Here is a 222392-nt window from a genome sequence, read left to right as displayed (position 1 = left end):
GGTCACTGAGCACTAATTTCTTGTAAGTAATGAGTCACTTATTAAAAAGCTTAGGGGAGAGTTTTTAATGAAGTGAAAACAGAAAATGGTACTTTAAAATTCAGAAAACATACAAAGTTTATAATTATTAAATTGTGTTGGGGAATAATTATGGATGGTGCACAGGATGTTAGGGGTGGTTTCTGTCGTGTGTGGTGATTTTGTCTAAATGTTTCACTCTGAGAACATCCTCCCACCTTTGCTTGTGAAATTCAGAAAGCTCGGCTGCTTTCAAACTCAGTCATGATTTTTTTCACCTGCTTCAGATAAAAGTCCTCACTGGTGGAATTTCCCACACAGTCTTTCCCCGGCAATTTGCCGCCCCCATCTCAGCCTGTCTGTGTTGCTAGCGTTTCATTAACAATGATCAAAATAAAATTTGCGAGAGAAAGTTGGAAGGCAACTAAACAATAGTTGATAAATTATTAATAAAATGATGGTTTTATTAGGAACACTTTTGCGGTGGTTAGCAATGATTTGTTACCTTACAGCAAGAAGGTTGTGGTTCTGATTCAGAACTGGGGCCTTACTCTGTGTGGTAGCATACTTGTGTGTTCTTCTTGTGTCTGAGTGGGTATGTGGGTTTTCCAACTGCCTTCCATAGTCCATTTGGAAATTGTCAAGAGGAGTGAATATGAGTGTGAACTGTTCTTTGTCCCTCTCCCTGCGATGAACGATTGAATCACTCAATCAATCAACTTTGTAAAGTATTAAATCACAAAATTAAGCCAAACGTAAGCACCTCCTTGCCCTGTTTTTAATTCACGTCTAAAACAAACCTTCTCTGCTCAGCCTCCCCAGACATGCCTGTGGGAGTTTTTATGTTGTGTTGCTGTATGTTATTACAGCACTTTAGTCAACTGTGTAGTTTTTAAATGTACTTTATATCAACAGAATCTGGACTAAAGATCATGCTAAAAGATGAGACAACCTTTAAAAAAAAAACTGATGATGGAAAAAAGGGGAGAAGATGAAAAGTCGACGATGGGAACTTTGTTATGGTTTATGTTTACTATCACTTTTCTAAGTTGTCCCGTTTTGCAATGACACATTGTCGGAGAAGGAATTGTAATTACTCATCATTCTTCATGAGACACCCAAAATTTTCCCTTGAAATGCAAATTAAAAACCAGACCCCTTGCCTTAACAAAAAGGGGAAAAAAATGTTTTTAAACAGGCCATGTAATAAATTACTTTCTAGTGGGATTTCACATGATGGTAATGGACCTTATCATTGTATCGTTCCTATTTTACAAAAGTAATTTTTCCAGGATGACCATATACTACTACTACTACTACTAATAATAATAATATTAATAATAATAACAATGATGATGATGATGATGATGATGATGAATCTATCACATCTCATATATCATGTATATCTAATATCTATACATCTATATATTTATATGGATAGAGAGCGAGAGAGAGAGAGAGAGAGAGAGAGAGAGTGAAAGAGAGAGAGAAAGAGAGAGGGGGAGATATTCCACTACCACACCAGGTTTCATGTGGAACTATACTCATCACTATGAATCAGTGACCTCAAGGTATTGGGATGGGATGGGACTAAGAGAAAAAAGGGGTAGGAAACTGAAAGAAGAAACTGATGTAGGATTATATATATAGGGCTCAGAAGCCTCACTGAGGCATGAACGCATCTTTGTGTATCAATAGAAAGGAAAACTCCTCCAAGGTAAGCCCTCTTTTCACACAAAGATTAAAAGTTTGGTCAACTTTATATTGGAAAACACTGCGAAGCGGTTCACTTATAGAAAACCGTGTGTCATATTTCATCTTATTTTAATCAGCGCTGATTTAACAGTATTATTTATTTTCTGTGTGAGTGAATCATGAAAGTGAAGTATTTTGTTGATATGTTTCATTTCACCCATAAAGAAAAGTTTCCACACAGGCATGTGTGGATGATGATCAGCCCAAGATACAGTTCTGCAGTTTGCTGCGTCAAGTTTGGTATTGCGTTAAATGTGATTCTACCAGGCTCGCATTACCGTTTCCTTCAAGGGATATTTGACATGAATGATGAGACAGTGTGGCAACTGGGGGAAAAAGAGAAGAAAAAAAGGCCGCAACGTAGAGGCGGTTTGAGCTTCTGGTTTCTGTCGGTTGAAACAGAAGATTGACAAAGCCTGTAAAAATGTGGCATGGTCATGACATACCACAGTCATTGATGATGTAATATATTGACGGCAGATGAGTCACAAACTCTCCTGAAAATGCCCATAACTGAAACCACGTGGCGCAGTCGCCTTTGACACATGTGTATCAAAACAACCCCCCCAAAGAAAAACCCTATGTGTCACTTTGAGGATGTGGGTTGGTTAATTTAAAAAAAAAAAAAAAAACATCTTGTCACTATTTCTAGCTTTAGTTTCACAACGAAAAAAAGTAATTGTCCCTCAAGTTTCCAAGAAAGATTTTACATGACAAAACGCTACACTTTGCACTGGGCATCACACTTGAGGTCGTGAAGAGCAGAGGGCACAGGACCTACTCAGGCTGTGGCGCTGTCTCCCTTTCAGATGGCTGTTTGGTGGCAGGCTCTCATCCTACACTGCTGTTTGCTGTTGTGCGCGGTGTCGCCCGCTCCCATCTCGCAGAGGAACAAGTACACCGTCAGTTTCAGTCTCACCAGGTCGACCAGAACCCAAGTGCAGCAGCTGAACAGGAAATATGTGAGTGCCCTGTGTGCGAGACCTCCGGCTCACCTCGCTCAGCTTCAGGTCAACGGCGAGGGCCTTTATATAGTCTGTGTTTTATCTCGACAGAAAGAGCAGCAGTTCGGGGACGTACATTTTGAGGACCGAAGTAAGGAGCTGAAGGAGCTGCCTCTGCTCTCCACGGACGTGGAGAGCTGGCTCAACCTGACGGTCAGTGCCTGATTAATAGCTAGAAAACAGTATATTATCAGTATGTTATATTATGATTATATATTATATTATCTTTTTTGTACGGCCTTCCATAAACCCCACCACTTTAGCCTTCTACTAAAAAAGATGCACTGTTGATTTAGATTTTTTTTCCAGAGTAATGGAACAACATTTCTTCCCTCTCTTTGAAATTCAAGAGACAACACGTTCTTGTTAGAAAATACCTGCATACCTTCTTTCGTATATCCTTTAAGAGTTCTTCTGAAGAGAGTTTGATTGCTTGCTTTGGTCACTTTGAATTCAGGAACAGGAGCGACTGAACGCCGCTATGACCGACATGCAAATTTTCTGGAACATGTTGGAACGGAAGAGGCAACAGCTGGAGTTGGAGGGCGAGCATAGCACAGGGCCGGTGAGACACGTGAGCCTACCAGAGAGCATCGCACTCATTCAGCTGGAGCTGCGGGACCTGATGAGCCAAGTCAGCAGCCAGGTAGCCTCCACTTTCACTGCCACAATTCTGACACGTTTCGCTTCAAGGAAGTGATACCCAGGAGGGCTGACGGAGCAGTTTCTGTTTTTTCCCGCAGCTGAGCCGCGTTCGGAGCTCCTGGACAGAGCCGCCTCCCCCGACAGCAGCGGTGCCGCAGCGTCCCCAGGCCAGCTCTGAAAAGGACTGGGACAGCCGTGTGGAGGGTTACATTATTCTGAGGGATCTAGACCTCTACCTCGTCAAGCTAGCGAGAGACTTCCTGGTGCTGGCATTGCAGACCGATGCAAATCAGCACTGAGAAAGAAGGGAAGTCTTAAAAAGACGTCTGTAAGAAGACAAAACAGCCAATAAGACAGTAAAGACAGAATAGATAAATAAGAATGTGGAAATACAACAGCGCCTCATCTTCAGCTTTTATTTATTAGACCTCATTTCAGACAATGTTTGACTGCATGTTAATGTGCTTTTTCTGGGTATTTCCCAGAGTTTCTGTCTTCGCTCTGACTGTAAACCAGCCAGGGGCTAAAGTCAGAAGCAGACAGAGCACTTCCCAACATCCTGTTTTCCTCCCTCAAACCCAAAATCTACCGGACTTTCCCAACATATTATCATTATTATATATATATATATATATATATATATATTTATTTTTTTTTATTTATTTTAAAGTGGTTTGTGTTATTTTGTCTTAAAATCTCAAACTGCTTTTACAAGATATTTTATGATATTATCTATTTAAGTATGTTTGTGTGTGATTTGTATGAATAAAGAGATGAAGCATTTCAAACCTTGATGACTTCATGTTGCTTTTCTTAGAAAATAAAAAAGACGGTAATTAGCGTTAAATTCTTGCAGTTCCAAAGAAACTTTTGTTATGACAGTGATAACATGAGTCAATATGGGATTGTGCTTTTATTGTGAGTATGCCGTGTTGGTGTGTGTGTGTGTGTGTGTGTGTGTGTATGTGTGTGTGTGCATTTGCGCGCGTGTGCTTGTGGTATCATCCTGCTGCCGGCAAATTAAGAAAAGTAACTTCCGAGTCGCAGTCCTCCAGCTCAGCTCATAGGGATCGCTGAGTGCCCAGTTGCTGTCTCTTCATGTGCTGTTGATCTGAGGAGCAGTCTGCACAGTAAAAACAGATGAACGCAGTCAGTTGGCTGCAGTGTACACACACACACACACACACACACACACACACACACACACACACACACACATATATCAAGCACACGTGATGACTCACCACCAGCAGATGTCCTCGTTTGCCCTTGGCCACCTTCACCTCCGAGCCCCTGATGAAATCGATGATTCCCTCCTTGCCCCGCGCCACAGCAAACCTAATGCTACACGGTGAACAGGAAGTCAGGACAAAGACGGGATAAGAATCTGAGAGCTGTTGGTATTGCGCATCACAGCGGAGCTCTCTGCAGTGAGGCGAGGGGGCGCGCTGGTTCACCTGCCCGGGCTGATGTTGACGTAGTTGACTTTCTTGGCCATCAAGGATAGTTTGGTTACCAGTTCAATGGCGTGGCTGCATTGCAGCACAGCGTCACCCTGAAGGGAGGCACGGCTACGTTTAGACGAGAAACAAAAGCAAGGACAATCTGACAAGCAGCTGCGCTCTCAACACGCACCTTCTGCTTGTTGTCTTCACTGGGCATGTGCAGAACAACCATCCCGTCACTGAGCGAGCTCAAAGAAATGCCTGTTTAAGAAATAAAGAATTTGATCACTGCGACATGACCATTTTGACAAAGGATGACATAAGCTATTTTAAGTTAGCTTATCATTTGCCCTCAATAAAAAGAAAGCAAAATTGTGACAAAGAAATAACAGCGCATTGAAGATAACAGTGGGTAAGAAACAAACAAAAACGTTACATCCAGTGCATCACGTAGGTATTAACTGATGAAATCATCATTTTTTTTTGCAGTTTCAGCTATAATCAGCCTTCATAGAGTGCACGATTGCAAAGGAGGAACTTCCTCTCTCGTGCAAAAATAGCAACAATTGACACCACAGGATAAAGGTGTGACAAGCTTCATTCATTGAGTTTATAATGGAAACACTAACGGCAATTGAAAACGCCACTAGGCCGCAAGTTTGACTTCTCGCTGCATATTTGATGGCCAGTGGAGGACAAAACTGCATACTAAAAGAGAAGTTTATAGGAAATCAATGGGAATACAGATGGTGCCATTGATCCCTGTCTGCTGCTAGTTTCAATTGACAACAATTTAATTAACACTGCTGTGATCGATGGCACTAGACTAACCACCTCATGGAAGAGAGCGTCCATTTAGTTTGCAGTGCCCACTAGCTGATGGAATAACATTGCATGGTGCCACTCATCAGTTTATCTTTGGGCCTAGATTGATGTCTTTTGTGGCAGATTGGCTGAAAAAAACACATCCTTTCAGGACGTTTGAAGCTCATTAACGTGTCCCACTTTGCACTTTGCACATCCTGGAAACCTGCACAGAGACGGCGCAGGACTGAAGAAATGAATCCACTTTTACCTCTTAGCGCGGCGTAATCAAACCTCTGCTTGATTTTGGTCCTGTCCACCAGCACGGCAAAGGTGTTGGTGAGCAGCAGCTGGCGAGGCCGAGGTTTGAACCCCCTCCGGTCGTACTTGATAACAGGAACGCCGTACTGAAAACCACCAAGCGCATCATGAAGAATTTTTCCACACGTCCACACAAAAGTTTCCAGAAATCCTACCTGAACTTTGTCATTTCCGAGGGTCTGGGCCACCTTAAGATTGATCTGCTCACGCTCTATCAGAAGCAACAGAGAAACCTTGGTTGATTCTGTGTTTCCAGGCACAATTTCATCATTCAGCACAGAGGTAACAGATGCATGTATCAGCACATACCCAGCCTGGAGTCCAGGAACAGCCTCCCAACACTCTGTGGGTAGCTGTCTTTCTGATCCTTGAAGATCTCACTGGCTGTGACCTTCAGCTGCATCTAGAGAAACAGAAGAACAGATTACACAGGAAACCGGCCGATGAAAAGATCTGCTTCATCGTTTCTTCTTCTTCGGACCACATACCTGCTTCTTCCACTCAGGCTGGACTCTCTTGCAGTACGTCGCCACCATGTTTCTCATTTGCAGCCTCCGCAGGTGCTCCGATGCCTGCAGGTCACGGTGGGATTGAGTGTGGCTTTGCAAAGATGAGTTTCTACCCACGTTTGTTTAACATCCGTCTTTACCTCGATGCACAAAGGCGGAGGTATCGGCCAGCTTTTGTCCAAAACACTTTTGGGAAGGTTTTTCCGAAGGCTTTTGAGGAAGGAGCAACGCACATGATCCAAGAAGTAGGCATTCTCAGGGCAGTACTCCTCATGTCGGTAGATGAAGCCTTTAATCAAACTAAAGAAGCAGGATGGATGGAAAGACATGGAGGATACCGTGCTTGCAAAATGTAATTGCAAAAATACACACATGCACGCACAAACAAACACGGGAAGGGTGACAAAAAGACTGAGAAGCACCTGCGAATCAAGTCAGCCGCTTGTCGACGCCTCCTCGCCTTCCTTCGCCCCTTCATCCCTCGCCATGCAGACTGGATCACTATGACTATTAATACAAACACATCAGACAGCAAGATTGGAAAGCTTTACCATGTAAACACAGAAAATATCAGCATGTAACTCAAAACACACAAGTAAAAATTGAGGATCACTGGAGGATTCAGCTTAGTTCAGTTTAGTCGGGAACTTAACTGGCACCAAAATCAAGTTTATTGGGAAATGTTATTACGGGTTAAGTGAAATACAATCACAATATTCTGGAAAAAAATGCAATAATTACTGACAAAAATTGGAATTGTTTGAGAGTTATTGCAGTAGGATGTGTAATGACCTGCATGTCGGATGCGTTGGTACTTGGATCTCTCCCTGTAACCCCTCCAGGAGGTCTGCAGGGCCAAAGCTAGAAAACAACCAGTGTTGCAGGTAACATGTTAGAAAGCAATGCACCAAGGTTCTTGCTTTGTTTGACAATTTTAAAAAATAAGAGCCAAGCTTTTCTATGGTGTAATTTAGAAGGACTCAAAAAGGCCATCTTCTTTCATCACTTACCTATATCAGGCTTTTTGGCTTCTAGGGCATCCTCAGTGTTGAAGAGAGTTTTAGGGAAGCAAATGAAGATCTTGGACCTATAGGGAGAAGACTTGATGACACGCACGTTGCCAAGCCCTCTCCTCTCTCCCCTCTAACAGCCACTCACCTTCCCAGTTTGTACTCCTCCGGCTTGTAGCCCAGGTGGTTGACCAGAGTCGAGACACCGTCCGCGAGGCTGCCGCGCCAGTTTGGCCAAGTGTCCGGACAGAGGGGCTTATACCTGAGATTGGATGAGCATTTTTTTTCTTTACTAACACGAGACACGACACAGACAGTTGAACACTTTTATTCAGACAGTAAAACTGCCGGAGACAGGGGGCGCCACCTCTGCAGGAAGGCTTCAAAGCGTCGTCTGTAGGCGAAGCCGGCTCTCCGGACCCTCAGGTTTTCCATGAGGCCCAGGTACTTCACCTGGTGTCTGACCAGAACTTCATCAAATGTGCCTGCAGGGGGAGAGTCTGTTTGTTTGTTTTTTCATTTCTCTTAGAAATTCTTCATTTTCGAAGACGTACCTGGCTGCTTGGCCTCATTGGGTTTGATGCAGCGAACGTACGACGGCTCTTTAGACATGAGGATCTCCATGAGTTTCATCAGACTGTTTTTAAATTGAGTGGCCGCCTGGGGATCAGGTATGACACGTTTAGAAACCAGACAAGCAATTTTATTTTTTGTTTTTTTGTTTGTTTTTTTCATTAGAGAGAAGAATGGAAAGTAGGGAATGGGTAGCGGTGAGGGTGAGGCCTCACCATCTCTGGGCGTTTCTGGTCGACCACTTCCTCTCTACAGAAGCACTGCCTCACGATCTGATTGTCAGACTGGCACATGACCTGAGCAGAGACCAAACCACAGCACACAACCACAAGTTTTATTTCAAACTCACATTTCAGCAAGCTGTGGCCAGACTCTGGTTGTGCGTAGCTCACCTCAATGAGGTTTCTGTTGAGCAGATCGTTGTTCTTGTCAAGAAAACCTGTGGGAGAGAAACAAAAACAAACGGAGCTCTGCTTGTCATCTCAACAACGTTTATTTCCAAGCTTTATGAATCACTTTTCGTAAGACAAATATGATGCACAACAGCCTAAGCAAATTTTGTGAATGCACACCATTGTACAACTTCAAGATACATTATCCTTGCTCTATTTTTGTTGCTTTGACATTTAGGTTTTGTTTTGTGTCCTGAGGGGAGAGAGGTTTGGCACCTGTGATCTACTGATAAATTACATCTTACCATTGACATTATAATTGACCTCTCCAGCATAATGCAGCAGCCTGAACTCCTCCCTGCTCATCACCCTGCGGGTTTTTCCATTTGCGAGCTTATGGCTGAAAGACATAGAACAGCGCATTGTAAGCTTTTCCTGCTGAGGAAGAAGCCACAAGTGAAAATAAAAGCAGACACAAGAGAAATATATTACGTGACAAAATGCGGGTGGTTGCCCAACGTGTCTTCCAATTTTTCCAAAAAGGAAACGTCGCAGGTCTCGCCGGGTCTCAGGCACTCTTCATTCTGCAATTATTGGTGCAATTTGTTTTTATTTTTTTGTCTTTGTCTGTGACAGCACTGTTGCCCTGCGCTGATAAAAACGCATCTTGCATACCAGAATGGAGATGATGCCTTTATGCTTCTCCTCTATCAGGTCACAGATGATTTTGTTGTCAAAGTACTTCACCGTCTCCCACTGAGAAACCACATTTGGCAGAGAAAATTTGTTAGGAGCGAAATGATAAATATTAATGAATGCCGCCTATGACTTATAATTTATTTGTTGACGCTAGCAAAGGACTCACAGCGATCCCCTCTGTCTCGTACTCCTCCTGCTCAGACTTCAGGGTGAGCTCGATGAACAGCTGCTGGAGCTTCTCGTTGCAGTAGTTGATGCAGAACTGCTCAAAACTATGCACAAAATATCAATAATGCAATAAGTTCAACAAACACTTTACAATAAATTTACCTGCAGATACGCACACTGGATATTGAACGATTTCCATGTCATGTGATTATATGACATAATTACAAAGTGCTGCATGCATCTTTTCATTTTATAAATGTAATAAAGTAATACAAATATTAACCTCAATGGGAGTGGGACGAAAGCAATTGTGATTCAAAAAGATTTATAGTCAAAATTCATAAATCATAAACCATACTAAATATATTTAAAACATAACATAACAGAATAGAAGAAACCTTTGCAACCGTTTAACATTTCAATACTTTTCAGTGTTAGTTTTACCAAGCAGCCTTGCAACCTGCAAGCAGTTGTCACTGATACCTGTTGTGATGCAGGACTTCAAAGCCATAGATATCAAGAAGCCCGATAACCATAGAGCTCTTTGTGCTGCGGTGGAGTTCATCCTGCGTTACAGAGACAAACAGGGTATTACCAAATTCACCTTGTGATTTCAGTTTTTTTTTTGTCACATTTGATCTGAGGCTTCACCTTGGGGGCCAGGGACTGGTTGATCTTCTCCACCAACCACGTGAACGTCCGACTGTACATGGCCTTGGCCAGGGTGTCACGGGATGACACCGCCTGCTCGAAACTGAGCGCACTGACCATCTGTGAACGCAGAGAGAACAGAACAAAAGTCACAATCTGCAAAGGGGAACATTTATTTTTATTTTTTTAAAGTGCATGAGCAAGGAGGAAGAGTCACCTCCTCCCCCTTGGCAGTGAGCTTCTTGTGTGTGAGTGCCTCCCCGAGGGCACAGCCATCAACAGCCAGCAGCTGCAAAACAACAACACATCTGTTCTCAGCCGAGCCTCCTCGCAAGATTGGGCGCATATTTGAACATCAGGCAATACTAGCGGGACTGTTCTGACCTTTGCTAGATTGTTTATCTGAGGCTCTGTGGTGATATAAGTTTCTCCTTCCTCGCCTTCGCCAAACTGAGCGTTTCCCAGATGGAGGACGCCGGCGATGATATTCAGTAAACTCTGAGGTCGGACACAGGGGAAACAGTGAGCACTTTCTGGAGAAAACATCTGCTGTTTTGGCTTTTAGGGGAACATACAGAGAATAATAATAATATTATTGTTATTAATATATTAGCTAAAATTTCATCAAAGAATCACAGGGAAGCTGGAGCGCAGCAAGAAGGGGCTGTTTTGGACAATAATTAAAATTGCCCAGTCGACAAAATTTGCTTCACTGGAATCAGCGTTTATTCATGCACAGTTACTACGAGCATGTTTATCATAATGTTATGTATCATTTCACAACATTTCACAGAAGATGATCTTGGAAAGGAGGGACTGGGCAGATTTAACAATATTTCTTTCATAACATAGCTTCCAAGTTCACAGTAGATGTAGAAATAAATGCAAAAACAACAATGTGTGTGGCAACGTTCAGTCAGTCACACAGTAGATTGCAACTGACCTGTACTTCCTCCTCTGTGAAGCCAATAACAGACAGAGCCGTCATCACTGCTTTCCAATTATTCTTGTCACTGACAGAGCTGAGTCTGGGACAGTTCCCCTGATAAATAAACAAACGTTGTTCTTAAGCAGATTGTATCATAGCACTGACAACAATTCCTTCATCAGCACTACAGCACCTTGACCAGATACTGGTATTTCTGAGGGTTTCTCTCCAGGTCCAGAGAGAGGAGCAGGTCGTTGTCTGCTCCATCCAGAAGCTGATAGAAGATGTGGAAGTTCCTCTCCCCCTGGTTTTGGTGCACCACCCGTGATTTCTCCAACAGGTAGTTCAGGATGTGACCGCCCACTGGAGCGCCCTGGGAGAGGTTACAGGAAAAGCGGTACTTTTATTTTTTCTTAGTTTTATTTTTTTTTCATTTTATATTATATTTATACTTTATATTTAGATTATATGTTATATTTAGATGTTCTTTTTTAGAAATGCAACTACATGAAATGCTGTTATCAGGGTGTTTTAAACAAATAATTTCTTCACAGTGCATGAAGGCAAGGAGGGAGTATTTACCCTGAAATCAAACTGAATGTCCATGTACTTTCCAAATCGGCTGGAGTTGTCATTCCGGAATGTTTTGGCATTGCCAAAAGCCTTGAATAGAAAGAAGACAATGAGAATAAGAAAACAACCTGATTTAAAAAGTAAAAAAAACACTAAAAAACATTCTACCAACCTCCAGGACAGGGTTGGACTGCAGCAGGCAGTCCCTGAGTGAAGCCATGCGGTCGTTAGTCGGGCATGTAACGGCGTAATAGAGAAGGATCTTCTTTGAGGCCTCCGTTTTACCCGCTCCACTCTCGCCAGATATCAGAATGCACTGGTCCTTCCTCTCTGTCCGCATGGCTCGGTAAGTGTTGTCTGACAGGGCGTAGCTAAGGAGGAGCACAGGTGCAGCTTCAGCATCAGACAGTGCACTGCTGACAGAGTAACTGCCAAAATACAAATGCTGAAAGGGACACAAAGTTTGGATAACTGCATGCGCTGAACTGAAAATAAAATAGTTCAGTCCATGAAAGTTACTTAAATCACATAAAGAATATGAGAAAACACAGACATTATATTAGTGAAAAAGTCTGATGAATCACATTACATAATAATAAGAAATAATTTGATGTTTGATGTAGACCACTGACAGCAAAAGACTGGTGGGAATAAATATCTGAGGGTATGTGAGGCAACTCACATGTGTGGTGATATCTCATAGAAGCTGACCCCTCGGTAGCGCTCCATCTGCTGTTTGGAGTAAATCCCCAGCTCTTTGTAAGGGTTCACTGACACCAGCACAGAGCCAATGTATGTCTGAGCCAAAACATGAAAACAACACATTCAAACTTCCTCACACCAACTGTGCTTGTTTTGCAAAAATAATATGGAGAGAACTGGCTTCGTTACATAGATGAGGTTTTCCCTGAAGCGCCGGCGGAGGTTCTCTATAAATGCTGCCTCGCTGTTGTGGTTCTCCAGCAAGACAAAGTCCTGCACGCCGACCCTGTCCCGGGCTGTCAGTGCGCTCTCCATCACCAGCCGCACTCTCCCCTCAATATCCACTTCCTGCGGGAGAAAAGGAGAAAAAGTGAAAAAAAAAAAGAAAAAAAAGTATGATCACTGCAAAGAAAAAAAGATGCTGGCCTTGCACGTAAATCTCCAACTAAATGCAATTACCAGTAAAAGCCAGCAGAGGGAGCACACAGCCTTTCTTCCAACTGAGGCCCTCTTTTTCAACTCATAATACCTTTGGCTGGATGCTATTTTACGCTGCATAAAATGTTGTGCTGCAAACCCCAACTTGAGAGGAGAAACCATATAAAAGTCAGGAGTCATCTTTAAAATTTAAATGCAGCCTCAATCACCAGCCATGAAGCCAAAACAGCGCTCAGTCAGCGCCGCTAACATTCCCACAGGGACTCGCCAAGACTGAAAACAAGGAAGGCATTCAAGGAATTCAAACGATAAACAGACAGGATGAGGTCTAAATGCTATTTAATGTTAAGAGTGTTACGGCGAGAGTGTGTTCAGTGAACACAGCTCGGCAGCACCAGACAGGATTTAGCCACATCCACTGTGTGTGTCTGTGTGTGTGTGTGTGTGTGTGTGTGTGTGTGTGTGTGTGTGTGTGTGTGTGTGTGTGTGTGTGTGTATACATGTCAACCCTGTCGTGACGACAAGCATCGCAACGAGGGGACAAAATACTCATCAGTCAGAAGATAAAGCCTACAGTGAGATATTAGACACAGGCATTGTTGAGTGTGCACGTCACACACAAACACACACACACAAACACACGGGCGGGCGCGCACACACAGAGACAAAACATCAGCAGTTCATACTTACAGATAAACAACCGAGAATGCAATTCAGATTGGAGTGGATAATCCACCCCAGTTAAAGCAGCCCCACCATCTGATAGAGTTAGAGGGAAGACTCTGCTGCGGTTTCTTTCATATTGCAAAAAACAAAAGTGGAAGCAAAGTGGAACAAAGAAGACTGACTTCCAAAAGGACTTCTGTTTTCCTTGACGGCAAGAAACTCCCAAGGGTCTCATTTGGTCGGTGGTCGGCCAGCAAAAGGCCGTTATCTCCGAGCCATGAAAGCAGGAAAATCATTAGAAAAAAAGAAAACACACACACACACAAAAACAAACAAAAGGACAACGGTGGAATGGAGCCAAGCTGTGTGAGCAACGGAAATTGTCTTGGCGCTTCCACTGCAGGAACTCCTCTCTGCTTCACCTTAGAGCATTGTTCTAAGCTCCCCTGCAGGTGGACTTCCTACATACAGTACATGCAGCCCAGTCACATTTTCCAAAGGATGCAAGTGAGGAATGTGAGGGTCAGGTTCAGGACAGGCACACTCTGAATGTTTCAAGGTTGGACTTCAGCAGCTGTATGTCTCTCCGTCCAACAACGAGGCAGTTGGTTTTAGCACTAAAAGGTCCCATATTATCGTTACTCTCAATACTTTTGTTACTTTAACTGTGTTTTCTAGCATGTGTCCCTGCCAGGCAGAAAGAAAAGTCTGTCTTGTGCTTCTTCTGCTTTGCCTCCTATTATGAAAGTGTGTGCTACACACACACGCAACAGAAATCAGTCCTTTGTGATGTCATAAAGGGCAAGGCCAGGTGACACATATCTCTCCTCAGTTAGTGGAAATGGCCTCAGCCAGGGGTTGCTCCACCCTCTGAGCGCAACCACTTCAGGAGAGTCAAGATCTGAAAATTCAACAAAACTATGAACTTCCTGCGAGCCCGTAATTATCCAGTTTAGTTTTGAGGATGGTGCCGTGATAGTGGAGGCGGGGCCACTTTTTTGCATCTTTGCACTTGTGTGTTCAGTGAACACATGGCCGATGTCAACAACCAGCCGTGTGTGGCTCTGAGCTGCAACAGACTGCCGTCGACCTGACATTTGGCCCTCCGCACCCTCCTTCCTTCAGCCAGCGAGAATCCAAACATCTGCACTGGTCTCCGGGCTTCTGACTCCCTGCGCAGCAAATTACAAAGCCAACAACACAGCAACACAGCACGCATTGTTTTCGACCTAGTCATGGGTTGGAACTCTATTTAATTCTGTCCCAGCACTTTTATCACCACAACTGCAATGGGTTGGGGTTAGGTGGGCGGGGTGTTCATCTAATGTTGACTTTCAAAACACAGGGAAGCCGTGGTGCAGGAAGAAGCTGGTTGTGTGTTGACAGTGGATGAATATATAAAGAGCTACAGGTCAGGGACGGAGATTTCACCAGGACACAATGTGATCCTTTGTCAGCGAGCTGCCCTGAGGCTTCCAGCGGTTGATTTAATGCTTCATGGAGGATTTGACGTGAGGGAAGGAGGGAAAAAAAAGTTGCAGGTTTTCAAGTGCAGCAGCGGTGACAGCCAGCAGCCCAGCGGTGGGACTTGGCTCCGGGCCGCATGACTAAGCTCTGCTGGGCCCACTCCGCTGGAATTGTCTTCCTTATAAGGAGTGCCCCACCACTCTGTCCCAGGGCTAACTGCTCCGGTACCACAGCTGCCACTCTGCCGTGGAGGTGGCAGTAATGAATAAAGTGGAAAAACAGCAAAGTTCCGCCCACGCCCCCCTGCGGGACTGGGCGAGCGAAAGCTCAGACTAAAAGCCGAACTCACACCCGGGTGAAAAAAACCCAGAAGAAACTGTGAAGCTTTTCAGTTCTGGTTGTAACCTCGAGGGGTGAAAGCTGTCAGAAACGTCATTGGTAAAAACTCATGTGCGCGACACACACACACACACACACACACTGAGCTTGCATTTAGCGCTGAACAAAGAGCATCCCGGCCGCCAGGTTCTTACCCTGCCTTGGTACCTCATCCTGGACCGCCGCCGCCCCTCCTTCCGTGTTGAACTGAGCCTTTAACTGGATCTTGTCATCCGTTTCGCCTGCAGGGCGACAGGATAAGCTCACTCGCTCCCCACCTTCACCTCACTCACTTCCCCCACACCCCCTTCCTCCACTTTTGCACAGCCTTCGTCTGCCTCTCCTTCGTCTTTCGTCGCCCTTCCTGGCTCCCCTGGCGAGAGCAAAGCATTCGCGCTCGGGTCCCAAAAATACCAGCAGCCTCGCTTGTTTATACCTTCAATTCATCTTCCCCCTAGCACAGGTCAACTGAGCGTCTGCCTCTCTGAGAGTCCCTTTCCTCCCCCCAGCCCTCCCTCCAGAAGGCAGGAACTCCTCTCACACGTCACACGAGTGGGAGAGAAAAAAGAAAAAAGTCAAAGGAAATAAGGCTTCTGGATAACTCAAGGAAAAAACGGACAGAGCAAGCCGGAGCGGAGAGAGAGGGTTTGGAAAATGTTGCTAAGAGCCCCCACACTGGGAACATGTAATCATTGTGTGCGCTGTATAAAAAAAAAGGAGGAGAGAGGGAAAAAATATCACATGACGAGATCTCAGTGCATTCTTTCTTTCATTCCCTCCCTGTTAGGTTTGCTCCCTCCCTTTTTCTCTCCCACAAGCTGGGACAGATTCACATGGGATGGGAGTTATGGAGGTGTTCTACCAGCGAGGCCCCCCCCCCTCCCAGTCTCTCTGCGGCTCTCCCTGACTGTTAACGGCTCGCCCTGCGCTGTCACTACACAGGAAACTTCAGTACGCAACCACTAAACTGGCATTTTCGGACCCCCCGCCTCTCTTATGCTCTCCTGTTTGACACATTTCTTTTGGGAGAGCTCAGCTCCCCTCTGAAAGAGAACAGCACCTCCTCTGGTCTCCTTCCTCAGAGTCTCTCCTCTCACCCTGTTTCACCTTTCTGGCTCTGTCCACGCCCGCGCCCGCTTTGCCAGCATCATCAAACATCCAAAGCCGAGGAATCTGAGAAATGTTGCCCAGCTGGCAAATGCTTCATCCTTTATGTAAGGATCAGCTTATCTCTGCATGTATTTATCGGAATGAGGGGGTAACATGTGCGTTACTTCATACATCAGCCTTATTCATCAAACTGTTGCCATATTTTAAAGAGCTCCTATCACTCAAAACCTCATTTTCCGCCTTCACTCGGCTTCTTTACTTTATATGGCAAACAGTTTACTCTGAGTTTTCCTTTGGCCTCCTTCGCTCAGCAAACACACTGCATTCCAAAAGAATGCACTTCATTTACAAGGAAGGGTAAAAACACAAATCTGTATCATAATGAGCACAAAGACTTGTGCAACCTTGTACAATAAGCTGACAGTTGATCAAAGAGGCCGGTGACAGCAGAATGGTCAGTATTGTCGGGTTCCACTATCAAAATCAAACAGTGATCCAGGAAGTATCCGAACAACAAACTACGCAGCCAGCTCCTTTGGGTATTTTGGCTTTCAAACTTTCTCATGAGAAACAATGCATACCAAATAAATGGAATGATTTCTACAGCATGAACTGCATTACTTACATAAATGTTTTTATTGACTTCATATGTGCTTTTGCATTATACATGATTTTTGGATAATTTCATACAATGTTTTTGAATTACTTTTTCCCACTTAGTAGTTCAAACAAGCCTTCCTTTTAAAATTGTAATCTGTAATCTGTCTCTAATTATTTTCAATTGTCAGCTACTGCCTTGGGATTTCCCCTTCCAGTGTGCAAGAATAAATGAGTGATTAGTCAGAGCAGAGAATAGAACCAAAAGAAAACCTTCGATAAGATTAGGGAAGCCTCAGAGGACCTTGGGGGGGCCTGGCAACTTGTTGGCCTGACACACAAAGACAGACACGCAGTTTGTGGCAGGGCTGTGGCTGCAATAAAAGCCAAGTACCGTCTTAAAATATTGATGGAGCATCTGATTAGTTCCTCACCTATGAAGCTGAACATTTGTGTGTCATATGTACGCGAAGCTCATGCAATGTTTGACCAGGCATCTCTATGACCAGCAGGAAAATCACTCACTGACGTAAACAAGACTCTTGACTGCCTCAGACGTGTCACAGGGGCTCTGCCTCTCAGAGGGAAACTTTCTTAGCAGCTCCTTCCTTTAATAACACAGCTGCTACTGTCACATGGGCAAAACAGCACGGCAGGCAAAGGCATAAATGACCAGTAGTGGCCACGATTACTTCATATGGCAAAAATGTGTTTGTCCGTGTAATAGACTCCTGAGTCATCAGAGGGAACAGACTGTTCGAAGGTTATAATAACACATCTCTGACATAACCTGGCCAATTAAACATTTCCCAAAATCCCCCGTCCTGTATTTTCATCTGGCAAAGAGCCCATAGAAGAGCAGGAGAGTGGCGTAAGATGAGAGACGAGAGACGTCACCACTCTTGTACTGGTTAATTAAACTCTTAACAAAACTTCTTACAAGTGAAGCACAAACATCTTCAGTGCTACCATTTGTTCTGCTTTTAATGTGAAAATCTCATGGATTATTGAAGCATCAACACTTGTTTCATCAACATCAGGTTTGGTGGCTCTTCTCTGGTGTTCAAGGCTGTGCCGCAACTGCTGCTCGCAGCTTTGCCACAACTAAAAGGACTCTTATTGGTTCATCACTGCAACGAGTGACTAAAAGCACATGTCATGGGGTCGGGGGTGGGGAGTTGGGGGGGGGGGGGGTTGACAAGTAACACTTTTTTTGCCTTTTCTTTGAAGGGCATCCATGACATGCCACGTTCAACCACACGCATGTGAAAAACATTAGCGAGGTCTACATATGGTATCTCACCTCTGCACACATGAGATGTCTGGCACATGCTCACTGCTAGTGGAATCAAAAATCCACCAATCAGGCCAACCAGGGAGCAACGTCACTGTGGAGAACATCCCAAACCTCTGAGCCTACACCATGTGTCCCCCTGCATTATTTTGTAGCAGAGAATTTTTTTTTTCTCCAAAGGGTTCCTATCTTTGTCTAGCAGTTCCTGTAAGAGGGATTTCCTTTTTGGCTGCTTCCTGGTGTTTAGAGTCTTTCCTCGCAACCTACTGTATGGTTAGTTCTGACGTGAGGAACATGTTTTAGTCTTCAGTAGGTGCACAAGGTGATTACACAGTTTGCTCGTAAAGGCAGTTTAAAAGATAGGATGAGTTTTTGGAGCTGGACTTGGATTTTCACCCTCAGCCTGACTTCAGTTAGCCATAATTGCATTAGAAGTTCTGAAAAATATTTCTGAACATCCTTTTTTTTTTTTTTAAAAGATTAAACAGATCCCAGGGATCCCAACACAGCCTCACCATCATAAACTTTGAGATGTGTTTGAGTCTGTTTTTCCTCATCATGAGTTTAAATAGCCAACGTTTTCCAATCCATTATCACAGTGAATCACAGAGGAATGATGACTTACTTGGGAGGGTTCTAAAATGGGTTGTTCTATTTTTCTTCCTTTCCTTCTCTTTCTCTTTTCACACACACACACACACACACACACACACACACACACACACACACACACACACACACACACAGTAAAAATGGTAAATGAAGAAATTAAGTGAACAAATGAATAAAATATTTGTGTAACCTAAGTTCAGATATGTTCACTGAACCCCTGGCGGAGATGCCGTATTAAGCTAATTGTCTGTATGGCTGAGCACCTTCAGCACCCATCTGTTGTCCCTTTCACCTCCACCACCCGTGCCTCCTCACCTCCAGATCAATGCTGCACCACAAGCAGCAGCGACAAAATGAGAAGTGCACAATCGAGACAAAGAGACTACTGTGTACGCTGGAGTTTCATGAAACAAAAAACAAAACAAAACAAAATGCTTTATACTGAAGGTTTAGCGAAGCCTAGGTTACTTGGAGAATTTGTTTCAGCAGAAAGGAGAGACACAGGACTATGAAGGGGAATGAAACTATATGTAAGTTTGACGGTGCATAACACTAAATTATAGGAAGGCTTAGGGCTCTGCCTTGTGGTTGTAGTATTAACTACACTCAACTCATGCCTATACTCATGCCTTTTATATAACGAGAATCCAGGCTGCAGTTAACAAACAGGAAAAGATAAAAGGTGATTTATAATTTTTTTGAAACCGTCTCCAATTATTCTGATGCTTCTATTTGTTTTGTTGTTGTTTTTTATTTGAATATCATGGCATGTTTACATCAGCATCATCCAGCACTATAATTTGACAAACACCCATTAACATATAACATATAAATACTGTTGTGCATGCAAATGTAAATCACACGCAGCCTAATGTAAAGGTGACATTAAAACACTCACCTTGCCCTGATCACAGTCCTGACTGCACTGATTGTCCAGGTCCAAGTGCTGCTTGGAACTAGAGCAGTGACAGTGAGCGGCTCACACCTTCTCCCATGTCCTCCTCCTCCAGCAGGACAGCGCTGGTGGCTCATATGACCTGAGGATGAAGCTCAGTATGGACACACAACGTCAGCAGATGGGCTGACTGACTTTTCCCCCAAGCCCAGACTTTTACTCATTAAAGCTAAAAAACATCCGAAAACCAGCTGGTTTAAATAGTACAAGCGGCCAACCCTCGGAGAAAAAAAATCCTTCGAAAATAAGAGCTTCTTATTTTTATGAGGTTTCATGTCGTTATTAATCCGCTAGGGGGCGACACGGTTGAAGTTGATGCAGCGCGCACGGTAATCTGATATGATGCTGATGGCAGACGGCGGGCTGCTGATGTTTGTGAGGGCTGAATGGAGGCGAGCTGTCTACTGTGAACTTTCACTGGCAGTGCAAGACGGCTGCTGCTCACATTACACAGCTGTCTACGTGTCTCCAAACAAAAAAGTCCTAATCTGGCAAGACAGCTGGATCGCTCACATATCAAGTTGGAATTCTTTCAGGATGTGAATTGATCGCATGATTTGGCCTACTAGGTTATGGCAAATGTTTTTCTTTGCTTTGAAGCTTTGGGGAAACAAACAAACAAACAAACCTCTTCAGATCCTTCTACACGAAGACACATTTATTAACCCAATTAAATTAAAGAAATAAACAAGTATTTACAGTGACAACTAGATCAATTCACATAATATGTAAGATTGATTAATAGTTAATAATTTATGACTGAATTGAACTTGGCAGAAATACACAACCTGACTCGGAAATTGATAATTATCAATTAAGAAAAAGTTATTAAAAAACAAAATGTGTGTCATTGCATTTTATTTTTAAATATAGCTTGTGGGGACACTTAAAAGTGGAACACACACACACACACACACACACACACACACACACACACACACACACACACACACACACACACACACACACAGGCAATTTAGCTGGGAGCTCAGCAAATGCAGATTGTTAAACAGCAACTTGTAATTACAGCCATTTCCAAACTCAGGATTTTGGCTGAATGCGCACCGTCATTGCCTTGTTGTAGTTTCTGCTTGCTACCAACAGTTGGGCTTAGATGGTTTAAGATATTCTTTTAAAATGCTTTACTCAATCAAAAGATAAGGTAGTACAACAACCGCAAACATAGAATGTTCCGTAATGTTCATACAGGCATGTATTGTATTGTACGGCTGCAATACTGAATGTGACCAGTAGGCACAAACTTCATTCATCTTCTATACCCTGTTATTCCTATGAAAACAAAAAAAGGCTGAGCAGCATCATTACATATTGACAAGATAATGCTAACAACTAATTTTGCTAGGAAAGTCTAACGTAAAAATGCAGTGCAACAGGGACAAATGTAAGAAATATAAACAAAATGCGAAAAATATAATAATCTACAATAAAATAAATATAATAAATAAATAATAATACAGATTATGTTTTAGTTGTTTGTTGCGCCGATTGAGTTGGCAAAACATTTGTCACTGAGCTGTTGAATGTCAAACATGTAAACCTTCAAGAAAACACAGAAATTTCCTCTGAGAAAATGTGTTAGTAAATTTGGATATCGTAAATGTATAAAGTCAATTCGAATGACTGCGCTGTCTGGTTTTTGACTCACTGACACAGCCAGCGGATACTGAGCCATTTGTGGGCGCTATCGCAGTGTGTTGGACACCGAGGAAAAAACTAACTACACGTGCAAACACACACCAAAACCGGCATCCTGTCTCAAAACTGGAAAAAGCAACGGCGGCAGAGTAAAGGGAGTAACGGATTACTGTGGGCTGAGTAACGCGGGCCCGCATTAGCAGCGACCTGCTGCAGTTGTGTGAGGGCGCCGCTGGGTGAGTCCCTCTCTCCGCCGCGTCTGTCTGCACGGCTCCCTTTTCCCAAAGAAAAGAAGAGGAGAACTAGCTCCGGGGAGGAGGAGGAGGGCCGCCGCCGCCGCCATTATCGGGAAGCTGCCACAAACAGCACGCAATCTGCTCACGGATCGGAGGCGGAATAAAGGCGACGAAAACGCGGCGGCGATTTGCTACGAAAGTCGTTGCGTTGTCTCGCCTGTGCGTGCGTGCGTGCTGCCTGTGTTAGTGTGTGCGTGCGTGCGTGCGTATGTGCGGACCCCGGCCCAGCATTATGTGGGCACAACAATGGACAGAATAATTATTGGAAAAAGCAACGTGGTGAAGCGAGAGGGAGACGGCTAAGCAGATTTGAACGCGGCCCGAGTCTCCCCGGGACAGAATTCCTTCCGATTCTCGCACGGACGCCCTCGGATTGGTTCTCTCGGTTCGGGGATATTTATTTCCACCATCTCTCCCATGTTTCATTGCAAAACGCACACGGCAGCAGCGGCGGTGCCGACCGGGAATCCAGGCATGGGCAGCGGATATTTAAATCGAGCCGCCCCGTCGCACACGCCGTAGTTTTTTGTTCTTAATCGAATCGGTACTGGCCGGAGAGAAATACGTTCGGTTGCAGTTCTGCGGCTTTTCTTCTTTCTTTTTTTTTTTTTGATGCTTCTACACATGAGGCGGCGACGGCTGCGGCAAGCGCTGGCCTGACAGATGCAAGAGGAGAAAGGGGGAGAAATGCGATGGTATGTACCCCACCACACACACACACACACACACACACACACCAACACACACATGCGCTCATTATGGGCTGTTTCCCGGTGAAAGTGCAGAGTGCTACACCCCAGACTGCTGCTTTTCTCACTAATTCCCTACAAAGATCGTATGTCGGTGTGGAGAAAGGAGGTAATCACAAGATTCAGGCTCTGCAATTTCATTATGTAGACAGCAGCAGCAGGCCTGGCGTGGTCAGCCCCTCGCGCTCTCTCTCTCTCTCTCTCTCTCTCTCTCTCTCTCTCTCTCAGTGTGTGTGTGTGTGTGTGCGCACCCTAAAGCCCATGTTAACTGTTAATCCTTTGCAAAACATATAAGGTTACAAAATCTTCCCCTCCAAAGCTCCTCCTGTTATGTAAAAGAATTTGCTTGAAAGGTGGGTTTTCAGGATGAGGGAGGCAGGGTGGGGGAAGTGTGTTTTGATGCTACAGGGCATTAAGGGCAACGTGCTGGCTTTTCCATGCACAGACCTTCTATGCTGTTTTTTCCTTTTATGAGTCAGGTCTAGCTCAGCTGAGTGGTGTCGGAAGCTGCCCCACGGTCCCTTTTGACCCCTGCCGGAGGTGTTCTGTTTGCCATGTGTGGCCGCTTTACGGGACAAGAAGTCGCAGAATTCCCACTCCTCCCACAATCCCTCCCTTTCCTCACGGCCATAATGTTTGGCTGCAGTCTGAATCATATCGCGCATCACTTGTCTTTTTTTTTTGTATGGGTGTCAGGTGCATCGGGCAGGATTACATCAGTCATCAAAAGACGCATTCATGTCAAAAGACATGTAGGAAAGGTCTTCTTGCAATAGCTGATGTCTTTCGTTGAGATGATACCATTGCTTTTAAAATCAGCTGATGTCAAAAAAGTCTAGTGCCTACAACACGGTCGTTATCGCGCTTTTCTCCATGGTCAATGGAAGCACCACTCCCAGCCTTCACAGGGCGAAAACAATAATTTTGACACGGCTGCATATAATCAATCGTCAGACGGGTTGGCCAGAGTGGAAATGATTTGCTTAATCAATTAGAAGATCAATTAAAGATTAACTGGCAACTGTATTCTGTATGAGCCAAAATGCCACTTCACAAGTCAATACTTGCTGGTTTCCCCAGGTTGTCTTTGTCCATTATTGGCAATTCATTGTCGTTGTGTGTGGGACTGTTGGTCAGCAGAAAGAAGCAGCCCATGTCACCTTGGGCTTTGGAAAGAAGTTGAGAGAGTAATTATTGGAATGATTGAGTAATGCAAAATGCACGCACACTGTTGCAATGGACTACACCATAATCCGTTCCTCATTTCAAATCTCATTTTCATCTGTGTTAGCTTTAATGTTTGTGTAGTTTTCATCTGGAGCAAGCACACTGCTCCAGTCACCGGACATTGTGAGGTGTTTGAATGACACTTTATTGATTTATGTTTTCTAATGGATAGAATAACCTTTTTGAATTACTTTATTAGTTTTAAACAAATTGTTACTAATTTATTTTGAGAAATTGTTGGATGAAGGTGAAAGCCAATATTATACTCATTTTCAGGTTTTGATTTGTAGTAACTCACTGTGTAGCCTTGCACAATCAGTGATCAAAAACTCTCGATCTCCAGAAAAAGCAGATTTAGACCTCTGTTTAGCTACCACCAAACATTTTTGACCTCAGCCTCCTACCACATGTTTAAAAAGGGTGGAGTGAACTGGTTGTGTTTTCACTATCCTGAGAGAAGTATCTGAGAAAGTGCTAATTTCAAAAAACTAATTTTATAGCCCACATTTTCTACAAATCAAGCAAACAACAGAGGTAAAAGATGGACTTTTTTTTTTTTTTTTTTTTTGCCTTTTTCTTTCTTTTTTTCTTACATTTTTACATCTTATATTTTTTTCCAGGCTAAATTCAAAGCTTTGAAGTAAAGCTTGATGACCAGAGGGATGAAAAAAAGTGGCTGCTACAAGGAGCTGTCAGGAGGCGAAACGAACACCTGAGCATAAAGATGTTGCTTGTGCCCTTTGTGACATCATACAGGGATTTTATCTAGAATAAAGTATTTCAACATATTCCCTATCCTCATTTCTGTGGTATTCACTGACAGGCTATACAGTGATAGATGATTAATATACAATTTATATAGCATCAACATTCATTAGCTTCAAATAAGCATTTACTAGATGCACCTCAGTCAACAGTTGCATCACTAAGTTAATAGATTTGCACATCTGGACATGGCAGTTTTAGCCCATATTTCGTAGCTAAACTGTCTTAGCTCTGAAAGAGTGCATGGAAATTGGGCGTGAACCGTAGTTGCATCATAAAGAGTCTGCCATGTAAAGTATGAGAACTTTTAACTGCCCCAGAGTTGATCTCAATGGTGTCTGGGTACCTTCCACCTACCTCCACTTGTCCATTTTGTGAGGATGACGGGCTCAATGCAGATTACACCATGCGCTATGTACTTTCAATTTCTTAATGATGAATTTAACTGAACTACAGGGGATGTTCAGAGACTTGGAAATTTTATTTTATTTTTTGCATTCATTACCTCACTCGTACTTTATAGAGTTGCTTGGAGCTTTCTTTAGTCCTCATGGTGGAATTTCATTTAGGAGTCCTGATTAAGGGACTGGACCTTCTAGACACGGCCGTCTTTATGCTAGAATCACTTGAGACACGTTCACTGCCCTCAGGTAATCTCCATTTCACTCAGTATGAGGCTATTAGAAGATTCACTTTAAAGGGGATGAATATTCACAAAGTACAGTCGTTTGGTTTTATGTCATGGATTTTTATTAATGGACACTACTTTGTAGAAATGTAATTTACCTTTGATACTAAGACTTTAACACGTAATAGTGATGAAAGGGGTAAAATCAAAGGAGATGTATCTATTACAGGAACTGCACTTTTACTTTATTACCTCATTTAACATTTTTACTTGAGAATACTTTCAGACGAAGCTAATTTCCTTTTTAAATTTTTTGTATTCATCGATAATGTGAACTACACTGAAAATTTGGGTCCATCACATTTCTATATCAAGTGGTATTCATATGTTTTAATTTTGTTTAATGCCCAGTTTGTCTGATTTCTTTATTTGTTTGTGTTTCTGACAGGATCCTCTTCATATGAAGAATGAATGAAAGAACCTTTGCTGATATCACTGTGCTGCTATTCTTTATAACTGGAGACTGGCAGAAGGATCAAAAGAAAGAAGAAAAAAATCTGATCTTTGAGGATTAGCAACCTTATGGACATACGTACAAGTAAAATCCTTTAAACAGTGCCTGTTTATGGCAGGATGATCGTCAGCAGGCTATGATGGCGAAGAAGCAAGATGCTCGATCGCCCATTTACAACCTCATTGTGGTGGGATTGTCTGGAACAGAGAAGGAGAAGGGACAATGTGGGGTTGGCAAGTCATGCTTGTGTAATCGGTATGTGCGGCCTAGTGCCGACGACTTCTACCTGGACCACACGTCAGTGTTGAGCACCAGTGACTTTGGGGGTCGAGTGGTTAATAATGACCACTTTCTGTTTTGGGGGGAGGTGTCGCGTGTTCTGGAAGAGGGGCCAGAGTGCAGGATGCATGTAGTGGAGCAAACTGAATTTATTGATGACCAGACATTTCAGCCACACCGTAGCACGGCTATGCAGCCCTACATCAAACGGGCTGCTGCAACTAAGCTGGCATCAGCAGAGAAGCTCATGTACTTCTGCACAGACCAACTGGGCCTCGAGCAAGATTTTGAGCAAAAACAAATGCCAGAGGGCAAGCTGCAGGTTGACGGCTTCCTGCTTTGTGTTGACGTCAGCCGGGGCATGAACCGCAATTTTGATGACCAGCTTAAGTTCGTCACCAATTTGTACAGCCAGCTTAGCAAAACTAAGAAGCCAATTGTGCTGGTCCTCACTAAATGTGATGAAGGAGTTGAACGTTACATCAAGGATGCACACACCTTTGCAATTACAAAAAAGAGCCTGCCAGTTGTTGAGACGTCTGCACGCTCAAATATAAATGTGGACCTTGCCTTTGTCACATTAGTTCAACTCATCGATAAAAGCAGAGGCAAGCCCAAGATCATCCCCTATTTTGAAGCTCTAAAGCTGCAAAGCCAGCAAATAGCATCAGCCAAGGATCGCTATGAGTGGCTGATCAACCGAATAGTCAAGAATCATAATGAAACCTGGCTAAACACGAGCCGTCGCATGAACACCTCCCCAGAGTACAAAGAATATGTGTTTCTGGAGGGAACAGCTAAGTGTAAGAAGCTTTTCCAACAACATGTCTACCGTCTGAAGCAAGAGCACATAGAGAGGCGTCGCAAAATATATTTGAGCACTCTGCCCTTAGCGCTTAGTTCTTTGGTGCCTGACCTGGACGAGATAGATCAACTGAGCTGGTCAGGGGTACAGAAGGTTCTTGAGTCCAAGCAGCACTTTGCCCATTGGTTTGTTGTTCTGGAAGACTCCCCGTGGGAGGATACATCTCACATTGACAACATGGAAGATGAACGAATCCCTTCAGACCTGCTGGAGACTGGTGAAGCGGAGGACATCTTCAATGCCCACCTGGAACACCTGCGCAACGAGTGCAGACGAGCAGAGATGAGGCTTGAGTTCAAACAGAAGTTGGCTTCCTCTCCCTTTGTTACCCCTGGGAAGCCTTGGGAGGAGGCCCGCAGCTTCATCATGAATGAGGAGTTCTATCAGTGGCTCGAGGAGCCGGAGTACTTAGAACTGTACAACCGGCATCAGAAGGAGATCATCGACCGCGCTAAAGAAGACTTCCAGGAGCTCCTACTGGAGTACTCAGAGCTTTTCTATGAGCTTGAGGTAGATGCCAAGCCAAGCAAGGAGAAGATGGGCGCGATTCAGGAGGTTTTGGGGGAAGAACAGAGGTTCAAGGCACTGCAAAAACTTCCAGCAGAAAGAGATGCTCTGGTTTTGAAGCATATCCACTTTGTCTACCACCCCACCAAGGAGACCTGCCCAAACAGTCCCCACTGTGTAGATTCTAAGATTGAACAAACTTTAGTCACACGTTTTCCCATGTCCTATCCCTTTTTAGATGTTAAGGCTCACTTTGGGGATACCAAGGCCGACAGAATTAACCTTGTCATATTGGGGAAAGACGGTCTAGCTAGAGAATTTGCCAATGAGATTAGAGCGCTCTGCACAAACGACGACTGGTACGTGCTGGATGGCAAGATGTATGAACTGACGCTGCGGCCGATCGAAGGGAACGTACGCCTTCCAGTCAATTCCTTCCACACCCCTACTTTCACCCCCCATGGATGTCTGTGTCTGTACAACTCTAAGGATTCTCTCTCCTATGTGGTCGAAAGCCTAGAGCGGCTTAGGGAGTCAACTCTGGGTCGAAGGGACAGCCAACTGGCACAGCTGCAAACATCACTGCTGTTAGTCACTAAAAGAGGTGTGGGATCGTATGTAGACATAGGTGGGGAAACTGCCTTAAACCTAATTACACAGGGTCAGCAGGTTGCAAGGAGACTACAATGTAGCTTTTTAGATCCAGCCTCCCCTGGTGTGGGCTATGGTCATAATGTTAATGAGACCCAAATCAACCAGGTGCTGAGGAGCCTTCTGGATATTCGGAGGAGCTCATCCTTCAGTAGCAGTTCCCCGCCCCTTCTCCCTGAGCCTCCGGGTCTCCGAGACTCTCCTCATCAGCCGGCCCCAGAGGCGGACCTTCGCATTGTCATGTGCTTAATGTGCGGAGACTCTTACGACATCGAACAGCTCCTGTCGCCTTTCTTAATGCATCAGCACTGCCGGCCAATGTCTAACAGTGGCACCTCTGTGCTGCTGGAGCAGACAGTCGCCGGACACAAGCTGGCCATAGAGCTCTCTCTGCTGTCGTACCACGCCTCTTTCACTTTGAGGAAGAGCAGGTTGGTACATGGATACATAGCTGTCTACTCGGTCTCCCGGAAAGCCTCCCTGGAGACCCTGTGTGCCTTCTTGTGTGAGGTTCAGGACATTATCCCAGTACAGTTGCTGGCAGTGGGAGACAGCCAGGCAGAGCTCACTGACAGTGACTATGCCTGTGAGCAGCTGATCCAGGGGGAGGAGCTAGCCCATGAGATCGAGGGGCGCTTCAATAGCCTGGTCTGTGGGTCTGGGGGTGTGGTGGGAGGCCTGCACCGGATAGAAATGTTCCATTCTTTTCTGATGGAGGTAGTGGAGAAGCGCAACATTGTGGAGGCCACGCACATGTATGACAATGTTGCCGAGGCGTGCACCAACGAAAATGTCTACTCTCCACGCTGCAGCTCTCCCAGCCCTGTCACTATGTTCCTGGATTCGGAGGATGATGTTGAGCCATCGCCTCCGTACTATGATGGCACGATCACCTCTCATGGCGGTGGCTACAATCTTCCTGACTTGGATTCCAGCGACATCACTGTCATATCTGATATCAGGGACTTTGAGAATAAGCTCAACAACAAATTACCCCCTCAAGTCAGAGTCAAACCGGGCGTCACGTTTGATTTCCGCAAGGTGAGCCGCAACCCATACATCGACACTCTAGGCCACCGTCGCTCCCTGCCCTCCGCTGTTACCTGGGTGCCCGGTGGCGACGTTGGCTACGATCCCTCAGACTACGCTGAACCCATCGATGCAGTTTCAAAGCCCCGCCCTAGCAACGACGAGATCATCTACTCTGTGCCACACGACAGCACTCAAGGCAAAATCATCACCATCCGCAACTCTAACAGGATGCACTCTAATGGAAACGGCTCAGACAGCGAAGCAGACAGCAGCTCCTTGGAGCGGAGGAGGAAGTTTTCAGCGGTGGGAGTGAAGCCTCGTCTCTACCGTGACCGCTCCAAAAGGCTTGGCAAGTTCAGCAGTTTTCGCACTAGCTTCATAGGCAGCGATGATGAGATGGGAGCTCTTCCAAAATCGAAGGAGGACGACTATGGGACATTGAAAGGAGAAAGTCTTGTCAACGAGGAGAGCGAGGATCCGAAAAAGAGGAATATTCTGAAGAGCCTGCGGCGAACAGCTAAGGTGTGTATAGCAATAAATGTAATTTTTTAATTAAATACAGTAACTAATATCACAAAGTAATATTTTATCTTAATTAATATTTTAATACTCTAGTATTATTAATGGTATTATTATTATTTGAAGTATGAAGCATCTAGACTGCTGTTGAGTCACGTTATAGTTTGTATAATATTTTGTGATTGTGAACGTCTGATTTTTCTTTCGACAAATGTGACACATTTTAACAGATGCATGCCATTTCATAACTCACCCAGTCTGAAAAATTCAAAGGTCTTTGTGTTACTTTCAGAAAACAAGGCCAAAGGCCCGTCCATCTATTCCAAAGCCCCCAGAGAGCAGCTACTTTGGGGTCCCGCTTGCCAGTGTGGTGTCTCCAGACAGACCTATCCCACTCTTTATCGAGAAGTGTGTTCGTTTCATTGAGACAACGGGTAAGAGGATTAGATTCTACACATGCAATTTTTACTTTTAATTTTGGATTTTAATTTGCTTAATGACCTAGTGTTTAACGTTTAAAGATTTTGTTGACATAACATTGAATAAAAATGCAGATACTGATATATCTGTTCTGATAATTGGATGTTTCAAGATCCTACCAACTGCCTCTCAGTTGGTCTTTAAAAGCCTTAATTCTTCATTATAATAACGACCGTTAATGATTATAATATGCTCATGAATAAACTTCTTGCAAAAAAGTGCCACCTGTTTATTATCACAATGCGATTTTAAAATTGATTAATGGTATATTGAGTGAGGCACTGCTCCAGAAGCATTTGTTTGGCCACGACTGTTTCCAGCAGAGCTAATGAAGTATTTTTTATTTGCCTGTTTCTTGTCCCTCTTTCTCCTCAGGGCTCAACACGGAGGGATTGTACCGCGTCAGTGGCAACAAGTCTGAGATGGAGAGCATGCAGAGGCAGTTTGAACAGGGTGGGTTGCTCATCAGGCCTGTTTGAACCAGCTGTTTGACATGTAATTATGTGGCTGCCTAAGCAAAACATAAACAGAAGGCTGGCAAAGGAAAGTGACATGCAGCTCATTGTTCCGTCCTGACAACAGCTGATGGGTTTGTTTTCTCCGGTTACATATCAACTCTCCTGTTTTCTTTTCCTCCCTCCACATTGCAGACCACGGATTAGACCTTATTGAGAAAGACTTCTCCATTAACACTGTGGCTGGAGCCCTCAAGAGCTTCTTCTCTGAGCTGCCTGAGCCCCTGGTGCCTTGTGCTCTGCAGGTGGACCTACTGGATGCTTTCAGTAAGCAAACACCGCTGGGCCGGGAGGGTCTTTTCTGGGACATAAAAAAAAAGAAGCTTATTTCTTTAGTGGGGAAGGTAGGGTAGGGAGTGTTTTTGCAGAAGATAAGAATGCTCCTTTTGGTTGTGCAGAGAGACATTTCGTGTTCAAGTGCTGGTGAGGCCTCAGTTTTGATTCCAACTTCTCTTTGTTTGTGCAGAAATCATGGACCGAGAACAGAGGCTGTACACCATGAAGGATGTCCTGAGGAAGTTCCCCAGAGAAAATTATGATGTCTTCAAATATGTATTGAGCCACTTACACAAGTGAGTTCCAGTGTAAAGTTTTATTTCCTCCTTTGTCTTTTGATGAACTGTTTCACAATTCAGCTGGTCCAATAAGTTCCTTGTTTCTTTGGTTACAGTTTAAATTTGCATTTTACTGTATGTGTATGGACAAAAATTTGTGATTTGTTGATTGCAAAATCATTTTGGTAATTATCTTGATACATATGGACATCTTATTGTGGATTAGAGCTTATAAAGTTTGATAACAAGCACTTATATATTTACATTAAAAGCAAACCTGTTTATAAGGAAGTGGCCATTTTGCACCGCCACATTTCTACAGTATTGTGATTTTAAAAAAAGAACATAGATTTTGCAGCTCGCGCAATTTTGAATAATAGCGCCTGATTTTCCTGGAAGTGTTCATATTTGCGTAGACGGCAGGCGTTACCCCGTTAACCGTTTCCGCCCCCTCGTCATTGTGTTTGTGCCAAAACCAAAATGTGCAGCGCTGTTATTGTACCTCATCCCCGAGGTAACGGATGAAGACGCCGGGCGAGCGGACAGGCGAGATTGTAGGTGCAGAAATATCGATTTGGCAGGCGCATAAACCATATTTGCCAGAAATATAACCACCACAGAAAAGAAAGTTGCTTTGATAAAACACTTGTCATCTGTGGTCTGTTGATTGGTAACTAGTTGGATTCCCTCCCTCCCCCGCAGGGTGGGCCAGCTGAGCAGGGTGAACTTGATGACCAGCGAGAACCTGTCCATCTGTTTTTGGCCCACCCTCATGAGGCCCGACTTCACCACCATGGATGCACTGACCGCCACACGCACCTACCAGACAATCATCGAGAGCTTCATCCACCAGTGTGCATTCTTCTTCTACAACCAGCCCCTCATCGACTCCCCCACCGGCCTGGGGGGCCTCCCCGCCTCGCCCACCACCACCCTGGGCAGCGGCTCGGCCTACTCGTGCTACCGCTCGTCCCCGCCGCACACCACCGCGCACTTCAGCCCCCTGCAGCAGTCCCCGCCCACCACGCCCCAGTCACCACTTCAGTCCCTGCTCCCGCCGCTCCACCAGCACAGCCACTCCCACCACTCGCCGGCCGAACAAGAGACACTGTGAGGGAGACGGCCAAACCGCGTGTGCCCCACGATGATGCTGGACCTTGCTACCAACGCACGCACGCACGCACACACACACACACACACACACACACACACACACACACACACATAGGTGCACACAAACACGCATACACTAACACACGTGCACTTGCACACTGCATTCTTTTGATCATGGACAAGCTAAAGGAGAGCGGAGACGGGAAGTGTGTGAGGCCCCTCCCCCTGCCTGTCATCACTTCATGTCACTCTGACTCTGCTCTCTCAACCCCCTGGATGGTCGGGGGGGACGGGACGGAGGAACAGCAGTTGCCGTCACGTCAAGTCTCTTTCCTGTCAACGTTGTTGCCACACACACACACACACACACACACACTCACACACTGCTGAGAAACAGAAACCTCTTTGCCAAGCTGGAAGAATTGATTTGTGGCCGCCGCGCTTTTATCGAAAGACTGTTTGTTTGTTTCTTTAAGTTTAGCTCAGCTGTTTGTTTTCTGTCTCATGAAAGTACTGCCACTGGATTTTTTTTTTTCTTTCTTTTTTCGACTGCTCCTCTGTAGGTCCTTCAGACAGCGTTTGGCTCCCTTTAGCAGGGGTCCTTCTGCCTGATGTTGTGGTTTTCTCATCGGCTCTACGCAAGCAGTCAACATGGGGTGGGAGGGTGGGGAGAATGACGGTGTACTCACATCCAGGGATGCACTTTAAATGATCACTATTGTTTAGGTTTTTTTTCTTCCCTCGAAAGGGTTCTCTTTGCCATTGCTGTTGTTGTCGACATACTGTTTTTGTTGGAGTATTTTTAAGTTCACAGCTCAAACAGCCATACCCATTGCCTCTTCAGAGCTCTGGCAGATCAAACTTTGTTTACATCAGACTTGCTTTTTGTATCCACAGACTTATCTGAAGCACTTTTTTTTAATAGCATAGAGTTACATTAGAAGACATGCCACATTGATTCATTGTGTTTGTTTAGTGTTTGCGTGTGGCATCAGGCTTGTTAAACAAGATTTTTTTTGTAAAGAATAATAGTTTTTTTTTTTTTTTCAAAGCTGATCCAAACGTCAACCATTTCAGGTTGATGGGAAATCTGAATCTGCTCATGTCCCTCATTCATCCAGCCATGTGAAAACCTGTTTTGTTTTTGAGAGTTTTGTCTTCTTCTTTCTAGCTGTTGGGTTGATCAGATTGGATGTTTTTGGAGAAGTTTTGACAATTGCGATCATTATATCAGAGAGCACATTGCCTGCCATCAGTCAAGTGAAGGAAAAACAAAGTCACCTTTTTTTGTTGAATGTGTATGTTAGTCAGTGCGCAGCGCAACCCTACATTGCAATCTGGTGGCCGTAGAAACCAGACGCTTGAAATATGATAGGCTGCTGGATGTGTTATCGTGGCTGTCTATCGAAACAAGCTTTCTGTACTCGTCTAACCTTGAGGACCTTTGACTCTAAAGGTTTAGTATTCTCAACGCACTGTTACTGATAGTCCCGCTATACAAAACAACGAACAGTAGAAGATAAATGTTTGTCAACAGGACACATTTTGGAAGCAACGCTGGCCATTTACCTGCTTAAGTGAGTTTGTTTTTGTGCTAGCACATTGTCTTTCCCTTCTTCATGGAAAACAAGCAGCACACTTTCAGTGGTAGCACTGTTAATGAAGACCTGGTGAGTTTTAACCGTTAAACATGTATGAGGAAGCACTGAATAACAAAGAAAAGAAGAAGAAAAAAATACCCCTTGATTTGTATGTTCTGTACGATTGGGGCTCCATTATGGTTCTCGGTTGCAGTAATGACCAGACTACTTCAACGGTCTGTCCTTAATGTAATTTGGAACGTCACTTACTGGTACGTTAGGAAATGTGATAATGTTGGAAGTTTATGGGACTTAACTGAGGGCTCAAACTGTTCAGAGCTGCAGGTTGTTACATTAAGTTGGGCACCAACCAAGAAAATGTCCCACGTTAAACACGACTGGGAGAATATAATCCTACTGCATCACTTAACTTCTGACATGACCTGGTCAGAGTTGCAGTTTAGTGAGCAAAACGTGAGTGCATACTACTCTATAATGGTTGTTTATTTGTATGTTGGGGAACACCACCCTGTAGTCAATGGTAGAAAACATTTCTAGTGTGTATTTCAATGATGGAAAGTCCATTTTTACAATTTTTGTGAATGGTTCAAGGCCACTTAAGTTTAGTGCATGATTTAAAAAAAGGAGGAAAAAAACTCACACAGGAAGAAGGATGGAAGCCTCTTCCTGTTTTAAAAACATGAAATTAGAAAGAGAACAAAGAAAATGCTGAAGTGAAATAGCTGAAACGTGAACGTTTATGTACTGTGCACCAAGAGCAAACCATGGAATTTGTCTGACTGAGAAAAATGTTTGAATATGAAGGCCTTATGTGAACTGTATAATAGCTAATAAATTAAATCTTGTAAAATTGCTCTCTGCTTCCGCATGGTGCATTCAGGTTTTGTATCTTCTTCCAACAGGGACAAAATAAGAAACCCCCAGGAGCACCTGGACACTGAAGCTCATGGGCGCGCGCGCGCGCACACACACACACACACACACACACACACACACACACACACACACACACACACACACACACACACACACACACACACACACACACACACACACACAACTCCAACCAAAGAAGGCAGTAACTAAGTCATCAATCGTTCTGACATCCAGCAAGATTGAGTGGCTGCCCCGCCAGACAGATGTACTCTGCAGACACGCAAAGATGCTACTCACACCCGGGTCATTAAAGTCCACCTTATTATTTGAACTCCCTGTCAAAGCTGACATGTCAAATAACACACCGATCGCCCAGAGGATGAATAACTAATCCTACTGAGCAGGGTGCAACTATGCCTGACTAGATCCATAAATCACAGCCGCCTCCCCCCAAAAAACAAGCAAGGTGATTGAAGACTGACTCAAATCGTCCTCAAAGTAGTGCATGGCTCAACATGACAACACCTGAGTGAAATATATCAGCAGACTGTGATAAAAGATGACGCAAAAGTACAAGAAACTGCCCTTCGGGCAAATAAACTTATGAGTAACACACACACACACACACACACACACACACACACACACACACACACACACACTTATCAAAACATATAGCTTATATTACAGGGTCACATAAGCCCATTTGACAGACCACCACACGCTCTTACCTTCACATGTTCTCCCCCAAGTCGGAAGCATTCTTGGCATTAGGTCAGCAGCCTCCTTCTCTTCATCTCTGGCTTTTGGAAAACTCCACAGACATTTACATTTTTTTTTTTTTGTCTTCCTTCTCTTGTTGTCTCTACATCTTGGCGCATAATGTTAGTTTGATTACCCTTGCCCATTTTCCACCATGTATGTAACACCATGCACATCGGCAGTCACGAATCAACACGCTATATTCCAGCCTGCTGCTCACCAGCCAACCAGTAACAGGAGTGTAATTGACTAACTAAACGGCTAATCTGGAGATGGAGTTCATCAACATCTTCTTTTTTATTTCCTGATGTGAATCAAGCGCAAACTCGAATCGTCAAGGGCCCCTAGCTCGGGTCCGGGTTGGCTATATGGTGGATTTGATCTCTAATAAAGCCTACGTTCATTTCAGAACTCAAATACGTGCCAAGTATGATTCAGCGATATTCTGAGGAACATGTAAAGTCACAAACTATTAGCAAAGCTAAAAGAGTGTTGCTGTCGAAAGTAGGAGCTCAGGTATTTAGGTACCGATGCAGGTGACTCTGAAATACATCAATTATTCATAGCATATCAGACCTGGCTCACTGAACTCTGTCGGTGCTAAACTATTGTCACAGTATCTGTTTAACTGCCTACACAGTGGAGTAAGGACCACGGTGGGGTGTTTGACATTATTGGGTTAGCACGCCATCTTCTGGCCATATGACTGTAAGCAAAGGCAATATAATACAAATCCAAACGTGCATTTCCATTCGCGCATAAAAGCCCTAAAAAAACAACAAAAAAACTAATTTAAGCTCCACCCTGTTTTGTCTTAAAATGTAAGGCACCGTGAATTTCTTTAGGCTCCCTGAGTGCAGGAAAAAATAAATATACAGTGAGAAAAAACAAAACAAAAAACGAGTGTCATCTTCAATAAGATATCAATAACAGTAGCCTACATCTTTTATGTTCCCTTTAACTTTTGCCATTCGTTATTTCTGTATTGTTCCTTCTTTTGAATACAATTGCTTGCTTGTGGAACCACTCAGCTGCAACTAGTTGCCACTCTAGATTTAACAAATTATTTTACAAATTAAAGAATAATTTATTTACTTAGATTAAGAACGACATGATGACTCGGTGTTCCTCTCAACACCCAAAACAGCCAGCTCTGTCTTATTGCTGCAAATAATAAGTATTTCCGGCACCAGGACCAAGAAGCATGAAATAATACATTTCCTGTCTATTACCACTTCCTCCTACTTGAAATGGTCACATGAATTTTGTTAGTTTAGTTTAATTTTAGCTAAGTTTAAAAAAAAATAAGGGTGAGAAGTGCATATTGTAATGCCGTTCAACACAAAGTCAAAATTGACAAAATGAAAGACTAAAGAAGATCTTTATCATTTTAAGTGCTGGTGATGGTTTTGAAGACTTTGTCATTCTGCTGTGGCCTCCTTTTCTCTTAATGACCACAGATACACATTTGACTCTTTGACCCATTAATTTGACTCATTGGTGGACACATCAGAGTAAAGCATGCACGCACACAGTAGGTCCATGATCAGTTTTTACACGTTTAACACGCTCGAAATAAAACACAAACCCGTTGTGAATGACAGAAGCCGTGACGTATGAAAGATAGCTTTATTGCACAAGGTGTTAGAATGATCTTTTTAGTTTTGCTTTCTTTTCATAGAAAATGTACTTTTGAACACAAGCAATTGCTATAACAAGCAACTCAAACAAATGTTTTGGATACCCTCAACATTTTTTTTTGTTTGTTTTTGATTTTCATACATGTTTTCCCTTCAATTTTTCCCTTTTAGCAAGCATGCAATGATTTTTCTTGAGGATGAACAAAAATACAAAATAATGATATTAAAAAAAAAGGAATAGGACAAATGACAACATCAAAAGACCTTTAAAAAAAGAATAAAAATCCAAGAAATTTGTATCAAAAACAAAGGGAAAAGAAAATGTTGTTTTGCCCATCTCAAAAGTATATATTTTTTTAAATTTCTGATACTAATTGAATTTCGAAATTGGGGCATTCAACCCTGATGTGTCCCTTGATTTATTCTGACGAAAATAGCTCTTCGTACAAAACAGTGTTTATGTACAAAACTCAATCTATAAACAACACTGACAAAGGTAGCGATGATGGGTCTAGTGTGTTTAGGGTGATGAATTCTTACTTTAGTACGCCTGAATGGAGGAAAAGAGCAGGAGTCCTCAATTTTCAGGTGCAGAGACCGACTCCAGTCACATATATGTACACAGCAGTAGTTGGTGTGACGGAGAGAGCTACGAGTCCCTGATTTCGGCTGAGCAGGTCAAGCCACAGGCCTCATACCTTAGTACTGTTTAGCCCCCGAAACTGAAATTTTGACAAGCCCCTCCCCAAAATAACGATGGATATTATAAATCAATATCAACAGACCGATAGATACCCGTCCCCTTTACATACAAACAAAGAACAAACAAACAAAGCAAATGGGTAAATAAATATAAACCACAAAACACTATCATGGAGATGCTTCATGAAGACATTCCAATAGGTTCTTGTGTGAATGTACATTAGAGAAAATAGAGGGTTATGGAGATAAAGAAACTGGGACATATACAGTACTTCAAACAGGGCAACGACAAATATATCCATTTTCAAAAACTGAACTCCCTGACATTTAAAATCGCTCAACATCATATTATTTTTACTTCATTCACATCATTAATGGATTTCCTTCATCTAATTGTACATTTCCTCAAAAGGTCAAAGGTCGGCTAGGTGTCATTGAGGCTGGCTGGGAGGTCGATTAGATCTGGTGTCACAATCAACTATTTTTCACCCCCTGCCAACTGTTCTAAAATATTTAATCTACTTGTAGATCCTCCCTGACAGATACTTGGCTTATATATGGTTATTGTATGTATGAACCATTCAGGTTTACAGCGATCATTGTGTGATCCCAGCCAGCCTGCCATCACAGGACGTCAAACCAAACAACACATCTTTACGTTATTTGGAATGAGCCATTCTCTTACAATGCAGGAGCGCACTCCTCTCTTTAGTCTGTCTACATACAGAAAACATACAGAACATCCCATATATATACTATAATTTTTCTTTATTCCAACTTTTTTTAATTTCTCTTGTAGATTTCATGATTGAGCGATTGTCTCGTTCTTAAATTTGACAATAACATTAAATTGCTGTATGTACTACTACACTATTGTAGTATAAACAATTTATATTTAGTCATAATTTCACTTAAATGTCAATAATATACCTACATAGAAATATATATGTATATTCTTTATAATACCAAATATTCTCTATTTGTGATGTGAGAAATTATAGCTTGCTCATTTGTGTTGTCATGATTCGATTATAGGCTTCGCCACTGTCACTGACATTTATGTTGTGGAAGTTGATATTTAAAGTGAACCTGAATTATTATTTCTTCTGGGATTGGCAGAGAGTCAGCCAATAGCTATTCGGGACTTTAAGAGACACATAAAGGGTCAAAGATACAGCAGAATAGGGGAACTTAACTGTAAGTCTGGAATATTGACAATAATACTCAAACTATGGAGGACAGTATGTGTGTGTGTGTGTGTGCATGAAAGACATTATGGCCACACAGCTTCATACTGGCTATCGCAGTCTTCATCATCATAAACACAGAGTGCTCAGCTCCTCGGTTAAAAGTCAATATTTCCAAATGACCACAAAAATCACTTCCTGCTCTCCCCGCAAGCACTGAGCAGAGCTGAGCACCAGCCGGCTGGAACTGTTAGTTGGAGTTAGTAAATCTTTTACAGAGTCCCAGGTGAACATAAAAAAGGGGGTTAGCTGGGTCTCTGTCTCTGCCGAGGAAAAGTTAGACAGAACGCTTGGGCAGCTCACCATTAGTTAGGTTTAAAGAGAAATGACTGCTTGCCCTTTCTGCTCCAGACTGACGAGCACCAGAGCGGGGCTTGGCTGAGGAGTGGGACGGCGATGCGAGTCCATGCGACAGAGCTCACTACACAAGCGTGTATGACTTGGAGTAGGCGCCCACGCTCTGTTTCTGCAGTCTCCCCAGTGCGGAGGAGCTGCTCTCCAGCAGCGAGTCTCTGGAGCCGCCCACCTTGTTACTGTTGGTGGGGTTGCTGCTCGTGCTGGAGGTGGAAGCCGTGGCTGCAGCGTTAGAGCTGGGCATGGTGAGAGTCCTCTGGGGCAGGGTGGCCGTGCCCGAGCTCGCACCCAGGCTGCTCAGCCCCGAGTGGCCCAGCGTCAGGGCCTGCTGCTTGGCAGAGTCTAGTGTCTTGTGGCGGCCCTGGGTGTGGTACGCCCGCTGCGTCAGGCTGCGGATCGAGGCCTCCCGTGGCGGAACCACTGGGCACGGGTCGTGCAATTCGCCTTGCTTGCGAAAGAACGGATCCGTCTTCATGTAGAGGGGCAGGTTGCAGAATTCACCTGAGGAGGTAGAGGCAGAGCATTGGGATGAAAATGATTTTAAGATCCCATTGGTTTTAAACTACTTTTAAAAGAGAAACTCATTTGTACAACTGTGTTTTTAACACTTTTTGAAAAGTCGAGCCAAAAAGTGAATAAATGAAAGGCTAGAAAAATTTAATTGAAGGTAATTCTGCACAATATTTACTTTTACTTTAAAATCTTTTGTACGCTTTCAAAAATTACAGTGAAGACAAACCATTTGTTGTAGGCCTGCTTCTCATTCAAACTCAATGAGAAGCAGGTAAACTAATTTTCTTTTTGAGACAAATGATTTTTTAACTAAATCAATGAATTCATTTTTGGACTTTTTATTAAAATGTGATGATCGCATTAAAATATTTTTCGGTGTGTCTTCACATTGTAACCAAATTCCTCACATACAAAATGCAGTTGGCCAATCAGAATTGCCTCTGTGTAAATCCATACTTACTTTTGTTTGCTCGGTGGGGGATGGGGACGGCCACGTTTTTCCCGCGGTCGTAGTCCTGTGGTTTGGGAGGCGACGCGGTGAAGCGGCAGATGCCCGGCTCGGACGGCGTGCTGAGGGAGGTCATGCTGTCGGCGGGGTCGTTGGTGCCCGTGGTCATTTGGTCGGACGAGCTGTCGGAGATGAAGCACTCGGTGATGGTGAACTTGGCGTGCTGCAGGTGCTCCTCCAGCTTGGCATGCTCGTAGGCCCTGGCCAGCTCCTCGTAGGTGGAGGAGGCGCTCTCGGTCGACACCATGCTGTTGCGGCCCTTGTCTGGAGGAAGAAGACAAAACTTGAAAACCGATCTATTTTGCTAAATTTATTTTGTAGGTTCTTATTTTTCTTTTTTTTTTATATATTTATTGACCCCTAAAATAATTTTTCCTGCTCTGTAGCACGAGATTGCAGAAATGTAACGTGCAATATAAATATTTTTTTAAATTCTTATTCTGATTTGAATGAAAACTAGCGTGCGGATCAAATGTGAAACCTGCATCGGGCCGCGGTTGACTCACCCGTGTCCTGCGAGAGGCTGGCGCTGTAGCTGTCGCTCTCGGTGGCTGTGATGCCGTGTGAACCCATCGTCCTCCAGTCTGAGGTCAGGGTTCGCGCAGAGGCCGTCGACTGGCTCTGACTGGGCCGGCTCAGGGTCCACTGGCTGGAGTATCTGTTCCTGGAGCTGTGGGCAGATTTGATGCTCTTCCTGGACACGGGGTCTGTCGGGGGTGGCAGCACAGAGGCGTCGTCGTCAGTGAAGCAAGCGGCAACGCAACCGACCGCATAAACATCCTCGTCTGGAAGCGGAAGAACTCACTTGTTCCTGGACGAATGTCCGACATGTCGATTAAAGGCCCCGAGTTCTGGATGAGGGCCTGGTGGTGCAGAGACACGCCTGTGCAGAAGTTCTGCGGATTGACAGATTGGTTGAACTCTGTGTCCGTCACTGGCACTGCAGCCTTGTCTTCCCCTGTTGGAGGCCCAAAAAAAAAATACAAAGTGAATACCAAGACCGGATGCTAGATGTTGCTAAATGAGGTGTGAATGCAGCCACATGCCTATCTGCTTAATGCCCTCCTTGTCCTCTATGAGCAGCTGAACACGTGGAATGTCGATGTGGAGCCTCGGCCCTTGAGGGGGGCCCTTCACTGGAGTGTCGATGCTGCGATTGTTCTTGCTGCACATGCACGGACAGAGACGCAAACAGTCAGACTGATGCCTCTTAGAAGTGTTTCCTAAACTACGAGGCCGCATAGATTACAAAAAACTGGCTTTTACCTAATAAGCATCTCAGCGAGGCTCTTGGCATCTGTAGGAAGACAACATCTTGATTAGATCAAAGTTGGCTGTGAAGATAATCTTTGCAACTTGTCCCTTCAGTAACACCATTCATCCATTACACTTATTAACACGGATCACTGTCTGAAAAAACAAACAAACTCTCTTGTCATTCTTCACCTCGCAGTCGTTTCAGCCTCTTCTCCTTGCGCTTTTTGCGGATAATGAAGAGCAGGGCGACGCCCAGAGTGACCAGGATGACGGGGGAGCCGATGGAGAAGAGCTTTTTCACGTCGTCGCCTTCCCCACGCGCCGACTTGATAGGCGGGATTGTACCTGTGCAGAGTGGAAGAGGACAGTAAGACACGGAGGGTCCACAGGAAGAGGGCGCGACGGACAGAAAAGCGGCAGGTACTCACTGCCGTCGTAGTCGGTGGTGGCAAACTGGGAGCTTTGGTTGCCGCAGCCAGCGCTGTTGCAGGCCTTCATCTTGAGCTCATACCAGGTGGCCTCGCGCAGCTCGCTGAGGAAGAGCTGAGTGGTGGAGTTGGCCTTGAGGCTCTGCCAAGCCCACGTGCCTTTGGGCCGGAAGTCCAGCATGAGGTCAGTGATGGGGCAGCCGCCGCTGGTCCAGCCCTGCAGGTTGAGTCCTGCGTGGGTGGAGTTGATGTGGGTGAGCAGCGGCTGGTCCTTGTTAAACACCGGTTCTGTGGAAAAGAGGAGCAGCAAGACTGAGACACAACTAAAACTGGGAAATCTGGCACAACTATATTTTTTTGAATTTTTGTATTCATGTTTTAAAATAAGGAATAAGCGGGTAAAGAAGATGAATGAATGTTTTAAAATATAAATGAAATATTGCCACACCGCTGAATTACTTGTCGCATAACTAGTGAAAATAAATGGATGAGGGATGTTTGATAATAATAACAAAAGGTGTTTTGCATGGATCAAGATCCACTGATTTAGGAACAAAAAAGGTATAATTCTCCAAAAAAATCTGAATGTGTTAGAAACACTAATTATGATAGATTTATAGCGCATGTGAAATAAAAAACTCTCTGACACTTCGGTTCCTGTGATCCCTCAAACCCAATAAGACTTTACCCCCCCCGCCGCTGCTCACCCCTTCCATGTGTCTTGGCCTCAATGATCTCACTGATGCGCCCTGAACCCACGCTGTTCTTGGCGGCCAACTTGACCTTGTACCAGGTTCCACAGCGCAGATTGTCCAGCCTGAAGGATCGTTCACTGGAGCTTATGAACACGTCCCTCCATTCCTCTGTGTTGTCCACTGAATACTGCAGCACGAATCCTGCAGAGTCACATAGCACAGATTTATGTCAGTTACAATTATCACAATTCGTTTATTTCTGCAGATAATCTAAAAAGTTTAATTCTTGTCGCTACTTTAAATGACCGCCAGGGGGCAGTAGAAAGCTACTGATGGCTATACATTGGCAACCACGCAACCGGAGTCGCTGTTGACAACGTTTCCAGCATAAATGATCTGCCGCTAACAGAAGGTAGTAGTGATTGTTTTCTGATAGAAGCACATTTGGAGGTTGTTGAACTTGTTACAGATCAATTTTGAGGCATTTACCTCTGATAGAGCTTCCGCCGTTGTCCCCAGGAATCCAAGCCAGGGTGATGGAGGAGGTGGAGGTGGTGGAGACAGTCAGACGAGGCTGATCAGGAGGAACTAAAAGTGCACACAGAGAATGGCTGAGTCGAGCAAACGGGCAGAAGCAAACTGCAAATTCACTGGTGAATTCCATCCAAACTAGCGCTCAGCTGCCGCTCACCTTGCACCACCAGGTTGACGATGATGGTGTCGAAGCCCAGGGTGTTCGTTGCAGTGCAGGTGTAGTACCCAGAATCCTCTGCTTTGACCGAACGGATCACAAGCGTGCCATTGGACAGGACCTGCCGCTGGTTGTCTGCTGTCACTGGAATGGCAGTGTCCTCACTGGAGAAAGAAATACAAATTGTTTTATTTCATTCCAGAAAGAAAAAAAAACACGTCAGGTTGTGTGTGGGTGGGTCACACACACACAAACACACACACACACACACACACACACACAAACACACACACACACACACACACACACACTCACCTGTCTTTGGTCCATTTAATTGTGGGTGCCGGTTCTCCCACTGAGCTGCAGGGCAAACGGACCTCCTTCATCCATGGTGTGGTTACTGTGCCACCAAAGGACAGGATCTTGGCCGGGACTGCACACACAAAGCCATAAGACAATTAAAGCAACACACGGATACAATTTGTGAAAATGAAATCCCATTCTCTGGGCAGTTTGCTAAACGGGCTGCCTGAGGCCTCTGCTTATTGTAAAGGAAAGAAAAAAAAAAAGCAGTAGAGTGCTGTTTAACCTCTGCCCCTCCCTCACTCCTCTCACTTTTCACTCTATCTTTTCGCCATAGATCCTCCCCTCTATTGATCCCCTGCCTGCTACCTCTCCACCCAAGGGTCATTTTACTGGATAGGCCCTGTTCATCAGCACATAATTAACAACAGTGTTTTCTTGCAACACAGTCGCTGCTCGGTCAATACTATGGCTGTCAATCAATAAGAGAGAGAGAGAGGGAGAGAGAGAGAGTGAGAGAGAGAGGGAGAGAGAGAGAGATAGTGAGAGAGAGAGAGAGAGAGAGAGAGAGAGAGCAGACAGAGCAGGCCGGGCCGAGTGATGAAAGCGGTCTGTGCGGCAGAGATCATGTTGCCATTTTATAGTCCTCTTTAGTGCGGCCTCCCCCGTAACCTTTAGAGAGATCCCTTCAGCCTTCCCTCCACCACGGGCTGGCCTGCAGGACCCACCTTTCCCAGCAGGCTCCACTATGACCTTTGAGCTCATGTTGCCTCGGCCGGCGGTCGTCACAGCTGCAGCCCAGATGTGGTACTGTTTGCCACGGCTGAGGTGCGTGATGCGATAGAAGAGCATCTCCGGGTTGGCCTCGTACTCGCTGGGTGCCTGGAACAGTGAGCACGCAATGTCAAGTGAGCGAGCAACTGTGAAACAAACAAACAACACGGTGACGCAAAAAGCTATATACTATGTATATTATACCAAGGTTTGTGTGTTTTAAATGATTTATTTTGAATTTGAATTTAATTTTCAAAATTCTAATTTTAATTTTTGACTTTTACTTGCTCTAAAAGAGTAAAACCTAATTTTTCCGGGCCTCTGCCAGAAACTACAAACTGAGGCCGCGAAATTAAGTGAAGCATTTTTTTAAGGCCACATTTTTCTCCTTTATATATATATCAATAACAATAAAAGTATTTTATGATATGAATTCAAAACAGCATCTGTTTTGACTGTACACTCCATTTCCATGTCAAAAACATTGTGGCTGCCATCAGCAATTTACAGGAAGAGAGTAAAACCTGCAGAATTCAAGCTTTTGTTGTTCATCGTTGTAAAAACTGAAAAACAATCAGTCTTGATAAATTGTTGGTGACTGCGCTATCGTTATTTGTTCACTATGTAGTCTAGTCTCATAAAATATATAGTTAGGCAAACATATTGGACATTCAATGGAATTTAAAATGAAGACATTTTCAATTCTGTTAATAACTAGGCCATTATCAACATTTAATTATTTTGATTTCACTTTTATGAACCACAAAAAATACCTTTAGTCTCCAAAAACATGAATACATAGATGGTTTAAAATAAAATTTGTATTTAATGGCATGAACAATTTGCAGACACAGTTATGATTGAGGGCATTCCGGCTGATGGAACGGCTGATTTATTTTTGAAATTGCGTCACATGATTTCATGATTGTAGCGTGATCAGGGACTCCGACCTCGGCGAACACCGACACGCACGGAACTAGGTTAAGAAAAATCACATTCCAGGCCTCGGTGCTGCATTGAATGATGTGTTCCTGTCTGTGTTTTTACTTCAAAGGCATCTTTAAAGAGAAAGTGGTACACGCGCTGCAGACACACACAAATGCGCACGCAAAAACAACTCCATTTTTGTTTTCCGTTCATTCGATCTGCTCATCTTCAGCTTCTTCCCCATTTCCTTTGCCCCTCTTTTCCTCTATCTCTCACTCTGTCTATTCAGTAAAGAGGAGAGGATGGAGAGAAGGAGGCAGGAAGGGAGGGTGGGGCAATGTGTGTTTCTTTGTGTGTGTGTGTGTGTGTGTGTAGGGGTGTGCATTTGAAAATTCCTCCAGCATAGCGGCAGTGTTGTGGTGATCCAGGGAGTGATACAGGGAGATAATGAAAAGACGGACAAAAGCACTCTCATCTTGATGTGACTGATACCCACCTCTGCTCCTCCCTTCTACCACCCCCAACTCCTCCACCCTCATCGCTCTCTCTCTCCCTCTTTTTCTCCCATTCCCCCTCTCTCTTTCTCGCTCTCTCCCCATTTTCCTCCAATGGTGGTTGTCCTTTTCTCTCTCCCAGTCTCCCCTCTCTCCCCCCACCCTTCCTCTCCCCGCCCGCCCGCCCGCCCGTGTGCTCATTTACATGGCACTCATGCACGGAGAGGGAGGGGTATTTGTGAATAATAAGAAAGTGAGATTTCAGCTTGATATCAGATTTCACCGCACATTCCTGTCCCTGCGTGTGCGCGCGCACGTGCCAAAGCGCAAAAAAAACCCCTACAAAAAACGAGATGGCTCGCGCGCATGTATAAATAGAAAACGTTAAAATGTTATGTCTGCGTGCGCGTGTGCCTCTTATGCGGCAGAGTGCATGTGTGAGCTTGTTCTCCTCCTCATTTGCATATCTACGTCTCATCACGTTGCCAAGACAACCTCATCTGTTCATCTGGGAGGGCAGGAAATAAAGCGGCGGTGCAAATGCAGTGAAAGAGAGACAAGCGCGAGAACACATACACATGCGGGTTCAATTGAGATTGGCCCCTAACAAGTCATTTATCTCAATTTGGATATTTTAATGGAGTTGACAAATTAATTTCCCTTATTACCAAAGAAAAAAATACAAAAAAAAAAAAAAAAATCCCAGCCATGATGAAAGGACCTACCGGCTGTCCAGACCCTGGACTTGAGCAGTAGATGGTGTACTTGCGGATGACACCATTGGGTTTGTGGGGAGGCAGCCATGACACGACCACACTGTTGGGGGAGGAGGGGACTGCCTTGATGCCTGCTGGGGGACCAGGAACTGTAGGGAAGACACAGGAACACCGAGGAGGCGGCCATGATTATACAATAAGGGGCGTGTCTTGGTGTGCGTGTGTGCGCATTCCAAATGTTGGGTGTTGGATGGCTATTAAAGTGAGCGGGCTTGTTTGCAGATTGCCAGTCTTATCCGGCGCTAAGCCGCTCTGAGAGGACTTGGAAGAATTCCCCTTTGGGGTGGACGACAGTGACATATGTTCAGTCAGACGTCGGTCAGCAATTCTCGCTTGGCGACGCCCAGCGTTCTCTTAACTGTCGGAGCCGCAAACAGATTAGACACCCGCGTCTGATCCGCCGCTCGCCACTTCAGCTCTGACGCCGGCCGCCACTTCATGCCCTCGCTGACATCGAGAGGCGAGAGGCGGCTTTAGAAGGGCCGGGCTTTTGTGCGGAAAGACACACATCAGGATTGTGTGCGAGGGGCGAACACTCCTGCTTTTGTCACATCGCTCACTTTTGTGCCGAGGCTATTCAGCGACCACCATAAATATAAGTGGAGCTCGACACTGGGCCTCATGGAGGGGCTGTATGGGAGTGTACAACTCTGTTGTCTTTCTAGCCCACAATGCCACTTTGTGTTTACAGCAGGGCCCCCCCACGGCCGAGTGCTTCGTGCTGCCAGCCAGGGGACGGCAGGGGATGAAAGAGTGTCAGGGATGATAGGTGCAGTTCCTCGGGGGAGTGATGGTGGAGGCGTTGGGGAGGGGCGTCATTATCATAACTGGACCTCCGTGTCAAAGTAGGAGTGGTAATTTGTGGGTGAGTGGATGGGAGGGGTGCTGGGGGCAGAGGGTCCCATCTGGTGCCCAAAATCTACCCGGGACGGGAGACAGGCAGAGGCAATCTGCTGCACCGTCAGCACAGCCCCCGGGATGACGGCGAGGAGGGAGGTGCGACGGGACCAATGTCCTTATTTACATGATGGAGCTTCGTCGCGTTGTTGGTGCGGCGCCTCAAATTGAAATTCCTTTTAATGCCTATACATGGGGCCGCCGTGATATTTTTATCTCTCCATCTCTAACCCTCAGGCCCCTCCCACTCTCCACCCTCTATAAAGAGACATGGATCTGCCTGTAATCTCGCCTCCATTGGTGTAAGCACAAAATTAATTCTCTCTAATCCGAGAGGAGTTAATCCCTTTGCCTATGGCAAGAGTGCAGTGGAGAGGATGCAGGCTGATGGCTGACTCCTAGGCGCTATATGCTCCCAGAGAGCACCCCGCCCTCCTCCTACCCCTACCCCCCCCTTAGCCGTGAGCCGTGGACCCAAAGCCTCTTAATTCTCATTAGCACTGCTAATGGAGCTCTCCAGCATAAATAAGCTTTTGTCATGAGTTTGAGATAAAGCCCGGCACCCTCTTTACATGCCCCCCAGACTGGCTTGATGCTTCCTGTTATCATTTCATGCTTTACGTTGTGTCTAAAACTCACGGTCTTCCCGGGTTTGAATGTAGAGAACATTGCTGCGGACTCCGTCTCCGGCTTGCGTGTAGGCCAGCACCTGGACACTGTAGTTGGTGAACTTCTCCAGCCTTCGCAGCTCCACTTGTTCACGTGTGGTGGTAATATTCTGCATCTCGCCCCATTCTGAGGGGTAGATGGAGAACTCTTTAGACGTCAAGTCGAGACTGAGGTGAGGAACTGGCAGAAACTGGCTAACATCTTGCTTCATTGATTATATTTTGAAGAGAATATGGTAACTGCAGGACGCAGGGAATTGAAATTCTTCAGATTCTGTGTGTTCTGCAATATATTTTACTTTAGAAGCCTACAGATGATTACATAAATAAAGCAAATTATGCCAATTTTTTGGGCATTTTGTTTTCACACTAAATACTTTTATTTAAAAAAAATATCTGAAACAGAGTAAGGCGTAAACACATTAAACTACACTACACAATTTCGTCAACAATCAACAACTCTAATCAATTACCAAGAAACAACAACAAAACACAGACAAACACAAAAGAGGCAAAGGAACAGGAAGTGCATTATGAAACAGGTCAGGATACAACACTGACATTGTGCGACTCACAACACTGACAGAGGAACAGGCGGGTAGGTGGGTGGTGGGGTGTGTTGGGCAGGTTGGTTGTTGGAGAGGTTTAGAATGAGATAGGTGATAATTACTCTGCATTGGCCACTGGGCCTGGCCCCCACAGCACCCACCTCCATCGGGGAAGAGGGACCAGAACACAACCCGGTAGCCTTTCAGCACACCGTGCAGTGTCAGCCGTGGAGGCTCTGCCCAAGTGATCACAGCCTCGTCGGACGTCACAGAGATGGCCCGCACGTTCTGCGGAGGCTCACTGGGCACTGCAGGGACACAGGAGGAAGTGTTAGTCCTGCATCCACTCCAAACAACATCATTTTTGAGACAAACAGCGTTTTGGTCCTTCAAAAAAACAACACCTGATTATTATTGCGACTAAAACAACCTGACTGGTTAAGCTTGTCATCATTCTCAATAGCTGTTGGTTCAGCAAATGTATGTGTGTAAGTGTCAACACCTTCAGCGGTGACAATGCAGGTAAATCCGATGGGTTGAGCCAAGAAGTGAAGGATAAAATCTTTGGAGGACAATGAATATCACGACTGTTGCAGCTGATCAGGGTGTCTTTAACCGACAGCAGGAATCAAAATGGGAATGGCAAGCATCAGACTAACAGAGGAAACGCAAAGCGGCAAAATAGTGGACTAATGAAGGGGAAGAGAAGGAAACCAATAGGAGGCGGAGGAGGACAAAGGAGGTGGAGTGGGGAGACATCCGGAGAGTAATGGGGTTCCTTGTTCCACTCTTGCTCGCTACCAGTCTAATGAGGGTGCTAATTAAAATGGGCTGAAGAATGGGGGATGTGCTACTAGTTCTGCTTTCCCACTCTTTTGATTACATGTCTATATATGGTTGTCATCAGCACTGATTGAATGACTGCCATTCTGTCGCTACAGTCAACCCTGTTCTCTTTCATGTGGAAAATGGGCTTCATAGAACAGACTCTGACTGCCTTCTCATGTTTTGCCACACTCCACTTGCTCAGCGGAAATCCTAAATCCTTTTCTTTCATCCGGCAGCCTTGTTTCTAATTTCTCTCCAGGCGCCTCTTACCATCTTCCAGTGTTGTAGCGTTGATCTCAGTACTGGACGGGCCCGTTCCTGCTCTGTTGAAGGCTTGGACCACAACCCCGTACTGGGCAAACTTCTTGAGGTTGTCCAGGGTGTAAACTTCACTGTCTCCTGTCGCTTTCATCTCCACAATGCTGTACTGGCCATTGCTGCCCGGGCCGTTTTCTCTGTAGCCAATCTGGTAGCCTCGGATAACCCCATTCTGCAGCTCCTTCTTGGGAGCCTGGAAGAAATCCATGCCAAATATTAACTCTGGTGTCTGCTTCCAAATCTGTTAGTAAGTTAGAGTATGGTTGATTTTAAGATTTGGCAGTTTCATTATAAAACAAATAACAAAGAAGTTTGATTTTTCTTTTTTCTTTTTTTAATCTTGAAATGACTTACTGAGAAGTCTGTAGTAAGTGATCCCTTACTAACATTGCTAACATGATATTCAGAGAATAAAGGCAAATATAACCATACATTTCCTTAATTACTGTATTAAATTAACATGTATTCATAGTGATATGTATCACAGATGGCTATGACTATATGGCAGATACAAGACTTCCCATATTCAGCCTTCAGCATTTTTGCACGACAACTAGTAACCACAATATTCAATTTACCCTCCAAGTCACACGTATGCTCTGTGATGTCATTGGCTGGAGGATGACATCCATAGGGGGTCCGTCAGGTGCTATAGATGTGAAGTTTCAAAGAAAAATGTTAGTGTTTGGCATTGAGAGATCTATTCTGGACAAAAACACACTCAAGTGTACTTAAGGGGATAATAAGAACTTACGTGCTTCCTCAGTACTGATTGTCAGCTCTTTGCTGGGAAGGCTGCGGCCAATCTTGTTGTATGAGTACATGCGGATACTGTAAACACAAGCTGGATGCAGTTCGACAATGTTTGCTTGGTTGTTGGTTGGAGAGATGTTCCTGGTTGTGTACATGTGATCCCAGGTGTCTGTCGAATACAAAAAGATTTTGTTTAAGGCCACAATCTTAACAAAAAAAAGGAAAGCAACCGCCACGTTTCGAGGATGCACACCTGACTTGTTCTTGTACTCAATATCGTAACTGGTGATGATGCTGTTTCCATCGAACCTCTGGATCCAGCGCAGGTTCATGCTTCTGTCTTTCACCTCTCTCACTTCCAGTTCAGGGGGATCTGGAGGTTCTGCGCGATGGATGCAGAGGACACGAGATTAACACATCAGAAAATTATCTTCTGATGTTGCTGCGTCACTCATCACACATCAATCAGGATCCCTTTGAAATACCAATACGGGGAATACGATATATGTGAAATATACCCTGCACAGTGAGCTGAATGAGTCCTCGACCCTCTCCGTAGGAGTTGATGGCATGGCAGGAGAAGAAGACAGAGTCGCCTCGCTCAGCAGGGTTTAGCTGTGAGCATCAAGAATAGAGACAAAGGTTACAAGTTGCCACAGAAGATACCAAAAATGCAAAATGTCAAAGATATTGGTGCCTATCCCAGATATTTATATTATACGTATCCCAAAGGAGTTATTTCACCTTTTCACAAATGAACTGTAATGCTTAGAATTATAGAGCAACACAAAATATGTGTCCAGACAATAAAAAAAATTATATTCTGTTTTTCTCCCTAAAGATTCTTAATAAAAATCAAATAACATTGCCTCCATATTTTCTTAATTTTTTTTTCTTTAGATTTTAATCAAGCTTCAGTTTGCACCTTTAACACTGATTATTATATGCATATATCAAGAAAAACTGCGCTATATGATCATATGTTAAAACAAAATCAGATATTTCTCTTAAGACTTGCTGTTCAAAAAGCAAAACAAAAAATAAGAAAAAACAAACTTGGTGCATTGCTCGCAGTTGTATATCTGACCTTAAGGGTAGAGATGACTTCATCCCCCTTCTTGTTAATGGTGATGGAGTAGCGGGGATTCCTCTCGGCATCGATGACGGTGTCCCCCCTCTCCCAGCGGATGATGATGGGTTGCTCGCCGCGCGCCGTACAGTTCAGCTCTTTGGTCTGGCCTTTCCTCGCCATGGTGGTGTTCGGGTGGCTGGTGATCATGGCAGGAACTGAGCAGGAACACAGACAGGAACGTCAGTGTGACCAACAGTGTTATGCGGTATAATGAGACAAGGCAGCGGGGATGTGCTATTGGAAGAATGGGATATATTACATATGTACAGACATCTCCATTTCTACACATCATTCTCCATTTTCATTTCACGCTTCAGGCCCCGCCGGCCCTCCGACTGCACCTCCTCCCAGTCCGCTTGTCCACATTTCTTTGGGAGCTGCTTCCCTCAGACATGGCTTATTGATTGAGCGGGGCTCCTGCGGTTTTGTTTTCATCACTAATTCAGCAGATTCCCCCCTGCCACCCTCCCCCCACCCCACACGTAACATTCAGGAGCACACAGACCAGCGGCCGGAACAAATCAATCAATAGTGAAGACGCAGCCAGTTAAGGATGAGCGGGATGGAGGCCAGGTTTTAGCCGGGTTCAGTGCAGGCCACACTTGCCTGGGGCCAAAAGCATTTCAGCGGGGCTCAGCGCCCTCTGAAAAGCTGGTGCTTTGGTAAACAGACTGTGTACAACACAGGGAGGTGAATTCATAAAAGGAAGCGGGCTCTGAGTGCTGTGCAGACTGCATGAGTGACACTTACTCTTGACAGTGAGGATCATGCTTTTACTGATGTCTGAGCCCACACCGTTGGAGGCCTGGCACAGGTAATAGCCTCGGTCATCCTCAAGCACGTGGCGGATGAGAAGAGAGCCATTTGACATGATCTGGATACGGCCAGTGAGAGGGACTGGGTGGTACTGCTGGGGGTTTCCCACACCTGCGGAACATGAAGAGCAATGCACGTTAAAGGCAGAAATTCTAGCCTTCAAAGTCTCTTTGACGCGGCGCTGCGGATGCTCTCGTGATGTTTTGTACCTTTGGCGTGTTTCCACATGACTTTCGGAGGAGGGTAACCCTCCACGGAGCAGTTGAGAACTCCAGCTTTGCCATAGATACAGTCCTGGTTGTTGGGCTGCACCACAAACCGTGGTGGCACTGGTGGGGGGAAGGAAAATGCTCTTAGCTGCGACAACAGGACCCAAGGATGGGTTTATAACATTTCCTTCACCTGCGCAACCAGGTCTGATGTGAATTAAGCCACATCATGCCATTTTATTTTTGACAGCAGCCCCTCACCAGTAACAATCAGCTGCCTCTCCCAGCTGACAGTGGCGGCGGCGTTGCTGGCGATGCATGTGTAGTTTCCATTGTGCTTCAGCGTCACCTTGGAGATTTGCAGGGAGCTCATGAACTCTTTGGTTTCTATCCCGACACCAGAGGCGGAGCCCGGCACGATGAGCTGGCCGTCCTTGTGCCAGGTGATGCGAATGGGCATGTCCCCGGATGACACCACGCAGGCGATGTACATGAGCTTCCCCACTGAGGTAGAGGGGATATCGAAGGGCTGGATGAGGGGCGGCACTGCGTGTTTGGAGGGGGAGTGAGAGAGAGAGAGAGAGGGAGAGAGAGAGAGAGAGAGAGAGAGGAGAGGGTTAGTGGGATAAAGGCGGCCATAGTTGTGGAAGAGCGGCCATCTGGAGCAATGCTGAGTGAGAGAGAGAGAGAGAGAGAGCGAGCGAGAGAGCGAGAGAGCGAGAGAGAGAGAGAGAAGGTCATTGGCCAGTGGGCCCCTCCCATGCTCCACTCCGCCCCTCCAACCCCTCCCCATCCTCTGCTGCCCATAATAGCTGCTCTGGTTAGAGTCCAATTGGCAGGAGGAAGTCATTCTGTTGCCATAGTAATGGAGGTTGGGGTGGGGGTACTACAGCTGAGACATCTGGGGGATTTAATCTAGGCTTCATTATTATTCATCTAATTAAATCAGAGACACACTCACATGAAGGCAAATGAACACACCTCTGCAGCTGCCCCGCTGCCGTCCTCGGCTCGCTCGAGACTAAACAAAACGCAGCCGTGCGCGCGCTAAAAGGTAAAGACGGCTTTCCTAAGACGCCGCCCGCTTGACGTGAGGCGTTGCTGCATGCAACCTGCAAAACACTGCGGCGGTGGTGTTTTCCAGTGGATTATTGTTCCCTCACAGGGCAAAGCTGATGCAGACGGCTGCATCGCCTTTGAGTGAACACTTCCGGTTAATGAAGCAGCAGCAAACAGGAGGAACATTGACAAAGTGACCGTTTGTACCAAAATCCACCCTGAAGTGTTAAAAAGGAGATTTGCATTCATAAGACTTGTGCACTTTGCACCCCAGTCGCTGCCGCACGCCTCCTGGAAACCCTTTTAATCCTGTCTTTTCTTTTTGTCCTTCTCCTCGGACTTACCTTTAACAGTGACGTGAACCGTCTGGTTGATTGACACCTGGGGCTGGATCAGAACACTGCACAAGTAGGTGCCCTCGTCCGCGCCCTTCTGCACGTCCGTCAGTCTCAGGGTGCCGTTCTCGAACACCACTTGACGGTGATTATCGGGCAGCTGCATGCCGTCCTTCAGCCACTTGATGGAGTAATAAGGGTAGCCAATCACACGGCACGTTATGTAGGTGTTCCTGCCTGCCACAGCAGTGATGTCCCGCATGGGTCTGATTCGGGGTGGACCTGGAGACACGGGGGGGGGGAGGGAGGGTGGTGGTGGTGGGTGGGAGGAGACAGGAGGCGAGAGAGACAGAGGGAGGATAGGCGGATGAGGTGAGCGAGGTCGGGATGGAGTTAGGTGGAGTTGGTTAGAAAGAAGCCGAAAAAGGGAGAGAGGGTGGATAGAGGGGGGTCGAGGGACAGAGTGATTGGGGCGAGTTGACAGGCGGACAGGGAGGTTAGTTGTGCTCCCATTGCCAAAACCTGGATGAGGATATTGTTGATTTTGATCTAAATATTCTGTGTATCTAAGTGATTCTCTCTACTCTTCTTAATTCGAACACAGAAAGACAGACAGACAGATAGACAGACAGACAGATAAGTAGATAAATAGAGAGACAGACAGACAGATAGATAAACAAACAGAAAGACAGACAGACACAGACAAAGCGAGATAAAAAGATAGCTAGATAGGTTGATAGATAAGTAGATGGAAGACAAACAGACACAGACAGACAGGCAGGCAGGTAGATAGACAGACAGACAGACAGACAGACAGACAGACAGACAGACAGACAGAAAGTGAGATATAGATAGATAGATAGATGGAAAGATAGATAGATAGGTAGAGTAGATGGATGACAGACAGACAGAAACACAGACAGAATGCGACAAATAGACAGATAGATGGATGACAGACGACCAGTCAGACAGACAGACAGGAAGGCAGATAGACAGACAAACACACAGACAGAAAGCAATAGAAAGATAGATAGATAGATAAGTAAATGGATGACAGACAGACAGACAGACAGACAGACGGATGGATGGAAGGGTGGAGGTGTGGAGGTGTGGTGTGCCTCTCTAGCGCCTATGTGTTTGCAGAGTCAGGTGTGGAGGGAGTTTATATTGAAAAGCAGACAGGCACCTCTTACGTTTATGCGCGCTTGGTACTCGGCGCTACCGGCCGAGTTGCGTGCGACGCAACGATACACTCCGCCGTCCCGGATCAGCGGGCTGCTGACGTTGACGTGCGACACGGTCAGGCCGTCGGACAGCGTGTACTGGCTCGTCTTGTAGGTGGAGTCGCGCACCACGGGCTCATCGTCCAGCGTCCAGGTGATGGAGGGGGGCGGGGCTCCTTTGGCCGCGCACATGAGGGAGAAAGGCTCGCCGGGGTTCACCACCCGTTCGCTGAAGGAAGACACGATACGAGGAGTACCATCTGAAGGGGGACACAGGAGAAGGAGCATTAAAAAGAGATTAATCCCAGACCGAGAGGTCCGATGAATCACCCGAACGCGAGGCCAACGCAGTCTTCCCTCGACGTACCCTCTAGTAGAATAATAGAAAAGTCCTGAGCAGTGTGGCCCTTTCGGGAGGCGAAGCACTGGTAGGCCCCGGAGTGGAACTTTTGCGCTGCGGTGATCTGCAGGGTGTCGTTGTGTTGTCCCTGGATGGAGATGTGCTGGTCGGGCAGGATGAGCTCGGTGTTCCTGAACCAGGTGATGGTGTACTCTGGCGAGCCCTCCACGGTGCAGGTGAAGAACAGGGTGCTGCTGATGCCCGTTTTCAGATTCTTCGGAGACAGAGTTACCCGCAGCGGGTCTGAAAAAGCAAGGGCGCACGCACAGACACACACACACACACACACAGACACACACGCTGTTGATCGTGGGCACGTGCTTTGTTTTTCTTTTGTTGTTTATCGTTTGCTTTTTTCATTTTTTTCCCTTTGTCCGAGCCGCAGTGGATCTCCATTGGGTGGATTATGGATGTTGGATTATATGGATTAGAAAATGTCACGAGAGCTTCGACTCAGCTGGCACACAAGTCAGTCGCAAAATGGAGTGAGATTTCAGTTCTGAGTGAACAGACAGATTAACACCCGTTAGGTCAGAAAATATTTGTCTCAAAAATGAAACTTCTCTTCTTCTTTTTCTTAATTGCAAATGCAGACCCCATGTTTTTATTTACGTGTTTTCATGTATTAATCAAATTCTGGTTTTGGATTTTTTTCAAACCAAGATTTTGAATCATCAGTATTTTTCTTTCTTTGTCGGGGATGCACTAGACTGTAGATTGCTGTAGAACGCTAACCTACAGGACTATTCACAGCGACAGGGAGGGAGAGAGAGAGAGAGGGAGAGAGAGAGGCGGGGGGGGGGGGGGGGGGGGCACAATCAGGAGCAGTGACTCAATCAGTTGGACGCACTCATTAAAAAAGCAGCTGGAGATATCTCTTCACATCTCTGTCCACTTGTGTGTGTCAGCGTCCCTGTCTGCTTGTGTGTGTGTGTGTGTGTGTGTGTGTGTGCGCGTGCAAAAATGTCAGTGAGCAATAAGGCAGCTGGTGGTGTGTGCTGGGGGGCATCTCTGTGCCTCCCCCCTCCTCCACCCCTGTCAGAGTGGCACAGTGCGCTGCCATGATGTGCCCACTGGCGAAGCCCACCGCCTCTCTGCTCTCCCGGCCCTCGCGCCCATCTCGCACTCTTTGTTTCTTTGTGTGTTACACAATGTGCACTTATCTCCGCCTCTCTCGTTATCTCGTTAGCGCGGACGCTAACGTGGCTCCTTCCTGCGCTGTCTGGGTGCCTGACTGTCCCCTCGCTGACCCCCCGGGTCCCTATCCCGTACACCCCCTACCCCCACCCCGCCTGTCTCTCTCCGCCCTCCGTCCCTCTCTGACGGTGAGTCTCGCTGGCAGACGCAGTTGAGAGACTCAGCCCGGGAGAATCGCGGCGCCGCCTCCCCTCTCGGAGACCTGACGTGACGCGTCTGTTACGGACACGATGCGAGCTCATCCGTCTGCCGGGGAGACGCGCTGAGGAGACAGCGTGGGAGTCCCTCAGGTTACAACAAGTGTTGGGAAGATCACTCTGCAAATGTATTTGGTTACAATTACAAGTCACCTGATTGACAACAGGGTAATTGTAACACTAACAGTAATAGTGGTGTAACTATATCAATTACTTTACATCTACACTTTAATTACTTGTCTAAATTGTCAATAAATGGTCTCAACTGTTTAGACGTGCCAGCGTTAAGCTTCCAGCAGTACTCAAAACAGATGTCAGATATCAGATGCAACTTAGAAATAAGGGACAGACTACAATCCAGAGGGAGACAACAGGCGAGTGGTAGGGCACTGCAATTCCAGAGTGGACAGGAGAATCATTCAGAAGCATCAGAATAGTATCAAACTTTGGTCTGTGGAGGGAAACAGAGGACGGCGCTCCTGCGAAGCAAGCGCACGAGAAAACCACGGCAAGCAACAAAAATAAACTTATCTCACACAAAGCCCAGCCATTTTTGTACAAATTGATCAGATCTAATTAAAATTCTAATCGTGAATAATTCAACAAGTAACTGTCATTTAATTACGCTCTTTTTCCAGAAATATAACTGTTTACAATTATTTTTCTTTTGTAATCAAATGACATAACAACGTTACATGTAATTCATTATTCCAAAGACTGGTTATGTGTGTGTGTGTGTGTGTGTGTGTGAGTGTGTGTGTGTGTATGTGTGTGTGCGCGTGCATGTGTGTGTGCGTGCATGCGTGCAGCTTGCACACCTATCACGTGAAGCTGCCCCGACACCTCCTTGGAGCCGAAGCTGTTGGTGACCTCGCAGGCGTAGCTGCCGCTGTCCTCCTGCCTCAGGTCGCTGATGGTGAGGCCCGTCAGACGCCGAGTCCAGCGGGCGTCCGAGGGCAGCGGGCGGCCGTCCTTCAGCCAGCGCACGGTGGGACTGGGGTAGCCCCCCGCTGCGCAGGGGAGCTCCACACTCTGGCCCGCGTGGATCTCGCCGGCTTGGAAACTGTCCAGGATGGTGGGGGAGGACTCGTTGGGGTCTGGGGGCAAGTGGTGGGAGGCGGAGACAGAGGCTCATTTCATTGGTCAGGACCAGGGTGTCAAACTCAAATACACAGTGGGGACAAAATTTAAAACTTGGACAAAGTCACGAGGCAACATTGATAGTCATTAAAAAAAAAAAAAAAAAATCCTTATTTTATATTAATGATATAACAGTGAACGCACTCAATGCACCCAAACAAGTTTTGCTTCAACCTGAATATGGAACAAGTAAAGCTTAATACTATACAATGAATAACTTAATATTGAACACATGCAAAATCAAATAAAAAAAAAAATCATCAAAAAATGAATAAAAAGTAAATAAAAATCATAGGCCTCTTTTTTATTTGCAGCCTTCTGATTTAAATTTCAATAGTAACATTTTTCCACAGGCTAATAATAAATTAAAAAATAAAATAACAACTATGAACCAAGTAAGTAATAATAATATCCTTCAATGAACGTCCTGTCCTGATTAACGCTCCAAAATACCAGCAGAGCATTGTGGGATTTAGTATAATAGCGGCAGGCCAGCTCTTGTTGTGATTTTGCATTGCCACGCGGAACAACTCGAATTACACAGCGGGCCAAATTTGGCCAACGGGCCAGAGTTTGAAACCTTTGGTCAGGACAGAGACAAAGAAAGGAAAGAAAGCCACCAGTTTTCTCACCCATCACTGAGAGCCGGGCTCCGTTGCTTTGGCGCGTCTCGCCGCTGTATTTGTGTTTGGTGATGCAGCGGTACGTGGAGAGGGCGTCCTCCTTCTGGACGTCCGAGATGTAAAGGGCCCCGAAGGAGGTCAGCGAGAACCTGTTACCTGGGGACGACACGTTGCAGGCCTGCGTTAGTGGCAGCCAGTCAGCAGTGCAGTGGCTCCTGGAGGAGTGGATTTTCTCTTCATACATGCCGTTTTTTTAAAAACAACCCACTCATCCATCCATCCATTTGCAATACCCTCTTCTTCCTGCACTCAGGGTCACGGGGTTCTGCTGGAGCCTCTCTCAGCTGTCATAGGGTGAAGGCAGGGTGACACCCTGGCCGAGTCGCCAGTTCATCGCAGGGACACATTGAGACAAACAGCCATTCACACTCATGCACCTACTGACAATTTAGAGTTTCCAATTGACCTCACATACGTGTTTTTGGAGTGTGGGAGGAAGCCGGAGAACCCGGAGAGAACCCACGCAGACACAGCAGAACATGCAAACTCCACACAGAAAGGTCCCAGGCCCGGAATCGAACCCACGACCTTCTTGCTGTAAGGCAGCAGCGCTAACCCCTGCGCCACCGTGTCGCCCGCAAACCCATTCAGAAAAGGATAAACGCCCTGATGTGCTTCAGAGGGGATTGAGAAGTGGGTATACGCAACGCTGACTGAAAGGTAAGTGGGTCTACGCCGAGTGGCCGCGTACACCCTGTACTGCACCACTGCGACGGTGGAACCTGCGCGGATGAGATATGCGCAAAGATGGCGGCCTGGCGGCGCCGGGTTGCACTAAAGAACAGAACAGCTGCCCGAACAGTTGGCGCTACCTGCCGACAACGTTGCTTCCCCGAACCTGGCACCGTTTCAAGGCCCGAGGACACGCAGCGGTCACCAACTCGCACACCACAGAACCTCCGGCCAAAGTCCCTTCGCGTGCAACGCAGGACTCTCGCTAGCAAGGCCGTCCGAAATGGTTCTTTCTCGAAGGTGCGGTGAGTAAAATAGAACTAAAAAAGGATTCAACCACGTGTGTTTTTAAATGGTGTGCTCTGCTCACACATTGTGTTTAGTGCATTTTAAAATGGACGATGAACTGAGAGAACTTCAGGGAAAAAAAGTGAAACAAACATTGCAAAATGGTTGGCACAGAACAAAAGGTTTACTACCTCCACCCCCCAAATAAGCATGTAAACCTCCAGCTGCTGGGTGGGTTAGACACACGCACACGCACACATACACATACACACGACGCAAATACTGCATTTGTTGAGTTCCTGCAGAGGTTGAGCAGGGACACTATAGGTGGCCTTCAAGAAGTGTGCCTGTGTTTGCGTGGAACACACAGTGTGACCCCGGAGGAGGCTCAGGCTGCAATTTCACCGCAGCCTTTGTTTGCCCCCAAGAACGAACCCTTACAGGATAATGAGCACTTTAAAGACCGCTACTCCCACAACACCAACGAGTCGCCTGTCAAAACACTCTGCTCGAGGCAGGGACGGAGAGAGAGAGGGAGCGAGTGAGGGAGAGAGTCAGCTGGATCTGTCAAAGCCACACTCTCTGTCTCAGGCAGCGGACGGAATTCATCCTGCTGCCTCTGAGACGACACAGGCGGCACGGCGTTGCGCATTATTTTTTATTTCCTACGGTCTGCCTGTAGTTTGCATAGAAATCTCTCTATCGGTATTCTTTTTCGCTTCCACTCTCTTTGTCTCTCGGTGTGAACCTTCTTATCACTTCTCTCGCCTTTTTGCTCTCTTTTATTCCCAGTCTCTAAGCAAAGTGGCAGACGGAGTAAAATATTAATTACTAAATCACTGCGCTCTCTCAGCTTTTTATTCATGCTGACTGGAATGAGTAACAGGAAATGGAGCCGATGTGCGTCGCGTACGGGCGCCTCACACACACATACACACAGACACAGACACACACCTCACATGTGCAGTTGTAGAAAAACCCGCATTCATGCAGTCCTTGGTGCAGGACTTGTGCCACTTGTGTTCGATTGTTCCACAGTCACACAAGCTTGTGGTAATTTCATTGACAATTTGTGCAAGCATATATTTTGTTCAAATCTATTGTTTTGATATACATATATATATACATATATATATATATATTAAAATATATATATATATATATATATATATATATATATATATGTATATATATACATACATGTATACATGTATACATATATGTGTGTATATATGTGTGTATATACATATATATACACATACATACATACACATATACCTATATACAGTTAAGATATGTTTATGTTGTACAAAACAGTAGGCATCAATATAACAGACATCCTTATAAAAGGTATAAATAGAGAATGGATGGTTAAACTTGGTCTTTGGGTAAAACTTCTGAGTAAACACGTTTGGTTTGTGAAATGGCATGAACTGGCTAAAAGTGCCATTAGGTAAAAAATAGAAGCACTCCGCCGGCCTTAAAAACCCTCCAACCATTCAGAGGTTTAAGCATTTTTCATCAACTAAATGGTTCTTTCAGCTAGAATGAAGCTTTTTGAAAGACGCACTATAGCCCAGAGGATGTCGGCATCATTGGACGTTTTGTTGTGGTTCGTTCTGAATGAGACCCATTCATGGAGGAATATTGTGGAAAAAAATGTAATATATTCCTGATGCAGATGGGTCCCGAGGAGACCTCATCTCATCCGTACCTACTTAAGTCCTTCAGCCTGTAATGTACTGCGATCGTGACAGACGAGCAAAAATGTCCTAATTTCACTGTATGTCCTTAATAAACTCCCTCCCCGACCCCCCCCCCCCCCCACCATTTGCTGCGTTGCTTTCACTGTTTGTCTTTTTTTATTCCACAACATGCCTTCGAGGCCGCCGCTGCTAAAGTGACAAATTCCAAAGAGGAGAAAATGAAAGGGATGTAACAGAACTATAACTGTGTGGAGAGAATAGGGGGAAAAAGAAGCATGACAGACTCCATAAATAGGATATATATTGTTGCCTATATAAGGTCCAAAGGTGTGTGTTCTATGTGTGTGTGTGCGCGTATGCAAGTGTGCGCAAGTTCATAGCAGCCTCATTTTCTCACATGCAAATGAAGGCGTCGGCGCAAAGATAACGAGGCCCATATTTCCACCTCCTCAGTGGGGCCATTATTTATTGATGTTCTGCATCTTCCCCCCCTCCCCCTCCTTCAGTCCTCCCACCTCTCCCTCCCCCTCCCTTCCCTCACTCCCGCGCTCCCTCCCCTTCTCACGCTTCCTTCATCCTCTCCCTGTTGCTAGGGTCTTCTCGCCGCCGTCCTCTTGCCATTTCCGTGTACTTTCAGCAATTATTAAAACGCTGCGTATTTACAGTCATCAAGGACGAAATCGCGGAACCTTCCGTGTTACACGACAGCGACATGTATCAAGAAAACAGCGAACCGGGTGAACGTGTCGGTGAAATTAAAGAGGGTAAAACTGCCTCGGCGGGAAGTTTCTAAATATAGCTGTTTCAGATGCAAGTGGGTTTTGTATCCAATCACAAATGTCCTCCAAAATACTCCACATGACATACTTTTCTGTGCATTTTTTTCTTTACATTTTCTGTGTGTGTTTATTTGAGCTCTGTTGGTTTAAATGCAGTGTAATCTCAATCTGCTCTTTAGGTGAACATAGAGAACGGTGTATGTTAGGGGTCAAGAAGAAGCTTCCAATTTTTTTTTTGTTTTTTTTTTACATACAGTCGGGAAACTAAGTCAGACTTGAGCAAACCAATTTAGCTCTTGGAAATGAATGTGACCTACATGCTTGAGAGGGACAAGTTTCCACACTATATGGACTAGTCTATTTTAGGAGACCATTTTCCTCTTAGCGGGAATTATCCATTGAGATTAACCTGGATAAATGCAGCTTTTCTTACAAGCAAACCACGCTGAACAAAAATGAAAAAAAAAAAAAGAAATAATCCTGGCTGGATGTGATTGTGCAACACTCCAAGCTCTAAGTAAGTCCAACACTGACGCTCCTGCGGGAGTTCCCGTATAGACTCGATATCTAATCAGTTTGGAAAAGGCTAATGAGCTATCGAACTGACATCCCTGCTTTCCTCCTGGCAGATCACTGCAGTGCGATCCCAGGGGTCTCCGTCTTACTCAACACTCATGATGGTCAAAGGCAGCGGGTCCTTTGCCTTGAAGGCCTCTTCCGGTTAAACGAAGGTTCACACAGTTCCCGCTGCTCATTATGATGACTGTACAGCGGCAATAGACGAGAAGAGTGCCGAGGCAGCGGCGGGTCACGGGTTTCACTCCTCCACAAACCGACGACGGTGCAAATCCACGCAAACTCTGCCTGCAGCCCAGCGTGTTTATGTTTGTCTTTGTAGATCTGTAGCATGAAGTTGCACTGTTAGAGAGGAATCACACACACACACACACACACACACACACACAGTGTCAACTTCAGCGCAGACACGTTTACATCAAATTGAATTGATTCTATAGATTGTGAGTAGAAGATTACGTTTTTTTTCTTTATTTTAAACATTCACTCCAAAGCTTGATCCGGAACATGTGAAATGAGCTCACTGCTAACCGTTTCAATCAAAAGCAGATCAGCCACCATCAAATGCAAAACACAAGTAAAGATGACTTGCAGTTGTGCTGCAGTACTTGTTTTGCCTGTTTTGCAGAGAGAGTTGAAGGCAAATAGTTATTTGTTGCTGCTAGCAATTAGCATTTACGCTAAGAGTCTCTAACAATAGCTAAGCTGTTTCTGGGTTTTTATTAACAGTCACTACATGTAGAAAAAAATGCGTACTTGAGATGACTGTTGCAATATCTATCAATCTGTGTTGTTGTGATCATTGAGTCATTCCCTACTGCATTTCTATTGGTTGGTTAGCAGTCACAGTGTGAAACCGCAGACCCAAGTCATGGTGGAGTTTCTGACACAGTGAGACAGCCTGTCACATCGCAGGTAGTCTTTGGCCTTAAGAGTGTGATGACGGGCATCGCACTGCCACGTGAGACCACTTTTGTTGAGCCACAACCACTAGATATCACCACGATGGCGGCGCGATGGTCGTCTTTTGTCGACTTTTTACATTGGGCAGGAAAACGCAACACCATGCATACCGAGTGTGTAGCGTGGCGCTCAGCGCCAAGTTGCAGAGAAGAATTTGAAAGAAGGTGAGAATAGACGTTGGGGGAGGAGGAGGAGCCGATCAAAGACCTGCGACTGTCACAGAAAGAAGAAAAAGAAAGAGAAGAAGAAAGGCAGAGCACGGCGCATTCTGGCGACATTTTCCTTCCGGAGCGCACGATCTGTGCTCACAAACGCAGACGTGTGAGGGGCGCACGCGTAAACAACAACATCAACAACAACAACAACAACAACAACACCTACGAGGCTTAAAATAGGACACAAAAATATATTTCCCTGTTGGGATGGGAACATAATAATAAAATTAGCGCGGCGGAATCAGTGAATGGCAGTCGTCCAGTGTTGCAGCAGAGGAATGTGTTAGAGCCAAATTTAAGGAGGAAAAAAAAACAGACTTGACTCGGAGAGGAATAATTATAGAATGGAAGAAAAGACAGCAGAGGGTGAGGAGCCGATGAAGTCCCCGCCTGTGTTCGTTCGACGCTCCTTTCAAACCTTTATGCTAAAAAAAAGGGGTGGCGTTGCATTTGTATTCAAAGGGAGTCGCCACTCCATCCCTCCCTTTGCTCTCTCGCCTCTCTCCGCTCTGTACATTAACAGCCCAAGTAGAAGCAGGTGTCGGCCAATTAAATATATACACTTTCCTGGCTTTTATTCCGCTGCGCACTTACTTAGCGTCTATGAATGGCGCCCTCTTAACTCCTTTCACTTCACATTCAAAGCAGGTTTTATTGGCACAACTGAGGCGCAACGGGCGAACTGCGCCGGCCTCGGCCCGGCCCTGCTGCATCTCCACGCTCACCACATTCTCCTCCGTGGAAAAAAAAGGCCCTTTTTGTTAGTTAGCACCAACAAACTGTTGAGACGGAGCGTGAGTCACGTCGCCAGTCAGGGCTATCGTTTCATGAGCAATATCTGAATCTCAAGGTTCGAGACTCCCCGCCTCCTCTTCCTACTCCTCTGCCTCGTCCTCCTTCTCGCCTCCTTTCCCTACCCCACCTCCTCCTTCTCCTCTTCCTCCTCCTCCCCCTCCTCCACCTTCTTCTCCTATTCCTCCTCTTCTCTGTCGCTTGTTCACTTCTCTGGATCGGGGTGAGTCGCGAGACGCTGCGGCTCCGTCATGTTTTCATTAAAAAGCCACGCTTCGCTGTCTAATCCAAACTGCTCTCCTCTCTCGCCTCTCACATTCTGACTGCTTACCTCATCTTTCAATCACGCCTCCCAGTGGCCTCGCCGCTGATTTGTGTTGCACGTGCTTGCGCTGCGTTGCATGCGCGAGCCATGGCGGGCGGATGTTTGGAAGTTGTGTGCGTGTGTGTGTGTGTGTGGAGGGGGGGTTAGAGGTGATAAACAGGCGAGGATATGCAGAGGGGAAGGGACAGGGGGGCGGGTGAGACGGAGCAGACAGACTGAGCAGAGTCCAGTTTCCACTGCAATGGGACCACGTCTCTTCTGCTTCACTTGACTGCTCTGTCCCAATTTGCTCTGTGTGACTTTCAACAGTAAACACTGGGGGAAGGGGACACCATGGCTGGAGTGCGATGGGGTGGGGCGGTGCTCGGGTCTTACTGGACAGAAGGGAGCGGACGTAAAAACCAATCGTATGCAAAAGACGCTCGTGTAGATATAACTCAATGTAATGCGGCGGCGTGGGGAACGCCGCGTTCTTCCCCCCCATAAAGCCACCACGAGCAGATAGGCCCTACAACGGCGCATAAAGCTAAATGGACCGTCTCGGATGGAGGGAGCGGCGAGGAGATTAAGCATCAGTGGAAGCATCAGAGGAGCGGAGGGATGGATGGGGACGAGGGTGGGAGGATAGGAGTGAAACGGGGAGAGATGTAGAAATAGAACTCCATTATTCATGACGTGTGTTTCATGTGCTTGGTGACATCTGGGACAGCAGTGATAATGAGAGTCCCGTGAGAGAGAAACCACACACACACACACACACACACACACACACACACACACACACACACACACACACACACACACACACACCCTGATGCACCACACAGAGGAGATCCACCGTGGTCCAAACACCGACTATCAGCTGTTATTGAACTGTGAATATTGTCTGCAGAGAGGCGAAGCAGCGGCGAAGCAGCATTGTTCTCGGTTAGAAGCACTCGGTTCGAGTCAACATCCAGCAGCCAAACATTCACCTCCCGCTTCACCTTGTTTTGATTTAGAGGCCGGGTTGGATATATGGAGTGCGTCCGCCACCATATTTATGTGTGTGTGCGCAGACGCATGCTTGTGTATGTGTGTGTGTGTGACGTGGTGTACTTCAGCTTAGCCCATGGCCTGAGGCACTGAGCTGCATTAGCGGCACTGAGTGGGCTGCCTGGTCCCTCCCTATTAGAGTGCTGGTGGCAGAGGAGTGTCACTGACCAGCATGGAGAGAGGGCGGAGTAGGGGGGAGGGGAGGGGCTTAAATGCTCTCTCACTCACTCACACACACGCACAAACACACAAACAAACTTACTGTACAGACAGACCGGAGAGACTGAAAAAAGACACAAGACTGAACCTGCCATCGACTCACTCTCAGGTATCATAAGCATCGCAGCCTCCAAACATTTGAACCTCAAACATCACCAAAACATCACCATCTCCTTCTTCCTCATCCGTGCTTGCAACCAGAAGTTTCTTGAATAATCCCAATACGAAGAAAGAATGTGACGTAAATGAGAAAAAAAAGCATTTGTGCCTAAAAAAATACCAGTTTAAAATGACTTAATATTTATACAGCATAGTCAGGAATGAGCTGAACTTTACACCTTTATATAGTAACATGATTAATTCAAGAGATCTAGTTTTATGTGCTTTAGAGAGGTAAAGAGTTAAAAATTTAAATCAAGAAGTCATCAACAAAATGTACTTTTCCAAGTTAAAAAAACTTTTCAATGTATTTTGTTTGGTTGAAAAATAGGAAAATATACATTATGGCAGGTGTCATCACAGGATATCCATCTCCAAAACATGTGCACCACTTTTAAAATGGCAAGGTGTGATGAATTTCAAGCAACATTTCAATACTTGAAGATCCTGTGACCGGACGGCCACATTTTTAAAGGTTATCGATCCACAAGGAAGGAGGTGTCCATTTGCTTTCCTCCAGCCTTGCTGCTGATACAACATGCTGAACTGTTGACTGTGGACATTGCTGCGTGTGGGAGAGACAGGAAGAACAAACAACTCGCCCGTCGTAATCGTGCTGAATTATTGACTCGCTTGCACATGACATGTTCATCCACAAACCGCAGCTGAGAAACATCACAACAGACTTCTCTGCCCTGTCAAACCCCGGCGCAGCGTCTCTGACCCGCTCACCTCCCTTCACCTCCCCCGCCCACCGTGCTCAATCACGGCGTGAAATGTTGATCTGGCCTTTATGTCAGTTTGGACAGCTTATAGTGTGGACGGATCAATAGGTCTGATTGAGAGGTCGTGTAGGAACATGGCACTTGGATGACCACCGGGGATCCCATTTGATCCCAGATCATGTCTCCACAGGGTCCCACAGTGCACACATGCATTCACGTGGAGCCCATAATGAAGGAAATCTCTTAACCATCCCGACAGCCATAGGTTCCAGGGGTTGCACGGCCTCTGCACCAACTTGATTGCATCTTGTTTCACCTGATACTTTTTTTTCAGTTTCTTTAAAGTCATCACTTTAGTCAAGAATGTGTAATGTATAACAGATTTCAGTCAAGAGAGTTGATCAATTTATAAGGAGGTTTGTGGAACATTGCAGTGAAAGCAGGCATGAAAGCAGGATTAACAAGAAAATCACTCCTTTTCAAACTGAGGGAAAGACAAATATGAAAAAAAGGGGGAGGGAAAAACTCGAAACAACCAAACTTCTTGCTTCTGCTGCCCAGTAAATAAGCATTTGCTTAAACACAATTTCTTAGTAAAGCCCGTTCTAATCTCCTCGTACTAATCCCTCCTTCACTAGCCGAAACAAAGGAGTGGAAGAAAGCAGTAGGAAAAGGGGTAAAACCTCTTTACCCAAATCCTATTTCTTAACCCAATCCGGGCCTCATAAACCTTCCAGCTCTTCCAGGCTAAGCCTTGACACAAGCCCTCCTGCTTTCACTCTCCTCCACCACTCTGGACGTGGTTAGGCGTGCAGATTAGCAGCTATCCCTTACAGAGCCAGGAAGGAGAACTTCCTCGCTTACCCCCCCGCCTGATAAAATATATAAAGAAAGAAAGAAACCAAAAATCTCAGTTGTGAGAGTGCAAGATTGCAGGACACATGCCACTACATGGCCTTGATGACTGTAAAATCATCATAGAGCACAGAGGATTATTTTTTAGTGGAGTGGCAGTGAGAGCAACGCAAACAGAATCTGATCGATTTAAATTAGGTTCGCAATCAGGTAAGGATTGGAATTGTTTGAAAGCGGTCCCAGTCTGAAAAGACGAGCTTGTTGCATGACAACTACAATGCACATTAGCCTCGTCACCCAAATATTTCAGATGAAATTTGCCGCCACCCTTGGCTTCAACGCCGACCTGGCATTCCCACACTACTGCAGTAGTAGCAGCTGGTGTCAAATTTAAATATAAGTTTAAAAAAGGGGATCTGGAAGGGAATCTGAATTGATCTGATTCTGGGATCAGAGTAACTTTAATTGGCCGGTGCCTCTCAGAGTCAAAGGCTCACCTGTGACCAACTGCAGGGTGTCAGGTCCTTGTTTCCCTTTGAGTGACAAACAGGTTTGGCTTGGTTTGTGTGCTACAGCCGAAATAATTTTTGTCCAACTAATGAAAAACTGGGCTCTGCAATAATAGAATGACAACGGCTCCTGTAAGAAAAACACGAGGGAAACACGAGGGAGAATCAACGGATGCAACTCTGATCTTTGGGTGTCTCAGCGGCTCTTTAAATAAACTACCACAATTTATTTTTTAACCCACATGATTTGACGTGTGTTATGCCGACCTCACTTCCTCAACCCTTCCTCTTCTCTCTCTCTCTGTGTCAGCCGCTGGATTCTCACACAGTGGGCGCTGGAGGGGTGAGATAGTGGCCAGATTTCTGTCAGAGTGATGTGCTCGCAGGGGTTTTTCCCATCTCTCCCTTTTACACTGATTGACACTGATATACTGTAAGCATGCTCGTCCTGGGCACGCACGCACGTTCGCACGCGCATGTCCGGAGTGCGATGGATGGAGGCGCGAGCAGGAGCAAAGGGCACGAGGGGGGCGACGGCGGCGGAGCGAGCGCATTTCTGCGTTACGCGCACGTGAGCGGGCGTGTGTAGCAGTGTGTAAATAGTCAATAATAGGCGACACTTGTCAGCCCTCTGCTCCGCGCACACAAAGCCCCGTGGTTGAGCCATTGTTGAACTCCGCCTCTCAGAGCCGCGGCCGCCCCCACCCCCCCTCCACCCACCCCACCTCCGCCAAAAGGGCCTCTCAAGCAGAGATAATTATGCCTATTGTGCCCCGTGCACATACAGACATCATGCGCTCACGCACGCACTCGCGCGCCGCCACACGCACGCACGCACGCACACACACACACACACACACACACACACACACACACACTTGCATGTGCTAATTTACACACCCACCCACGTGCCTGTTCAACCTAACTGAGTAAAAGATGGCTGCCAGCGTCCCATCTGCTCCTGCCCCGCTGCGAGTGGCGCTCATCACACCGGGCTGAGAGCAAGCGGGGCAGAAACATCCAGAGAACATGAAGAACTGTACAATCTTGGAAGTCAGTCTGATCAAGGGCAGTGTCTTGGGCTGGGGGTGGCAAAACCAATAAGCAATCGTTGCTGTGATCTACCTGCTGACCAGATCAATTGCATCATGTGTGGTCCAAACAACCTGGTGCTTTTCTGCTTTTTCTTTTTCTTTCCCTCTTTTGTACTTTACACTCAATTTCTTATGATGAATGATGTGTCTCTAACCCACTTTTGTTTGGAGAAACAATACAAATCTTGAAGAAAAAGAACATATGATGCATAAAGAACCGACATGGAGCTGCAGCTGGGGAAAGGTGATTTGCTTATATGAACAGAAAAAAATCTAGTCACTGCATGATGCTGACATTTGGTCGTGCATCTATAAAGAGACGCACGCTACAAATGATTTGACCCTAGTGGATTCAATAAAGTTGTCTGAATCAGAATCTGAAAAGATTTGCTTCGTCTGCACGATCCCAGTCATGATCCAGTCTAAATCCCACCGGACTCCTGTTCACCATGTGGGACAGAGTCAGAGAATGGTGAGGAGAGGGAGGGAGGGAGTTGAGGGGGGAGGAATGGAGACTCCGGGGGGACGAGGTGGGGTGACAGAGGGCAACAGTCGATGGTGTTGTGTTCAATGAGCCCTGGGGACGCCACGTGCTCGCTGTCCTCCTCTGTCACGGCACGTCCTGCTGCACCCGGCTGGGCGGCCGACCGGCGGGGCAGCAGCAGAGCGAGAGGACGGCAGAGCCGAGCCGAGGCGAGCGCAGCCCTAATGTATCCCCAGTTAATGTTTAATGAGAGCTGCATATTCAGGCAGGTTCACGCAGGAATGAAAAAAACAACCTGAAAATGGCTTTATTGTGTTGCTTTGAAGGGGGGCCGGCGGTGGCTGTGGTTGTGTGCGCGCGTGCAGGCTTGTAAGTCTCCTTGCACGGAAGTGTCAGAAGAGTGTTTACAAGAGTGTGCCGTGTCCCGGACAAGTGTATCTATTAATGTATTCCTGCCCCGAGTGCACGAGCACAGATTTGCAAACACACGTTGTGTGTCCTGACACGGCGTCGCTCTCCATGTGGTGCCTCCGCCTTTGTCACCTTCTCCCCCTTCCAGCACCTGTGTGCAGACCTTACGCATTAACTTCTTAATTAGTGGGAGGGAGGGGCTGCATGAATAAATAAGGAACGTATACAAGGGCAGTGTGAAAATCACTTTTTTGAGCGGCCAATGGATGCTCGTCTTTGCTCTTGAAATAAATGTTGTTTTTATCCCTTGAGTTGTTTGTGAACTATTTTTTTATCAGTCATATTTATTTTTACGTTTTAAAGATACATTTTTGCTGACTGACAAATAATCAAAGGATGGAAATAGCTGCAGGATGTGTTCAGAACAGAGGGCCGTAGAGTCTCCGAGAGAAGAGATGAGGCCTAAAAATGATCTGATGCAGTCGTTCAGACACTGCAACTTGCTGATCCAACACATTGATGAAGCCAGCAGGAGTTTTCCAGGTGTTCCCTTTTAACCCCTGCGTGTGTGCGCACGCGTGTGTGTGCGCGTGCGTATGTGTGTGTGTGTGTGTGTGTGTGTGTATCTGGGTTGAGCCGCCTGATGTCCAGCAGAGACCCCAGGGGCAGATTGATCTGTAATGTAGCCTGTAAGTGACCTCGCCACCAGGCCACAGCCATTAGGATCCAAGCCTGCACCGCTGCCTGATGAGTCGCCATTTACACAGCGGAGGGCAAGTTAACCGCAGCTCATTTTCAACGGCATGATGTGGCGAGCGGCTCATAGTGACGCATAACTTACAGTCAAATCAAAACACGAGTCCGCAGCTTCATTTGAAGAAAAGGAAGATAAAAACTGCCATTTTCAGCAACCGCATTGGCATGAAAACCTCCATCTTTTCTCTGTTATCGTAAATGTTCACTTCTATGTTTCTTTTTCTTTTCTTTTTTTTTACTCAACGCAATGCGTTTAAATTAGTGCACAAATACATAAACGGGACCAAACTGTGTGGCAGGTGGATGAGATGGAGCGTGGCTGGGCATCTTCTGTGTGCCACCATGTGGCTGCAGCCATCTGCTGGTGCAGCCTCTATTCATCGGCGCCACTCATTAGCTTTCTGCTGGTTAGACTGACGGCCTCGAACTGCTGGCTGGGCCCTCGCCGTGTCCCCACTGTTGTTTTCATTCTCGTCCACAAGCCCACCATGCCTCTGTCGCCGCTCCAGCTCCCCTCCTTCAGATCACTGCTCAGACTCATGGGGGGCTCCATTGTCTCACGGGGGTCACAAAACACAACACACGCACAAAGCTTTAAAAAAAAAAAAAGAGGATGGCATGGGACGGGGAAGTGAGGGGGAAATAGGTCAGTCTGCCTGTACCCCTCCCCACTCCCTACTCCCCCACTGTCCTAGCTGGACAGAAAAAGTGGGACAGGCATGTGTGTGGGACAGGCGCACGCACACACACACACACACACACACACACACACACACACACACACACACACACACACACACAGCTCCAGATGGGAAACGTGTGTTTAACAAAATGGAACCTGTTTCGGGTTCAGAGGGCGAGGCGGCGTTGTGTTATGTCATCAACTCAACCTTGAGAGCGCGCTATGTGATTGTGTTACCGATCTGAGTCCGCGGGTGACGATCTCCAAAGCGGCTAGGATTTGATTGCAAAGTGGACAATTTAGATTCACGTCTTTTCTGAGCGGCGGAAAGTAGAAGTCACTTTTGTATTAAGACGGCGGGCAAGAGAGGAGAAGTGGAGCGGTGAAGGGGTATGACTGGCTCAGACAGCCAGCTGAAATCAACATGTACACGATATCTGTGAATGGAGGCTAATCATGCTCTGTTTTAGCATAAAGGAAAAAAAAAAGGGGGGGGGGGTTGCGGTCAACAGCATTTGCAACTCATGTCACCAAGAAATTATTGGTCTTCAAAAGAAAATTTCAGGACTGCGCAGCAGATTTTATCGCTACACAAACCACCTAACAGTGTTTCGTTTTCATATTAATGTCCGAAAAGAGACGTGTTCGACCAATTACAGTATGGATTAATTCATTCAAAGTGAACTCAACCCTAACCCAGCTATGTTTAAGGTGAGCTTAAGAAACACTGACAGGGGAGACAAGAGAGCACCCACTCACTTGGCACGCTGAGAGCCTATAGTCACAAAATCAATTTTAATTTTCACTTCTTCATTAGGCCAGTGTAGACAGTCCTCTGCAGAGAGCCAGAGAGAGGTTTTCCACTGATGGCGCTTTAAATCAAAGACACAGCTCAAGAAGAATGCAAGGTTCACCCAAAATTGATATTTTACAAACTTCGAACTATGTGAGCCCTGGTGACTTTTTCTGATCTGCGAAACTGTCTGGAGTTAAAAAATAATACATTTGAAAGACTTCCATGCAACGGACACTTGAGGCACCTTTATATTCTTTTTTGCAAAAGATAGACAGCTAAACATGGATTTTCAGCTTTTTCCTGGTAATAGAAGGGTGCAAGTCTTTCCCAACAGACAGGGCTGTTTAAATGTATTAAAATATGCCACTCAAGCCTTTATTCAAAAAGTAGTGAGTACTAATCAAGCAGGATATCAATTTTGGGTGAACAATCCCTTCACAAAATCTGACAAACCCTATTGATGCAAAACACAGTCCCTGTCAAAGATGTGTGTTTAATGTCAAAGTTATGCTGCAGATATGTGACTGTGTTGATTGGCTGTGAGGGTGATGAGGTCACCGTGTTGACAAACAAGGGGGTTGCTGGGTTGCTGTTGAAAATAGCGCTCCTCGTGTGCCTCTGTTGTAGGGGAAACGAACGGCGAGTTCAGTGAGCAGCTCATCATGTTCAACATCTGATCCTTACACTCACTGCCCATCAACTGACCTATATACCCCTAATTACACACAGCAGCCTCATGACCGTATACACAGCAGCACCCCATATGGAAAATAATAACATAAACACACAGGAGAAGAAATACATTCCAACTATATCACAAGCGATTCTGATGAGTCCCAAAGAACGAGTGTGTACACAATTTTTTTTAACAATGTGCAATTACCATATGTTTAAAATGGATTGATAGGAAGCTTGGTGCAGTGAATTCAAAATGAAAGCATGATAAATAAGAATAAATGTGATGCAGATATCTGCCACTATGGTCACAACAATACAAATGCTCCTTCATGTAAAATGGATTAAAATGTCTGAAAATAAAACCATCATGTTTGTGTGTGTGTGTGTGTGTGTGTGTGTGTCTGTGACGGTGTCTCTGTGTTTTGCATACATATAATATAAAACGCCATCTGCCAGGACCCCAGGCCGTTCTTGCCCTACTACCCTCCTTGCTACTCCCCCCTTTTCACTTCTTCTCCATCTCCCATCCCTCCCTCCTTCATTGTTATTGCAGAAAGGTAACCCTGCATTCATCTCAGACATTACATTGCACCGGACACATATAATCATGAAATAAAATTCTGAAAGTGTCTGCGCGCCAGACAAAAAGACAGACGACACTGCCTTCTCATTCTCGCTCTCTCCTGCGCACACTCGCAGACACAAATGAGGTTAATGAAGATGAATAGGGGGCACGGTCCTATTGACATCGTGTGTCTGTAATTGTGGCCCTGTTCTTCAAGGACATAGCGCTGAAGACGGGTTGGGACGACAGAAATAGATCTAATGCTGGAAAAAGTATAAAATGGTTATGCGATGAGGGGAAGGAGTCTGTCTGCTGCAGTGTCAATCTCGTTTATTGACATGAAGGGGAAAGAAATCCATGCGTGATGAGGTGTATCAGAAGCGAGGAGAGAGAGCGGTGAGAAACGGCAGGGGGAGGCCGAGGGGAGGAGACGCAGGCCAGGAGGAAGGAGGTAGAGCAGATCAATGATGCAGAACAGTGAGCAGACAGAAGAAACAAGTTAAGAGTCCGGTCAAACATGGAGCACAGCGGTGCATCAAATGTCCTCATGGGTAAACACACACACACACACACACACACAAAATAGTCCGAGTTTCAATGTTATAAAGTGAATGGAGCTGCTCCTGAAGACCCAGTGATTTGGTCTCTGTCCTACCTGGGACGATGGAGACGGTGTCCCTCTCCCAGGACACCACGCTGACGTACTCCTGCACGGCGGAGGGGATGAGGCACTTAAACACAGCTACGTTGCCCCGCATCGAGCGCTGGTCCGCCACCCGCACCGTGTAGGGCTCCCTGAAAACTAAATAAAAAAAAGGAACACACACACACACAAGCAAGTTATTGAGACAACTGCTAGCTGAAGCTTGGGAAGGCTAAATTATTTCCTTTCCAGCGGAGAGCTGGGGAGTGGTGACCCATGATAGTCTAAATGTCACAGGAGGGGCCGTGCACAAATGCAAGTCTTTTCGTTTGAAACCGCAAAAAATACCTTGAATGTAAGCAATAAATTATTTGTGGGTTTATTTTTCCTGCAGTGAAATGAATTTTATTCACATTACAAGCAGTGTTAGACCTGTGCTGAGACAAAAACAATAATCTATTCCTGTGTGTATGATCAAAAACAACACATTAACACTCCAGAGCAAAACACCCTTTCATCAATTACCACAGCACTCCACATTCATTCATTGAAAATTACGGGCCTACTCGTCTGCATTGTTTGAACTCTTCTAATCCCGCCTCTGCTTTCACCATAAATGGTGTGCGCCGCCATTAGGCGCAATAATCATGGAAATTATTTTTTCAGCTCAGGCATGACATCATCAGGCGCCGTTCTTTTTTGTTTTTGCGCAGAACTTCAGAGGGGAGCTCCATTTTAAGTAAACGGCAGCTAGCCAGCGCTTCAGTTGCAGGGTTTGGTGTTTTATACTGATTGAGTGGGGAGAGGCAAAATAAACCTTGCAAAGCTGCAGCGAGGTTGCTAAGAAACTAGTGCAGGATCTCTTTCCCGCTGATGGCATAACAAGATGCATATATTCCTATTTTCGACAAAGGGGAAAGAATACAAGTGCGTATGAGTTGACATCCTCTGGGAGGTGCTGCACCAGTAATAAAGAGGGTCCGGCAGTGTTTGACTTCTATTTTGATCAATGGAGCCCGTTTACCTCAACAGCAAGGTGAGAGCAGCAGCGCGGCCGCAGGGCCGACTGAGCCAACAGTGACCTGCACGTAAAAGCAGCCGGGGCCCCGACAGAGGCCGCTGGCTGCGGGATGTTTGGTTCATGTTAATCCCTCGTCTCCCGGGGCCGAGCTTTAGGGTCATGTGGGAATGAAGGCAGCAGCCGGCTGGCATGCAGCTCAGGGTCCTGGCTCAAATCCTCAACTTGGCGCTAGTATTAGTATTAGAGCGAATATGAGTATTAGTTCAGGTCGGTGTTGGGAGGCAGAATATGAAAACAGATGTTGATGGCAGGAGGGAGGGGGGGAGGGAGCGGCTGGCCGCAATGAATGACGGGAAGGAGGGGGGACAATAGACGGAGGGTAACAACCGCCCAGCTGCAGCATTGTCCCAGCTGCGATCGGTCGGACGCATCTGCCCACTGGAGCCTTCTTCACGCATCCGTGCAGGCCGGCGAGCCGAACGAAGCCGGAGCCCATGCGGCTGCGGCTCCCATTTTAGTTGAGCTGGGGTCTTGCTTATTAAAGCGGCCTCCAATCAATGGAAAGCACCAGTTAGGTTTGTTAATGAGAGACAATTAAAGAAGTGTGCTGTGGCTATATTTAGCCCGGCACAGGAGGACACTTTGATGAACGAGAGAGAGAAGGGAGAGGAAGGAGGACAGGAAAGAAAATATGATGGCAACAGACGCGGCTTTTGGTCATAAGCTCCAAAAATAGACCACCTATAATATTGGCCAGTTTATTAATTGCATTTTTATCCAAGCTGGTGCCTGGAAGTATTTTCCCCCCAGCGATTACCCAAACATAGCAGAGAATGCAACGTATGAAAATACATTTAAAACACAAAAAGGCCACTGTAAGGTCCATGGCTATATGCAATTGTCATGATCTGATTTGGTGTGCTGACAAACTTTTGCAGAGCCGAAAAAGTTAAGATTTTTTTTGGGTGGGGTGGGGGGGTTCCAATTGGCTGCTAATTTCAAGATCGCCTTCATTGCACTGTGCCAGCTCTGCTATACTGGCCGATCCTGCTCCTAATTTGAAAAAGTCCTCACGTCATATTTTTCGTCCCTCATTTATTCAGGGTTATATCATCACCAAACCCTCACCGGACTTGCTGCTTAACTTTTAGTGCTGCCGAGGTCATGTTTTGGATTCCAACCTACCAGATGGCACCACTCTGGGACGGAGATGAAGCGGTAAAATTCAGTACAAAGAGCAGCGCTCCATCACCCGCTCAGTCATATAGGTGTGAGCAAAGGCCATGGCCTGGTGTAGTTGGTGATGCAGATGTTCTCTCTAGAGGCAGTGTTCTAGGTCAATCTGTGTTCAGGTCGAGACGGGCTATTTTAAGGCAGGTGATCTGTGTGCGGGCTGGGCTCGGAGCTGCCAATCATGTCTGCTCCACTTTACGCTCTCACAAATGTCTCCCTTTGCTCCCTTTTGCATCATGCTGTGTCTCACGTCGGCTGTTTACTTCTTGCCCCCAACGGCTCCCTTTTCACGCGTTTGAGCGGCTTTGGCCGCACTCACCAGCTTTGATGCGAATGTTGGGGCTGCGGATCTTGCCGGCCTGGTTTTCGGCGGTGCAGAAGTAGTCGTTGTCGTGGATGTAGCTGTTGTAGGCCGAGGGCGAGAAGGGATACAGTTGCAGGGTGCCATTGGCGTGCACGTGCCTGATGTGCGGCACGTCGTAGATGTCATCGCCGGTGGCCAGGTACCAGCGTAATATGGCACCGGGGGTGCCCCCTGCTGGACAGGGCAGGGACACCCCCACGGAGCTGGAGTAGGTGACCCTCTGCAGGGAGGCATTCACAAAGTACAGCCTGGTGGAGCCCACATCCTCACTGTGTACTGCAGAAGGGAAACAAACAGACAGCGTGACATCACTTAACAGGCCGAGGCAAGGGTCAGAGGTCAAGAGGGGCCGGCGACGATGCGTTCTGCACGCATAAAAGCATTTATGTAAGCCAACGGGATTCCGCCACCATTGATTCAGAGCAAAATCAGCCTCGCATTAATGGACAAAGGAGGTGGGAACGTCCTTCAAATGTGTGGCACAATAATCATAACAAATGTATGTCAAACGTCCAGCTGCAAACATCAGTCATGTGATGCAGAAAGCCAGGGATTTGGGCTAAAGCCGGTGACGGTTTTGGTGGATCCGCCGGCGGGGGGAGGAGCCTCTTACCTCCGTACAGTGAGTGCACACACACCGCGCGCGCACACACACACACACACACACACACACACACACACACACACACACACACACACACACACACACACACACACACACTGAGGCTGAAACACAGGGAGGGAACATTCTGATGGGTTATGTGATTGGAATTTCTATGCCAGACGCAGAGATTTAAGTCTATTTAATCTCCTTACATATTTAACACAGAGAAACACACACAAATGCATGCGTGCACGCACACACACACACACACACACACACACACACACACACACACACACACACACACACACACACACACACACACACACACACACACACTAGCACGCATGAAGGAAAGTTCTTCATTGGTCCTCAGATTATACTGTCACAGCTCGGGCAGAAGAGGGGGAGTGGCGGGAGAAAGTGAAAGAGGCGTCTTCAATTTGGGGTCATCACAAGACAGACAATGCGTATAAATGGCGCTCAATTATATAAACTACAAGGCCCATGGGCCATGTTCACTCATTAGGATTCAGCATAGCAACAACATCTATTAATGTAGTGGTTGCTTTTCGTTATATGACAATAAATAATCCAATTGATATTCAACAACAGGGACACATTTTTTTGGACTGATTAAAATTGCTCAATTTGTTGTGTTTTTGTGTTAATTCCTTATTGATGTGAGCTGCTTTGCCCATATTGAAACTTAATTTGATGTTTTTAAGTTAAATTACTATACAAAATGCATGCAAATGATTTCAGAATCCACATTCTGTGTTAATGTTCTCAAACATTTTTTTCCAACGATTGCAGTCTTGCCATCACATCACAGAGACATTTTGCCATTTTGCACGACAGGTTTTTTTTTTCAACAAGTTTTCGTCCCCTTCTTTTTTCTTTTACTTCACTTTATCAGACACAAGCTGTAAGTTGTACCCTTTATGAGGATACAGAATCAAAATAATCCTAACAATTAAAGCCGGGTACAATCAGTTGTCTCCAGCAACAGATCGAAGACAGTTATCTCCTTGATCCGGGGGTGGGGGGTTGGTTGGGTAATAATTCCATCTTCCTTTGAAAGAAGTGTCACCATCCCTAGTAGACCAGAGATTGATAAAGCTCCGCAGAATGTTACAGATGGTATATGAAAATGTGTCTGGCAGTCCAGTGGTGGGCTGCAAAAACCAGGTCAAACTCCCTCCCCTCTGCAGATTACTGATAATGGCCCCTGAGCATAAAGCCCATATTAAAGATTGCAATATCTATAATCTCCCAATGGGGGGACAGGACTAAAGTGGAGGAGTGAGGGGGTCACCCTGAGAGCTCAGGGGAGGGGGAGGCTGGGCAGTGGGAGAACCTCTCACACACTAGATTATATGGCCCGCGGGCCCGGGCACTTGGGGGCTGGGGAGGGCTGGCACTGATGGAGCTGCAAGTGGAATAGAAAGGGGATCAGAGCAAACTCCGACCACTCAGTCTGTCAAAACCAGGCAGACCACACACGCGGGCACGCACGCACGCACACACGGGCACACGCGTGCACTCAGAGTCCACGAGCGGCTCTCAACACCCTCACTGGGGGAAGACGGGGTGTTGCCATGGTGGAGCTGGCTCTGCAAAGCTGTGAATGACCAAGACACAATGCAGCTTCACTGTATTAGGAAAGCATGCCATATGCATGTGTTGAATGTTGTAATGGCAATATGCCTCGACATAATTACAAAACTACTTCCTCATTTCATACTTTGAACTTATTTTTGTATTTTGGTTTGATGCTAATGTAGAAAACAGACCCTGGCAGAAAGAACCCGGCAACCCCCTTCAGCATAGCTAATATGCACACGTTGAACCTCAACCTCAGTTACAAAACAGTTTGAGTTTGTTTGAGCAGAGAACATTTTAATGAACCCTAAAACAGTTTCTTACCACCCTGTCCTTCAACCATCTCATCAGATCTTATTCTGTACACACAAACATTTATTCTGTGATGCAAGACTAAATCTAACACGTTACATTTCAAGCAGTCCGCTGCAATATGTGTGTTGGGCACTGGCATAACGAGGATGATGAATTTCATAGCATTGTTTAAAAAAAAAAAAATAAAAGGCCAAAATTCTTGTTTAGTGATTTTACTGTTTAGTTAATTGTGGCCAAATTGTGAATTTATTCGAGAAGACAATATTTTTTAGAATAGAGAGCGTATTTGTCAGAGGCCGACAACAACACTACACCATATCAGTCAATCAGCCATGACGCACTCTTGAATGATATGCACAGATGTCTTATACGGCAAGAAGATGAAATGTCACACGCAGCAGGAGGAATGTAAACATTGGAGACTGAATGCTAAATATAGATTTGCTTTTGCTGAAAGTACAAGGCGGCACTTAGGCACTTACTGTCACTGAAAAGATTACAGTTGTTTGTCCAGTTGACTCGCAGATCTGTCCATCTTGCCTATAATATACACTTTATATATCGTGAACCATTATGGAACAAATGCACAGTGGAGAACCACTTCCTGATGGTGCGTTTCTTATTTATGCCATCCACACTGGATGATCCTTCTCGGTGAAAGGGTGTTTTAATGCTCCAACAAAGGTCATTACAGAATAAATCAACAAATGATTTAACAGCAGTGTCACTTAAAACATTACGCATGTTTAAAATTTGCTGAAAAAGCCTCACAGATCCCAGTTAAAGTAGCAATTACTGCAGAAGGTAGGATTTTCCTTTCTTCAATTAAACTGCATCCCAAATTAGAATGAAAGAAGGAAGACTGAAAACTGAATATGCATTTCTAGTATACATCTCAAATTCACAATAATTGCCAACTTTGGCAGCCTCAGACAAAAAATATATTGCTTCCAAGAAATTAAAAAATAATACGTTTAAACAGAAAATTTTACTTTATGACAGCTCTGTTACGAAAACAAATTGACTGATCAGCTAACAACACCAAATTCCTTTTTTCATGATCTACTAATTATAGACGAACTGTGTCCAAGGCACTCGGTTGCCCTTCTCATCAGAATGACAGGCCTTCTGTGCCCTCAGGGCGGTATTAACCACAGTTGCGGCGAGACTCCTGCATTGTTGTTGCTGCCGCAGTTCACCTGCACCCAGGAGTCTTCATCAACCTTGCCATGCAGGCGCAGAGAAAACCCACCCTCGGTGGAAAGTGTTGGGTCTCTGGCGCCGCTCCTTGAGCTAAAGCTTATGCTGTCAAAGTCGCAGCCACTATTTTATACATCCTGCCAGAGAGCCACTCATGAATATGTATGGCGGGGAGGCAGAAGTCATAACCTATGCAAGGTTTCATCATGCATAATGCAGCCGATCTACGCCTCAACAGGATGTGAGAGCACACAGGAGTACACACACACACACACACACACACACACACACACACACACACACACACACACACACACACACACACACACACACACACGTTTTCACCAATCACACAGTTGTATTGCGACGAGGAAGTAAACAAACCCCCAAACCTCAGGTGCTCTGGATCCCACAACCCAGAGGTCCTGGTGCCCAACCACAAGCACCTTCTTCATCCTTATTCTCACATTTGTGTCACACCTGATCTTTACCAGAGAGCTGCGGCCACAATTCACAAGACTTTGTCTTTTTTTGGATTTAGTGCTACCTGTTAAAGGTCAACGGTGGGATTTAACTTGAATGAGACGAGAAGTCTGTCATCTCTGCTTTTGAAAGCCATTCGTCGTTAACCCGACAGTCACTGCTGTGTTTTCTCACCGTCGCCACTGTCGTGCAATTCATCAGACATTTTAAGGGGCAGGAAGTTGCGACTTGGGCCTTGGGTTTGATGAGAAGACTTGAAACCGAGACGTAGATTATCGGAGGAGAAAGTGTGTATGGCAGGAGTGTTGTGGGGGAGTAGTTGGGGTGTGAATGGATGATTGGTTTGGATGTGGGTAGTGTGTGGGGGGGTAAGGATAGGTGTAATCTTATGGTTAATCCTCAGGGGTCGGCTGTAAGTAGGTGGGAGGAGGAGGAAGGGAGGAATGGGCAGAGGGGTATCACTGCTCCCCACCTACTGTTTTTCTGCACACCCTGTCCCCGACAATCTGCTTCCACCACCACACCCACAGCCGACACTGACACCCCCACCACCGCTACACCCCCGGACTGTGCTGTGTCAGTAAAAAAAAAAAGGAAAAAAAAGTGTGCTACTTCAGCAGTCCCCTGGGACCTGCTCCCCCCACATCAAAGCAGCCAGTTTCTCTCTTAATGTGAATATCAAATCTGTGGATCACAAGTCCCAGCACAGTCTGCATAAACTGCCCCTCCCCCAACCTTTAATTCTGCCTAGTGATGAGGGAGAGAGAGGGAGGGGAGTTAGTGCGAGAGGAAGCGATGGAGGGAGGGAGGGAAGGAGGGAGAGATGGTGAGAGGAGAGATGGAGATGGAAAGCAAGAGAACCAACAAAACAACTACTTGCTTCATGGATTTGACATTTGCCGAACGCACCCTGCTTCCGAAAAAAAAAAAAGAAAAATGCGTGGCTTCAGCTTCCAATAAAATTTGGAAGGGGTCCGGCTTAATTTAGCATCAGAGCGATGATACAGAGAGTTCTTTTTTTGGTGGCGGGGGGAAAAAACAAACCCTGAACCATTTGCCAATGATAGTTTGCGTCGGTTTGCTGATCTTTTAAATGATTGGTTCTTATCCATAATCTGACTGGAATTTAAAATAGAACTCGGAACGGATGGGAGCGAGGAGCTGCCAGTGACAGAGCGGGGGCTTCCTATTGGTTCGCTGAGAAGTGCAATGAGCTGCGTTTCCCTGATGACAGTGTTTCCCCAATGTACTTTGCCCACCATTTGGCGACATGATTTATGAAAAACTGCGCCCATGCGCTCTAATGTAATGCAAAACTGCAATCTTTGCTGTTGAATTACAATGAAGGTAATGACAGAGTTTTTAAATCACCACATTTAATATAGGTAGACATGATTCCTTATATTAAAATTCTACCCCTAAAATAATGGAATAATGGCAGCTCTTCAAGATTCCCCTTTTGCCCTTAAACAGGGACATTTTGTAAATTCAAATAATTCCATGCGTACAATGGTCTGAAAAAAATGATGCATGTGCCCTGCCTGTGTAATGATTGGCACCCCTGTGGACACAGCTCTGTCACTGAGTGCTCGTCCATATTGCAGCTTTAATTGTGCAGCCTTGCAAGGGGAATTGCACTGGGGAGGGACTGAGGGTGTTAGGGGGTATTTTTGCATATTTCTATTTGCAGTGAGTGAGCAGTGGAGTGTCAGGTGTGCCAGGGATTGCCTTAATTTCATTTTCATTTACCTTATTTGAATAAAATCTATATTTTATTAACAATTTAAATGGCATTAATCAACAAAGTCTGTCTTTTAAAAAAAATCAATTAATTATCTACATCTTTGGCAAGATAAATCTGGAAAATGAATTTAAAAGACGATGAATTTAAAATCAGAGCAGATGCTGCATTAATTTGGTAATGGGAAAAAATGGGCATTGTGGTATAATTGGTTAGAATTTTTATCCTTCGAGTACCCCCACTAAATAACTGTTAATTACCCCACACCCTAATTACACCTTAAAGAGTCTGATATAATTCAGTAGCGTTTTTGTTTTCACCATTAATTAGACAGAAATTAAATTCTTTCAATTTTAAACATATCAGTTCCGTTCCACTATTTATCTACAAATTCGAAAATGTCCAAGTTGCCATGGTAAAGAAAACTTGAGAGGGGTGTCCCCGTCCCTCCTCCGTGCATCATGGCACTACCATGCGCGCGGGCGCCCGCGCAAACACACACGCGCGCGCGCACACGCGCGCTCGTCCGAGGGGTCCAGGTGCGCTATTAGTGAAAAACATGACCGGGCAAGTCCCCAATCTGCGCCCACCAGCGCCCCGGAGTTTTTCATCTGGATGAGAAAAATTGCGCATATTTACAAGATTCCGCAGACTCCAGAAAGGCTTCGCAATTACACATTTTAAGGGAAATAATAATAATGGGGGGGGGGGGGGGGGGGGGGGGAACAAAACAGTTTTAAATATGTAACGAATGCAGTGAAGTTAAGAGAGCCAAACAGGAAACACTCTGGCCAGCGAACCCCACTAGTCAATTCACAATTTGAAAAAGAAAATATTCATGATAACAGTCAAATCCAGTTCAGGGTGCAGAATCAGACATTAGATCTACCGGCCTATTTCGATGAGCTCGGTGGTGAGCCATGTTGATTCTCCCAGCGAATCCAAATCACAGAATAAGATTTTTTTTTTTAAATGCACAATTTTAGGACGTGTGATAAGGGCACAAAATATGTAAACATGCACACAAACAGGAAGGCTACACAAATGCCAGGAAAAAAAACTGTCACGAGGAGATAGTGTTGAACTTGTGTTATTTTCGACGCAGATTTGTTCAGGATTATTATAATACAGTGATAGCAGAAGATCAACTTTGCAATAGGGTCAGGGATTTGCTGCGTTTACTGAACACGGAAAAAAATAAATCAGTTGAAACAAACAGACCGCCTTTTATATGAATTCGTTTTTTTTTAACAAAAGGCGAAAATAAAGGAGACAAATTAACGAAATAAAGAAGACAAATTTGAATGCACTAATTATGGCCTTTATGTGGCTGTGGAGCCATTAAACTAATAAGGCTGATGCAGGGGCGAGAGGAGGCCTTTCGCATAATTTGCAACCCATTTTAAATCAGCAATCATTTGCCATCACGCTGGAACTGAATTTCAAAGCAAAAAAAAAAAAAAGAAAGAAAGAAAGGAAAAGAAAAATCTAATTGCAAAAAAAAAGTAATAAGAGCTTCTCTGTGATGTTATGGCTTGTGACAAACAGTCCCCCAAAACACCTGCAATTAGCAAATGCTACGAGGCACGAAGACACGAAAAAATACAAAATTCACAATAATCAAGCCAAAACTTAAAAGGAGACCCGCAATTCGCCTAAATGTGTTTTTTATTCGTAAACAAAGTGGTGTAACAGCAGGCCTAGAGGTGTTTTCGTTTCAATCTCGTCCCTCTGTATTTGCACCTCATTCTCCCTATTCAGCCATTTTACATATTCATAACTGGAGTTGGTAATGCGAAAACAATCCGTGCTATCAGTGCCATATCAGGCCGCTGCATCGAACCAACCGAATATTCGCCCAAATTACTTTTCAACACTACTTTTACAAACTGTCTACCTGTCCAGCTGCATCTACCCTGGGGCATTTCGATCGAAACGATCATTTTTAATCAATTCTTCATCACAAGATCGCCAATGATACATCAAAGCGCACGAGCCCGACACGACACCCACAGCGGAAAAAACGGCAAATCTCACACTTATTTTTGACTTTTCTTCCAACTTATAAACAACAAGGTCCCATCAACCAACGGGCATGCTGCCAGTAAAAACCTTTTTTGAAGGATTTTTGTTTTTATCTTACCTTCTTGGAGAGAGTACAGCAGGAGTAAAGTTACAAGCCACATGCCATAAATAGCAGGTATATTTTTCAGGAATATTTGGCAATCCTGGCAAGTGTGAGGCGCGGCGTTTTGGCCGGGCGGGTCTCCGAGCTGGACTGGCGACTGTGCTCCCCGGAGGTCTCTCCAGCCCTGCTGCTGCTGCTGCTGCCCCGCTAAGCGTGGAGGGGAAATGAGAGGCGCCTCAGCCCCGCCCTTGTCCCCTCCTCTCCTCCCAAGACTACTGTGCATACAAATCCATCTTCCCCTGAATCAAACACGGCACAACGGCTCGTCGCTGGCAAACCCGACGGGTGGGTCGCGAACCGAACTTCGGGGATTTTGGGGTCCAGTTGTGGAGCCGGATGGCCAGTTTGGATGCGCGCAGACTGGCTCCGTTGGCACCTTGCTGTGCGCACCCACCTGTGCGCCCCTGACGCCACGTTTCTTTGCGCAATGTGGACCCTACGAGAGCCGACAGGGTCGCAGAGGAGGGACTTTAAGAGACGGATGAAAACCTCTGAAATTTGGAGATAATTACAGATGCAGGGCTGTACACCGCGGAATGACGACGCTCTTCTTTGTCTTTCCGCGCCATGAAACGTGCGCAGGCATTTGCGCACCGATGCACTGCGGATAGAGGAGGGGAGATGCTGAGAGAGCGGGGTTGTGGGGTTTGACGCCTCCCAACCCGCAGGTACAAATACACAGGTAAATCAAACCAATAACATAAAGGTCCAGAGAAGCTCGACGGGGTAAAGTGCGCAACTTTCTACACCGTCACCCCTTCATCACCACCATCCTCCTCCTCCTGTTTTCCTGCGACCGAAGCGGGCAGCTTCGCTGGATGAGCATAAATTATTACGGCGAGTTGGAGGACACTCCCATTTCATAGAATATTTAAAGTCACTGTGGATACCGGTGTGAATATGCAAAACAGTGTACCCACATGGCCTCCAGCAACTAATGGCCCCAAATAGTCTGGTATTTAAACAGCATTCAAATTATGAACGCAGCGTGTCTGCCAGACAACGGAAACATGAACATGAAAACACATCACAGACCACTTAATAGGAGTATTTATCAGTTTGACCGGGATTTCTTTTTAGATCACAAACACAATTGTCCCAATAAATGGAACAAGGTTGTTTGAGTTTTTCGTATCCCTCTACCCGGTTTATGTGTATCATAACTTTGGTCATAAATGTAAGAAAATTTATTTAAATGCCTTATAAAGAGCCCCAGATTGCCTCACACGTTTCCCCTCCAGAGGCCTCGAGCTTCAGAACTGACGACTGAGTCAACGAACAAACAAAAACGTTGGCCCATCGTGTGCGTTGCGCTCAGGCGTCTCTTTCTGAAAAGTTGTCCGTCTCCTACTCACTCACTCAAAGGAGACGAAGAAAACGCCAGCAGCAGCGTCCTCCTCCGGCCACGGACACTACAGCGCACAGGGCTCACGCGCAAGCTAACCGCCTCCGCGTGAAGACCTCTGCTGACACCTGCTGGTTACATGTGAACCCGCAAGTGAGCCAATGCGCAGGATAGATCCATTTCGAAGGCTAGTAGTATCTTTAAGCATCTACGACAACTGAGCAGGTGGAACAACATTATCGAGTCCGACAGGACTTCTTTCACCTGTCAGAAAACCATTGTAAACACAGGTGTTGCCAATCAACCAATTAAGGCTCCGTCCTATTTCCTCGCCGAAGGCCACTGTGTGGAACATAGCCTTAATTAGTTTTATTAATAGCACCCGTGTTCACGCGCCCTTCCACGATCAAACGGAAGAAAATGGCTCTGTGAGACTTTACACCTTTTATACGTCATATTAATACGAGACAAGCGGGGTTTCATGATGCTGCATTAAGCGCAGCGAGTTACACAAGCTGAGACACTTTGAACACTCACCTCTGGCCTGCGAGTTCCAAAGACAGCAAATATTGCTCAAGCATTACACTAAAGACCGAAATTTGTAAGGACTTACTGTAATTTGCTGTACAAACGATCACAAAAAACAATCAAAATGTTTTGGGCGTCTTGTCTGCCAATCAAGTCACTTTGGGGTATATTTGTTTTGTTTTACTTAGCATGCTAACTGGGCGGTGCATTAAATACAGTGATGCGATTATCTTCTTCTTAAAATACTATTTACATTTATTGCTGAAAAGCTGATAGTTTATTTTTTACACTTCCGTCATCATTATTAGAAAAAGAATGTGTTCACCCAACATAAAAATTAATCACATAAAGTAAACCAAACTAAAGAAAGTGAATTAAGTAAAATTCCGAATGCAGGTTTAGGCAGTAGTACGCCAAGAACTACAACAAAAATAAGTTTACAACTTAACATTCACGTATGCTTACAAAAAGTATGGTTTATAATTAAAGGCACAACAGAAAGGGTTGTTATTCCAAAGTTTATTAGTTTTCCACTTTTCTATTGTCAAGAGGAACTAGTATGCGAATATTATTCAAGTTAAAAATGGAGACACTGTATGAGAGCAAGCCAGAACATTAGAGCTATATGCTTGTGTGCAGAGAGCAGCAGTGGTGTAAGAGGCTGAATGCTGTGGAGGATGGGACTGAGCACAGGGGCTCCAGTTTCTGCTCCTCCTGTGATGTTTTTCTCTCAACCCATATCTGTCATCACAGTTCCATGAGCCAGGACATTTCCTCTGTTTGTGTTCTTGTTGTATTGCTCACACACCTGTCACAGTAACTCAAAGGTGCAGTGTGACTTAAAGTTGTAATTTGCATAGACTTGCTTCTTGTAATAAGGCCATCAACAACACAATTAAACATCCTCAAAGAACAGTGGACAATTAATTCAGTGAGACCGTGACGCAAACACCAAACCTTTCATTTCAGACAAGGCTTTTTTTCCCCGGAGAGGTCAGCTAGCTAGAAACCCTTTCTTTTACAGAGCAGAATTCGTTTTGACTGACCATCTTTAAAATTAGAAAGAGAGCCCAAACTTAGAGCCTGTTTTCCTTATTAAACAATGTCTGTTATCTTGTAAGACAAACAAAACACAGAGCACACAAATGCATTTTAAACGTTACATTTAACATTTTTTGTTTGGAACATATCTGTCCAACACAGAAGGCCTTGCTTTTCCTTTCCGGGTTGAAAACATAGCTAAGCAAAAGGGGAAGGTGCTTAGAATTTAAAATGCACTTTGAAACACCTTCATTGTTGTCACCGCATTGAACCACCGAAGAGTCCAGTGATGCCACTGTCTCCAGACTGGTTTAGTATGTCTTCATTTCTAATGATTACTATTCAAGATTCCACTTCCTTCTCCTCTTCATCCTCCTCTTGTTTCAAGTACTTCCCTTGCCAACAGTATATTTCCCCAGAGTTTTAATTACCTTAAGACTGTTTTGTGCTGCAAACAATTCGACAAACTGACAACGATTCACGTTAGAAACACACACAAAAGTAAACAATCCTGTTGGTGCCACATACACCTATATTATAATATTGCTCTTAGTCTATAAAGCAAAGGCCGGGGTCAAAATAATCTTGAGGCGGATTTATCAATAATGAGTTTCAGAGAAGATTTTCAGACATTCAGAGTATTCTGCAGAGTACAACTCCAGAGGTATGTTTACATCAGACCTCAAACGTCTTCAGAGGTATTTCTTCTTTGTAAAGTTAATTCAGACATTCAGATTCTGAGTTTTAATTCTTACATTCCTCTCCAAACACAACACACAGAAGTCAATACAGTTTGGCTGAGCTACACTTAGGGCATCTTATGTCATAGTGAACAGAGATTTCCCTTAAGGCCCCTCCTCCAACACTGTTGTCCGCCAGGTCTATCAGTCAGAGTCAAAGTTGGACTTTGGTGAAAGCAGGCTTTTTTTCAATCCACAGGAAGTTACCAAGCAAGGATTTGTTCCTGATCTGAGCATATAACCTTCAAAGTGCACATCAGGAAATAGTCATTTTGCCTTAGCCTGGGGTTAGAAGGATGAAATTAGCATGGAATCAAGTGAGATTTTATTCAGCCTCAGAGCTGACACTAACAGTGTTAATATATTGCAACATGGTTCCCTAAAGAGCACCTGCATTTTTTTTCAAGCAATATGTCCAAACTCTGGCTAATGTTGCACATGCTTGAAATGCAGGTTATTTGTCTTAAAGCAGCACGTCAGAGAGTCATTTGTTTTCTACAAGGTGGCTTGTTTAGGCGATTGTCTGCTTAGAGGCTTGTTTATTTTTTTTATTATTGTTTTGCAGTATGTAGTGGCCCTCACTGGAGAGGGGCATAGAAGCACTAACAGGCACCTATGTTTGATATCTAGCAAAGACAAGGTAATAGAGGGCTCAGTGTTCCATTATGTTCTCTCAATACCACCTTTGTTTTACTGTCGATGCTTGAATAACCACATCTTATTTTGGTTCAACACACAAAATTAAAACAAAAACATTAATAAATTCAGTTTTGTTTTAAGGTTGGTCGAGGCCAGCTGATGCACTTCCACACCATATTGAGCACATCAACAAATAAAATTGAGCTACTGATCTGAGTTCAGCAGAAAAAAAAAATAAAGGTGTTGACTGCTGCAGAGTTAAAGACATTGTATGTCCACCACACCCTTAAACAGTGCATGACTGTGTAGATTTTGATGCAAAACTGTTGTGCACGTGTCCAAATTAATGACATCTCATGGTGATTTTAAATGTGCACATAATTTGTTTTTATCCAATGATTCCAAATGTCCTCTAACATTGACACCTATCTAACTAATTTGATTTTACCCTCTGCAAAATATATGCACGACAGTACAACAGCAGTTTCCTGTGTCAACAAAGCATTAGAAAAAATAAAATGTAATACTTCCTCTGGTCTTCCATGTTGTAAAATGCAAAAGTAACTTAACATAAACATGTTAAAGTAGTGCTCTCACAGATAGACCCTCAGCTTGCCATAACACATGAAGTGAGGAAAAGGGAGTAAGGAAAAAAAACGATCAGTGATTAAATGAGGACACCGCTAAACAATACATTACTGCGTCTGGTCGTTGGAATAACTTATTTACCATACATATTCTGAAATTATGTGCACATTTTAAAATCATGATTATCATTTTTTTCAATGTTTTGTTAGTGCACAGTCGCTCTACCAAATGAACAGAGTGCAGCAATACATGGATTTATCCCCCTTTGAAGGCCACAGCCAGGAAGAGATTTAAAATCCCAACTTCAACTTAATAAATGTGCAAAATTGTGTTGGCATAGAGCTATTTGTAAAGAAGGTAAATGACTATCCATTACGCTTGAACATACGTGCATCTCCTTTTTTTCACTTCTTTTTTGGCGTCGCTTTTGAGTCAGCTTTGGATCCTGAGAGGCCATTTTCTGTGTTGTCTATCCCTGATGAGGTTACAAGGCACTCCTTACTGTAAAAGTGGAACAAAGACGGTGTTAAGTTTAGCAATAAGAAAAATGTTTTCCTGATATGAGTTTCCTGAAATGTGCAGGTCAGCATTATTCATGTACTCCTGGAAAACAGTGTATAAAAGGGAAATCACTGGGGTGGCTGGAAGTACGTACTTTTTCTCCTCCAGCTTGGACATAACAAAAAGAGTGAAGTTCTTGAGCAGCATGAAGCCCATTATCAATGCAATGGCTCCGCCCACAGCTGAGGCTATGATGATGGTCAGCGTATTGTCCACCACCCTCACTGCAATTCCAAAAGATCACCATCACAAGTCAAAGTCACTCTGTGTGTTTCTGTTGAACCCAGTGGGAGCGAAAGTGCCACAAAAATATAGTTAGTCATTGAACAATCCTGCATTGTCTTAAATTGGCTTTGTAACATCATTATGTTTTACGGAGCTTGAATTAGGCCCATTTAAAGCTCTGTTGCATTTGTCACCATATTACTACTGTCCAAACTTTCATTTCACCAAAGACTCTAGTTATATGTTCATGCAAAAAAAAAAGAATAAAGCTGAATCTCTGAGACAACTCACACTCGTCCACTACAATGAGGTTGAAAGATGCACTGTGGTTCCTGTTCTTTTCTTTGGGATTGCGTCCAAAACAAATGTACTCGCCGCCGTCCTCAAAAGTGATATTCCACAGCAGGATGGAGACATTATTTCGGACATTTTTCCCCACAAACTGCACCCGTTCTCGATATATGGAGACATCTGGCACCGCGTCCTCTGACTGTATCACAGACTCACACACCTGAAAGCAGCAGGAAACAGTCAAGAATCGGAAAAAGGTCGGCGCTTAAGCGGAAATGAGACAGCTCTTACCATCTGGTGGCTGCCGTTGTTATTGAACTGCCACCTGAAGTAAAGGTCTCTAATGCCAATGCAGCTGGCGTAGGTGCAGGGCAACATCACCGTGCTGCCATTCACTGCCTCCAGATAGTTGATCTTCCCTACAGACATCTCAAGGGCCTGAGTGGACCACAAACCTGAACAGGGAGAGATGGTGACAAGAGAATGAGAGCAAAGCTGTAGATTTAAGCTTTTAAGTTTTTGGTTTGTTGTAATTTAAAGCATGTTGTGTCAGGCCAGGACTTGAGGCAGGACTCAGACTCAGAGGATTGAGGACAAGAGTACATTTATTACAGTCGCAACTGAAAATCAGAGCAGAGTGATCAAACAATAAGGCTATGAAACTCCTATGATTTCCAAGCTATCGGGGAGAGATAATTGAGAACAGAAAGCCGCTCCTGAGGAGGCCAAAGGTCTAAAGTCCATATAATTAAAACTAACAGTAGTCTAAGAAGTTTACAAAATCAAAATCACTCGCAAGTAGGAAAAAAAGGACCAAAGCATATAAAACCAAAAGCAAGTCTAGTCTAACAAGTTACAAAATCAAAATCACTCACAAGGAGGAAAAGGCAAAAGGCTAAACTCCAAATAATAATGTACTCTACAGAAGAGGAAGGAACTCAGAACATAAATCAACGGGCAATATCTATTTGCTGATAATAAAACTTATCGTTAACGAAAAATCACTCGACCTCGAGGACCAACTGGCTTACAGTGTACTCTTTGGGCTGTGGCTGTGAGCGGGCGCAGGCCTAGACTACAAACAAAGACACTCTGGCACAAGACAAGGGAAACACAGACTTTTTAAACACACAGGGTAACAAGGCACAAGTGGAAACAATGGGTAATTGGGTCAGACGCACAGGTGGCACATGAGGAGGGTGTGATCTGAAACGAGAGGAAGCTGAGTTAGGCTGTCAAAATAAAACAGGAAATGATGAGACAAAACCCCAAGACAAGACAAAACCTCACCGCGGTGTGACATGTTGACATGTAAGGGGGGTATTAAAACATTAAAACTCTCATATTATACCCATGTTTAGTCTTCTATGTATATATATATATGTGTATATATATATATATATATACATATATATATACATATATATATATATATATATATATATATATATATATATATATATATGTATATATTTTTTTTTGCTATTATCATTCTGTTCTGTTAGATAGATAGATAGATAGATAGATAGATAGATAGATAGATAGATAAAAACTTGATTAATCTCCCAAGGGAATTCCCTCAGGGAAATTTGGGTTTCAGTAGGAGCAGCACCCAAATTTCCCTATTTAGCTTTTATTGTTCCATCCACATGCTGTAACAAAGTAGCTGCAGAACAAACAACCTGCTGACTGGAAGCTATTTCCAGTAACCTGCGAGATGTATCAGACAGTGATATATCGGGGCTGGCTTCCAGAACAACAATGTTTTGCCACACATTTTCAAGCAAGTGGAACAAACAAGAATTATTGCACATTTTAATTGACAAAAAGAGTATTAGCTGTTCTACACTTTTTTGTTAACATTGATGTTTACATGGTTAACAAACTACCCACGGTCCATGTCATGATGGGACACATTCTCAGTTTTGATGCAATGCATGTTCCTGGTGTGTGTTGTTGCCCAGAGTCCGAAATAAAAGTTTTCTGCCTGAGTGTGCCTTGTGGAACCACTTCGACGCTCATTCCACAAACAACTGTGAACATGTGTGCATGAACAGTAATGGTTTATCTGTCACACACACACACCATAACATGTATGTATACAACATATTGTTACTTTATTGACAAAAAAATGCAGCATGTTTGATTAAACCTTTATGCAGTATTCAAAAAGGAATGGTTCCACCTTTTAACACGCAGAGAAACAAACATGCTTCCCTTCCCTCAAGAAGGCTAGGTTTTACATCTCTTTATTGCCACTTGACAATTCAAATCTTAAGTAACGTGACACCTGGGGGACCTTGCTTTGACATTCCTGTAAAAAAAGAGTGAGAGAGAGAGAGAGAGAGAGAGAGAGAGAGAGCGGATGAAACCCTCTGTGTCCCTGGAGAAGGTGTAACTGTACACCAGGGGACACCACCACCCAGCAGCAGGAAGTTGCACTACTTCCTCCAATCAAAGAGGCTATACTGTGTCTCTTTTCCTTTTGGTGTGTGTGTGTGTGTGTGTGTGTGTGTGTGTGTGTACGCATCTATTTAGGCCAAGGTGGGTATTTCACCTTCACATTGGGCTGCTCAGTTTTGGAATGAGGAAGAGCAAATATTGACCGTGGATGGATAGTACGAGCAGGTCAAGGACAGATTTTCTCACCCTCACCCAGCTCTAAAACTTCCCTAGAGCTCCATGCCTCCATCTAGTGACTGAGATACAAACTACATCGTGCAGAGCCGCAGGACATTCATTGACGTTGAACATGAGCACGCTGACAGCGGAATAAAGCAAATGGTTGCAACTCTACGTGTTTTCTCCACCCTTCTGATCACTGCTGTCCAGAACGACAGTGTTGCACGACAACGACAAGGCCACCAACATAGTCAAGGTCATCGTCTCGTGAGCGCTGCTGCAGCGAACATTCCACAGGCCAAGTGATACAAGATTCCCAACAGCAAAGAAGAGCAAACTGTCCTGCTCGAAGGAAAATTTTGATTTAATTTGCATCACGGCCTTGTGATATCAGGCCCAGCCTACTTTTCCAATGCAGCAGGCTGGGCCTGAAAAACTGCACCCAAAGCAGTAAGGAGAAAGCCTGGTGCAAAGTGTTGAACAACCACTTGTCATGTTGAAAAACACCAGTTAAAATTATTTTTATTCAAGATTCACTTTAGATATGCTGAGCCTGCAACACAGGATAGCCCACTGTTCCTCTGTTTCACCTCTAACAGCAGTCAAACTTCTCCTCTGAATCAGTACCAACCTGCAGTATCAGACCTACCACTGTTTCCTTTGCGCTTTCCCTATTGAGGTTTCCAGTTCACCTCTGTTTGAAAGCAAACATTTTGCAGAATCAGTTCTAGCCAACATGCACAACTTTAACCAAGTGCGTCTTCAACACAGTTTCAACTCTATTGCCAGAATATGCGTGTGTTTTGCATGAACAAGCAGCCTGGCTGGATTGTATGTGTGCTTTTTTAAAGCCATTGTCTATATAATAGATGTAGATATATAAAATTGTTGTTTCCTGCTTTCACACTCATCATATAAAGCTTCGATATAGACATATGTGACATTTTGATCCAAGCTATTACAAGTTGTACAGTGAGTGGCTGTTGTCAGTGCCAGCATAAAATCTGGGTAGTTACAAGAAGACATTAACAAGAAACAGCCAGAACAGCCATGTCATCTTTGTGTGTTGCATGTATGTTGCCTGTGGGTCAGAAATGTCTGTGCTCTGTTACTTATGTTTGATTAGCAACTAGTCTTGACAACAACAACAGAAATATACTTGCAGCCAGTAAACAAATACTGATCACATGACACAAAACTGCTGAGTTAACCTAAACACCACTGCACTAAACACTTTATTCCAAAGAACTGACTTTTACAGAAAAAAGGCAACATATGTAAGCATCTCCTTTTGCTAACAGGAAAATCTGCACCTGAAAATATCATCATAATTTTTAGATGCAAACAGCAGTGGCACACTTTGCCGTGCGTGCCGTCCGCCAAAATCAGTGCAAATGCAGCAAACACCAGCCTGAAGGTCAGCGTCACACTCACACAGCAAAACGCCGGGAGCTCAACAATGCCACTGAGTCCCACTGGTGCAAGTCCCATCGGGTTTGAGTTGCGAGGGAATGGAGAAGTTAAAGAAAAAAAGGGGGAGCAGATGTGGAGGAGTTGTGCATTCCGGCAGTGAGTTAATGAAGGTGGAGCAGTTTAAAAGCAGATGACCATAGGTGGGTGACATTACCGAGCAGGAGGGAGAGTGTGATGCCAACGGCTGAGTGTGGAGGGCCCAGCTTGAGGGGTTCCACCCCAAACCACTGGACCTCCATGGCGGCTGGATGTCCTCCAAAAGAGAATGTGCTGCAGGATGCAGCCCAGGCTCAGGACGGCCGCTAGAATATCCTGCAGCTCAACAGGGTTCCACTGGATCAAACGTGGAAGCGGCTCTCTGCAGGTCCTGATCCTGAGCGGCGTCCTACTTGCTTTTTTTCTTTTTCCTTTCTTGCACCTGCAGCAGTCAGCTGGCTGGCAGCCTGGCAGCTTTGCTGTGGAAGAGACTGTAGGTTAGACAGAGGGCAGGCAGAGAGGAGAGGAAAAGGAGGCGGAGGAGGAGGAGGGAGGAGGGAGGAGGGAGGAGGGAAAGCAGGAGGGAAAAAAGTTAATTAACAGTCATTTAAAAGTAGAGATGCTGGGAAAGGACAAGCGCAGGCATTAGAGTCAAAGTCACATCACTCCCAGATTGTCTTGTTCTGAGCTCGTCACGCCTCCAACGCCGTGATTTGAGGCCAGGCACGCGGCTCTGGTTCGCTCGTGCGCTGCTTACCTGCTTTCTCCCCGCGGTCGGAGCTTGCCCAGAGGCCGGCAAAGCCTGACGGCGCAGCTGAGTCAGGCAGGACGGGGCGGCGGGCGCTCGCACTGCGCACAGTCAGGGTTCACTCAAGGAGAATCCGCCAGCCGGCACTTTCACTGCAGAGGCGGCCACGGTGCAGCTCCGGGCAGGCGGGCGGGACGAGAGACAGCCGGCTGATGGGGAGACAAAGAGGGATGCGGAGAGAGAGAGAGAGAGAGAGGAGAGAGAGAGAGAGAGAGAGAGAGAGAGAGAGAGAGCGAGCGAGAGAGAGAGTCAGGCGGACGGACGGATGGACGGGATGAGGGGGGAGAAAAAAAAGCTGCCGCTCTCATCCCTCCCCCAGCACAGCCCCAATGCGCCTCTCCCTCCGGCTGTCTCCCAACTTTTCCGCCCCTCCACGTCCCTCCGTTGGCTGCATGCCACCTCCCCTCCACTCCCCTCCCCTCACCTGCCCTCCCTCACCCCCCCCCCTCCCCACATCTCTCTGATTCTCTCCTCCTCCCTCTCCCTCTCCCCCTCTCTCCCCATCTCTCGACTAGGGCTGTGCATGCAGACTCAGGCACTTTTTTCCTCCCTCCAGTGTTTGTGAAGATCAGACAAAAAGTTCTGCAGTGCAGGTTAAGACAAAGGGTGTGTGTTATGCGGGACAACCCCCCTTCCCACATCCTACTCTCCATCCCGGGCCGGGCCATACTGACACCCCAGTCCCATGTCTGGACGTTCATAGGTAAACATGTCCAGTCAATCACCTTTTAGGGGTCCAAACTAAACCTGACTAAATCGCAGGAGTGGAAGAATGAGCCATTAGTCATCTTTTTTATTTTTTACTTTAACAATGCTTGTGCAGCTTTGCATTGCTTTTTCCCCCTCTATCTTTCATTTCCTGTCACTCTTTGCCCATCCTTCTGCTGGCACTTTGATTTCCTTTCCTCTTCCTCTAAAAGACTGCAGAACTCATACCCCCAGTGCTTAAAAATTGGAAACACTCACAGCCACCGCTCCATGTGATGACGTGTGTGAATGCCTGTCCCCTGCATGGGTGGGAGGTTAGACTCTCAGCTATTTCACAAGGGGTACACCACAACAGCGTGCTGCGTGCACGTGAGTTAAGCTACAGGGATCTGTCTGTGCGGGTCTCTCTGTGTATATCAGTCATTTCCCACAAACCCTTTCTTACAAACATCAAACACATAAGTCAATGGCAGCAGGACCAAGTCATCAGGCTGCGGAGGAGGCCGGAGGAAAGCGCTTTGCTCAGCTCTTACATTCGATTAGTCCATTTTGGATGGATCTGATGCTGCATTCATACTCTTGAGGCTAGAAGCCTGTCAAACTCCATCCACGTTTGTGCACAGTCATGGGCTCAGCCTCTGTGAGGCAGCGCTGGCTTGTCTTGAGTTAATCAAATAAAGGTTCTAACAGGGGAGTAATCAGTTCTACAAGGGAGGTCAGAGAGGTGGGACTAGGAGAATAGATGTGGGACAAAGAAAAGGAAATGTCACACAAGTTGGACACACAGTGGATAAGAGGTCAGTGTGGAATCTCTGGGACTTTGATGCCGCCTGCTTAGAGAGAATATCCTGCTTTAACTCAAAATTAACAGCAGGAGGTAAAGCACGGAAGGAGGTATCTGAGCTTCCACTACTTAAAGCTAAAATCAATTATTCATTGAGCAGGTGATAGTATTGGATGATGCAGTGCTTTTAAAACGAGTTTGCATTATGTTTAGTCATTATGGGTGCTGACTCAGAGGTGTTGTGTTGCACAGATTTACCCAGCACCACTGGATTTGGGATGGTCAAGAAGCACTCTGACCTTGACAGCTATTGTTTTGAAAAGTGGATTACAAGATGTTAAATATGATAAATACAACTTTGTAAATTCTTCCTTTTGATAGGACTCTTACACACAAGCTTCCAAATCACCCTGCCTCTCAGGAGACCTAAACGCTAACTGCAGGGTTTTCACTTTTTTTTTCTTCTTTCCGGCATATTACAGACTGACAGTGTTGAGGCAGACAAAGTGCAGTGCAGGACAAAGTAGGGGGTCTGATTGGTGTAGAGCTCTAAGTGAAAGATAATGTGGCTGTACTGCAGACTCACTGCTCACCTCTCCAGGCCGCTTCACTGAAGTATCACTGCAGAGGCAATGGGAACTCTTCCAGAACTGCAATAAGAAAAAAAACAACTGCATTTTGCTGCAGACAGACGGGATGGTGCTGCAGACCTGTGCAGGACCACATGTCTACAGGCTAACAGCCGTCAGGCAATGCATTTACCAGGCAGATACTCATTATTATGTATCCGGTATCATTAGTCAGCATCTCGGTATGTTTAAAATGCATGCGCTGCAGGTAATGGTGCCGACTGCAGCATTTGCCCAGGATGAAGGAAGCGATCGTATGTTCACAGAATGCAATTACTAACTCCAAGCATATGGTCTTCAACTAACCTATCACAAAATAGCGGATCATGATCTATAAGGATTGTAAGGCACAAATTGCTTTCAGCTAAACAATATTTTAACAGGTTCAGTTTCATTTCTCAATCAAGGCTGTAACTTGTTCCTGTTGCTGAGAAAGCTCAAAAAGTATCCCATTTACACCCCTTTGCTATTTTTACTTGGCTACTATTCATCCACACCATCATTCCAAGTGAGAACCTGTTCAACAAGAAACATTTTCTTCCATGAGAAGAAGCTCGAACTTGGACTATTTTTCACGCTTCAAGTGGACGGAACAACCCTGGCTGCAAAAATCAACAAACAAGCGAGAGGGAAAATGTGATCAATAGATGCCAGCAGGGGGTGTTGCGTGAAACCAAGTGTGCGGAGGAAAAGGAAACCCAACAAAGAAGGTGCAGGGCCGCAATCCATTTTCATGTATGACACATTAGGAGTGGCTGAGTGTTGGTATTTCACGCCGTCGCCCAGCTGAGTTCCCTCTGCAACAGATCCAGCGCAACTCAAAAGGCAGCCAGATTTAAAAATAAGACAGGAAGACTTTAGACTACTTGAAAACAACATTTTATTCCAACTTCATTAGTTAGTAAATACAAAATATTTTGATTAAAAGTGTGATGTACTGCATATATTACACTATGTACACTTAAAAAAAAAAAATCACTTGCTGGTCTTGCCAATTTTGTAAACACATGCATGTCGACTCTCGGATCAAATGAATGACATCCTGGAATAGAAAATGAGTGACAGCACCTTTTCACGACTCAACATTTAATCTGCCTAAAGTTTCACTCAGTGTGTAGAGTAATTATTTTCTTATAAATTCTGCTTCAGTTCTTCTTACTTGATGAATTTAGAAAGCAACAAACCTAATTAAAAAAAATCAATAGTCCATTTATTTAGCAGGAAAACGAAACAAACATTGATCCGAGGTGGCACACTTCCTGCCGCAGCGGTGTGGAATCCCGGCAAAATGACATGCAGAACAGATCCAGTTACGACAGATAAGACTCTCAAATAACAACCAAGTAGAAAAAATAGGTGCAGCAATACTGCAGTTAAAAAAACAACAGAAAAAAAAAACTGGTGTCAAGTCCAACAAACGTAGGATCCAATAATCTGAGTCGGTAGTAGCTTGAACTAAATACTTGAGAGGAAAACAAGAGACTGGATATAAAAAGGTCTTGGGAAAAGAAAGAATCTTGCAGTTGGCAGACATGCATTAAGGTTAATCTATGCACACACACAAAAAAAATCTGTTTCTTTTATGTCACTGTCATTAGTGTTCTTAATGAAACCATGGCACAAAGGAGTGCAATAATATTTTGTTTGTTTTCACGTGTGTATATTGAATGCATTCACATTCAATCATCATCACCTTCACATTCAATCATCATCACCTCCACCATCATCGTCATCATCGTCATCATCGTCGTCGTCGTCGTCGTCATCATCGTCCTCCTCTTCACTTCCTTCCTCATCATCGTCGCCACTGCTGGGTTCAGACTCTTCGTCGTCCGAACTGTCCACTTCTTTCTTCTTGGTCATGACTGTCAGGTGAACGGCCTCTTCAGGTGAGCTGAGCCCAGCCACGCGGTATGAATGTGATCAAACAGAAAAAAAATAAGCAATGGGAGGTGCTTAGCTTCAGATAGTGCAACAAATGAAGAAGAGGCCCCATTAGTTTTACCAATACCAATAACCCTTCCAGTAGAATAACAGTGGCAAAGTCTTGAAAAGAATACATTACAAAGAATCCTCCATCTTGACCGAACATGTCCAGAGTGACACTGATCTCACAAACATGTCTCCACAAATTCATGCTTCATTGTTTTTCCTGTCTTTTTGATTGGCAAGATTCTGTACCTGTATTCACAGATGATGGTTATACAACTTATAAAGCAGTCGTTCCTTAGTACAGCTATTTGAAAAATAGCTGTACTAAGGTTTCAATACCAGAAATATACTTAAAAACCATAGACTGACAAGTTTGACCCCTTGCCACAGGCGACCGAGAGGACAGGAACTAATTCCCGGCTGCAGTTCCAACTGTGCAAAGCGTAATCAACTCATTTATACCAAATTATTTTGTAAAAGCATGATTTTGAAAAAGAGGAACTAAATGTTCTGTTCTGCATCCATAGTTAAGTTATATGATAAAAGCAAGTAAACAAAAAAAAACCTTTTTGATGCAGTTGGAACTGCTGCCGTGAATTGAAGGTTGAAAATTAAGAACATCCCAGAAATCCCTTCATACACTCAACTTAATTGTAATCACAATTACTGAACTGATCCACAAAATAAAAAAAACAAAATAAAAACATAGTAAAAAGGTTTACAGATAATGGTGGTTCATAACATCTCTAATACTGAATATCAATGAAATCAAAATTCCTTTTTCAGGAGCAAACATGGAAGAAAAGATGCCCAACGAGTCCCACGTTACGGGGTCTTTTTCCAGCAGAGGGGGACCCAAGCAGCCCGCCAGACTCCACACCAGTGCCCAGAGGAAGCCGAGCGGAGCAGCTCCGGCTCTCTATCCCTCACCACACGGTCGGGTCCTTCCACTCGTGGTCCCGCGGACGCAGCTCGATGTCGTGCTCTGAACGTGTCTTCTTCCTGCAGAACCTCACACCCACAACTATGCAGAGGAGGACCAGGATCACCCCGCAGGACACTCCCACCGCCAGCGCCAGGATTGCAATCTCAGACAAGGTGACTGAGGAAAAAACCACCAGAAGCAACTCAGTGCTTTCAGCTGGTGCGAGCGGCAAATGTAACATTTTCTCAGAAGAAAAACACCACAGTGTTTAACTGAACTAATTCTGCCAACCCGGATAAGAAGTATAACGTGATGTCAGCCTGAAAGTGTCTGTTCTGAATATTTTAACACACTGTCCTTTTAAAACTGTGTGCACTGAAAACACTGTATACAATGTAAATCTACAATGGCGATAACGATTTCGCATTTTCTTCTCTTCCGCTTTGCCGAAATGCTACTACTTTTTGCAGCTCGACTTGCAGTTGCGTCCTGTATTTCTTGCTTGTCTTCTTTCGGGCTTTTAAGTAAAGTTGTTTCCTGTTTAAATCCCAACTACAAGCAAGCAAACTGGAGTTAGTCCCATCATCAGTAGAAAAGGTTTTTGTTTGGGGCACCTACATAAATGAGTTAGAGGTCAAAATTAAATTTCGCATGGTCCAGCTGCCATTCACTATTTACATTGGGGAAAATGCAAAAACTGCAAACATAAAAAAAAAAAGGACAGCTCAGAGACAACTGTAGCTCGAGGCACCTCAGACTGAACTCTACTTGTCTGAGTGGCCTGCAGAAACACTTGAGTTCCATCACATTTATTTATAAAGTTACCCGTGGAATGTATGCATTTTTTACCCTTCGTAAACTACCAGCGGGGCAGAATCGGCGATCTGACCTTTGTTAACGACTCTGAGGACGATCTCTCCGTTGCTGCCGTGCACATCTGGACGGTTACGCACTTGGCAGATGTAGGTGCCATTGAAGGTCGGGGGCACTTGATTTAGGGTGATGGAGACATCTTTCCTGGAAATGTCTCCTGACCACTCCACGAGATCTTTAAAACGCCCTTGATCAGGGGGGTATGGCACCTCATGGTAGTAAAAGAGCTGACACACACACACACACACACACACACACACACACACACACACACACACACACACACACACACACACACACACACACACACACACACACACACACACACACACACACACAATTGAGCGTTATAAACAATGTGCAGTAGCAAAGTCATTGAGGAAATCAGATCTGCAGATTCTGAGGAGTGTTTTGCCTTATAATTCAAAACCGAAAGTAAACATTAGACATTAACATGAACCCACAGATTTATTACTATTCCACGCCACTGTAGGCCAGGAGATCAGTGCAACATGCTGTGTATATCGGGTCCTTTAAATCAAGTCAGTCTTTCACAGAAAATAGAAACATGACATCCGTGGCTGTTTATCATATTAGGCCATGTAAACAGAAAGACTGCATCACACATTAAGCAGAGTGTGTTGAGGGTACTAAACCAAGGTGCTACTGCCTGTCATGTGTTACATATTGACCACTAATGGTTCACGCCTAACAATTCATTAATGTATTTCCTCAGTGAAAAGATCAACATGGAAAACCTGGAAAAGCAATAAGCATATGCAAATGATTCGCGAAGGGATGCTTGTTATTCTGCCACTCACCGACTCCTCTGTTCCTGAATTTAAGGCCCGAAAGTTCCACGCCACCGTGACCGACTGCGCCGACACAGGATGACTGGTGGTGAAGGTGCACTTTAGCCTCACACTCGTTCCATTGACCACATCCAGCTCTTTCGGGGTGTAAATAGTTATTCCACTGACAAGTCGCACCCCTAGAAAACAAGGACAAATAGTCAACAATAACTTCCTATAATCGTGCCAGCACAAATTATACAGTTGCTTGACAACAACTCACAATGATTAAATTCAGGTCATTTGTCTTGACTAAAAAACACCAACCAGTATGAGCCTTATCAGAAAAGGCACTTAAGATTGATCTGGTATCTGAACAAGATCAGGTTTGATGCACTTCAAGTATCTGATTTATAATCAAACCTGAGGTTCTGTACTCAAAAAAAAAAAAAAAAAAAGACTTTTTACTTTGGGATCAGACTCCTTGAAGGGAGTAAAATCTGACTCGCCAGGCTGCGAGAGGGAATGAACTGATCTGCAGACGCGGATTAAAACATTCCTGCTACTAAGATAGAGAGAAGAAGCAGCCAAGGGCTCATAATCCCGGACAGTCAGGTTTGTGTGAGGATAATAATATTTACAAGGACGGCACTCTTTAATAGGACGCCGTCAGCATCTCTGTTTGAAAATAGCTTTGATGTCATAAAGCAGCTACGCAAGTGGTATGAATATCTACAAAACATGTTCGCTCACTTTAGTTAGGCTGGCTAAACAGCTTTATAAAGATGTATTTAGGTTGGTTTATTATGTTTTCTGATCCTCCCATGGTACTGTGTTTGCCTGTAAATAATTTTGAGATTTCAAAGTATCGTCTCGTGCAGCGCTACCACGTGTCAAGGAACCTGAACTGACTGTAAAAAACTTATAAAGTACAAGCTTTTCAACAGCCCACACATAACCAGAACAGGGTCATTAAAAAGTAAAACTAAATGAAAAAGGTGAGCACAGCTAATTAAATAAAATTCATATAACGTGTGATAATGTGGTTAACCAAAATATTTGTCTGTTGTCTGATTATTTTGCATATGTTTTGGCAATGTTTTTAACGTTTAAAAAAAAAAAAAGTGAGCATACAGAAAGTGCTCTGTTTTAATTCTTCCATTAAATATTCCATTCCATATATTCTTTTTTTTGGGGGGGGCGGAATTTTCTATATAGATGATTCCGAGAGACCATGCGCTATGACTAATAACTAGTTAGTGTTAGCATTTAGGTCAGATTCAACCCTTTAAATGTTGTCATTGAGCTTAAATGCCTCACCATTATCACCTCAGTCTGATTTGTGGGATATTTTCAAATTCCCTACATTCTACCAAAAACGTATGTCTCATATTTGTGGAAATACAAGGTAGTTGTGCACTGGTGCTGGAGTTGCTTTTAATCTCGTTGTAAATGTGTATACTGACAATCAAAGGCATTCTATTCTATGACAACAAAGGCTCAGAGCATAGACTGTGCTTGTTAGCTAAAAGCTTGACCTATAAATGCTGACTGAGACAGACATTAAATGGAGACACCAAAATCCAGCAATACATCAAAAACAACACTGCTAATGATGTGCATGACAATTTGATTGTGATGATCTGATCTAATGAGATACTTTCGCTCTTTTGGGCTATTTCCATTAGTCACACAAAGCTTGAACATAACAGGTCTAAGACAAATATGTACACAACATCTACGTGTCTATGGAGTTTGTACAGTCGATATGCAGTCGTTCGCACCAGTAGTTCACAGTCTCTCACGGACAATAAATACCAGACGTGTGTAGGTTTTTATGTACAAATGCTACAGCCGATATCTGCTGGGCTGTCAAAAGTGACAATCCAGGACATAGAGGGCTTTATGATGAGCTGAACAAGGGGTCAACTGAACAGAAATCGGGGCAACGTCAATCTGGGCTATAGTCTATGGTTTTGACTTTCAAAGTAACAGTCTTTCGGGAGGAAAAAAACGGGCAGACACATTCAAAACAATACAACGTGGATCTTCGCTTTAGGCAGACATGTTGACTTGCTATAGCAGGAAGCTGGCAGGTGTGTCGGGGTCGCTGCATTCCGACATGGCGAGCACCAACTCCCGCGTCGGCGTGACTCACTATCAAATGGCAGCCAATAATACGTTTCTTCCTGCCGTGACATGCCGAGAATGCCTGCTGTGAAAGCCGTCACCTCGGTGCAGGAAGTTGTCGAGACTCACCTGGAAGCCCGAGTCCCCCGAGGAGAAGCAGCAGAGGCCATACTAGATTCATGGCATGAACAAGTGACAGTTGCCGCGCAGCTACGCCGAGTTAAAACCGCTGCCCGACTGCCTTCATGAACACTCGCACCTATAAATTTCTATTTTTTTTAATTTTTTTTTTAAAAGACGATTAATTGTCTACGACTTGCTGCTGTAGTGTGCTGGGCGGAGAGACGTTTTTCTGTGTGAAGCAACAGGCGCGGACACACCTGGTGGGCGGTGTTAAAGTCCACGGGATCACGCCTCGTCTAACTTGTTGCCCTACCTCTCAACTCAACACGCCCAAAACACCGGCCGTGTTCAGACCAAACAACCGATTTTGTCATGACGTTTGCAGGCTGGTGGCACCTTGTGGCCGAAAATTGGCAACACAATTATGCAGGTGAGCGTGCTGCGCATAGATCCCTGGGCTTGCGCTGGTGAAATGCGTCAGTCTGTTCGGTTAAAGGCACTAGTGTGTGAACATGTTATCAGAATCAGAATCAGCTTTATTGGCCGAGTTTGTGCATTCCAAACAGGGAATTTGACTGCGGTTTAATCTTAGTTCTCTCTACTTTTACACACTACGTCTAAAAAACTAACAAAACGAAACGTGAAGATAGTCAACAAAAGCATATATATATATGTGTATATATATATGTGTATATATATATATATATATATATATATATATATATATATATATATATATATATATATATATATATATATATATATATATATATATATATATATATATATATTATCAAGCCACACTACACATTGTGTGATAGCTTTTCTGTAAAGCATCTTAAATTTGCCCAATATATTTCGGTTCATCAGTAATAACGACCTCAGAAATGCCTGTTTAACTTAGAGGTTTCAATACATAGTGTACCAGGGTTCTGAAGAATGATGACACAGACACCGGTTGACTATAAACAAAATCCAAATTTGCTTTATATTTCCCCTTTCAAATCGCGCTTTGATGCAACGTGATCGTGATGACGCCGGACGATCAGCTGACACCCACCAGAGACGGTTCTGGATCCATACCTGTCTGCATCATGGACGTAACGTAATGTACCCGGAAGTTTAATCAAATGCAGTGTGAAAAAGTGTAATCAATTTTTCTTTTCTTTTTTTGCCTGTCTTTAAGTCACGTGTTGTAAATATCGCACGTTCCCTTAACGGCGAGTAACAACTCCAGAGCAATTGCAAATGCACAAGATGCAACTCCGATTCGAACCAACGCTCCACCCACAGTGCATTGCGAGACCAGGAACGTAGTGTTAAATGAGCCCACGCCTTTGACTCGCAGGTAAAGATTCCTTTCAAGAACGCCGTTAACAACTTTGATAGATTAGAATAAGGTGGAAATCTTCCATCTACACGATATTTGTTTATGAATACCTTCGTATAGAGATTGCAAGATGCACCACAGCGGGATATGACTCATGCAGAAAGGAGCTATTGTCCTGCAGGCAAAAATCCTGGCTTAAATAAACCCAAATACGCACCGAGGTTACTGCGGCACGGACTGCCAGTGTTGTGGCGGATGTCGCTCTCCTCCTGACAGCCTCTCTGTACTTTTGCCTTCTTGACACACCTTTTGTTGTCTCGCCTAGCTAGAGTCAGCTAACGGTGGCGATCGAGCATCACCCAACCTCCACTACTGTTAGGTGACTGCAGCGACGGCAAGAGCGAAGCCCTCACAATCCTTGTGGTGACACCCGACAGCCCGAGAGGTAGTTAGATGTGCAATGTCTGAATAATGCCGTTGTTACACATTCCATGAACCGCGGGCGTGTCAAATGTTACGGATCGAGGATGCAGCCATAGCGGTTTTGCAGTCGTTTAGCTAGCACGCTAGCTACCTAGCAAGCAAGCAGACATCATATAAACACAGCAGCCTAACGGATTTAATGCAATCTGCTTCGAGGTCCATAAGCGCCCTCACTGAAAGCGAGAGTAGCCTCCATCCGTATTAGGCTGTAGTGTGTCCGCTCCCGGTGCGATAAGCTGCGGCAAACTGTTCTGATGTCTGCTAGCCACCCGGTGCTGATGCTCTCCCCACTTTCACACTGCAGCGTCAACAGAGAAACTTGATAATTATTCTGGGATTTTTACAGTCGCGCTCACATTTGGCTTGTTATGCGCTGATTGTTGTGTGTGTGTGTGTGTGTGTGTGTGTGTGTGTGTGTGTGTGTGTGTGTGTGTGTGTGTGTGTAGAAGTGATTGCGTGTCCTGCAGGATGAGTGGAGATGAAGTGAACCCAGCTACAGTGGCCCAACTGGTGGAGGATGTGCAAGGAGATGGACGGTGGATGTCACAGGTTGGTGGTGTATTTTTTTTTTTAATTCAATACGTAAGAAAACCGCAATCCATGAGTCTTAGCCATCAATTTCTCATATATTCAGTATTGTTTCCAACCCATTCTCTGCTCCTTAATCCCCTCTTCCTTAATCCACTCCACCCCCTCACACTGTTACAGCCAGTTTCACTTTTAATACTGAATTGTTTCTCTTTGATCATGTTGTTCTCTTATAGAAGCAGCTGTTTTACCAAACGTATTTGAAATAGGTATGACAACAATTTGGTCAATGTTGTTCTAGTCACTAATTGCTGTCATATTTGTGCATATAAAGAGTTTTTTGTATGTCACAAACTGAAAGTGGTGGCTGTACACCTCCTGGACTGGCTGAGTGAGGTTAATCCTCCAGAGCTAATAGGACTGAGACAGGGCTCTCAGACAGGCCACCAGACGGCTCTCGATGAGCTTGTGGGATTTCGCCTCATTAATCAGGTTAACAAACAAAATATCACGGCTGAGATTTAGAGCTCTAAGTACCCAGGCTGACCAAAATGCATGATGGGAGCACCGTTGCCTTTTTGTTTTTTTGATACGTTTCAACTCTTAAGTTCCGTTTTCACACACACTTCTTTCTTTTTTGCAGCATACAAGGTTTGTGCAGGAGTGTAAGGATGCTGAACCAGATGTGCTTTTCATCGGAGATTCAATGGTGCAACTCATGCAGCAGTTTGATGTGAGTCGACACAAATTCTTGTGTTTAAAAGTTAATCAATTGATTATTCTAATGATTAATCGCCACCTTTTCCACTGAGTGTAGTTTTTGTGTTGTCACGCAGTTGCTAATTGTCCTTTAATTGTTTTTAACCTTTAAAAGCAATCATGTGGCAGACAGAGTTAGACACAAATTTAACTTACTGCATCTTTAAATGAAAAGTAAGAATCGAGAGACAATTGTGCAAATGGCGTAAATTCTTGATGATATTTGTTCTTCTAATGTTCAATTCTAAGATAAATGCTCCTGTTTGTCTACAGATATGGAGGGAGCTATTCTCTCCTCTGCATGCACTCAACTTTGGCATCGCTGGAGACACCACCTGTAACGTGCTGTGGAGGCTGCAGAATGGAGAGCTGGAGAACATCCGACCCAAGGTGAGGCAAATCGGCAGAGCCGGAGAACCAGCCTGTTGGGTTTTGTTCCATTAAAATCATAGTTTCATAATCATTCTGTGATATGTTGACTTGTGGGAAGGACGGCACTGCAAGCCGCTGACACAGCAAACCTGTTCCAATGGCAGGGTTGCCATTCTTCCCTGTTACAAGTCAGTGAATCCTTGACCGTAGGCTTATAACCTTCATCGTTAGAAGAACTTCATAGTTTAAAAACGAAACCAATGCATTTATTTCTTATTGAACCAATCTATAGAACCGGTGTCTGTTTTTAAGCTCTGTGATGCACGACTGAGTAAACTTTCACTGTGCTGATCCGCCGTGTCCGTTGTGAAGCAGGCAGCCGAATGCTTCCCACTGTCTCAGGGAGTGTCTGCTGCTCAGAGTGCACGTCACGTCGCGGCAGACTTGGACAAGATGTTGCAGCGTCGTGCAGCTTAGCCAGCGCGTGCCGTGTGGTCGTTGGACGTAAACAAAAATTGCGTGTTGCCCGGCCCAGGTGGTCGTGTTGTGGGTAGGAACCAACAATTACCAACACACGGCAGAGCAGGTCGCTGGAGGAATCCTGGCCATCGCTGAGATGCTCCACTCCCGCCTGCCCAAAGCCAAGATCATTGTCCTGGTAAGTCATTTTGCAAACGTCTTTCTTGTGGAACAGTGTTGGATCGTTTGTTTTAGCTGGTTCTTTTCTGTTTGTATCCATCTTTAGGACATATTTAGCATCAATCTATTGCTGTATTTAGAAGTTGTGCTGTGAGTCTGACAAAAACATTTTTTATTGTGTTTATCATTTAATTGCTGACTTCACTGTGTTTTCACACATGGCTTGCTTTTGAAGTTTGCTTTGCAATTCAACATTCCAAGTTTATTCCCGCATTATCTATGAAAATAATACTCATACTACCTATAAAAACTCATCCCTATATACAATTTATAGTATGTTTAATGTGTTGTTGTTTTTTACTTTATTGCTCATCAGTCTACGATTGGTCCCCAGGAATCAAAGCCTCATTATTTAGTCAAAATCCCACGTGTTATACTGTAGAGTCTTAGTTCTGCATTAATCTGGCTTTTGGTGCTTTTCCTCACTTGCGCCTGATGGTCAAACTGCCACATAATTGAGGTGCTTCACCGTCGACTCAACATCTGATTGGCCATCTATGGAATGGACCTTGAAATTTAGTAGTGCAGAGAGTTTGTATGTAATCATATATATTCTCACTAAAAATGAGGGAATGTTAAAATGTTTTGTTTTTTAATCCGTCGTTAAAAAAATGACGCAGTTGGTCAAGAGGCTATATTGCTACGTCCCGAAACGTTGATCACAGAATGCAGAACATCAGTTTTTAAATACTTGGTTTCCTGCTCTGCAGAGTTTGCTGCCCCGAGGTGAGCGTCCCAACCCGCTGAGGGAGAAGAACGCCACCGTCAACGGGCTGGTGCGCTCCTGGCTGCCGCGACTGGGCCAGCAGGCCCAGTTCCTGGACGTGGGCAGGGACCTGGTCCACTCGGACGGAACCATCATCCCGCAGGACATGTTCGACTTCCTCCACCTGACGTCGACCGGCTACGGCAGCATCGCCAAGCCCCTCAGCGACCTGCTGCTCCAGATCCTGGAGGAGACGCCGGAGGAGCGGCGGGCGTCGCTGGTGTGAGGGGCGGAGACTGGGTGGTGCGCCCCGCCCTCTAACCGGCGGGGAGGGGTTAGCAGGGGAGGGGGCTCTCTCATGGGGGGTATGTGAGGAGGTGAGGAAGCACCCCATGTGAGCAGGTCCATCAGGGGTTTTGGGGTTGTTGAGTGGAGGGTTGAGAGGCCGTCACGCTCACAGACACTCGGCTAGCAGTTGTTCCTGCTCTTGCAAGAAGGATCGCCAGGGTCAAACACATTGTGGAATTGTGGATGCGGCGTCACCATGTGGATGAAAAGTGCACCACTCTTACAAAGCATCGCATTTAACCCCCCCACCACCACCCCGACAAAACCCTCCCCTTTACTATCTATTATTTTTATTTCCACGTCCGAAAACAGACGAGTCTGGCGCACAAAATGTTCCCACAGCGGCCAGCGAGTGCAGCCCAGCTGCTTTTAGAACGAGGCAATGTGCACATAGAAGCAGTTGTCAACATTCTGTGATGGCAAAATGCGAGGGAAACAAAGTCAGACGAATGAAAATCTCTCCTTTTTGAAAAAAGTGGGGAACCACAGCAACACGGAAGCCACAATGAGAGCAGTTCCTCTGGACGAGCCGCTCCGTGGAGCACGCTGCAACTTTCACATTCTCACAGGTTTCCCTCCTGGCAGTTTTGGTCTTTGGTCTCCGCTTGGCCTCCTTGCCACCCACCTCGCCACCCACCTCGCCTGTCTGCCAGAAACGGATGGGTGTCCAGGTCCAGAGAGACCCCCTTCCATGGCCGCACATTGCACTTCGTAGCAGACGCACACAGTGAATCTCTCTTTTCCTGTTGTAGTGCGTGTTTAAAAGATGAGCCGTGCCCCCCCCACCGGGCTCCTCCTGTTTTAAAGCCTTGCTGTGGCTCATTGTCGCATTTTAATAACCGGGGGAAGAAGTCGGTTCCTGTCTCGCTGCGTTTGCTCCGCATCTCAGAAGTTCTTCCTTATGTCTGTGAGAATTCTCCTTAACATTTACATCTCATATTAATTTGTCTCTCCTTTCCTCCCTCTCTGACCATGTAAATCTACCACAGTGAATCCTTTAAGCTCCAGTATTCCTGTCCACCCTTCCTCCTTCCCTCCCTCTCTCTCTCCCCCCTCCACTTCGCAACTCTTCCTCTCATGTACATATATGGGCTTCTCTACCTTCCCACCTACAAACTTGACGTCTCCCACATAGCTATCAAATATTTTTTAGTGATGACAAGTAGCCACACGGTTAAACTACTGGACACTGCTACTCTGAATGAGCACCCTTGCTAGTGAGCAGCCGTAGGTCAATGTAAAGCAAAAACATTTGTCTGTGAGCTTCTGCTGAAAAACGTCTTTTTTTTTGTCACGCGTCAAAATTCTGGGACACAACTGCTGTTTTATGCTCTGCACGTGTGTGTGTGCTGTGTTGAATATAAATATTGTAATATGTATGAGTGTGTGCGTGTGTGCGCGCCTTAAGTGTTAATGGGGACAGCTGTGTGAGCAGGCCTGTCACAATAATTACATCACCTATGAAAGATTGGCCTGCACCTGTGTGGGTTTGTTGTTGTTGCTTACCTCACTATGGCCAACTTGTTTACATGCAGGTATGTTTGTGTGCTGATGTCGCCACTATATAAGCTCAGATGCTGCCAGTGTAAACAGCAGGATGTCACCTTCTGTTGCAAGACTCGGGTGCCGCACCCATTTATGTTTTGTTTTTTTCAAAGCATCCAATGTTTTGTTTGTTTTTGTCTTTTAAAGAACCCAATTCTAATAAAACATTCCTTTTTGTTTTCTTTTGTCATAAGTGGCGAGTGAAAAAAAAAACCCTGATGTGTTTACTTTATGTAAATATCTGCTGTTGCTTTTTTTTTTTATTATTCAATTGGTGACATTAAAATTGCCAGTCTAACTGGACTTTACACATTATACTTCTACAGTGGTTACTGTGTAATGGGAAAGAGCATTGGATTAGCAAAACCAAGCTGTCTTTTCCGCTGTGCATTGCAGTATCCTTCTGTTGCTACTATACTGGTAGCATGACATTGTCTTAAACTACCACTCACTCAATCCAATTCTAGGAGCAGTGATTATTGTGACGAGCCTGCGATGAATGTCCATCAGTGACTGTGGTTGTACATAGCGTGAAGGTTGACGAGGAAAAGGTGGATGTTAGAGTTGTGGGAGTCTGTTTTTGGTGCGACACAGCCTTTGCACTGTTTCAGCCGCTGTTACAATGTTAAGCATTCCAATAAAAAAAAGAGAAAAAAAGAACCAAGGATGCTGTCCCTTTATTTTTGTCTCAATAAAGGGTGGTTCTGAAATCTATGAGGGTGATAAGCAGTTGTCCCGCCAGCAGAGGGAGCCATTTTATCAGAGCTAAATTGACTTGGACATTAACGAGGCCCACTGGCTGCAGGAGGCCTCCTCCATCCTGTCAGCTGGGAACTTTTATTGGCTAATTAATTTGCTTTCACTGAATTAACATCTCTAATTTAATAATTTACTACTGGCGCTGCGAGTCTGTGTAGACTAATGTTAGGAAGTCCTCATTTATTTAGGCGCACTGAATAATGGAATTGATAGAAGGCACTTGTATGAAATACTTATTTGATAAACCATTTGGCCTCTTCTGTTGTTGCTCCCCTAAACTCAGTCTCTCTGTTAATGAAATAGTTGGTTGATTTGGAGGTCTATGCTTCATATTTTGTAGTGTAGAGTCAAAGGTGAAATATTTCATTTTCAGATCTTGATTCCAGCATGACCAGTATTGGCTTCCTGCAACAACAAAAAAAGAAAATAAAAAAAATAATGACAATGATGCTTTGTTGTTTTTCTTGACAAAACACAAGCAACCACAAACCTGTTTCAGAAGACAGAACAAACACCTCGCTTGGAGTGGTGTCTGGGAAAGGTATCACTCTCATTTATGGCATTACAAAGGATTGAATTTCATTTTCATCTTTTATTTCAGTACTCACTTTAGGCAAAGTGGATCAAGCAAAGCTGGATACACCTCAATAAAAACCCACACCTGCTTCCTCTCTTAGATATCCTGTCAGGCTTAGTTTTAACACAGGGCACAGAAGGCAAGAGTAAAAAAAGACAAAAAGTGTTTAGAAAGGAAGCATGTGTGAATGTGCTTCCTCACGATCGAACATGACGAGACTTGTTTCCTTATGTGCAGCCAACTTAAAGATGCGGTCCGGTAAATACAACAAACACTTTAGAATTGGCAGCTTAGCAAATGATGCTGTTTGAATAATAGAAATGTGGGGACTCTGCGGGTGCCTTCATTAAAGACTAAAATGTGTTTGCACATCAGCATTGACACGGTTATTAGGCTTTTGATGATGAGAAAATGCACACCAACACTGGTTTCTTCAAAGAGAAAACCAGTGTTGCTTCCTTTGTTCAACTCAAAGCATTCTGTAATAGGAAATGTGGGGGTAAAAAAACTCGCTAAGGGGATTGAGCTTTTTTCATCCCCACGCAAAATGACTCAGACTGGGGTGCGATGACTCTCTGATGTCACGGCTTGATAAATGTGCTTCCGTGGGTGCAGCTTCATGTTTGCAGCAGTGCCGTGTAATGCAATCCCCTGTTGAGGCTGGTTGAAAGCAGACGGTTACTGTAAGCCGGGACTATAGTTTCTAACACCATTATCACTTTATTATCAAACTATTCATTTTGAGGAATTGAAACAGAAGTTGTTCTTTCTGGAAGAGCAAAAGAGGAATGACATCCCATGGCAGTTTGGCCTCTTTGCTGAATGCTTAGCAACAAACCAAATATTTACGCTGCTCACAAAAAGTTAGTGCTATTTGACTTTTAGGTAAAACGTCATGCTGGTGTGTGATGAGTTGTTGGGAAGGAAGAAAGTTTTTAACTTTCTTTGAAAAATGCAGTGAATATTTCTTCATTTCCTCCCCCCCGAGCTGCCACCTTATCGTGGTGGGGGACTTTGAGTGCCCGAATGATCCCAGGAGCTATGTTGCCCGGGGCTTTATGCCCCTGGTAGGGTCTCCCAAGGCAAACAGGTCCTGGGTGACAGACTAAGAGCAGCTCACAAACCCCTATGAATCAAACCAAAAAGAGGGCCGTGACGTCGCCCGGTATGGCGCAACCGGGGCCCCACCCTGGAGCCAGGCCCGGGGTTGGGGCTCGTATGCGAGTGCCTGGCGGCCGGGCCTTCGCCCGCGGGGCCCGGCCGGGCCCAGCCCAAAGGTGCGACGCGGGTCCCACCTCCTGTGGGCTCACCACCGACAGAGGAAACCGTAGGGGTCGGGTGCAGTGTGGTTTGGGCAGCGGTCGAGGCGGAGGGCCTTGACAGCCCGGGCCTCGGAAACAGCCTCTGGCTGTAGGGACATGGAATGTCACCTCGCTGGGGGGGAAGGAGCTCGAGCTGGTGCAGGAGGTCGAGAGGTACCGGCTAGATATAGTCGGGCTCACCTCCACGCACAGCATGGGCTCTGGAACCCAGCTCCTCGAGAGGGGCTGGACTCTCCATTTTTCTGGCTTTGCCCGCGGTGAGTGGCGGCGGGATGGGGTGGGCGTGCTTATTGCCCCACAGCTTAGCCGTCACGTGTTGGAGTTCACCCCGGTGAACGAGAGGGTCGCGTCCCTGCGCCTTCGGGTTGGGGACAGGTCTCTCACTGTCATTTCGGCCTATGGCCCGAATGGCAGTGTTGAGTACCCGGCCTTCTTGGAGTCCTTGGGAGGGGTGCTGGATGGTGCTTCGACTGGGGACTCTGTTGTTCTGCTGGGGGACTTCAACGCACATGTGGGCAGCGACAGTGTCACCTGGAGATGCGTGATTGGGAGGAACGGCCTCCCCGATCTGAACCCGAACGGTGTTCTGTTGCTGGACTTCTGTGCTAGTCGCAGTTTGTCCGTGACGAACACCATGTTCGAACACAGGGGTGTCCACCGGTGCACTTGGCATCAGGATGCCCTGGGGCGGAGGTCGATGATCGACTTTGTTGTCGTGTCGTCTGACCTCTGTCCCTGTGTCTTGGACACTTGGGTGAAGAGAGGGGCTGAGCTGTCAACTGATCACTACCTGGTGGTGAGCAGGATCCGCTGGCGGGGGAGGAGACCGGAAAGACCCGGCAGGCCCAAACGTATTGTGAGGGTCTGCTGGGAACGTCTGGTTGAGCCCTCTGTCAGTACGGTCTTCAACTCCCACCTCCGGGAGAGCTTCTCCCAGATCCCGGGGGAGGTCGGAGACATTGAGTCCAAATGGACCATGTTCTCCACCTCTATTGTACAGGTCTCCGGTGCCTGTCGTGGCGGTAACCCCCGAACCCGGTGGTGGACACCGGAAGTAAGGGATGCCGTCAAGCTGAAGAAGGAGTCCTATCGAGCCATGTTGGCTCGTGGGACCCCGGAAGCAGCTGACAGGTACCGGCAGGCCAAGCGTGCTGCAGCTCGGGCGGTAGCGGAGGCAAAAACTCGGGCTTGGGAGGAGTTCGGGGAGGCAATGGAGGAGGACTTTCGGTCGGCCTTGAAGAAGTTCTGGCAAACCGTTCGGCGCCTCAGGAGGGGGAAGCAGTTTGTTTATGGTGCAGGCGGGGAGCTGTTGACTTCGACTGGGGCTGTTGTCCGGCGGTGGAAGGAATACTTCGAGGATCCCCTCAATCCTGCCGTCACGTCTTCCGCGGAGGAAGCAGAGGCGGGGGACCCGGGGGAGGACTTGTCCATTACCCGAGCCGAAGTCACAGAGGCAGTCAGGAAACTCCTTGGTGGCAAGGCTCCGGGGGTGGATGAGATCCGCCCCGAGTACCTCAAGTCTCTGGATGTGCAGGGACTGTTGTGGCTGACACGTCTCTGTAACATATCGCGTGGTGGTCGGGGACAGTGCCTGTGGACTGGCAGACCGGGGTGGTGGTTCCTCTTTTTAAAAAGGGGGACCGGAGGGCGTGCTCTAATTACAGAGGGATCACACTCCTCAGCCTCCCCGGTAAAGTCTATTCCAGGGTGCTGGAGAGGAGGATACGGCCGATAGTCGAACCTCGGATCCAGGAGGAACAGTGCGGGTTCCGTCCGGGTCGTGGAACACTGGATCAGCTCCATACTCTCCGCCGGGTGCTCGAGGGTTCATGGGAGTTCGCCCAACTGGTCTACATGTGCTTTGTGGATCTGGAGAAGGCGTTCGACCGTGTCCCTCGACGCATCCTGTGGGGGGTGCTCCAGGAGTATGGGGTCCGGGGCCCTCTGTTAAGGGCCGTGCGGTCCCTGTATGATCGGAGCAGGAGTCTGGTTTGCATTGCCGGCAGTAAGTCAAACTTGTTCCCAGTGCGTGTTGGACTCCGGCAGGGCTGCCCTTTGTCACCGGTTCTGTTCATTGTTGTTGTTCACTGTTCATTTCTAGGCGCAGCCAGGGGCCGGAGGGAGTCTGGTTTGGGAACCACATGATTGCGTCTCTGCTGTTTGCAGATGATGTGGTCATGTTGGCTTCATCGAGCCAGGACCTCCAATGTGCGCTGGGGCGGTTTGCAGCCGAGTGTGAAGCGGCTGGGATGAGAATCAGCACCTCCAAGCCCGAGGCCATGGTTCTCGACCGGAAAAAGGTGGTTTGTCCTCTCCGGGTTGGTGGGGGAATCCTGCCTCAGGTGGAGGAGTTCAAGTATCTCGGGGTCTTGTTCACGAGTGAGGGGAGGATGGAGCGTGAGATCGACAGGAGGATCGGTGCAGCGGCTGCAGTGATGCGGTCGCTGTACCGGTCCGTCGTGGTGAAGAAGGAGCTAAGCCGAAAGGCGAAGCTCTCGATTTACCGGTCGATCTACGTTCCCACCCTCACCTATGGTCACGAGCTTTGGGTAGTGACCAAAAGAACAAGATCGCGAATACAAGCGGCCGAAATGAGTTTCCTCCGCAGGGTGGCTGGGCGTACCCTGAGGGATAGGGTGAGAAGCTCGGCCACCCGGGAGGAGCTCGGAGTAGAGCCGCTGCTCCTCCGCATCGAGAGGGGCCAGCTGAGGTGGCTCGGGCATCTGTTCCGGATGCCTCCTGGGCGCCTCCCTGGGCAGGTGTTCCGGGCATGTCCCACCGGGAGGAGGCCTCGGGGAAGACCCAGGACACGCTGGAGGGACTACGTCTCCCGGCTGGCCTGGGAACGCCTTGGGGTCCCACCGGATGAGCTGGAGGAGGTGACTGGGGCCAGGGAGGTCTGGGCATCTCTGCTAAGGCTGCTGCCCCCGCGACCCGACCCCGGATGAAGCGGTAGAAGAAGAAGAAGATTTCTTCATTTCAAACAATGTATTGAAACAAAAACTAACAACAGTGCTTGACAAAACCACAACAAAAAAGGGCAACGTCTCAATAACGTGGACTCATGACGTCCAAATGTGAACAAAATGATGAAGAATAAACATCTGTTATCATCACTCATGTTTGTGTTTGCTAACACCGGTCAAAAGGGGCCTATGCGTTGTGTGTGATGGGTTTCAACCTGATGCAGTAACAGGCATCAGCCAGATGAGGGCTCTCAGGTGTGCAGTCTAACGCAGTAGAGTCCCTTCGTGTACAGTTGATGACATTTTACTTTAAATAATAACTGAAATTTCCATAATTTGACCCTGAGTTCAGCAAGAAGCTGCTATTGAAAATGGATGGCTGGCTGGATGGATCGAATTTCAAACAGTAGCATAATGACACAGGGGGGAATGTAAAAAAATAAAAATCCAATTCTAATATAAAAATCCTGCAAATTTTTTTCAATTCCACACCTTTGTATTGATGACAGCTCACAGCATCTCTGGCACTTCTCATTACTTTCACAGAGGAAGTGAAAACTGCTGCTAGTTCCATCACTGGCGCAGCAGCAACCTGCAAGACTGCCACAAACCATGAAAATGAGGTGACAAGTTGCAGCAGGCAGGTTTTGAATTAAAAGAAAAGGGAGGAATGGATTATTGAAGACTGAGGCATCCTGTTTCCTCCTCTCCAGGTCTGCCAGGAGGTGCAGGCTGCTCCCTCTTTTCCTTCCAGGGCTTCCTCCACACCCGCTTTGTTTCAGAGTTCTCTCTCTATCGCTATCTCTCCGTTCACAGCTTATTTCTTGCCCGGCCTCTTGTCATTCAGTGCGGCCATATATGGAGCAGCACGCGGCACGCACGCAGCGAATCACCTTCCTCTGTCGTTCCCGGCCGGCCGTGACCGCACACACGCACGCCGATGAGTCATTCACACATAAATTCTGGGTTTACGTCGACTTCTTGTGGCAGTGGTGGTGGCAGGGCGTGTAGTTGTGGATTGTGGGGTGTGGAGAAGGGAGGGTGTGTGTGTAGGGATAGGGCGGGGGTGGGGTGGTGGGGGTGGGGGGGGTGGGGGGGTGGAGGGGGGAGTTGGTTAGGCCTTCGTGTCTAACTCCGCATTCTTGCGGCGTCCAGCTCAGTGGCTCCCTTCATCCCATAAACACGGTTGCTCATCACCAATTGTACACAAGCACACCCAGACAGAGGGGAAGTCCGAAACGACACCTCCAACTGCGGTTGTGCTCACATGGCGGGAGAAAAAAAAGACATCCAATTTGGTGCATGATGAACTGCCTGGGGAGGGGTTTCACCTGGGGGCCACTGTGACATCACATCTGCAACGTACTCGTAGAGCAACCCGGCAAGCCTTCCTGCGGGGTTGCTTCCTGTGACCCTGGTCATCGGAATTCATTTGCTCCCATTGATTTCTGGCCCCGAAACCTCTCGATAATTTTCTTGAACCTGCAGATAATCAAGCCGGCTGGGTCAGACTGTCCTTTACCCTCCTACAGCTTCTCACCCAGGCCAATCGTTTCTCGACTGCAACCTTCCGTGGCGTCATTTATTGACCTCGGGCTGACATTATCTCCCTGCTTACTAAACAAAATCGCACAAAACTGCTTTGGCTGATGCCTGGACCTTTTTTCTTTGAGAGGTCAGATGAGGGAACCTGCTTAATTAGTGCCCTTTTCTTTCCCCTCTTGGTCAAACACCAATCATTCTGTCTTTACGCAGCAGTTTTTTCTCCGCAGCATGTGCACTGTGTTCATGCGACTGCCCATGCTTTAGGAATCATTCTAATTAAACAAAGAGATCAAGATGATCGTTGCCAGGGTGTGAAAGTGATTTCTTTGGAAATTTTGACATTCAAAATCTCAAGAAATGTCTCTGATCGGAGGCTGATTGGCTTTTTTTTTTCATTGAGGTGCAGTTTAGTAATTGAGTTTTGAAACCCACCAACAATTGTTTTGCTTCTCTTCCTTTTGCAGTACAGGAGTCTGTACTACTGCTGATAATTCCCAGACAATGGGTGTACAGATTAGATTGTTAAGACTATTGACCAAACAGCCACTAGGAGCCTTTGACTGAGTACTTTTCTTCTGCTGACCGGCCTTAAAAATCCACAACCAATTACCCAGATTTCTTGGTTTTCGGTTAAAGTAGTGACGTTGTTTGGGTTATGAGAGATAAGAATTGGCCATAAAAACTCTGTGTCCGTGTGGAGGTCCGTCCTTACAGTAGTAAAGCTGATGAGTAAAAGGTCACACTTTGGTGGAACCGTCTTTCGAAGGACAAAACCAGTCATTGATCTTCATCATCCATCATGTATCTCTTTTTGTCCAGTTACCCCCTTATTCATCTTCTGAAGTGCACAGTGGTATTTGCATGATGATAGACACAACTGGAAGCTAACAGATATGTTTTTGTTGTGAGTTACCATCAGCTACTGGAGCTCCTGGCCAAGACAGTCGTGAAGGTGCTACGTCACTATTCCATATTTCATACATGCATGCAGTCTGAGGGCACAGACTGGCGTTCCTCCAGCCTCCAGGCCATTTCTTTAATCTCAAGTGGGTGGAGGGGTCTTTTATGCCCCTGTATGGCAGAATGCTACATTCCAGAGCAGTGAGAGCAAAAGCGTTTCTTTTTACGAAATCATGGAATGGAATTAAAAAAGAAAAGCGTGAGAAGGGGCTGATGCCACTTCCCTGTTAAAAAGTCCATCCATCCATCCATCCATCCATCCAGCCAGCCAGCCAGCCATCCAGCCAATGGCACACTTTTAGCACCTTCACCTGGGACGTTTTCCTCTTTCATCCAAATATTATGTAACGTGCAACAGGGATTGCAGTCACTGTCCCTGAGACACTGAGTCAGTTTAAATATGGAGGACATTAGAAAGAAGAAATGATCCCTTCAAAGGAAGTGAATTTGTAAATTATTCAAGCACAGCGCTGGGTAAGCAAAACACTTTCATAATGCTTTTAAAGAGAAAATAATAATTATGAGCACAAAGAAAGTTAAAAGCAAAACCTTGTCCATCTGACTTGTCTATCATTTATTTACAGCATCCACATTTAACCTTTGTGTTTTCTCATTAACCAAATACAGGATGAAGTGAGCATGATTTTTGTTTACATTCCTTCCACTATCAGCCCCTTTTTATTGGGATGCTTTTAATATTTCAGGAATCAAATGACATTTGTTATATAATTTCTCATTGGCACTTTTTCTAAACAAGCACTTCCTGTAGTTTCCTCATAATTCTGTCTCACCATCTTACATAACTTTATTCTTTCCCGTCTTTCTTCCCTCCTCTTTTTACTTCTTATCCTTTGATCTTTTTTGAGGCAAACCATGCTGAACAGTTTAGTCATTGCTTGAGCACAAAGACAAACAAGAGCTTGGTAGGAGGTAGTTACGGAGCTCCTTCGAAAGAAGCCAAAACCAACCAAGGAAAAATTTCTAATCCCGCCCACCATCACTCCCTCCTATTTTTTCTGTCTCCTCCTACCTTTTTTAAAAAAACAAAAAAAACAAACATGATTTTATCACATCTGCTTGTCTTTATGAGTTGTAGAGCCAGAGGTACAGCTTGCTGTACGTTGGCTTTACAGTCATATCACAACACATATTTGTCAAGTGTTGCTATGTATACACTAGATATAGCAAGTGCAGCCAGGCTATGGAACAAATATGGAACATGTGCAACCTGTCCCATTCGCAGAAAATGTTTGTCCTTCTGGAATTAATGGATCATAGATGATGTTGGAATTTGATATCATGTTCCTCATTCAGATGATGACCGGAAAATGAGCCAAAGAAATCCATTTGCCGCACCCACTGACTTGTTTGAAATTGTAAAACGAGCTTTATTGTAAAAGGCCAACTCCAAAATGCTGTCCAACATATTCAAAACAAGGGAAGACATAATTGTGACACTTGAAACTCTACATGCTATCTGCAAACCAAAGTAAACCAAGGAGGGATTGTTTCATTACATAAAAGATGAAAAAAGCCACCTTACACATATGAACCAATCTCGGTCTGTGCGTTAAGTTCTAATTTCACAATTGCATTGTTAAATCTTTCTTTTTTTTTTTCTTTGTGTGCTGCATTTGATGACATGATGATGTTGAGCAACTAATGACCAATTTGCAAATAACGCAAGAAAATGAATGACATTGTGTTGTCCTCATCAATATCCCAATGGATTTTATACTTATCTAGCAAAACTAATCGCAAAACCACAGACATCTGATTGTCCTTGAATGCATTAGGAGACCGATTTTTCCAATAAAGTAGCGTAAATTAAAGCAAAAATATTCGATGCTGTGGACTATTATCTTAAAAAAGTTCACTACAATGATTCTGAATGAAAATGTTTGAAAACATCCAAAGATATTAAAAAAATCATTTTATAAGAAAAAAATATATAATTTATTCTTGTAAATTTGAAATTGTTAGTGTGTGTGTGTGTGTGTGTGTGTGTGTGTGTGTGTGTGTGTGTCTTTGTAAGAATATGAGCATGGTTGTGCTTGATGTAAAGTGTAGATTGTGTGTTTGTGCACAAATTCTCATTGGTCCCTATTTTAATCCAGTTAATCCATGAAAAGAGTCAGGTCACATTTCCTTTCTGGGCCCAGTAAAAGTTTGTCCATAGATGTTTGGAGTGTCTTGGAGGAGGACATCAGCTCTGACTCAAGGGTTGTTGTTGATGATCTGCCTCTGCTGTCCGTATCCTGTCATTCCACATTGTGATGCTCCAACATTTGTGCCCATTTGCAAGCCAATGATGCTTTTTCCTTCGGCCAGTTGTTCCTCTGTGAACTCCCGCTTGTTCTCTTGAGCTTTCCTGTTGAAAACAAACAAACAAGCAAAGAAACAAAACATTTGTCATTATTATTTTCCATGGCAGGACAAAAGAAAATTGCTGTCAATTGCTCGAGTGAAGCGTTTATTACATTTTTTTTGTCTAATTGGTTGACATTCACAGAGGGAAACATCAAATAGTCTAGAAATTACACAGAAAACTCATGTGCGCAGTTCAGTGATTGATCATCGGGTGGGTAAATAGGCAAATCCTGGCCAGTTTTCTCAATTGCCCACATCAATGGATTGTTTTAATGTTGTTCTTGGTTTGGAGGACTTAATATATTTTTGTCTCATAATCCATGCTCTGCAGTAAGGAGAGGCTGCTCCAGGTGATTACTGGGTCTGCAACGGGAAAGTCCATATCACTCAGCTCCACAGTTGCAATAACTCCATGTCTGTCCCCTGTTACGTATATTTTTGTTGGCCACAGTTTATTAACCTCCCCTCCAGGCACCAGCACAGGAAATGACGCTTTAATACCAGGCTTCTTGTGACCGGTGCCAATAGTGTTCAGACCAGTGATTCCCCCACAAGGGGCCTGGGTCTCCTTTCAGCTCAATTTTTTTTTTGTTCAGACCAGTTCAGCTGTACAAAACAAGGTATCCCGACACACTCACCTGTGGAACCAATCGGGTTCGCCTTTGTAGTTCCCGTCCATTTTGGTCACAGCCACACTTCCCAGATTCATCAGAGTCCTCTGGACAGCAGACAGATCTTTACCTGAAGATACACAGCAATCTCACATGAGCAGAGCTGCTGCAGCATTCCCAGTTCTTAAAGGGGTTCTGTCAGTTGTCTCACCCTCAAAGAGGTCCACAGTCTGGAACATGTCAGATTGTTTGATGCCATATTTCTCTGCTGCTGTGAGAAACTGGGATATATTCTCCATCTGCTTGAATACCATGCTGGAATTGTTGATCTTTTTGATTGGCTTATTGGGTCCATGTAGGCTGTTGATGAGCTCACACAGCACCTAGACACACCGGAAAGGGCAGGAACCGTCTCAGCGCACATCAACTAAATATGGATCCCTTGGTTTCCCGAAATATGACAAGAAAACACTCACACTTCCGTCCTTGAGCCAATTTTGGAACTCAGTCTTGCCTGGCTGAGGCTTCTCCACTCCTGGACATTGGATCAAGATCCACATCACCAGCTTTTCCTCCAGTTCAGGGTCGTATTTCTTATCTATTTTCTGCTTTATGTCACGGGACAGACCGTAGGCAGGACCTGAGTTGGCCATGTTGATCCTGTGTAGTGACATAGTGACAGACAAACCAAACGTTATAGTTCTTTGTGGCTTGTCTCGTTCCAGTCCATGTCAGATGTGGCACCTTGATTTCAACTGCCGTTCATTCAGGATAATCAGGTGCCGCCACTGTTGGATCCCTCAGATACCTTCTGCATTTATAAACTTACAATTAAACTTAGAAACCATTAGAAACTTTTTCTGCCTTGTCATCTTGTGCACAATTGCTCGTTTTCCACTCTTCCTCCCTTACAGACTAGCAGTGCCATCCATCGCAAGCATGCTTGAGCGATGGATGCTTGCATGCATGCATGTACTGTATATACCGATCCACTTGATTGGTGGATATTCAGTGGCATAGGAGTACACAAAAATAAGAAGGAACAACATGTCATCGGCTTTATGTTTTATCTGCATGCTCTGAATGCAAACAATGGAGTCCACTTATTTTTGGAGACACCAACGTCAACCATCTTGTCTATTTGAACATTTACCAGGTTACTGTCAAGATTGTTGGGCATCTAAATTTTGGCCAAAAAAAGGCTTACAGCTGTTAGCTGAACCGAAATTTGATTTTGAAATATGAATTTCTGTATGACCAAATGTCACAAGCGTGTTTTGTCTTCGTCTCGTCATTGTAGCACGGAAACAGGATGTGGAAGCCCCTTTGTTTAAAAAAGGCATTGTTAGTTGACCTGCACCTGCAAAGTTTTGCCTCTGCAAATTTAGTCTAAAAGTCTTAAGAGTTCCAGGCACTTTTGTTTACATGTGTGAGTCTTGGCTGCCGTTGTCTCTTTGCAGGGCTGGACACGTCACGGTTGCAACAAGACAGGAATTACGCTGAAGAAACTTTGCTATGCTATGATGAAATTTTTACCATACAGACACGCAGATTTTAATGTTGACACATGCCTCCACCATGTTATACAAGTGACATCAAGTTCACATGCATTTAAAAAGAAAACACAAATTTTTCAGCAACTGCATTTCCATTTCCTGGTACTTTTATCTTCTGTGGGCCTTGAAATATGCCTGATGTCACCAAGGCTGCACTCAAGCTTGGCCTGTGTTATTAATGCAGGACAGACTTCCTGTTAGTTTCAGCAGAACCGCCTCACTTGCTGCATCCTGTTTGCTCATTTAGCTCTAACTTCCTTCCTTCCTTCCTGACAAAAGTAACTGTGTGTAAACAGGATTCCAAAGAAAACAACGCACAACTCTTCACCCAGAGAAGCATTTAAAAAAAAAAATAAAAAAAATAACTCAACAAACCATGTCAATTTTACCCACCATTCTTTATGCAAACCTTTGCACGTAGGTAGTGCACATGTAATGTTCTGGGACATGGACACTTCCGCAGCATTCCTCGTTGCGGGTTGAAACTGTCTCGGATACCATTTTGTGAAAGTACACATCTGTTTATGTCTCTGTGTCGCAAGCGACCCGGTTTTCATGTGTAATGTTGTGTACATGCTTCCCCCGAGGGCACGGGGGCATATCTAATACAACTCTTGTGAAACACACGTTGTCAGCCTTACGCAACGCAGTTTATTGGTTTGACAAATAGTGTCACACCCGAGCCCGAGCTGCCCCGGCTGCCTTGTATCACGTCGGTGTCAAGGCTCATTGTCTGAGGTTTTGCTTGTTGGAGAGACTCAATGGAGGGGAAGACTGCCTCTCTCCACTGAAGTTATTACAGAAGCAGCAGCCGGGGTGAGGTAAATGTCCATAGGTCTCAGGCAGCGTCTCTCTCAATGACAGGGCTTCCATCTGCGCTGTTCTGACATGCCCAGGAGACACGTCTGGCTGCTCTAAACACGGGGGGGTTATCTTTGCATGCGATAAACAGCGAAATGAGAGGCTGACTGAAAGTTTCAAATCTGCCTAACCCATCTTTGACATTCGATCTTTGAGCCTCACGCCAACCCACAATGACGCCCCACCGCTCTGCTTCAGACACTCTAGGTGTAACTGCCATTTGTCGTATTTTTATGTAAATGTGACTCGCGGCTGTAAAACATTTATAAGAGACTGGTGATGTGCAGGTATTTGAGCATGTTTGGGATAATGCAGATCATCTTGGAGCCAGTTGCTCTCCAGGAGCATCTTGTAATCATCACATCCCAGTCACAGTCTGCCACAAGAAAGGACAAGGGCCATAAACATCTTTGTCTACTCTGACTGTATGTCATCATGAATCACTTTAAGGACTTTGGCTTCCATAATGTGCCTGTGTGTACACACAAACACAACCAATGTTTCAACAACTTCAGATGCTTCTTTATGAAGCAAGTCTATCATTTACAACTAACGGGACATAAAACAATAATAATAATAATAATAAAAAAAAAAAACGGCCAATGGATCATTCCTGACTAAATTATTCATTCTTAAGCACACAAGCAATACATTTTCATGTTTTTTGTCCACTGAATAGCTTTCAGTTCCCATCGAAGGGTTAATGTCCCGTCACTTATTAATACTGCTGTTAACCACACATGAGCTCATGAGTTCTATCGTTATCCCACAGTCTTGCAGGCATGTTAAACTTCAACTGCAGGCCCATAAATGTGACAACATGCAGCATTGGGCTTGCGTGAGTCTCACAGTCAGGCAGCACTGAATCAGCAGCCCATCATTCAGAGCATTGGATTAAACAGAGCAAATGTTGATGACTGATCTGTCAAAGGATTAACCTGTTTCAGCCTCCCTGAAGGCTGAGGCCTCACGTCTCACGCTGAGCACATGACAAGACTGACAAGAGCAGAGGTACAAGCGGATTTCATATTGCAAGAATTTACAGACCCGTGGGTCGCTCTCAAGGTGTACAATCCACAGAGGAAAGTGTTTTGATTTTTGCTTGTTTGTTTCTTTTCCTGGTAGACTGAGCCGCAAGCAATCAAAGCAGCAAACTTTCTGAGCAACGCTGAGAAGGCAGGAAGCTGAGGCTCGAGGATGAGCAATGACTTACTTTGTGTTGTAGTCTTCGGGGGGACTACAGGTGGGATTGTCTGGCGAGGCTGTGTTCTCTCTCCTCTTCTTCCTTAACACACAGTGCAAAGTGGAGAGTATGTGACTCCCAAGTCCACCACCCTTGTCTATGTAAGCGAGGAAAGGGCCAGAGGTACGCCTCGACTTCCTCGTATTTCACTCTTGGGCCCGCCCCCTCATTCTTTTTTTCTTTCCTCACTGAAAATCTAATGCCTTATTTAGGAGAAGGACGGGGCGGAAAAGGATCCCATGTGACTGGAGGGTTTGGTGTGGTCAGTGAAAAGAATTCCCTGAATTTCTCCAACCACCACCGAAGAATGCGAGGGGACTGAGAGGGAAGAAGGGAGTGATGATTAAATCCTCAACACACTGCAGTCGGGGAAAGTGAGCTACAGCGAGCATTGAGGAACAAGCAGGAGATCAGATATCTTTATTTGAACAGGGTATTTCATTTTTTCCCTCCTCAGAATCTGAAACGGTGAGCTGTGGACACAAAGTCCCCTGAAAGGAAAGCAGACAAACGGGTTGTGACACATCCACTTGTTTATTTAAATACCTGAAAGTGGCTCTGGTTGCAAATTAAAGGCACAGGAAACCCACCGTTGTACATTCAGTCTCAAAGGGAGGTCCTGCTGCCAGAAGCAAGTCAGGACAGAGAGAACGAGCGAAAAGACGGGAACCATGACATCACTGATGAATTGCGTGTGGATTTATGGGCGTGTGGAGTCATCAACAGGGCTCATCAGTCATCGATGTGTCGCTGTTTTGTTAACACGGACCAGGCTGGAGAGCTTGGAGGAGTGTCAGCCGACACACCGTGCATGTGTGCGAGCTTGCATTTGTGCAAGGGGAGGCACATAGGAGACGTAAGCCAAGACACTTACTAACAGCCCAGAGACGCACAAGTCAAGAAATTCCACATGTGGCCGTACGCTGCAACACATTTTCCTCATCAAACTGTGTTTTTATTACACAGAGAAACAGTTTATACGCTCTGCCTGCCGTTTTTCACCCCACAGCCAGATGCCTTGTCAAACTTGATGCATTTAAAGTCAGGGTCTGGGGTGGTGGTGGTGGTGAGTGGGCGGGAGGGTATGGATGGGATTATGCTACGTTTGCAGGAAGTAGACGCGGCGTGACCAGGCAGCCTTTGATTCCAGATGCCCGTCAGTCATCCCGTGAGTCCCTGTAGCCTGACCCGGCACTGCAGCAGCATCTGGTGGCTCACGGGGGCGAGTAGCAGGTGACATTCACTCGTCCCCTCTGTAGGTTTAACAGCTAAAATCAGCACATTGTAAGACGCCATTGCCACTCCACGGGGAGGGCGAGCTGACCTTCGACACACCGTCTCGCCTCCACCTCCTCCTAACAACAGATATCACAGGCTTAATTATGTTTTCAGGTGGACGCCGCTGGGTGTTGGTGAGCGTGCTGAGGGCCGTTAATTGAAAAAGTGCTGCCGGCTGGACAAAAAACGTGGCAGTCCAAGGGTGTAAAGTCTGATGCTGTTACACAAAGAGCAAACTCGACAGGAAGAGGAGAAAGTGAGCACTAAGGAGGACATCAGGGGGAAGCGCTGCAGGTTTTTGTTGTTTTCCGCCGCTGGATGATGTACAAAACTGAATAATTTAGGCGTTTTCAGGCCTATTTTGGGTCTAAAACAATATTGAATGCTACGTAAAATCTCTCACTGCAGTTTTATGCGCTTTCGGATTGTAAATAAATAAATACAAAAACAAGATTTTATTTGGGAATCTTTTAGTGCATCACAGCCCATTTATAGACTGGGCACTTTCTGTGGCCATAAGTCTAATACTAAAGTTCTGTTTGTTCTATCACGTGGTTGGAACACAAGTTTGCCAAGTTCCATATTGTATCTGTTGGCTTCACTTTCTCTCTAAATTCCAATGGATGTTGCCATGTCCTATTTGAGCTTAGTTTCTTCCCCTGGATGTGTTCCTCCTCCAAGCGCTTTTTCTGTTGGCGCCAATTTCATGTTAAAGTATTGCCAATTTATCTACAATCTAAGAGATTAAAATGTGCCTTTTCTAAAAGTACAACAACCCCTTTTTTTTTAAAAAAAAAAAAAAAAAAAAAAAGGACCCTCATGTATTGCTAATAACCCCCATTTCCATCATTTTCTTTCCATGTTACTCAAATATGTATTTTGATGTTATTGCTGATTGTTGGTGAGAATCAACCCCGTGTGTTTAAAAGCACTGCAGTACATGCTGTTGCCATTCCTGCTTTAAGAACATAAACTAATGAAAAGCATATGAATAAGAATGCACATGAACTCACTGCAGAGACTCAGGCATCAGTAAATAAACATGATACATTAATATTCTAATATATTAATTGATAAAAAAAAAAAAGATCAAACAAACATTGTTTCAAAACCTAGCTAGACAGATGGTTTAGAGCGGTTGGACAGGCCCACCAAATCATTTGTGTCTCCTCACACTGTGACTGCTGTCTGCAACTGATGTGAGCCTCTAATAAACTGTCATCTTTAATGCATTGCTTTAAAAATGAAAGAAGGTGGAAGGAATGACTGGTCATATTCAATATATAGAAGGACTGGTATATTTAGAAGGACTGGTAATATGCAAAAAGTAGCACACAAACACATCTGATATGTGAAGAAAATGTGCAATGTCCTCCAGGCTGAAGCACCTTGTAATTAACAGAAAAACATGCACATATTTCACTTTTACTCAATGTCCACCACTTGACGTTAAAGGAGTAAAATCCTAATATCTTAACTTCTGGAAGCAGGCCAGACCAAGAGTGCTGGCTCTCCTTTTAACCTTTATTAATGTGTTGCCATCAGTCATTGTATTAGGCATTTGACTGAAGTCCTGATTCTGTTTGCATATTTCTGTAATGGCTCCCATGGCCAAATGCCAGCTTGAAACGAAAATGCAAAGCCTGACCGACGGCCTGTGCGGTGCTGGTCCTTGAGAGTGGGCCTTCACGTGCACCTTGTGCCTGCCAGCTGGAAGTGTGTCTTATTTCAGTTTCCTATAACCTCATTCAAAAACTCCTCCACTACGCTTCATCCTGCTGTGGAAAGGCAGCCGACAGGACAAATAATGGGGAGAGGACCTGTCACCCCGGCTGATTATCGCACATGTCTCACAATGTGAAAAACGGTGCACGGGTAATGTTTTGAACCGATGTGTGGGATCCTCTTTTCATCTCGACGTCACACGTGCACGGCCACATGGCAACTGCAGCGAGCGGTGTGCTGATGAGGTGTGCACGGATGAATAAAAACATCCAGATTAAAACCTCAGGCGGTCCAGCCGCGCCTGATCCCTTTAGACAAAGTGCCGGTTAGACACAGTAGGCAACATCTGTCTAAATCCCTCATTTATTCATCACCACTTTTGCACTATCCGTCCACATGTCCTCTGATGGGAAGAACTGCCCTGTTCCATGAAGCTCTCACTTTTACACAAGCATGCAACTCTACAACTCCTGACAATGGATGGAATTTGATGGGAAAAAATAGAGATGTAATTGTGCTGCCACTTTCATGTCTTAAAAAAACCCCACAACATCCCAACTATTGAAAATCAAAAGCCAGACCTGCTATTCTTTGTGCTGCACTCACATTTTTAAGGTTTAGTAGTCGAGTGAAGTGGCAGGAACCGAAAGTGGCGAGGCAGAACTGTGCCAGAGAGCCTGTGAAACTGCAAGTGCTCCCGCAATTTCTAAAAGTGGTGTGTGAAAGTATTTCAGTTTACCCAGATGAGACACTTGATGACTGCACAGGTCTTAATTTGCATTTTTGCTATCATCAATATCAATAAATGCTACTCTGTTGATTTGATATCATGTCATCCCTGGAAGAAAACGAGCGTGATTACCCGCCAGGCTGTGGTAGTGTGCAGCTTGGCCCTGATGGAGACGCTGTGCAGCAGTCTGCAGCAGTCAGCTCACTCGGCTGACCCCGAGCCTGTTAACTGTGACCCTTAAACGTCTATATAAATCTCCCGCTTTCCGCCGTGCCCCATCTAATAATGCTGTGGGACTGGGACCAGCTGTGTGGGAGAAAAAAAAAAAAGGGATGGCTCTGCCCCGCAATGGACATGGTCAAGGTGGAGACGCTGGCAAACAACATTGTCTCTATTGATTGTGTTGTCAACCAAATCACGTGAACGCCCCCTGCTGAAAGAGAAGCCACGCCTTCATCCTCAAACTGTGCATCAACGCCATTACAAAACAAGAGCAGACCTCCGCCTCTGTTATGTGACCCGGGCGCGCTGATTTATCGAGGCGCACGTGGCGGGTGTTGACGTTGAGAGATTGGTTGTAAGCTTAAGGTACACCAGTAATAATGTGTACGCCGAGGTACATACATAATGTGTACTCCGAGGTACATACAGGCAGATCATGCAACACACACATCAGAGGTTCGTTTTTACTCACTGTGTGTGACCTGACACGTCGAATGGGATGTTTTCTCTATTTATGTGCATGTGTTTCTGCGTATATAGTGCTGGAGGAAGGTTTTTGGACATCTCATGCATTGGTGATGTACTGTACTGAGTACTGAAGTTTTTTTTATATATGAACATATAGTCATACTTTGTTAGACACAGTGGCAAGCTCTGGTAAAATTAGTCGGATGAATTCACACAATGCGAGCAGATTGGAAATATTCAAGCTGCTGGTTCAAGTAACGAGGTTCATTTTTGCCGTGAACTCTGACCGATGCTTCCTCGATGGGTCGACTGCTGGCTGAGAACGCCTGTTTTTGTCTGCTGGAATTGCTTGAGAGATCTGTTTAAATGTCACACATTAGGCCTCTAGTGCACACGATGATAAAACCCAGTGAAAGACGAACCATCATCGAAGGAGTATATTTGCAGATTAGTCATCTTCCCCCCAATCTGGAACCACTTGAAAAACAGAAACCATAAAGATGGATAGGATAGAATAGAGGAACTTTCCTATAACGATAAATAGGTTTCCTGATTGATTGGCATTGGCTATCTATTTAAGGCGTTCACCCTTAGCACCTCATCAAATTTTCATCTGCTCTGTGACCTACTCTCCACAGCTGATTCATTACTACTGCTGTAATAAGACAGCACTGTGGGGGGAAGAATCGTTTCATTATTCCTCCCCGGTGTTCCTCTGGGTTTCCCTCCCCCGTGCCTTTTCACTCATTCATAAAGATGAAATTGGAGTTGGCCTATTCCTCTCTGGAGTGGTCCCCACTTGGAGCCTCTCGACGCTTTGGCCCATCAATCCCTGTCAGGCTGCGTTCTGCAGGTGAACTGCTTCTCTCCGTATAGAGACTCCAGCCTGGCACAGACTGTCCTCCACCTCTCGCCCTGCCTCCATCTGGTGCTCCTCTCCTCCACCACCTGACTTGCCCCCTTCCCTCTTCGTAATTGCCCCCCCCGCGCTCAACATTTCTTTCGAGCCCACCGCCTCCCTCTGAACTCTTCTGTTCTCGTTCTCGTCTGCTCTCCCACCTGGAACAGCGGCGCTTATACATTTATTCCATTTCTCTGTGTCTCTCTGCTGAACTGTCAAATCTCTTTCCCACACATGCACACACACACACACACACACACACACACACACACACTCACACACACACACACACACACACACACACACACACACACATGCACATACACACATACACATACACACACACACACACACTCGCTTTGACCCCTATTTTTCTCCCTTTTATCCCACCACAAAGGGGTTCAGATGCAATTCCAGCTCACAAACACAAAAGGCCTTCTTCACCGATAGTCGACCCATTGGGGCAGCATTGGTCAGGGTTCACAGCAAATATGAACCTTGTTATTTGAACCAGCAGCTTGAATATTGTTGATCTGCTCTCATCGTGTGAATTCATCCGACTAATTGTACCTGAGCTTGCTACTGTTAGTATGTATATGTATATACATATATATATATATATAAATATATATATATATGTATACATATACATATATGAACCTTGTTATTTGAACTTGAAAATGTTCAATCTGCCTGCATTGTGTGAGTTCATCCAACTAATTGTACCTGAGCTTGCCACTGTGTCTAACTAAGTATGTGTGCATATATATATATATATATATATATATGTACACACACACACACACACACACACACACACATATACTGTATATATATTCCTCAATTTGTAAGACATGTGTCCCACAAAAACGCAACACATAACAACACATATTGAAAAACCTGCGCGCTCTTGCAGCAGAAAACATGCTGAAAAACAAGAACATAACTTCTGGTGGTTCTTGTTCTCCTACACTGGGGATGTCATCTTACTGAAACATCCAGTTGAATGGGATGAAGACTGACCCTTAGCACCTTAGTACAGTACATCACAAATGCATGAGATGTCCAAAAACACTCTCAGCACTATATACGCATAAACACAGACACGTGCACATAAATAGGTAAAACATCCCATTCAATGTGTCAGGTAACACGCAGTGAGTAGAAAGGAACCTCGGACGTGTGTGTTGCATGATCTGCCTGTATGTACCTCGGCATACACATTATTGCTGGTGTACCTTAAGCTTACAACCAATCTCTCAACGTCAACACCCAAGACGTGCGCCTCAATACATCAAACAAGAAAACATGTTTAGTTGAATGAAATCAATGCAAATAGTTGCGATTAGGATTCGTTAATTTTACGTGTTCATATCCATCAAATGAGAAAGTTGCTGGCAAGGAGGCTGCAATATCCTCTACGCGACATCTTTATGGATTTTAAGCTTGTGTAAGGCTGATGTGAGTTTTTGCGGTTCATCAGAAAACAAGGATCAACACTGACACTTTTTGCCATGTTTTTCCTTCCATTGGAGACCAAACATGATCGAAATGTCAATTATTACACGAGAACCTCTGCGACATCCACTAATCTTACTTCATTAAAAGAAACAAAATTGTGCACGCGGCACAAATCTGATGTGATTTCTTTTACATGCAGGCGTCTGAGCGAGTGCGCCAGCGCTGGTGTCTGGCTCAGTGACAAGAAACTGACACTCCAGTCTCATCTGGTTGCTGAGAATGACAAAAACAAGGCCCCCAAAATAGACTGTGGCGGAAGAAGGGAACGATGGTGCAGATACTACGTCCGCTAAAAAGGGCGGAGGAGAGGAGGGAGCATAATAGAGTAATGTCAGGAGGTCTTGCATCAAGCAGCTCTATTGATAATGAATTTCAGACGCACGTCACGCAAATTGAATTTGACGTAGCGAGCGGGCGGCGGTGGCAGACGTCTAAATGATGCAGATGGTTGATGCGCACGGCTCAACCTAGCAGAGGTTTTGTGGCACCGTGTGCCAAAACGAAGTGGAAAACTGCAGGGACAATGTTGTGTCGATGTAACGAGTGTTTGCAGTGCTTGTTGCGCTTGTGATGTGGAGTCGTCTCGACTGGGCGAGAGGAAGAGCTTGAGGTGCTAGCATTCACATACACATTTCATGAAGCTGTCAGCTGTCATCTTTTTTGACTGAAGTCAGCTGAAATTAGCGGCATGTACTGGCAAAGACACAACGTATAAATTTAAGCATTGAAGTTTCACATGAAATATCCAGTTTTTAACGTAGGATTTTACTTATTTGATCATCCAACGGCATCGTTAGATGGCGAACCAATGGTTAGCTTGATACTATAAAAACGTCACTTCCGGGGTTGGCCAGCAGGAGGGAACGGCGGTGACGCAACGAGGAAATACGTCGAAGGCTAGACCATCCTGTGTGGGTACCGGGGAGGCGGGTTTGGGTTCGTCCTTCTCGGCCGGGTCCTCGGAGAACGCTTCCTTCGGACGGAGGACGCTCGTTTCGAAGGGTGCAGACCCTGAATTGAGACACAGCTCATGTCTGATTCCTTCATTTCAAACAGAAACCATCACTCCTGGCCACTTCTTAATTTTTTTTTAAATTGATTCCTTCTTTACATTAAGGTAATATTACGTAAGAATATGTCAACCCACAGATTTCGCTCTTGTAGATCCCTCGACTTTTAATGCAAAGGAGACAAGAGAGGATCAACAGTAGCTGAAAGTCCTCCCACATGACTTTGTTCAAAATTCTTTGTCATTAAACAGCATTGTGAGCCGCAGTGGCCGTACCTGACGTATATCTGCCGTATACCTGCCCTTCAACATCCTCGTCGTCGCCGACCACTCGTCACCACGGCAACCAGCCTGCGGTCCCCGGAGAGGCTTTTGTTTGGGCCTTTATTGACTCCCGGTGCGCGTGTGCGTCAGCGCTTCCGTGTGCGCTTCACGTGCATTCATGTGAGTATATACATCACACAATATGGCAGCAAGTCAATCATGGCTGCCCACATGTCAATAGGAACACGGCGTGGCCTTTAAGTGAATGAATAACCACAACATTCATTACCCGGCGTCCTATCAGACAATCTACTTTATTAACGCAGCGACATCGTCCGCGCTGCTCCTCTTCTCGTGCCTGCTTCGCTTCCATCACTACCCGGGATGCGGTCACATGACTTGTGTGGCCTCTAAAGATTTAATAACGCTGAAAGGTCTCTCAACCCCACCACTACCACCATGCACGCACACACACACACACACACACACACACACACACACTCGTCTCCCTCGGTAACCCCGCTCGTTACCGGAATGATCAGGTCTGCTCCAGTAACTTTCCTGACACTGAGTCACGTTGAACAGCAGCGTGGGGGATATTGCACCAGGAAGAACTCGACAAAAACAAAACAGCGTCCTGTGCAAGCGAGGAAAAGTTCTGAGTCGTACTCCTGATCGATGTGCCGGAGTCAGCAGTTTAGTTGACATGCCAGCAAACAGGTTGAATATCTATAATTCATCAACAGAGCGTCGGGGCGTCCTAATGTATCTCTCCGAGATGTATCATTTCTCCACGCTGAATAATAAATATCCAAGCCAGCTTTGAATCGGTGGAGCTGAAAGCACTGCGATGCACTTTGATGTTTGTCTTGTATATACAGCATATGGTCGGCTCAACACCATGTTTTTTTATGCAGCGGAAAGGCTTCTTTCACATTTTAGTTGTTCAGCTGCAGTGATAGTGGAACTTGACTGTCAGTCTGCAACTTCAGACCGCACATTGTTCCAGTTTGGACGAAATTTAATTCACTACATAATTACGAGTTCATAATTGTGGAGATACAATTATTTTTGGATATTTCAAAGTTGTTGTTTTGTTTTTTTTTACTTTTGGCCATTTAGACAAACCTTACCAGTTGCTGTGCTGAGAATCAGAATGCTGACTTACTGCATGTGAATTTCTGAATAAGATGTGATGTATTTCATTCATTCACTAAATTCCCAGAACTGAAAAAACAGACATAACTTGCTTCTTTCGCTTTTTCCCCTTTCCAGACAGTATGTTTGAAAACATGCTACTCAGAAAAATGGCTTTTTGTGATGGCACAAAGGGCTCTGCTAGCCCTCCCAGGTCATGTGACATCACCCCTCGTCAGTTTCATTCTAGTTCATTCTCCTCAGCTTCACTGTTTTCATCCTCTTCGAAATATTCGGAAGGTAGGGCAAGACATCAGTTTTAGACAGAGGCTGTAAACACAGTGCTAAATGAACAGTTTTCCGTTGATCTGTCTGAGGCTGCTGGTATAAAACATGAGGATCGGAAGATGCAAAAATGACTGATGGAGAAATGTCACTTGTTTGCATAATAATAATTTATTCACATATTTTCTATTACATACTATATATTATATTATATTATTATTATTGCTGCAGTTCTGGAGCATTTCAGGTATTCACTTCCAACCTTCCCCGCATTGGGATTCTATATCTCTTAATAATTGTTCATCTTCATGCATGCTAAGTAGAACATTTAACAGGAGCAGGATGCAAATAAATAAAAGCCTCTTTTTCATTTTACATGTTATACTCTATCCATTCTATTAATGCATCAGTAACATGCCTTTTTCAAAGTCCATGAGGGGGGGAAACATTTTTTCTGAACATATAATCTCCATTACAGAGTAAACAAAGAGCACATGGATAATACATATCATTAAAGCTGGCAATCTATGATCGTTATCACCCAAACCCATGGCCTCCCCCCCGCATCCCCCATTCTGTGAAGCCCGTCTTAAGTGTTAATATTACGTCCCGTCTATGTACAGTAACTTTTATATGGCACCAAATGTGTTGTGGAAAAAAGCTTTGAGGTTACACATGTTAAAATATATATGACTACACTGCTTTTTCTGCTCGATTTGAGAAGGAATCTGTATATAACTGCATTCAGCCTCTTCGACAGTGATCGCACTCTGTGTGGTGGAAACACTAGCACTCCTTGTTGTTGTTGTTCTGAGAGTAAACAGGATGCCTCACAGGCATGAGGAGCTTTGTGGTGTGTTAACACAGTGTGGAAAGTAAATCTTAACTCATCTTGGATGTGCAGCATGTCTTCCTTTGAACAAAAGCTTCCGAGCAGCGGCAGTCCTCCCTTTGATTGGTACCTATATCGCAACAGACTGAACGATATGTAGTAGCAAGTTCCAAGAAAAATAACACCCCCCCCAAAAAAAAGCCGGTACACTGCCAACAAGTCCTGTGCTCCAGTTTATGCTGATAGTTTTAGTGCCGTCTGTCTTTGTGTACCTAAGAATCTTTGTATCTTGTTTTAAAAAGGTGCTTATTTGTCCACAGAGATTGTGGACGGCGCGAAATAAAGGTTGTCTTTTTTTCCTCTGTAGCTCAGATTTACTTGGCATTCAATGTTCTGACACGAGTCAGAGATTGGCTTTTTTCCCTCACACATGCTTATGCATGCACGCGCTTCACCTCTTGCATATGCACACGTAATTGGAAAATAAGGGGATTTTTTTTTTACCTACAGTAAAGTTAAAATTAACAAAGAACTTTATGCGATTCAACCTCCGACGATCTTTACAGTCTTTTAGTAATTGCTCAGTTTTATCTGTTCATGTGTTGTTTTTTTTTTTTTTTTTGAAAGGCACCTAGTGTCACCTAGGCAAAGCAGAACTCTTTAGATCAGCTCAGCTTTTTAGGTGTGAGCTTTTGTGACAGCAACACAGTTGCTTTTCAATCAAAGTGTTTCTCTTCTGTTCAAGTACGAGAGACTTGACGCTTCATCTTGACTTCATAGAGTCTGTCTGTGCTCCTGAATAATAATGCAGTGGTGAGTTTTTGTCTTGTTTTGTATTTTGTTTTGTAATCCCTAATGATTGAGGGTCCTGAGCCGGGGAGAAGCTCTTGTCCACATCCTAACAGGTCCTCGAGCCCCCAGGCGGAGAAGCCTCTGTCAGACGTAGGCTGACTCACTGGACTGGGTCCTGCCCAGGTTCGGGGCTTGGGACAGATGTGAAACGTCCTTCTTGCGAACTTCGCAGATGGACTTCCTGCGGGCCTGCACTCCTCGGATGGCCGTCTTTATCTTCCTCCAGCCCAGGTGGTTGAGCTCGGCCAGGTTGAGCAGCACGCATATGCCGCTCACGGCAAACATGAAGACCAGGAACACGGTCTTTTCCGTGGGCCTCGACACGTAGCACTCCACCTCCTTCACGCACGGGTAGCGGTCGCACTCGAACATCCCCGGCACGTTGAAGCCGTACAGGAAGTACTGGCCGGCTAAGAAGCCGATCTCCAGGGCGTTGCGGAAGACCACCTGGATGACGTAGAAGCGGGAGATGCCCTCCTGCCGCCGCACCTTGGCGCTCTTGTGAGTGGGTGGGAGCCCCCGCGGCCCGTTGGGGATCTCCTTCACCTCCAGGCAGTCATGGTCCTCCTTGCTGCTGTCGGGGTGCACCAGGATGCCGTTGATGTTGCGCGAGTGCAGCTTGCGCGCGTGGTGGTCGTGGTGGCGGCCGTGGTGGCCGTGGCTGTGGTGGTCCATGTACGCCGGGTGATGCAGGAGGGAGTAGCTGCGGTCGCGCGCCTTGGCCGACTGGTGGACGGAGTAGGTGATGAAGCACAGGCTCGGCGTGCACACCAGGATGATCTGAAAGACCCAGTAGCGGATGTGCGAGATGGGGAAGGCCTTGTCGTAGCAGGCCTGGTTGCAGCCGGGCTGCATGGTGTTGCAGATGAACATGATCTGCTCGTCCTCATACACCTTTTCACCCACGATGCCCACAATCAGGATGCGGAAGATCACCACTACGGTCAGGAGGATCCTGCAGGGAGACGGGTCGGGGGAGAGAAAAAGGCAGGAACATCAGGGGCAGTCTTTGTTAATGTACCAAAACACTGCATGCGGCTGCATGTTAATAGAACTGTTTTGAAAAATAATAATCTGACATAACCCACAGTAGCTATAGTAACAATGGTTATGAGCACTGGAATAAAATCCCTTCTAATCCCCTTACCTTTTATGAGCCTGTATGTGCGTTTGTGAGAGTGCAATCATTTGAGACGGACATGGGCGACAGCCGCAATGGTGTCGCCATTAAATCAGAAATGAGCGCACCTTGGAACGATTAACGACGGATTAGCAACGGTCCAGTGTGAAAATATCTTAGGAAGCTCGGTATTCAAGGAAGTCTGTCTGACTCCGAGTTTCGTATTTCCTTAAAAAATGGCGGTGCAAGATGGCAGCTGGAGAAGCGAGACCCTTGCTGTATGTCTCTCTCTATATTTATATACCAATAAAAAAAAATCAGACCTTTAAGGAACCCCCTTTTACATTTTTTCCCACCTCAATCTGGTCTCACCGCCATGTTTGACTCGCAAGACATTGAGCAATCGTCGCCGCTGAGTGAGTGGGCCTCAAAATGAAGAGCTGATTAGAAGTTAGTGGGCTGCACAGGTGCCGTCGACTAAAAGCTGTTGGGGCCTCCCAGCGAGCATTATTAGCGCATTTTTCAAAGACGACGAAGCTCGTGAGAGAGTCGGCACAGCAGCTTTTCGGAGAGGCCTCGGAGACTTCGGCGTGCAGCGGCGTCATCTTTTGGTGTCGATCTAGTGCAGAGGAGGAGGAGGACTGGGTGGGGTGCGGGGATAGAGGGGGTTTAGTGCTGCACAGTCAGCTCTTTCTAATGAGCAAAGAAAGCCTCCGCATCGCGGGGCCTCCTAGATATTTCTGCCCCAGCACGGCCGATGTTGCACGCTCCCCGGCCGCGTGAAGGAGCCAATTACTTAAAAAGCACTTGATTTGAGGCGCAGGAGGAGGCGCTCAAGGCCACGCGAGGGACAGCGATAGATGGAGGCTGTCACCGGGCGGAAATGAACAATAGCTAAGTGGCGGCGCGACAATACGTTTTAGCCCCAGCCGCGTGAGGTTGCGTGACTCTTTGTTAACGTTGCATTCAGACACGTTATGATGGCGTTAGCTCATTCTTTTTGAACTTAAAAGTCCAAAACCACATAATGTCTTTCGGTGGGTCGAGTGAGAGAGTGAGACAGGTGGCGGTACATGTGCTGGCGTGAGGCCGACCTAAAATGGAGCAGTGCGCCGCTGCAGGACTTTTTTCCTGCTCCACCTGCGAGTCATTTTGCGCGAGTGCGACACACATACACACACACACACAACACGGGGACACAGAAACAAAGAGTCAGTCATGTGTACAGCTCGTGCAAAATGGCAAACATGTCCGGTCGTCAGCGCTCGGAGCAGCTGCGAGCTCATATGCTACACTGACTTCCAGCACTCCCGCAAAAAACAAATCAAAACAAAAAAAAGGAAAATCAAAAAGCTTATTTTTCTGCTTTTCTGCACCTTTTGTCCTCTGGAAGTTAGACACTGGCCGCGCTCAGAATTTGGGCAGAATGTGAGATTATCCATTGTTGTTTTTTGGATGCATCACATTCAGTATTTTAGCGTTCTCAAAGAAATCACAGCTCAACCAACCGCAAACATTTTATCATCTGAATAATAAAAAAAAAAGAGTGACAACATGCTGCTTTGGATGCTTTCAAATGGAGCTGCCATTTTGCTGCTATTCAATGCCTGCTTCCTCTCAGGCCACTGATCATTTCCGCACCATAATGGCATAAAGTAAATGTCACCAAGCCTACTTGGTAAATCACTCTGTAGTGACAAAAGCTCATTGAATGGAAATGTTTTTTTTCATGGAAATTGTTATCCACATGAAAATTTTGACTTTTTTGTCTAATATAGCCCCAAAAAATTATAATTTCGCTAAAAATAAAATGTAATGCAAACATGAGACAAAGATGGGATCAGTAAAATGAAGAGATATAATCTGTATAAATCTGTGCATCGTAGCGACTTAATTTCAAGTTTTCGGAAAGTGATACAAAATATTATTGAATTATTCAAAGCAATCATTCAAATCATCCTCATGAATCAAGCAATAATATACTGTAGCACTTTGTTTTTCTGTGTGGGGAAATACACTTTGAACATGAAATGTCTAGTCAGTCATGAATAAATGTTACAGCATCTGCACTTTGAACTGTTTTCCCCCCTTTGTTCCACATGAAACATTAAATAATGCAGCGTTACATAAATAAAGCAGCAATTGCTAAACCTCAGGAGCCTGTGACAACTGCTGTACACTGCAAAGGCGGTAGTACAGTACAATATAAAAAATAGATTTAAAAAAAAATAAATTTGGCTGCTCTTTCCCAATATTGTTTTGTTTACAGCCATTTCAAATATCAAATTAACACCTTGGAAATGCATGTTGTTGTTGTTTTAAACAAACAAAACTGAATCAAAATACATAATGTAAGTAATATCTCTAAACGATTGCTGCTCTGCTGCAGCAAAATAACATTAGCCTCAACGTCGCAGCAAAAAGTATGACCTTGACCACCATGAACTGGATTTGTAATGGCAGGTAGAGATTCTCAGAAAACCCTGTCTGAGGACAAGTGGCACTGGAAAAAAACATGCCCAGAGACAAAACAGAGTTTGTTAAAAATAATGATAATAATAATAATAATAATAATAATAATAATAATAATAATAATAATAATAATGCCTTTCACACGATTTTACATACAAATCACTGAAATTCTGTGTAATAAAAAAAACTCAGATATGATGTCACTAACCCTAGAGAAGCAGCAGTGCCCTTTGTGACATCACATAGGGATGATTTATGGAGTTGTGTTATTCATTTATTTTTGAAATCCCCACTCCCTTAATTGTATTTACACATAGGTACTTTGCACAGCGTGTGATTTTAAACGGAGCAACATGCACAATTTCACTGCAGCAGTCTTTCACTGTATGTTGCGGCAGCGCTGAACCACCACTGAGCACACAAGGTTACATCAGGACCTTCACCATGAAGTGGTCAATGCCAAGTGAAGAAGAAGAAGACGTCCCTCTTGGAATATCTGCTGTATTGGTTTGCCCTGCTTTTCTAGGCTACCAGTTTAACAGGCTGCGTTAGCATTGAGCGGCGGTCGTTCTCCGCCGTCCGCTGTTTATTGACACAGTTGGCGGTGGGGGAGGGGCTCGACGGTTTCAAAGGAAAGGAGGAAGAGGAGGAAGAGGAGAATTTCATGCACCAACATGGATGCACAGTCTGGAGAACGTATGGCTGGCTTTGAGTCTTTGAGTGACATCACTTCCTGTGCCAGGTCATCTGGACTAATTTTGGACATGTTTTTTCTGAATGAGCTGAACTCAAAGATTTACGGCGACTGAAAATGAATGCTCCTCAATCAATGTGCCATTAAAAAAAAATGCAACAATACTCTTAAATGTTACAGCAGCAAACAAGACAAGCAGCCATCAGGAAAAGCCTCAAAATGACTGCAACGACGTGGTCGGTCGGGGAAAGTAGCGCTCACTCTCTCCCGGAGTGAGTGGTTCACTCTTGTTTCTGCATCCTTGCTTGCTTGCACGTTGAGACTGCACGGTACCGCAGCTGCTCACTCGTTCAGCGTAATGGTCGCTGGCCAGATTTATACACACCTTCAAAATATTGAGTGTTGTGCTGTGCGTTTGCAGGCTTTGTGAGTGTGCTTCTGTGTGTGTGTGTGCGCGCGTGTGTGTGTGTGTGCGTGCGTATGTGTGTGCGTGTGTGTGTGTGTGTGTGTGTGTGCGTGCGTGTGTGTGCGTGCGTGCACGTGTGTGTGTGTGCGTGCATGTGTGTGTGCATGCGTATGTGTGTGCGTGTGCGTGTGTGTGTGTGTGTGTGTGTGTGTGTGTGTACTCTGCTGGATAACAGGATAATCAGCATGGGGCAGATTGCTGCATTAGCAGAAAGCAGTGGACTCAGGTTATCTGCAAACTCCAGTGTTTTAGGCCCTGCAGAGTAGCGAGCTGGTCCTGGACAGCAGAGCCCACTTTAGCAGGACAGCCCCTGGCACAGTCAAATTATGTGGACTACCACCGTAAAATATGAGAAATCTTGTTAGAGGAGGGGGAGGACAGATTTTTTTTCAACTGCAATTGTATCACAGTGTTTTAAGATCAGGCCCCAAGAAAGTCCAGTGGTCCTGGATTTGATCACTGAGAATTATTTCTTTTTCACTTGGAAAAATGTTTTCTGTGTCTTTCACAGTTCTCCTTGTGAGTTCTTCTTCCGCCTCCTTTACATAAAAGGCCTTTCTTCATCTAAAACAAATTATTTTTAGAGATTTGCTTAATCCGACGAGCCGCGCCAGAGTTTTCAAACACATCTCAAATGGTAATTCGGCAGCCGAGGATCAGAAGGTGGAAGCTGCTCCTGGAGTCAGACTTGACCTGCGCTCCGTCCCTGACAGGTGGATTTGTCAGAGCCCGCTGCTTCTCTCAAACTACAGCATCTGCAGGCAGGAGGCAGATGACTACCTGGCCCTCCTCTTCTTCCCCCTCCTCATCCTCCACTGCCATGAAAGCGACACTAACTGATCTACAGTCGGCCGATTGACCTGTAAGACTGTGTGGGTAGTCGGCGTATGACATCCACAGCTGGTGTGTTGGCTGGACGCTCAGGCTCCGTCTTTCCCAGAGGCATTCAAACTCTCTCGCACAAAGACACACACACGCGCAGACGCACGTGCGCGCGCACACACGCATGCATACGTTTGTTCATTCACAGAGCAGCTGCTGTCGCCATCCTCTCGGGACAACCATTGCCTGGAGCACAATAGCAGATGGATTGATAAATACACACACACACACACACACACACACACACACACACACACACACATTGAATATAAATGACCCTCAACTTTATATGAGTTCGGACATACATCTGTGTGGACAGGGCGACCTCAGAGAGTCGTGTCCGAGAAAACCTTCGCCATAAACTAACTTCCAACTTCACTCTTTGCTGTCGGCGGCACAGAGGAATGAAGATATCAGTCGGTCGAGGAGTAAGCCGCTGCATTCATCAGGGGGCAGCAGTTTCTTTGCTCCTATAGCCAATTCGCTGCTCCGTGCACAAACCTGTTTTCGCACTTGTAGTTACAGCCTGCGTTAAACGCATTGATACGACTGCAGGAACCATCGGCCGCAATGTCAGAATAATCTCAGCAACAGCGGGAAGCCGAAATGTCTTCTTGTGAAGAGTTTTGTCTTCCCCGAACGCAAGCAGCTGCTGTTATGGAACGAGAGTAGAAAAAAAGCTGATTTGGAGCAACAACTCTGCGGGCTGCTGCTTCGTTTCACCATCCAGCTGCGGAACACGCTACAGGGTCACATTTAAACAGGCCTATTGTGGCGTGAAACCAAATTAGAACAGAAGACACTAAGATGTTGTGTTCCCAGTCACTACTCAAGCATTTTTTGCTTTATAAAAGCCAGGTGTCTCTAACTAACCAAGGAACAGGCCACGTTTCTGCAGTGGAAGAAGATGGATCTGCTCAGGGTTTTATGATTTTTTGCACTGACGTCACGAATGCTGTAGGAAAGATGCACCATCAAGAAGAAGTGTCCAGTTGTGCTTTATTACCACCAGACGCTGAATAGTAACACACTGGGCCTTTAACAAGATTCACCCGATCATTGTGGAACACCCAAAATGGTTATACATTCATATAAAGTGCTCATTTTCTATAACAAGAGCATACATATAATTCTTTATTTTTTTTTAAATAGTCTTCCATAACAGGGAGGAAAACTGTTTGTCCAGTTTGTCCACAAATTAACTGCACAGCGGAACCATGCACAGTGCTGACGTAGCGCTCCTTCCTGTCTTTTCATCACTTCCAAAATTGCCCTTTCATCTAAAAAGCCATGCTTTCATCTCACCGCGGGTTAAGTGAGGCAACATTATGCAAACATGTTATGGCAGTTTAAAACACTTCAGAAAACGTACGGGCTTCTCTGTCTTTTCTCTTCTTTTTCTTTTGTTTTTTCTGTTGCTTTGCTGACTGCGTCAATACGAAGTTTCGCTTTCCAGCAGTCGGAGTGTTGGCGTGTTTAATCAATGAGTCGAAGGGTCTGCTTCAAGGGAAATAAATAAGAAAATATGCGTAGCATCTGATCAACTGCTAATCTGACTTTACAGCCAATTTCTTATTTTCCGCTGGACTTATTATTGTTGTTATTTGTTAATAGAAATAGTGTGGATGTGAGGCAATGCTGCTCCTGTAAACGCTGCAGAATTGAGACACTCAGTGTCTCAGTTTCCAAAGATTTTTTTTGTCAACATTTTCTGGATAACAGTGTGGCACATGAGGATGATTCGGCTTTGCCTCCTCAGTCATAATGGTCACTGACTCGGCTCACTAGGCATTGCCCCACTTGGGCAGCTTGAGTAGAGCAGAGTAAAAGATGGATGATTCAAGACAGTAGAGGGAAATCTGACCTGACGTGAACATGAAGTATCAGTTGTTTTATTCTGAAAGGCTGCTGCTCAATAAATCTGTTCCCTGTTTTTGAATTAAAAATCCTCCTGAGCGGATAAATAACTTCTTATTGAATTTTTATTTAGGCACCCTAATGAGCAACTCAATGAAATAATTTAAAAAAAAAAGAAAGATTTCTATCCCTTTTTCTTTTTTCCAAAATAACTGAATTTCACTTTAGATCAGGAAAAAGCAAATTCATGCAAATCTTTTCTCAAGAATTTGCCATAGCAACCAGTGTTTCACCTCTTGCTTCTTTTTCATTTCACAGCTCCTTTAAAGGTTTTCATCAAAGTCAACCCATGTTGCTGCACTTCTAAGGAGATTTTGCCTAAACACAGCACTGTTTATCTTTAAGTCAATTCATTTGTGGCCAAATTGTGTGGAAAAAAATCAGCTGTTTCTGTATTTAGGCCTCCTCCTCCTCCTCCTCCTTTGACGTTTCCTGAACTTTACTAAAAAATTAAAATTCTTGTCTTTTTCATTTGTCATTGCACTCACGTGATGGATTGAACATTTCGACAGCGTGTTGAGAAACATGCGGCGTGGCCAGTGAGGCCGGCGGGCGCACCATCGATGTGTTGCTGAAATGAATAATCGGGTGCACCGGCTGAAAGCTGAGCTCAGCTCTACTCCACCCCCGTCCCACAATTTGATCAATAGTGTTCAACGTCAGGGGAGTGCTGCGCAAATAAACTAATGACAACTTCAGATGTGCAGGAAAATGTTTTCATTTCATGGACAGTTCGGCTGGCCGCCGCGGGATGATGGATCACTAATTCCTTCAAACTCTGAAGTATTGCTTCCATTATTGCCTTTTTCTTCTTCTGTTGCAATGCAATCTTCCAACACGGCACAGAACCGATGCGGTCTGCTCATTGTTGACGACGTGTGAAATAGGAATCCTGGTTGACAGTGAGATGGGACGATGTCCTGGATTAAAGCAAAGGCTTCCTGCATGTATTTTGAGAGAAGTAGGGTGCCTTTTCTCAAAGTAGGGTACCTCCTTTTGGTGGAAATCCTGACCTCATTAGCAAAAAAAAAAAAAAAGTGCAGGGAGAGAACGAGCATCAGTGTGTGAATTCACCCTGGATGCATTTGGTTGCCACTGTTTCTCTCCCTGCAATGTGAGCAGTGCAAAGGCTAAAACTTTTTTTTGCTGTCCATTAGATTAAAGAGCTGGTCAAGTGTGCATACATTTTTAATGAACATTGGTTACGTCTTGCGAGGGCAACACAATATGAAGGCAGCTTTTATGACGTAAAAATGGAGTGATAGACGCCAAGTAAAAGCAGTTTAGCTCCCGCGGCCAACACCGACAGGACGGATGTGGCAGTTCATGGTGCAGTGCAAATAGAAACAGCTGAGCTCGTGGGAGCAGTGCAGTGCGCTCCAACAAAAACTCAGGCCTATTCAAATAGGTTTGAATTCCAGGGAGGAACTCCATGTGCAGTGTGAGCAGTGATTTTGATATTCAGCAGGCGGTACTGAGCAAGATCTATTTTATGATGATCGTGCCCCGCGTGCCGGAAACCGTCCTGTCCTAAAATATCTGATGTAACATAGCAGACATCCTACAGAAGAAGTCGAGTCCTCTGCACAGTCCCACCAGGAATCTGTACCCCTCATTTGTGGACTTTAGGTTATCCTACTGTTTAATTTAGTGAGTTGCCCCTTTTTCTCCCACTTGCTATTTATTTATGCTGATTTTTATTTGTTTTTCTTCTTTTTTATTTTGAACTTCTATTAATGTTCAATGTCTTTTATGATCAAACACAAACACAGAAGTGCGTGATTAATATTTGCCAGGGGGAATATTTGCCTGAGTAGCTTTAAAATAAATGTATTTGTTGATAAATTACACAATCTTGAGTTATGTTTCTATCTATGTTGCAGGGACTCTGAGGTCTGATGCGGAGCCCTGTAGTGTTTCCATACATCTGAAGCAAAAACACGCAATGGCTGCTTTTATAGGAGTCCTCCCCACAGAGGGCACTTGCTAACTTTGTGTGTTTCCTCAGCAGCAGGATCAGTCAGCAGCTCCAAAGGAAGGAGCCCTGACACAGATTCACTGCAGAGGCAAAACTTCCTTCCCTTCCTTCTTAATGTCTCACACCGCCACTTAACTCCCTTTGCGCCCCTCCTGTCTTGCCTTTCCAACGCACGTCCTCTCCCCCCATCCGGCAGCCTTTATTATTTTATCCTCCTCCAATCACTCCCAGCCTCCATTATCTCTGCCTCCGCGCTCTCGCTCTACTTGTCTTTGCTGCTGACCTCGCTACAGCATTGCAGTGCAGCCGAGGGAGATGCATCAACCCTCTTGTTTTTGTTTCTTGTGTTCTGTCTGCAAGGTGTTTAAGCCAAAGGGCTTTGGGGCTTTGACGATAAGAGCCATCTGAAACTCACTTTTCCTGCACGGCACATGTGCGAGTGCACCTGGTCCACCTAACATCCGAGCATCGCAGTGAGAAAGAGAAAGCCCTCTTTTGCTGCATAGTGTGAAGTGATGCGAGCCGCTATTAGATTTGAACTGCACATGAAGGTTTCACTGTGGGATTATTTGAAAGTTGCGGTCTGAAAGTTTTAAGAGGTAATTCTGTTTGAAAGGAAATAAAAGAAATCTTCCACAGTTTTGCAAAGTATTTGTTTGTCCAGTTGGATTGAAGATATTTGATTTGATTGAGTGTTTGAATGGTCAATGTGTTTAAATACCAGACGGACAGTGAACTGCTTGTAAACGGAACTGAATCAGAAGGAACATCTCTGCCCGTGAAGCAGCACTTTCATTAAAACTCTTAACTAACGCACTGACTCATTGCTGCTCTTATGAAATATGAGACGTCTTGTGCCTAAAGCCCTCCCCCCCCCGGGTCTTATGATTCTTGAATATAGAGTTAAATATGCTGATAAACCAAAGAGTACTGCAGCCTTGGCAATGATCTTTTGAACACAGTTTAATCGTGACCACAGTTGTTGGTTATTCATGCAAGCACTGCACACATCCTGGTTAGACATCGCAAAACATTTTTGGGTGAGTGAAAAGGTGCAAGCCGCCTGTGGTTAGTCAGAGGCACAAAAGCAACTCTCAATTGTCTGTCCCTTCAGTAGACCGTGCTTAAGCTAACCTATGTCACTGTAAAGATTTAGTGTCTTACAATATTTAACACCACTGTATGTGTGCATTAGGACAATAACACCAGGGCATAGGTTAGCTTAAAACCTACAATTAAGAAAGGGCTTAATTGTAGCTTGATTTGACAGTGCAGACGTCTGAAAATGCTATCCGACAGTGTCTCGTGGTGGAATGACATCCCAGCATTGCAACCGTGAAGACTGGCACTCCAACAGATGACTGACATGCAACACCGTTCCAAAGTTTTGATGCACTTTTCAACCATGGGGAGACATGACTGTTGCGATCTTTGGAACCATCATCCTTTCAATCGCAAGTGCACACATGCATACTCTCGGGTTTTATTTTATTTATTTTTTTTAAGACAAAAACACCTCTATACACATCCTAAATGTGATGGCATCTATCGTTTGCCGCATGCTCCGGCCACCGCACCATGTGGAGTCCAAGACTTGACAATGCACAACTGTGTGGCGTTAGATCACAGTTGGTTGTGTTCACAAATGCAACGGAGCACACCTGACCACACCCAACGGCGCCGTTGGGTGTGGTCAGCGGTGCGACAGACTTGAACCTTTCAACCCGTAGAGGTCAGAGCAATAATTTTGACTCCAGACATAATTTAGTGTGGAGTTGTTCATTCACATCCCAGGAGGCATCGTACGGCACGGTTCTGTGCCATACGTGAACAATTCTCCGCCTTGCCAGTACATCCAAAACCATCACTGTTTAACAGTTACCAATCGCTAATGTCCTGACCATGCAGACACATGCTTATCATTATAAATCAAGTCTTTATCTTTGGTAGTTTTTGTTCGATAGCTAACTTCTAAATATGCTGTCTATGGGCAGCGAGCCAAGATCCAAACAACAGCTAAATTATTAATGGGTGCACCCAAGCTATCTTGGTCTCAAACAAACTGCATACCAATTCTCCAAAATTGCTTCTTCTTTTTTCTTTTTTTAATATTCTGCAAACACACTCGCTAACAGAAGGCGCATTAACATTGACTTTGCAAGAGTGGAGGAAAAGTCAGGACTCTGGAAGCTTAAAAGGTCACAAAAACTGTACAAAGTGATTCCAAAGACAATATTTCTTGACTCGCATAGCAAAGACAAGCAGAGTAGGAGGAGGGGGGCTCGGGGAGGCTCATTGGAAAACAGCTAATGTTACTGCTAATGCCCTGGGGTCAACTAAAGAGCCTTGATGTACAAACACAGTCTGAGGGAAGTCAAAACACATAGTGTTCATTTACGGATCATTTTACTGTTTTCAGCACTCTGGCAGATAGCTGTGGATACATAAATGTCTTGTGGGATTTTTTTTTTTTTTTTTTTACAACTACCCTAACAACTGGGAATGAATTTTACACTTCTCTAACATTAAGATATGAATGTGGATATTTGGATCTACTAGAGAAACAAATACATGGAGTACTATGGAAAGAAATACCTATCATTCTCAAACCAGTGAAGATGATGATCAAGCTTAGACTGAGCACATCAGATGAAGCATCAGAGTGTTGATTTGGACTTTTAAGAGAGGTAGCAGACAAATTGAGAGTTGCTTCTTTGCCTCGGAGAAACAATGCATGGCTTTTTAGCAATGAATCACCCATCAGTGTATTTCATTTTCCCCATGCTTACAGGGTACTGGACTTTCAGCTGTCAGGACAGGATTGTGAAGTTGCATTAAGAAATTGTTGACCACTAGGGGGGGTAGAAAGACTCCAGCGCAATTTCACCACAGTTAGCAATTAGCTTATGAGTTTGTTATGGCTAACATGTTAGCAAACAGTTGCCTACTTACAAATCCAGGAGAAACAGAGCAACACGGACATCCCTTTCGTCTCCTTTCTCTGGCCACCTGTTGAATGTAATTCCAATATTCACCGTCGTTTAGCCCTTGTTGCGTCTTTCAGCTCATGAAAAAAATGTATCGTACGGCTCTCTAAAACTTGTACCAGCTGTCGTTTCAGCTTCTTTGCCATTTCGCGCCAGGCATTTTGCTCGGCACCACACCTGTTTTAGCAATAAGCTACCATTGCTTTGGTTTTGGTCACTTTGAAAACCAGAACAATGAGTTGGACTGAGACTACAGAGGACTGATAGAAGTATGATTGCGATTCTTAGTCATATCAGCAATCACCTGAACGCATTAGGGAGTCACATATGGTACAAACAATTGCTTAATGCACCTTTAAAATCAAGTCTCTCAGTATGTGCGGACTGGGTTTCACCCGAGGGCCAAATTGGATGATTTGCTTTTGCACTTCCAGCTGCAAGGAAAGAACTCGGTGAAATGACTCGGCGCAGTCTTTGCTTGGAAGGGGGAAAAAAAAAAATCTCCAGCGCACAAGGTTCTCGTTCCCGCATCGTCCAAAGTTTTGCAGCGTAATGCGGCTCGCATCATCTCTGTAGCATTGATGCAGTTACAGTGTTGCTGAATTTGAAGGATGAAGCCTTCTGGCTCTGTGCCCAGTGCTCAATGTAGTCAATAAAGACGCGAGCCAATTTTCACTCCTTAAGCTTACACACAGAGCAAAACACACACGTGCACGCGTGCCCGTGCATGGGCTCGCGCTCACTCAGGAGAGCCACTGGAGCGGAGAGGAGACCGGGCCGTGCCCTTGTTGCGGACTACCTGAGATTTGTGTTAATGAGCGCGGCAATGCAGCAGCAAGAATTTTTTTTTCCCTCCTCGAATCTTAAAATCCGCACACTGAGGGTCATCTGAACGAGAGGCCCAGCTCTTTGGCGGTTTGGATTGCGTGCAGCGGGCGGAAAACTCCTCCTTTTGCGTTGGGTTAATTGCACAGAGACGATGTGGGGCGCATTTTTCGCACTGATTTTACGGTCCTTCTCCGCTGCTAATCAAACTAAAAGCTCTTCCGTTAGGCCACGGAATCAGACTCTCATTGTGATGCAAATGAGCATGTGCCTGGGAGTGTCAGTGGTGTAAATGGAAAGAATGAAGGCTTTTTTCTTGGCTTTTTTTTGGCTTTCTCACAGAGTTTGGCACCGGCGCCTCCCACCGCCAATCTCACCTTCTACACCTGCTGGCTCACTCTCCTTTCATCTTCTGCACCCCTGCTCACCATCTCACTCCCACTCCCCTTCACTCCTTCTGTCCAATTGGTCTGTGGCCAGCGGCAGCAGGCGTTATCTATCAATGGCGAGCGAGGCCATTAGGTGGTATCAACGCCCGAGCCTCTCTGAATTAACCATAATGCCCAGTAAAGCCTGCTATTGATTATGTGCAATTAGTTTATCCCTTAACTAATGATGAGTGCGGCGGACACAGGGTGGGGGGAGGGCGGGGAGCAGGTGTGGGTGGGGGTGGGGGCTGCGATGACTGTAGTGGACCTGGGGAAGCGGAGGAGAGCGCCGGGACAAGCCTGAGGTTTAGGGGTTTTCACCGGGATGTTGCGGCTCAATCTGCTCGACGACGCGTAAGCCAATCCAGACCATCACAACGGCGACTTGAGGGAAGATCACATCAGTGTCTTACCTCCCGATCATGGTGGAGTGCTGCTGGACGGCCGCCTCCAGCAGCCTCTCCAGAATGGTCCATTCCCCCATGGTGACGGAGAGGTGACGACGCCGTCAGGACCGACTTCAGGCGAGGGATGTTTTTCCCCCCAAGTTGTGGACCTTCGTCCTCTTCGTCTTCTCGGGACCTTCCTGCCGTCCTGCAGGAGTCAGGCTCAAAGCCCCCCCGCCGCTCTCAGGCTCCTTTTATTCTGACCTGGGCACCTCGGACCCTGATCTCCGGCCTCCTGCCTCGTGAGTCTGGCAGAGTGACGGTCTTCTCCCGGGCCGGTCCCACTGTGTCTCCTCTCCCCCTCCTGCTTGAGGAGAGGTGCTAAACTGATTGCTTCCCCCCTCTTCCTCCTCTCCTCTCCTCTCCTCTCCCTCCCTCCCTCTTCTCTCCCTCAGCCTCTTCCCTTCTCCCTCTCCTCCCCACCACCACCTCCCACCCTCGCTGTGCGGTGATGCTTGTCCTCCCCCTGCCGCACCACTCCGTTCTGCAAACAGCATATGCTATATCTCACCACATGACAGCCATGATCTCCCTCTCCTCCCCGCTCCACTCGCCGCCCTGCTTCTCCTTGCGCCGTCCTCCTCCTACTCTTCCTCCTCCTCCTCCTCCTTGTCCTCCTCTGTCCCTTGCCTTTGTCCTCCACCCTACCCCCAGGGCACTCCGTGTGCTCTACCTGCCATCAGTGCCGCGCTGCAGCGTGTCCCCGCATCGTGAAGGATCTTTTGCCTTTGCTGCACCCTTGCTACCCTCAACCTAAACACACAAAGGAGCGCACGCGCGCGCAGGCGACTTATGGCTCACCTTAGCGAGCGGCACTGTAAACACACGCACGCACGCACACACACACACACACACACACACGCTCTGAATCCCGGCTCTCCCACTTCCTACTGAGGACTGCAGATCCACGCCAGCGCACAAAGCGCCTGCCTGCTGAATGTCACTTTATGACTGGAGGAATGGTCGCTCCCCACAGCTCCCAGATCTCCACAAGGACCCATAAAAACCTGCACACACACACACACACACACACACACACACACACGCACGCACGGAGCTGCACCCGCACACACGCTGCCACCCAGCCCCTCAGTAATAAATCAGCTGCTCTGCTGCATCCAGCGAGGCTGCGCCGTGGCAGCGCTGCAGACCTGCTGTCCTGTGTCGTCCCCCTCGGCTGATCTCAGCTCAGTCCAAAGTCTTGGCTGGTCGCAGGAAGCAGGGGCGAAGAGCCATCCGGCGAAGACTATGTCAGGGCTCCATCGCCTGGCATCCCTCTCTTTCTCTCCTTCTTTCCCTCCTCCTTTCACCTTCACCACCACCGCCACCTCCTCCTCCTCCTGCTCTCCTCCAACCTCCACCGTCTTCCTCCTCCCTCTCCCTCGCTGGTGTTTTTTCCTATGCGGCTCTGCCGGGCTGCCTCACTGCTGGCTCCCCATCTCCGCTCTGCGCTCTTCCACCCTTCTGCCTCTGCCTCTCCCCCTTGCTCGTGGAACCGCTCTATCTCTGTCACACTCTGCGAGCGTGCACAGCGCCCTCCCCTCCAGCCCCAGCCTCCTTCTCCTCATAGATATGTTCTTCCTCCTCCTCCCTCCCCCCTCACCCCTCTCCCCCTCCCCTCTCCTCCCTCTGTCCTATGGTAAATGTGCTTGGATTGCTACCCCAATCGCCGCTTCACTTGTGTTTGCAAGAATGCCTCGCAACCACACTGGCGTGTCTTTTCCAGCCTGATGTTGCACAGGAAGGGGGTGCGGGGTCTGTTGGTGTGAATGTACCTTCTGGCCCCCGGCTCACTGCAAACCTTTGTTCCATTCAGGAACCACGGTGGTGTTCCCCCGGTCTCCACTGATGCTCTCTTTCACAACGTCACCTCCATCCCGTTCTCTTCCAGGAGCTAAAGAATAGGAAAGACTGTGGCAGTGCTCCATCCCATCCCCCAGCTATGTCCTCCCCATCTCCATTTTGCCACCATCTGGATGACAACACACCTCTTTGACTCTGACACAACCTTGGTGCCCTTTTTGCATCCCCCCCTCCCCACCCTCTTTTTCTGTTTTTCTGTCTTTGAGCCCACCCCTTTTATTACCCCCCCCCCCCCCATCCCCATCCCTCGTGCACCCTCTCCCTCTCTCCCATGAGCGATGAGCGCCGTATTGTACATTACTGTGACATTGAAAGAGGCATTCATTAGATTTACAATAAGGTGATGGGATGGATTTCCTCCATTACGCGCACGTTCGGGCAGGCAGGAGGTGGATTGTTTAAATTCCCCGCACTGTCGCTCCGTGGAAAACGGCAAGTGTGCATGAATGAGTGTTTTTCAGTGTGAAAGATTTGCAGAGAACAAGGGGAAGGGGTGATGTGGCGGAGAGTGGGGGGGTGAGGCGGGGGGGTATAATTTGTGAGTCATAGAAAGGTTTCCCCATCTGGAAGGCTGAGTGTAGTCCTGCAGAAGTAAATGATGCAGTGGCATGACATGAGACCAGCACACCAGAATTAAGTCATAGCTCGAGGTGACAAGTTCAATTCATCTGTGCTGTGCTTTCCTTTAGTCGCGCTCCTTTGACTCTGCATGATGTGCTTTTGCAGCTGACAACGTATTTGTTGCAGAATCAGGCGCGAGCCTTTGAGGCGCTAAACTAAATTTGACGGGACTTGAACATTCTTTACTTTCCGTGCCATTCTTTCCTCCGTGAGGAGACTGCAGTGGGGTGAGAAATAAGCAGAGTACGAACCAACGTCTAAAGAGTGCTGATGGTTAATCACAAGAGAAGTTCAAGCAAATATGCAAAAAAAATATCTGTCTGTTCCGGTGTAAGCAGGCGGAGCGGCTGAGCAGGGACAACGGGGCTGCAATACGGATTTTGTCAGATCAGCATCTTCAGTCAGGTCTTTTCCCTTATCAAGGACATATGAGGGCTGTTGAGGGGGGATGGGGTGGGGAGGGGAGGGAGGGAGGGCGGCTGGGGAGCGTGATGGCTCCAGTTTGGCAGGAGGAAACAGAGCAGCTGAAGATCAGGCATCAGCCAGCCGCTGTACCAAGAGGAGAGTTCAGCGTGGGATGGAACAACGACAGAAACAGAGTCACAGGTGTGTCTTCAGTGACCTAGAAGAATAGTTCAAGCATGTCTAAACACACAAACTGTACCCACACACATAGTGAGGCCTCATCGTACGCTATTGTATTAACAACGCAAATTAAATGTCATATATAGGATTTGTGTGTCTTACATTTTTGCAAGTGTTACATTAAGAGCTGCCAAAATAAATATGTCAAGTGATTCAATTAAAAACAGCTCAAAAGAACCTCTCCATGCTGTGCACATCTCACAGGGATTATCCATTTTGAGGTGCATGGAAAATTGACGCAAGGGTGAAAATGCCTGCGCTGCAAGGGCCCTGATAAAATATGGAAATGGGAGATTATTATTAATGAATGTGACTGTAATGACGGTGAACCAGGGGGAGGCGTTTAAAGTTAGAACGGACAGCTGATTCTATGAACCTGGACACTTTCCACAATGTGACTATAGATGTTCCGATGTAGTTCTGCAGTTGAAAATGTGGACAGGTTTAAATTTGGTTCTCACAGAAAAGACAGTATTGAAAATGTTTAAATATCTCAATTTTCTTTATTTTTATTTTCATTATTTTTTTGGCTGTCTTCAAGGCGATGGATCTACATTTTCATGAGGTCAGTAGCACTTCAAATTTGGGCATCTTCCTCTGGCCGTTCTGTTTGTGAGTCACCATGCACAGTCTCATCTACTGATGGGTTGAACACAACTGCATCCACATGAGGAGCATTTGGCTGTGCTCCACCTAGCCTATTTGAAACACAAAGTTAGCTGGCTAGTCTTTACTTAGAAAGCAATACTGGCCACACAATAAAACAGAGGGAAAAAAATAATCACCTTTTCAAAATTGGACACGATTGATAAGTATTTTCCAAACATGATCCAAATGATAAACATGATCATGATGATGAACATGATGGCAATGTGACCTCTTTTCATTCCTGAATATACAAACCTTGCTATATATGACTGCAACACTTGTCACTTGTTTGACATACATAGGTAGAACATCTCATCCCCATCAGCAGTGGCAGAATTGCCTTCATCCTCCATTCACAATTCCGTGGAAGAACAAAGATAAAAACATAAAAGTGTTGAATGATATGCATACGCAAGCGCATGTGTGAGAGTTAAATGAGAGTCCTGTGCATGAAATGCTGTAAATAGTTATGACCTCAAATAATGCTGTACTTATCTTAGTAGTGGCCAAATCTAATGCTGGATAACACGAGCAGAAGACAGCTGTTTGGAACCGGGTGTTGACAGACAGATCAGTAACGTTATGGGGTTATGATGTTATGGCTATATGGGTAGAGACCATTTCTCAAGGGGTTTAAGAAATACAGTAAACATATACATACCAGCTGTCTTGAAGAGATATGGCCACTTTGCAATCAGTTTTGAAACTCTTCATATCACAAACTTCCATCTGTTGAATGCAGGACCAATGTTTATTGGTGTTTTGACTCTGGACTTATCCACTGGCCCCTCTTTGCTTGAGCCATTTGTTCTTAGCTTCTTCCTTTTTTCTTCGCAATGGTCACATAATCATGATCAACTAATTCCATCCAAACTGTTGCTAACTAGCGTGCTAAAGATACTTACGGTAGCAGCACACCAGAAAGCCGTGCTGTCCTTTTTTGTTGGAAACTCAAGTTTTTGTTCTTTGTTCAGTTCTTTTTTTTCTGAATTAGACAGCAATGTAGCATTGCACTGTGTAATCTGGTCCATTGTGAAGGAATGGACAATGTCATGATGTAAAGCACAGAACAATACAGCTAGAGTGATAGATGACGGTCCTCTGGAGTCTGGATCTGCTCTAGGTTTCTTCCTCCTGGAAAGTTTTTCTGGCCACTGTCGCGCCTTGCTTGCTCTGGGGGCCCAGTTGGTTTTCCTCTGACTGTACAAAGCGCTTTGAGACACCTTTGATTGTGATTTAGCGCTTTACAAATAAAAGCTGAAGTCGATAGTTAATTCATTGGGTTGAGCTCTCATCTGCTGTTATATGTAACATATGAGGCATTATTAGACCGTTATTGCTTGTAGACAGAGCACATCCCAGGTCCTGTCAGTGTACTGGAGATGGTGGGTAAAATTGGAAATATGAAAATGAGATTATTTCTGTCTGGAGCTTAATGCTGAAATTAATCAAGGACACATATTCATGATATTAAAAGTGCTAAAAAGGTGAAGAAAGGCTTAAACTTTCTTTACCCTTACACCCTTCAGAGTACTCACAAATGACAGAGGTGCCAAACCGGCTAAGTCTCTCGGCTAAGTCTCTTTTACTTGAAGCGAAAACATTCTGGATTTAATGTGTCCACTCTACTGCAGATCATGAGCAATCAAACAAAGATGTAAATTAGTAAACAGACCGAAAAGACAGGCAGACACTTTTTTCTGACATACTATTAACAAAAACTGTGATTTAATGTATTTGAAAGAATAAAATAAGTATACACTTGCCACCATAGCTTATTGAAAGTCTTCCAGTAAAGCCTTTTTAACAACAGATATCTACTGCTGCCAAATAATGAACGTACATTAGAGATTAGACAAAGCCTTGAAAAGAGAACAATAACTGTCATATCTGTTTCAAATTCACAAATGAGAACGGCCACCGTCATCAATGAAAGCCAATACCAAGCTCCCGAGACGATTCGATGAAACCGTTTGCCCTCTTGTGGCATAACAAAATATAAATATATATAACTAGCTTATTTTGTTTGGATTTCAGCATCTGACTTCGTCATTTGAACACGATTTGTTGTATAATATAAAATTATAACGGGCAGTGTTTAGCGACTCCCCGTGTTTGAGTCGACATTGCTTTGTTTTCCCCACTGGCGTCGACTTTGGCGCAGGGCTACACGTCATTTACGTCATTAAGGAATCAGCCAGTAGAGGGCAGCATAACATTGTACCACGGATGTCGTGTAGTCAAGTTTGTATGAGCAAAGAAGAGTTACCCTGGCTGGCTAGCTGGCACTGGCAGCGGTGTAGCCATGTCAAAGAAGTGACAGCATTGCTAACTTGGCTGCAGTAGTTCGTGAGTTGTCCGAAAGTACCTCGAGGCCATTAGAAGTGCTGTTCTATCACGAATTCGTATCCGGGGATATTCATACACTGTTGAAGAAAACAATTCATCCTTACGGATCTCTGTAATAGGTGACAAGTACTTGGGTTAGCTAGCGGTAGCTGGCTAGCTTGGGGGAGCTCCCGAAAAGTAAGGCGAAGGCTTGTTTCTTACAGTCATGTCGGCGGCCGGGGACTTCGGAAACCCTCTGAGAAAATTTAAGCTGGTCTTTCTTGGGGAACAGAGTGGTAAGTCTCTTGTCAATATTTAGAATTATGGGGTTGAATTATACTTCGTCGTAGCTTAACCAAAGTTTTGAGGAACTGTTTAGGTGATTAACTTGGTCGCTAGCTAAAGTTAGCTGTGGAAATGTTGAAGTTGGTAGAATGCTTGCATTGCGACACTGGAATTTCACTCACGACTTGTCCACGCAGGCCAACAAGGGGTATAATTATCTATACGACAGTAAATAACACTTGCTCCATCAGACTTTATTTACCCTTTTAACTCAGTTAGCGTCTAGCCAGAAAGACGATCAAGTGGATAGCCAAAATGACACGTATTTAAATACCGTGTCATGTGAAATTGCAATCTCTTGAACAGATGTATTTGTTGTTTAAGGCTACAAGTGTTTGCTGGTGTGTCCCGAAGAGAAGTTCAAAACTCAAAGGTCTTTCCATCACATTGCAGTGATTTCCCAGTCAAATTAATTCGACTTCCTGCTGCTACAAAGTGCAGTGGCGGAGTTGCCCAATTACAAATGCTGCCTTGCAGCATTCCTACAATATCGCTAATTTCTCCCTTTCCAAATAACCCTTTTCACACAGAAGACAACAAGAAACAGAAGAAGAAAACTTATTTTAAATTCTTCGTTGAGAGTTGAAATCCATAGTATTAATAAAACACTGTTTTAATACGCCTTGGACACGCATATAAACGTCATCTAGGTTATATCACTTGATCCTGAATGAAGAGAAGTATTAATTAGAAGAAGAAGAAACATTATCTTCCCCGCTTTACCATGTCTTGATGAAATGGACTTTGTCAGATCTATCTGACCAAGAGTGTGCTTGTGAAATTGTCAACAGTGTTTGCACTGGTCCTGTCATAGCTAGACGTCCAGTGTAACTGATAACGTAACTCGACCTCTGCAGTCTAGCCAGGGTTTCAGCAACCATGCTCATGACTTTAAGTGATGTTGATTTTGGAACTATCAGGAATACTCAGAAATGTCAAAGAAATTATCCTTGCATTTTTTGTTGTCAGATGTGAATTTAAAAAAGCATTGCTAAGGTTTAGATATTTGAAGGCTTAACAGCATGAGAAAGCATGAGAAAACCTGTTTGTCCAGCCCACTTTCCCAAAATATTTTCTCAGCTCTTGGGTCTTTTGTTCAGCTGTTGTTAGTTACTTAAAACCCCACTCCTCAAAGCAAACTTATGGAGGCCAGAATTAGATATTAGCTTTGATGTTAAGTTTGTCTGCAGCAAAAAAAAACAAAAGCTGCCCAGCTTTTAGTAAGACTGTAATTGGTCATTTTGAATCAGAACTTACTCTTGTCTGTTTCCCTAGTGGGAAAGACCTCGCTGATCACCAGATTCATGTACGACAGTTTCGACAACACTTACCAAGTAAGACAATTCCATCTGAAGGAAGCTCATTGACTATTGCTATGCCGTAATCTAATGTTAATGAGTTAAGTACTGCTTATTAACTGTTTGTTACTCACCCCCAGGCCACAATAGGAATCGACTTTCTGTCAAAAACCATGTACCTTGAAGACAGAACAGTAAGTTTGTCTTGTTTTTATGTATTTTAAATAAAATATTGTTGCTGTCTAAACTGATGTGTATTGTTATCATGTTAACTCTACTTCTATTCTTTTTACCAATGCTGACTAATGAATTCAGTGCTTTGACAGTATTGTCATGAATATTTTTTGAGGAAGAAAAAACTTCATGAATGTATTTTCTCATTATCCAAGAGCCCTGTTGCTGGACTAATTATTGTTATTCTTTGGTATCATTGCAATTCTCCATATGTCTGTTGTTGTTTGATGACAGTCATATCGAGCAGCACTCAGACACTAACGGATGGTATTCAGTAATGTTCTCTAGAACATTGACCAACAACGTTGCTCTCCGAGAGCACCTTCCTCTCAACAAACAACCAAGTCTCCCTCTGTTTTTCCTGCCCCTCCATCTATCTCCTTCACACACGTTTCAATATTATCCTCTTTACTTGATCAAAGAGAGGAGTGTTGGTGACAAGTAAGGAGTGATTATTGACTCAGCCTCTTCCCTTGAAGGCCTTGTCTGCTGGCTCTCAGTGGTGGTCATTCACCTCTTTTCTCCTCATCTTTTGTTGTTTCCTTTTTGTTGCCATTATTTGCTCATTTCAACTTTTTATTTATTTATTTGCGTTCTCCTCATTCCCACCTCCTCCCTGCACCATAGATCAGGTTGCAGTTGTGGGACACTGCGGGGCAAGAGCGATTTCGAAGCCTCATACCAAGTTACATCAGAGACTCTGCTGCTGCAGTCGTAGTTTACGACATCACAAGTAGGTTGATTGTGCCATTGCAGTAGTTGCAACCTGCTTATTGTGTCCACAGTGTTTGTTTGTTTGTTTTTTTTTCAAAAACAGAAATGTTCAAATCACTTGTTAAAATGTTTACTTCATATTTCTTCAATAGGCGACTTGAAAAAGAAACGACTGACTTTTTGTTGCCTTTTTCAGATGTGAACTCCTTCCAGCAAACTACAAAATGGATCGACGATGTGCGAACAGAGAGGGGAAGTGATGTCATCATCATGCTGGTGGGAAACAAGACGGACCTCGCCGACAAAAGGTGATCTGTTCCTCCCGCTCCCTGCCCTCGTCGTCAGTGGGCTCCTTCCTGTACGAGCATACTAATGAAGTCATTGATTGTTGCTGCTGGCCTGTCAATACTGAGCTCCTCCGTTCTTCCTGAGACTCAGACCTCCGTCTTTGTGGATGCTGTGATTCTCAAGTCTTCCAAATCCCAGTGGCTAAAGATACTGATCAAGGAATCTATAACCCATTAAGCCTATAAAAGAAAAACTCGTCAGCTTTGATAGTATTTAATCTCAAGCCACCCACCATGTGATCTTTTCATGTTTTTTCTGCATGTCTTAACCCTCTCTTTTTACCCCAGGCAAGTATCTATTGAAGAGGGTGAGCGGAAAGCCAAAGAACTTAATGTAATGTTTATTGAGACTAGTGCGAAAGCGGGCTACAACGTCAAGCAGGTGAGAGTGTGTCTAAGTCGTGCTCTGTAGTCCTGCTGCGGATGCTGCTGCCTGAGCTCAACCCCCAGAAGTCTCCACATAATTCTGCCTCTTCAGCTTCTTAGTGCCCCTCCCCCAATTTTACCACCACCAGGAAAATTGAATAGCTGGTCATAGACAAGTGGATGACCTTTGGTCTTGAGGAAATGGCGGCGGCAGCAGCAGCAGCAGCAGGAGGAAGGGGCACGACTTGAAAATGCACCACAACATGATCACAAACTGTGTATTTTTCTCCCTTGTCCGTGTGTGTGTGTGTATGTGTGTGCGTGTCCCTGTGGGCGTTTGCGTGTCGCGGGCGCGTGTGGCTCCTCACAGACAGATAACCACAGAGGAGGGAGAGCAGAGAGCGAAAGACATGAATGTTCTGTTTATTGAAACGAGTGCAAAGACAGGCTACAATGTCAAACAGGTAGAGCGCGCGCACCTCTCTTGTGTGTTTGATTGCCTGGTTGTGGTCATGCTTGTGCGCTCTGATCGGCTTTCTGTTCCACACGTGCACGGATGCATTAAAGGTGAATCGTGATGTGCGGCAGATTTGTTTTCCAAGCTCTCTCCCACCTGCTACAATTCCTTATTGCTAATAAGCAACATTTGCTCCTGTAGGCCTGTAGGTGGGTCAGGGCTTTGCAATCACATACTGCCTTCTCTCACTAATTAGTACAGTCGCAGCATACGCCCCCCCCCCTGCATGACTTTCATGTCTTAGTTTTATGTGACGCTGTCCTGGCCGGCCATGTGCAGCGTCAGCCCACAATGAACAAATTCATTTGAATCCATCTCTTGAAATTTTCCAAAGCTCCTTTAATGGAAGGTTGCAGTGATGCTCAGTCACGCCCCTCCCTGCAGCGTGCTCTGTGCCACTGCAGACACTTCAAGGGGCGTTCAGTAATTGGCATCAAATTTTGGTCAAAGCTCTGGTTGGGTCTTTGTCTGTGTGAGCTTCCAGTGAATCTTCAATCAATCCACGCATGTTTTGTTTTTTTTAATTTGTTAGTTTTTTTGTAATTTGGTTGAGTGTCATTTTTCTGTATCCTGTTCTCTCAGATGTCTGACTTAAAACATCTGCTTTTCTTTTCTGCCAGCTTTTCCGCCGTGTGGCAGCTGCCCTCCCCGGCATGGACACCACGCAGGACAAGAGCAGAGAGGACAGTATCCTTGTGTGGCTGTCACGAGCCCGCTTTCCATAGAATTGCACAAAACCCAAATATTGCAATAAAAAGGTGGTAATAGAAACACCTATATTCCAAAAAACCTCATGTATCACCAAAAGGGTTTTTCAGATATGTCGATATCCAGGTATATTGCAAAAGTGTAATGGAAACACTTTTTACGCATCACTGGACGTGATGCGTGGCGTCACGTCACCAGTCACTTCAAGTGAAAATGGTGTGTTATGTTTAAACGGAGGAGGAAGAAACAGAATATTTTTTACAAGTAATCAAAGAGAAAAAATGTAACAACCATTCTTGACAGAAAATGAACGTAAACATAGAAAAATCAAACGTAAATCTCGCGGGACGAGATTTTACAAGAATTACGGCTCATGGGCTTCGCACCATTGAATGGAAACATCTGCAAATCGCAATTGTACTTGGTCAAAATCTTCGCTTTAATTTTGCGAAAAACGGCAAAATAAAGCTTGTAGCCCGGTTTCCAGCTTTCCATTACCCTGTTCTGAAGTTTTACTTCAAAATATCCACAGAAACAGTGGGATGGAAATCCAGCCACTGTCTCAGTGGGATGAAAAAGAAGAGTTGGAGTCTCTCTTTCCCAGCCTGGCTGTCAGCCCCACATCTCTGCCTTTGCTGCAACAAACTGAATGTTCCTTTTTTATTCCCGCCGTGGTTATCATCTAAAAATGCTTGGCAGTTAATCTGTCCCAAATAATACTGGCAAAGCAAGTTTGTTTTCCTGCTGTTTTACATCTGATTTGGTAACAAATTCAAGAGTTTGGTTTTTGTATCTTAACAGACTCAGTTATTTTTCCACAGTATTTGACATCTAACAACATAGTTGCACGTCTTTGTATCCTTAACTCTTACTTCCCTCAGTGATTGATATTAAACTGGAAAAGCCACCGGAGGTACCTGCAAGTGAGGGAGGATGTTCATGCTAATGGACGCAGGAGTCATCCTTCATCTTGCTCAAACTGAGTCAGTTTCTCCACGTCTGCGCTCTTCGCTGCACTCCCTCCACTCCCCAGCAAGAAAGACAACACTAAGTTCTCTGTCCTCCCCTCTCTTGGACCCTGCTCCCCCATTGGCACAGTTTGAAAGTCAAAGAAATCACTTTCAATTGAATGTTTGCACTCTAATAACTGTGTCATAACTGTGTTTATGCTGCAGCTCAGTGTTCAGTTTTTTTTTTTAATTTTATTTCACTGAGCTCCACTGGTGCAACATTTTGAGAAAGCAAAGAAACACAGAGTGTAGAGTCACAGCTTCTTTGTGTCTGTAAATCAGGTTTTTGTACCGAACTGGAAAGAAAGAGTTTGTCCCAGAGTGAGAATTATTTGTTAAATATTGCATTATTCCCAGTAAGCACAGTGTGGGTATTTTGCAATTTTTTTCTGTTAACATACTTTGCACTTTGGCAAGTTATGGCAGTGGATTCCTTCTGTCAGACTTCTGTTGGTTAAATGATACATGTCGTCCATCTCACACCCTCAGTGCAGCTCAAGTTCAAAATGACAGCCATGAGCTTATTTTAGTCTGAGACTGCTTCTAGCTGACACACCTGAACCAGCTGACTCACAGGCTTCTCCCCGTCATTTACCGGCATGACGTGACACGTCATCATTCTCACAAATCACAGCGCAGCCTGACACCAGCCATATCAAAACGTGACACTTGGCACAAGAGCAACACTATCGCAGCACCATCCACCTAACCATCCATTAACTTCTTCCACAGACGTCCCTTGAGATGTTTACCTTTGCTTCCATCTTTTTTTTATTACTTTGAATAGATATTTAATTAGTTTTTTGTTTTCTGCAGACTATGCCTCTTATAGTTTTAAAGGATTCTTTTGGTAGTCCTTGGGAGGATTTTCGCATCTTTAATGAGTCATAATCACAAAACTCATCATGAACATTAGATTTTATGCCTGTTGGAGTTTAATTGTAGCGGGATTTTTGGTTTTGGGTGTAACTAGTTAGGTTGAGGATGCTGTTTTATGAGGAATTTATACAGTAATTTTGCTTCTTTTGAATTGATCTTTTGTTAGTGATTATTATTCCACGTGTATTTAATCCACAATGACTTGTAATATTTATTTCTATTGGATTCATGTTTCTTTTTTATGGCTGTTAATATCACTTTTGGTATGAGTTCTCGCTTGAAAAAAAAATATGCATCCACCTGGACAACCTTTAACAGAATCAATAGTGCTGCAATTATACTGATAATACAGTGCAATGTTTGTGTGAATTTATGAAGAGTCCGATTTGTAGTCCTTAACGTTTCTGTACGGAATGGTTTTAAACGAATGGATTAAAGAAAATGCACCTGTTCAAGTCGTCTGTCTTGAGAATTGTTGAAATCTAAGTAGTGTTTTTACAGTAGCACCAGAGCCGGCCCAAGGCATAAGCGAAGTCAGCGACGGCTTAGGGCCCCAAGGCCACTAGGGGGCCCCCAAGAACAAAGGAGAAAAAAAAAATCCATGTATAAATGATGATTTCTATATGATCAAAGATATATTATTGTACAAAAACACACAACAGAGTGCAGCTGTTGATGTAGAACTAGTGATTCTTAATGCCTCTATACCTCACTTTGTGCTTTATCACTTGGAATGTTGTGTAAATCAACCCCAGGACACTCTTGTAGCTGGATGTGCTACCCTTTGAGATTGAAAATCATATGTGGCACCCTGGACGTGATCCATGATGCATTCATTGAAATTATTCGTATTAAGTTTGCATTGGTATTACTTACGTTTCTGATTATTTTACCTTTGGAGATACAGAAACAGCATAATTTCAACATGTCCAGTAATACATACATGTGTAAAGACATGTCAGGCCGTCAATAGGATGTAAAAGACACTGCCAGAGCTGCATTGAACTCATTGTAGGTGTGTGAATGATCAACAATCAATATTGGCTGAAATAGAGGGCCCCAAAATCTAATTTTGCTTTGGGCCCCATGGAGGCTTGGGCCGGCCCTGAGTAGCACCACCTGTAGCTCATGACCTGGACAGAATCCAGCCACTTCTGATACTCCAATGTCTACTCTGCCAACAGAAAAAATAAGTTGAAACTGGATCTTCTTCATAGTTTGTAAATTAAACTTGGTGCCCCAGTACATTATACAAGTCAGTTATTAAAATAGTGGACAGTGGTCTGCTAGTCAACTGAACGACAAACTTATCGAGTTTCCCCAACCGCGTCCCAGATGGTTTGCCTTCGGAAATCTGTTTTTTTGTTTTTGTTTTTGTTTTTTTGACTGCTTGTGACACTCGTTAACAATTATAATGCATCAGTTGGACTTCTAACCGAACAATTCACCAAAGACTCAAAGATCGCCGTGTCTCGCGAGAGAGCGCAGCCGTTGCCATGGAAACTGAGGTCAACGCTGGTCGCTATCAAACATTCTTTTGACATGGCTTTCCAGCGAACCGTTCGAGAGCAGAAAAGGTCTCAATCATATTAGAACGACGCCTCTTCATCCCATACACTCATACCTGGATTCGCAAAAGGTGCCCAGCTCGACGAAATTGCTTCATATTATTATTCCACAACTGCACTTTGCTGTCAATTCAATAATGAAGATTCGTCTAAATATACTGTTGTTATTGTTGGGCCTACGATGGACCCGAAATGTAGAAAATGGTTGGCTGGTCCGTCCACGAATTAGAGTTGTTTGTTTGTTTTCCACATTGCCGTCTGTAACTCGTAAAAATCAATAAAAAAAATAATAATAATAATAATAATAATAATAATAATAATAATAATACATTCCTTAAATCTCAGAATTCTGACCCTTTTTTGCAGAAAATTCTACACACCAGCGTCGCTTGCGTGATATCCCGGAGGCTGAGAGTCGGACACAAAAACAGAATGGGAGGCGATTATTACGAGACGCTGGAAATAAACCGCAGCGCAACAGACGCAGGCATCAAACAAGCGTAAGTAACGCGTGAGGGAATTTAAAAATAGACTTAGGAAGTTAAAGAGAAGGGGGAAAAAAATTGTTTTTGTTTGTTTGATCAGTTAATCCCATAATGAATGTCTGAACCCCGGACAGTTTTCGACGGCTTGCTCTGAAGTTTCATCCGAGCAGAAACAAAGAAGCCGGAAGCGCCGAGAAGTTCCTCCAGCTGGGAGAAGCCTACGACGTGTTGAGCGACCGTGCGTGGAACATTTATTTTAACGTTTTTACAGCTTGTCTGCCCATGCGTGCTCACCTTAGGACGTGCATGTATACGCTATAGCATTTATATTTTATTTGGATTCGACAACTGACTTGCAAAATCTACATTTAATATCTATATTACGTTCTCTAACCATGTCCACGTCCTTTGACAGTTCGAAAAAAGGCCACTTATGACAAGTTTGGTGAGGAGGGTCTTAAAGGTGGAATCCCCACCGAGTTCAGTTCTCAGACCGGGGCGTGGTCATCTGCTTATGTCTACCATGGCAACCCCGAGAAAACCTTCAGACAATTCTTCGGAAGTGATAACCCCTTTGCAGGTAACTAAGGGGGGCAATCACAATGTCAGTATGTTTAGATGATTTAACGCCTTGCTAATTTTCCTCCGCTCTTCGCCAACCCCCTAGATTTCTACACAAACGAGTTACCCCTTCAGTTTGGCGGCCTAGAGGCCGGAGTGACAAAGAACCAAGACCCTCACATTGAGAGAGACCTCCACCTGTCCCTGGATGACCTGTTCCACGGATGCTCCAAAAAGATCAAAATATCCCGCAGGGTTAGAGCTCACGCACTTTAGAGAACAGCATTTTTCAGACCGGACCCTTGGACCAGTTACCCAGAGCTGGTGTGTTCAACAGGTTATGAACCAGGATGGCTGCACGTCCAGTATCAAAGACAAGATCCTGACGGTAGAGGTGAAAGCTGGATGGAAAGAAGGAACGAAAATCATTTTTCCTAAAGAGGGAGATCAGGTAAATGATGCCAACAGGAGGCATCAGTTTTCTGCTGTTGAATTAGAACATCACATCCCACAGTATGTTCTTTAAATGTATCACATTTGATTAACATTTTTAGTCCACTTTATGGCCTGACAGATTTTGCAAGATGTCTGTTTTTGTTTATTTTGACAAAAGGGATGAAATAAATCACTAATCATGTTTGTCCCACGTGGTGTGCTCCCATGCCACTACTAGATGGCCCTAGCAGTAGCTGACAATGCTGTAAAGGTGCAAACAACTGTTTACAGTCGTTATTGGCCTTCTTAATTAGATTGTGTTCAGTTTTGGATTAGATCAAAATATGTACATACAATTTAAGATGACTTTTTTTCTTACACTTTTAGGGACCAACCAACATTCCCTCAGACATTGTGTTCATAGTGCGGCAAAAGAGTCATCCTGTGTTTGTTCGACAGCTCAATGACCTCATCTACAAGACTGATATCACTCTGGAAATGGTGAGTTGTGTAAACAAAAAAACAAAACAACAAGCAGAGCAGAATACTTTGAGTTTCTAAAGAATGAAAAGGTGATTTCCATAGGCCTTGACTGGATTCTCTGTGGATGTGGAGACACTAGATGGCAGACTACTCAACATTCCTATTAACGACATTGTGCAGTAAGTACATCTCAGCACTGTACTGAAAGTATTTTAAGAACCAGACATATTGATGTCATGTTTCTCTAAAACACTTGAATAATAATGAATTTGAATGAACTAAGACTATAAGAATGTATAATAGCAATAGAAGAAATCTTGCTCGTTTTTTTTTTTTAAATGGCTCATTTAGAATGAACGGTTTTCTAAATAATGTGCTGTTTCATCTTCCATCGATTATTTTTCCTGTCTGTGATGTGTGCATCATAACAACCCAGCCCTACGTACAAGAAAGTGGTGACTGGAGAGGGAATGCCGCTCTCACAAGACCTCTCCCAGAGAGGAAACCTCATCCTTACCTTCAACATCCAGTTTCCTGTCAAGCTCTCGGCTGAGAGGAAGCAGCTAATCAAACAAGCGCTAGCAAATAATAAAATACTGATGACATGAGGCATGTTTTGCTCCTGTTAATGATTACCTGACCCTTCCAACCTACCACACCTCCCAGCCCATATTTGCCCTCTCAACCCTGTCTGTTTTTAACTGATTTTATTCTTGTGTTACATCTAATTTAATCGTTTATTTATTTATCTTAATCTCTTGCATTGTTTTATATTGTTATTTTACCTGTAAAAGCACTTTATAAATAAAAAACATTATTATTATTATTATTGCGGACACATAAAAGAGAGACATTTTTGAAGCGTTTTTGAAGCTTTACTGTTGAGGTCAAACGCACAGCAAGGGCAGTCGTTGAGTGAAAACATGGCGCTTGATGCAGACCAAACTTTTGACAGGAAATCATGACTGCAGGGTGCTTGTATATTTGTGGTTCGCCACCATCAGAGCCCGTTTCAGCTGCTCGTACGTGACGAACATCACCACATTCCAGGAGCCCAGTCGTAAGAAGGATGGCATGAACCTTAGGAGCAAAAAAACAAATAGAAAACAAACATCATCTGTCATATAAATAACTGTGATGTGCAATTAAGTTGACAGACATTGTTGCATTTCTTTTTAATGTTCCTAATTCAACTACCCATCCATGCAGTTAATTCTTACCCTTTATAGAAAGCAAGAGGTCCCTCTTTAGTCATCATGGTTGCAGCGCAGTTGAGAACACTGCTGTACTGGCCAATCGCTGCGTTCATATACCTCGTCTTGACCACATCAACAGGAGAGGCAAAGACTGTTGTGCACAAGCCTGCGCCGAAGGCCGAGACAAAGTGGCAGGGAAGATTGTCTGCGGAGCGAAGGCTGGGAATTACTCCTCCAAAAAGAGAAACACTTTGTGTGCCTTGTGGTATTTTTGCAGCCGGTGGCTTACCCGTCAGGGAAGTAGAGCTAAGAATCGTCTCCTTGATGTAATCATACGTCACCAGTTCAGTGCAGTTAACTATTGCATTTCTCGCTATGTTTGGCGCCGTTCCTGTATGATAGATATGAGCAACATTTACATGTGTCCATTGGCAGTAAAGTGCGCAGGGTATGCAAATGCAATAATAAAGATATCACTAAAGATGTCTGATCAGAAAACGGGGGTTAGGTTTGGAGCAACCGCTATCATATTAAACATGTTGGGGAGAGATCTGTTTCCACAGTGCGCTCAGCCTTAATGACTGCAATGTATTTTAAGGGTGTTGCAAAGAGCCATCTTCCCACCTGGTCGCAACGAACCAACAACCAGGGCCATTAAGTGATCAACTGCGTTGGCCTCAGTCTACCTTTCCATAGGCCTTTGATGCCTTCTTCCTTAGCAATGGTCTTGTAGGCGTGAAGAGTGCCGGAGTAGCGCTTGGCACACCCCTGACCCTTGGTCTGCGCCTGGAGACGGACTTTCACAACATCCGTGGGCTGTGCGAGGATTACCGCCATTGCACCAGTGGTACATCCAGCCAGCAACCGGGGTGTGACACCTACATCTGTAGCAGACGGTTGAAGAGTCGTCAGGAAATCAACACCCACAAGGCACTGAGGTAAAACAGGATAAAAAAAAACACAATACCGGGACTTACGCTCAGAGCCCGACGTGTAGAACTGCTTCACAGAGTCATACAGGCCGATGCGAACAGAGGCGAAACTCATCTGCCTCTGGAGTCCTGCCACCAGGCCACTGTAGAGACTCCTGGCGCCCTCTGTGCGTACAATGGTGGAGATGGTGCCGAACACCCCTCGATACCTGACTGGGGACTCTTTCCCTGGAGACACTCTGGCCTCACCTTGGATCTACCCAGGGAGAGACAAAGGCATGAAACAACTGTCAGTGGGGCAAATTATTCTCAGAGTTCCTAAAAACTAAACAATTAGTATTTTTTGTTTGCCAAATAAATCCATAGTATAAATGTGCCCACAGTTAGTCACAGAAGTGTTGTTTACCTGCAGCCGCACTTTGGCTGTGTCCAGGGGGAAGGTGATCAGGTCAGCAATACAGGCTGCCGTCCCTGCACCGATAAACTTGACGGGCGCTGATGCAGGCACATCTCCAGGTCCGAGTCCAACCATTTCCCACAATTAAATCAAATAATGTTGGGAAAGAAGGTTGTCCTGACAAAGAAGAGGCCCCTACAAGCTATAAAGAAATAAATTCCTTTTTTAAAACTGATTGCATTTTTTTTTTTATAGATAACATCTTCCAGCTGGTGAGTGGCTTATCTACCAAGGCTCTGAAAAACAGAGACCCTCAAAGTACAGGTTTTCTCATGAGGTGAAAAGACAGCCGTAAAGTAAACCTTTGCCATCTGAAACATTTTGTGCTCTCTATCTAAATATGAAGTCCAGCAGCAAAATATAAACTTTCATTTCACACAATCACATTTTTGCTTCGGCTTTCTGCCCAAGTGATCTTACCGTTATAGCATCATCGTGAGAGAGAAACATCAGACATCAGGATTCTCTAAAGTTGTCCTTTGACTTCCTTGATGATCTTGTCCAGTCCATAAACTGCTTGTCTTGTTTCTCCATAGAAGATATTTCAGAAGCAATAGGCCGAAAAATCATACTCCAAGATCCTGCAAGAATCCAGATTCACAGAATTAGACAACAATTGCACAGCCTCAGAACTGTTTCACCCACATGTATGGTTTTATACTAGGAAGTCGAACTGATTTAGTCTTCTAATAACAGCAGATTTAATAAAGTCAGTCGGTTTCTTCAGTGGGGTTTTATGTCGTGCCACCTTTTTTCATTCTTTGTGCTCAGTTTCTGTTGTTTCCTGGAGATGCCGCGATTTCAGATTGTTGTGGGGATCCTTTAGCTTCTATTCTTCTTCCACTCTATTGCTTCAATGATTCTCCTCTTCACCCTGACTGCTTCTTCCATCTCCTACACTTATTTTTTTCAACATCTCTTCTGCTGCCTCTCCTCTGGCCTGGCCAGGGCCAGTGCACAGACCAAGGCAAGAGACACAGTCCGAAATTTCCCTTTCCATGTTTCTTCTGACTTTGATCTAAAAACAGAATGACTTTAATCTCACATTTATTATTTCAGTACAAATAACCCGTGTGAAGCCACTAAGGCTGAACAGTGTTATTGGCTGCATGTCTCCAAATTTATTTACCAATTGTTGGAAGTAAAATTGCGAAAGAACTAAACCTGGAGGAAGCACCCACTCTTTGAATGCGTTACTGCAGCTAACCTTTGCAAAAGGACACAAATAAGAGGAAGTGTGCATTGCTTTGTATGCAAGTTGTCACGTCTTTTTACAGAAGAGAAAGAGACCACATCATTTTATCTATTTCATCATAGTATGCTGACTTAAGTTAATTGACCAAGGCTTTTGTGGCAAAATGCTGTTAAATCTAAATATAATCACATTAAATGTACTAAAAACCAAAAGTGACATTAGATTTGAATCAATTTAAACATAACCTACATGTAAAAAGTCAAAATGTATACGACAAAAACAGCATCAAGCACCAAAAACAGCTGAGTACCACAGCTTTGACGTGTGACATTTTCTCATATACTATACATTTTCTCATAAGGCCCGATCCCTTTTCAAACAGCACAAGATTAAGGAAGCGTAAACTGTTCATACCTTGGTTAAGCTGAAAGGGCACAGCCACGGAAAACGTCTTGTGAGAAGAATGAGTGAGCGGACAGGATACAGTGTCGTGTCGGTGGACTATTGCTTCCTCCTTTTAACGTCACAAGCTTGTTATGGTATGTGCTGCTGCTGGTGCCCCACCCCCACTGCTTGCTGGCGCTGCAAGATTCACTTACTGGTCTGAATGGTCTCCCTGTGAACATGACCGCGTGACAAACACAGTTCTATTGATTTTTTTTTTTTGTCCCCTTTAATTTTGTTTTCAGTTTTTTTTTTACACCTCTCAGCATCTTAGGATATTTTTTTGCTCTGTCTTCACAGAAAAATAACAAAAATGCCCCACTGTACAAATAAAAACCAAAGATGAAATGATCAAACAGACTCTATATAAGGCATGTTAACAATTCTGTGAGAGGTTTTGTACAGCCAGATTTGCTAAAAAAAAAAAAAAAACAACAAAAAAAAAAACTGACATATTGACATTAGTGTTTGTAGTGTTTGTTCTTTTTTAAAACAAAAAGAAATAACATCACAGGATGGGTGTTGGCAAAAAGATAAAGAAGGGCTGAGTCACGCTGTGAAAGGAGGAGCACAATGTGCACCGCACAAAATAATTGGATCCGTATGTTTAGACCCACTAAAAACTAACTGCAGCTTGTTTTTGTTAACAGCTTCTTTTTCCAGTTGTGCATTGGCTCTTGGGGCAGCGCCTCCCCTTATCTTCACAACATGCAACTACCTCCATGACACACACATTTGGCTGCAGAACTGTAATTGCGTAACACTGATATGATGAAGAGGCCCAGCGTAAGTTTCTAAATGTCTTGTGTTTGTTACAAGCTGTGAGTGTAAAGCAGGAAAGGGGGGTGTTCTGGTGGTCCTGTGAGTGACAAAGTGAGCTTTTTTAATAAGCTCTGAGCCACTGAGCAATTGGGGACTCAATGATATTTTGAGTTGTTTTTAACTTTTTTAAGCAGACAATGGCCATGAGCCATGTGAGGGATCGTAATTGTGATGGTTTGTGTCATCATATGTTTGGGTACATGATGTCCTGCAACAGGACACCAACCACTTCCTGCAGTGACATCTGCTCAAGCATTCACACCAGTGAGCTGCTGTCAGCTGATCACAAACAAACTTGGTATGTACACAGAGTCACTGGGGGATAAAGTGTTTTTTTTTCTTTCTTTCTTCCTCACATGTTGACATTTCTTATTATTGTCCAGCAATAATTCACTGCATTTACAAGAAGCAGCACACATATTTCATATTACTACTGACCCCTGAATACATGCAGGAAATGGTAAACATTGTAAACAATCTACAATACAGGTAACAGGATTTCACAAAGGATCATTACACAATATAACAAGCCCAGAGTTTTTCACTGTAAACATAACGTGACCCTACAAAACCTCATAACTATTCAACAAGGCTCTAGCATGTAAGTAAATAAGATCTCATGAATTAAAGTTTTTATCCTGTCCTTTGCCCTCTATGGATATTTCCATGTTGAGGGAGAAGCTCAGAGTCACTGACTCTCACTTCAGTCAGTCGCCATCGATTAAGAGTCATAGAGCCACAGGTTCTTGAAGTGTCCACCACAGCATCGTTGCAACAGTTAGTCACTCAGTCGGCATCATTTTCCATCTTTCTGCTCACTGAGGAGAGGAATCGGTGAGCTCAGAACGGCGACTCCCAGTAGTTTTGCGCTCTTGTCATGCCCCTTTTGATTTGCTCATATGTCACAAACATGACAATATTCCAGGACCCCAGTCGCAGGAAAGAGGGCATGAACCTGGAGAAAGTTAGGACAAGTCAGTGATACTGCATACGGTCCTTTTGTTTTTTCTCGCTCGTGTTGTTGCAACAACAATAAACGTAACATGCATTTTACCCTTTATAGAAGGCTGAGGCTCCTTCGCCTCTCAGCATGGTGAGAGCACAGTTGATGGCGCTGCTGTACTGGCCAGATCCTGAGTTCATGAACCGTGTCTTGACCACATCCACGGGCGAGGCCACCACCGTTGTGCAGAAGCCTGCGCCGAAGGCGGCGGTGAAGTGGCAGGGCAGGTTGTCTGATGGGAGCCAAATGACATCACGCACTCAGGGGGATTTTTTCACTCGCCTGTTGGTACAAGTTTTACGGACAGAATATTTCCCTGCACCTTACCTGTCATCAGATCGTACTTCAGAATGAGCTCTTTGATGATGTCATAGGTCACCAGCTCGGCACAGTTCACAATGGCATTGCGGGTAATATTGGGCATACAACCTAGTAAAAAAAAAATTGAGTGGATGCATTTTAAATGACTTTTAATTAAGGTATTAAAAGCTATTCTGATTCTGATTCTGAATTTGGGATTATAATATTTTGAATGTGTTATTTCTCAAGGAGAGGGAAAGAGCACCTTTCCAGAGGCCACGTATGCCCTCGTCTCTGGCGATGGTCTTGTAGGCGTCCAAGGTGCCGTTGTACCTCCTTCCGCCGTCAGACAGTCGCACCTGAGCCTGAAATCGCACCTTCACCACATCTGTGGGTTGTGCGAAAGCCACAGCCATGGCACCTGTAGTGCAGCCCGCCATGAGCCGGGTCACAATCCCGGCGCCTGTGTAGCACACAGCAAATTAGTCTCTGTGAGAGAGTGTGTTCAGACAACATATCGTAAAGTGCACCACGCTGATGCTCACTGTCAGTGCCCCGGGTGTAGAACTGCTTCATGGAGTCATACAGGCCGATGCGTACGGAGGCAAAGCTCATCTGCCTCTGGAGTCCCGCCACCAGGCCATTGTAAAGACTCCTGGGCCCCTCAGTGCGTACCATGGTGGTGATGGTGCCCATCACTCCTCGATACTTCAGTGTAGCCTCTCCTTTCACCTTCTGGGACTCTCCCTGGATCTGGCAAGTTCAGAGAGACACGCTGTGACGGACCCTGTGCTGAAGTATTTGCGGCCACCATAAACACCTTGTATGTCTCACCTGTAGTCTGACTTTGGCCGTGTCCAGTGGGAAAGTGACAAGGTCAGCTATGCAGGCCGCCGTGCCCGCGCCGAAGAACTTGACTGCAGCAGAGGGCACCACGTCTGTGGGTTTCATGCCGACCATTTTTACAGCTGGGTGAGCCGGCGAATGGAAGAATCTGCTCCTAATGCTATTTGCCCTGGACCTCAGAGTGTATCTATACACAGCAGCAGGAGAGACACACGGCAAATTTACTTGATTAGAAAACAGATCAGCTGCAAATATGTTTGCTTTTCTTTCATAGGAACAGCAAATCTCCTAAAAAGTGTTCATGCTAATCATTTCACCTCTCTGTTGGCCGAGGAGAAGAAGATCTTCAGGTTTCTTCAAGAAGTGCACGTGTCTCTGGAGGCACTTTTGTTTTTGAAATACTTTGGGCCATAAACTCTGTTTGATGTGAGCCAGCCAGCATACCACCGCTCACTGTGGAAAGAACATCAGTTGTGTTTGTAACAGGCAGAAATCACGTTGCAAACTTTTACACAATCATCCTCGTCGTAACACTGTTACTTCTCATTGCTCTATGTATTAGTCATATTATTTAAAAAAAAAACTGAAATCAGAAAAATAACATTGAGGCCAGTGGTTGCGGAAACAAACAAACAAAAAGCGCGTGAGTTAAACTTACCAAAGTACTTTTCCAATGAGGTTATAATCCAGAATCAATGGGCAGAATGTACAATCTTCTGAGGTAGTGAGTTCCTTGGCCACTGTCTCACCAAATGTGCACTGTGATCGCCAAAGCTCCCCAATTTATAGGCTTGTGCGCATGACTCCCTAGCGGTCCCTCAAATAAGACCCACCTGTTTTGTGTAACCCTTGTTGACCAGCGGCTGCCGCTGCCAGACATTTGAGCACTTGTTGATCTCCTCCCTTCTCATCTGCTGAGCACGGTCCCTCTGGATTCTTTGTGAAAACTTGTTAAAATATGTTTGGTTTCCCCCCAATTGCTATTTTAGGATAGAACAACCTCTGCAGTGATGACGTTTATCTCCGTTTTCAAATCAGAAATTCCATCTGAGAGGCTTGTGGTCACCAGCTCATGTTACAGCAGTGACATCAAGGAGGACCTCGCGCTCCTATTGGTTGCTTTGTTTCAACCAATCAGACAAGGGGGTCTGTCTGGATTCTCCAAATCTTTGTATGGGGCACTTGACTGGTCAAAGAAGCATGTGGAGGACAACCTTTGCACCACATCCTTTTCTCAGCAATACCCCCACCCATCCGGCCTCACCCCCACCCCACCCAACCAAAAAACATATGAAGCAATAAAGTTATGAAACGCTCCAGCGAAGGAACCCCCAACCATCTCAGCCAATCAATACAATGGACGGGTAGGAGTGGTGCGTGGCATCTGTATGCAATCGTTCATGCCATTAGACTCTGCTCTGCTGTTAAACGGAAAGGGTTACAGAGTGTGGACATTTTGTTGCTGCGGTGTCCCAGGTCATGGAATGCATGCCACAGTACATGTGATTTTCCATAGCGGCTCCCAGTCAGCAAGCTTTGGTGTCTGATGCACATAGCAAGTGTTTCACCCGCTTTCACTTCTGCTGGGAAACTGTTTTCTTTTTTTTAGGGTAACTTCCGCCTGTTCTTGCTAAGGTCATAGGATGATTGTTTTTTCAGTCAATAAATTATTCGCCAGCATCCCTTATTAGCACCTTTCATGCCCTAAGGAGTGTGTGTGTGTGTGTGTGTGTGTGTGTGTGTGTGTGTGTGTGTGTGTGTGTGTGTGGTGGCAGACACGGGGGGCACTTTCTTCATTTGCCGCCTTGCTAAAAACAGGATCCAGAGATCACAATGTGAATAATTTTGAGGGCACATTCAACCAGTGAGCAATCAACAGTTCTGGATTGAACCGGTCTGCAGTGGCTCCTCCCGGAAGTGGAGGCGGACAGACTTCCATCAATGGTACATTTGCCTTGCCTCAAACCGTGATTCAGCAGGGTGAGGCACCTCGTCTGTCTTGTGCTATAAATAAAAACGCCATTGAAGCGTCAAGAATGTTACATCACCTAAAGGTTAGTGGAACACACCATTGTAAAGGCAACCGAGTCTTCTTCCCATTTCATTGTGAGTCTCTGAATCAACTCCATATCAGTTTATTAGGATTTTTTTTTTATTTTTTTTGCCTTTGAGTGCATTTGTGTTACTACATCTGAGAAACTTTTTCCACATGGGTAGAGATATTTCATGTGTGCAACATTTGTCATGGTCTTCAAGGGGCAGCTCACACATGGTCTACATTCTGCATGTGTTCTATGAAATACTGGACACATGGAAGACACGGCTCCAGTGGAATGACTGGATTGTTGGGAAATAGAATACTGAGTAAAATGGGTGGACTGGAGCTAAATCGTCTGTAAATCTTGCAAATACATCTTGCACAATGGCATGAGAGATATCCCACATATTTTAATGTATCTACACTAATCTAGTCTAAGATGATAAAATTAAGATTTTTATCAACTCTTGCAGATTAGTGTGGGTATCATCTTGCTCCCAGAATGGAAACTTTTATTTTTGAACTCACCTTAGCCTCTTATGTCATCTCCACTCAATACTAAAATTGAATTAGAGTTTGCAACTGTTGCACTCAGTAGCAGGTCTATCGTTTTGTAACATTATAATCAGGTCTTTTAACTTTCCCAAAAATGTCCTTTTGTAGACTTTTCAAAAGCAGAAGTTCTCCCTGATGTTGTCCATGGCACCTCTCATGATTGTCGAAATTACCATTACTATGTTAGTGTAGCTCAAAACTTATTTTTGCTTTATTTTCTTTGATCATTTGTTGATCAGGTTTGTAATGCTGCTCCTTCAATACACACATAAATACATAGATAAATAAATAAATAAATAAATAAATAACTTTGATAATTACAGATGCATGAAATTGAGCTTCATTGTGTGAAATATGAAACTTTACCGTTTTAATGAATCTATCCCAATATGGTTCACTGCTGCCACCTTGTGTTCATCAATATGTAAAAGAAAGGACGCGTATGTCACATGTTCAGCTGCATTTGTGCATTTGCTCTGAGAGTCTGCAGCTGGCCCCTTCTCTTTTGTGCCGCCATAGCAGACTGTATTACAAATCCTTTAGCCGACAGTAGATGGCAGTAGCGCGCTCGAAGAACCAGGCTGTCAAACTGGAGAAGAACGTCAAAGAAGAATAGGGCTACCCAAAATAAGCAAGTATCGGGAAGCGGCGAATGGGGGTCGCTAGCTGTTAGCCCAGCGTTAGCTGACATTTATCCAATGCCCGGTTAGTGTCATTACAAGCACCGAACAGAAACCTATGCTGCGAAAGAGAGGCCGAGTCTTACTACACAGTTCCTGACAAAGACCGAGCTTGCTCTGGACAACATGGAGAAACAGTTGCACTTAAACCGGTTACCTTCCAGACCTCCGATGGCTGGTGGTTTCCAGTCGGGCTCTAAAATGAAAATGGGGTGAGTTTGCTAGCATCTTATTAGCATGCGGTCATCGCTGTCAGAAGTCAGAAGTTACCTTTTTACTTGACGCGCTTTTCATTTCCGCGCTCTACGTAACAGTTTGTGGACCGTAGTTTATTTTACTCTGTGTTGGCGAGCTAGCTTTGCTCGTAAACTCTGACCATCAGTGACGAATCAACCACGTAGTTTAGATACGGGCACGAAATCATTGTTGTTGTTTTAGATGTTTCACCGTTGTACTGTACGTAAGCAAATTGATATTGCTGCTTGTGTATATAGGGACTGCGCAAGAAACTGGTGCGCGAACCAGTGACATGCGTTGAGGTTTCTGCCTGGTGAGGCACTGACGTTAGACTCAGATTAACAGATTTCTCAGATTTAATGAGCCAACCAAGTGTCCTATGGCAGCCTGACATTTAAAACAGTTTAATGAAGTAATCAATGAATAATTAAATTAACAGTTGAATCAATTAAACAATGACTCAACCAGTTGATTCACTTTCTTTTCAAAAGCATTTGGCCATGGAGAGCGTTTTCAGCATTGTGCAGAGACTATAATCGTCATAACCCCTTAATGATTCAATACACTGCCCAATAAATTGGTGTTAAAAAAAAAGTGATTGTAGTTTAGATAGATTTACGTAAATAACTTACAATAGAATGTCTCCCCTTGAATTGTAGCTGAAGTTCATGACCCTCTTCTGGGCAAGAATATCCTTCAGTTTGATGTAAAAGTCCACCTTTTTTTCTTAGTGTTTCATACGTCAACATTAGTTCCATCTCTAGTTCCATCCTCCATGGTTGCCTTTGATTTGGAGCAAAATCTTAGAATGAACAGACGGCAATGTGCACATGTGCTCTTGTATGCTGCCTTCGGTGAGGCAGAGCAGAACAAAATGATGGAACTCACAAATATTAATTACATCAGCCAGACTATGGAATACAGAGTGCATTTTAAAGTGTGTGAAACCCTGGAAGTGGCTTCGTGAGTAGAGGCAGAAATGGGTTTGGATCATCTTCATTCTTCACATTTCAAGGGTTTTCTAATGATATTTGGTGTTCAATAATATTCAAGTCCTATCTTTTGCAACTTTTCTTTGCTCCACTTTAAAGAAAAATCAGTGCTTAAGGCATTCATTAGCTCCAATGCAGGCCCACACAGTCTTCACAATGTCACAAAGGATGCTACTATCTCACGTCCTTCCTCAGTTGAAAATCACCCAGGTGTTTGCTCTCCTTCTCACACAGTGTCACGGCTACTTTGTTTTCTCCACTTTAAAGCATGTCAATGAACAGCAAAGCTACAGTTTTAGCTTGAAGCTCAGACCAAGAGTTTTGTGGCATGCTGTACAAAAAGTGTTCAATGTGCGACTAGTATTTGTTTGATCTTGTTATCTGTCTTCATAGTTCTTGGTTGTTTTTACCGTTTTCTTCAGGCCTGGAAGGAAGAGAGATTTCTCCCCTCTGCCCTGGAGCCAGTACTTTGAAACCATGGAAGATGTTGAGGTGGAAAATGAAGATGGCAAAGATATATCCTTTTCTGCTGCTCTGTACTTTTAGCTCACAGTCCACCTGAACTGTTTACACTACAGTGTGGCAATCACTTTCATTGAGGTTATTGTAAAACACGGCATTTGTTGTTCCAGTTTCCTGTCACTGTGGTTTTGATAATCCGCATTGTTGTTTTGAAACTCACACAAATGCGGTGTCTATTTCCTTGACAGCTGTGCACACTTTCAGAATTTACTGCAGCGGTTCTCACGGTCCTGTGCTGTTCCTGCTTCATGGAGGAGGTCACTCTGCACTGTCGTGGGCAGTGTTCACGGTGAGACTATTACGGAGTATCCGCACACTCTGAACTCCCCCTGAACCTCTGTGAAGAATATGTGAATCTTACTTTTTTCCAATCGCAGCATATTTTATCTACAAGACTTTTAAAATGTCTCCTATGGGGTTTTGGGTTTCAGACGGTCATATGCAGCAGGATCAACTGCAGGGTGGTGGCCATGGACCTTCGAGCTCATGGTGAACATTTTATTTGATTATGTTGCAGTTAATTCTGAACCAGATAGAGTTGTTTTATGGTCAAGTGCAGTTTGCCACAGTTGTTATATCTAAGGACATATGAAGCCTTGAGGTGATGATAGATGTCACCCCACAGCTTTTATCATGTATGGGACAAAACTGTAATGTGTGCTTCTCTCCTCTTTGGCAGGTGACTCCAAAGTGAAAAACCAAGATGATCTCTCAGCAGACACAATGGCCAAGTAAGTTTCCTTATGTTGTTAAGACAGGCAATGCCTACATACACTCTGCATATTGCACAAACCAATATTGGTAGTTTTGCAGAACAGGTCCCTTGTCTCTTACAGAGGAACCAAATGCAAACGGGACAGAAATGTTGCAGTATAAGCTATTCTTCTTTGCATTTTGTCCTTCCAAAGGGATATTGGCAAAGTAGTGGAGGCGCTCTATGGAGACGCCCCGCCTCCCATCATGATGATTGGCCACAGCATGGGCGGCGCCATCGCAGTTCACACGGCCGCTGCCAATCATGTACCGTCTCTGCTTGGCCTCTGTGTGATTGATGTTGTAGAAGGTGAGCATGGTCCCATTTATCCCAACAAACACCCAGCTGGTGAAAATGTCAAACCAAGTGACAGGTGGCATCAATGAACAGTTTCTGATATCTGCATTCAGGTACAGCAATGGATGCTTTGAACAGTATGCAGAACTTCCTCAGAAGTCGGCCAAAGTCCTTTAAATCTTTGGAGAATGCCATCGAGTGGAGGTAACCATGAAACACCACCATTTCTGTTACTTAATACAACGGATGGAACTTATAACAGACTTCTTCAATTTTTCATTTTAAAATTTCAATTTATTTATCTCATGATTTGGAAACTTTAGATTTTCAGATATTTTTTTTAATTTAAATCTGAAGTCCAAGAGCAGCACAAGAAGAAACAAATACAAATAAAAAGATCTCTAAACTGCAAACAAATGCCTTGTGTTGCTCAGACACTGCACTCTACACACGATCACAACACGACAGAACGTCTGTACCACCGCCCATTATTGGTGTGAGAGAACTCAGCAACTGCTGGTGGTCTCGTGCACAAAACTCTCCAGATGCTTCATTGAAATTGTGCAGGTTTTGCTTTTTGATGTTATGAGAGTAAAATATGTCTGCACTGAAGACAGTTAGACAACTGCTAAGATGCACCTGCACTGTCAGCTCACTCAAGCAAAGTTAGTCGCAGCCCATCCCAAACCATGGATTAGATCAGTGAAGTCCATCTGCACTGTTTCTCTAATATCCATGAATTAATCACATTAGCATCACACTCTGTACAAGCACTGGATCAGATTTTTCCAGTCCCTCATATTTATTTGTCGTGTCTGACTGAAATAAGATGATTCATTCTTTTCTTTGTGGTTTTAGCGTGAAGAGCGGACAGATTCGAAACATGGAGTCAGCAAGAGTGTCAATGGGAGGTCAGGTGAAAAAGTATGTCAGCTCTGATTCTCACATTCACATCAACCGCTGATGGCTTTTCTAGACTGTATTGTAATTTGCTCCTCTGACATTTACAGATGTCAGGAATCTACCAGCAGTCCAGCGGTGTCCAATAGCATTAGTGAGGGGATCATAGAAGAAGAAGAAGATGAAGAAGCAGCAGAGGAGTCCAATAAGAAAAGGATGAAGGAAGATGACCAAGAGGTTTAGTTTATTCCACCTTTTTTCATTTTTCAGGGCTTAAGAAAAACTAGCTGAGAATCCTGATTTCTTCTCTGTAGGTGCAGAAGGAAAGTTTTTTCACCTGGCGAGTCGAGCTGTCGAAGACAGAAAAGTACTGGGAAGGCTGGTTCAGAGGCCTCTCCTCTCTTTTTCTCTCCTGCCCAGCACCTAAACTTCTCCTACTCGCAGGTGAGAAGCACCAGAACCGTCCGGCTGTTTAGGTGGCGTCACACTAGTTTGAATAAATACAAGTGGTTCAAGATTGAAGTTCAAAGCTATTTTACATCTGATTGCACAATTTCACACCTGACTTCATCTGTTGTGCAGGAGTGGACAGGCTCGACAAAGACCTTACTATTGGACAGATGCAAGGTGAGAGGCACAGCCTGCAATGCTATGCTTTGGTACCAGTGCTTGAAATAGTGGATGCAAATATGTATGATGTGACTTTCTATCCACAGGGAAATTTCAGATGCAGGTCCTTCCTCAGTGCGGTCATGCTGTTCACGAGGACGCGCCAGAAAAGGTACCACAGTGTTTACATCAACAGGCACACAAAAAACCAAGAAGGAACTTTAACTTGCCCAATTGAAAAGAGGATTTTATTTGCCAATGGAGTGACTTTGTTTTTGTATGATGCCTGATCAGTCTGCTGTCATCTCTCCATGCAGGTTGCAGATGCTTTAGCAACATTTATGGTGCGACACAAATTTACTGAGTTTAAAGAAGGATTCCTGTGGTAAGTAAGATCAGTTCTGTTTGTCCCGTCATATGAATAGTTATTGATCGAAATTTGGCATTTTGATGTTCATTATAATATTCGTTGTGAAAGGTTGAGTTGCAAGTTCAACGCAAGTTTGTGTTTTCTGATAGAATTCTTTTTCCCACAGCTAATTCTTGGTACGTGTTCGAACAACAGCACAGAGGTGACGTCTCATGATTCATCCAAATCTTTGTCTAATTCAACAGAAAGTACAGGAAAAATCATTACAATGATGATTATTGTTATGGTTACTATTTTTTGCTTTGTATGTAGATATTTAAGTTACCTTTCTTTTTTGCCTTATTTTTATTTAAAAAAAATGTATATTTAAAAACACTTTGTACTTTCTTTTTTTTTTTTTTTAATTTTCTTAAATGTAATGCCCTCCTGGTCTCTTTTTATTTTGATTGGCTGCATCATTGTTGATATGTTATGATAATGATTGGATCCAAAATTGTGATTAAAGATGGATGCTGTAAAAATGTCACTGAGCTTGTGTCTTTGGTGTGTGTATTAAATGGTTACTGTGATCATTTTAAATGTGGTGCTTATTACACACGTTTTTGCAATTAAAAAAATACATAATGTATGATAAAACATATTGGATATATATAAAAGGGAAATCAAGCCTATGTGCTATCCTCACACCCCTTGCAGGTAATTCTTGATTTTCTACACACAAAATATATTAGTTACAAGGCCAATGGTAAAGGATTGCTCAAGCACAAGTTGCTCATTTTTTATTGTGTGTGTGTATGTATATACATCACATAACAAAGAAATATATATATACATATATATAAAGATGTATATAGAAAAAAATCTTGCTAGAATTAGTCAAACAATGAGATTTGATTACTATTTCAGTAAATATTAGTTGGGCTGACTGCTCACTGCTTTACACGTAATCTAAATTCTGATTGTTTTTCCGTTCGTCCACTGCTGCAGTGCACTTTTCCACTGCTGTTGTAATCTGTAACTCTTCTCCAGGTAGATTGTACAAATTGTAAATGTGTGTTGTTGTTTTAATTGAATGGTAAACACTTAATGCTCTTAAGAACATTCCCTTTTCCATAATTATATACAAGATCAAGTAGATGAAAGAACTCAATTAAGTTTTACTTCATCTGAACTTTATGAAGAAGTTGACATGTTTCCTTGGCTGTCTATTCCAGAGGGCTTCATTCTTAATTGTCTCTCCATGGCCTCAATCACTGTTAGAAGCAGTGTAAATATTTGAATTATTAATGTGTTGTCAGTGACTATTCTCTGAACAGTCCCAGTGGCAGATCATTATGAGTTGCGGGTAAGTAAACATCACTTACGTGTTCAGACTTTAGTTGATGTCATCTTGGGACCAACAAAAACTTCAATCTGTATCCAAAAACAACTGTCCACTTGTCCAGGGTGTTCCCTGCCTTTGCCTGGTGACAGCTGAGCAAAGGCAGGGCAGGAGAAAGAGACTGTAGATGATGTAAGACCGAAGATGTAACCCAAAAAGTTACTAATCATTTACAACCTTATTGAACATTATACAAATCACAAAATGTTGCTTTGCCCATTGTTAAATTCCTCTATGGCAGAGTGTCAACAACTGAATCCAGTTATTTACTGTTTCTGTGAAGTTATCTTAGATCAAACCTCATCTTGTACATGAGTCAGACAATAATATTGGCCTACTCATTTGCATATGGTAGCAAAAAAATAATTTAAAAAATCATGTTTTATGTTGATATGTCCATCTCACTGCACCTGCTACTTTCGGGACAGAGGAGCTATCCATTGTAATGTGGTGCTGAAAAAGCATGTGACGTACAACATGTACCACAGTAGTTGTTGATTTGTTTTATTAGAAATAAACTATTCTTGGCCTGTCATTTACAAGAAAATGAGGCATAAACATTGACATTGTGAAAAGTCAGAAACTACTTTGAAGTTTAAAACCAGTATTGTGACTCTCTAAATTAAGTATGGCGATAAGATAAATGACACATACAGTACATGTCCATTGTACATGGAAATATGTTTAATCAGGTGAAGGAGAAGTTTTTTTTTGTCATGAATTTTGAAATGGTTTAGCTGTCCATTAATTAATTTGTAAAAGAAATAACTTTAAATTAAATCATCCGGCATTTTCCAGGTGTTATTTTCCAAGTACTTTAGTCATTCAACCTAGATACATTTTTTTTACCTGAAAACTTCTGCTCAGATCTTTTAGTCTGTTCAAACTTGACTCCCATCGGACCAGTGGGGGTGATGGTGTCCACACAGACTACTTATAAAAGTGAGTGCTTGGAGGTTGATTCCATCCATTAGATTTGTCGGCTTCAGTATCAAATGCAGCCAGACAAAACCAGAAGCATGTACAGTAAGTGAAGCCTCATTAAGACATTGTTGTCGGTCCAATATTGAACTCAGTGAGCAATAACATAATTTATTCTCTGTTGTATTGTGATGATTTTAATGGACTCTGATTTAACACCCAAGTGTGCTTATTATATTGCCTGCTGTAATACAACATCTTCTGTGTGTTATCTATTTACAGGAAATGAATGGGGTCATGAATGAGACACTGAGGGAAACTCAGAATTACTTGGCCAAAGCTCTGCTGTGTGTGCTGCCTTGCCTTCTCTTTCTTTATGTCAATACCGTTATGATGTTTGCTTTGTTGAGTAAGCCCCTCATGCTGGAGTCTCCTCGCTACATCCTGTTCGGTCACCTGCTCCTCAGCGACTCTCTGCAGCTCCTGCTTGCGATGTTGCTCTATATATCTGCTATCAGCAGTATCAAAATGAACAACCACGTTTGCCTTTTCATGTCTAGCTTTGCATCCATCGCTGTTAAAATGTCACCCCTGACTCTCGCTGCCATGTCTTCTGAGAGGTACATTGCCATTTGCTTTCCGCTGAGACACGCTGACATTGTCACAGTGAGGATGACAGGTGTGGCCATTGCTTTCATATGGACTGTTGGCTCCATTGACTCGTGCACCCAACTCTTCCTCTTTGTGAGTCTCCAGAACAAGACCGTCACAATACCAAATTTCTGCAGCAAAAATCTTACGTTGAGGCGGCAGATTTTTTCAAATTCAAGCCCCGTCATCAACATTTTGTGTTTTGTTTTGGTCAGTGTAATAATCATATACACCTATATTGCTGTCATGGTCACGGTGAAGTCTACCTGTTCTCATGCTCGCAAAGCCACCAAGGCCTCTAAAACAGTGCTGCTGCATCTGATCCAGTTACTCTTGTGTCTCACCTCAACTTTTTTTAATGAGATGAACTCCAGCCGCTTGTGGAACATAAATCCTTCTTTTGCCTTGCATATCCAGTATGCTCTCTTTGTAGCTTTGATCATTTTCCCAAAGTGTCTAAGCCCTCTCATATACGGCCTCAGAGATGAGACCTTCCGACTGGTCTTTAAATACTATTTTACCTTTGGTTTTGAATGCAATCCAAAGGCTCGTCCACAGTCGTGATTTCAAGGAAACATCTTAATGTGTGTTTTTACGCCAAAATTTATTGATTTTTATTCTTATTTTATTTTAATTGTTGTCAAGCACCTTGGGTTGCATTTTCTGTATGAAAGGTGCTATATAAATAAGATTTGATTTGATTTGATTTGATTTGATTTAGGTGAAGTAGACTGAGAAGAGAAAAGAACACATGCAGTTGGTTTGTATTACATCTGACTTGCATTTGTTGATTTGTTTCAATAACAACTGTGATGAAAAGATGCATATAATGGATTCTTTATTTTAAATTGTATGTGAATACTGTAAAAAAAAAAAAAATACATCACACATATGCAAAATTCCCTTCAAGAAATTTTTATACAAGGTTTGTCTTTCGAAAATGTCAATTTATTTTTTCCCTTTTCCCCTGGTTTTGACTTGAACAGAGTGTTTCATTTTTCAAAGGCAATGCCCATTTAAATGTAAAAATGTATAAATACTGAGTGCAGAATATGAAACAGAAATTGTGTTAAAGTATGAAGCTTTTTAATCACTTGATTGTAGTACATCATTGTCCAAAGTAAAACTGTGCTGTTTGTGGTGTCAGCGATAACACCAAAGAGAACCTGCATCTTTAAAGAGAAAAATAAAATCAAGGATGAATCATCAATGATAACAAAGAGAAATCTGAGATCACATTCATCGACCCCATGATATGAATGTCTAAATATGAAGTTGTTGTTTGTTTTTTTAAAATTCATCTGTAAAGTCTAACTTTATCTTTAACTTCTAAAGTTTCAAAGTTAACAGAATATGTATCCAAAAATGATGAAATTTGTTTGGTTGCTCTCAATTCTATTCTTCATGTAGTACATATACTTAGCCAGCAGATGTCAACTTTGGCGAACAAAATGGTCCATGTCCCGTTGTAGCTGATCATACTCACAATGTACTTTTCAACCATGATTGAAATATTATTATATAATACTGTATACACCTTTTTTTCTGTGTTAGTCTGTGGTAACTTTGACTATAAAGCCTGAGAAAAGTTCAATCTGGACAGAGGAAATGGGGACGTTCATGTTCAGTTCTAGATTAGTGATGGAATGCTTGTTCATTCCTTGTTCTCACAGTCCAGATGGACTCTTGTGTAGTAATGGGGACTGAAACTGAAAGCAAAGAGGGACAGATTTATGTGGGTAAACAGGGAGGGAGGCGCTGACCCTCAGGATAAAGGGAGCGTCTGAACGGGAGGTGGACTAATTTAACCGATCTTTACTGCGCCACCATCCTAAAGCCCTCTCAATACCTCTCTGGCCTTCGTGAAAGAGCACTTGAAAGATTGAATAACATTCCAGAGAGGGAGAGAGAATACCTGGTGACAGAAAGCCACTTTAGTAGAGAGCAACAGTGGAAAGGAAAAGTTGTCGTCATGATCACAAACCCCTTCATGTCCTCACTGAAGAAAATGGTGTCTTGCCTCAGGTTAGGGATGGTTTGATGGTTGCTGTGTCACCATTTCCACAGGTTACCCAATATCTTTTCCAGGAAAGACAATTCTTTCTCAAGGGGAAAGAACAAAAAGCAAATCAGTGGTGTGGAGAGCACATAGGTGCGATGGGATTTGATTTTAAATAAATCTAACACAGTGGCCTGAAAAATAAAAGTGACAGAAATGTTAGGAATGCTGCATTTTGTTTGGCCTGTCAGAGAAGAATTTGCGGATACAGCCGCGGTTTCCCTTCCTTTGTTTCCTTCAGAGGTTTTCCATCAGTGAGGCAGTTTTACTTAGAATCAAATGCATCCCTGCAGAATAACACCAGAGTAGAGAAAGACACAGATTAAAGAGAATCTTGCTGTGGCTCCATCAGGGCACACTTTATTAATAGATCATTGTCAGTTTAGGTTATTTTGTGGGAGTTGTCACAAATGTTCCCAGTAATTAAAACACACTTGTTTGATAGAATGTATTTGGCAAGGCTTCAAGAAACACTGAGAATAAATTGAGGTTTGAGGTTTAGAGTAAAAAGAAACAGCATGAAACCAAAAGAGCATTTGGGAAAAGGTGAAGACGACCAGTCAAAAAAAGAAAAGGAATCTCTGGAAAGGTCAGCTGGATTTTTAAAGGTACAAAACTGCAATGTGGCATCTAGGGGAAACCGAGGAGAAAATGAGTGTGTGTGTGTGAGAGAGAAAAAGAGAGAGAGAGAGAGAGAGAGAGAGAGAGAGAGAGAGAGAGAGAGAGAGAGAGAGAGAGAGAGAGAAACTCTTAGCCTTCCTTTTCTCTCCTCCTCTCCATCATACATTCCTCGTCACAGCAACATATAGCTTTCATGTCAATGCAATGCACTCACAGGGTTTTCACACTGCGCTTTAGAACGTTGGGAATATTCAATGAGCTCATTTCTATCCACTTCAAAAAAACAGGCAGTGTGTGTGAGGCAGTCTCACACACACACGCAGACACATATGCACACACACGAGTGGAGACGCAGATGAACGGCATGGTGGGAGAGTAATTGTATCCCTGGTGGTTCTCCAGAGGACTGCAGTGAGACTCAAATTAAAGCACTGACCTGGTTAGCCTACTGTCAGGAGAATGGGGTGCTGCCCCGCACCTCCCCACCACCATGCCCCCTCCACCCCCCCGCCCCTCTGCTCCCCAACACACACCACCTCCCAGCCCTCTTCCATCCCACCTACATCTTCTTTACTTCTTGACACACTATAAACAACAAACACACAAGGCCTCCTTTAAAATGTGTACTTCACAAATATCGGTGGGTGTCACAAATCAGTCTGTAGACATAATCAAGCATAAATCAGGCTTCTATCAAAATAGATATAAAACAAAATGGGATAGTTTTTTTTTTTTTTTTAAATAAAGTGATTAATTAATTAATTAATTAAGTTTAATTGTACAAAATACTCTTAAGTCCTGATAGAATTAACAAGATGTTTCCTTTCTTCCTCCTTGCTGCACATTATTTTCATCTTCACAAAACCTAGAATGAAAACGTAATGTGAACCATTTTGAATAGAAGAGACCATTCCACCTGTCTTGTCTTTTATGTTTGTCTTCTGCTGTGTTGCTATACCACTGTCTCATTCGTGCAAACCCTCTAGCAATTCGATAGATGGTTTCGAGACTATTGAGATCATAATCGTATCACATGTAGCTTAAATAGTCAACATGTCACATCTCTCTCCTTTATGTCCCCCAACTTGTAGAGTTAAAATCGAATTCAAATGTTAAATGAACGGATTTATATCAGGTCATTCATAGAAAGCCAAAAAACAAACAAAAGAACCCAAAACATTCCATATTGCACACTCTCATTAAACGTCTTTTCTTGTTAACCTGATCCATCCACGAATCGGTTCCTTCTCAACAAACGAGCAAATTTCTCAAGAAATTGACGTCAAGCTTCAGCCCACTGGCCTGCTGCTGAGTGGCGAACACACACTCAATGCTCATGGAGCAGATCAAATATGTGGTCCGTTCCCTCGGTGGTACATCACACTTGGTAACCGGGATGTGGAACGCTGATCAATGTAAGTCGGGTTATCAACAGAGATGACGTAATGCGTAACCGATGGATGCTTCTACCGAGGGGTGTCGGCGTGGGAACTCGGAGCTGCAGCCGGTGCGGTCCATTGTCAGGTGAGCGGTTGCTCCCCCCCGCCCTGCGAGGCTCACTTGGTACAGTCCACATGCAGTCCTGAGTTGTTGCTGAGGAGCTTCCTCTGTCCACCACCACCTCCACCACATACCGTTAGAGCGGAATGTAAGGCTGCCCTCCTCGTCCTGCACCGCTTTTTGAAGATGTTAGTGGCGCCTTCTCACCGGAGCGACCGCGGGCATCAAGGCCCGGTCGCCTTCATTCATCTACTCTGCAGTGTTGCCGGTGAGTAAAAGTAAAAGAAATTTCTTTTGGAAGTGCCGGATTTTAATTCCGTGGGTCCCCCACATCCCCCACACCCCCACCCCCCGTTTTGTTCGCGCCCCTTCGCGTCACTAGTGCTCATAAGTTTGGTGAAATAACGGAAGGTCTCGCTCATCATTGCCAAGTCTGCGCTAACTAGTTGGTTTGAAGCAAGCGCAGTTAACATTTAAAACCGCTCACATTTTTTCCAGCGTTGAGACTGTGGAGGGTGTCACTAGCACCGCTCCGAAGCAAACTTGCTTCTAACTTCACTCGGACGCCGGGGAGCCCAGCCTGCCGGCAGCTGGTCGGTTTCCACTGCGACCCCTCGGCTTTGAAGATGCACAGGCGCCTGTACATCCAGCCTGCTCACCACTCGCATCGCTACACTTCCATAGGCAGCCATGTTAGCTCCAAAAGTCTTTTATTTCTCGTGAACTCAAGTCGTTTTAGGCCCGTGTGCATCTCGGCGAGATCGTGGAGTGCCGTGCACGCGTGTCCTCTAAGTAAGGACAATGCGAGATGTGTGCAGGTGCAGCCGGTGCAGGCTGAAGCACCATGTGCTCTGAGTGGAGCCGGAGCTCATTATGGTGTAATTGGGGGGGTGGGCAACTTGGTAACTCCACCCTCAAACGCGACAACTTGGGGATGGCACTAGAGTTTATAGCGTTAAGTACTGATTGTCAGTGTCAGTTAGTGCTCTGCGGCTTCGTGCAGTATATACAGGACATTAGTTTTGGTCAGTTAACCGACTTGATCATTTAGCAATTTGTTGCTAGACACGATATGATAGTATCAGGTCTTGTTTTTCTTTTCTTTTCTTTTCTTTTTTTTTTTTTTTAAATCTCACTTTATACATTTTTTGTGATGTACTTTTCTTTGTGTGTTTGAATTAATAAAAAGGGAATCCTACCGGTCCTCTCAGTATTCATTGGAAATGTCGTTAATGCAATTGCAAATACTCTAATAATAATAATAATAATAATAATAATAATAATAATAATAATAATAATAATAATAATAAACACAGCAGAAACTGGTGCCATTTTTAAGTGATTTAATATAAAGCATGTTTTATTTCTCTTTTATTTGCAAGTCACATGATGTACAGAGTCACATGATTTTACATAATATTTATGGGTGGAGGAGGAGACTGGGATATTTTAAGTACTATAAGAGATTAAAAATAAAACGCTGTGATATTGGCTACAAAACGGCAGAGAAACAGTTGCACAGCAGCATCACCAAGCAGAAATTGGGGAGATGAGCACAAAGAAGCCCAAACAAATCTTGCACACACAATCATGGACATCTCTGAGAGGTATCCAACAAAGGAATGCAACTGCTAAAGCAGTTCCAGTTGACAGTGATTGCATTTGATGCAATAGAAACAAACCCGGCATAAGCCAGAATGTGCACTTTGATTAGCAGATGTGCATCTTGGAATGACTTGACACAGGAGGAGGAAATACCTTGTGTGTGCAATATCACTCACTGGACATGTGATTGCGTTTTATCATGTCGCTAAAACATTGCTTGGTGTTTGTGCAAATATGTGGTGGCGACATCCAGTTGGAATGCAGCTCAAACTGCATCTGAAATCCTCAAAGTTGTTTCAACTCTCGCTAAGGTTAAACAAGGTGAGGCTCTGTTGCAGCCCCACTTGGCTGAAATACGTTGCGGCAACAGATTAGGTGTGTTTACTCTCCCAGTTAAACACAGGGATAGTTTTCTAACCCAATTGTTGCTGTGTCTTCCCAGTAACAGCGGCATGTGTTTTCTCTATAGGGTGGCAAAAATGTGTTTCGTGTGGAAGCATCTGTCCACCCCAGAGCAGCATTGTACATCAATGTCACTTCAGGAGCTCTGTAATGAAAAAAGTGGTTATTGCACATGCTATTGGACAATGTGCGGAAAATAGAGGCTCTAAGCTTCCATACACAAGCGTAGGGAGCCTCAGGCACCATTGACAGAAGCGATTTCACTGATTTCTTTCAATAAATTTGATAGATTCCAGGTTTTATTGACATCTAATCTTATTTGATTGGAATACTTCACCTAATTCTGAATTTGTCATTGTACAGACATGAGATTATTTTTTTCAAAAAGTACACACAAATGTATATATCATTATGATAGTATGCAGAAGAGACGAGTGACGACAGCTGCAGTTAAAGTTCGCCTTGGATTTAGATGAGAGCTTTGACCTTGTGCCTTTTTGAATGCAACATAATCACTGCCAAACTCATGCGTGAGTCTTAAAGAGGAGCAATTTCACACGATTTAATGTCATTCCTCTATTCAGTGCAATGCAGTCAAGCTCAAATAGTTTAATAAAGATCTGATCACGAGGTGTGCTGGCCAAATATACCACATATTTTAATCTTCACTTTATTATGTTCACCTAGTTGATAAAGTACAAAGTACAGCATTTTATTGGAATGATGTTGCTGTCTAACACATGTCAAGTCTTTATAATTAATGAAATTGGAGCTTTGTTTTACTGACTGCACATGTTTTAGACTTAATAGTAAGTAAGCTTATCATCCATAAAATAAGATCTACAGTATGTGAAGGACAGTTTGCTCCATCTGCTTCATGGAGTACATCCTTTTTTTTCTTCTTCTTTTTTTTTGCATTATTGACATTTGCGGTCAGCAGATAATGGGATCACTCCAGGGCATGTGAGCCTGAATGTAAAATGTTTATCAAAAAGTTGACCTGGGGGATGGAGCAAAATGTCAGTCCTCCCTGGCCGACTCTCAACAGCTCGCTCTGCCACTTCCACCTCAGCACCATCCCCGTTTGTGTTTCTGTTCCCACTTTTAACGAGACACGCTGCCCTCTGGCAGGACACACATATTAATACGCTTACTGCCCCCATAAGTGGTGCATGTGAAGGTAATATTGAATAAAGTGAGAACAAGCACCAGCGACTCCCCTGGGAGCGATGTGTCCTTGATGCCAGAATATCTATAATCTGTTTTCTTGCAAGTGTGTGTGCGTGCGTGCGCGTGTGTGAATGATTCATTGTGTTGCATTTGCAAACCAGACAAGAAGTGTCTACAGTTGCCGCTCTCTTTGAGGATATAACATGAAATGGTTTCTTTTCTGGTGTGTGAACGCGCACACAAGCAAGAGAGACAACATCTCTTTGACTCTGTCAAGACAGGCTGAATGTGAGATCAGATAGTCTTTGCCCTTATTCTCGGCACTTTTTTATTCAGAGTTGGAGAAAACGGGGGCACGCTTATGTAAGGTTGTCATCCTGTCGCCAATAAAATTTTCATACGGTCGCCATACCTCCTGCATTACATATTCAGTGCAGGGGGGAAAAAAACCCTCAGCTGTCTTTCTTTTTATTCTGCTGTTATTTGTGCCACGCAGCCTTGACTAGTGATAAAATTAGTTCTCTACCAACACAGACACGGGCCCACTTCACTTTCATCAAACAGAATTTTTTATACAACAACAACATATGCGCTTTCATTTTGAATGGGGGGTATAAATGATGTGTTCAACCCTGTGAATTGAAATGGGATTAAATATGAATTTAACCCTGTGTCCACGGTTGAGTGAGGGCTTTGGGACTGGTGCACAATATGTAGACCGTTCACTGAAGGTGGTTTCTGTAGTATTAGACATTCATTGGATGGTTTTCTTTACCAATATTAAAGCAAAAGCCTCCCATGGTAATGGTAAGGTAAGTTAAAATAAACACACGTCCAACCTCACCTTTAAAATAATACCTTAACAAAGTTCAAGGTGAGATCAGGTCTTAAAATGCAGCCTTGTCTTTTTGGGCATTTCTTCTGGCTGGAAGTAGCCCAGATGGCAGTGCCAACCATCATGACAGCAGTGATGAACTCCCAGTAACATGTCAGTGAAAGCCTTGTTGCTCCGTAGTGCAGACAATGACTAATTCATAAACGGCTAGTTTGAGAAAATGTCTTAAAATGGGTACAAGCTGTTTTTTCTGCAAGATGAGGATTTTTAAACTGAGATTCCTAACTATGTCAAATTCTTATCTGGTTTCTGGAAACTCACCGTCATACAAAAAGAGTTAAATGCACCAGAGGCTTCTGATTGAATTGGAACATCTTCCCTGTGTAGCAAGTTTTGTTTTGCCATTATGGAGAAGAATGAAGCTTTGTCTTTCTTCAAGTCTGAGTTCAGACAATACCCGTGTGCCTCTTTACATCTCCACCTGACAGTAAGCAGCTCATCCTGAAAACGGGGACAAATTTCAGGGTTTGTCTCAGCAAAACACACTGCAGACTTTTTGAAGCTAATATTAGACTTCAGCAACAGAGTTGGCCCAACCAAGTGGATAATCATCCAAAGTAGCCGTCCCTTTTTTTTTTGCCCACAAAATAGAAAACTCTGTACTAAAGAGACTGCAAGCTTGGATGCTGTCCACAGGATTTTGGCATTAGCTGAACTGATATGGTAATATTTGCATGGTTGTTCTTTCTTTAACCTCCCTGATCAGATTCCTTGAAAACACATTTGGGACTTAATGCTCGTTTGCTAGTGTAAACACTAACAAGAAATAGCTGTTGGGCAATCAAAATAAAATCCTTCCAACATGTGCTTACATACATTGGGTAAACTTGACTTTGCCACAGAGTTTCAGATATATTTTCCATGTCGGTTGTTGTGTTGGCTCCTATTTAGGTTGTAAAGTAATACAAATGGACAGCCTCATTTTGTTTGTTTTTTTAGTTTTCACAGATTTCCAGGACTCGCGCTCCCACAGCTATTTATCTCCCTAGAGTTTGACTGCCACTGCTGTTTCCTTTTTGGAACAATAAGATGACTCATCATACCTGCCCTCCAAAAAAGTACGCATTCTAGGTTTTATAGTCGCAGTTTATTTCGAGCTCCGTCTGTGCCAACAAGAGACAAATGTTCTAGTCAACCCAAAAGTCTTTGGGGTTTGTTTTGTCAGTAACTCACTTTGTCATGTAGATGTGAAATTGTTTTCACTGTTAGCATGATAACTGTGAAGTCAAAAATAAAGATAGCAATGGCGAGATATAAACAATATAAATGATACTGTTGCATAAAACCAAACCACTGAAACTGTGCCGTCAGAGATAGCAGCTTAGTTGCAGCTCAGAGGTCGTTCTTGATAGTGCTTTCAAAATAATACATTGTTTCACAAAGAAAGTAGCAAGTTTTTGTTGGTTTTTTTTTCTTAATCTATCTGTGCCTTTTTAACAGGCTCAGTGAGTGTTGAACATGGCTGCCAGTATCTCCACTGTCTGACAGAATGCTCGTAGGCTACCAGTATTGTTAGCAACTTGCTCCTTGTTATTGTTGCTGTTGAGTTTGTGGTGCTGACTGTCCTTTTCATTTTATTTTTAAAAATTAAATATCTTGTTGTCTCGATGCGGACAGTATGTAGTTGTATGTAGTTTATTTTTGTTGTTTTGCCAAATATTCTGTCTTGCTACTTATCCTATCAAATTAACACATTTGTTGGAATAATGGGCAACTTTGTGCTTACCTCACAACAACCCCACTTGATTTCTTCTGTGGCGCAAATATTTTAGGACATTGGCCTTTTGGAAGGGACCGGCTGAAAGGACAGCAACTATTGGCATAACAACAATGGAATATTTGCTGCCAGTTGCCAAGCAGCACAGCAGGTTTTGATTTATGATGATGTGTCTCTACTGGCAGCTTGTTCCAATTAGTGATCTGGCTAAAGACTTTGGCAGTCTAGCACGTTTATATTGTCTTTTCTAAGTCAAACGTGATCCCTCTCTTTTCTGCTGTGAGCCGGAGTCCTGTCATGCCCCACCCCCCCTCACCCCCCCTCACTTGTGCTTCTTCATACGTGACTTCGCTCTCGCCTTCTACCTCTCTCGCTCTCAGCCCTCTTTCTCTACTCTCAGCGATGATGTCATCCCCCTGTTAGCATATCTCTACCCATCCCTCTTCTCTCTCCCTCTCTCTCTCTCTGCCGGTCTCCGTCTGTTCCCTCCTCATCCCTTTGACTCTCCTTACCTCCTCGACGTTGAGCTCTCTGCTTTCAAGACATTCCTGACAGCCGCAGACGACACAAGTTTTGGTGGTTCGGTTATATTTGGACAAAAGGCGGATATAACGGCCAGCTTTTGATTCCCAAATTCAGGTCAAAGGGAGGCATGAGTCGTAGGAGGGTTAAAATGAATTCATCAATGAAACACTCGACTGCTGTCGGCTGCAATTTATTTGTAGAGATGGTTACTTTCTGTTGTGGTGGCCTCACTGGCTCGGCTTCTGGTCAAATATTCCTTTTTGGTACGCAGTTGGAGTGTTGGAATTACATTTTCATTGACACATATAGTGTGTACTGACTGACATCAGAAGTCAGGGCAGTAAAAAAAAAAAAAAAAAAAAGCTTAAATAAATGGAAAACGTCAATTGATAATTAAATTATATTAATAATATTAGTCCGGTTGGTAAACCAGACATTAATCCTGGGCATTGTTTTTTTCTCCACTCGTGTGCCTGTGGCAGGTGTCTGGGCCAGTCAGGTCGTGGTGCCCCAGAGGGTGAACGCTGTGCTAGGGAAGAACATGACGCTGGAGTGCGGCGTGGAGGTGGGCACCAACCTCACCCTCACCCAGAGTTCCTGGGAGCGCCGGCTGCCCTCGGGCTCCGTCACGGTGGCCGTCTACAACCCGCGCTACGGCATCTTCATCCCCCCGGAGTTCATCAAGCGCTTGCATTTCCGCTCGCCCTCCTCCTACGACGCCACCATCACGCTGGAGAACGTGGGCTTCTCCGACGTGGGGATCTACACCTGTAAAGTAGCGACGTTTCCCTTGGGAAACACGCAGGCGTCGACCACTGTCAATGTGCTCGGTGAGGACGTGCGTTTTTTTTGTTGTTTTTTTAAATGTCTCGTGTTCAGCTGAATAAACTCTTGATATTAGATATGGCCGTCCTTTCTTACTTTATAAATAATTTATCTTATTTTGTTGTTTTTTCTTTTTAATCATTTAAGCTTTTCTTCTCTACATTGCACTGCATGTTGTTGTAATCATGTCAGTTTCCCCAATGTGGGGTAAGTGAAGGCATTCTAATTCTAATTCTAATTTTGATTGCCCACAATGCTCCTCCCTCTCTTGTTTTTCACAATCACAGTGGAGCCGAAGGTCTACGTGTCTGCAGGCTCGACCGCCCTGCTCGATGGCGGCAACGAAACAGTGGTGGCCACCTGTATCGCAGAACGGGCCCGGCCGCCGGCTGAAGTGTCCTGGGAGTCCAACCTGTTTGGGCAGTCGGAAGTGCAGCTCTTCGACGAGGTCAACGGCACCACCAGCACGCAAGTGCGCTACCTGTGGCAGCCCACGCGTCACATCCAGGGACACACACTGACCTGCGTGGTCCGCCACCCGGCTCTGCAGACTGACTTCAGGATCCCCTACCAGCTCAATGTGCAGTGTAAGTCTTTCATTTTTGCCTTTGTTTTTTTTTGTGGTGTTAGTGATGTTCAAAAATTCAAGAGTCCACTGAAAGGTTGCATGGTCATCATTTGTTGTTAACGAAAAGAACAAGTGGCAAATATTTCTGCGTTCTTTTCTCCATTTTCTTTGAACATCTGCGTATATTTAGGATAATGAACTGGAGAACAATTGTAATGCTAAAGGAATTTAAGTACTTAAAAAGTCATTAATTGCGTTTGACCTTGTCGATGTTCCCATAACGTGCTGCAGAAAACATGCAACTTTAGAAAGCAGCTTAATTGACAGAGATGAAATCCAGGCTGATCCGTCCTGGCTGCTCACAGGTGTTATGGCGGAGGGAAGTTTCTCCTTGGTGCTTTCTTCATTTTTCGCATTATTTTTTTTAACCTGTATTTTTTCTAAGGCCTTGTTATAAATCAAACACTCAAAGTAGTGATCAATCTAGTAAACTAATGCAATCAATTTTGGTGGAGTTCATTGTTTTTGACAGATGGGAAGTGCTAATTATTTCATGCCAGTTTTGAAGCATGAGGCCCTAAAATAAGCATACTTAATGGTATGGCACCATACTGAGCTCTCAGTTATATATATATTTATGTACAATAATATATCCCCTCCAATGCAAATGTGCTCCAAAGTTGGAAGTTAATGTCGATGAGCAGTTTAGTAACTAAATAAGTGTCCCGTGCACCCCATCCAAACAGTCGTCTTTCAGTGGGTTGTATTGCACAGATTCTATCTAAGCAATAGAAATGACAAAATGACAAGTCATGAGATTAGTGACTCATGTCTAGTGTCCTCTCATCTCTCGCCGCTCTTCCTTCTGTCCCTCTGAAGATGCCCCCGACATCTCGGTGGTGGGCTATGACGGCGACTGGTTCGTGGGCCGGGAAAATGTTCAAATGGCATGCAAAGCCAACGCAAACCCGCCAGCGCATCACTTTAGATGGATCAGGTGTGTATGACCTCCTCCTTCTCATACTTACAACTGAACCAATAGGTCACGCCATTGATTTGGAGCTCAGCGGGTCACATTAACCTTGAAACGCCTGGGACGCCCCGGTGAAGGAGAGCCGTTTCTTCACTCCTCGCGAGGACGCGTTGACTTGTTTCCCGAGCCGTGCGTCGTCATGCTCTCTGTGTGTCTTTGCGCATCTCAGACTGGACGGCGAAATGCCCGAGGGGGTGGAAGTGATGAACAGCACCTTGGTCTTCCTGCGGCCTCTCCAGCGGAACGACTCCGGCGTTTACAGGTGCGAGGTGGCCAACGACATCAACCTCCGCAGCCGGGACGTGCGCATCCTCATACAAGGTGAGCGCGATGGACGGGGAAGACAGCTGACTCCTCCAGTCTGCTCTTCCCCCAGGAAGCTCTTGTGCGTGCGTGCGTGCGTGTGCACACGTCATACCGGGGGAGGTATCATTGCCTGTGACATTGTCCTTCAAGCTGAAATGTGACACTCTATCACTCTCATCCGTCCTGCACGCACTGACAGTCCATAAAGAAGGTGGCAATAATGCTGTTTGCTGCTAACAGATGATACACGGCCCCCTAGTTTAGTCTTCACTTTACGCTGATTAGTCTTGATTAGAGCTAGGTCTCCAGATGTTTGGGAGCGCTGTTTTCGGGTCCAAACAGCTGAAAATATTTAAGTCCTATTTAGACCGCGCCGCTGCGCCCCTGCCTGCTCTGTCCTCACGGCATCCCAGCGCCTCTCCTCCCTGTTGTGTGTCGGCAGCGTGTTTCTCCGGGCTCCACCAAAGCTCCTTCTGGTCTGTTTTGAGGCTCTCATCCTGAATGAAGTTCTCAATCAAGACAGGATTTTCCGTTACATCCCCTCCCTCGACCTGTCAGCCGTGTGCCTTTTTTTTTATTATTATTTCTGCACGTGTTATGCAGCAGGAGGCAAAAGCCTGCAGCCTGACTGAGAGATGATGTCCCAGATTCATAAAACATTAACCAGTTCTTTTCAACTCTATTTATTATTTATCAGCCATATTTCATTTTCCTTTGAGAGGACCTGTACACTGGTGTGCAAGCCTGCACTTGTCGGTGTTCCCCTTGTCGTGTGTGTTGCTGTGGGTTTCTCTCCCCCCTCCCCCGACCACAGCCAACTGCTTCTGCATGGGCTTGAACGTTGCATGTACTCGGAGCCTTGCAACCCATGTGGTTTACTTTTATCATCTCTCTCATGGAGGTCTTTCCCTCTCATCTGGCTTGGCACCAAGGTTAAGTGGCAGTGCATTGCTTTACATTGTTTTTCCATGACTTCAGTTTCCTGTGATCGTGGTGGGGGTGGTGTGGTGGTGGGGAGGGGGGTTGTTGTAATCCATTTGATGCTTCGGTTGGTGTTCTATTACACAAATGTGCACTGTTATTAAGTCATTTGTTCATGCCAAAGCAGCTGGAAAAATTTGTTGAATCCATTGCAGAGCCGAAAAACTAGATCCTGTCTTTGACCAGCGGATCGAAAAAAAAAACAAACAAACTACTTTTTATTTTATTCAGAAACGACGACGAAAGACATTGCATTAACAACAATCTTCGATAGATGATCACGACCAACTGTTGTTATTACAAAACTCTTCCTTCAGCCGCTTAAAAGAAACCTAATAGTGTCACAACAGTTGAGGTTGAGAGGGTGATGCCACTGTTTGTTTCACACAACGCTGCCGCTGTCCACCAGTGAGCCACCGGCCCTGTCGTCTCCTCATGCCAGTCTTGGCTCACCGTCGCACCTTCACTGTGCAGAGCTGTAGCTTCAGCACCAACTGTTCTCCATCTAGTGTGTGTGTGTGTGTGTACGTGTGTGTACGTGTGTGTGCTGTAGACGTAGTTGATGTCAACCTTTCCCCACTTAGTGAAATGCTGATGTAGTTGGCATTGACATTCTCTGCCTCTCTATCTCTCTCTCCCCCCTTCCTCCCACCGCTCCCCTCCCTCTCCCCTCCCTCTTCATCCTCCTCCTCCTTCCTTCATTAGATCCTCCCGCCATGCCTTCCACCATTACCGCTCCCGTCCTAACCGGCTCTGCCTCCTCCACCTTAGTGGACGAGAAGGGCCACGTCCTGCTCAGCTCCCCAACACTCCAAGCCATTCCCGAGAGTAACTTGGGCTCCGTAGTGGGTGGGGCCGTGGGCGGAGCCTTGTTCCTTGTCCTGCTGCTGTGTCTGGCGGGCGTGTTCTACCTGCGGAAGCAGCAGAGCCTCCACGTGAACTACTACGCCAAGCAGTACCTGGGCAACAACGACATCCAGAAGGCTCCCGCGCAGCAGCACGAGCTCCACCCGACCAAATCTGCCGGCGGCTCCGGCGGCTCCGGCGGCGGCTCCAAGCGCCAGGACCACGACCGGGAGGAGTGGGGTGGCCGCCAGCTCAAACAAGAGCGTGACCGGCGTCACCATAGCAACTACAACGGAGAGGAGTACCCCTCTAACGGCTACACCCGGGCGATGAGGGAGAGCAGTCAGCACGGCCATCAGCAGAGTCACCAGCGTGAACAGGCGCACTACTCCAGTCCGCGGCAGGCCAGAGGCGCCAGATACCCCCGCTCGCCCAAACCGCAGGGGAAGTGCTCCCCGTATGTGTCCGATGACTGCTATGATAGCGGGCCCGAGGGCGACTACGTCTCCCACACAGACGGCTCGGTCATCTCGCGCAGGGAGTGGTACGTTTGACAGGCCCACCTGGCGCCGCCGGGCGGCACAAACCACTTAGTCTCATTTAGTCGATTAGAGTTTAAAAAAAAAAAACAACAAAAAAAACACGTCATTTCCCCTTTGTACGCACACACGCACCACTTCTACTAATCTCAGTGCTGTAGCGCTCCTGTTTTTGTCCTCGTTCAACACAGAGATGTTGATGAAGTTTGGGTTGTTCATGCAGACAGACGGCAACTTTGACTGTCGACACTTTAGACACGTCACTGTGTGTGTGTGTGTGTGTGTGTGTGTGTGTGTGTGTGTGTGTGTGTGTGTGTGTGTGTGTGTGTGTGTGTGTGTGTGTGAGTGTGAACTTCTTGTACTGTATGCGCTCTCTGCCTTAGCACATGAACTGCCAATTCATTTAGCATACAAATGTCTCTTAGTAAAAAAAAGTTCTTTGCCGTGCTCTCATTTGAATTCAGAAGTGTAGCTATTGCTCATTCTAAACTGTTGAAAAGACCACAGGCCTCCTGGAAATGGCTGAACGCAAATGTATTATAATTCACATTGTCACAGGTTCTATTTTCTAATTCAGCATGACAAAGAAGAGGCATAAAAAAAAGGCTAATCTCAATCAAATTGGAATTCAGGACCCAAACTGCAAAGGCTGCCTTTTGTCAAACTTAATACGGGGTGACCAGTTAATTTTTTTTAAATTCCCCCTCTAAAGTGGGCAATTTGTGTAACCTGCCATATTTAATGACTTGTCAGCTGGAGGACTCGACCACTGACATGTGATCATTGTCCTTCCCGAAGCCGATGCACTAGAGATGACCCCCCCTGAGAGAGAGCGTTTCCACTGTGTGCCCTCGACTTCCACTTTATCCCCAGAGGAACTGACGGAGGACGAGGAAGGAGACTGGCAGGAGCGATCACAGCCCCCTCTGCCCAAAAATACCTAGACGCTTCTGTATATTTCTTTGGCTTATTTTGCAGTGGGTTTGAGTTCGCTGTCATCTGCCCTGTCCTGATCTCAAACACGTTCTCCTGCCGTTTACCAGATTAGATGTGTTTGAGAAGGAGCTCTGGCACCGGACCAGAGCTCGGGGAGGTTCAGGAGAGCCGTCAGCAGGGGCATTGTTTAGAGGCCAGCTACAGTACGGCGGCCACCGCACACTGGCCTCCTGGTCACACAGTACTTTGTCCCACAAAGAATTCATTGAGCAGGGCAGCCAGTCTAACCCAGCGTACAGAACCACTGATGCACCCGTTTCACTCTGCCACTGAGTGATCTGCAGGAAGAAGATGTAGCTCCCAGTCTGAGACACTAGCAGGCTTTTTGTTTTTGCAACTGCACTCGGATCATGCCTACCCTTCTTTTTTTTTAATTATCATTATTATCATTATTATTTTTGTTATTATTTTCTTTTATCAATGGAGCATGTCACTTTTGCACGAAATACTTTATTTGAGAGCTTTTCCATCAGCGCCTCTTAGCTTATCAATACCTCCACTCTGCTTCGTATCCTCGCTTTGTCAGAGGAAATGGGCAGTATTTTGTTGCACTGATTACTGAATTATTTTTTGAGTAGTGATTGAATGTTAGAGTCTGTTTGTATTATGTTTTAACCATATAATTTGCAATGTTAATTTGCCAAAAGCTACCTTTCTATTTTTTAGACTCCGTTGTTGCAAGATTCAAAGTACTGTATGTACATTTAAGAGAAATGTGTGTCATAGATTTAGAGATTTCAGTTGTTGTGTGGTCAGATGCGCACAAATCACACATGTTTTGGCACACGCAACTCTCTGGCCCTGGGGGAGTTCCTACTTTTTGAGTTTTTATGTGCCCTGGTGACAATGTGCCAACTTTAGTAGTATGGACACCTACAAAATACTTGCTGCTAGATGCCATATACAGTATTTGTTAAACTTGTATGGCTAAATATGATGTCTCACAGAAGTAGTGCGGACTAGCTAGTGACTAATTATTAGCTTCTAGAAATAACTACTGTACCACTTTTTATACAGGGTCTCGTAGCCTGGAATGATAGAGAAAAAAAAACTGTAGGCCACTTTGATATTATTGTGAGAGTATTAAAAACAAGGATTTATTTAGTTTGTTGCGAGCCCTCACGTATAATTTGTCACTTTGTGAATTTTGTGCGGGGAATGCATTGCAATTAGTGCGACTTTGTTTTGTGCCGGCGTGACCGTGCAGGCAAAGACTCTGACCCACAGTCAGCGGCTCTTGCAAACAGTGTGCTGTGCATCAGAACAGATCATCTCTATTGATAAAAAGCCTCTTTGAGTGGCTCCTGTAAATTCTATCAATTTAAATTTAAACTTACTTGGATCCACAATTTGGTCCAAAGTGAAGTTTTGGTTCTGTCCAGATTTTAGCACCACCACCGCAGGAAGAATTTCTTTGACAGATTGTAAAGAAGTGTGTTCTTGGGTTGCACAGTATGCAAGTGAGGTTTGTTAGCTGAACTCACCCTTTGAAGGAGCCCCCTCCTGAATGAAGCCCAGATAGGCAACGTTGTGAAACCTTGTTCAGGTTCTTGCTGTTGATAACCTGCTGCTTTGTGCTTCTGGTCACCTTCACATCAATGATGAGAATAACAGGTTCACACACACACACACACACACACACACACACACACACATACACACAGCCCACACCCTATTTGTACTTGCTTCTATGCACTAAGCAGGAAATTCTTGGTATCGATCCCTCGTTTTGACTCGGCAGTTTGCAGCCCTGCACACGGATTAATGAAGTTCATTGTACTGTGACATTTTGTATAGAGATCAGTCATCAATATGTTTACCTTGAGAAACGTCCTTTACTTTGGGTTGAGAAATACTGCTAGTGCCTTAGATACCTAGAAGTGTTTTTTGTATTGTTTACTTTTGGATGAAAAAAAATCTTTGGTTGCTCTCTGAGCACATATGTCAATTTTATCAACCACATTGTGCCATATTCACTTTTTCCCCTCATGACCTCACGGTATATGACACATTATAATTGCAAATCTATAGAAATTAAAAGACAGAGCTTGAATGAACTTTAGTATAAAATATGAGGCATCCGTCGGGCTTTTGGTTTGTTATATTTACAGACTGACGGATGAAGTTCAGTCTCACATTGTTAATGAAAAGCACTTTGTGGTCATGTTTGTCTCTGTATATATATATCTATATAGTGATGAAAATATGGGTTTCTGGATGAGGAAATGCCTGTTACCTTCATCATATGTCAATCTTTTTTTTCATCCTTGTTATTTTTCCTTGGGATACTTTGGTTCAATAAAGCACCTTAGCAGATCCGAGTTTTTGTGCGTGGAGGTTTTTTACTCTTGCTTCTCCACAGACTTCTCCTTCCTCGCTCCTCTTTGTGCTTCTACAAATGACATCATCTCCAACTCCCAAACGCATAATACTGCAAACCCCCTTCTCCCCCTCCCTCCCTCCCTCCCACCCTCCCTCTCTCTCTACACCCAAATCCAGCCCGCTCTCCTCTTGTCAGCCGCCTCATCTTCCGCTCGTCACCGCTCGTCGGCATAATAACGAGCGCCTCCTCCGTCGGCCTCGTGCCCTCCGTGTTGCTCTCCTGACCTCCTCTCTCTTTGCTTTGCTTTGCTTTGCTTTGAAGAGCCACGCTCTCCCCTTCTCACTCCTCTGTGTTCTGAAATCACCCCCCGGACCTCGTGTCTTTCTCCCACTGTCTACCAGCTGGTAGATTTAAACTCTGAGTGTTTATGTCTGGCCCGGAGTCCTCGCTCCCCAGCCCATTGACTGTCCCCATGGCAACAGGCTCGTCTGGAGCCGCTGATGGAGGCAGAGTCTCCCTAAAACCCCACACCCCATTCCACCCCCACCCACTCCCGCCCGTACCTGGCAGCGAAAAGTGGAGGTGGAGTGGGGCATGCTGGCGGTCGACGGAGGTGGGGGGGCGGCTGCGAGTTAAACTGTGCCGAAAGGGGGGCCGAATTAGCGAGCAGGGACGGAAAATGGCCCATTACGCCCCCAGTGCACTGCAGAGAGCTCCTCTGGTCAGCACACACACACACACACACACACACACGCACACACACGCTTGTCACGCCGGTGTGACCTTGACATGGTTCTGACCGGGCCCGTGCTCCTGAAGGCACACTTCACTCTGAGAGTCTTCATTTCAGCCGACCTCTGTGCCGATGGTATCGCGGCCGCAGTCCCTCTGACCTTGCAGCAGGGCGCGCTCTATCTGGAAGGAGCTCCGTGAAGGGAAGCAGCTCAGCAGTGGCGATGATGTCATCCACCGCTCGCGTGGAGGATCCATGGCTTTTGCTTTTTGCTTTTGCTTTTTTTTTTGTCGCCCGCAACACAACAGTTTCCAAGGATACTTTTCATTACACACAAAAGCAGTGGGAGGGGGAGGTGTAGGGGTAAAAAAAAAAAAAAAAAGAAGAAGAAGAAAAAACACGTCTCGGGCGGCGTAGCGGGGATACATGGCTGTGCGAGCAGAGAGACACTTTGATATTTGCTCTTGAGTGAGGAGGTGGGAACAAATCCTGAAACCTGAAAAAGACATCTGAGAGGAAAATGACTTGACAGCCCACCAGCCACCCCAACCTTCCTCCCTCTCACCCCCTCCTCCCACAGTGCTATTGTGCAAGCATCTGGTCCTTGCAGGGTCTATTGTCTGGGCAGCAGCATGACCCTTGACCCTTGCAGTTGAGATTAGTTAGTTTGGTCCTGCCATCACTGTCTTCTCTCTCTGGTCTAGTATCACCAGGGGAGGTGCATCGTGTCTAAAGCCTGGCACCACAGTGTTTCCTGCTCATCCTCCCTGACCCCAGACAGCCTGCCTGAATAAGTCGGAACTGACTTGCACCACTGCCAGATCCCAGTTTGGGGACAGTTGATCCAGCGCTAACGCCGCTAATCTGAGACCCGTCTCGATGGATAATATTTTCCACCAATTGGAAATTAAGAAGTTGCTTCTGAGGAAAGCGTGCATGAACATGGAAAAAAAAACTGAACCATGCTTTAAATCGCATCCGGTGACCGGCACCTCATTTGTGTATCCATTTAGGCTCAGCAGTGTGTGAGCCCCAGTGGCATCTCATGGTCAGAAGGCATGTTGGGAAGTCATCTTTTTTTGCAGGGTTACATGAGCAGATTTGTGTTCTTGGCAGCAACAGAAATGTGGTTGCAAAATGTGGCCACCTCGTCACACGAGGCCGATTTATGTAAACATAAATCTTTATTATTAGCCGATGAAAGAAAAATGATGCCCAAGATCCTCCAGATGATACACGTTGGGCCTCAAAGTCTCCTTCCAGGTCTTGCCACATTATGAATTGCTGTCAGCTGACATTAAGGAGGGCAACTTGATGAAGTGAATTTTTTAAGAGGTGGTTTGATCAACTCAGCAGTCCTCTTGTCATAGTTCAGCTGCCATCACGCGATAATTGGCTGGATATTAGCTTGTGAGGAACGGCAGGAAAGAAAACGTTGCTTTCAGGGGCAAGCGCAGAATTCCCGGGCTGGTCAATCTGCATCATAATGGCACCGCCATTTAGGGCTCTCATCTCAGTCATTGATCCTCCCCTCCCCTCGCAGCTAAATCAGCTGAAATTGACCATCACGCTACTTGGCCTTCCTTTTCCCGCTCGTCACCTTTTGTCCTCCACTTCTCTCCCTGGACCGCCCCCTCACAGTCTTGCACGTTACTGCTGATTAGCCAAAGCTCGCTGTTCTGAGTTTAATGCATCTTAATCACGATTAATCCTAATCCCCTCGGCGGACAACACGAAGCGTACGCAAGCATATGGTCAAACAAAGCTAATTCAGCAGACATTACAATGGAGCTGAGGACCTCGCCGCACAAAAAAAGGAGGGGTGTCAGTGTACAGACATGAGTGCGATGGGGGATGCAGTGGGGGCTGGGCGGCGAAGAAAATGATGAGCAATTACTGTGCAGGTCCTAAGCTAAAGTGCAGCAAAGCCACTCCAGTTGTACATGCTGTTGTAGCAACACCCTGTTGAATAGACTGTGCACACAAAAAAAAAAAACTAAACACAACAAAACACACATCTGCATGTGTCTTGTAAATGAGTTTTATGGGAGATTGCTTTACTGCCTTGTGAATACTTGTGTAATCCTTCCAATAATTGTGCGAATCAGAAGTGTAATGATAATTGTTAACGGCTTTGACTATTCAAAAAAATGAAATGTTTCCCCTGAAAAGAAAAGCATCTGAATCAGCAAGATTTCAGTGTTCATGTAGCAAAAAGGAGTGCGACGAAAAATACTGAATTTAGTTTCTTACGTTTACACGACTTTGGAATTTAAATCCCTGTTTCATGTTTAATGTATTCAAACCGATTCCATCATGAGGAAAATCTAAGCACAACTTGAAACAAGGGAAAAAAGGTAAACTTATGGTGGATAAAAGCTTTGAAATGGGAAGAACCAGAAACAAAATCCCAAATCTCACACACAGATAAGTAGTAAACTGGATCTTTTAAAAAGTGAATATTGTTTCTCTGCTCCAACACACCTGATTCCAGATCACCATCCCCCCTGAAAGTGAAGATTGTGTTAATGTCGAGAGCTATTTACAACTTGCAGAGCCTTGGCTGGCCCTGTTGTGAGAAACAACATTGATTTTCTTTAAAAAAAAAAAAAAAAAACATTTTTAAAAAGTGCAGACATGTATTTTCTTTGGAATACATGTCTGCACTGCCTTAAATTATCTATGTGTCAGATGTAAAGCTACAAATATGTCCTTTGAGTGAAAAGCAATACAAATTTTATGTGAATTATCTCTTTCAGATATGATGATTGTTCAACTGCAGTGTAATGCTTTTATATAAGATCAAGAGCTCTGGTATGAAAAGAATCAGAAACAAGATGATGAAAACAAAATGAGTCCAGCATTAAAATGATCGTGAACATTTTTTTTCTTGTTTGAAAGCAGTTCAAAGGCAATTTTGTCAGAAATAAAAAATAAATAACTGAGGCTCAGTTTGCAGCTCATGCACCAGTTCCAAAAACAACAAGACAGACATCAGGTTCTTGAAATTCTTTAAATCTTGATTTCTTAAGTCTGAGTTGAACGCAACAGAAGTCTGTTTACTTTTTCTATATGATTTGAAACTTTATTCCGCCTTTATCCCAACAACACAGATAGATAGATAGATAGATAGATAGATAGATAGACTTTATTGATCCCCTTGGGATGACTCCCTCAGGGAAACTAAGACTTCCAGCAATAGCAGCACACAGATAAAAAAAAAAATAGCAGCGCACAGGTATAAAATAATAAATAATTACTAATATACATATACAATTATACACATACATAATAATGGCCACCTCACTTCCCTACTACTACCCTCAGCACTCTATGTCCTCCTCCTCCCCCCAAGTGAGGAGTTGTAGACAGTGATGGCATGATGGACAAAGGAGTTCTTGAGTCTGTTGGTCCGACACTTGGGAAGGAGCAGTCTTTCACTGAACAGACTCCTCTGGTTGCTGATGACGGTGTGCAGGGGGTGGCTGGCATTGTCCATAATGTCCAGCAGTTTGTCCAGAGTCCTCCTCTCTGCCACCGTCACCAGAGAGTCCAGCTTCATGCCGACCACAAAGCCGGCCCGCCTGATCAGTTTCTCCAGTCTGGATTGGTCCTTCTTGGATATGCTGCCCCCCAGCACACCACGGTGTAGAAGAGGAGCAGCAGCAGGGTAGAAGGGTAGAAGTGGAGCAGCAGCAGCGACGTGACTGTACCCACAAATAATCAGTGATGTGTTCCATTCTGGTCAAAGTGCACTAGTATCTACTTCGTCAATCAGGTTGCTATGAATCAGCTTTGATTTTTCATCTTAATGCAACCTAATTCTAATCAAAATCACAATGTGCCACTGCAAGAAGATCACAAGAATAGAATTCTTGTAAGAAAGAGGTTGTCAGGCAGGAGCTCTTCTGTGCCAGTTATGTTGACAACCAGTGATGTGTTATTTTTTTCCTGGGAAAAAAAAAAAACTTTTCTCAAGTTTAAAGTCTTCCTCTGGCACTTCCCCTACCTGGCTCAGAGAGCCCTCTTCCCTCCCAAGGCGCGGGGTGAGGACACCCAGTGAGGACAGAAGAAGACACGCAGCGACTCCGGGAGCAGACTGTGCTGTTCAGAACAAACTGTTCTCCCGCTAACTCTCGCACCTCGCCAACTTAATATGCAAAATAAACACCTTCTTAAAGTGCTGCAATAATTACACGCCATGTGGAAGTTAGTCGGGGGAGTGTGCAGCGCCAGTTCCATTAAGGGACAGTCCGCTCAAAAATTGTAAATTTGGCGCATGTAATAAGGCTCGCTGTGATCTCGACGGAGGCTCTGCTGGCATTGCAGATGGAAAGAATTCCAGCCTGAACGCTGCGGCGAAGAAAAGTACGACAACGTGTTTCCACACTGGTTGTGTCGTATCATGTGAGACTCAGCCATTCAATTTGTCTCAAAAAGTCGAGGTAGTCACTGCGGCAAGTCCGTGGGACTGAGGAGTCTGTGCTAGTTAGTTGATATGCCACCAGAACTATATACAGTCTTTACATCAGCGCAGCTCCTTTGTATTTTTTTGTAAGAAACCCCGCGGATGACACCACACCAGCTGTGTGGAGGCTTGTTCTGTGTAGCTCCCGTTGTTTCTCTCCACTGGACTCCTTCCACACTGGGTGGAATAAATTCTGTCCATGAAAAACTGAAAAAAGAGACCATGGTACTGAAATGGGTGAATGCAAATGACTGGTGAAATGTCATTTTAATGGCTCACATGTTTAAGTGTCATAATGTGATTGTTATTATTTTATAACCTGTTTCCTCTGCTGCTGGTGTCAACTCATTATCTGAGTTGCAGGACTAAAAAACGAGTGTGTCTTTGTTCTGCCTCAGGCCAGTCCCAAGCCGAGAGGTCAAACTCCATCACTGTGGCCGGAGCCATCATGGGGGCCGTTCTCGCCCTCTTCCTCATCACCGTCTCCATCATTGTGATCCTGACCGCACGCAAGGCCCCGCCCCCTGCCTACACAGACAAAGTGTAAGTCACTAAACCAATAATTCATGTAGAGCCGAGAACAAAGCCGGCTGACGGGGAGACTTGGTGAGTGTGTGTGGGGGGGGTAGGAGGGAGTTGGGGACAGGGGAGGGGGTGGGAGGGTGTGTGTGTGTGGGGGGGGGGGGTGTCCCTCGGAGCTCGCCCTCACAGCGGCGTGGCAACCCGGCGAGGCCGAGGGGCCGGCAGATAATTGCTGTCTTGGCAGAAAGCCTTTGTCCTGTTTTATTCAGTCTGCTCCTGTAGCGCGCTGACTCTCATGTTGAAGTCACAGTGAGCAGGAATAACTGAGCTTTGATTACAGCGACAACACAAAGCCGGGTCCTGTGATTGACACTGAATGTGAGGTGGCGCCTAACAGGACCTTTCATAAAGTTGGCTGCACAAGGATGGGAATTTTATCTTTGATGCATTCTGATCGGACAGTTGGATCCCAACTTTAGAGACCCCCACTGGAATGAGGGCCCTTCTTAATGTGGTCAAGCTGTCACGTCAGTTATGGCCATGTAACAATAAGTTTTATTCAGACTGACTGAAAATCAACTTGAGTTTAATCCTCATTTTCTTATCTCCCACTTGATTTCGTGCCTTCAGGGTAAAATCACAAAATAATGAGGATCAAGTCCAGTTGCCAAATAGAGCTCTCTTTCTTTTGGTCGTTGTTGCTGAAGCAAATTTTTATTCCTTGCAAAATGGGCTTGCAAGGTTACTGTAAGCAACTTCATGACACTTGGATTTTTCCTGATTTCTATAATCAAACATATTTGTTTCCAATGAAGAAAAAAAAAGGCCAGCATTTCTGCATGCGTGGCCCCTGCTGCATCATTACACTTGCACTGTGCATCAAGCTGTGTTTTCCTCCGTGGTCAATGCTACGACCAACTTAGCATCTTAAGTGTGACCGTGGCCGGAAGTCCCAGTGGGATGTCAAGGAGGTAGTGGGGGGTGGGGAGGGGAATGGGGGAAGGCCCCCGTTCTTGTCCTTCATCACACACACGGGGGTGGCACGAGAGTGCAGGACGGGACATTAGCGAGAGCCGCTCGCTGTGATCTCTGACCACTTCTTATCCTCGAGTAGGACAGACAAAGAGCAGTATCTGGTGAAATATACTGTTAGAAAATCGATGGCTGTCATGATGCCCCTTTAATGAAGGACCAAGGTCAGTTTCCAGGTTTGGCTTTAATGCCAGAGAGGGATTTTAATGAATGAGAAATTGCGTCTAAACCAAAGTCAATATTGTGAGTATTAGAGAGATTTCAGTGTAGCTGTCAAAATCACCTGATGTACCGCGCTTATGACTCAGTGAGCACTTCAACTGAGGAAAAGCTTGTGATCAATGTATTAAAACAGCAGTTTCCGATCAATAACGCAGACGATGCGGCATGCTGGTTTTTGCCCTCCAGTTAGGATCAGGCTCCTTTTTTGACCCTCCCTTTCTTGGTTATTAGTCATTAAAAAAAAAAAAAACAATGGCGGTGATGGTTTCATATTTCATCTGACATAAATCTAAGATTGCGATTGGCCCAAATGAAATCACGATGACATCATCACGCTCCTTTTCTTTGTGGGTTTAATCTCCTGAGGTGGTTCCTTGATGCCCACAACCCCTTCAACTTATCAAAAAATATCTGTGCCATTTCTTCCACTGTCACATTTCTCTGTAGAATATTCAAGGCTTATTTCACTGTGACTTCTTCTTCTTCTTCTTCTTCTCTGCCTCCGAAGGATTGACCTTCCTCCGACACACAAGCCTCCCCCTCCCTACTCCGGGAGAGCACCGGCTGTTCCTCTGGGTGTCCACGCATCACAAGTGGCCTGGCTCTGTCAGGTAAACCCTCTTCTCCCTCCTCTCTGTCCCTCCCCACCACCCTCAACCCTCTCCATCCTCCACCTCTTCCTCCTGCCTACTCGTACCCACTTAAATACCGCACCAGTCCATTAGGTGTGCCTGACTCATCACATTCTGTTCAGCCAACAAGCAAAATGCTGTCACTCGGTAACTGATTAGCACTGACACAACAGGAAATGTTGCAACAAACAAGTGACTGTACAGGTGTAAATGGAGTACAAAGAAAGTATGAAATGTAGATCAGTTTCAGGACAGATTTTCTAATCTTTCAGATTGCGGAAAAAAAATCAGTTGAGGGTTCCATGTTATGCTATTTTGAGATCTTTATTTTTCATCCCAGGTCTGTGGAGCAGCTCCACGGAATTGATTATCCAAAAACAAGAAATAAATGAGCCCTGCCTTCACAGTCTTTACAAAATGCACCATCTCTGTGCTCCCTTTGATTATATCTACCAACAAGGAGATCGTGGTTGAGGGTTTAAGCTTGGAATGCTGAACGTTAACACTGATTGGTTGGTCGTCCCATGAAGCACGTTGTGAGGTCAAAAGCTATGAATCTGCAGGCTGCACCACATTAGCCTTCAACCTACCCGGTATAGTTCCTGGTGTGCCAGATGGCCAGGCCACTCCTGCGTCCACATGTTTAGAGGGCGGGGCTTCAGAGCGCTGAGCCGACACCTGGCTGAGGGCTTTGCCGACAATGACAGACAGGTTCCTGATTTCCAGAGTTGGCTTTCTAGCACAGGTTGGGTGAAGTGAAGCATTTCTGCATGGTTCCTTGAAGGGCTCCGGCTCACAGACCGTGGTTGGACAACATTCACAAGACTGACTTTTGCACAATATGAGACTTTTGATAGAAGAGATTACAGCCTTGCAGGGGACAGACCATGAGTTTGTGAGATTACATCAGCGCATCTGAATGCATCATAACGTGCAGATTTATAACCCCCAGGCACGCAAGGCAGAGCGCAGGTACGAGCTGGCTGACGGCCAGGGGCCTCCCGCAACCAGGGCGGCGCAGTCTGGACCACGCGGCCCCACTCGCCTGGAGTGGGTGTGTCATCAGAGTGGGACGGACCGGGTGTACATCAACCACAAGGAACACTACGTGTGACACATGTCCTGGTCACAGTCGCTCACTTTGGGTGACAGAACCAGGCCAGCTGCTTCATTCCACACCCATTTGTTACACTAAGCCACATAAGCTAACCCACCTGCTGGCTCACTAGCTTCAGACCAACTGGTTTCTTCTCACGGATTCTCTTGTTTCTTGCAAAGTGTTCTCCTTTTTCTTCTCTCTCTCTCTCTCTCTCTTGCTCTCTCTCTCCCTCTCCGGCTTGTATTTTTAGCATATGATGTCACATAGGAACCCTTGATGATGCTTTTAGAAATCGCACGGCCGAGAGAGCACAACTCACCAAAGCTGCCTCTTAATCAGCTTGCGCGCTGTACTGTTCAGGAGGAGAGAAACAGCTGGGCATTGTACAGCAATTAGACACTGAAGCACAAACACAATTTCCCTTTTTTCTCCCCCGTCAGAGAGGAGGAAGCGTACTTCAGAGACTCTTCTTCTCAGGCATATCACCAGACCAAGTCAGAACCGGGTCCGCTGAGACCAAATGTACTAACTGCAACGCAGACCATAAAGGGATTAATTAAGGTGTTTCTGTCCCACTTTGGTGAATTTGCCGGCGCTATTTCATTACGTAATGCTTTTCCGACTGCAGTAAACTGTAGATGTGTGAGTGTGTAAATGTAGCCACCGTGCCAGTGTAATTATGTAACCTCCAACTAATCAGGGAAACTGTACTTATTTTAGATTTACACTGTAGATAATTACAGTTGTTTCGAGCGCTCAGACCTATTCACTAATATTTAAGGTGAATTCATCTGTAAAGTATCATATCTGGCTGTTTTGTCAGCTGTTTTGTATTCTGGACAAACAACTGACTTCTAAAGTGCCATACAGACATGTTTGATCCACCCTCCTGTTTCTGTACATAATGTTACTTTACAATATATCCAGACTAGATAATCCCTTGTCCTCCTTTGACTTGTCTATTAAAATGCATGTTGTTACCTAACTTTCTACCTGTGACTTGACGCTGTGCTGACGCAAGACCCTGAATCCTGCTCCACTCTCGCACAAACAGCTTGCAGGATGCCGAGCAGTTCAATAGCCTGCTCAGAGCAAACACTGCGACAGATTGGAGCTCTGAATCACCGCTCATGGAAACCGAGTCCTTGAAGACTTGAAGTGAGAGTTTTGAATCCGAGGCGACTTCATCTCAAGGTCACTGACGCATCGAGTCCACTTTGATTCTCAGAACAAAGAGGGATGAAAGAGGCTGTTTTTTTGCGACCAGAAATATTTACATTTGCTGAGGGTGATGCAGAGCTGGGCGGGGCGAAGCCCACATTGCATCGGTTTGAAGGTTTGCCAGGGCACATTTGCTTCTTTTGATCACTCAGTGCTGTGTTTCCCCATGCTCTGTGAAGGGGGCATCGACTGGCACTTTACAAGAGTGACACCTAGTGGCAAAAGTTGCCAAAGTTGCCCCCTACTGGTAAGTGCCTTATCCATCCATTCATTTTCTATCACTGCCCTCAGGGTTGTGGGTGTGTTGGAGCGCATCCCAGGTGTCCTCCCCAGACAGGTCACCAGAGGTCAACCACCAGGTGACAACCATTGGCACTGTACATTCACAGGCAATTTAGGGTCCTCGGCTTAATGTGCTTGTCTTTAGACTGCGGAAGGAGGCCGGAGAACCCGGAGAGAACCCACACAGGCACTGGGAAACTCAAAACCCACACACAGAGACCCCAGAACTAGGATTCCAACTCAGGGCCTTCTTCCAGTGCATTATATCACTGAACTATTACAACGGGGGCCACCAACCTTTTTGAAGCTGAGAGCTACTTCGTGGTTTCGAGTCATATGAAGGGCAACAAGTCTGCGTCACCCTCCTGAGATAACAAACTTTCTTAGTCAAATATTATTATTAAGGATACTGATCTATGTGAAGACACTGATCACGCTGCAGAGTTCTCAATAAATATCAAAAATGACTTGACATGTTTGGATGAAAATGAATTTTAGATACAGCCCAACAAGTTGTGCTATTTTTCCAACAGGCCTGTGGGCTACTCATGTGGTCCTTGGGAGTATGGTGCCCACGGGCACCACGTTGGTGACCCCTGAACTACAGTATGCAATTCTATTTCCGATTTGTTGTACTGTCACTGTGTGGATTATGACTTACTGAGTTTAATCAAATGTTACTATGACATGTGGAAAGTTTTTGTTATCTCAAAACATTTCTGTAAATTCTGCAGATTGTAGACTTTTTAGAAGAATATTTCACAAAAAAGATTCATACATTTTGGTAGATTTTTATTGAAATTGAAAGAAGTAAGTAACAGTAGAAAACTCAGAAATAGGTCAATTTTAAAACAATGTTTTCAGTGACCACAACAGTGGCAGCTGTCAAGTTTTAAGCTGTGGTTTATGGTTAAACTTTTATTTTGATGCATATTCATCATTTTTCAGTGCACAATGTTATTGAAAAGGGGCAATAAAAGGTGCTTGTTGCAAATTAAAAATGAAATTGTGCTATTGCAGCAAAATATCTGGCACTGCTCTAGACGATTGAGTCCAAATTGGATTCCTCAAATTAATGAAGGTGAGGTGAATCTTGTGTTTTTACAGTGGCTTTCATTGCATACACACAAAACAATTCTTACATCTTTGAGCTTGTGTAGCTTCACTTCATTAAGACATGTGAGTATAAAAGCAGCTGCGTTGTTTTAAGCTCTAAATCTCCAATTACGTGTAGATCCAACATGAAAACAGGGACTCGCTGAGTTTAAGTATCTGATGACAGTTGATCGGCTCAGGTGCGGCCCCTCAGCCCTTAGACCACATCTACATCAATTAATACCATGATACACTTGTATCTGTTTTAACATCTGAACCTGTTAATGATAGTGCGTGCCCGACACATCCATTTCTGTTGGTCTTTCAGCTGGTGTGACAGTTTGTTGTAGTGCCAGTTTATCAGCTGGAGTGTGTGGAGAGGGTTTGCAGGGCTGACCGCATGTGAAAAGCACCAATGATATGAAATAAAAAAGACTTGATGAGGTAACCTGTGCAAATTTACCAGTCGGACTCTCGCTGGAGGAATAGAGCGACACGGCAAAAAAAGAAAAAAAAAATTAAAGAGAAAGCAAAGCGTTTTTTTTCTGAAGTTGGAGGAGTCAGAGGCATGACGACATTCAGAGGAAAATCCTGAAAGTGATTTGCAGACTGAATAGTCTGCTTGGTGCTTCCTTTCTTGTTCTGTTGTTTGATGCACCCATATGATCTTGATTTTTTTTAATCAGTGGAGCAAACACCCAAATCTGAGAGAATAGTCAAACTACTTACTGTTCGAGGACATTGAAGAATTTTGCATCACATCGGATCCTGATGTCATCATGAGTGAAGTCCATTTACCTTTATTTTTCTTTTTAGTTTATTTGCAAGAGAGATGATATTTTGTGACATATTCATCAAAGCCAATTAGTGGTGCAGCTGCTTCACACACACAATTTGTCTTGTAAAGGGAGTGGGGGGGAGCAAAGTCAACACTGGCGACACTTTCTGTGGCGTCTGACAGCTTTGGGGGCACCTCCCAATTTTAGGTTAATATATAAAATAATAAAATATAACCACTCTTTGATTGCCCTTCTGGTTAATATAGTCTAATCCAATGGTTGGAATGTGACGGGAGAAGTAAAATTTGTCTTTTAATCTGCAAAATTTTTTTTTTTTTTTCCTTTCCATTTTGTGGCATTGTTATTCAAAAAAGTTGCCGCCACTGCAGCTTTGTTATCAGCCATTAAGGCTCTGCTCTGTATTCTCTTTTTAGAAGCTGCAAGAAGTCACAGTTTGTACTTGTTGGAACTTGATGGCATCAGCACAAAGAACAGAACGCGATGCTCCCATCATTCCTCACACAGATCTTTATGAAAGTTGTACGCAGTGAGGCTTTTGTGAGCATCAGGACAGTTGCCTAATTCAGCACACGTTCAGCAAACATAATAATGAAGGATTGCGAAGAAAAGCAGCAATAATTCATCACCGGCGCATCATTAATATTTTTGCACCTTGGTGGGAAGGCAGTGCACAGAAGTTTGGTAAAAATAGAGCTGTGACCAGACTAGAAAAAAACAAAACAAAACCGTGTTAGTCTGCGCTGTCCTTGCTCTGAGATGAGCCATCCATGTACCTCGGATACATGAATCGCTGCCAACAGAAAACATCTTGTTGAATAAAATCCTTCCCCTCACGCTCCTCCACAGCCTCTGCTCCAGTGAATGGTGCCTTTGTTTCAGCTGTCAGGATCTATTAAGTCGTGCCCCCATAAACAAACATTGTTGTGGAAACAACAACAAAAAAAAGAAAGAAAAATGGAAATGAGCTGCCCTCCCAGCGGCCCCACTGACGATGCACCGTTCCAACATTTTCCAAATTCCGAATACCGTGTGTGAGCAGGAAGTTACTTTGACTTGACCTTTTGTTTGGGGGCAGCTACAGGTGGAGGCTTCAGGGCAGGTTCGGCGGGAGCCGAGGGTCTCACCCAGCTGTACAAACTGGAGCACCTGCAAGGAAACAAGGGCTGTTAAAAAGGAACAGAAACAAACAAACGTGTTGATGATGATAATGATGATGATGATGATGATGATGATGATGATGATGATGATGATGAGCACCATGATGATTAGAAGAGGATTAATGAGTGGTTTATGTAATGTATTTACTCACAGATTTCTGATTTTCTTCACAAGAGCTTTAGCTGATCTGACCATCCTTCTTATCCGCACCTGTCGGCAGCCAAACATTAAGTCAGTGCACTTTAGCAGCCCTGCCCATGGCATTTTTTTATTCAAGAATAGTTGTGATATTACCAAACTTCTCACCTGCTGCTTTTTATACAAAAGAGGAATGGAGAAAACGGCGATGACAGCTGTTGGACAAAACAAGACAGGATCGTTACTCAGATATACAAGAAACTGGCTTGGTTTTTTGTTTTGTTTTTCTGGTTTTTGATCTGATTTGGTTCGTTATTGCAAGTTTTAGTTGCCATATTTAGTATCCAGTGCTATTTAGCAATGGAAACTGACTCTAGTTTTTCAGAGAAAATGAAAAAAAATCAGTCTTTCATTCTCATCTTTCGCTTGCTCTAATTTCCCTCAGGGTTTGTGCTGAAACTAAACTTTATAAATCAGCCCTTTGCGATGTCATTGTGATGATGATGAAATTGAGTTACGATGTAGGACCATTTAAACTTTCACCTTCTCAACTGGTTCCAGTGTCAAACTTGCGGTTTTACACATGAAACCAGGGCTTGTCTGCCTTCACGTCCTTTATAGTGGGTTAAAGACCATAGCAACAGACCTCTGACTCAAGTGTTGGCAGTTGGGGTGATGATGGTGTATGAGTGTGGTGGAAGAAGTACTCACCGGTGATCACCAGCGTCAGTCCATTGGTCAGGGCACCCACGTAGGTCAGCAAATAGAGGAGCGCAACAAACTGAGAGAAAGAGCCCAGAAATATTAGATCCAGCAGTGCCACCGAGTTCCAAGTAGATTCAAAGTGGAGCAAAGGGCTGCGTGTCGCTGCCGTCTCACTCTGTTTACATTTTCATTTTTTTTTGGCTCTCACACAAATTGTGGTTCTTTCACCATCGCACCCAGACCTTAATAGAGTCAATTATGCTGTCGATGAAAACCAGTCGTTTGAGCTCAGCCACGGCGAACGCAATCAACAGCACCACCTCCTCCACCAGCATCACCGTCTCCTTGTCTGTCAGGGAGGTGTCATTGTCCAGATATGATCTGTGGACACACACACACACACACACACACAAACTTCAACTGCAGAAAATAGTGCAGCAGCATCAGTGTGCCTTCACAAAACCGAGGGGGGAGGGGGAAATCAATATTGACTGACTGGAAGGGGTGGACCCCAGGGTTCCAGCGCAGCAGCTCCAGCAATTTGTAGTGGAGACGCAGGGGAAAGGTGACACACAAAGCCCCGAGGCAGACGTGTGAGACGACAGTGATGATGCTGAGCTGGAAAACGCTGGCCAGGCCGACCACCAGCCCCGTGAAGACCAAGCCGGTCGTCCTTGTGCTCCTCCAGTACACCAGATCCATGACTGGCAAGGAGACCAAAAAGAAAGAAAAGATAAAAACCAATTGTTCTTAACAATTCTTTAATGCTCCCCTCTTTGTTTGTGTCATGGAAATTACACACTGCCAAGGTTTTGACGTCATCTCAGTGGGATTTTACAGCCCAGCTCATGTTCAGCTTCTGTCTGTTTATTGCAAACAATCCTCCTGGCGATGATGGAAATGTGACACATTGCTCAGTCTGTGCCGCAGACATTTCATATGTGAGTGAGAGAAGAAATGGACGTTGATCCGAGCAGAAATGTTGACATTTTAAAAGATTTTCCTGCTGCCAGTTACTCCTTTCTGTATATATACTGTAAGTACTTTTATAGTTCTACACAAGAGCTCAGTCTTTAAATACACAGAGGCGTCCAGTCTGTTTTCATGTCCCAAGATGGAATAATTTAAAGGATTTTTCTCTGAATGACAGAATGGCAAAAACAAGATGCAGGTACAGATCTCAGAGACCAGCGGTGAGGATCAATCAGAAACGTTTGCCAATACTGTTGAATTGTCCAGGGATTATATTTATATCACAGTCTGGGCTGCTGTCATTCTGTTAATATCATCTCCTCTATCATCATCTACACATCAGGGCACCAATTCATTTTATTGTCCCCCAAAATAGAATTGTAGGATGATTGAAGATGTTACATTTAAAGATATCATTTGCACATTTTGGAGAATAATGATAGAGTAACATAATAATAATTAGTAGTAATGATACTATTAATAATCAGAATGATGGTTGACTAAGAGTATTGTACAAGTCCCCTTAAAAAGGTGTTAAATAAATAATTTAATTCCACTGTTAATTTGAGAGTAATTATCCAATTAGATGGTTGATCTGACACCGCAGCAAACGCGTGCAGAGCCACACAACAAAACAGCGTGCGACTCGACAACCATTCTCACAAACAGCCTTTCCTAACAAATCAATAAAAAGACGCTCACATTTCTCTCACCCGTCTTCCTCAGCAGGAATCTGTTCGGACGGGGACAAAAACACACGGCTGTGCTGCAGCATGTTCATGTCCCACAACATGACACATCCGTCATCTAACTGAGAATCTCACCAACAAAGCAAAACGCCTTTAAGGCGAAAGAAGAATTTTTTTTTTTCTTAAATTTGGGTGCTTGCTAGTGTGGGACAAATTCAAACAAACAGCAACATTCAATCCACAGCAGAGTCTCATTCCGTCCATCTGTCCACTGCACGGGAAGGCTGTGCTGGTGCTCAGTGTTTGAGCGGCGCTCCTGTGTCCTCACACCTGCCCGAACACCGTCCTTCTCTATGCCGCATGGCTGGAGTGCCGCCACCCCCTCGTCCACTCTCACCCACCTTACTTTATTGTTTGTTTCCTTACGTTTGTTTGCCATTTCTGCCTCGGCGAGCCTGCTTCCTCTCCTCACTTCCTTCGCACTTCCACCGTCTGCTGCTTGTACCAGCCAGGAGCTTTTTTTGGCCTCGCGAGCACTGTCAGCAGTATGAGGCCTTGCTGGCCTAATTTTATCCTGCATTGGATACCCCTTGTTTGGATTCACACACACGCACACACACACACACACACACACACACACACACACACACACGCACGCACACACGCTCAAGACAGTCACCCGAGACATCGGCACACATGTCCACCCCAGAAACCAGTGGCTCTTCTCAGTCAGCTGGTGGCTGAGCTGCAGCCAGGGGCCTTCGCACTGCAGGGCACTGGTCCAGGGTTATATGAACGGGGATCGTCGGTACCTGGCTGCTGACTGGGATGGAAGCAGAACTGCGGCTGGACGGTTCTGGATAGTTTGCAACGCAGCCGAGCCATGCTCGCAATGACAGAAGGACTATTATTATTACAGCAGGTGAAGTGTGGCGTGTGGAGGATGTTTGAGTGCTGCTGTAACACATCCCCCTCACCAAACCGAGGGACATGTTCCAGACAGCCGCATCATTCGTTCTGCTTTGCTGTGACGTGGCGGCTCAACCCTGCGTTCTGAACGTCTCCCTCGTTTCTGTCTTTTGTCAGACGCAGGCTGGAACCCTGTCAGTCATCTGAGGCAGCCGCTACGTCTCTGGCCTTTGTTTTGTC

General features: G+C 44.7%; 17 protein-coding genes and 2 long non-coding RNA genes across 34 annotated transcripts; 10 read left to right on the top strand and 9 right to left on the bottom strand.

Annotated features, from left to right (window-relative positions):
* Positions 1–2449: 2449 nt before the first annotated feature.
* LOC142884627 (uncharacterized) lies at positions 2450–4210 on the top strand. Its single transcript, XM_076020402.1, has 4 exons — positions 2450–2735; positions 2829–2930; positions 3235–3423; positions 3521–4210. The coding sequence occupies exons 1-4, from the start codon at positions 2583–2585 to the stop codon at positions 3719–3721; spliced, it is 645 nt and encodes a 214-aa protein (XP_075876517.1). The 5' UTR covers positions 2450–2582; the 3' UTR covers positions 3722–4210.
* On the bottom strand, positions 3825–15885 carry LOC142884626 (unconventional myosin-Ic-like). Its single transcript, XM_076020401.1, has 32 exons — positions 15302–15885; positions 12387–12545; positions 12178–12293; positions 11668–11866; positions 11505–11585; positions 11116–11295; positions 10938–11036; positions 10379–10492; positions 10212–10283; positions 9995–10114; positions 9827–9909; positions 9342–9447; positions 9152–9232; positions 8969–9060; positions 8782–8876; positions 8477–8523; positions 8300–8380; positions 8066–8171; positions 7879–7996; positions 7660–7773; positions 7512–7588; positions 7294–7362; positions 6924–7008; positions 6642–6801; positions 6481–6564; positions 6302–6395; positions 6148–6203; positions 5943–6078; positions 5058–5128; positions 4880–4977; positions 4667–4766; positions 3825–4545 (listed from the first exon to the last, which is right to left on the bottom strand). The coding sequence occupies exons 1-32, from the start codon at positions 15317–15319 to the stop codon at positions 4519–4521; spliced, it is 3138 nt and encodes a 1045-aa protein (XP_075876516.1). The 5' UTR covers positions 15320–15885; the 3' UTR covers positions 3825–4518.
* Positions 15886–20662: 4777 nt separating this feature from the next.
* On the top strand, positions 20663–34517 carry arhgap35b (Rho GTPase activating protein 35b). Its single transcript, XM_076020400.1, has 7 exons — positions 20663–22361; positions 25484–29405; positions 29695–29836; positions 30258–30335; positions 30533–30664; positions 30864–30969; positions 31654–34517. The coding sequence occupies exons 2-7, from the start codon at positions 25686–25688 to the stop codon at positions 32063–32065; spliced, it is 4590 nt and encodes a 1529-aa protein (XP_075876515.1). The 5' UTR covers positions 20663–22361; positions 25484–25685; the 3' UTR covers positions 32066–34517.
* A 4187-nt stretch (positions 34518–38704) lies between these two features.
* Positions 38705–86749, bottom strand: LOC142884624 (cell adhesion molecule DSCAML1-like). Of its 2 annotated transcripts, XM_076020399.1 has the most exons (33): positions 85652–86749; positions 77516–77836; positions 74955–75101; positions 58965–59111; positions 58011–58289; positions 55766–56041; positions 55362–55658; positions 54185–54457; positions 53043–53327; positions 52782–52901; positions 52507–52683; positions 51712–51911; positions 51143–51239; positions 50878–51006; positions 50626–50793; positions 50450–50520; positions 49824–50064; positions 48887–49033; positions 48149–48304; positions 46562–46701; positions 44370–44523; positions 43654–43771; positions 43339–43502; positions 43137–43235; positions 42660–42848; positions 41953–42240; positions 41714–41869; positions 41534–41564; positions 41314–41432; positions 41073–41225; positions 40774–40974; positions 40220–40531; positions 38705–39747 (listed from the first exon to the last, which is right to left on the bottom strand). In XM_076020399.1, exons 1-33 carry the CDS (start codon positions 85917–85919, stop codon positions 39314–39316), a joined length of 6357 nt encoding a protein of 2118 aa, XP_075876514.1. In that variant the 5' UTR covers positions 85920–86749; the 3' UTR covers positions 38705–39313. The 2 variants fall into 2 exon arrangements, with proteins under 2 accessions (XP_075876514.1, XP_075876513.1); XM_076020398.1 differs by lacking the exons at positions 38705–39747; positions 40220–40531; positions 40774–40974; positions 41073–41225 and having other exon boundaries at positions 41270–41432; positions 48848–49033; positions 85652–85882.
* A 4022-nt stretch (positions 86750–90771) lies between these two features.
* Positions 90772–98671, bottom strand: scn4bb (sodium channel, voltage-gated, type IV, beta b). Its single transcript, XM_076020393.1, has 7 exons — positions 98619–98671; positions 96483–96682; positions 95904–96204; positions 91946–92109; positions 91655–91874; positions 91233–91362; positions 90772–91078 (listed from the first exon to the last, which is right to left on the bottom strand). The coding sequence occupies exons 3-7, from the start codon at positions 95986–95988 to the stop codon at positions 90982–90984; spliced, it is 696 nt and encodes a 231-aa protein (XP_075876508.1). The 5' UTR covers positions 95989–96204; positions 96483–96682; positions 98619–98671; the 3' UTR covers positions 90772–90981.
* An 846-nt stretch (positions 98672–99517) lies between these two features.
* mpzl2b (myelin protein zero-like 2b) lies at positions 99518–105828 on the bottom strand. 2 transcript variants are annotated; one of them, XM_076020392.1, is made up of 6 exons: positions 105686–105828; positions 105435–105574; positions 103206–103375; positions 102401–102611; positions 101517–101688; positions 99518–100548 (listed from the first exon to the last, which is right to left on the bottom strand). In XM_076020392.1, the coding sequence occupies exons 2-6, from the start codon at positions 105484–105486 to the stop codon at positions 100356–100358; spliced, it is 798 nt and encodes a 265-aa protein (XP_075876507.1). In that variant the 5' UTR covers positions 105487–105574; positions 105686–105828; the 3' UTR covers positions 99518–100355. The 2 variants fall into 2 exon arrangements, with proteins under 2 accessions (XP_075876507.1, XP_075876506.1); XM_076020391.1 differs by lacking the exon at positions 105686–105828 and having other exon boundaries at positions 105435–105679.
* On the top strand, positions 105720–112513 carry pafah1b2 (platelet-activating factor acetylhydrolase 1b, catalytic subunit 2). Of its 4 annotated transcripts, none has more exons than XM_076020395.1 (7): positions 105720–105858; positions 106478–106565; positions 107688–107790; positions 108413–108502; positions 108802–108918; positions 109436–109558; positions 110310–112513. In XM_076020395.1, exons 3-7 carry the CDS (start codon positions 107710–107712, stop codon positions 110589–110591), a joined length of 693 nt encoding a protein of 230 aa, XP_075876510.1. In that variant the 5' UTR covers positions 105720–105858; positions 106478–106565; positions 107688–107709; the 3' UTR covers positions 110592–112513. The 4 variants fall into 4 exon arrangements, 3 of the variants coding, with proteins under 3 accessions (XP_075876510.1, XP_075876511.1, XP_075876509.1); XR_012926187.1 differs by lacking the exons at positions 105720–105858; positions 106478–106565 and adding an exon at positions 106874–107203 and having other exon boundaries at positions 110310–111426; positions 111506–112513; XM_076020396.1 differs by lacking the exons at positions 105720–105858; positions 106478–106565 and adding an exon at positions 106656–106776.
* A 9178-nt stretch (positions 112514–121691) lies between these two features.
* LOC142884617 (transgelin-3-like) lies at positions 121692–127072 on the bottom strand. Of its 2 annotated transcripts, XM_076020390.1 has the most exons (5): positions 126939–127072; positions 123785–123968; positions 123520–123691; positions 123336–123438; positions 121692–122698 (listed from the first exon to the last, which is right to left on the bottom strand). In XM_076020390.1, exons 2-5 carry the CDS (start codon positions 123959–123961, stop codon positions 122545–122547), a joined length of 606 nt encoding a protein of 201 aa, XP_075876505.1. In that variant the 5' UTR covers positions 123962–123968; positions 126939–127072; the 3' UTR covers positions 121692–122544. The 2 variants fall into 2 exon arrangements, with proteins under 2 accessions (XP_075876505.1, XP_075876504.1); XM_076020389.1 differs by lacking the exon at positions 126939–127072 and having other exon boundaries at positions 123785–123997.
* LOC142884618 (uncharacterized) lies at positions 126586–127851 on the top strand. The gene is made up of 3 exons (XR_012926185.1): positions 126586–126736; positions 126851–127091; positions 127181–127851. It is a non-coding gene; the product is annotated as an uncharacterized LOC142884618 (long non-coding RNA).
* A 50-nt stretch (positions 127852–127901) lies between these two features.
* LOC142884619 (uncharacterized) lies at positions 127902–128697 on the top strand. Its single transcript, XR_012926186.1, has 2 exons — positions 127902–128201; positions 128361–128697. It is a non-coding gene; the product is annotated as an uncharacterized LOC142884619 (long non-coding RNA).
* Positions 128698–136658: 7961 nt separating this feature from the next.
* On the bottom strand, positions 136659–152779 carry LOC142884616 (gap junction delta-2 protein-like). Of its 5 annotated transcripts, XM_076020388.1 has the most exons (5): positions 152375–152457; positions 151911–152029; positions 150674–150730; positions 138297–139147; positions 136659–137470 (listed from the first exon to the last, which is right to left on the bottom strand). In XM_076020388.1, the coding sequence occupies exons 4-5, from the start codon at positions 139063–139065 to the stop codon at positions 137391–137393; spliced, it is 849 nt and encodes a 282-aa protein (XP_075876503.1). In that variant the 5' UTR covers positions 139066–139147; positions 150674–150730; positions 151911–152029; positions 152375–152457; the 3' UTR covers positions 136659–137390. The 5 variants fall into 5 exon arrangements, with proteins under 5 accessions (XP_075876503.1, XP_075876498.1, XP_075876499.1 ...); XM_076020383.1 differs by lacking the exon at positions 151911–152029 and having other exon boundaries at positions 152375–152779; XM_076020384.1 differs by lacking the exons at positions 150674–150730; positions 151911–152029 and having other exon boundaries at positions 152375–152778.
* A 5673-nt stretch (positions 152780–158452) lies between these two features.
* Positions 158453–165385, top strand: rab6a (RAB6A, member RAS oncogene family). 3 transcript variants are annotated; one of them, XR_012926184.1, is made up of 9 exons: positions 158453–158808; positions 160133–160191; positions 160296–160349; positions 161017–161122; positions 161300–161411; positions 161739–161832; positions 162187–162280; positions 162954–163020; positions 163923–163992. XR_012926184.1 is itself a non-coding variant. In XM_076020382.1 (8 exons), exons 1-8 carry the CDS (start codon positions 158739–158741, stop codon positions 163985–163987), a joined length of 627 nt encoding a protein of 208 aa, XP_075876497.1. In that variant the 5' UTR covers positions 158453–158738; the 3' UTR covers positions 163988–165385. The 3 variants fall into 3 exon arrangements, 2 of the variants coding, with proteins under 2 accessions (XP_075876497.1, XP_075876496.1); XM_076020382.1 differs by lacking the exon at positions 161739–161832 and having other exon boundaries at positions 163923–165385; XM_076020381.1 differs by lacking the exon at positions 162187–162280 and having other exon boundaries at positions 158454–158808; positions 163923–165385.
* Positions 165386–166424: 1039 nt separating this feature from the next.
* Positions 166425–169072, top strand: dnajb13 (DnaJ heat shock protein family (Hsp40) member B13). The gene is made up of 9 exons (XM_076020375.1): positions 166425–166569; positions 166865–166998; positions 167118–167221; positions 167399–167563; positions 167651–167799; positions 167882–167995; positions 168367–168480; positions 168565–168641; positions 168899–169072. Exons 2-9 carry the CDS (start codon positions 166931–166933, stop codon positions 169068–169070), a joined length of 963 nt encoding a protein of 320 aa, XP_075876490.1. The 5' UTR covers positions 166425–166569; positions 166865–166930; the 3' UTR covers positions 169071–169072.
* A 243-nt stretch (positions 169073–169315) lies between these two features.
* On the bottom strand, positions 169316–172812 carry LOC142884613 (dicarboxylate carrier UCP2-like). Of its 3 annotated transcripts, XM_076020376.1 has the most exons (9): positions 172657–172796; positions 171796–172065; positions 171468–171628; positions 170997–171182; positions 170636–170846; positions 170345–170542; positions 169948–170049; positions 169683–169863; positions 169316–169542 (listed from the first exon to the last, which is right to left on the bottom strand). In XM_076020376.1, exons 4-9 carry the CDS (start codon positions 171120–171122, stop codon positions 169422–169424), a joined length of 939 nt encoding a protein of 312 aa, XP_075876491.1. In that variant the 5' UTR covers positions 171123–171182; positions 171468–171628; positions 171796–172065; positions 172657–172796; the 3' UTR covers positions 169316–169421. The 3 variants fall into 3 exon arrangements, with proteins under 3 accessions (XP_075876491.1, XP_075876493.1, XP_075876494.1); XM_076020378.1 differs by lacking the exon at positions 171796–172065 and having other exon boundaries at positions 172657–172812; XM_076020379.1 differs by lacking the exon at positions 169948–170049 and having other exon boundaries at positions 172657–172798.
* Positions 172813–173826: 1014 nt separating this feature from the next.
* On the bottom strand, positions 173827–176616 carry LOC142884614 (dicarboxylate carrier UCP2-like). The gene is made up of 8 exons (XM_076020380.1): positions 176316–176616; positions 175975–176110; positions 175646–175844; positions 175357–175564; positions 175077–175274; positions 174839–174940; positions 174563–174743; positions 173827–174463 (listed from the first exon to the last, which is right to left on the bottom strand). Exons 3-8 carry the CDS (start codon positions 175769–175771, stop codon positions 174349–174351), a joined length of 930 nt encoding a protein of 309 aa, XP_075876495.1. The 5' UTR covers positions 175772–175844; positions 175975–176110; positions 176316–176616; the 3' UTR covers positions 173827–174348.
* A 2204-nt stretch (positions 176617–178820) lies between these two features.
* On the top strand, positions 178821–183799 carry ppme1 (protein phosphatase methylesterase 1). The gene is made up of 14 exons (XM_076020373.1): positions 178821–179142; positions 180582–180676; positions 180879–180970; positions 181113–181170; positions 181361–181412; positions 181590–181744; positions 181846–181936; positions 182591–182656; positions 182743–182869; positions 182947–183076; positions 183215–183259; positions 183349–183413; positions 183559–183626; positions 183778–183799. Exons 1-14 carry the CDS (start codon positions 179057–179059, stop codon positions 183779–183781), a joined length of 1134 nt encoding a protein of 377 aa, XP_075876488.1. The 5' UTR covers positions 178821–179056; the 3' UTR covers positions 183782–183799.
* A 2282-nt stretch (positions 183800–186081) lies between these two features.
* On the top strand, positions 186082–187833 carry LOC142884197 (odorant receptor 131-2-like). Its single transcript, XM_076019716.1, has one exon. The coding sequence runs from the start codon at positions 186199–186201 to the stop codon at positions 187126–187128; it is 930 nt and encodes a 309-aa protein (XP_075875831.1). The 5' UTR covers positions 186082–186198; the 3' UTR covers positions 187129–187833.
* Positions 187834–190850: 3017 nt separating this feature from the next.
* On the top strand, positions 190851–215168 carry nectin3b (nectin cell adhesion molecule 3b). Of its 2 annotated transcripts, XM_076020368.1 has the most exons (8): positions 190851–191012; positions 197541–197888; positions 198171–198470; positions 199331–199448; positions 199654–199805; positions 211075–211219; positions 212961–213063; positions 214037–215168. In XM_076020368.1, the coding sequence occupies exons 1-8, from the start codon at positions 190931–190933 to the stop codon at positions 214196–214198; spliced, it is 1410 nt and encodes a 469-aa protein (XP_075876483.1). In that variant the 5' UTR covers positions 190851–190930; the 3' UTR covers positions 214199–215168. The 2 variants fall into 2 exon arrangements, with proteins under 2 accessions (XP_075876483.1, XP_075876482.1); XM_076020367.1 differs by lacking the exons at positions 211075–211219; positions 212961–213063; positions 214037–215168 and adding an exon at positions 201477–205005.
* Positions 215169–217542: 2374 nt separating this feature from the next.
* Positions 217543–221764, bottom strand: rtn2b (reticulon 2b). The gene is made up of 7 exons (XM_076019715.1): positions 221670–221764; positions 220079–220286; positions 219825–219963; positions 219589–219658; positions 219046–219092; positions 218891–218949; positions 217543–218727 (listed from the first exon to the last, which is right to left on the bottom strand). Exons 1-7 carry the CDS (start codon positions 221680–221682, stop codon positions 218625–218627), a joined length of 639 nt encoding a protein of 212 aa, XP_075875830.1. The 5' UTR covers positions 221683–221764; the 3' UTR covers positions 217543–218624.
* Positions 221765–222392: the final 628 nt, after the last annotated feature.

The sequence above is a fragment of the Nelusetta ayraudi genome, unplaced genomic scaffold, assembly GCF_046127955.1.
Source record: "Nelusetta ayraudi isolate G7.1 ecotype Tasmania unplaced genomic scaffold, CSIRO-AGI_Nayr_v1 ptg000011l, whole genome shotgun sequence".
Lineage (NCBI taxonomy): Eukaryota > Metazoa > Chordata > Actinopteri > Tetraodontiformes > Monacanthidae > Nelusetta > Nelusetta ayraudi.
The sequence above is the reverse complement of the archived record's forward strand: the minus strand, read 5'-3'. Positions and strand labels throughout refer to the sequence as shown.

Coding starts and splice junctions, on each gene's coding strand:
- LOC142884627 (XM_076020402.1), top strand. CDS start 2,583: ATGGCTGTTTGGTGGCAGGCTCTCATCCTACACTGCTGTTTGCTGTTG. Junction 2,736..2,828: donor AGCAGCTGAACAGGAAATAT/GTGAGTGCCCTG, acceptor TTATCTCGACAG/AAAGAGCAGCAGTTCGGGGA. Junction 2,931..3,234: donor AGAGCTGGCTCAACCTGACG/GTCAGTGCCTGA, acceptor CTTTGAATTCAG/GAACAGGAGCGACTGAACGC.
- LOC142884626 (XM_076020401.1), bottom strand. Junction 8,877..8,968: donor AACCACCCGCATTTTGTCAC/GTAATATATTTC, acceptor TATGTCTTTCAG/CCATAAGCTCGCAAATGGAA. Junction 8,381..8,476: donor TCAACAGAAACCTCATTGAG/GTGAGCTACGCA, acceptor GTCTCTGCTCAG/GTCATGTGCCAGTCTGACAA.
- arhgap35b (XM_076020400.1), top strand. CDS start 25,686: ATGATGGCGAAGAAGCAAGATGCTCGATCGCCCATTTACAACCTCATT. Junction 30,336..30,532: donor GCAGAGGCAGTTTGAACAGG/GTGGGTTGCTCA, acceptor TCCACATTGCAG/ACCACGGATTAGACCTTATT. Junction 30,665..30,863: donor GGACCTACTGGATGCTTTCA/GTAAGCAAACAC, acceptor TTGTTTGTGCAG/AAATCATGGACCGAGAACAG.
- LOC142884624 (XM_076020399.1), bottom strand. CDS start 85,919: ATGCACAGTAGTCTTGGGAGGAGAGGAGGGGACAAGGGCGGGGCTGAG. Junction 54,458..55,361: donor AGCGCGCATAAACGTAAGAG/GTGCCTGTCTGC, acceptor CCGTGTCTCCAG/GTCCACCCCGAATCAGACCC. Junction 42,849..43,136: donor CGGCGGAAGCTCTATCAGAG/GTAAATGCCTCA, acceptor GTGACTCTGCAG/GATTCGTGCTGCAGTATTCA.
- scn4bb (XM_076020393.1), bottom strand. CDS start 95,988: ATGGAGGTCCAGTGGTTTGGGGTGGAACCCCTCAAGCTGGGCCCTCCA. Junction 91,875..91,945: donor ACAACGGCAGCCACCAGATG/GTAAGAGCTGTC, acceptor TGCTGCTTTCAG/GTGTGTGAGTCTGTGATACA. Junction 91,363..91,654: donor CCTCATTGTAGTGGACGAGT/GTGAGTTGTCTC, acceptor TTGGAATTGCAG/TGAGGGTGGTGGACAATACG.
- mpzl2b (XM_076020392.1), bottom strand. CDS start 105,486: ATGAATCTAGTATGGCCTCTGCTGCTTCTCCTCGGGGGACTCGGGCTT. Junction 101,689..102,400: donor CCTCAGAGTCGTTAACAAAG/GTCAGATCGCCG, acceptor TTTTTTCCTCAG/TCACCTTGTCTGAGATTGCA. Junction 100,549..101,516: donor TGGAAGGACCCGACCGTGTG/GTGAGGGATAGA, acceptor GGCTGGGCTCAG/CTCACCTGAAGAGGCCGTTC.
- pafah1b2 (XM_076020395.1), top strand. CDS start 107,710: ATGAGTGGAGATGAAGTGAACCCAGCTACAGTGGCCCAACTGGTGGAG. Junction 108,503..108,801: donor AACTCATGCAGCAGTTTGAT/GTGAGTCGACAC, acceptor GTTTGTCTACAG/ATATGGAGGGAGCTATTCTC. Junction 108,919..109,435: donor TGGAGAACATCCGACCCAAG/GTGAGGCAAATC, acceptor TGCCCGGCCCAG/GTGGTCGTGTTGTGGGTAGG.
- LOC142884617 (XM_076020389.1), bottom strand. CDS start 123,982: ATGTCACTACACAGGATCAACATGGCCAACTCAGGTCCTGCCTACGGT. Junction 123,439..123,519: donor GACTGTGGACCTCTTTGAGG/GTGAGACAACTG, acceptor GTGTATCTTCAG/GTAAAGATCTGTCTGCTGTC. Junction 122,699..123,335: donor GAACCCGATTGGTTCCACAG/GTGAGTGTGTCG, acceptor TGTTTTCAACAG/GAAAGCTCAAGAGAACAAGC.
- LOC142884616 (XM_076020383.1), bottom strand. CDS start 152,445: ATGGGGGAATGGACCATTCTGGAGAGGCTGCTGGAGGCGGCCGTCCAG. Junction 139,148..150,673: donor GCTCTGTTTCTCCTGGATTT/GTAAGTAGGCAA, acceptor GTCTCCCTGCAG/GATCCTCCTGACCGTAGTGG. Junction 137,471..138,296: donor CCTGGGCAGGACCCAGTCCA/GTGAGTCAGCCT, acceptor GTTGCGATATAG/GTACCAATCAAAGGGAGGAC.
- rab6a (XM_076020382.1), top strand. CDS start 158,739: ATGTCGGCGGCCGGGGACTTCGGAAACCCTCTGAGAAAATTTAAGCTG. Junction 160,192..160,295: donor GTTTCGACAACACTTACCAA/GTAAGACAATTC, acceptor ACTCACCCCCAG/GCCACAATAGGAATCGACTT. Junction 163,021..163,922: donor GGACAAGAGCAGAGAGGACA/GTATCCTTGTGT, acceptor TACTTCCCTCAG/TGATTGATATTAAACTGGAA.
- dnajb13 (XM_076020375.1), top strand. CDS start 166,931: ATGGGAGGCGATTATTACGAGACGCTGGAAATAAACCGCAGCGCAACA. Junction 166,999..167,117: donor GACGCAGGCATCAAACAAGC/GTAAGTAACGCG, acceptor AACCCCGGACAG/TTTTCGACGGCTTGCTCTGA. Junction 168,642..168,898: donor CCTATTAACGACATTGTGCA/GTAAGTACATCT, acceptor ATAACAACCCAG/CCCTACGTACAAGAAAGTGG.
- LOC142884613 (XM_076020378.1), bottom strand. CDS start 171,122: ATGGTTGGACTCGGACCTGGAGATGTGCCTGCATCAGCGCCCGTCAAG. Junction 170,050..170,344: donor CATCAAAGGCCTATGGAAAG/GTAGACTGAGGC, acceptor TCTATCATACAG/GAACGGCGCCAAACATAGCG. Junction 169,543..169,682: donor CCTCTTGCTTTCTATAAAGG/GTAAGAATTAAC, acceptor TTTGCTCCTAAG/GTTCATGCCATCCTTCTTAC.
- LOC142884614 (XM_076020380.1), bottom strand. CDS start 175,771: ATGGTCGGCATGAAACCCACAGACGTGGTGCCCTCTGCTGCAGTCAAG. Junction 175,275..175,356: donor CTACACCCGGGGCACTGACA/GTGAGCATCAGC, acceptor TGTGCTACACAG/GCGCCGGGATTGTGACCCGG. Junction 174,464..174,562: donor GCCTCAGCCTTCTATAAAGG/GTAAAATGCATG, acceptor AACTTTCTCCAG/GTTCATGCCCTCTTTCCTGC.
- ppme1 (XM_076020373.1), top strand. CDS start 179,057: ATGGAGAAACAGTTGCACTTAAACCGGTTACCTTCCAGACCTCCGATG. Junction 183,077..183,214: donor TAAACTTCTCCTACTCGCAG/GTGAGAAGCACC, acceptor TCTGTTGTGCAG/GAGTGGACAGGCTCGACAAA. Junction 183,260..183,348: donor TACTATTGGACAGATGCAAG/GTGAGAGGCACA, acceptor TTCTATCCACAG/GGAAATTTCAGATGCAGGTC.
- LOC142884197 (XM_076019716.1), top strand. CDS start 186,199: ATGAATGGGGTCATGAATGAGACACTGAGGGAAACTCAGAATTACTTG.
- nectin3b (XM_076020367.1), top strand. CDS start 190,931: ATGTTAGTGGCGCCTTCTCACCGGAGCGACCGCGGGCATCAAGGCCCG. Junction 198,471..199,330: donor CTACCAGCTCAATGTGCAGT/GTAAGTCTTTCA, acceptor GTCCCTCTGAAG/ATGCCCCCGACATCTCGGTG. Junction 199,806..201,476: donor CGTGCGCATCCTCATACAAG/GTGAGCGCGATG, acceptor TTCCTTCATTAG/ATCCTCCCGCCATGCCTTCC.
- rtn2b (XM_076019715.1), bottom strand. Junction 219,964..220,078: donor CCTGGGGTCCACCCCTTCCA/GTCAGTCAATAT, acceptor GTGTGTCCACAG/ATCATATCTGGACAATGACA. Junction 219,093..219,588: donor ACTGACGCTGGTGATCACCG/GTGAGTACTTCT, acceptor TTTGTCCAACAG/CTGTCATCGCCGTTTTCTCC.